Source organism: Caretta caretta, chromosome 8, assembly GCF_965140235.1.
Source record: "Caretta caretta isolate rCarCar2 chromosome 8, rCarCar1.hap1, whole genome shotgun sequence".
Lineage (NCBI taxonomy): Eukaryota > Metazoa > Chordata > Testudines > Cheloniidae > Caretta > Caretta caretta.
Window position 1 is genome coordinate 73559456 of NC_134213.1, and position 288358 is coordinate 73847813.

Sequence of the window (288358 nt, forward strand, 5' to 3'; positions counted from 1 at the left end):
TCAGCAAGGAGCATTTTTAGATGTAAAGGTTTTATTGGGGAACAGCAGCACTGCACCTCTTATTAGAGCAAAGTTGTGCAAAGGTTTCACATAGCCTTGATTACTAAAATAAACATGGTTCCAAGGAATTTCCATCCTTTCCACAGGCAAAACCCTGTAAAACAAAACCCCACAACTCATACTCTTGATGTCAGGAGAGCTCTAAAAATCAGCAGTGAATGCAGTATCCAGTTCAAAAAAAATCTGTAGCTCTGCTGTCCTGTCACCCCCACCATCAATTTTTTTAAAAAAGCTGTTGTTAAGGCATCAGTTATTAGATAACTATATTGGTACATTTCAGAAGTTTTCAAAGCCCTTTCCCCATACAGTCATTTGTGCTTATTTGTTCACAGCCATGGAAGTCTCCTGTCCTGAAGGTTCATATCCAACATATAAAGAGAGAGAGAGAGATGTAGCCTGGCCATCTGGTCATGTTTTTCACACCTTCAGTAAGTTTAGAGAGGGATCTGCATACTATGATTCCCCAGCAACTGATTAAATAAATAAATGAATAAATAGATGAATGAGACAAATCTATTCCCTCATTCATCCTTTGTTTTCCTCCCCAGGGGTACTCTGCTCTTGGACATCCCTTTTAATGGATCTGTGAACTTTCCCTGCAAAGATGAATAGCAATATTTATCTTACCTTACCTGAAAATGTCCTTTCTTCTAGCCAGAAAGTCCACAGATCCAATCCACCTGGCACAAGGATTATAGTTCTGCGGGAGGCTTAAACCTTCAGTCTCCTCCATTTTCCTTGTGAGCCCAATACATAGAGAGAGACTCCAGATGCTGGTGTAGTATTTGAAGTTGTTCTGCAGGAAGAAGTGTTTATATGAATTTCTTGTTTTACCTAAAACCCTGTAAACTAAACTTTAAAGGATTTAACTGTGTGAAGCAGCTTTGCGGAACTGGCTGGCTGGTTTTTCAGGGGTGTAGCCATGCCCAGCTTGCCTTGATTCTGTCTCTGAGGAGCTGCAAGCAGAAGTAAGACCATTGTAATGAATCTGGGAACTTTCCCACTAGAAGAAAGGAAATGTAAAGGTAAGGTAAGACATTTTCCTGCCTTTTTTAACGTAAAGTCAAAATAACATAAAAGAAGGGGAAAAGATTACATCAGCATCCATCCCTTGTATTTTTCATGTGTTTGAGATTGTAATGAACTGGCTGATATTTAGTCACTGCCCTCTAATGGACAGAATCTAAGCTTCTTAACTGTGAGTACTAGGCCTTATGCTGCTAATAGGTAATAGAAATTCTCTTTTAGCTCAAGTAGAGGGGCCAGTGCTGTTAGTACATAGATTTCAATGGGACTAATCATAACAGCAAAGTTAAACATGTGAATAACTGTTGCAGGATCCCGTTTGTCTCAAGTATTGTTTATTTATTTATCCTGACTTCATCTATTAGTGTTTTTGCTAGCATCAATTATTACCATAAAATAAGGAACGTTACCCGTCAGTTAAAAAATAAATTATTTTTATTTTTATAGCAAACAACATCAATCAGAGTTCAGGAATAAATATCCAGTAAAAAATGGATTTTCTAGGAAAAAAGCATGTACTGAATTCTGCACAAAGATCTTGTTCAAATGGTATTTATTGGTTCTAAATTATTAGCTCTGGGGAATTGGTTGAAAGATTCTAGATCTACACATATTTAACAAACAATATGTATTATAATACATCGGATTATTTAAAATTAATGAGACTTGTTATGTAATAAGTTACATGGTGTCATAAATATAAAGGGAAGGGTAAACACCTTTAAAATCCCTCCTGGCCAGAGGAAAAACCCTTTCACCTGTAAAGGGTTAAGAAGCTAGGATAACCTCACTGGCACCTGGCCACAATGAACAATGAGGAGACAAGATACTTTCAAAGTTGGAGGGGGGGAAAAACAAAAGGTCTGGTTCTGTCTGTGTGATGCTTTTGCCGGGGACAGAACAGGAATGGAGTCTTAGAACTTAGTAAGTAATCTAGCTAGATATGCGTTAGATTCTGTTTGTTTAAATGGCTGAGAAAATAAGCTGTGCTGAATGGAATGGATATTCCTGTTTTTGTGTCTTTTTGTAACTTAAGGTTTTGCCTAGAGGGATTCTCTATGTTTTGAATCTAATTACCCTGTAAGGTATTTTACAGAGGTGATTCTTTTTTTACTTTTTCTTCTATTAAAATTCTTCTTTTAAGAAACTGAATGCTTTTTTCATTGTTCTTAAGATCCAAGAGTTTGGGTCTGTGGTCACCCATGCAAATTGGTGAGGATTTTTATCAAACCTTCCCCAGAAAAAAGGGGGTAAGATTTGGGAGGATTTTGTGGGGAAAGACGTTTCCAAACGAACTCTTTTCTAATAATAATAATACCGGTATTAGACGTTTGGTGGTGGCAGCGAAAGTCCAAGGGCAAAGGGTAAAATAGTTTGTACCTTGGGGAAGTTTTAACCTAAGCTGGTAAAAGTAAGCTTAGGAGGTTTTCATGCAGGTCCCCACATCTATACCCTAGCATTCAGAGTGGGGAAGGAACCTTGACACATGGCAACATGGAGTGAAGGCAGAATCAAGCCCACAGTAAATACCCCTTGAAAATCTCATGCATTCATAATGCAGTATATGGAAATACTCAGCCTTCATATCCCATTTTTTCTGCTAAACGTAACCAATTGGATGTCCTTAGTCCATGACTGAGTTTCATAACATCTGTTCATTTCTCTCTTTTTAAGAACTTATGCTTTCAGTGTTTTGTTTTGGGTTTTTTCCAGTTTTTGTTTTACAGAAAATGAAGGACGTTAGTAAAAGCACAAATGTTCATTTTTCATTTAAACAAAACAGTTATTTCCCCTAACTCTTCATAAACTTGTGTGGGGAGGGGAGGGATAAAGATGAGATGAGCAAGGACTTAGAGGAACATGGGAGGAAAGGGGGTTGAGGCTAGGAGAAGAAAAAAGGGGGAAGAACTATTGCTTCCCTGCTTACTCCATCTCATGGACTTGCTATGTATTGCCAGGAAATAGAACTAGAATGAGAACTGAAACTTCCAGACTATAAATTCATATTAATCTGACTAGACATAGCAATGGTTTAGGTTTTACTTTGGCAATAGTGTAGGTTGTAAACTCAAATAAGTACAGTATAATTAACTATTTGTAAATATTCAACTCTTTGGGTGTTAATTGGTTTCAGATCAACATCTAAGAGTTGCAATATATATTCAAACTAAACCAAGCCACTTCAATCTATAAACTCTCTTGAGGATTCAAATGCTTGCAGTAAGTCAAATGTACAATACAAATAGGCTTTCATTATATTTCATTTCTGAAACACAAGTTCAGAGGGACAAAGACACTTTTTCAAAATAACTACCTGTTGAAAGATCAAATAAGATTTGACCTTATATTTGAAGTATTTTTATTCGATCAAAACTAGTTCACCTCACAAACAAAATTTACATGTCTATGCAAATTATTTGGTTAGCTAGACTATCTGGCAATTATGCTTAGTGGGTCCAAAAAGTCAACAACAGAAGACCAAAGGCAGAAATAACCTCATGCAATCTGAAATTATAAAACATATATTAATGGTTTAAACGTTAGCATGCACTCTACGTAACGAGTTTTTCCACAGCAAAAAATAAAATAAAATAAGCCATCACCATTTTACCAGTTAAATTTATTACTTCTACAGTACCGTGATGTAAATGCCACTTTTCAGACAAAGTGAAAAAACAGACAAAGTCTCTGAGCTGAAAAAGTGTACAGTTTAAAGGCCTTAATGTCATCTAGTCAAGGGGTATTTATCACCTTACAGGATTGGGACCTAAACTGCACAACATATGCACAAAGAAGCAGAGGTATGGATGTAACAAAGTCAGTTGAATATATTTGTAGAGTTTATGTTAGATGACTAACAATTTTTTGCTTGCAAGGTATGGTTAGCATCAGAAAAGTCAGGATTTTGTAATAAGCGGCAGACCCACACTCTTAATGTGCAAAGGATACAGCTGCTTTGTAATTCATTCAATGACATGGTACTTTATTGAATAAGCAGAGGCATTTAGACTTTACCTATTGAGCAATGGTTCATCTGCAGAATGTCAGAGTACAGAAAAAGCAACAGAACAAGTTACAAAAGAATATGAACTTCCTCAGATAAGACTTAAAAGCAATATACAATATCTCCAAGATTAATAACATATATTAATAGCTATGGCAAAGTCATAACATTCTATTTCAATAGTCTGGACCAAATTTGGAATGCATGTGAGTTTATCTTTTCAGTAATTTTACTTTTTAACAGGAACACTGAATTAGGTCAAGCAGTGTTCAAGATACTTTATTTCAAGCCTACTTCAATGGTTAGAACAGCAATTTGAATAGAAAAGCGAGAGAGCTACTGTTCTGTATATTTTAAACTATTTTAATAGTTTAAATAAATTAAAGTTATTGAAACCAGTTTCCAGAATTGAACTTGAATGATCCACAAATGTGCTGTTTCAATAAAAGAACAAGATCAGCAGCACAGGAGTGAATTATATTAAAAAGGCAAAATTTGCCAAATCAGACAAAGATTTAAAACTCTGTTGCACTGCAAATAATCCTTCTGAGACATGTGTGCTGACTCTTAAGTAAATCTATTATACATAGAAAATAGAAAATTAAAAAATAAATGCTAGTCCACACCACAATGCCAAGAGCATCATGGACACAGTAAATTGACACAAAAGCTACAGTTATATCCAAAAACAACTCCCAAGGGTCATGTAGTATGTTTGTACTAAGTATCCTATGAGTGTGCCATCAAAACAGGATGTGACAGAGTATAGGGGCCCTAACTAGTCCTCCATGAACTAGACGTGACTCAGGCACTCCCTTTCTCTGCCTTACACTGGTCCTCAGGGCAAGGGCAATGAGAATGGCTATTTGGGACACAGAGGGATATAACAGAGGAAGAATGATTTTATGAAGTTCAGATTCTAGTAATTATAACAGTTTAACTTAGTGGTTCTCAAACTTTTGTGCTCGTGACCCCTTTCATATAGCAAGCCTCTGAGTGTGACCCCCCCTTATAAATTAAAAACATTTTTTGTTTATTTAACACCATTATAAATATTAGATGCAAAGTGGGGTTTGGGGTGGAGACTGACAGCTCGCGACCCCCCCATGTAATAACCTCATGACCCACTGAGGGGTCCCAACCTCCAGTTTGAGAACCCCTGGTTTAACTCTAAACTAGGGAGCTTCTATCTTTACACTCTCATTATGTTAAATTAACTTGCTTTCAGGTTGTAGATACAAACATGGCGAAGAAAACACTTTGGTGACTGCAGCAGTTTTCTTTGCTGTGTCATGCTATCGGAGTTGACAACTACAGTAGACTTAAAAAATATAAAAACTTTAGTTATCTTCCTTTAAGTACAAAAACCAAACTGTACTTGTAGAAGTGGGCAAAGAAAAAATAAAATTCTACATCATAGCAACTGCTACAATGAACCATACTGTAGTTCAGTCCTATCAACGTTTATGCAATTGCAATTAAGTTAGAGACATTAAGACCTTTAAACTGTACACTTTTTCAGCTCAGGGACTTCGTCTGTTTTTTCACTTTGTCTGCATCTTTCAGCAAAAAGATGATGAGATGTTAAGCCAGGCTTATGCACATATGACTAATGGTGAAATAATGGACCCCCAGCAGACAGAAGTACTTTCCCATTTTGAATTTCAGGGCAAGTGGTTGTACCACCTAGAGAAAGACTTCCCCTGTTCTAATGGTATGAGTCTAACTCCTGGTGTCCTGACCCTACCTCAGAGACAAAGCCTTAGAACAGACCCTGGCCTGATTTTTCTGGCTGGGGATATATAAAGGAGGCTCCAGACTTGTGTCCCTTGTCTGGATTGTCAACTAACTGCATCCTGCGGAGTCAGCTCCTTTGGTCTCTCTTCCTTTGGTTGGCACACCATTTGAAAGGATTGGAATGGACATGATTGACTTGTTCAAGAATGCATGGCTGGGGATATCAATATATCTTCATAATCGTGAACTACGTTACTAGATATCCCAAGGCTGTACCTTAATGCTTCATGATTGCCAAAACCATTACAGCTGAAGCGATGAATATTTTTGACTGGGTAAGGGTACTTTGGGAGATTTTCAAAGGCCAGGGAACCCACTTTACCCTCCCAGGTTCTAAAAGAACTATACTGACTTCTGATGATCAAGTCCCCCTCAATTTCTGTCTACCATCCCAAAACTGACAAGTTGGTAGAATCTTTCATTAAAAAAATATGTTAAAAAAATTTTCATAGCCACCAAAACTTTGTTACTGGGATTTCCCTCCTGTTTGCAGTGCAAAAGGTGTCACACACATCCACAGGGCTACTCCCCATTTGAATTGTTGCATGGAAGGCAACTGTGGGAGATTCTGGACTTAGTACGTGAAATAAGGAATAAACCGGAGCTCCAGTCTGACAGCTTTGTGCAATATGTTCTCACAGTTTGCAAGAGACCTTAAGCACCTTCACTTGGCAAAATCTCCTAAACTCACAGATCACCCAAAAAATGACCCTTAATAAAGGGGCCCACCTCTGAGTGTTCCAACCTGGGTATTGGGTACTCTTCTGCTCCCTTGTTCAGAGTAAAATCTGTTGGCTCACTGGCAGGGCCTTTAGGAAAATATTTGCCAGGTAGGGCAAGTGAATTATGAAATCAGGCAGCCAGACAAGAGGGCAAACCAAAACAAATCTACCACATCAATCTCCTAAGGCTATGGAAAGTCTTAGAGGGTCTATTAATAGTTTTTTACCCTCCAGAACCACAGTTAGGGCCACAGATAGCCAATTCAGGACCCAGGATGGTCAGTTTTGGGTCAAATCTCATTCTGGAACAGGTCTGAGCATAACTACTGATCTCCACTTTCATTATAGTATTGTCTGCCCAACCTGGGCAAATCCACCTCACCTCCAACCACATCCAAACAGAGTCTGGACACCAGGTCAGGGAAACCTCATGGCCACTTCCCCAAGATGAGAGAGATTGGGAAACAAGACTCCAATCTGTGCTGGAACTTGGGGTAATTGAGGAGTCCAGTAGTGTTGATCCTTGGATGGGACCACCAGATTTTTAAAAAGTCAATGCCACATCAAAGTTTAATGCATACCCCATGCCACTGTTTGATGAGCTACTAGATTGGTTGGGCTAGGCCAACTAATGGATCTTACCAAGGGATACTAGCAATCCCATTTATGCTGGTGTCTCAAGAAAAAATGGCCTTTGGCACACTCTTCTGCCTGTACCAGTTCCAGATCATATAATTTGGCTTACACTGGTTCCCAACAACATTCCAATGCCAAAAGGACTAAGTCCTCTGGCCCAATAGCAGTTATGCTGCTGCCTACCTTGACGATGTCATGGGCCGGAGCAGGGAGGACCACCTGAGGCAAGAAGCTGCAGTATTCCAGTCCCTTGAAGAGGCTGAGTTAACAGCAAACCCCACAAAATGATGCATAGGCAAAGGCAAGACAACTTACCTGGGGCATACATTGGGAAAGGGCCAGGTAGATCCACTTGTGGACAAAGTCCAGCCTTAAGGAGTTATGCCCCACTCTGATGTCAAAGAAGCAGATATACAGGTTTGGGGGCCTGGCAGAACAATACTGCCAGTTCGTTCCAGAGTTCTCCTCTATTGCTGCCCCTTCTCTATTTGTTCAAAGACAGTAGCCCAAAAAAAACAACAACATTGCATAGAAGCCTGTGAGAAAGCCTTTCAAACCCTAAAGGCTCAACCCAGCAGAAACACCATCTTCTACAGCCCCAATTTCACCCCATCTCACTACACCTGCAGACAACGTCAGACAGCGAGAGGGGAGAAAAAACGAGAAGGCCTTGCCCAGTTCAGTTCTGCCCAGTAAGAAGGAGAGAGCTCTGCTTCTCTTGCTGGGAAAGAAGTCAGGTTGCAGTGAGTGAGTACCCATACCTTGTAGAATGGAGTCCTTTGTAATTCTAGCAAAAAACTGCAAGTTTGATCTTGAAAGATTTGTTCTTTACATATTTACTGCTATTAGTTAGATTTCCTGTGTCAACCCAACAGAGCAAATGTAAAATACATACAGAATGCTTTTGTCATTCAGATCTGCAAAAGAGTATAAAATTCCAGTGTTTCACCCAAATAGTCCTTTGACTAAGTTCATTATCTTTACAAGGATTCAGAAATATGAACGCTAAAGTTATAGAGAAACCTGGCTCTAAAGAGGTACAAATAAACATTAAGTAACTTGACTGGTTGCTTCATTCCAGACACTGAATGAGCTAAGACGGGAACAATTACACAGTCTCAAACCATCATTATTGTTTCAGTGATTACATTAGCATTCTCCAAGCATAAACGGTCATCAAACGTTTGATGCAGACATCTAAGGATGAATTTTCCCACCAGAGGAAGCAATTCCTCTAAGCAATAAAACAGTCTGTGAGAAATCCTACAGTCATAAATCTAGTATTTCTCATTACAAAATTTACATCAGCCAAAAAGTGATTACTTCTAAAATTACAAACCCTTGTGGGCAGCAATATTAGTAGAGTTACCAATTGCCATTCTCATGACACATGAGAAAATCAGGCCAAGTCATAATAGTGTTGTAAAAATAGAAAACTAAGATACCAGAGTAATTAATTGGTTTATTATAGATGGAACATTTAAAGTTTATCTGTAGAGGACACATCTAGACATTAAAGTACAAAGAACAACTATAAGTAGTACTCATTTCAACTGCCAAAAGTACGCCAGAGGGAATGTGAACAACAACACTGCCAATTCTTGTCATCTCTTTGATCTTTTGGCTTCTCCCCTTTGGTTTGCCTCTGCAATCTAATAGAAACACAGCTCACTGGGATAAGACAGCTTTGTCCAGACCTCATGGCCAATGCTGAGAGATGGGTGTAGGGTCCAGAAATCTTACTTTTCAGCCCCTCTCCTCAAAGGTCACTGGGTTCTCTATTCTTTGGGGAAGTCTGCTTGAAATAGCCACTTATCAAAGGCTTAATGACCACACATTTCACAGACCAATCCACACATCTGTGCCCCTGTCAGTTTCTATACTGTTCTTTCAAATAAGTGCACTACAAAAAATCCGCACATTTTCCATTGTTATGAACTATGAATTAGGGAGAGAGGTCCAGAACCTCTGTTACAGAGAGAACCCTTTTTTAATTAATTCAGTCTCCAGGGGTTCAGCTACATGGAGCTCATTGAAGAATAAGAGCCCTATATATTAATCTTAAAAGTGAGAGATGAAGCAGTTCCACAATGTCATCAAGTCCGTCTTCATGCAACATAGGAAGGTTCCATACAGCATATTTCCTAGTGTTTTGTCTACTCTCAGCTTAAATTTTCCAATCCTACTATATCTCAGTATGAAGATGTTTAAATTTTGCCTCTCAATTCCATTCCTTTCCTTTTAGTATCCCCATGAACCAAATCCTTGTTAATTAGCCTTCAGAATGTGAATTTCTGTTCATCACTGGTTCAGCCTTCAAAAAATCTGTAGATTATGTTCCTTCACAGACAGACATCTCTTAGCAAAGTTCTTGAGGCTTTTTGTTCTCTCTCTCTCTCTCTCTCTCTCTCTCTCTTCTGTGAGCTACTGTAAACATTAGCTATGCCAGCACAGGAAAGAAAACCTTGGCCCCTTTTAGGATTGCAATTCCCCCTCACCCCCCATTTTTCTTCTCTCCTCATGAGCACCCAACTGCCTTGTGGGCTTGAGGCAGAGTGCTCTATAGCTGATTGGTTGGACAGGAAGGTATGGCATATTTTCTCCCTCAAACTCTAAGGGAAGGCTCATAAGCCCTCCCCCACCTGCCTGAGTGCACTATTCTGCACCAGGGGAAAAAAATCTCTCCTCACCTTGGACTTAGAGTAGGAATGAGTTTTGGGCCTGTGGGCTAATCACGTTTTGGGGGCTGGGAAGGAGAAGTTACTTACCTTACGTGACTGAAATTCTTTGAGATGTGTTCCATCTGTATTCCACTTTGGGAAATATATGCTCTATGCTCCTGAGACTGGAAGATTTTTGCTAACAGTTTCCTTTGTTCTGCACCTGTGCCCTGCTTAGGCTGACCAGATGTCCTGATTTTATAGGTACAGTCCCGATTTTGGGGTCTTTTTCTTATATAGGCTCCTATTACCCCTCAACCCCATCACGATTTTTCACATTTGCTGTCTGGTCACCCTAGCCCTGCTTCTCCTCTTGCTCTGGACTGAGGTCACAAGGTGCAGTGCAGACCAACTGCCTTTTCTCTTCCTTCTCCACTGCAATTCACATGTAAAGGATCAAATACAGAGGGGAAGGAGGGCATGTATGGAAAACAAATAAGACCACTCATCTTGGAGAATTCCATACATAAGGTAAGTAACATCTCTTTCTTCATCACGCACTAGTCCCTGTTTGTACTCCATTTTGGCTGATTGACAAGCAGTACACATTAAGGAGAAGGAGGAGGAAGATGCATCAGCTATGGAGGCTTGTACTAGTACATAATGCCACTTCGCAGAGTTCAATGAGCAGAACATCTCAAAGTGAGGTCATTGATGCCACCTGGGCTCTGGTCGAGCGGGCCTTCATACCTTGTGCAGGAGGGGCACCTGCCAACACAAACACTGTAGAATACAGCCTGAGATCCATTTGGAAAGTCTCTGCAAAAAAATATTTTCTCCTTTCATCTGTTCTGCCAGGGACACAAACAGCCTAGGTGATCTTCTAAATGGTCTTGTTTTCTGCAGGTAGAAAGCTCGACATATCTACAGGGAATGAAGGCTCTTGGTTTCATTGGTAAGACATGCTTTTGGGAAGAAGACAGGTAGTGTATCATTTGATTCAGATGAAAGTCTGAGACAACCCTGGGGGGTAAATCCAACATGCAGTCTCAGAGAAAACTTTCTCCTTATGGAAAACCAATGGAATATTTCTGACCAGTGCCTGATTATAGCCTGGAAGCCGAAATTGTCTGATTTTGCACAGAACAAGTAGAACATAGGCCACAGTAGTGCTACTTTCCCTACACTAACAATCCAGTGAGCCACTAGCCTTTGTCTCGATGGACCATCTCTAAAGGCAGGTTAATCTCCAGAGTCTACTCAACCATTGGGCTCTTTACTGGGACTGATAACAATAGGATTAGTTAACTGTCATGGGTTTTGTCATACAGAAACCTGCCTATTGGAATTCTTTAATTGTGTAAAATTAGTGTAGACATTAGGCCCCTGAAAGCCTCCCTGGATCACAGTGGATTCCAAGAGCTATGAAAAGCATTAAATCATTTAATTTAGAATTATAAGCAGTGCAGTATGACTTGCAGATATGTACTTCTGCTAACTGCTGATTAGTTTAACACAGCTTAAAGAGTAACTGAGAACTAGGTATTCCCTTGGGTCCTAAACTATACTGTTCCCTTGGCATATTACAAAAACAAAAAAAATATATAAATAAAAAACCCGAAACCCCACATCTCCCACTTTTTCCGTTATTAAAAAAATTACTTTAGGAGGTTATCATTGCAATTCCAAAGGTGTGAGCATTACTGAATCCATTCAAGAATTTAAGTTCAGATACTTTCCGGGAGGGTGTAGATCAGGCTACACACAAGAGGCAAAACACAGAGATGAGCTTACAAAGAAGAGGCCGGGGGGGCCTATTCTGAACTTACATGAGAGTAATTCTGTTGACTTCAGTAAGTTATACCTGATTTACGCCTATGTAAGATCAGCGTTGTGCTCGTTGTGTTTTGTTTGTTTGAGTTTGATTTGGTTAATTCATTTTAGTGGATTTTGATAAAGAAACAGAATGAAATGTACAAAAATGTAAATGGCTTACAGCATGTATATCTTTCCAAATACCACATGCTTCTCGGGAGCTCCAACACAATTACAAAATTTTACAACTTGTTGAAGCTGCAAGACCGGTCAATACAAAAACAAACAATACTACACAGACCTAGCATGTTAGGATAGATGTCCCAGTAATAAAACTGGAGAAGACATGTATAAATAGGGAGAGGAGGAGGAGACGGGGGAAGTGGAAAAGAGAAGGGGTGAGTTGGAATGGAGATCTGGCATTCTTTGGGCCACATCAACATTTTTTATCCAAATGTATCAGAAAATGGGATACAAATTTCTTACACTCATATAGTTGCACTCTACATGCATAAGCTTTTTGCTTCTTTTTTTTTGGCTGCTCACTCAGATAGGTCCTAATACCGCTGCTCTATACCATGCATAAGCCACCTTGTTCACTTTTGTAAAATCATACGTTTGGTGATCATTGCAGCCCAAAGTCTTTATGTGGAGTTAAACGCAGCTTAGTAGCTAAATAACAGAGGGTATAATTTTCAGCTTAAATTTGGCTCCTGAAGCTGATTCTTGTGTCCACCTCTTTCCACAGATATTTGACTGTTAGTTCCGCAGCATATGCATCAGGGTTTCTTTTTCTTATAGCACCAACAAACATCAACTTTATCTTCTGCAACATCTGTAACATCCAATACATTTTTAATAAAAAATGTTGCATCAAGCATACCTGGAGAGCGACAGATGCATTTTTAATAATACATAGTATGCCATGCCACTGGGATTCTTTTAAGGCCTGTGTAAAAATGTGGGAAGGGGATTTATCAAAGAACTCCAGACCAATGGAATTCCTCTTTGTTAACAAAGTATGTATAATAGACATGAGTCTAGGGAGTTTCTGAAGCATTTGTGAGGGTGCCCAGGGTGTTATCACAACCATCGGGCTGCTATATAAAATTAAGTCCTTTGTGTATTTTAGTTTTGAATCACTTTTTGGGTGCCCTTTGAGCAAAGTTACTACAGTGCCATACTTTAATAACAGCACACACCAGATGGAAAGTTAGGAGTAGCAGCATAGCTAATGACAGAGACCGAAGAGGAATTAGACTGTTTGAGATCTGCTTATTTATGAAATGTATGTAGTATAATTTTAAGAAGAGTTACCTTTGATGACATTTTTATTCTACTCTTTGAGTATCTTACACACTAAAAAACAGATATAGATATGAATTGCATTTGCCTGTGTGACAATGAAGGCTAAAATACATGGCTTACTATTTTGGGTCATGAAGATATTGTACCTACTTTGATTCCTTTGAAGAATTTTAGAGTATGTTAGCTAGAAAGTGTGACAGAGATGCCACATTAGTAGAAAACAAATCATCTCCTCTTCCCAGATAAATAAGACTTCTTTTGTAGAATCTTTGCAGTAGGAAACTTGGGAAACTGACAGGTGGTTGTTGGTTGGATTTTCTTGCTGCTAAAACATATGTTGTCGTGTCATGTCCTAAACAGAAAGCTGAAGTATCCTTTTCAAATTCTCAGCACTACTGACACTTCCAACAAGTGCTTTGGTATTGGTTTTGGTCTTATCTGTTTCTAACAGACAGCCTCATGCCTTGGAAATTTGACCTGAAATAAAAATTCAGCCCCAAGTATCTGCTGTCAATTGTGCAGAAAATAGGAGATGACAGCAAAGTCACTTCTGCATGCTGAATTAGATCTCTTTCCAACATCTTCTAATGTCATTATTAGTGCTCAAATACACTGTGTCAAAATGTGCCTGAAAGGGGAGATGAACTAGGCAACATCAAATGTATCTCTTAGTCAATATGACAAGCCAACTTCTGAAAAGAGAGACACTTAGAAAAAAGTATCTGCATCATCATGAAGATTTGTTTGTGAATGAGGTGGAAGTGGTTAAGGAAAAGTATTGTATTATGCCACTTCAAGGAACATCTGGAATCAAAAATACAATGTGCGTTGATTAAACTTTATTTTGAGTCTTAATGACCATATTTCCAAGTAAACAGTACTGCAATGCAAACAGTTTTCAAAACAAGATAATCTGAATGAGGACTACTCTTTAGGCAATTAATATCGACCCCAGTGCAATCAGCTTAGCTGAGATCTTAATGGATTACATGGTCTTATGTTGATCTACAAAAGCTGGGGGAGGGAAACTGAATTTGGAATAGTAAATTTTAATTGATAATATCTGGTAACAGTTTTCACTCTGTCAGAGGATAACAGAATAACAGTGGGGAAGGAGGAGAATTCCTAGAGACAAAGGACATTGCACTATTGACATGAAGTGATTGTGTGCTCCAGCAGCTCTTTAAGGAAGAGTGCATCGTACCAAGCATGTTGTCAGTGCTTACCAAATAATAACCACTACAACAGCAGCAGTTATAATCCTCCTCCATATCTGTAAGAGAAAGGTCAGGAGGATAACAAAAGATGGCATTACAAGAAGTCAGCTGAACCACCAGGGGAAACGTTTGGGTTCCTATAATCATAGGCGCAGTAACTAACTAGAGAGAGAAGATATTTAAGTCCCTAATAAGTGGATGGGTAACAAACTTCTCCTACACTAAGAAGCCATACTCTTCCTGTTGTATGATCTTTCCATTACTGCAGTAACACAAGCTATAGCAAGACACATTTACCTGTACTTACTATATTATACCTGAACAAACAAACAAAAAATCTACCTTGACATTTCAGTTATGTCTAGAGAGTATATATTCACTCAGATTTAACATACAGATATTAAAACTTATCTCCCCAGCTCATTGCCAAACTGGAAGAGCCAAAGGCTTGGGTAACCAGTAAAAGAGAGGCAAAAGAGAGAAAAGGGATACAATGATATTTCAAAACATTTTTCCCTTGTCATTTCCATTTGAGAAGGTTATATGGATGGCTCTCTAATCACTTGGATGCTGTTTCCAATTTATTTTTACGTGAAGTTTTGCTGGTTTGACCAATTCTAAGTAGATACTACACAACCCTTGACTCTTGGCAAGGTTTTTCCTCCCATTCCCTCCATGTCCTGTGCTTAGTTGGATTGGCAAAGTGGCAATATTTTTAATCTTAATTCAGGGAAACAAAGAGAGGAGTTAAACAGTTACTTCCTCAGTGCACTGGTCTAGAAAAGATCAATTTTGATCCCAAACATAATTCAGAAGAGAAAAAGAATCAAGGCAGCAGGATCACCACGTCAGCAGTCGAAAATGTAAGAAACTTTTCAACTTTGGAACTTGGAACATATGTACCTTGATGGACAACTCAAACAGCAACCAACCAGAGCATCGTACAGCCATTATTGTTCATGAATTGAGTCAGTTTAACATCAATATTGTTGCTTTGTCCGAAACTAGAAGAGTTGATGAAGGACAGGTGAGGGAGGAGAAAGGAGGATACGCCTATTTCTGGAAAGGAAAATCTATAAATGAACCCTGATTGCATGGAGTGGGCTTTGCTATAAAGAACGAACTTGTAAGGTGCCTCTCTGTGGTACAAGTTAGCATCAATGAGCGGTTTATGACACTTCGACTGAGGTTCACCAAAAATCAACAGGCGATTATTGTGAGCACTTAGGCACCAACACTGGATGCCGATGAGAATGTAAAGGAAGATTTTTATTCTCAGTTGTAAATCATTTTATCAGAGACCCCTACAGAAGACCAGATCATCCTTCTGCGGGATTTCAATGCACGAGTTAGATGAGACTCAGACCTGTGGAAAGGAACAATCGGGAAAGAAGGAGCTGGCAAAAGCAATTGAAGTGGAATTCTGCTCCTGACCAAGTGTGCTAAACATGAACTTATTATTACGAACACTCTTTTCTGACAAAAGGAAAAGTTCAAAACATCTTGGAGACACACACGGTCAAAGCATTGTCATGTCCTCGACTATGTCACAGTCTGTGCCCGAGATCATAGTGACATACTTCTCACAAGAGCAATGACAAGTGCTGATGACGGTGGGACTGATCATCGCCTTATTTGATCCACAATGAAAATCAAGATCGCTCCCAAATGGAGGCTGCAAAAGAAGCAGGTCAGGAGCAAGTTGAAGTTTCAAAATTTGAAGGACCCTATTAAGCGTGACCACATCCAAGCAGTTTTAGAAGAAAAGCTCCCATCAGAGTTTCCAGAAGAAATTGAAGAACATTGGAGCCAGTTGAAAGCAGTAATCAATGCCTGTGAGGAAACCATAGGCTACCAAACCAGAAAACATCAGGACTGGTTTGACGAGAATGATGCTGAAATTGAGCAACTCATCAATGAGAAGAGAATGGCATTTTGTGCTTGGCAGAACGAGATAAATTGTAATGTAAAGAGAAAAGCCCTTGCCAAGGCAAGGCAGAAGTACAATGTAAAACCAGAGAAATCAAGAACAAATGGTGGACTGAGAAAGCGCAAGAACTCCAACATTTTGGACATCCACAATACATGTGTTTTCTTTAGTGCCACCAAGGCTGTTTATGGGCCAATTTGTCATTGTGTGAATCCTCTTCACTCTAAAGATGGAATCACACTTCTGAAGAACAATGAAGCCATCAATTCTCTCTGGAGAGAACATTTTGAAGATCTCCTTAACCATAATTCTGTGGTTGCAGATGAAGTCCTTGAGCAAATTCCTCAATGACCATTTAGGGATGAGCTCGGAGACCCTCCCAATTTGCATGAGGTACACAATGCCACCAAGCAGATGAAGAACAACAAGGCAGCAGGTCTAGATGGGATCCCCGCTGAAATCTTTAAAGACGGTGGACCAGAGCTAATTCGGCAGCTTTACCTGCTTATTCTTAAAATCTGGATAAAGGAGGAGATACCCAGTGAAATGTGGGATGCCCTGATTGTCACCCTCTTCAAGAAAGGGGATAAAGGGGCTGCAGAAAGCGGCGCGGGCCAAGGGACGTGCTGGCTGCCCTTCCTGCAGCCCCCATTGGCCTGGAGCACCGAACCATGGCCAGTGGGAGCCACGATCAGCCAAACCTGTGGACGTGGCAGGTAAACAAACCGGTCCAGCCCACCAGGGGCTTTCCCTGAACAAGCAGTGGACCGGCTTTGAGAACCACTGGTCTAGATAATACTTAGTCCTGCCACGACTGGACTAGATGACCTCTCAAGGTCCCTTCTAGTCCTGTGATTCTATGAAAATGTTGCTTCATGCCCAAATGTCATCATAACTGCAAGCTGCCATCCCTGGGAGGGGAAGACTCTTCCAACAAACACACTAATGGCGATCCAAGATTTAGCAACTGAATTCTTATATTCTACAACCATCTCTGTTATAAGGAAAGATGAATTTGTAATGAAGAGATCAAATTCTGAAAGTAGCTCTGGATAGGTGATTGAGCAAGTTCTATAAGGTTGCAGGAGGGTTGGGGTGCAAAGGCATGGCGTCTTTGGACAATGGGAAGAGAGGTGTAGTTGCTCCTTTAAGGGTTCCCCTCATCCTTTGGTGGGGGAGGGAGAGGCATCACCTGAGCTCATGGTCTGGCTGGATAGGCTCAGGAAATCCATTGACCCCCTACACACAAGGGGGAGGATACATATGCCCTGTACCTCTGGCCAGAACCCTCTGTCTAACCCAGATCAGCAGCTCCCACACCTGGGTTTACTGAAGGACCAAGGTTTTTAGTCTGTTGTGGGCAATACGTATGTCACCTTTTTTTGATCTAGGAAGGAATTTCTCTCTTACTGACAGATTGCTGAGGCAAGATGGTTTTTTTCACCTTTTTCACAGCAGCTCACATCAGAAGGCAGGGTTCAAGTTATTACAATGTAGCAGGTAGCATGTGTCCAGTGCTGGTACCATTCCATGGGGATCAGCTTCCCTGATAAGTCGGAGCTGGAAATGGACATAGGGGAAAGCATCCTCTAAAAAAAGCTGGGGAATGGGGTTAGGCTCCTGATATCTGGTACAGCAAGGAGACAACCCTCTTTTACCAGGTCCTAATCCCTCTTGAAGGCAGAGGGGCTGAACAATTGGCTGGGACCAGGTTTTGACACCAGCCTTCAAATAGGTGGAAATTAGTGAGGAAGGAACAAAGAACTGCACTACACAAGGTATTGCCAGATAGTTCCTTGATGAGTACGGTTAATCAGTGTTGTGGCCTAATTAAACCACATCCCTTGCATCTTGTTTTTCTTCCTGCTGGGACAATAAAAGATGGGCTGAGAACATCTAAAAAGTTTAAATGCAATAAATTATATTTTTACTGGTAGATGTAGGCATCAAATCAGCTGAATCAACCAAATAAATAAATACTTTTTTTGTTTTTAACACTGAACTTACCTTCTACTCGAGTGTTAATTGAAGAAAGAAGGGTGGATATTTAGAACTACTGATTATGTTGAAAACAGCATTTAGAAGAGAATGAGGAGAAAAGTTATGAAAACAAAAAGCCTAGGTGGCCAAGAGACTGAAAAAAAATATCATTTCAGAGTTATGGAGGGATTATGTGACTTTTATGCTCAGCTCTCCCAATCCAGGGTAGCACTGCTTCTTGGAAAAAGTATTTTTTAAACAATCAAAAGCAACAGCTCCCTAATATGGGTACAAATGTTAGATGAAGACAAATGACAGCATGAAATGGTGAGGAGAATCAGATACACTGAACTGATCAGCTACAAGATATGGAATAAGAGCATTGTAAACTTCTTATGTAGGCTGGTGCTACTTAATATGGTCTCACACCAAAACTTTAAGGTATACAGTTTTGGCTACAGCCGACTCCTATTATTGTCTTTGCTCACACTGGTATTGTAGGTGACTTCACAATTTCATGAATCTGTGTGCAAAAGATGACAGATATCATGTTTCCATTAGCACAGACATGATTATACATTGGATTGCATTTCAGCCAACAAGAATGTTTTTTTCTGCACCCTATCTCCAGACCAAGTGACATTCATCTGATTTGATGCCTACATCCACCGGTCAGAAAACAGGCAACACCATGCAATGAAGTTTGGCTTTTTTATTTCAACGACCACATTGCAGCCAGACCTCTGCACAAAATGCTCTTATGGGGGTGGGGGGAGCTGAACTTCCCAACTGCTCTAAAAAACAGATGATTCCATCAAAAAATGTTTACACAGCACATATAGTTGCAATAAGTAGATACAGTACAGCACGTTGTCTTCAACTTAAACAACATCTTGTTTAATAACCTTGGCAATTAAAAAACACATTGTATGACACACAAAATCTGTGGACTCTTTCCTCAATCTGTCAGGACCAGAAAATATCTGACCTCACTCAAGTTATATAACTGTTTTCCTAAACATCATTGCACAAGGGTTTCCTGCACATGGGAACTTCAAAACAACCCCACCTAAGCTATAATATGTAGGCAAGCATATATTCAAGAAGACAGACATTCATCAAGACCGTTCTTACCATGCTCTATTCTACAGAGCAGTGTGAGAATTTTCACACATAAAGTAAAACCAAATAAAACATTCTGTTTGTCAATTTAGATAAAAGCACAAAAAATAGCAATTTGCAGGCAGAGGTTTCGTGACATTTGATTATGTCAACAATTAATTTCTGCTAAGAATGCTAGTCATCTAGACCCATACTCAAGCAAGGTTCTCTTTATAGGACTAGGGCTTAACTTGGGTGACTTTAGACTAGTTGGAAACCTGGCCAAAATACCTGTCAATATTAGCTACTTACTCTGTGTCTTACGTATGTTCATTCACAGGAAGAGCCTCCAAAGTGCATGGATATTTTCATGAGATACTGGAACAGACCCAGAAACAGTTTGTAGATACCTTAGACATTAGCACCTCACAGCTCCTGAGTAAAATATAACCCTGGTTTGTTACATTACCAACTGGAATACTAGTGCTATTCTAGTTACTTCTCCCATCCATTTAAAAACAGGTCATTTACAAAGCCAGCAGTGGTAACATAAGCCAAAGTTTTTTAAAACTATAGGGTCAAATCCTAACTCCATTGAGGTCATAGGAGTTTTGCCAGGATTTCACCTACACCTCATGCTAGGAAGCGTGCATCTGAAAACACACAGACATGGGACGATAGTTCCACTTCTAAAATATCTAGCTTTGGAAGTGTCCTCACATTTCAGAAATCAGCCTGATCCAGGCTATGTGGGGAAAGAAATCTAGGTATATGTATTTTGATGGTGAAAGGGCCTATTCTAATGCCCATTGAAGTAAGTGGAAAGACTCCCACTGACTACAATGAGTGTTGTTGGATCAGCGCTTTATTGAGGTGTTAACTATTTTTAAGCTTTTCGGGTGTGCTTAAAAGTCTGTCAGATAAAGAATCATATTTTATGTAATAATGAGTATCTATGTAGGAGTTTTGAGTATATGAATTGTTTTTGATGTTTAAAATTTTCCTCAATTACATATCATTGGGTGCACATTATTAAACAAAATATACATTATTTGGTCAAAATAAAAAAGGGCAGGAGGAATTCCTTGCCCAAAAAATCTCAGACAGCTACCTACCCAGTTACTAATGTGGACCTAAAAATGCAAAATGTTCTGATTTCTACAGCATTATTTCTATTGTGTGTCTGTGCCTCTTGAACCACACGTATTGAAGCCACAGGGGTTACTACCTACAGTTGCAGCAGTGTGCTTGCTGTTTAAGAACCTAAAATAAACTGCTGCAAAGTGTCTTAAAGAGATGAACATTGGCTGACAATGTTGTTTGTATAATTTTTCAGGGAAAAATTAACACCATACTTTTCGTATGTTCTCTTAATTTTGCTGCTGATGATGCTATTGTATGTGGGGGGGGGTCATTTTTTGTTTCATGTTAATCTAGTGACCATCACATATAGATTGAGCAAATGAAAAGAAAAACAAGTGGATTACATTGGTATCACCATTGTTTCACCTTACATTTCAATCAATGGATAAGAGGAATCAGGGAGTCTACTCAGCCTGAAGAGCAACAATCCCATAAAAGAATGGCAGTACAGGCATAATGATGTTTATTATTAAAATCCTCTTAATCTCTTTTTACAGATAGATTCTGCCACTGGAGGAGATGATTCTGACACACAGTAGGTACCAATGCTTTATAGAGTCAGCTAATCTGGCTAAAAATAAAAGGATGTTTAGAGGGGAAGTTAGTTACTGAAAGATAGCGGCGCTCAACTATGGGGAGTTAAAGCAAACAGGATAAAGAAGTGGCCAAGACTGGTGGAGCTGCCTGAGGAAAGTACAGTTTCATGTGTATAAGGTCAAAGGCAGTGGACAGATATTTGAAAACCTGGTGGGAAATTCTGAATTGGATTCAGATGTGACTAAGAAGCCAGTAAAGGGAATAATGAGTTGATGAAGGATCCATACCAAATAAATTCTTTCACCGATAGTTTTTAATTATATTGGTGTTAAGAAACAAACTGAGAATATTGCTGTTGCCAGTTGTGGAAAAAAATTGTTATCCCTATCTCATCTCCAGTGCTACTGACAGCATGGTTAAAAATATGCCTGCTTTGCACAAACAGTGGTGAGTGCATCTTTCCACTCCCCATCTCCCCTACAAGAAGAAATTTGAGCTTAACAGGTGGTACTTTCTGACGCATGTAAATGGGATAGATGTACGTTACTATTTAGAAAGAGGCTTGGTGAATACGGTGGTGCACTGCAATGTAGTACAATAATCTTAACAGTATGATGAGCTGGCAGAACCTTGCAATATTATAAAGATGTAGATTTCAACTTCCAGAAGACACATAAGAATTCATGTTGCCTCACTCACAAGAACACCTTAGCACTTGGTTAAGAGCAGCCACATGGCAAACTGTTCAATGTAAGACGTTAACAATTTAAGACGCTTTATTACTTACTGGTGAAAAAGGTGAACTGGAATGAAGGGACAAGAGAAAGCGAATAAGGAAGACAAATTCTAACTGGCCAGGCAACATGAGTGAGTGAGTGACTGACCAACAAGAATCTTGACCACTTTAGTTAGATATTGTACCCGAATCTCCACTTGTCTGTCTGTTTTAGATTGTGAGTTCAAGGCTAGGATCAGGCCTTTTTATCTGCAAGGAAAGCATTAAGTCCACTGTGCCTACTATCACAAAGAAAGAAATAATGGAAGGCAAAAAATAATTAATTCTCAGCTGTGTGCATGGCCTTCACCTCTTAAATTTCTGTTGTTGCTACAATAGGTAGACAATTTACTTTACTACTGGCAGACATCTGTGAATGACTCATTATTCCTTTACCCTCACAAAAGACTAGTTTCTGGCTGGCTCAAGAACAAAAACATGCTTAAAAACACCTGTGCACCAGATACATGCTGCTATGGCTGCTGATCCATCTGCAGAACAAGCTGGCTAGCTGCTTGAACTAGGGTGGTTTGACAGGGGGATCTCCTCATGCCTCTGTGCATTTTTTGTATTCTCCATCCTAAGAAAGAGGCTAATTTGTGTTATCAGCTCATTATGTGTGTCTGTGTCTATTAAAGCTCTTTAGAAATCAACTAACTTGTAAGAGATTTCATATAATTTAGGAAAGATTTTATGTAATTTAGATGATTCGTAAGGATATTATTTTTCCATCAGAATGTAATGCTTTGAAAAAGAGCATTGATGCAGCAGTTCATGGGTATAATACAGGTGCAGCAATGTATCAGAAGAGGAGCTAGGAACAAAAAGAGGTCTCAGCAGATGAATAGGTGCTTTGACAGTAGCAATTTCTGCTTCAGTGGGAGATTTGCTTAGGCTTGGCTTATTACTAACAAAACTTTGTCTACAAGAAAACATCTGAACAACTTTAAAAATAAAATCTTTTATTTTGAGCATAATTGATAACACTCACTTATCTAGGAATCCAAATTGCCTTTTGATTGGCTGTCCGCTGTAGAAATAGCAATTGGGTAATCAAAAGCTTTCAGCATACTTTCTCTTGTCAAAAAAATTAAAATATATAATAAAAACAGCCATTACAGGTGGGCTTCGATGTTTTCTTTTTCCCCTGAATGTAATTAAAGGGTTTATTGTTACTGTGGCAGTTTTGCTAAGGATGTTATCAAAGTCTTGTCCCAAAATTTCCACTACATCATGATGTATATGCATTTCAAGTACTTCCATACCACGTAACTAAAATTTAAAAATTATGCTCAGTATGAAAAATATCTATTTTACTTTCATAAACACAGAGTGAACATCTGTCCCATGGGCATTATCTCATTTCCCCCAACTGAAATCAACTAATGTCAGAAGTATAATTAAGTAAAGAGGAGAATTATAGGAAACGTTTGCTTTGGATTAGGAAATAATTCCCCAAATCATGTGAAGTCTCCTGCTCTGCTCACATTGTGTGTCTCATTTTGCCAATTTCATTCCTGGTTCTCTTTAAACAAGTTTAGTTATTGAGTGCCAAATATACCAAAGAGGTGTCATACTTGAGTCTCTTTTTTCAGAGACTTTTGGCTTAAACAAAAAAGCTAAGATCTTGGTTTATTGCATTAATAGGTAAATCACAAATCAGTTTGCCTTTCCCCAATTGTCAATCCAAACAGGTTATCAAAAGTAAGAATAAAAAAATAGAATAACTGCTAGCAGAGAAATCAGCTAACTGTCCGTAACCCACTACATGATGCTGGTACAAGCCAATTGTACACCTAACTCTCATCTTAAATTCTGTACTTTGAAATCACATGTTTGAAAGGATAATGGGAAGATGAAAAGGATCTGTGATTACCAGCATAAAGTGCTAATCTGCTGCATAGATCCTACTGTATCCGTCCCCTAACATTTATTCTAAAATGCTTTCAGCTCTTAAATTCACCTTCCAAAACAAGTAGGGGGTTAAAGAAGAACCCAATGGGAGGTTACATTTATTTAATATTCAGCCCTTTCTTGGTTGAAATATTGCAGTCGATCCTCATAGGTATATGTCAAACCATTAAAGTAATGGTTTATAGCTATTAAGTGAAATTGCAGTTCTGTTTGTAAGTTCCATTTACAAAGGATAAGCAAAGTGCACTCATTTTCTTTTAAAAATACCTGAAACCTTAGCTGTAAGACACTGAGAAATGTATGCTGTTAAGTAGTTCATAGCCATAGTAAACTGAGGTAATGAATGAAATGCTATTAAATGTCTATAAAACATTAAGCTGTATCTTCCTTTCACTTGCTCAGACTTGATTGATAGTTATACAGTTTATCACAGACATCCTAGGAACCTCTGGCGCACTTGCAGTACCACTAGCTTTGTATACTAACCAAAAATAAAAACACTCAATCTGATGTAAAACTAGTTGATTTTCATAACTACTGACTCATTTGGCATATAAATGTAGAACTAATACATTCCTTTAAACTGTTTTGATTTATTGTTATTTATTATAGCTTTTTCTGATGATTTAATGAGATACATGGCTAATGTTAAACCTTTCATAGAAAATCTTTTACATGCATTTTTCTGTGCACTTCATTTTAAATGCAATTTACATAGGATTCATTAATTGAATTTTTCTAATCTTATTTTACAAGTAAGTTCTAAAGTAAGTTAAAAAAAATGTTCAGCCAGAAATGTGATTTTTAAGTTGACAGGTATCCCTTTAGTTTTTGAAATGGCCATGAACGTGTCAAAGTTTAATGCACACCCATTACAATGCATCAAACCCCATGGGCCAGATTCTCATTCTCAGTATGTCCACGCATCTGTCTGAATGGTCTGTCAATCTGCTCTGTCCTGTCCTGTCCTGTCCTGGTCTGGTCTGTCCTGTCCTGTCCTGTCCGTCTGGTCAGGTCTGATGGACCAGACAGACAGACGGACAAACGAACCAGACAGACGGACCAGACGATCCAGACGGACCAGACAGACTGGACAAACTGGACCAGACGGACAGAGCAGACAGACTAGACAGATCAGACAGACCAGATGGACCAGACAGACAGACGGATGGATCAGACAGACAGACCAGACAGACACATCAGATGGACCAGACGGATGGACTGGATGGACCAGATAGACGGACCAGACAGACAGACCAGATAGACAGACCGGACCAGACGGACCGACCAGACAGACCAGACAGACAGAGAGACCAGACAGACCGGACCAGATGTACCAAATCAGACCAGACCTGATGGACCAGACCTGATGGACCAGATAGAGCAGACCAGATGGACAGACCAACAGACCAGACTGATGAGACCAGAGAGACGAACCAGAGACAGACCAGATGACACAGACAGATGGACCAGACAGACCAGATGGACAAACCAGATGGATGGACCAGACCAGACGAACCAGACCAGATGGACAGACAGACCAGATGGACGGACCAGATGGACCGGACCTAACTGATGCACCAGACAGATAGACCAGACCAGACAGACAGACGGAGAGACAGATGGACCATTCAGACACACCAAACAGACCAGACAGACTGGGCCTGACAGACTGACCGGACCAACCGACTAGACCGACCAGACCAGATGGATGGACCGGACCGGATGGACCGGACGGACCAGACGGACAGGACAGACGGACCGGACCGGACGGACAGGACAGACGGACCGGACGGACAGGACAGGACAGACGGACCGGACGGACAGGACAGGACAGACAGACCGGACAAGACGGATGGATGAGGCAGACCAGATGGACCAGACGGACCAGAGACAGACCGAGCAGACAGATCTGTCTGGGCCAGTCCATCTGGTCTGTCCGTCCTTCTGATCTGGTCTGTCTGGTCCATCTCTCTGTCCATCTGGTCCATCCGGTCTGCTCCTTCAGTCTGTCTGGTCCGCCTGGTCTGTCTGTCTGTTCTGTCTGGTCCATCTGTCTGTCCCTCCGGTCTGGTCTGTCCCAACTGGTCAGTCCATCTGGTCCATCTGGTGCGTCCGGTGCACCCGGTCCACCCGGTGCATTCATCTGGTCCGTCTATCTGTGTGGTCCATCTGTCCCATCCATCTGGCCCCGTCTGTCCCATCCGTCTGGCTCTCTCTCTCTCTCTCTCTAATAAAATATCCACTATTGCAATTAGTGAACAAAATGCCGGAAAAATGCTCAAGTACAACATACCCTGCACTTCCAGGTCAGAATGTTTGACTAATAGTGAGGATGTAGAAAGTCCTTGATTTTTTTTTCCACCTACAATTCTTTTCTTCATGTTCTTCAAGACATTTTATATTCACAACATACACATACCCAGCTGCTACTTTTATTATTTCCCTTATTCCAGGCTACTTAATTCTAACTTTTTTTATTAACAAAGCTAAACAGGTGTGAAACACCTATAATTTATATTTTGAGTATAGTTACCTAATAATGATAGTTAACCACAGCCTTCTCACAAAGCAAATGCTGTTGAAAACCATGGTTGGGTAACACCATTCCAAATGCAGCTATTTAAAATACATGCATTACACACACAGTTAGGTAGAAAAAAAAGAGAGACAAATAGACACTCAACCAATGCTCCCCCCCACATGGGCCACTTTCAACTTCTGTTGTTAACTACCTAAAGCTACAAATGAAGGGCATTAAAATACTATTGCATAAACACAATGTCTGTGCCAAGTCTGGACACATTTATTTCCACGTGTTACTGATCACCTTTCATGTACATTTATGGTGCCATATAAATAAGTAATAGTGACACATGACTTTGCAACTCATGAGTTATGCTATGTCACCAACACAGCTATAATCAGACCGTTCTGCTTATAATCTAAAATGTTTCATGGGTACCAAAAAAAGGCAAGTTGGAAGGAAAGTCCATCCATCTAAAGATACGCTATATAGAAAAATCATCCATTGTAGTGAAGGGTTAGATATTTAAATTCTGGAGCAATTTGGGCTAAACTGATAACCTCATAAGATTCAATAATCCACATATGGGCAGCACTCTAAACCTGTTGATTTGGGGAACAAAGGTAACTGTAGTTGCATTTCCTATAGACAATAAATGCCATGGTTTGCAGAAAATAAATCTAATCCTGAACAAGCCCACCGGTATGACGGTAATACCACAAAAGAAGCACCCATTACTAGCATTAAGGTATGCTATGAGTAGTACTTTATGTTAGCAGCGATGCTAGCATCATTTTTCTTTAGAACTATTTAAATAAAAACAATTTGTAATCAGAGGCCAAAGGGAAAAACTGAAACAGAAAAAGGCTTTTCACTTTTACCAGAGTCCTTCCTCCCAGTGCTGTTTGGCTATAAAGAGTCTCCACGGCACAGCTTTATAACCAGAGGGCTGGACACTTTGTTGCTTCTGTAGGCCAAGTTCATTGCACACACAGGGTCTCCTTGTATTCCTTCTTCTCTATTCCTTGTAGTCCTCCCCCTCTCCCCAACCCTCAAGCTATCTATGTGCCACCGTCCCATCCCCTTCTATTTCAGGGACCTTCTGCAACCCACACCACCTCCATCATGCCAGGGACTCTGTCCCCCCCAGTTCCTCCCCTTGGTCCCCATGCCAGGGTCCCCCATACCCTCTCTCCATGCCAAGGGTGCATGTACATTAATTCCCCCCATGTCAGGGTCCCCATTCCCCCACATGCCAGGGGTTGTGTGTGCACTCATCCCCCACACTGTTCATATTCTCCTTCTTTCCTTTCTCTTTCAGCATGTCAACAGTTTAAACTGTATTGTGGGGGCAGAACTATAATAAAGGGCACTGTTATGTTGGAATGTGTTCATGGCTGCCATCACCCAATAATTACAGAGGTGGTTGAAATTGGTATCTCTGCTAACCAGCTGCCAGGGGCTACAAGAGTCCTTCATTTCCTCCTTTTGGTTTTTCTGGTTTCCATCAATATCAATAGGGTTCTGCCCCTTGATGCCTAGAACATTCCCTGAAATTCTGGAATTGATTAGATGCAGCATTCAGAAGTTATCATGTTACATCCCAACAGAGAAATGCCATCAAGTTGAGTGCCCCTCAAGCTCGGCCAGAAATATAGCTCCTTGTGGGTGCAGAACAAACTGGCAACACAAGACTATGATACATATGGCAATTTCCTGCAATATCCTTGAAAAAAAAATCTTATTGAATTAAGTTTAGGTAGGTTTGGAGTCCACTGTATTAAAAATGCAAAATGTATGTATTATTGTGAGTTTGCATGCAACTTCTCTAGGGGACAGAGGTGACAACTGTAAACCCCAGAAAGTGTTATGAACTTCAAAGGACTATTTTAAACAATGTGCCAGACAAGAATGAACTTTTGGGACAAACAAAGTTAACTGGGTTTCCCAGGAAACACCTGGGGAGAAGTGAATGAAAAATTCCACTTCCAGTTCTACAAAAACCTAAATCTTTTGAAGCTATGCCCTGAGGACGCAACCATTGTCTGCTGATTACCTACTCCCAGATTCTGAAAGTTAGAGGCCCAAGCTGTATAAAGGAAAGAATGAATTGTTATGGTTCTTGTTCTGAGCTAAAGCAGTTATGAACTTGTGACCCCAGAAAGACCCCCGTGTGGGGTTTGAAGGACTGATCACCTACCAGAGCTCTTGTTGGAGTTGAGGTGTGATCTTTAGTAAGCTTTTTGGTGTTGTTGTTGTTAATATGTTTTCCCTAATACTTCCACCTTAAGAATAAGTGTGCTTGCTTAGAAAGGTCTGTGTGTAATTTATAACTGTGGGTAGTTACAACAGTTCATAGCCTCTGTGGAGAAAACAAAGCACAGATGTAGGCCTGTTTAGGCAGACTGGCTTGCTGGGGAACTCACAGTATAGTCTGGGAACTATGCAACCTGGAAAAACCCTGATTAGGAGGGAGAAGGACATGGGTCTCCACCCAATATATATGACGGTGGGGGAGCTGGAAGACTAGGCATAGGTGCCCTTGCTAGACCATGGAGGGGAAATATGGGCTCAGTTGCCCTGAACTGTGACAAAGGATTATAAATATTTAGTATTCAGTCAGTAGTTTGCTTCTTGCCCTTTGATAACTGGAAATAAAATTGCTTTTCTGTTGCATAAAGTGTCTTTCAAATTCAATTGCTTATCTCCTCATTCATTCAAGAAAGAGACCACAGATTTACAGGAATCAGAACCCATGATACAAATATACTATATTAAACATATCCCAGACATCTGAAAAATAATGAAAACAGTCTTGATTTTAACCTTCTGTATCAAGGTATTCTCCAGTGGCCTCCACTGGATCCAGGCTATAAAGAAATTCCAATTATTTTAATTTCTATATATGGGATAAGCATTTAGTTATCAACATCCACCATAAAACACTTTTTAGCTGTTATTGAAGCACTACTACTATGTGGAATTGAATGTGTTTCTACTGTGAACTGCACTGTCATTGGAGCAACAGAGGCTGCTTTCTCCATAAGAAATTCGCTTTGCAGATTTGTGTAGTGTGCATACTACGATAGCAGGTGTAGGTTTGTTAGAAAATGCTAAATGGACCACTGTAAAGAGGCTTTTGATGAGTTCTGATGTCTGCTCACTTAAATAAGACACTATTTATGTATTCGGTTTTTACATCGTATAATGAGCTACTATAATAATATTTACCATATTAATTAATTGCACTATAAGAAGCTACAATAAATACCTAAGGAACATTGTGTCTACACTGTGAAAGGTTTACTTTGAAGTGAATACCTGATTTTCATAATAAGCTTGTTTGTTTTTCTCAAATACTGAACAATGAGGCCAAGAGAGCTTTGCCTTCTTATAAATTCAAGTTCCAATTTTAATTAAAAAAAATTCTTAGGGATGGAAATAGAATTGAGTATTTTTCCCCAAGTGTCACAGATATTAGAAATATTAGTGATGCTATTTAGGATTTCCAATCCAAACATGAATAATAGTTAGGAGACTTTCAGAATCACAAAGCAAAGATGAAGGGGGAACACTGGTCTTGCACGTACACCCAGGAAGAGCGCTCTCAGAGGTGAGTAGATGAGTCAGTCTCCCTCATGACATACATGAGCCATTTGTTTTGCAGCTCATTTCTGAGATAGAAATAGATATGTCTGTAGAGCTTGCTGTCTTTTTGTGGGGCTTAAAATGGTCTCAAAAAAGCACCAGATCTGTGATGGCTCTTCCATGGAATTTCATTACTCTGTGACAAAATGTCAGGGCTTGGGGCTTGTACAATACTGTACTTTTTTTTCCAATACTGTACTTTTATACTACTTATTTATACTGTAAATTTGTATAACTCATCCCAGAAAAATTTTAGTGCTCCTACTTCTACATCTGTAACCCTGTGCCACCAGCCTTGTCTTGGGCGAAGGGAGAGAAGAGGGGTCACAAATGAGTTTGGCAGTGTAACCTAATAGATAGAGTAGCAGTTAGACTCCGAAGACCTGGATTCTATTCCTGGTTCTGCTATTAGCCTGCTGGGTGTCCTTGAGCAAGTAACATCATAACTCTGTGCCTCAGTTTCCCCATCTGTAAAATAGGGATAATGACTAGAGCTATGTGAATAACTGATCTGTTGGTTTAGTGACTGTTCCAAAACAATTTTTAAAACAATTCATTTGGGCTTGAATGAAACATTGTTTGACCCAAAACTATACATTTTGTTTTAATTTAGAGCATTTTGTTAAGATTTGATTTTTTTTTAATTCAATTGAAGGATAGTTTAAAATGAAGCATCATTTTTGAAAATGTCAAAACAAAAAGTTTGGGTTTTTGAATTTTTTTTATTTAAATGAACAATTCTATGAGACAGACACCAATTTATGAACCATTTGTGTCATCAAATTTTTTTCTGAAAATAAGGCTTTGGCCAAAAATTTCACCCAGCTCTAATAATATTTACCTCCTTTGTAAATTACTTTGAGATCTATTGGTGAAAAACTTTGTATAGTAATAATACCCACCTCTTATACAAATACTTGTGAAAGACAAGTGGAGAAAACAAATTAATACAGCAGAAGCAGTACAATGAACCCCTCAGTTTTGCTGTTAGTTTGGCTTTCATACAGCATTTTTGTCTCCAGTTTGTTAACCTGACATACAGCTCTCTGTTGAGAGAGGCTAAAGGAAAGGGAAAGTAAAAACCATAACACATGGATTGCTGTGTTGTTCCTGGTGGACTGGAGCAACAACATTAGTGCCTTGCTGTTTTTCCTTAATTATTATAATATATTATTGTCTGCTATAGGGAGATCCTTGAAAAAAAAAAGTGAGATTTATAGCGCAGTCTAAATAATTCCAGCACATGCTAGATATGTCAGTCATTTGATCTTGCCCCGCATCATGCCCACATTTTACTCATGGTTGCCATGGCTACTAACAAATATCAATGCTTGCCTGTTCTGTGCCATCATAGCATAACTCAGTTGAAAACACAATAAGGCCTTCACTCACAAGAGGTTGGGTTGCACATCCACAATATCAAAACGAGGCAAGAAATAAAACAAAGATCATTCTTCTTTTATGAGCTGTTGTGTGAGAATAGTCGGGCCAGGCATTGTACATCTGACTTCAAGGTTCTTGGTAATAGTGACTGTTAGTGGGATCTAGCCCCACTGAACTAGTCAGTTAACTGAGATTTCACTATACCTAAAACGTAACTTAGCATTAGCACCATTATCACACTCTTTATCATCTGCTTATGTGCTGTACCCCAACAGAATCTTGTTACAGTGTATGTGGCTATGGGTGCACTTGATGGAAACTAGATTTGTATCTTAATCCTTCCCATTTCCCCAACACACACTGTGTTACACAAAAGTGTTAAGAAAGAATTCATAAGCCGAGGTGAGCCCAAGTGGCATTTATTGTGTAACAGCAGTGTAACCAGTCATGGTTTCAAATTAGACAACTCTTGGGTATTGTTCCAAATGAAAGTGTAGTGGTCAAAATCAAAAGACAAGATAGAAAACTTTTGCAAATCCACTTACTAACAGACAGCATTTTAAAAAGCAACATGCCATGCCTCAAAGGAGGCATCCAAATGTTCTGTGACATCATTTGAATTTTCCCCAACTTCTTCAGTAATTATGGATATGTTTACATTCATCAGCCAGTGTGGTAAATATTGGGACCCTGCTGGGTTGCAGGGGAAAGGGAGGGCCGCTTGGGTTTTTGTTTGTTTGTTTTAATATTTGGTCTTCTATTCTGCATGAACTACAAATGTCTTTAACCCACCAACTATGACACTGGTAAGATTGTGACAAGAGAAATAACATGAAGAATGATTTAATAATACTGTATTTATCTCTGTCATAAGTACTACAGGCAAAGTTCCATATTAATAAAATACATATTTTAAATGAAAAAAGAAAATCTCTCTCACACTTGCTTCTAACAGTTCTGTACAGTTTAAGAATCACCACTATCTTTGAAATGAGTAGCTTTTGATTTGAAGAAGCTATCTTTTCTTAAAATAGGTTTGTTTTATAGTACTGTGTCTGTGGGTCTTTAATTCAATGCATACTGGGTAGGTGGGAGTAATGCTTTTAAAAGCTATCATCCTACATACACAAAGATTACATAAAAGAAGGCCAGAGAGCTTGGTCAAACTGCACGTGAGGCATGTCTCACTAAGTGAACCAGCCCTCCCAAATTCAAGAGTTAAGGATGAAACTGCCATTAATTCATCTCATACTGCCAAGATATAGCAGCATGTTTGGTTCAACGAACAATATTGTTCCCTCATATTTGAAAGGATTACTTTGCTCGAGGTAAAGTAATTTAGGCAGATAACTCCCATTAGTTTTGATAGGAGTTCTATAGCTACTTTTTGGCAGTCAAGATAAAACTATAGCCCCTCCTGTGTATACTAGAGATCCTAATTTTGGTTATTTTTAATTTTCTTTCAAAAATCAAATAATTAAGAATCACAGAGTAATGAAACCCAAAACATTAGGGTTTTGGCTTTGACAGAGGAACAGAAAGTATGTGAACTTGCCAACATTTCCTCTTTCAGTTTCAGGCCTAACCCTAAAAATAAGGATTTTTTTTTTTAATATGTTCCTGAGCTAGTTACTTTGTGTGCCAACTTTCACCTCAAAGAGAGTTTAGGAACAGTCACCTTAAAATACTGGTAAATACAGCAGTACAAAAAATATTCATATATTAGTAGAAAGAATTATGTTTTGCCAGATTCCCATAACACTTCCAAAAAAATGAGGGCAATAGTCTTTCATCACATTGTATAATGAAAAAAGCATTACAACCTGAAGAAAAATAATGACAAGTTTCCTGTATTTTTCCTTCAGAGTGCCATAAAATGTGACTGTTCACATGACAGGTTCGGGGGGTGAGGGGTATCTCTTAATAAAGCTGTATTGTCCTTCAGAACAGCATAGACCATGAAAACAGATGTTTCCATAGAAAGAATGTTTTTTAGTGATTAGCTAAAGAAATAAGGGCTTGATTCTCTTCTCATATACTCTTTTTTTTATACCAGTGGAGATGCTTCTGATTTACATGAGTGTAAAGGCAGACAGTCAGACCACATGCATGTAAGAAGAACAAGGAGTATTTGCTTTCAGGACTGTAGTATCGCGTACATCCTTTTTAAACATGCAGCAGGGCTAGCACTAGAGACACGCTGTTCTACAGTTACACTCCCCCCAGGTGTGTTTGTGACGGGTGTCCATTGAAACCACACAGAATGGGGAATTAGAACGAACAGCAAAAGCATGTAATCAGACAAAGTGATTGTTCAGCGTCCTTGTTTAATGATTGTCCAGAAAGTGCCAGAATCATCTACCTCCCAGGGCCTCTCTTTACTTAAGTATGAAATATTTTCTGTTAAAATGCACATAGAATTACAAATGAACAGAAAGCATGAACAAAATTAACTTAAGCATATTGGTTTCTAGCCTTGTTGAAATAAAGTCTGAATTGATGTGTTTCATCTAACTTATCAGTTAAAAGGCATTCTTGATGCCCTCATGTTATCATAATCTCCAAAGCACTGGACAAACAAAGTACATTTGTTTATCATTCTTTCCTGACTAAAGAACTGTGTTTTATTAAAGAGATCAATCACCTGCATACAGTTTAATAGCCTGAGCTGTGCACATAAGGTTAAAAAAAGAGAGAGAAAGAGAGAAACCTGTTTCAATAGCCTACAATTCCCAAAGCATTAAGGGAGCTGTTAAAAAAAAAGTCAGCTGTTTCTTTAAAAATATAAAATTATTCTCAGAGCTAGCAAACCCATTAAAATTAGTAATCTAAGACATCTCTAAATAGAAAAGGGGCTCCAAAGAAACCAGTTCTGATAAACTGACTAGAAACAATTCTATTTGATTACCTCAAAATGAGCCCTATGATTCTAACTGAAGACACAAATACTTTACATCTTTAATACACTGCTTCTCCATTATTGAATTGTACTTACTGTGGAGACAGTCATTTGAGGCTTCCAGCACAGTGATGTAGTAAGAGAACTGCTGCTCTTAATGAAGGGTTCACAGACTGGGGGCCAGAGTTTTGAACTTAATGTCAGAGGCAAAACATATAAAGGAAAAAAAATTGGTGCATAGTATCATATACACAAACACATTTATTATTTCTTATCCCACTGTTGGTATAATATCAAGTATTCTTCTGCCAAGCATATGCTTATACTGACAGATGGCCTTAAGGGACCGATTCTACACTAGTGAACAAGAACTGCATAGCATCCAGAAGCACAAGGATTTCATTGACAGGATGCACATGGAAACATCTGGGGCAGAGAATACTGACTGACAACAAAATTACAATAGTGGCACCAGAGAAGGAAGGAGAACTGGCTGCTCTATGGGAGGAGACTGGCTGCTGGCTACCTCGTGCAGTAGACAGTGCTCCAACCCCCATCCAGGTCTCCATCCATCACGGTCAAGAACAAATGTGGTCTACTGGCAATAGGTGGTGAGGAGCACATCCCAACAGGTGAGGTGGAGGAGCCACCTGCCCCAAGGCTGGGAGGTTCACAGACACTGCACCCAAGAGGAGGAGATGTAAGGTGCTGGTGGTCAGGAGCTCCGTTCTGAGAGGGATGAAAGCATACACTTGCTGACCTGACATGGTCCATGATGCCTGCAGCCCACATCCAAGACATTACAGAAAAGTTGCTCAGGCTCATCGATCCCTCTGACCACTACCCCATGCAACTTGTCTACGTAAGTGGTTCTCAATCAGCGGTACGTGGTATGCAGAGGTCTTCCAGGGGGTACATCAACTCATCTAGGTACATGCCTAGTTTTACAACAGGCTACATAAAAAACACTAGCAAAGTCAGTACAAACTAAAATTTCATACAGACAATGACTTGTTCATACTGCTCTATATACTATACACTAAAGTGTAAGTACAATATTTATATTCCAGTTGATTTATTTTATAATTATATGGTGTCATAAATATAAAGGGAAGGGTAAACCCCTTAAAATCCCTCCTGGCCAGAGGAAAAATCCTCTCACCTGTAAAGGGTTAAGAAGCTAAAAGGTAACCTCGCTGGCACCTGACCAAAATGACCAATGAGGAGACAAGATACTTTCAAAAGCTGGGAGGAGGGAGAGAAACAAAGGGTCTGTGTCTGTCGGTACGCTGCTTTTGCCGGGGATAGACCAGGAATGGAGTTTTAGAACTTTAGTAAGTAATCTAGCTAGGTATGTGTTAGATTATGATTTCTTTAAATGGCTGAGAAAAAAATTGTGCTGAATAGAATGACTATTTCTGTCTGTGTGTCTTTTTTGTAACTTAAGGTTTTGCCTAGAGGGATTCTCTATGTTTTGAATCTAATTACCCTGTAAGGTATCTACCCTCCTGATTTTATAGAGGTGATTCCTTTACTTCTATTTACTTCTATTTCTATTAAAAGTCTTCTTGTAAGAAAACTGAATGCTTTTTCATTGTTCTCAGATCCAATGGTTTGGGTCTGTGGTCACCTATGCAAATTGGTGAGGATTTTTACCAAACCTTTCCCAGGAAGTGGGGTGCAAGGGTTGGGAGGATTTTGGGGGGAAAGACGTGTCCAAACTACGTTTCCCAGTAAACCCAGTTACAGTTTGGTGGTGGCAGTGGATATTCCAAGGACAAAGGATAAAATTAATTTGTACCTTGGGGAAGTTTTAAGCTTACTTTTACCAGCTTAGGTTAGGAGGTTTTCATGCAGGTCCCCACATCTGTACCCTAGAGTTCAGAGTGGGGGAGGAACCTTGACATATGGTAAAAATGAGAAAGTAAGCAATTGTTCAGTAATAGTATGTTGTGACACTTTTGTATTTGTATTTCTGATTTTGTGAGCAAGTAGTTTAAGTGAGGTGTAACTTGGGGGTATGGAAGACAAATCAGACTCCTGAAAGGGGTACAGTAATCTGGAAAGGTTCAGAGTCACTGGTCTATGTAGGCATTAATGACACTGCCAGGTACCCTGAGCAGATCAGAAATGACTACAGAGCTCTGGGAGCAAAAAGAAGAGCATCTTCATACACCAACTCACCAGCCTAATGAGAGGGCATTAAACTAGGTTCAAAGGGGGCAGGTGACAAAAGCCCAAAGGTAAGCATAAAAATGCTATATGTTGTGAGGGGAATGGAAAATTACAATAGGAAGATAGGAGCAACAAGAGGGAAATCAAGGTGGAGCATCATCAACATCTTAGATGTCTATATGCAAAGCAAGGAATAGGTGGAATAAGCAGGAAGAACTGGAAGTATTAGTACATGAGCTAAATTATGCCTTAATTGGCATCACAGAGACTTAGTGAAATAGATCTCAAGACTGGAATATTGATATAAAGGAGCATAGCTTGTTCAGGAAGGACAGACAGGGAAAAGAGCAAGGAGGTGTTGCAATATACATCAAAAATAAAGACACTTGGTCCAGAAGAAGGTGAGAGGCAGACCAGTTGAAAGTGCCTGGGTAAAGATAGAAAGAAAAGGAGTACTTGTGGCACCTTAGAGACTAACCAATTTATTTGAGCATGAGCTTTCGTGAGCCACAGCTCACTTCATCAGATGTGTACCGTGGAAACTGCAGCAGACTTTATATACACACAGAGAATATGCAAAAAACTTCAAATCCAGACTCCAGCGAGAAACTGCTGAATTGGAATTCATTTGCAAATTGGATACTATTAATTTAGGCTTAAATAGAGACTGGGAATGGCTAAGTCATTATGCAAGGTAGCCTGTTTCCTCTTGTTTTTTCCTACCCCCCCCCCCCCAGATATTCTGGTTTAACTTGGATTTAAACTTGGAGAGTGGTCAGTTTAGACCAGCAGGAGAGTGAGTTTGTGTGTGTATGGGGGTGGGGGGGAAGTGAGAGAACCTGGATCTATGCAGGAAATAGCCCGACTTGATTATGTAAAGAGTTGTCACTTTGGATGGGCTAGCACCAGCAGGAGAGTGAATTTGTGTGGGGGGGTGGAAGGTGAGAAAACCTGGATTTGTGCTGGAAATGGCCCACCTGCTGATCACTTTAGATAAGCTATTACCAGCAGGACAGTGGGGTGAGAGGAGGTATTGTTTCATATTCTCTGTGTGTATATAAAGTCTGCTGCAGTTTCCACGGTACACATCTGATGAAGTGAGCTGTGGCTCATGAAAGCTCATGCTCAAATAAATTGGTTAGTCTCTAAGGTGCCACAAGTACTCCTTTTCTTTCTGCGAATACAGACTAACACGGCTGTTCCTCTGAAACCTGGGTAAAGATAAAAGGGGGAGGAGGGTGAAATTGTGATATTGTCACACTGTCTGGAGAGGCTCACGACCATGAGTGCCAACCTCAGGGCAGACTGTCAAGAAACAGGGCAGACACCCCAACCTGGTTGTGTTCTCTGTAATTAGATTTCATCAACCCAGAAACAAGTGTGAACTCCTAAAGTACTAGCATTCCTCTTGGACATTCCAGACTCTATCTTGCCAGCCAGGCAAGCTGGATTTAATGACTTTAACAAACTCAGAGAACTGTTGATTGTTAGGTGGGACCCCATGCAAAGAAAAATTGAAGGGATAAAAGAGTTCAGGAGAGCTGGCAGTTTCTAAAGGAGACAATATTAAAGGCACAGCTGCAGACTTATTTTTCCTTTGAATCAAGATAGAATAGTGAGACACCAATATGGCTCCATGTAAAGCTCTTTAATGACCTGAAAGTCAAAAAAGAATCCCACAGGAAATGGAAACATGGACAAATACCTAGAAGTATACAAAAGACTAGCACAAGTGTGTAAGCACAAAATCAGAAAGGCTAAAGCACAAAATGAGTTATACTTAGTAAGGGATATGAAACGCAATAATACGTTCTTGAACTGCATTAGGAGCTGAAGAAAGATGAAGGAAAGACTTACTTAGTGGGGAAGGAGAGCTACTAACTGATGGCATCAAGAGGACAGAGGTGTTCAGTGCCTTCACTAAAAAGATTAATGGTGACTAGAGACTCAACACAGTTATATTAATAAGGGGAAAGGAATGTAAGCCAAAATAGGGAAAGAACAGGTTAAAGAATATTTATGTAAGTTAGGTGTATTCAAGTCGGCAGGGGCTGATAAAATTCAGTTTAGGATACTTAAACAACTAGCTGTAGCAATCTCAGAACCATTACCAATTATCATCAAGAACTCATGGGGGACGGGTAAGATCCCAAAGGACTCAAGAAGGGCAAATATAGTACCTATCTTTTAAAAGGGAAACAAAGAGGACTTTGGGAATTATAGACTAATCGAAGTTAGGCTGACACCTGGAAAGATATTGGAACAAACAATCCATTTGTAAGCATCTAGAGTATAATAGGGTTTATAAGGAATAGCCAGCATGGAATTGTCAAGAACAAATCATGCCAAACCAGCCTCATTTTGTTCTTTGACGGGGTTATTGTCTGGCTATGCCGAAAGAATGACAGGAGACATTAGATATGGGTTTAATCAGGCTGCAACTTTATTATTAGATAGATGTCTGGGACTAACCCAGCAGATAAAATGTACAGTGCAGGTGAAAAATTTATGTCCCTCCAGCAGATCCACTGCTGGGTCCCTCCAATTCCAGACAATTTTTTGGGGGGAGCAGGGGCGGCTTCCACCAACTCCCCCACTTTTCATCCAGGCCCCTCCAGCAATTCCCTTTCTGGGACCTTACCGACCAGCCCCCACTCGTAGGAGAGGTTACAGTGGACTATAATGTTGTGGGAGGTTGGCTCCCTGCTGTACCAATCAGAGGGGTCCCTAGCTACCCCTGGCTCGCTCATTTACCTCTCCTTAATTCCTTTTCCAAGCCATTTATTTATTCTTTTATGCCTTAATTTATGGAGTACCTGCACTGAACATCCGCTATACACTTAAATAAAGAGTTGCGACATATAGCCTACCGCCCGTCATGCTTTGCATGAACAGAGCCCACCTGAACCTGCTGCGAGGAAGGCGGAAAAAACCCCCAGCTGCACCTGGCCAATATGGTGGTAAGAGAAAAATTCCTTCCCAGCCCCCCTCGGCGGGGCGGCTAGCATGATGCCCATAGCAGACATAGCTAAACACCCGGCATATTGGTGACCTAAATAGGGAGGATGTGGGGGTGCTGCCCAGCCTGTTCTGAGTGATGCGGAGAGGGTCCAGGCCCTGGCTGACCTTTTTAAACCCCTCATTCCTAGGTGGTGAGTCATCCACCATGCTGACTGTTTTTCCAGCAGTTTTACATCTCCCTTCCTCCCCCAAGCCAGAAAGCATTGCCCTCTTCTCCCAGCAAGCCAGACAAACCCCTCCCTGCTTAAAGTGCAGGGCAGTGACTAGCCTTGAGGATGGGGGGAAAGCAATAGACATTGATACAGCCTGATTTTAGAAAAGCTTTTAACACAGTCCCATGTGACAGTCTCATAAGCAAACTAGAGAAATGTGGTGCAGATGAAATTACTATAAGGTGTGTGCACAATTGGTTGAAAGCCTGTACTCAAAGAACAGTTTGAGACATTACAGGGTTACCTGAGCTGTCCAGGCTGACTCACTGCCACCTGCTTACACTGTGAAGGAGCCTGTCTGTGGATAGCATGGGGAACCCTCTCCAACCACTGACAATACAGGAGCCCCGCCCTTTCCAAATGCAAGTGCACAGATTTAATATACCAGTCAGGGCACACCTGCACATGTCTATGTTAGATAGGTTTCAGAATAGCAGCCATTTTAGTCTGTATTTGCAAAAAGAAAAGGAGTACTTGTGGCACCTTAGAGACTAACCAATTTATTTCAGCATAAGCTTTCATGAGCTACAGCTCACTTCATCGGATGCATACTGTGGAAAGTGTAGAAGATCTTTTTATACACACAAAGCATGAAAAAATACCTTCCCCCACCCCACTCTCCTGCTGGTAATAGCTTATCTAAAGTGATCACTCTCCTTACAATGTGTATGATAATCAAGGTGGGCCATTTCCAGCACAAATCCAGGGTTTAACAAGAACGTCTGAGGAGGGAGCCGGGGGGGTAGGAAAAAACAAGGAGAAATAGGTTACCTTGGATAATGACTTAGCCACTCCCAGTCTCTATTCAAGCCTAAGTTAATTGTACCCAATTTGCAAATGAATTCCAATTCAACAGTCTCTCGCTGGATTCTGGATTTGAAGTTTTTTTGTTGTAATATTGCAACTTTCATGTCTGTAATCGTGTGACCAGAGAGATTGAAGTGTTCTCCGACTGGTGTATGAATGTTATAATTCTTGACATCTGATTTGTGTCCATTTATTCTTTTACGTAGAGACTGTCCAGTCTGACCAATATACATGGCAGAGGGGCATTGCTGGCACATGATGGCATATATCACATTGGTGGATGTGCAGGTGAATGAGCCTCTGATAGTGTGGCTGATGTTATAAGGCCCTGTGATGGTGTCCCCTGAATAGACATGTGGGCACAGTTCAAATCAGATGTCAAGAATTATAACATTCATACACCAGTCGGAGAACACTTCAATCTCTCTGGTCATGCGATTACAGACATGAAAGTTGCAATATTACAACAAAAAAACTTCAAATCCAGACTCCAGCGAGAGACTGTTGAATTGGAATTCATTTGCAAATTGGATACAATTAACTTAGCCACTCCCAGTCTCTATTCAAGCCTAAGTCATTATGCAAGGTAACCTATTTCCCCTTGTTTTTTCCTACTCCCCCCCCCCCCCCGCTCCCTCCTCAGACGTTCTTGTTAAACCCTGGATTTGTGCTGGAAATGGCCCAACTTGATTATCATACACATTATAAGGAGAGTGATCACTTTAGATAAGCTATTACCAGCAGGAGAGTGGGGTGGGGGGAGGTATTTTTTCATGCTTTGTGTGTATAAAAAGATCTTCTACACTTTCCACAGTATGCATCCGATGAAGTGAGCTGTAGCTCATGAAAGCTATGCTCAAATAAATTGGTTAGTCTCTAAGGTGCCACAAGTACTCCTTTTCTTTTTATGTCAGATAGCTGTCAATGATTCTCTGTCCAACTGGGAGGGCATAGCTAGGGGAGTCCCACAGGGCTCAGTCCTGCGTCCTGTACTAGTCAATATTTTCATTACTTACTTGGAGAATGCAATGGAGAGTATGTTTATAAAATTTGTATATGACATGAAAGTAAGAGATGCTGCAAGCACTTTGGAGAACAGGATTAGCCTTTGAAACGACCATCACAAATCAGAGAATTTGTCTGACATCAACAAGATTAAATTCAATACAGACATGTGCAAAGTACTACAGTTGGAAGGGGGAAAGAAAATCAAATGCACAACTAAAAAATGGAGACAAACTAGCAAGTGGTAGTACTGCTGAAAAGGATCTCGGGGTTAGTGATTGCATATTGAATATGAGTCAACAATATGATCAGTGGTGAAGAGGGCTAATATTCTGGGCTGTATTAACAGAAGTATTGTATATAAGACCCATGAGGCAATTGTCCCACTCTACTCTGCACTGTTGAGGCCTCAGCTGGAGTATCGTGTCCAATTCTGAGTACCCCACTTTAGGAAAGATGTGGCTAAACTGGAGAGAGTGCAAAGGAGAACAGCAAAAATTATACAAGATTTAGAAAGCCTTATCTATGAGTCAAGGTAAAAAAAAACTGTGAAGGTTTAGTCTTCAGAAAAGACAACTGAAGATGAACCTGATAGTCTTCAAATATGTTAAGGACTGCTATACAGAGGATGGTGATCAATTGTTCTTCATGTTCACTGAAAGTAGGACAAAAAGTAATGGGCTTTATCTATAGCAAAGGACATTTAAGTTAGGAAAAACTTTCTAACTATGAAGGGTAGCTAAATTCTGAAATAGGCTTCCAAGGGAGGTAGTGGAATCCCCATTACTGGAGTCCTTTAAAATTAAGTTGGACCAATACCTGCCAAGGATGGTTTAGGTTTACTTGGTCCTGCCTCAGCACATGGGGTTGGACTTGATGACCTCCGTAGTCCCTTCCAGCCCTACATTTTTATGATTCTATGAACTTTTACCTTTACTTCAAAGGATGATCAAGGATCAGACCTAAAAATATTGACTAAATATTAAAGTCTTGTCTTTTGAGATATCTCCCTCCCCACCCTCCAAACAAGTTTATACTGTTTCCCAAGCCAAAAAAAGCAGGCAAGCAATTAAGATAAGAAGCTGTCCAGCCACCTGCATTTTCATGGGAGAACTTGAACTTTGCTAGCTAACTGAAAAATTCCTGTTCATTCGTTTTTACATTTCTTTCTCATTTTCCCGCAACCTGGCTTTAATAATTACATTATCTGTCTATTTCAGGGTGAAAGTTTCCTTTGAACTAAGGACATAGCCTCATTAAAGCGTAGTGTTCGCAAAGTGACAAGATATACAAACCAATCCACTGGCAGCTATAATCTGAAGCATGAATATAAAAGTCTGAAAGTTAGTGAAGTAAATTTGAAAAGCAGACAAATCAACTACTGGTAGAGGCAGGAGAAAGAAAATATTAAGTTGATCAGTCAGCTCCTCACAGATTTTGAGAATAAAACAGAAAGAAGAGAAGAAACCATCCTTCATCACATATCAGCTGTTCCTGTTGCCAGTGATTATGGCAATATTTCACAGAGAACATATGGCAGTGTTTATAGCCATCAGGCAGCATTTCACAGAGCTGTGACACCATGTGTCCACCAACTAGCCTTCCTGATTGCAATTAATTAGAGAAGAGGCAGGAGGCACTTTTTAAATAATATTAAGTCTCAAAGATGCCTAAAGTTCCAAGGCCCATTTACAAGACTAGGTGACAAGATAAACTATTAAAATTGTAACAAGCCTGGCACAGTGCATTTTCTACAGGAGTACATCCCTGAGGAAAGAGACCTAATAAAAAAATCCTTTAAGGAGACACAGAAAGGGCAGAAGTACAATAAATCATTCAGGCTGATGCTTGGGAAGCCTGCAAAGATAAGGAAATATTTGAAGACCCCTAAAGTGCAATTATATGAAGCAGATTCTGATGAAAAACTGCCAGACTGAAAATTATAAGAGTTGCTTTATAGTTGGCAAAGCCAAGAGATAGCGTTTCAGATATAAAATTATATAGGAACCCATTATGTTGGTTACACTTATGCCATGGTGCACTTTATTTTATATATTTCATTAAGTCCTTTTTTTTTTTTAAAGAGAGAATAAGATGTATGTTATAGGTTTCCACTGAGTGACGTGACAGTTTCTTTTTAAGGTTCCTCATTTGCCCAGTCAGAAGCCCACCTGGTTTCCACTCAGATTGGTAGTTCCAGATAACATTCCTAAGGGGTGAAATTCGCCTGTGGTGTGGAAGGCCAGACTAGTCCTCTGCCTCTCTTAAGCCCTGAATAGGTGCAGGGGCACAAAGCAATTCCTATTCAACCCCTTTACACTGTTGTCATGCCAACCCTACACAGACTGGCTCAAAAGGGTGCAGTGGGAATGGGCCAGGGGAATCCATACGTGTACCGATGCTATAACTGGTACAAAGGGGTTGACTGAAACTTAATGCTGTGGCCCAAGTCAAGTGTTAGATTTCACCTGTAAGACTTCTCCAGACACCAACTTTTCCCTGGTATACAATTTTTTAACAATATGTTGTTATACTAGGCTTCCAGAAATGTCAAGTTTTATTATTAAAGTCTCTCCTGCAGGCATTTTGAGACACAGAAAATACAAATGTGATTGCTAATTATAAACCATTTTCCCTCTAGTTCTTAAAGTCAAAATATGAGGTTAGGTAATGCCCATGTTGGCTCTCATAAGGGCAATTTAATGGCCACACTTCAAAGTCCATGTCTTTAATTGTGGTACAGTAACTTGGGATTTGTTCTCATAGATGTGACATGACAGAAAATGCAAGCCATGTTTAAATGGATGTCAGACTGTTTTGATAGGTAAAATCTTTCCGTCAGCACTGAAAAGACTATTTTAAAATTCCAGAGGCAGCTCTGACACCAATCAGCAGCTAAAAATGAGCCACCATTTCACCCACCACTAAGCTCACATGATGACAATAGGATAACTTAAAAAAAAACAACAACAAAAAACAAATAAGGATAAAATGACAGCTGGCAACTTCGCCATCCTTATCTACACTTTTCTAGGAGCAAAGTTAATATTTTGAGCTGTGCACAGAATGTAGAAAGCTTTCAAGTTTTGTACTCAATCAAGAAAGTTTCCAAATTTGTGAAGCTGACAGCTGCCACTGACTAGAACAGCTCTACTAAAGTTCCCAGCACAACTTATGCTGGGCTCACTAAATTAGAATTTAAGAGACTCCTCAATCCTCCATTCTAACAAAACTGTGATGTAATTGTGTCAAAAGGTGCTCCACTCACCGCTGTGGCACCTCCTTGGGGCTCATCTGGCTCACCACTGGTTTAACAGCTCCTCTGATGGGTTCCCAGCCAAGCCCTTGTCCCAGTCTCTCACTCAGTGGCCTCTCACCTATGCCACAAACTGCAGCACTTCCTTTCTGCGGCTTGGTCCTCCAGCCGAGTCACTACCGTTTCCCCCCTTTCATGGTATCAAAGTCTCTCTAACCAAAACGCCTCAGGCAGTCTTCAAAGGCCACTGCCATCCCCATGCCACTCCCCCAGTGGCTAGTAAGGGAACCCAGGATCACACTCTACACTGGGTTCCAGCCTAAGGACCTTACAATCAGAAGCTATGGTCCATGAGACCTCAGCCGTGCTGCTATTTTCCCTAGACTTCTTCCTACTCCTTTCGCTCAACCCTGAGAGTGACTAATGACTATCTCCCCCACAGCACCCTCTTTCTGCTCTGCTCTCCTCTCCTCTCTCTGGCTGTACACCAGCCCAGCTGGGCTTCAGGGTCAATTAGGGCTGTATAGGCAGCCTCCCCCACCCCCAGGGGCAGCCCATCCTGTTAAATAGCCTCTTCTGAGTCACTTTAACTCCTTCAGGGGTCATATGGGGTGAACACTCCATCACAAACCACTAATAAAACATGTTTCAAATACATCACAGACAATATTTTCATACTATATATTTCTTAATAGCTACAAGTAACTGCTGTCTGATATACCACATGCCAGCTGAGGTACCATATTTACAATATTACCCCATTATTTATTATTTTATAACGCCAGTGCAGCAGTGACTGGTAATCAAGGACTAATGGGGATAAGCCTCTCTAATTAAATCCCCTCTTATTTTTTGAAAGAAAAGAAAGACTTCCTACAAGATACCTTCTCTCTCAGTGCAGTCTGTGGGGAATGGGCTGTTCAGGCAGATACTGTCTTGAGACCTTGAGTGCAGTCCAAGGAGGGAGGAACTGGTCGTATCTAGCTCTACAACTGCAGCAACATGGCATGCAGTCATGGAAGGAAGGGGCAGGTAATTTTGAGCCATTACTGCTACATCTATATTACAAGCTGGGGTGTGATTCCCCTGCTCACGAGCACAGTCACACTAGCTCTAATCCAGCTAGTGCAAGTGTAAATAGCAGTGTAACCAGGGTAGCACTGATTGTGGCAGCAAAGGCACAACTGAGCCATGCCAAGTACAAACCTGCCTGAAACTGTTGGGTACGTACTCAGCTCAGTTGTGCCTCACCTGGTGCTGCTACCAGGGCTACACTGCTATTTCTGCGTGGGCTAGCTGGATGAGCACTCATGTGGTGACTATGTGTATATGAGCAGGGGAATCACACCCCTAGCTCGTAGTGCAGACATAGCCTTAGGTTATGCCTACATTGCAAGTGAATGGTATAATTGCAGCATGGATAGATATACCCATGTTAGCTTTAATCTAGCTAGCATGGGTAACAATAGCAGACCACAGTAGTGTGGTGGCAGTCTTCAGCACTGGCTAGCAACCATGGGACAAGCCCTCCAAGGTATGTTTATGCTCCATCTGGGAGGTGTGATTCTGAACCCAAGTAAATTCACAGGTTCAGGGTCAGAAAGGACCATTGTGATCATCTAGTCTGGCCTCCTGTATAGGTCATAGAACTTATCCAAAATAATTTCTAGAGCATATCTTTTAGAAAAAGTGTCCAATCTTGTTTTAAAAATTGTCAGTGATAAAAAATCCACCAAGAACTTTGATAAATTGCTCCAATGGTTAATAATCTTCATTGTTAAAAATTTACATCACAGTTCCAGTCTAAATTTGTCTAGCTTCAAATTCCAGCCCTTGGATTGTATTATACCTTTGTCTGATAGATTGACGAGCCCATTATGAAATATGTGTTCCCCACAGAGATACTTACAGACTGTAATCAAGTCACCCCTTAGCGTTCTATTTGTTAAGCTAAATACATTGAGCTCTTTGAGTCTATCACTATCATGTATGTTTTCTAACAATTTAATCATTCTTGCTGCTTTTCTCTGAACCTTCTCCAATTTATCAACATCTTTCTTGAATTGTGGACACTCGAACTAGTATCAATTACACCAGTGCCAAATACAGAAGTAAAATATCTTGAGTAGGGGTAGAAAGGTTATCTTGCTTATGCATCCTGGATCTGATTAGCCCTTTTGGACATATTGTGACATCGGGAGCTCCTGTTCAGCTGATTATCCACTGTGACTCCCAAACCTTTTTCAGAGTCACTGCTTCACAGGATAGAGTTCTCCAAGCTGTAAGAATGGCCAACATTCTCTGTTCCTAGGTGTATATATTTACATTCAATGCTATTAAAACATATATTGCTTGCACCCAGTTTACCAAGCATTCCAGATTGCTCTGTATCAGTGACCTGTCCTCTTCTTTATTTACTACTCCACCATTTTTCATGTCATCGGCACTCTTTATCAGTGATGATTTTATGTATTCTTCCAAGTCATTAACACAAATGTTAAACAACATAAGACCAAGAACCAATCCTTGAGGAACCCCACTAAAAACATACCCTCTTGATGATGATTTTCCATTTAGAATTACATTTTGAGATCAGTTAGCCAGCTTTTAACCCATTAAATGTGTGCAGTGTTAATTTTATATTGTTCTAGTTTTTTAATCAAAATGTCATGCGGTACCAAGTCAACTGACTTACATAAGTTTAAGTATATTACAACAACACTGTTATCTCTTCATCCAATCTTGTAATCTCATAAAAAAATCACATTAGTTTGACACAATCTATTTTCCATAAACTCTTGTTGATTGGCATTAAATATATTACCCTCCTTTAATTCTTTATTAATCGAGTCCCATATCAGGTGTGCAATTATCTTCGCTGCGATTGATGTCTGACTGACAGGCCTAGACCTTTTTTCAATACTGGCATATTAGCTTTCTTCCAGTCTTCTGGAACCTCCCCAGTGTTACAAGACTTCTGGAAAATCAATAGGAATTGTCCAATGAGCTTCTCAGCCAGTTCTTTTAAAACTCTTGGATGAAAGTTATCCAGACCTGCTGATCTTGAAATGTCTAACATTAGCAGCTGCTATTAACTGTTACCTGTCCTTGGGACTAGCCAAGGAATGAGCCCAGACCAAGGGTGAACCTGAGCAGCACTGAGGTTTGTTTATTGGCGTGAGTTGAGCTATACTTACACACACATCACATTCATGCTGGCCAGCTGCAGGTGTGGGTGTAGATTGATTTTGATTTTGCAGGTGGCTGAGGCTGGCCAGGTGACAGCTGCCCGGAGATCGGCTGTGAGGCAACGAGAGTCCCCGAAGTCCCTTCAGATTCACAGGAGGGCTCTACTGTATCCGGTCTAGTCCCCAGTTTAGTGTGCTGTTACATTTCCTTGTTGGTCCGCTGACCTGGCCACCCATCTCAAGATTTATACCTTCACCAAGATAATACCATGGTTCCATAAAAGGTGATATTTGCCTCTTTGTTTTGCCATTGGCTGTTACTCACACTATCTCACATATTCCTTAAGTTAATTGATTACATATTCATAAGTATGAATACAATTGATTATATAGAGCAATGCAGCTTTAAGCAAGCATCTAACATTATTGGGGACTTTCCGCTGCTTGTGGCTTTGTAATGGCATAACAGGAAACTGTGCAGACTGCACTCGAAAGAGCAAATGTCGGGGGGGCCACATCCAGCTACATTAACATCCTTCTCAGATACATGGAATGGAAAGTATGCTCTTGTATGATATGACAACATCACCTGTTTCTATTCCGAATACAGGACAGACGTATTTATTGAACACTTCTGCCTTATTATTGATAATTCTACCATTTCCATCTAGTATTGTTCCAGTACTATTATTAGGAATCTTTTTGTTCCTAATATACTTTTAAAACTCCTTCTTATTGTCCTTAGCTCTGTGGGCCATAAATTTCTTCTTATGTCCCTTTGCTTCCATTATCAAATTTTCTACACTTCCTAGCTTTTGGTTTATATTCATTTCTATCAACTTCCCCTTTTTTCCATATGTTACATTTTTTAAAAAAATTTTAACTTGAGCTAGAGCACTTAAAATAGCAGGGTGGACATTGCAGCACTTGGGGTGGCTCAGGCTAGCTTCCCAAGTCTGAGCCCACCCAATCCCCTCAAGTGGCTAGCCTGAGCCACTGCCAGTTCCACAAAATCCACACTGTTGTTTTTAGTGCACTAATTCAAGCTGAACTAGCATTAGTGTCTACCCGCATTGAGAATCACACTTCTCCAGCTGCAGTGTAGATATACTCCCAGGGACCCTAGGTTCATATTCTGGTTGTAAATTCATGCTGAAGTCCAAGCAACCATTTCTACATTGCTATTACCCCTGCTCGCTAAATTAATGCTAATGCAAGTATGCCTAGCCATGCTACCATAACACCTTTTCTTTGCAGTGTAGATATACCATAAAAGAGCTGCTTCCCTGTCACTGAAACAATGGAACAGTGCTGAGTTGAGGACATGTTCCCAGACTGCTGTCTCAATCCCTTTTGGGACTAAAGAAGATTACGCTCCTAAAGCCTGAGCAACTTCCTTGCAGAGCTCCAGAGGAGACAGCATCATCATTTCCATTTGAAGAGTAGAGGTAGCAAGAGGGACCAGTAGGAAGAAGGGACTTTGCAGCCTGGTATGATAAATCATGGGAGCACTAAAGCTTGGTGGAGGGTTGGGACTCTGCAGCCTGCTGAGGGAGTACTGGACAAGGGAAAGCCTTTGAGCAACACCGTTGCCGGTTCCTCTAGTAGCTTGTAACTATCGCACAACAACTCCTTATCCCATAGCTCCAGTCCCCTTAACACCTCCCATGTCCCTCCCACTAGCCCTCACCTCCCATGCCCGTGAGGCCTCTTTCCTGTTCCATGCAGGCTGGGACCCAAATGGGTAAGTAAAAAGTATTAGAGAAGCCACATGGTTGCCTCACCAGGTACCAAAGCAGCCCCCTAACAGCCAGGAATATCAACTGCAGTTGAAGTGAACGGAATGAGGGACACGCAGGCTGAGCTGGAGGGTGGGAGACTGGAGAAATGAGAATCACACAATGTGTGTGACACTTGGCAAACTGAGGGGAGCAAAAAATTGGGGAGGGGGGAATAGGACATCCAAAGTGAATTCACTGAGTGTGTAGGAGAAACAAAAATTGTTTTATTTAAGGGGTCTGAAATGCTTTATTTGTGTGGGAGTAGGGAGTTTACTATGATTTTAATAGTGGGGAGAGAATCCTGACTGGGACCTCTGAGGCACTACCTAATATTGTTGAAATGAAATAAAGCACATGTTTGCTTTTTAATGTTGCACTGTGTCAAGGTTCCTTCTCTACTCTGAACTCTAGGGTACAGATGTGAGGACCTGCATGAAAGACCCCCTAAGCTTATTATTACCAGCTTAGGTTAAAAACTTCCCCAAGGTACAAACTTTGCCTTGTCTTTGAACCCTAGGCTGTCACCACCAAGCATGTTAAACAAAGAACAGGGAAAGAGCCCACTTGGAGACGTCTTCCCCCCAAAATATCCCCCCAAGCCCTTCACCCCCTTTCCAGAGGAAGGCTTGATAAAAAAATCCTCACCAATTTGTATAGGTGAACACAGACCCAAACCCTTGGATCTTAAGAACAATGAAAAAGCAATCAGGATCTTAAAAGAAGAATTTTAATTAAAGAAAAAGTAAAAGAATCACCTCTGTAAAAATCAGGATGGTAAATACCTTACAGGGTAATCAGATTCAAAACATAGAGAATCCCTCTAGGCAAAACCTTAAGTTACAAAAAGACACAAAAACAGGAATATACACTCCATCCAGCACAGCTTATTTACCAGCCATTTAAACAAAAGGAAAGCTAACGCATTTCTAGCTAGATTACTTACTAACAAGTTCTAATACTTCATTCCTGTTCTGTTCCCAGCAAAAGCATCACACAGACAGACAGACCCTTTGTTCCCCCACCCCCTCCAGCTTTGAAAGTATCTTGTCTCCTCATTGGTCATTTTGGTCAGGTGCCAGCGTGGTTATCTTAGCTTCTTAACCCTTTACAGGTGAAAGGGTTTTTCCTCTGGCCAGGAGGGATTTTATAGTTCTGTATACAGAAAGGTGGTTACCCTTCCCTTTATATTTATGACACACTGTATCACTTGTTTTAAGCACTTCCACGATATCAAAGGCCTATAACTCTGTGGTATATAATTGCCAGCTCCAGCCCCACTAATTTTGGGCACCAGCTGCCACAATACCTAGAGCAGGGGTTGGAAGACTTTGGCACACAGCCCACTGACCTAAAGTGACCAGCCAGGAGACAGCTGGTCTCACACACAGTAAGAGATAGATGCTACCCTAAACAGTTTACACTCTAAAGAGACAAGACAGAGCAAGTGTAGGGGAGAAGAACTGAGACACAGGGGCCATGTTTAGGCTTCACCTGAGTCTTCACCTCAACCAGCTATGCTGAGGTAAAACTCTAACTTACCCCACCTATGCTAGGACTTTACAATCTGCTAGCAGTCTCATGACAAACACCCCTGTTTAGCCACAGCCAGAGAGATAAGCAACCCCCAAGGTCACACAGGATATCTGTGACAGAGCCAGAATTTGAACCCACATCTATTAAGGTACAGCCAAATGTCCTAACCACAAAACTATCTTTCCTCCACATGGCAGAAACAGCAATCATTGACAAGTCTAAGGATTTTATTTTTTTTTACTCAGGAACGCTGATGATTTAAGTCCCAAATGTTTTTATAAAAAAAAATTACAACAAAATCAGCCTAACATTGTAATGTATAACTATTGCATAACACGAAGAATGCCTACAGCTGGTACGTTATTTGATTACACCTTAATGCAGCAGGGTCGCAGCTAGTAAAGTAATAAAACAACTAGTGAGAGTGGACTAGGGAAAAATCATCATGGCTTTGGTAAATGTAAGTTATGGCTCTTTAACATGTTTAAATTACTTTGATAGCCTTAACAAAATGGTCAGTAATGGAGATCTAGTACATACAGCTTATTCAGACTGACATAGGGCCTGAGTTCTGTGAATAATTTATATTTCATGATAAGTGAAAATTAATATGAGAAGTTTTAAAAGGGACATCGCAATAAATAATTCACACTTGTACTACAGTAGCAGATCTAATATTAGAGCTGTGTCTAAATTCCAGATTTCACTTCAGAGTTCTACTTGGATTCACAATGCCAAAGTCTTAAAAACTCAAAATCTAAAAAACAAAGCTGGGTTAAAACCATAAGTTTATCCTGTTTGCACAGTAAATCCACACAAAACTGAATTTTACATGATTCTGAGGCATCTCCCTTAAGGTGGGCCATGTTTAGAAGATTCCAGTTCAGCTTAAGAAGATTACAACCTGTCGCAAGTCTTTCAATTATCATAGCCTGAATTTCAAGTTCATGTTGAAACTTGAAACTATGTTAGTTTTTTGGTGAACATTTTGCACAGCTCTAGTATATACATCCTTCAGACTGCAACCAGCAAAACCATACCTGAGCAGGTCCAACCCAGGAAAGGACAATGCTACACATATACCTTGCAGTTGGAGAGATACACAGAAATAGCAAGCTATTATATAAACTATATTAAAGTGGAATAAATAATTTTAGAAAATTATTTGACAAAGATAACCTCTTTCAGTTCATGGGACATGACTGCATTGCAATTTCCTTGAATTCATTACTCAGAAGTAAGCATTTTCCTCAGCTGGCACACTGTTAATATAGAAGCTTGCTATGCCACCTGCCCCAGCAGCCCCCAGTGTAGCAGTGTTTCAGGGTGAGAGGGGGTATGGTTGGAGTGATAGTGTGCTCTGGCAATCCCAGGGTACTGTGGCTATCCCAGACTACCCTAAGGAACACTGTAGCCAGGGCTGGCAAAGAAACAGCCCTTTGACCAGCTCCTTTTTTGATCCTTCTCTTCTGGTCTAGAAATCCAGTCTTAAAAAAATTAAGACAGGGAAAAACCCTCACTTTGAATAGGCCAGTCACAGTAACCAAATACCATTAAGTTATATGGTAAAATAGATTCTGCTTTATCTAGATTAACCAAACACTCATCAGTTGATCTTGCCACATAATTGTTAAATAGCTTTACCTTTTGTTCAGGGTCAGGTATAACTTCCTTGCCCGTTTCTAAAGTTAATATCTTTTTCCTGGGCACAGAACGAAAAAGGTCATTAACTACAATCCAAAACTTTAAAAAGGGAGAAGGATTTATCTCCAGATCACTAGCAAATGACAACCTTTCAAATGAACATTTTAAATCCATTATGAGCTTTTTACTACAAGGCAGAATATATATTTGACATTCTGGAACATGAGAACATGAGATGGTCGAGTTCAGGATCCTGACACAAGGAAGAAAGGAAAGCAGCAAAATACGGACCCTGGACTTCAGAAAAGCAGATTTTGACTCCCTCAGGGAACTGATGGGCAGGATCTCCTGGGAGAATAACAGGAGGGGAAAAGGAGTCCAGGAGACCTGGCTGTATTTTAAAGAATCCTTATTGTGGTTGCAGAAACAAACCATCCCAATGTGTAGAAAGAATAGTAAATATGGCAGGCGACCAGCTTGGCTTAACAGTGAAATCCTTGCTGATCTTAAACACAAAAAAGAAGCTTACAAGAAGTGGAATATTGGACAAATGACCAGGGAGGTGTACAAAAATATTGCTCAGGCATGCAGGAGTGAAATCAGGAAGGCCAAATCACACTTGGAGTTGCAGCTAGCAAGAGATATTAAAAGTAACAAGAAGATATGTTAGCAACAAGAAGAAAGCCAAGGAAAGTGTGGGCCCCTTATTGAATGAGGGAAGCAACCTAGTGACAGATGATGTGGAAAAAATTAATGTACTCACTGCTTTTTTTGCCTCTGTTTTCACGAACAAGGTCAGCTCCCAGACTACTACACCGGGCAGCACAGCATGGGGAGGAGGTGACCAGCCCTCTGTGGAGAAAGAAGTGGTTCAGGACTATTTAGTAAAGCCGGATGAACACAAGTGCATGGGACTGGATGCACTGCATCTGAGGGTGCTAAAGGAGTTGGCGGATGTGATTGCAGAGCCATTGGTCATTATCTTTGAAAACTCATGGTGAACGGGGGAGATCCCGGAAGACTGGAAAAAGCTTAATGTAGTGCCCATCTTTAGAAAAGGGAAGGAGAAGGATCCAAGGAACTACAGGCCACTCAGCCTCACCTCAATCCCTGGAAAAATCATGGAGCAGGTCCTCAAGGAATCAATTCTGAAGCACTTAGAGGAGAGACAAGTGATCAGGAACAGTCAGCATGGATTCACCAAGAGTAAGTCATGCCTGACTAACTTAATTGCCTTCTATGATGAGATAACTGGCTCTGTGGATGAAGGGAAAGCAGTGGATGTGCTATTCCTTGACTTTAGCAAAGCTTTTTGATACGGTCTCCCACAGTATTCTTGCCAGCAAGTTAGAGAAGTATGGGCTGGATGAATGGACTATAAGGTGGATAGAAAGCTGGATAGATCTTCGGGCTCAGTGGATAGTGATCAATGGCTCCATGTCTAGTTGGCAGCTGGTATCAAGCGGAGTGCCCCAAGGGCCGGTCCTGGGACCAGTTTTGTTCAATATCTTCATTAATGATCTGGAGGATGGCATGGATTGCACCCTCAGCAAGTTTGCAGATGACACTAAACTGGGAGGAATGGTAGATACGCTGGAGGGTAGGGATAGGATACAGAGGGCCCTAGACAAATTAGAGGATTGGCCCAAAAGAAATCTGATGAGATTCCACAAGGACAATTGCAGAGTCCTGCACTTAGGATGGAAGAATCCCATGCATTGCTACAGACTAGGGACCGAATGGCTAGGCAGCAGTTCTGCAGAAAAGGACTTAGAGGTTACAGTGGACGACAAGCTGGATATGAGTCAACAGTGGGCCCTTGTTGCCAAGAAGACTTACAGCATTTTGGGCTGTATAAGTAGGTGCACTGCCAGCAGATCGAGGGATGTGATCATTCCCCTCTATTCAACATTGGTGAGGCCTCGTCTGGAGTACTGTGTCCAGTTTTGGGCCCCACACTACAAGAAGGATGTGGAAAAATTGGAAAGAGTCCAGTGGAGGGCAACAAAAATGATTAGGGGGCTGGAACACATGATTTATGAGGAGAGACTGAGGGAACTGGGATCGTTTAGTCTGCGGAAGAGAAGAATGAGGGGGGATTTGATAGCTGCTTTCAACTGTCTGAAAGGGGGTTCCAAAGAGGATGGATCTAGACTGTTCTCAGTGGTAGCAGATGAAAGAACAAGGAGTAATGGTCTCAAGCTGCAGTGCGGGAGGTTTAGGTTGGATATTAGGAAAAACTTTTTCACTAGGAGCGTGGTGAAGCACTGGAATGGGTTACCTAGGGAGGTGGTGGAATCTCCCTCCTTAGAGGTTTTCAAGGTCAGGCTTGAGAAAGCCCTGGCTGGGATGATTTAGTTGGGGATTGGTCCTGCTTTGAGCAGGGGGTTGGACTAGATGCCCTCCTGAGGTCCCTCCCAACCCTGATATTCTATGATTCTATGAAAGGAGAAACTGTTGTCATTAGGCTTTACTATATCTTCCTAAAAAAACCTCTGCTTATTATACATTTTTTAGAAGACCACCCTTAAAATAAAATTTAGCCTGTGATGGGGTCATTAATGAATAAATTAGTCCAATTGTGATTTTATAATTGCCATTGTAAATGTTCTAAATTTAAGCATCTGGAAGAGAGAACATTTTCAATGTGGTGAAAACTGTTTTTGAATTGGCAGAGTTGGTAGACCTAGAGTGTTGTACTTTGCCCCTGCTTAACAGAGTTGCTTTTCCATGATACCTGTAGCAAAGGGGACTGAATTCTTCACTGGAGTTTACTGGTTTTGCTGAGGGTACAGCAGCAAGGCAAATTCATTTAAGCTAGTAAATTGGTTCAGAGTAAATGTGTCCATTTTGCTCACCTATTTTCAGATGTCTCCAAATTCCACTGCATAATTTTTGTTCAGAAAAAGACAAACAATTGACTCCTTTATAATATTCACATTTTTAAAGAAAACATTTGAAAATTACTTATATTGCAACAGTATTTGCAATCTAATTTTGATTTTAAGTTATACTTTTGAAGGAGTAATATTTTTGGGGGTTGTCCATGTTATTTCATTTTTATGGAATCATAATAAACTAATTACTTGTAGGAAATATTCCTTTAAACTTTTGATGGCCTTCTAATAGTGGAACTAGACTGAAAAGAAAAAGCACAAGGATAAGGAAATCAGTTTTAACAGCACTGGGAAAAGTCTTAAAATCATTTGAAAAGACCTAGAGAGCTCATCTAGCTCATGCTCTTATGTTATGGTAGAATTGATTTAATTATTCATTCATTCTGTAGTTTAATTTGTTTTCTGATTTCACATTACTCATGTATAGAGACGTATATGCATACTATACATAAAGATTAAGGTTGATGAACTGAGCATTCAGAAGTTGGGAAACGCAATATTAAGGTTGTACACACAATCTTAACTCTGCCACTTTGTACCTTAAAACATTATTTCTCTTTATATCATTAATGATCTGGAGTTTCTTATATAACCTCACAGTAACTTTCTCTACAGTACATACAGTATTCAGATTTGGGTTGATTTTCAAGTCTGAATGAGTTCTATAAGTTTGAAAAAAAATCAGTACATCATTTTAAAATTAGGGAAGTTAGAAAAACTTTCATTTGATTTTTAGATCACTTCAAACTGAACACAGTTTAGAACACTGAGGGGTTATAAAGCTCTGAAGCAATCTCATTTGTACATGCCAAATTTATCAGACTTGATAATTCATTAGGGTTCAGAATTAAAGGGAAGAAAGCATGAGGTTGTGATGAAGGCATACAACTGACAAGACTGGGCTCTCGTTCTGGCTTCCCCCACAGTTTTTCTATGTGATCTTGAGAGAGTAAGATAATCTTACATCTTCTTGGAATTTAATAATTTATAATTCATTTTCAAGGTTTAGCATATCTATTTCTCAATGTCTTTCTAATGAAAGGATTATCTTTGTTTTGATGAATCCACCACCATATTTTCCTATCTTTGTAATTTATTCAGCACCATATTTATATATCCCCTTGTTGATTACAAATCCATTTACCGGATATTGAAGCTAAATTTATTGGTGTGTAATTCTGACCTTTCTTCCACACTTCCCTGCATCTTAAAATAAATGGTAGTTACTCACTTCTCCAGTACTGTGCAATATTAATTATCCTCCAGTTAGTCTCCAAGATAGATACCAACATTTCCAGTACTATTGTTTGTTCCTTTAGTAGTGATGTGAACATCTTCAGACCCTGCTGCTCTGAATATTTCCTGGTTTTCTAGGTATTCTTTGGCTTGTTACTTCCTGCCTTCTGGTCTCTCCGTTTTCTCACTATTCCATTAAGCAAGCTATAACTATTATCTCTTTTTAATAAATACTGAAGCTTGGTGGCTACTAAGCATTTCATCATTCTCCTGGTCAACCTATTTGCTCTCCTTGCCTGGTAAGCAGCAGATCTGCACTTTTCTTTTTCATCCTCTTGTTTCTTATGTATTCATAAAACTTTATCATATTCCTTTTTACATCCTCTACTAACAGTACTTTTCTTTGTTTTGCCATTTCTGAGTTCGTTCCTATATGTTCTACAGTAGAACCTCAGAGTTATGAACACCAGAGTTATGAACTGACCAGTCAACCATACATTTCGTTTGCAACTGGAAGTACACAATCAAGCAGCAGCAGAGACCAAAAAAAAAAAAAGCAAATACAGTACAGTACGGTGTGAAACAAACTACTGAAAAAATAAAGGGAAAGCAGCACTTTTCTTCTGCATAGTAAAGTTTCAAAGCTGTATTAAGTCAATATTCAGTTGTAAACTTTTGAAAGAACAACCATAACATTTTGTTCAGTGTTATGAACAACCTCCAATCCCGAGGTGTTTGCAGCTCTGAAGTTCTATTGTACTTCTTCCCCTGTATTCTGGTAATATCTCCTCTTTCAAATGTTATGTGTGATTCCTTTTTTTATTTTGAGATCTTTACAAGCCTTTTGGTGCAGCCTCATTGGTCTTTTACATCTTTTCCTACTAGAAAGGAATAAAGAAAACTTTAAAACTTTTATCACCCGTTGAATTTTATTGTCTCTACTAATCTGGCCCTGGGGAACAAGGAAAATAGACCAGGCTTGATTTTCAAAGGTGCTGAGGAGCTGTAGCTTCCATTGATTTCAATTGGACTTCTAGGTACAACCAGTTCTGGAAAAAAATCAAGCCCATTGAGTTCTTCCTTATACAGGGTAAAGTAATGGGCTGTCTTGCAAGGTGCAGACTTGAGTATCTCCTGTAAGGCTCTAAGATGATCACCTTCAGAGCCCATTGAATTTAATGAAAGTTGAGGGCACATACCTCCTTCAGGACTGGGCCTCATGTTTGTGCATAGGTTCCAAAATCATGACTTCTGGAGCAATTCCAAAGCAGAAGAGTGTGAGATCAGCATTCGCTTACTTTGGTTGCCAGTGCTGCCTGTGTTCTCTCCTATCCAATCCACCAGCCAAATAGGCTCAGACTTGCAGACAATCATTGTCCAGAATCCCAGATGATAAAAATGTAATATTCAGAAGATTAGGTTTATGTACAACCATAGTAAAAGCTATGATTTAAAAAAGAGAAAAAAAACACATTAAAATTATTAATCCCTATTTCTTCTCCTAAAATATGTTGCTGTCCATTTGGCAAATTGGTTTGTTCCTATGTTTCTACTAAGGCAGAATGGAACATTTTTCTTTTTTTTGTTTGTTTTAGTTATTGTTGTGACGGTTTTTTTCTTCCCTATCATCACCGGATGACAGACATAAGAGCAGCTTGGGAACTCCAACATTGTCTTCCACTGCAGAAAATCAAAACAGGGATCAGTTTCATAGGCACAAGGAATATTGATTTATATTTCATAGAGAAGTTCTGACCAAACTGAAACAGTTTAAAATAAAGATGGCCCACATTTTGTGGAGTTTGTATGTGAATAGCTGGATCTGAACCCAAGCCTACTATTATGTTTCTGGGTGGGATCCAAAACTGTAAAGAGCTTTTTTTCAGGTTCTCTTTTTAGATACTCAGAATTTATATGTAGGTCAAGAATAGCTGATTTTTTGAAATGTCCCCCATTCGAAGTGGCCAAGCCTAGCAAGAACAGCTCAGAAACCTTTGACACCATCAAAGGTCAGTCAACCTGAAGCCTACTCTGGCCAGACCTAATTTAAACCTTATCCAGATTGAGGTGCTGCCTTTTTAACCTCTCTCTATCATTCAGGTACAACTGGTCAACATTTGGAACTAACCAGGTCAATATGGTCCTCTCAAGAATAAATACAGCAGGTTCTTAAAGTGGCAAAACAGATAAATAAGATCAAATTTTTAAAGAGGAAAATTTAATAAATTGAAAAGCAAAGCAAATTAATCACACTGTTAAGCAATAGAATACCAGTTACAATTTATTAAATATTTCTGATGTTTTTCTATATTTTCAAATATATCAATTTCAATTACAAAGTGTACAGTGCTCACTTTATATTATTTTTTGTTACAAATATTTGCACTGTATTTTTCAATTCACCTCATACAAGTACTGGAGGGCAATCTCTTTACCAAGAAAGTGCAAATTACAAATGTAGGGTTTTTTGTTACATAACTGCACTCAAAAACAAACCAATGTAAAACTTTAGAGCCTACAAGTCCTCTCAGTCCTACTTCTTGTTCAACCAATAGCTAAAAGAAACAATTTTGCTTACATTTGCAGGAGATAATGCTGCCCACTTCTTAATTACAATGTCACCTGAAAGTGAGAACAGGCATTCACATGGCACTGTTGTAGCTGGTGTCACAAGATATTTACGTGCCAGTAAATATGTAAAATATGTGCTAAAGATTGCTATGACTCTTCATGCTTTGGCCATTATTCCAGAGGACATACTTCTGTGCTGATGACACTCGTTAAAAAAAATAATGTGTTAATTAAATTTGTGACTGAACTCCTTGGGGGAGAATTGTGTCTACTGCTCTGTTTTACCCACATTCTGCATATATTTCATGTTCTAGCAATTTCGGATGATGACCCAGCACATGTTTGTTTTAAGAACACTTTCACTGCAAATTTCACAAAATGCAAAGAAGATATCAATGTGAAAATTTTAAGATAGCTACAGCACTTGACTGAAAATTTAAGAATCTGAAGTGCCTTCCAAAATCTGAGAGGCACGAAGTGTGGAGCATGCGTTCAGAAATCGTAAAAGAACAAAACTCTGATGTGGAAACTACAGAACCCAAACCACCAAAAAAGAAAATCAACCTTCTGCTGGTGGCATCTGACTCAGATGATGAAAATGAACATTTGTTCATCCACACTGCTTTGGATCGTTACCAAGCAGAACCAGTCATCAGCATGGACGCATGTCCTCCAGAATGGTGGTTGAAGCATCAAGGGACATATGTATCTTGGCGCATCTGGCATGTAAATATCTTGCAACACTGGCTACAACAGTGCCATGGAAACGCCTTTTCTCACTTTCAGGTGACATTGTAAACAAGAAGCAGGCACCATTATCTTCTGCAAATGTAAACAAACTTGTTTATCTGAACAATTGGATAAACAAAAAATAGGACTGAGTGGACTTGTAAGCTCTAAAGTTTTACATGGTTCTGCTTTTGAATGCAGGGTTTTTTGTAAATAATTCTACTTTTGTAAATTCAATTTTCATAATAAAGAGATTTCACTACAGTACTTGTATTAGGTGATAGAAAAATATTGTTTCTTTTGGTTTTTATAGTGCAAATATTTGTAATAAAAAATAAATATAAAGTGAGCACTGTACACTTTGTATTCTGTGTTGTAATTGAAATCAATATATTTGAAAATGTAGAAAACATCCAAAAATATTTAAATAAATGGTATTCTATTATTGTTTAACGGCACAATTAATCGCATGATTAATCACGATTAATTTTTTAATCGCTTGACAGCCCTAATCCAAATGTAATTAATTTTAGAGACAAAATGTGACATGCAGTATAAATATCCTAAACAGTCAGTTATTTCTTGGTCCTCTTGTTGAAAATATTGTATCTTCCCTTTCCCTGTTCCCGGGATTTATTTATTTTTAAGTTTTTATTTTAGCATATATTTGGTAGTTTTGTTTTTAATAAGAGCTGAGGTGTTCCTTGGCATTTCTACTGCAACAGCAGGACTTGAACTTAAGGTCAAATGAACGGAACAGTGTGTTCCGTTTCCATGGAAACAGTTCTAGTATAATATCAGGTACTAAGATACCAAAAATGAAGTGATAAAACCACTACATTATTTTAATAAACAAGTTCTACTGTAATCATTTAATTATATATATATATATATATATATATATATATATATATATATATATATATATATATATATTGTGGTTCTTTCAAAAATATTTATGTTTACCCTGCATGGCCTTTGATTCATTATCTAGCAAATGAAAAACTGTTTCCTTTCCTGAAAACGTTAGAGATATAGGCACACTGAGAACTCGTTAAGGCTTCTATACATTTTAAAGCATGGGTTTTACCATATTTTAGGTGCACCACATTTTGCAGACACAAACACCCCAATTGAACACTTCATTTTAATTTTCATTTTACATTTCCTGACTCTGCCTCAACCTTTTTAAAAAATGTATCATTGTATTTTAATATAGTTTTAATATGTCTAATCATACCCCCCCATACTTTGAAGTCACTTTTTATACAAAGGACAAAACTGAAAGCAAGCTATCACCAACTCATTCATTTAGAAACTTGAGAGATGGCCCTTGCACTATTTCTCTGAACCTCTAGATCTGTCAGACTGCCTAGGGAAGTGAATTCCAGAGGCAAGGGCCCTCTGTAGAGAATCTTAGCTAGAGCTGGCTTCAGCTACCATGGCAGCTCTTGCAGAGAGAGATGATTTGTCAGAGACAGATCCAAACCAGTTTATAGGGCTGCATAGGTCAAAGTCAGCACCTTGAAATCCACCTGGAAGGCAGTACAGATGTAAAAGAACCAGTGAGAATATATGCTGCCTCTCATACTGAAGTGGGCAAAATATTCTGCTCCAGCTCTAGTTTGAGTGAACTTCCAGGGCAACCCAAAGTAATCCATTCTAGAGGTGCCAGAGGTATAAATTATAGTGGTAAAGTCTGCATTTGAGACAAAGATCACAAATTCCTAACCAAACCAAAGCAAACATAAAATGGCACCTCTGAGGTCCACTGATGCTACTTGAGGCTACAGAAGTAACCAGCACTAGCAGCTCAATCTCTATATTATAGCCAAAGCCAAAACCCAAACTGACTGGGATCCAAGAATCCTGAGAACTCAATATATTACCAAAGAAACAGGAAATTCCCTTGACTTTGAATGATCTTAGCTGTAAAGTAACCTGACACTTCTTCACAGGAAGATACACTGGACCCTGCCAGTAGGTGGAAACCACCCACATTAAATCAGGTTGTTAACCATCCAGGACACACACGGATCACAAGCCATGGTGCAGAAAAATAACTAACTTTCTTTACCTCCGACACACCCTGGGCATAAGATTTCACAGAGTCTTTACACCATTATTGGTCAGATTAAGAACAAGACTCCTACCACCAGTTCCCTAGAGACCTTTCTCCCTGATTCATCAAGCCATCAGAACATCCTGGTTTGAAACACATTGGTACCCTACCACATTCCAGGGAGGTTTAAGAATTTCAACGAACAATTGACCCAGTACTGCCCTGCTTGATTTTACTGGCCAAATGGAGCAAGGATGCAATTCACAGGTCCCACAGGAACACAGGTGTGCAAAACTACTCTAAACTCCCATGGCACATGCCAGATTTCTTTTCTCTGTGTAAGTCAGACTCTCCTTAATGCACAAATTACTATTTTTCTTTCTCTTATGTATATAAGACATCACCATTGATCAGAGTGTCCCTGTATCTCTTCATGGTCACAAAGGTTCAGTAGAATTTTTACTCAGAGCGTATATGTGGAAAAATGAAGGGGTGTGTAGAAATGGGAGGAAAAAGAAGTCAACACCTCTCGTAATCTTGTGACTCCTGTGTATACATGGAGGGCAGTGCTTGTAGTTAACAAAACTGTGCACTGACATTAAAACAGATAACAATATTAATTCTTCACATACCGACAACCTGGCATTGCTCAGCCCCAGTTCAGGAAGGCATTTTAAGCATGCAGGTAGCAAGATCAACAGGACTACTCACGTGCTTATAGTTAGGCACGTGCTTAAATACCTTCCTGAATCAGGGCCCTAGTAATTGTTCTATGTGAATAACAACAGTTCAGTTCTGCCATGTCAGCTACTAATAGGATGTCACCAGGCAAGACTGAGCTGATACTGGTAGGTTGGAGAAAGCAGCCGAAGTAGATGGCAGAGGTGACATTGGTCCCTGTGAGGGAGTGTACCCACTATTAGTTCCCACGGTTCACAATTTAGGGGTAAATTTAGACACACACCCCAAAGCCCCACCTGCTGTTAGATGATCATATTACAACAGTTACCTGTCAGCTTTTTACCATCTGTGGCAGTGACCCTTTTCTTTTGGATGCAGACTGTGCTAATGTTACCTATGTCTTTGTTGTTTCCAGATTAGAGTATTGCAACGTGTTCTACATACAGGTCACACCTTAAAACCATCCAGAGACTGCAGCTGTTGCAGAATACAACTGCTCATCTACTGATCACAGCATCTTGCTGGGAGCATAGGACCTCAGTGTTCTGGGATCTATACTGGTTGTGTATTGGTGTCCAGGCAGAGTTTATGGTATCAGTTATTAACTATAAAGCCCTAAGGCCACCTGAGGGATCACCTCTCTCCTAGTGCCATACTGCTACAACTGTGGTCAACAGAGGTGCTCAAGCTGCAGCCAATCTTTATCAAAGATGGGGCTGATGACAATGCACTCCCTGTGAAAGTCCCAGGGCATTAGAATTTGCCCCTTCCCTTGGTCCAACATAGCCTGTATTTGGTGATCTTCTGTACACACACTAAAAGCCATCTGTTTGGTAGGATTTTTGGAATGGGCTGACATATTCCCAGAATGAGTGGAGGGGAGTGTGTGGAAAGGAGCTTTCTTGTTTGGCTGACTAGCTAAATTGAGTTATTTCTCCCTGCCTGAATGTTTGCTTTTTTAATGCTATTGAGGTATTATGGTGTAACATTTAATTTGGTGTCAGAGCACCAAGAGCCTTTTTATAGACATCTTTTTCATTATTTAAATCTAAATTTTAAAAAACTCCTTCTCACCCATTCCTAATTTTCCACTGTTGTTCTAAGTTTCCCATTATTAATGTAAGCTCATTTAGCCAAGATATGAAGAGCAGATACACAGCAGAATATAAACAAAACAGCCCTTAAATACTTTTCTTTTCAAAGTCAATCAAACTTAGACCTTTCTGAGATTGTTCCCCCTCTTCCCCATGAAGGTATCCCTTTTGTTTAAAATTCACCCTGAGAGTTGATGAAGGGAACAAATTTCTGTCTGGAATAGAATGCAGCTTCATAAATCTTTAGCAACTCAGAGGTTGTAATTTGTTTAGCATTTTTTGGCCATACATGTGCATTCGGAATTTATAAATGGATACTCATAACTTTCAATTGTTTCATTGTTCAAGAACATCTCTATTAATACCATGATATAAAAACATTACCATCCCATTACGTACCAGAAGATTACTTTTGTTCAGTGCAATTCCACATTTTTTCCTCTCTACAACAAATATATACTTTTTAAAAAAAGACAAAAACAATCTAAAAATTAGTTGCTCATTTATGGACACAGGTATTTTAGGAGACTTTAAAGTACTCTGAAATACTTCCTAGGTAACAGACACCTTTACTTTACAGAACATGCAGTTTTGTATTGATTTTTTTACGTGATTGTGTCAAAGTGATATCTGTGAACTAAATACTACACAGGAGTTTTCTATGGTTCTCCAATCACATATCTATACACAGCCTAGAGTACTGTAAGGATTATAGCTGTAACTGCCAGTTTCTGTTAAAATAAAAATCTCAGGGCAGAAGGACAAGCTGACCTAATCGGTGGGTCGTTTGAATAGATCCTACAGTGCAGGGCACAACTAATCCCTGGTTGACATTTTAGCCTAGAGATTTTTTTTCATCCATGATTAATGGACTTGACATCCATGTTCCCACAGCTTCTGCTAAACATGTAGTTCAGAGTTTATTGTTAAATACCACTGAGATCACAGAAAACTAAACTCTTATGACAGTGGAACTACTGTGCCAGAGGGCAGACTTTTCTCAGAAAAAAGTATTGGATCACATCAGAAATAAAAATTGGAATAATAAGGAAGTACTAAAAGGCTCATAGTCTTGGACCCCTGGACTCCTAACTTCCTTTAAGCCGGACTGATCTTTCTGAATGGAAAATAGATTGCACAAGTTAATAGATCTTAAAAGGTAATAATAATAGTGTGACAAACACAGAAAGGAGATCCCTTCTCACTACACAGGGTTGTTGAACTTGTAATTCTGAAGACAAGCTTGAGTCTTGAATAATGGCATAAAGATCTGGTCACTCCATCTCAAAAATGGTATATTAGAATTGGAAAAGGTACAGAAAAGGGCAACAAAAATGATTAGAGCATGGAACAGTTTCCATATGAGGAGAGATTAATAAGACTGGGACTTTTCAGCTTGGAAGAGAGGACTAAAGGGGGATATGATTGAGATCTATAAAATCATGACTGGTGTGGAGAAAGTAAATAAGGAAGTGTTATTTACTCCTTCTCATAACACAAGAACTTAGGGGTCACCAAAAGAAATTAATAGGCAGCAGGTATTAAACAAATAAAAGGAAGCATTTCTTCACACAACACACAGTCAACCAGTGGAACTCTTTGCCAGAGGATGTTGTGAAGACCAAGACTATAACAGGGCAGGGATGGTGTCCCTAGTCTCTGTTTGCCAGAAGCTGGAAATGGGCAAAAGGGGATGGACCACTTATCCTGTTCTTTCCCTCTGAAGCACTTGGCATTGGCCACTGTCGGAAGAGAGGATACTGGGCTAGATTGACCATTGGTCTGACCCAGTATGGCTGTTCTTATGTTCTTAAGATGAGATGCAAAATCTGGATACAAATTTTAAAGTCCTTAAAGTTTAAAGATGTTTGGATCCTAGGATTTTGGTTTGGGCCTCTCTTAAATTAGCCTTAATGGAAACTATATACACATAAGTAGGAGAGAACAAAACCTCAGAGAGTTCATGTAATTTTTCCACTAGTGATGGGGTATGTGAGGTTTGATTTTCTATGTTGTGTACTATCTGTAAAGAGTGTGTGCATGGCCAACCTACACATCTAACAGTTGGCCTCTGTCAATGCTCTCTAGCTTTTGGACAATCTGCTTCTAAAATAGGATCACACCACATAATATGTTTCCTAACTGATAGTCTCCATTGTTTTTAAAGAGTTCAGTAGTAAAAGATGCAAATAAAAAAGTGTTAGGCTGAAATACAGTGGCAATACCAGTTTGCAAGGGATGTCGTTTAAACAGTTAACTCTGTTTAAATTTGTCTTGTTTCTTGATTGGGAAGTATTTCAGATTTTAATTACTGCATTCTATAAGACTGTGACAGATCTTTCTTTTTCTTCTTATGGGCTTCTTGCCAAGACAAGATCAAGCATGAAATTCGTCTTTTAAGAAGAATATACTTAATTAGTGCTTTAGTTAACTGTATGTTGCTTGCACAATTCCACAGACTACTTTTGGCTTTGGCAAGTACATCTGTTTGCAGAGTCTTTGTGGCTTTTAGTGTCAAAGCTCTTTTGCATACATTTTACCATTCTTCTTTATGTCTACCTAGTCTTATAGGACTTAACTGCTGAATGTACTGTACCGAGAATAGTAAATTGCAAATATTAAATGCATAGAAGAAAAACCCTACTAGAAATATTCCTCAATTTGGTAGCATCATCTTGTTTAACTATTTGACTTGCTGTTCAATAGATATATGATATATATAACCCCACTGCTACAGACTTAAAGAAAGAAAAGGAGTACTTGTGGCACCTTAGGGACTAACAAATTTATTTGAGCACAAGCTTTCGTGAGCTACAGCTCACTTCATCGGATGCATTCAGTGGAAAATACAGTGGGGAGATTTATATACACAGAGAACATGAAACAATGGGTGTTACCATACACACTGTAACGAGAGTGATCAGGTAAGGTGAGCTATTACCAGCAGGAGAGCAGGGAGGCAGGGGAACCTTTTGTAGTGGTAATCAAGGTGGGCCATTTCCAGCAGTTGACAAGAACATCTGAGAAACAGTTGGGGAGGGGAGAGGAAGGGGGGAATAAACATTGGGAAACAGTTTTACTTTGTGTAATGACCCATCCACTCCCAGTCTTTATTCAAGCCTAAGTTATTTGTATCCAGTTTGCAAATTAATTCCAATTAAAGAAGTAGTGCCCTACTGCCAAATATTTTACAGTTGTTTGAAGTCCATGTGAAGGGAAATAAATAATAAAGACAGAAAAGTTTAACTCGGTGAAAACCAAGACATAGTAGTGTAACCTGTTTTGATCCAAGTGATTAGCAAATATTTTGACCCAAGTAGTTAGCCAATATTGAGGTCTTGTGGGTTGTTTCCATTAAGAGAAGAAATTGCATGAAAGAAATACCTGATTCCTTCATCAATCTTGTTTATTTACAAATAATGTATTTAAAGTCTTGTTCCCCTGAACACTGTAGGAATCAAACAGCAGGACACAGATTCTTTGCTCACAGTTCCAAGGCTCTTGCCAGCCAGCATTCTGCCCAAAAGCTCTCTCTTGTAGTGTGACCCTGAAAGGAACAATAAAAAACAAAGTGCTTCTCTGGCTGTTTCTGGGGCTTCCTTGGTTGCTTCTCGGTGTGCTTCAGTGGTGTCTCTCTCTCTCTCTCTCACACACACACACACACACACACACAAACACAGTTCCATGCAAAAAAATACCCAGCTTCCTTGCATTTGCATCAGCCCCCAGTCAGACTCCTACTCCAGCCTATGTTTTGGGTGGTGGTTCCTTTTGTTTCAGCTATCTATTCCATAAAGAAGCTTATTTGTTTGTTTGGGGTTTTTTTTACATTTATCCTGGATGAAGGGCAGCTGTTACATTTACTAGTTTCGAGGAGATTTCACTCCACCCACAGGATAAAAATAACATATGAGTACTATCAAGTATGTATGCTCCATAGAAATCAGTGAGCCCACCAAACTACCCACACTGCATTGCCCAGCCAGAACAGCGGAGAAGGTGCTGGGGCTGGAGAGCTGGTGATAATCACTGAATTCCAAGGGCATCAGCACAGTGAAAGTGCAATGTAAGCAAAATAAAACTGCATTATAAGGCCTTGCCGAAAATCTCTCTTTTCTTCACTAAAATTTCCCACCATTTCTATCAGTGGTAGCAATGGTGAAATCATTAGTGTACACAAGGAGATGCCAGTATTTTATCCACTATGGGACTCAGACCTCCAAGGAACAGAATTAGACAGAAGTCATTAAAACACCAGCCAATGCCTAGTGTTTCATGAACACTACAGGTGGAGTTGAAACAGTGACAGCACCAGTGTGAAATTTTTGGGGTGGTGGGGGGAAGAGAGGAAGGCTAGCATAGACACATACTAAGATTTAAAGTCCACTGAAGTGCACCAAGACAACTTGGGACAATTACTCCATTCTCTCTTGGATCTAAGTGCAAACACATATAGGAACATAAGAATTACCTTACCAGATTGGTAATTACCTAGTTCATTATTCTGTCTGAAAGTGGCCCACATCACGTGCTTCTGAGGAAGGAACAAAAAACCCTGAAGTTGATAGTTATGAAATAACTCACCTATATGTGAAGTTTCCTTTAAGCCTAAAGAGTTAATAGTTGGTTTAGGCCTTGAAGCATGATTGTCTATACCCCTTCAAAAAAAATCAAATCAAAATATTAACTCTGAATATTCTCATTATCTATCTTTTGTCTTACATTGCTGCCCATCACCATGGTAACTGAACACCTTCCACATTAGTCAGATTGGCAATAGTGAATTTCCTAGTGGATTTCATGGAGCCCCAGGACTCTTCCTTTTCAGAATATAAAAACTTGGTTCAGTAAGTGTGGGAGTTTGTTTTCGGAACAAGGGCGGGGTGTGGGAGACAGTGAGCTCCTCCATTTTTTTATTTGTTCATTTCGGGCCTGGGAAGAAAGTAATCAAAAAAGAGCCAGGGAGGGCAGTGCCAAGAATGCCGTTCTTGTTATAGCAGAAAAGCTTCATCAAAGAGTTTTTCAGTGTTTTCTAAAGATGGTCAGATTCCAGATTTGCCTAATCTTCTCTGGAAGTTCATTCTATAGCCAGACACCTTTGATTGATAGCACTTTGTCTGTAGCTCTCACACAGTTGGTCCTGGACCTTTTAATCTTCACTGCCCAAGAGGAGTACAACTCTTGGCAGTAAGGATCAGCAGGACTTGAACCCAGGCCTACAAGGCAACCAACATCTCCCGACTTCCAGCCAGCAGTAGCTGTTACTTAGCTACTCCTTTTTAACCTACAATCTACAGAGATTGAACATCATGGGAAATTCTGCTTCAAGTGATCTGACTGACAGTGGTCTTAGTGATCCCTGATTGACTCCTTGTCCCTCTATAAGCCCATAGGGTGTATCATGAAGTCTCCAGTCAACAACCATGGGTCCCTAGCTAGCTGCAAAAACTGCCTTACCTCTCTGTTCTTGAATTCCCTGTACTGACCTCTGCTCTGACTTGGATTGAGCCTTGGAACTCCACCATGGAGCCCAATACCTGCTATTGACTCTGAGCCTGATTCCTGGCTCTGATCAGCAGCTTAGCTCCTCTTGACTCTTGACCACGATACTGGCTCTGACCCCTGGCTTCAGTTCTGGAATCCCAAGCTCCTTCCTCTAGCCCTGTCTACCTTCATCAGGATCCTCACAGTTTGCCTGGATCACCCATAACCCATGGAGAAGGCTGTTCCTGTGGGACATGTAGGCAGCAGGTTGCCCCCTACCAACCATGTGCCAAGGTGCACTTGACACGCCTGAACAGGTTGATAAACCCAAGGAAGAATTTCCCATGTTGCGGACACAAGCGTGCACTGAGTATAAGCTGACTAAGCAATTGCTTAGAGCCCTGAGCAGCTGAAAGGGCCCCCATTCGCTTTTTATTATGTGTTGTGGGGGGCCCCCAAAAAAATATCACTTACAGCCATCAATGGGCTAGCACCGCCTCTGACCACTTGTCTGAGAACCAGATCCTGAAAGTGCAGATCACACAGTTACTCAACAAAAACACCTTGCTGTGAGCCCCACTGGCACAGTATGCCACAGAGACCCAGATATTGTGAGAGCAGGCTGTCTGGTTGTGGGATGAGAACACTGCTACCAACACACACCGTGTACGTGGGGCCTGGGACAACAGTATCCCTCCTGGAGGCCACCAAAAATTCAGGGGTTTTCTCTAACTATGTCACCTGCTGTTCCTGTGCTGGCCCAGTTCTACTCCAATGACCAGGCCAAAGTTGGATTTGTAATTAATCTCCTGATGAAAGAGGTGCTGGAGTGGGATTCACCCCAACGGAATGACAAAGCCTGATACTGATGAGGGACACCTCATTCAGGCCTTCTCCTCTATTTTGATGATATCGCCCCCACTGTACTCATTCAGCAGAAGCAGCCCTGCGAAACTACAGCAAGGGACCAGCTGCCTCCTATGTTGCCCACTTTAGGAGATTTGCCTCCAGTACAGAATGGAATGAAGTGGCCCTGCTCTACCAGTGCTGGTGGGGATTACATGAAGAGATCAAGGAAGAGCTAGTTCACGTGGAAATCCTGACCCACCTAAATGTCTCAGCCAACCTTGCCATATGCACTGACAACAGGCTGCGCAAGCAAAGCAGAAAGAGGAAGTGGGCTGCACCACCATGTAGGAAATGACCAAGCCAAGCCTGATAAGGAGGACCAGCCTGACTGGACCCCAAGATATCCATCCCACAGGCTACCCCCTCCCCCAGATGCTTTTTACTGAAGCTCATCCAGGGCATAGTGAGCACTTATGACACTTATAAGCCCAGGTTTGCCTGCACATCCCGGGAAAACCCCAACAAATACGCCCACAGGGGATGCTCGGGGATTCTGGGGCTGCAGACAATTTTATAGTTGCCAATATATCACAAGCCTTAGGCATCCTGCTGCAGCAAAAAAATGGCCCTCAACCTCGTACAGACTATGGGTGGCTCACTCCTGTCCTCAGGCACAGCAACACTGGAAATGGTACCCCAGGAAGTTGTTATCCAGGACCACCGAGACCCCTATGGTTCGGAGCAGTCTGCTTACCACATTTCCCCATGATACTGGCTGTCTTATGGCTGGTCACTCATGACCCACACATCCTTTGGAATGAGCAGAAAGGCTATTTCTGCTGTGAATACTGTCAGCAAGTATGTCTGAGTGCACCATCAGATGAATCTTGCCTTCAAGATGCACCCTGCCAGCCCAAGTCCAGGATGCCACTCAGGAACCCACAGGCCCTGGCTGTAGCCCAGAACTGACTCCTGCTCTTTACACCAAGTGCCATGACTATATAGAGAAAAATCCAGTAAGGTATTAGATTGCATCCTTTAGATATCCTGTTGCAATGAAATGGCAGAGCAATTTTTTTAATGCATTTAGTTCACAGCTCCTTGTTTGGGAGATTGTTTGTTTCATCCTCCTCAAGAAGCTCAGGGATAACATAATAGGAATAATACAAGTATATTAAAAACAAATGGAGATCTAAATCTCACCTGGAGAAACAACATTGTTTTAGCTATTATACACCACTTCGTGGATTGAATAATACTCTCTCTCTACACCCCCAATAATTCATTATTTTTACCTTGTCCCTAAAGTCTTTATGGCTTTATTTAGTGCTCCACCAGAAACCCTATCAGGACCAAGAAAGGAAAAACTGTGCAGGTCCAGCCCTAAAAATCAGGACAACCCATCAGTATCAGTTATCTGACACCTGCCTCTTTTTTCAACAAAGCTCAGACACCGTTCCATTGTTTTAGCTGACTGTGCTTGACAGGGAGATGACTGATTAAAGTGACAGACAGTGTTTCAATAGAGAGAGAAGCCTGTTTTAGCTCAGGCCTGTCTACTTCAGTAAATCTCTGGTTTTATCACCTATGTGCAACTGGCTCATTTAGACCAGATCAGTGGCAGTCCATCTCTTTACAAACGCTTGTCAGTGACAGCCTTCAGGTGCCTAAGCATGCCAGGTTTGATATGAGTCAAACTCTAGTGTAAACAAGGATTAACCTATAAAACTAAGATGGGCTCTTTTTAAGTATATTCTGGACTGAGATAGGAGAAACTCTAAACTCTATTAGACTAGGTAAATTTTCATGTGTTTCTCTGTGTCCTGCATCTCATTTGCATTAATTTTAGCGTTTGAATAAACATAACCAATGACCTTGTCATCCCTAGCTGCTAAGCAGAAACTGAGCAATCAGAAAGATTTCAAAATAGTCTTTGTAGAACTGGACAGTTTGTCAGAAAACATTAGAATGGCTTTCAAAATCTGCATATCTGTGTAAAATATGAAATATTAATAGCTTAATATTAAAACATTTTACAAAATTAATATTAATTCAGTATTAAATTTTAAAGTTTCATATTTCATAAGAAATTCAAAATGAAACTACCAAAAGGGATTTTGTTTGCAAAACCAATTATACAAGATCATTAACGCAACGTTTAGGAAAGCAAGCTGAAAGTTTTCAGTGATAAATCAAAAATGAATTAAATGCATTTTGTTTACAAACTACATTCTCTGTGTGGACTCTCAGTGGAAAGTAATTAACCTCATTCACAGAGGTTTAATCTATTTCAAATATATGTTACTAGAGCATAAATATACAGGTTGTTTTTTGTTTTGTTTTTTAAAAGAGAATTGGCACCAACTTTTTTGCCTTGTACTTCATGGTAACTAAACCGTTCATTAATTTTCAGTTGTTTTGGGGGGCAAGAGAAGTCTATCAATACTACTTTAAAAAATAAAACCCCGAGTTCTTTCTGTGATTGGTCTATGAAACCCTCCTAGAAAGGATGACTTGTTGACAGCTGAAGACAAAGAGCATTGATTGCACTCAATCCTCTGACACCAAACAATGGAGAGAAAGGTTACGGTTTTTCAAGCTGATCTATTCAACTTATTTTTGAGTATCCAGTTTGGCTTTCCAAAACCATACTTGTGTCTCATCATATAAAGAGTCCATTTGGAAAATGTTTATTAAAAATTCTACGGGGTTCCTTGAAGCCTAAGCAATGGATCTTGTTCATTCATTACCGTCCCATTAGTTTGTATTAGGGCTGTCAAGCGATTAAAAAAATTAATCGTGTTGTTAAACAATAATAGAATACCATTTAAATATTTTTGATGTTTCCTACATATTCAAATATATTGATTTCAATTACAGCACAGAATTCGAAGTGTACAGTGCTCACTTTATTTTTTATTACAAATATTTGCACTGTAAAAAATAAATAGTATTTTTCTATTCACCTAATACAAGTACTGTAGTGCAATCTCTATCATGAAAGTTGAACTTACAAATGTAGAATTATGTACAAAAAAACCCCTGCATTCAAAAACAGAACCATGTAAAACTTTAGAGCTTACAAGTCCACTCAGTCCTATTTTTTGTTCAGCCAATTGTTCAAATAAACAAGTTTGTTTACATTTGCAGAAGATAATACTGCCTGCTTCTTGTTTACGTCACCTGAAAGTGAGAACAAGCGTTCGCATGGCACTGTTGTAGCCAGCATCGCAAGATATTTACATGTTAGATGCGCTAAAGATTCATATGTCCCTTTATGCTTCAACCACCATTCTGGAGGACATGCGTCCATGCTGATGACGGGGTTCTGCTTGGTAACAATCCAAAGCAGTGTGGACCAACACATGTTCATTTTCATCATCTGAGTCAGATGCCACCAGCAGAAAGTTGATTTTCTTTTTTTGGTGGTTTGGGTTCTGTAGTTTCCGCACCAGAGTGTTGTTCTTTTAAGACTTCTGAAAGCTCCACACTCATCCCTCTCAGATTTTGAAAGGAACTTCAGATTCTTAAATCTTGGGTCAAGTGCTGTAGCTATCTTTAGAAATTTCACATTGATATCTTCTTTGCATTTTGTCAGATTTGCAGTGAAAGTGTTCTTAAAATGAACAGCATGTGTTGGGTCATCATCTGAGACTGCTGTAACATGAAATATAGGGCAGAATGCAGGTAAAACAGAGCAGGGGACATAAAATCTCCCCCCAAGGAGTTCAGTCACAAATTTCATTAATGCATTATCTTTTTAAAGAGCGTCATCAGCATGGAAGCATGTCCTTTGTAATTATGGCCAAAGCATGAAGAGACATAGGAATCTTTAGCACATCTGGCACATAAATATCTTGCAACACCAGCTGCAACAGTGAACATGTGAACAGTGCCTGTTCTCACTTTCAGGTGACATTGTAATTAAGAAGTGGGCAGCATTATCTCCTGTAAATGTAAACAAACTTGTTTCTCTTAGCTATTGGTTGAACAAGAAGTAGGACTGAGTGGACCTGTAGGCAATAAAGTTTTACTTTTTTTGGTTTTGAGTGCAGTTATGTAACAAAAAAACGACATTTGAAGTTGCACTTTTGTGATAAAGAGATTGACCTCTAGTACTTGTATGAGGTGAATTGAAAAATACTACTTTTGTTTATCATTTTAAGTGCAAATATTTGTAAGAAAAAATATAAAGTGAGCACTATACACTTTGTATTCTGTGTTGTAATTGAAATTGATATATTTGAAAATGTAGAAAATCAAAATTATTTAATACATTTCAGTTGGTATTCTATTGTTTAACAGTGTGATTAATCGCGATTAATTTTTTTGAGTTAATTATGTAAGTTAACTGGGATTAATCGGCAGTCCTAGTTTTTATATCATACTCCTTTCCCTTTAGCTTTTAATGTACTAATCAAGGTCAATCCAATACTCTATAGTCTTTTTATGCAACACACTGATCTACAAAAATTCTCAGTAGATAAGAAGGCTAATTCTTCATTATACAATGGAGTATTCAAACTTTGAAGATTTTTTTTAAGAGAATTAAAATCTGTAGGATGTACTAGACCTGGTTTATATAACCAATCGCCTGGGGTTAAAATGATACACAGGATTTCATAATTAGATAAAGCCATTGTTTAGAATCAGACGATACCTGTTTACAGTTTAATAAACAACTTGTCACAGTTGCTTGCTCAAAGTGGACCTGGATGTCAATGCAAACAGTTAGAACAGAAAGTAGTGAAATAAATTGGTCTCCTGGGTAAATAAATTGAGCAGCAATGTGGGAAAACCTCATCACTACCAAGAAAGATGATAATTTATAAAGGGCTTTTAAAATGGTGTTTCGTAAGTACTGACAGTTCAAAAAATGTCTAAACCCCTTCCCTTGCTTAAAAACAAAAAAACAAGTACACAAAATAAGGAGATGAAAGACTCTCCAAAGTCACGCACCATGTGAAAGGATGGTAGTACTTTAAAACAGAATTTTTAAAATGTACATTTTTAAAGTGTCTGAATAAATAAGGATTACCTCAAATGATGTGGTTCTAATCCCATTAGTTGCAAACATCACTACACTTAAGGGTATTGTTAAAGTAGTTTCAAAGGCCTATAAAAAAAATCAGACAGAAGTGTGCAAAATGCTAATACAGTTTAAGATAAGACAGAGGAACTTCTCAGCCTCACCATTACCATTTTAAACCTTATACTATAGTGCACATTAGTGTAAATCCATACAAAATATAGGAGAGATAGCACAATTTCTAACTTTCTGGAGACATGCTGACTGTGAGCAACCTTTGATCCCAATCCTTCAAATACTTAAGAAAGTGTATAATTTTGTTCACGAGTGGACCCATTGAAATCAATAGTACTCAAGAATGTGCTTAATTTTACTCACACAAGTAGGACTACTGACTTCATATGGAACTACTTCTGTGAGTAGAAATCACACACATGCTTAAGTGTTTGCAGAATGAGGCTTCAGACTCAAAAGTTCAGGCTTGGAAAAAGTCTACATCCTTTTTAGTAGTACTGCTCCAAATAAAATGTGAAAAGATTACTTTCTAGGGCTGCTTACAACACTGACAACCAAAGCATGTGCGCTCCTATCAACATCCAGGTGTCAATTGCAAGGATCATCAGTATTTCTGGCTTATTTCTGGAATGGTAAGAGATTGATGGATCATGTTTATTTCAGCGTTTACCCCCAAGCCAAAGGACATTGACAGTATTGCTATTTTCATGGAAACGATTTGTCTAGCCCTGAATTACAATTCCATTTTAAACAAATTAATCCATGTATATCTAACAGAATTGGGACGGGTTTGTGACAGCATTAGTGAATTATAAATGATCCAGGAAATCATTAGAAGACTACAGTCTGTCTTGCCATTTCCTGCATTGTTCATCATACATTACACTTTGACATTCTGAAAAGGAAAAACAAATAGAAATTAGATTTTCAAGTCTGAAATGATTAATCATAAAAATATTATTGAACTATTTTTAAAATTAGCTCTTTAAAAATACATAGTGTATTTGCTTTTAATATGTCATTACTTTATTTTATAGCTATTCATAAATTACTTATTGAACCAAAATGACTTTTACGTCCAAATTTCAATAAATTCTTTAATGTCTTGGATATCAGTGCATTATTAATCCAGCATGGTATTTCCTGTTTCTCCAACAGGAAATGGTACAGGACTGTATTAGATCTCATCACCAGTATCTAGCATGCTGAAGTTCTTAAAAGTTGTGTAAATGCCTGTGTCTTCACAGTAACTTTTGGAAGTAAGACTAGCACTTCCTATGCTTTTGGCTAAGAGCTTGAGTCGTTTAGATCTCTATTCTAATTCAGTCTCCCCTGAGGTCAAACTCCAGTTTCCTTTCACTTAGGAATATCCAACTGTGTTTGTCTCCACTATATGTTCACCAGAAACCAATTCAATTCAAATTAGATTAATTAAAAGCAGGTTTATTAGAGAAAAATAGAGAAAATCATCAATAAGGTGACTAATTTCACTAGCAATCTTTCCGGGAAGCAGGAATGTTATGCTACAGTGTTGCGGTTCAAATACAAGACAGCACAAAGCTTTAAGCAAGCAAGCAGGCTGGTCTGCCAACGGGCTGGTCCTGTCAGCTTTCCACCCTCTCCTTTATTCTTTCTCTCTCCCCGCGCATTACATTCTCCAACAGATAAAAGGAATACACTGGCTTTGTTTAACATTCTTATTTACCAATTTCTATCTACCGCATTCCTTGCTCTCGGGCCTTGAGCCCAGTCCTGGGAGGCTTCCCACAGTTCATGTCATCTGGGCGAGATTCCAAGGTTCATGCCCTTGAGAGGAGCCGTGTGTGCACTGCTCCTACACAAAACTCCGAGTGTGCCCTGAATGTTGCCAAGTGCATGAACCTTGTATGAATGCTACATCCCCTCCTTTTTTGTTTATTTGTGCTCGGCCATCTCATGGTAGCCATCAATTTGCTTTTGCAAGCCAATTAACTCCCGGACAAACAAGGTCATAACTCGTGGAGCCTGCCAGGGCGGGTCTCGACAAAGCCTTAACAAAAAGGAAATATATTGCACACAGCAACAGCAAAAAATAAGCCCAAGAAGGTAAAGTGTAGTTGGCCGGGGCCCAATTAGCCATGCTGGAGTACTGGGAAGAGAGGTTCGCATAAGCAGCGAGCATCATCTCATTCCCTATTTCCTCAGGGTGATGACATACTGGAATAAGGCAGGTACCTAAGAATTCTTCAGCTGCTACAAAATCAGATAAACAAAAGTGGGTAACATTTACTATTGAAGCCAATCTTTCCCATAGGTTATATGTCATTCGGGCCCGTAACGGAGGAGGCGCTCCTGAGTCAACCCCTACAGGAAATAGCAGGCACATAAGGCACACAATCAATACAGAATTAGCAGTGATTTGGGCGAGAATGGCCACAAACAGAGTCTCAGGAGTCTCTGGCTGTTGGTTTGCTGCCAGTCTTCGTTGAGCCACGGCGACCAATGCTTTCATTGCTCCCCATGTCACGGGCTGGCTTGGGATGCTACGTCTCCTCCGTCTCCATCCCGCCATTGTCGACCCGGGAGGCACCGCGTTCTCCTCCAAGGTCAGCTGAAACTCTGGTTTGGGGTTCGACAGCCCCTGGTGCCATGCCATGCTGTTTCAGTACCGGTCGCACACACTGGGCCGGAACCCACAACGGTCCTGCAAGGAGAGACACAGCAGCATATCCCCGACCCCAAGTAATTAAAGGTACGGGCCCAACCATTGCGGATCGGGCAGCTGACGGTAATAGACACGCGGTCTTTCCAGTACCTCGGACTTATGAAAATGCCAATCCGCAGGGGTCTACTGATCTGTATTCAGTGTTAAATTATTTAAGGTAAACAAAAGGACATGCAATTGTTGCTGAATGTCTCCTAAGGTTCGGAGACGCAGCTCCCCTTGTTTTAATTGTTTGTCAAGCAAGGTTTTTAGCGTGCGATTTGCACGTTCAACAATAGCTTGGCCTGTGGAATTATAAGGGATCCCGTGTTTGAGACGGACGTTCCATTGGGCACAAAAGGTGGAGAGGGCTGTGAAGCAATAGGCTGGGGCATTATCCGTTTTTATCTGGCTCAGGCAACCCATAACAGCAAAACAGGCTAGCAAATGGTGAATAACTTTGGGAGTGGCTTCCCCACGCTGTGGGGTCGCCCAAAGGAATCCCGAATAGGTATCAATGGAAACATGTAAAAATGAATAGGGGTGGAATTGTGGCACGTGAGTGACATCCATTTGCCACAGCTGATTCGCTGCGGTACCTCTGGGGTTAACGGCATAAGAAAAGGTAGGGGCAGCAGCGGCACAGTGAGGGCAGAAACGAACAATAGAACGTGCATGATCAGCAGGAATGTGAAACTGTCAGGCCAAAACAGAGGCAGACTGATGAAAAAAGGAATGGCTTTCAATGGGGTCAGAAAAGAGAGAATTTACCTGACCACGTAATGCGTGATCGGCGCGCGCATTGCCCTCAGTGAGTATCCCAGGCAGAGGAGTATAACTGCGAATATGAGCAACAAAATAAGGGAAATTACGAGTGGTGATGAGATACTGTAAGGACAAAATCAGGCGAAGAAGGTCCGCATCGACCTGAGGGGTAATGAGGGCAAGGGGTAAATGATCAATTACCTGATAAACATAATGGGTGTCCACAATTAAATTAAAGGGACAATCAGCAAAAAGTTGAAAGGCCAAAATAACAGCAGCCAGTTCTGAGCACTGCGCGGAATGCTGAGCCAGCGTAAAATGAGAATGCCAACGAGGGGGGTCACCTAATTGATAGGTGACAACACCGCGATGTGGAGAGCCATCAGTAAAAAGAGTGACAGCTGAAACAATAGGTCAAGAGCGGCTAAGACGATGTACGATTAGTGGCACCTTGTGTGAGATCACTAACCGAGGATCTTTTGGGGGATTATAAGAAATCTCTCCCACATAATCACAAAGAGCAACCTGCCAGGCCAAGGAGGTGTGGTACAAGGAATCAAATTCACTACATGACAAGGGGAACACAATGGCAACTAAATCAGTGCCCGTGAGTTGCACTGCACGGTGGCGGGCTTTACAAACAAGATCGGACAGGGCGTCTAAATAAGAATAAATGTTCCGAGGAGGAGTGAAAGACAAATATTCAAGCTGTTGTGCCGTGACCTGGGGACCGCTAAGCAAAATGTCATCCATATAATGGTAGACCTTTAGTGTGGGGTATCGGGCACGAAAAGGGGCAAGGGCCCGATCCACAAAAAGTTGACACAAGGTTGGACTATTTTGCATTCCCTGGGGCAAGACCTTCCACTGATACCTTTGAGAGGGTCGCTGATTATTATATTCTGGCACTGTAAACATGAATTTTTTGCGATCTTGTGGGCAAAGGGGGATTGTGAAAAAACAATCTTTTAAATCTAACACACAAAGCTGATTGGTTTGAGGAATTAAATTCGGGTTTGGCAACCCAAACTGCAAGGGGCCCATGGGTTGGATGCATTTATTTATTTCCCTTAAATCATGTAACAGCCTCCATGCACCAGATTTTTTCTTAATAACGAACACCGGGGTGTTCCAAGGACTTGTAGAGCTCTCCAAGCGCTGTGCATGCAAATGTTGTTGCGCAAGCGAATGAAGCGCTTTCAGCTTTTCTAGGGGGAGGGGCCACTGGTCAATCCATACGGGCTCTAAGGATTGCCATACCAATGGTAATGCAGAGGGCAAGGTGGGTGGGGGAGGGTTTTGGGCCATTATATATTAATATCGAGGGTGGTGTCCAGGTTTACAAGTAAGTCACAGCCCCAAATATTGAGGTGGACAGGGAGCACAAAAGGGCGGATCGTAGCAAGGGCACGGCCTCCTGGTTTAGAGACCGTGACCCAAGACAAACTTTGGCGCCCGGGTTTGCTACCCCCGATCCCCCACAACTCTTTAGAAGGAACTGTTGGCCAACTGACTGGCCAGTCCTGATCACAAATCACCGTAACGTCAGCTCCAGTGTCCACCAGCCCTGTAAAAGGAAAATTGTTTAAAAGAAGTGTTAACTGAGGTTTCGAGGGGCGGAGCGACATTGTTAGAGCAACAAGTGGAGAGGACGTGTCATGAGGCGGCAACTGAGACAGCGTCGATCCAAAGCCGCCTCCGCCCCGGGCTCGATCCTCTGTGGCTGGCACCTGATAGGGGACTAAAATCAATTGTGCAATTGACCGTCCACGCGGGAGCGACTGCGGAAGATGGGTCCACACCTGAACTTTAATAACGCTGGTGTAATCTGCATCAATGACCCCTGGGATGACAAAAAAACCTGTTTCCCAGCGTGTGAGCGAGGGAGAATCAGACCCACAAATCCGGCAGGGAGAGGTCCCGTCACCTGTGTAGGTATGGCGCAAACCTCCCCCGGCAACTGAAAATCAGCGTCCTCCTGCATAATCAAATCAAGCCCTGCACTTCCGGCAGTCGCCGCCCTCATGGAGTCTATGGATTTTAAGGCAGAGGAACAGTTGTCTGAGTGGGAAACACCCCCCTTTGGTCCTGGGTTCGGGGGAGACCCGTCGTGTGGTTTCCCGACCCACTACGACACTGATTAGCCTAGTGATAGCCCTTCCGACACTTGGGGCACTTCTTTGAGGGGCGGGCAGGCGCCGTCGATGAGCGGCACTCCCGCTGAAAGTGACCCTCCTTACCACAGCGATAACAACGCTTCCCCTCCTTCCCGCTTTTCCGCAGGGCAGCGGCCAGAACCCCAGCTTTGTGTGCTTGCATGCCGATGTTTTGGCATGCCCGCAGCGTGTCCGACAGCTCTAGAATGCCAGCGGCTTGTGCCGCCTGGAGAGCACGGCGGCACTCCTCGTTCGCATTTTCAACCGCCATTTTTAACAGAATCTCCTGAGCTGCCGCAGGGTTATCCACCTGTCGGAGGATAGCCTCCTGCAATCTGTTGGTAAAATCCATAAAGGACTCTGATGCACCCTGACGGATACTGGCAAAGCTTTTTGTAGGCTTGCCTGAATCCGGGACCTTCCAGAAAGCTTGCTGGGCGCAGGCAGAAATGGGGAAGACAGCCTGAGGGAGCTGAGACTGCATCTGAACGGTAGCAAACGGGCCCTCCCCTGATAACTGCTCATAAGTGACACCTTGCTCTCTATATACCTGGGCTTGGCGTTCCGCCATCTGCCGATACTCACTAAGCCAAATAACATACTGACTGGCCGTCAGCATCATGCGCAACAGCGCCTTCCAATCTTCAGAGACCAGGGTGTACCCAGTACCTAGCCCTTCAATGAGAGCACGTACATACGTGCTAGTCAGGCCGAACTCGCGAATCGCTTTCTTTACCTCTCTGATCACCGAGTAAGGCAAACTGACCCAGTTTGCAAGCTGGTTGCCCTGGCCATCATCCTGCCAGGTCACTGGGCAAACAGAGACCAGATCAGCTAATTCCTCTGCTGTAAGATCTGGGCGAGTCTTCGCTGCGTGAACCATTTGTTGCACCAGCGAAAGCCCCTGAGCAGATGCGGACGATCCCCCGGGGGGCCCCGGAGCATGGGGTCCCACAGGGGGACGGTGATCACACACCAGCTCCAGAGGGGAAGACAAAGGAGGCGGTGGTAATTGAGGCACTGGGGGCGAAGCAGGGGGAGGGATGGCTGCAGGAGCCGATGGGGGTGGCGAGATCGGCAGCCCCTCTATTGGCTCGGAAGAGGGTCTTTCCGAGGCGACACACTGTGTCGCATCGCCAGGAGGGGGGATGGCTGCAGGAGCGGACGGGAGTGGCGAGATCACCAGCCTCTCTATTGGCGCGAGGGAGGGCCTTTCCGAGACGACATGCTGTATCGCGTCGCGGCAGAGGTGCCAGGCATGTAAAGCCTGCACGGGCGCCCGAGGCTCTTTGTGCAATGTCTGGCCCAACCGCTCCCAGTCCACTAGCTTAAGGGTTCTGGCTTCAGGGTACCACAGGCATTGGGCACTCACCTCCTGTAGCAGGAGAGTGAGTTCGAGTGGGGCAATAATGCTGAGCCTTACGCAGCAAATACTGTAGCTCATGGCGGTGTTGCACTTGCAAAGCAGAGAGGGAGCTTCCCATACTTACCATGATGAAAAATACTCACCAGAATCCACGAAGTGGATGAGTGACACGTCTGAAACCCTTGCCGGGCGAGGTGAGTGCTGAGGGCCCCACGTTGGGCGCCAGTTGTTGCGGTTCAAATACAAGACAGCACAAAGCTTTAAGCAAGCAAGCAGGCTGGTCTGCCAACGGGCTGGTCCTGTCAGCTTTCCACCCTTTCCTTTATTCTTTCTCTCTCCCCGCACATTACATTCTCCAACAGATAAAAGGAATACACTGGCTTTGTTTAACATTCTTATTTACCAATTTTTATCTACCGCATTCCTCGCTCTCGGGCCTTGAGTCCAGTCCTGGGAGGCTTCCCACGGTTCATGTCATCTGGGCGAGATTCCAAGGTTCATGCCCTTGAGAGGAGCCATATGTGCACTGCTCCTACACAACACTCCAGGTGTGCCCTGAATGTTGCCAAGTGCATGAACCTTGTATGAATGCTACACTACAGACCATGGAATAAAACCGACAACACAGCTACAAAAACCATGCGTGCCAACTTCATAGCTCCAATACTGTTGTTCTTCTGTTCCTAGGTGTCCTTTTCTAGTTCAAAAAAAAAATGCCATTAATCCAGTGCATCTCTCTTTCTATTCCTGAAAGACTCCCTGCTATTTAGGGAAATCAAAGTCTTTATTCTATTCAGACATTCACCTCTGCTGATCCTTGTGTCATCTGCGCAAGACCAACTTTCATTGACTCATCCAGCTCTCTCCCCAACCCTTGATTTAGAATAATCAGTTTGGAGAAACTCCATTTCACCAACCTTCAGAGAAATCCACTTTGTAAACTGTTGCCATCTTTTGTTCCATTTAAATATCCAAAAATCTTTTAAATATTACATCAGGGTCATTCCTCCAGCCCCCTTGTGATCTGTTGAACTAGAACACAGATAGAATTTAGCTATACGGAAATTATATAAAAGTTTGGAAGTTTAATGCAAAAATTACAAATTATTTTTCCAGTTTTATGCATTCATCACACATGCATTTTATGTTTTTAAAATGCACACTGAGGAAGCAAGCCATGTTTCTGTATCCAATATGAAAGAACAATGCCTCCAGTAGGTGTCAAATTTAGTTGCATTGCAAGCAACAGAAGGGGAAATAACCACAAAGTTAATAGGGAGCTATTGATGCTCAGCACCTCCACAAATTGGGCCTCCTATTTTGGTGACTAATATAGATTTAGGTGCCTAACTTTAGGCACCTACATTTGAAAATGGTAGGTTTAATGAGTTTATGAGCAAGAGGCAATATCAGCGTGACAAACAATTCTGCTTTAATCCCAGTTCTATAAAGTTCATTGAGACATGTCCAGCCTCACATCATAAAATGTCACGGTTACATAAGAATATTACTCATTAAAGAACAGCATAGACTAAGCAAGCTCATGCATAGGTCAGCCACCTTGATGCTTTCTTTCCAAGATAAATAATAATGCCATATCCCTCTATAAACTCTGTGAGACAAAACTGACTGCTTCTCATACTGACTTCCTCCTCCTCAGTCATATTTTTGAAGCAATCCTTGGTTCTATGTTAGAAGGCGACTCTTCCATGTAACTAACCTCGTTATCCCTAGCCTGATTCTTGCTTGCATATTTATACCAGCCTCTGGGAATTTCCACTACATGCATCCGATGAAGTGGGTATTCACCCACGAAAGCTTATGCTCCAATACGTCTGCTAATCTATAAGGTGCCACAGGATTCTTTGCCCCTTTCACAGATCCAGACTAACATAGCTACCCCTCTGATACCTTCTATGTAAGTTACTGTAGTAATAAGCCACAACTGGTGTGCATCAATACATTATTAATGTATGCCCTGGATGCATTATGGAGACACAAAGCCAAGTGCCTTAAAAATACCTCTGTTATGCATTAGAAGGAACATTCTGATGTAGCTTATTGCTAGTAGAGCATGATTAATTAACATTTCATTTTTAAAGAGCTTTTTAAATAAGACTTTTGGGGGTTGAGAAGAATTATGAAATGCATCTTTCCAAAATAAAACAGTTCTTAACAGAAGGATAAGAGAAAGATAGTAGGGGAAAAGTTAAATATATATTTAGTTTTTATGTGAACAAAAAGTGCTGGAGAAGGAAAGAGACTGTTGAAAAGGTAACTAGGCACTGTGGGGTAAAAGGAGGAAACTTAAAATTGTCTCTCTCTGCAACAGCCTCTCCCATTCCACTATTCTAGTAATTCCTGTGAAAGTTGACCCTCACCAACTACTTGTTCCCCAACTCCATTCACTTAACATTTCTTTGCACACACTCCTGCATATGGTGGATTTAGATGGTGATTAGATCTGAAGTGGAGATGGGAGTTGTGTGTTCTGTTTTGTTTTTCTTTTTTGAAGAGGGGCGGGAGAGTTGTAGTGTATGGCAGCGCAGCTAGATCTTTGGATAAGCAACCTGTTACTTTTGTGCAAACCTAAAGAAGTTAAAGTAATAAACCAGCAGATTTTGTTTTTTCCCCATGATAAAGCTCAAGCTGCGTGCTATTGAGTTGCTGCATGGATGTGGCATAAGCAAAAAGTGGTTGTGGACAATCAGTGTCACAGACATGCTGTGGTTATGATCAAGTTACAACAGTTCTACCAACTTCTTCTAATGTTTATTCAGTTACTTCCATCTACACTTACTGAAGTTCTGTTTGATACAGTGTACATCTTATATATTCTGAGGCCTGATTCACCACTTTGTGATACTATTTTCACATCAGTGTAATGCCACTGAAATCCTTGGCATTACACTGCTGTAGAAGTGAGTAACACAGCGGTAAATCAGTCCCTCAAATTACTACCGCTAAAGTAGAACAAGGCAAACTCACAGTACAGTTCAGGATGTACTATAACAAAGATTCCATCCTGAAAGAAAGAGCAAGTTCATGTCTATAGAGCAGTGGTTCGCAAACTTGTTCCGCCGCTTGTGCAGGGAAAGCCCCTGGCGGGCCAGGCCGGTTTGTTTACCTGCCGCATCCGCAGGTCAGCCGATCGCGGCTCCCAGTGGCCGACAACTCCCATTGGCCTGGAGCAGCGAACCACGGCCACTGGGAGCCACGATCGGCCGAACCTGCGGATGCGGCAGGTAAACAAACCGGCCCGGCCCACCAGGGGCTTTCCCTGCACAAGCGGCGGAACAAGTTTGCGAACCACTGCATAGGGAAACAAAACTGCAGGACTTGTCCCTTCAAAGTTTAGACACTCCCATGAAGCAATCCCACTCCCCGTTTTGAGTTTCTCCCTTCCACAAGTAGTCCTCCCAAATGACATATCAAGTTACCGCCTCCACAAAGAACATGTTCCCCAATTTCAAATGCTCGCACACTCTATGCTCCCTCCGTCAATAACCAGCCTCTACTCCATTGTTTCTGCCTTATGCGGTACTATCATAAATATAAAGGGAAGGGTAACCACCTTTCTATATACAGAACTATAAAATCCCTCCTGGCCAGAGGCAAAACCCTTTCACCTGTAAAGGGTTAAGAAGCTAAGATAACCACGCTGGCACCTGACCAAAATGACCAATGAGGAGACAAGATACTTTCAAAGCTGGAGGGGGTGGGGGGAACAAAGGGTCTGTCTGTGTGTGTTTTGCTTTTGCCGGGAACACATCAGAAATGCAGCTCAGAACTCCTGTAAAAACTTAGTAAGTAATCTAGCTAGAAATGCATTAGATTTCTTTTGTTTAATGGCTGGTAAAATAGCTGTGCTGAATGGAATGTATATTCCTGTTTTTGTGTCTTTTTGTAACTTAAGGTTCTGCCTAGAGGGATTCTCTATGTTTTGAATCTGATTACCCTGTAAGGTATTTACCATTCTGATTTTACAGAGGTAATTCTTTTACCTTTTCTTTAATTAAAATTCTTCTTTTAAGAACCTGATTGCTTTTTCATTGTTCTTACGATCCAAGGGTTTGGGTCTGTGTTCACCTGTGCAAATTGGTGTAGATTTTTATCAAGCCTTCCCCAGGAAAGGGGGTGTAGGGCTTGGGGGGATATTTTGGGGGAAAGACGTCTCCAAATGGGCTCTTTCCCTGTTCTTTGTTTAAAACGCTTGGTGGTGGCAGCATACAGTTCAAGGACAAGGCAAAGTTTGTACCTTGGGGAAGTTTTTAACCTAAGTTGGTAAGAATAACTTTAGGGTGTCTTTCATGCAGGTCCCCACATCCGTACCCTAGAGTTCAGAGTGGGGAAGGAACCTTGACAGGTACAAAAGTAGCAAGCGGTCTTTAGTTTCCCCTATCATACGGCTGAACACTCTTCTAAACTGAAAGTTTCAGTCTAAGAAATATTATTTGTGCTAATTGGTTTATAAGGGAAAAACTAGTATATGATCATGTAATGAAGGATTGTAGGATAATGTCTATGCACAGGGAAGCCAAATAAAGATTGCACAGACAACCTTAATTCTGGAATTTCTGAACTTCTGAGTGCTTGACGTTTCATCCTTCCTGTTCTTTAGGCATATTTACAATGACATTAAAAATAAAATTAAAAAAACAGCACGGTTTTCATTTTCTCACTCTCTTTTTCTTCCCCAAGCAGGCTATTTTTCTTGAGGTGGATAAACACCAAGAAGGTAAGAAATTCTCCGTCTCACAGAGCATGAGGAGCCATAGTGGAAGACAGTAGACCTGCCGCTCATAGAGCAGAACCAAAAATTATCTGAGACAGTCATTTCAGTTATTAGGCTAATGTATTCCAGAAATGAGGTCTTACAGTAAGTATGTGGTTCTGCGGCACTACTGAATTCGGAATACTGTAGCAGGGCTCCAATTTGTGGAAGGCTGCAGCAAGGTTGCATTTACAAGTAAGAAATAGCAGTAAGAAATAGCAAATATAATAGCCAGGAGGCTAGTTCTGTAAGTGTACAATATTGTTTTGATCAATATATTGTGGGAATTTTATTATTTTATAAATCCAGGGTGGCACATGTATCAGGACATGTCAGTTCATGCGCAGTGTCAGTATAAAAATGCCAGTTTTGAATTCAACCAGGCATGTTATTAAAATGAAAAGTTCTGACTGACGTTTCCAAGGAACATTAATCCTTCTATAAGTAGCTCAGACCTCAGAGAGATTTATAAACAGGATGAAGTATGCCCATTTCAGTGTCCAGCAGTTAGCCCACACAGGATATGAAGCATTGAGTCATTTGCCTACCATCCACCATCCTGTCCTTTTTAACAGTGATAAACAAAACATCTGAGTAATGTTGCTTGCCACCTAATGAACTATTAATGGTTCATCAATAATTTCAGCCGTGAAGTATTTGGCAGCTAGTCACAGATGTTGAGTAACAGCTTCACAAACATGACATAAGTAACATGAAATCTTAGTATCACTTGTAAGATTAATGCATCATTGACATCATCCTATGCTACATCTAAATAGTGCTCAAGAAAAACAATGGTTGAAATCCTGGCCCCATTGAAGTCAATGGGAATATTGCCATTTACTTCAGTTAACTCACTATTTCACCCTGTGTGTTCAATTCCTTATAGCCATATGCAACAAGAAAGTTTTAAAATGCTGTTTTCCTAGCAAATATTAGGCAATATTTAATAGAAACTACATAGCAGGACAAAATTGCCTATAATTTAGAAATAATGTAAATCTTTTAACCAGTCATGCAGTATAATGAAGGTAAGCAGCTGAAATAATTTTCTCTGCAGACTCTGTAGCCTAGGGGACTGGAAATGGACAACAACATCCTTCAACTCTAGCTCTCTACTTTCAGGCCTACACAGTTCAGTGTGACTAAAAGTCCATTAATGTTTAAAGGGCTATCTAAGATGAATTGATGGTCTCTGTCCAGTTTTAAGTAAACAAACCTATACATACAAAAAAAACCACACCTAACATTGTAACTGGCATCATAATTAGTTGACAGATTCAGAAAAGACAAGTATTGAATGTACTGAAAACAAGCAAGTTTAGAATTTAGCCATCATCTAAGTTCTTCTGTTAACAGCATTAACCAGAGATTTGTATAATGGGGGTTTGATGTGTGTGTGCTTGAACAGATATATCAAGAGAATTGTCTAAACAAGCCACCGGTTGATAGCTGACTCATGTGAGAGGGCTAACTAATGATACAGCTTGCAATTGTCTGTACCAGGTTGTGATGTGGAACCTCCTCCTGGCCATTCTGGTGATCAGCTCTGCCAGATGCTTCACTCTCCTCAGTCTTTTTACCCATCTTCTCTGTCTGCAGCCTCTCTCTCGCTCTCGGAGCAGCAGCTTCCAGTCCACAGCTTGGCCCTCCCCATCCAGGGAAATCGCAGTCCTTCTGGACCAACTGTCTGGCTGACGTCTCCAATGCCCTGTGCCACTACTCAGTGGCTGGTAGGGGAACCCAGACCCACCCTCTACACTGGGCTCCAGCCTAGGGACCCTATAACATGCAGTCAAGGACTGTACAGTCTTATCCCTTGCTGCTTTTTCCCTGGGCTTCGTCCTACATCACTGGCTCCCACCCTCTCAGGGTACAGTATACCAGCCTCCCAACTCCCTCTGCTCAAGGAGTAACTACAGCCTGCCTTTTCTGCAGCGCCTCTTGCTACTTACAGCTCCTGGGCTGTTTACAGGCCCCTCCTGTTACTTCTCAGCTGCAGTGCACCTGCCTCTAATTAGTGGCCTTGTAGCCTCTCTCCCCTACGAACGGCTTAATTGGTCAGTTAGGCTTGCCTGGCCTAATATATCCTCTCAGGGGTATTACACCCCAACACACAAGTTTAGTTTCCCAGCAATCTTTAGGGCTAACCCAGGTAGAACATGCTGGACAAGTTAAGTCTGAAAGTGACAAAACATGAATCACTTTTGCTAGTTCTGCAGTAGAGAGATTTGGGCATAATTGTCTGGCCAGCCAGAGATGAAAGGAAACATTTCTGGTCACTTTTTCTATGTATCTAGAACAAGTGATAAGTACAGAGAGATCCTAAGGCTGTGCACTACTGCAGGAAAGCAGATTTCCTAAATAAGGAGATAGGTCACTTCCAGCCAGTTTCCCAAACCATTTCCCTCTGCCAGCCAACCACACCTCCATCTTACCCATATTGAACCAGATGTTTTTAATCCAGTACCATTTCACACAATTACTTCAGCATTGTCCACATCTCTTGAGGCCTGGAAAAGTTGTGTGCCATGTACACACTGGTGATGCTATAGGTCCTACTCTACCTCTTTGGCAGAGCTCATCCGCCACCTATCCAGTGGAGTTTGTTCTAGTTACAGATTTAGCTGCAGAAATAAGTCCTCTATTTAGAGGCTTCTGATCAGTCTATGTCCTCCTCCTCCCGCAAAATATTTCTCTCTTTGGATCTCTTATTCCCCATAAAAAAAGATGTGTTGTGGAGTAATGCACAGATTCAGTTGTGAATGTGGGGGGAATCAGTCCCTTGAGCCAGGAGAAAGAAGGACATTTTCAATCTTTATTAGCTATTGTCTAAGCAAAAAAGCTTGTGCCACTGTAATCAAAATATGTTTTAAATTGTAATGCTGTTTATAGAAGCTCTTTGTTACAACCCCAGATCTCTACTTTCATTGTTTGATCCTTGTCTACTATTTACTCAGCATTTAGATATTTCTAAAGTTCAGCTCATAGTGTGGCACATCTTGACACATACTACAACACAGTAACGAACGTATGTTTCTTTAATACCTTTAGAATTGTGCCAAATTGTGCCATGGTAAGGGAAGACAGATTTTTTTAAGAGCTTTATAATTTTGTATTGTATATAAATTTAATTGTAAGAGATTGTAGTGCTATTTACCCTTTCATCAAACATACAAGGCTGTCTTCACTAGCAAGCAGTTATCGACTTGATACAAAATATATGTATAAATTTTTTAAGTCACTCCAATTTCAATTTGAAATTATTGAACATTATTATTGATTACCTCTGTACTTTTGTGAAGTGTTTTAAGATAAAGAAATGTCCACCATTCTTCTTGTGTCAGTCCCCTCAAAAGGGAAAACTGTGAGAAGAGAAACACAATGAAAAACAGCAGGTAATACCATATGAGACTCCTTATAAAAACGTAAAATGCCTTTTAGTCTTGCTTTTATTAAGTCTACTTTTCAAGTGAAAGTTAAGTTAGATTATAATACACGTCAAGTCTAACTATTTCATTATCCATGTCCTGAAACACGATAGCCCACAGAATGCCTTTTGAAAGCTCTGGAGTGATGGCAGCAGGTTGGATATAATGAACAACGTTACAAATGGGAACACAGCCACAAGTCTGCTGAAGGAGGAGTCTCCTGGAAACTGTATGGCTATAATTACTGAACACCAGCTCTGTCTCAGTTGGCTTTGAATGAAGGTAACCGCCTTCAGCAAGTTATATTTTCTTACCTAGCTAAAATGAAAGCAGTCAGACACAAATATGTATGATACACAATGCATAACCAAAGCAGTAACTGTCTGCTTTTATTTTATTTTTGTAGTAGCTTTTAAGTCTTCCATAACTACAGCACATGCGAATTAAAGCAGTGCTGTGAATTGTTTTTAAATTGGACTTACAAGACTGGAACTGTTGAAATCATATTTACCGGAAGATAAAATGCTCTTTTGTTTTGAGGGTTTAGTTCATGTGTCATAGTCATTTCTGAATAATTCATTTAGTACATTGATCAAGAAAAACAAATCAGTGAAAGATGATGCAACAGTTGTTACCTGAAACATCCCACTCTGTTAGCAGTCGCTGATTCTTCTCGAAAGAGTTACATGGATTCTGTTGACTCACTGAGGCAAGTGACTCATTACCTCTACTTAAATAAAAGGCAGATGGGAATGGTTTTGTGGGGAAAGAGGATCTAAGCTGCATGGTCCTGAGGGAGGTCTGTAAGAGTAGCTTTACCTGAGGAAAATGCTTCAACTAAATATCTGTTGTCTTACTGTTGATTTCTTTATTAATAAAGCCGAACACTAGAAAGTGGGTTAATTTAGACCTCACATATTGTGTGGACTGTGTTTGTACAGCATTTTGGGGAAGGCAGCTATTCACAGATGCATGATTAAAAAGTGAAATCTCTCAACTCTGTCAAGGTAGCAAAAGGTACAGATTTTAAGATACACTTAACAGAACAGTACATTCCACATCCTTATTTTCATTCCTCATAATTTAACGTTTAACAAGATGATTTCAAAAACTATTTGTTTCCACATTTTATTCCTTTCATAAACATTTTAAAGTGCTTAGTTTTTATTAAAAAGTTGTAGCATGAATTAACTAAAGAGAAGGAATTGTTGCCCCACTGTAAACTGCATTACAGATTAACAAAATTGTGATCTACAATATAGCTACAGTTACTTTGTAGAAATATTTTTCTGGTTAATTGATATAGTTTCTTTGGCCACATATTGTACTGTCTCAGAGACACTAGGGATAATTCTCCCACTTAAACAATGTGTTCATTTTTCCTTTAAGCATAACTCTAGCCATGTAAAAAGAAAAGGAGTACTTGTGGCACCTTAGAGACTAAGGTGCCACAAGTACTCCTTTTCTTTTTGCGAATACAGACTAACACGGCTGTTCCTCTGAAATCTAGCCATGTAGAGACTACATGGTGTACAGGGGCTTAAACTACTACTGGTTTTTTTTTGTTTGTTTGTTTATTAGTAAAAATAAGTTTTGGTACAAAGAATATTAGTGATTTCCTATGTAACAGATTTGGTTAATAAACCTCAAACAAATTCCATCTACAGTAGTTGAGTGTGTTGGTCATAAAAACTTATATTCACTTCTACTGACTCTATCAATAGTGAAGTACCATGGGACCACAGTACTAAACTGCATAGGTTCCACACTTGCCATGTAGTACACTAGTGTGCAAGAGAAGAAGAGGATGTAGGTTAGTCAAAAAAAATGGTAGGGAATGCCAGAAGAACCTAATAAAACTAGACAATAGCACAACATGAGAGTGTATGATATTTAATGTAGAGAGATGCAAGATGATATGTTAAAAGGAAAAAGTTGAACAACTCCCAGAAATAAAAATAAGACAGAGAGAGAGAGGGAGAATGTAACAGTGTGTAAAAAGTGGTATAATATTTTCAGTATTATTCTTTTTATTAATACTACCTGTTTCTTAAACGCTGTGGACAACTCAAGGAAGATATCTGCACAATTCACAACCATGGTTAAAAAGCAGACAGGATTTTAGATTATATTAAGAAAGGATAATCCTCAAAAGTATATCATTATTACAGTCATCTTGAATATGGTGTTCTTTTCTGGTCACCTCATCTAAAAATGAAATTTATAGCAGAAACAGAACAGGTCCAGAGAAAAGCAACACAATTCACTGGATGTTTGGAAACACCTCCACCTGATGAGCAATTAAAGAGGATTATAACAATTTAGCTTAGAGAAAAGAATAAGAGGCGACATGAGGAAGGCATGTAAAATAATGAATGGCGTAAAAGAGGTGAATCAGGCGATCCTATTAACATTTTCATATGCTACAAAACCTAAGAATCACCCAATGATATTAAAAAGCAACAAATGTTAAAATGATAAAAAGAAATACTTTTTACATGATGTAAAATTAACTGTGAAACGTACTGTGACAGCTTGTGGGAGGGGTACCTGTGTCAAATTATGAATTCCATTTTAGTTTGTTTTAGAGTAGTAGCCGTGTTAGTCTGTATCCGCAAAAAGAAAAGGAGGACTCGTGGCACCTTAGAGACTAACCAATTTATCTGAGCATGAGCTTTCGTGAGCTACAGCTCACTTCATCCCCGGATGAAGTGAGCTGTAGCTCACGAAAGCTCATGCTCAAATAAATTGGTTAGTCTCTAAGGTGCCACGAGTCCTCCTTTTCTTTTTATTTTGTGAATGCCTTTTGTGATTGTAACCTTCACTGAGGATTAGAGCATCTGTTTTGCTGCTGGACCTTGACAGCTAGCGGAGAGGCTACATCTGCGAAGCTAGGATAGACCAATTAACAACCATCAACACTGAATGGCTCTCCCTGCTGGAACAATAGGTGTGCTGCCACTAGGTGCCATTTGAATGACTCTCTACCTAGAAGAGAATGGAGGGGCTAGGCCTGGAAGTTCCCCAGTGGAAGTGCATGGGCAAGAAAGGTGGCAGAGACTGACATAATTGATGTGGACACAGTGGCAAATTGAGGACTGACACATACAAGGAATTAAGCGGCAAGGTGCAACTGTTTGTAGAGTTTAACACAAGGCAGGGGTGTTACCTGCCCATCACCCATACTCTCCATACTATACCAGGCATTTAATTGGTTCCATTGCAGGAGTTACAGAGCTCCTTACCGTATAACCTGTAACTGGCACCAGGGTTACAGAGCTCCTTAATATATATCCCAAAATGCAGGGCAGGCTCTACTCAGCCTACCCCCCAGGACTCAGTTCACTCTTAGTCCTAACACCCTCCTCCCCTTACGAGGGGGACAGAGGATGCAGCAGGGTGGGCACCTTAGCCTACCAGGGCCACAAGGTCTGACCTTGGCCCACAAAGTCTTACCCTATCACATTAAGCCCAAGGCCCATCACCAAAATCCCAGCTCTTTTACCTCTGGGAACCATTCATTTTATTCTCTTAACCACACTGGAAACCAGTCACAAGTTGCAGCGAGTAAACACCACTACCTCAGTTAGATACCATGTATGTTCCTACTTAGCCCACTGTGGCTTGCAGGTGTTTTAAGGAAGGCAATACACTCCCTGGTCCTTCATCAGTTGACCCACAGGAGAAAAAAATCCTTCCTAACCCCCTAAACAGGCATCTGTCAGGACAGGTTCCCATTCCTAGTTTGGGAGATTAAGGTGGGCTGCTGGAACAGAGCTGAAAGAGGCTCCACATGGCCCCTCCAGTGTGCTAAATCCTGAGAGCTGGGGAATTCTGGCCAATCAGCATCCCTCTCCCCAGCTGGCCAGTAGGTGCCAGATTTCCAGGGGAGGAGCTACCTATTGTTGCTTGATGAGTGTCTCCCTCCCTTGCTACTGGGACTGTCCCCTTTTCACTGCCAGCCCCATCAATTTCCCCCACCCATTGATGTGGGTGGGTGGAATATGTTAGAAAGGAGGCTGTTTCTTTAATCAAGGGAAGCCATTCTGCCACCTGAAGCAAGATGGCCAGGATAATACAGCTGGAAGGGCTGCCTGGCCTAGGGATTTGGACTAAGGACTCACAAGGGTAGCAAGATCAGACCAGGGATGTTGTGTTGTGTTTAAGAGTTTGTTGATTTCCATAGATCTGTAACTCGGCTGTGGCTTGTTTAACAGTAAAGTGTTTGTGAATAGGAAAATCCTTTGCTAAGCCTGTGCTTCACCGCATGCTAAAGGGTATGCCCCTGTCCAGCCAACTTCATGCTGGCTAACGTGTGTTAGATTTAGCAACAATCACTAGGCAGCAGATGGTAGGTGCCTACATTGCTGCTATTCAAAGAAGCAGCAATATATGACCCACAACATAGTGCCCTGGCAATACCTACAGAATCATAGCCAAATCCAGAGTATTCTTTCAGCAAAAACCCCATCATTTTGAATTGCCTCGCTGGTCAGAATATGATTCAGCCAAACAGGGATACCGTGCTCCATAGTGTACTGCTAGATATGTGACTCCAATTACTGAATTTGCTATTAAAGAATGTTTGTAATTAGTGTCACTGACAAAGTCTGAATTTGCTTTCAGAACAAATTGTCTTTCTGGATATGTGTTTCAGCTCAAAGATAGCCTTGATAAGATCGAACTACAGCTTCATTCGGCGCACAGAGACACACCAGCTGATTTCAATCACTAGTTCCTAGATAAAATATTCAAATAAGTGAAGCAACAAAGAAGGTTGAAAATCTTTTGCTTTCTGATAATGGTGTGTGTCATGCATAGTTAGGTATTGCATTATTAACATGCATGGTGATGAAGGCTTGAGGTGCTGTTATTTATCATACCTGAGTTTGTAATTTTTTCATAAAAAGATATTAAAATGATTTGCTATCAATTTTTGCTGACAACAATAAATTTTATATGACTAACTACTGCATGTGAAGGGTGAAGGTCTTCTGCCAAATTAGTTTCTAATTTTGTACCTCATCAAGAACAACAAAATCATCTTTCAGGGAAATGATGTCTTCTAGCATATGATTTTCATTACACAAGACATTTTATAACAGACTTATGGACATTTTGAGCTGGGTTTGATTTTTTTTAAACGTAAGCCTATTGAGAGAAGTGTTCAAATAAAAAAAGCCTTCCCATGCAGCATGTTTTCTATGAAGATTGTTAAAGTATTTCACTTGTTGGCTATGGGTGCTAACTGCAAATACAAAAAGTTCAGAGGAGTTTTTTTTTAAAACCTAAAAATTTAGGTTTAGATTGTTCTTAGGAAATCATTTGCCAAGTCACTCTAGATAAAAGTTTAGGTTTATCCACTTGTACAAAACTATACATAAGTGGTTTGAATGTGAGCAGCCTTGCATCAGAAACTTTAAGTTATAGTTTGGTCAGTATGTAGTATAATGGATTTGTCCTATGAAAACCTATGCACGAAAAGTCAAATCATTTTAATTATATTTTGTCCAGGGACTCTAATGAAATAGAAAAAAAGCAAAGCAAAAAAACCCAGAAAATAATTGCTAATGTCAGTCTATCCAGACAATATTATCTTTTATCTGCAGACTGCCTGTAATGCTTACAATAATCACTTGGTAGGCAAGGCAATACAGCTACATCAGGATATGGATGTGATCTCTGAATGGGAGTTCTCTGTAAAGTTAGCATTTCTTTCCATTATGATTCTCAGTTAAAGAATCTCTTCAGTCATCAAACAAGAAACTATCCCCTATATTGTTTATGTTACTATTAATATCAGTGTGCACTGTTACAAAGTCTAATGAAGAAGTCAGCATCTGCTATGTGGCTTTTCTTTATTCAGGTTAAAAAATGTGCATTTATTAAAAACATTATATGTCTATTAAACATGTTCCCCCCTCTGTAATTCTGTTCCATGGAATTTCTGCCTGGTGTAAATCAGTTAATCTCTGCATGTACATCCACCATATGGCACAGTGCTACAAATGAGATGAGAGTAAGTTAATTGGCCATATTAGACCAAGCAAAACAGATTTTAAGTTTGACTATCAGAAATAGTAGACTTTTCACACCTTCACACAGTATACACATTCTCAGTTGCCTTAACCATGGAAGAACAAGCATTTGCACAAGTAGATTGTTTGTTCAGTCACATGTAGTATTCATTGTTCAGGAATCCCACAGTCAAAGCTGTCGGTCTCTTTCATATGTAAGAGATCAGTCCATATTAAAGAACAACATGGAAATGAAAACCTTAACTCTATGTTTGTTCTGTGAAAAGCTAGTCTGACCGTGAATATTACATAGGTACAACAGGAGTGCATATAACCAAGAACATAAACAGCAGTATTGTGTGCTAAGAGGCTAAGTGAAGTCACTCACTGATACCAGTACATGAGGACAATGTAAATTTTTGTAGTCCTGTAACCATAATGAAACGTCATGAGTTCTAGGGGCACTGGAACTAGGTTCGAAGATACTGTAAACATAAATGCCTTTATCAATTTTTGGCTAAGTGGTGTAAACAGTTTATTGTCTTGAGAAGTATGGAATGCACACAACGTACTAAGAAATGCTCATGTGTCACTTTTGACATATGGTATATATGATAACTTATTTTTTCATTCAAATGATCACTTTGCTACAAGGCATGGCCCCTTTAGATTATAAATACTACAAATACACAGTCTCTCCCAGTCCTCAAAAAGTAGCTTGTCTATTTCCTTTCAGTAACTAAAAAAGCCCCAAGACAAAAAAAATTTGCCATACAATTGCCTTTAAATTTCACTTGAGCATTTGCTGTAATAAAATATGAGAGGGAACAATTTGTGTCTTTTGGGCATTGTTCTAATGCAGAGGCTGTGTTTACAAGATATTTTGTAAGAGAAGACTTTTATATTTAGCTACTGCAGAAAGTGTTAGCATTTTTCTAGGCAGGAGAAAAAGTAAAATTATTTTGGGATATAGTAACAAGTAAAAGAAATACTTTGCTCTTACCAAGCATACCATAAATCAGATGTTTGTGCGCTCCCTGCTGCTTATATGTGGTGTTGCTCAATTCCACAGCTGTATTTTAAATTTGAAAAGGCATTTCATTTTTAAAATTCAGGAAATAATTCATCTTGCTGTAACTCAGAAAGTTTAGTAATGGTGTGATGCAAACAACATGGCGGATACAACATAACTCGTTGAGGTCATCCAGTAATTGACAATTCTCAGAGAAAACATCCAACTTCACTAGATGGGAAAATAGGTAGTTTCATGATCCGGTAACTTCCAGTGGTTCATACAGCACAACCACGAGTTCCTATTTCTGTGTTTACTGAATGCAAAATATTCATGAGTGCTGGTTAAAAATCATCCCATTCCAGCTTAGCTGGTAATGCCACTGATTTACTATTTCCTCTAGGTCAGGGGTGGCCAACCTGAGCCTGAGAAGGAGCCAGAATTTATCAATGTACATTGCCATAGAGCCACATGTAATATGTCAGCAGCCTCCCAACAGCTCCCCCCTGCTCCCAGCACCTCCCGCCCACGAGCAGCCCCGCCAATCAGCACCTCCCCCTCCCTCCCCGCCCCTCCTGATAAGCTGTTTCCTGGCATGCAGGAGACTCTGGGAGGGAGAAGGAGGAGCGAGGGCATGGCAGGCTATGGGGAGGAGGCGGGAAGGGCTGGAGTGGGGGCAGGGCCTGTGGCAGAGCCAGGGGTTGAGCAGTGACCACCACCTGGCCCATTGGAAAGTCGGCAACTGTAGCTCCAGCCCCAGAGTCAGTGCCTATACAAGGAGCCACATATTAACTTCTAAAGAGCCGTATGTGGCTCCAGAGCCACAGGTTGGCCACCCTGCTCGAGGTTTTCTTTTGAGGATGCCTTATTGATATGTTGCCTGTATATAGCAGCTTCTCACCTTTTTCCACTGGGATCTTCCTACTCCATCAATATGACAGAGCTTTTACTGGGGAGGGAGGACTCCATGTCTCTGAGGACGATGCAGGGTAAACTCACAAGAAGTTTCTTCACAAAGTTTCCCCTCACAAAAAGCCCCTTTCCCGTGGCTTTTGCTGCATGAGAGGGATGATTTGGGAAAGAGCAAGCACACAGAATAAGCAGGCACTCCTCTCAGAAAATAAGTCTGTGTGACTTCTGCTAACCTCGGGTAGGGCTCTGCCAATTAAAAATCAGAACCAATATCATGTGACCAGTGATGACCTACCAAGCAACTCAGATCAAAGAGAGAATGAATGTTCACCACACATTTTTGAGTCATCATTTACATTGCAATTTTTTAAATAAAATTTCTTCCATTTCACAAAAATATCATAATCTCAAATGTCACCCATTTACAATATAGTTATGATGGAGGTTGGGTGAAATCTTGTGGAAGTTGGTGGGTGTGAGAGCTGCCCTTCATTCAGGGTAAAGGTCAGAAGCAATAAAGTTCCATTTTAGAGTAAGATAGCTGAGACAATAGGAGCCTCCAACCAGAACACAGGTCACATGCAAGGCTGCTCAGAAACTGCGCTATGGAGACAGAGGAGTTTCATTGAGTATTTTTTTGTTGGAGGTGTGTGTGTCCATGAGCTGAAACACCCAGAAGCAGCAAAAGAAGCAGGAGAAGCATCCAGTGAAGCAATGGAAGTGTGGCCCTGAAAGAAAATGAAGAAAGAAAGCTTTTGGGACTGGCTGGGAAGTCAGGCTTGGAAATGTGAACAAAGAAACTTCTTTCTGTTTGATTCCTACTGTGTTAAGGGAAACAAGACTTTATGTACACTCTTTGTAAATTAACAGGACTGCATGAATAGACTACCCTGACTCCATCATCAATTTCTCCTACTAATGTAAATAACCTGCCCGCACTCAAATATTGGCTAACCACTCAGGCCAAAAAGGGTAACAATATTGTTTGAGCTGGGTTAAACCTTGTTATGGGTTGAATTGAAACCTTGCTGAAAATTATGTGTGAATGCACCCTTCATTTAAGATAGTTGTGAGGGACAGTTAAAGCACCGCACCTAAAATAAAGCATAACTGAGTCTGCCCAGAAACTAGCAACATGTAGATGGCAGATTCCACTGGGCATTGTTTCTGCTCCCATCTGGAACCCTCCCTAGAGCACCAAGTTTGACTAGCCACTCAGGTCAAAAGGGTGCAACTGTATTTACTGTGCTCCTAATGAAGTTTAGTTTGTACGATGGCACTGATACAAAAATATTTGTTTTTTCCTCATTATATGAATTTTTTTCACCAAAGTAATTCATTGTAGTGAGACAACTAAACGCTTCATCTTCCTCTTAATGAGAATTGGTTTAATAAAAGATTTTTCAAACATTTGCTGAAGTGTGACAATATTGCTTAAAATAAAAATTCGAAAGACAAAATATGAGAAATGAGAAGGAGAAAGGATTTTTTTTAGAATTTCACTTTTTATATGTTCCACCCTCTGAAAAGCATAACCACCAAAGCAAATAAAAGTTTAATAAATAATATATACATATACACACACATTTAAATGAACAACCATGATTAACTTCTGAAGAACCATTAAGTGTATAATTACAAGGATTCTATTACATTAAGATACCAATTTCTTTAAAGCCAGAAATAATACCTGCTGAAACTTTAATTATTTAAATGAGAAAAGAAAGAGGCATGTTATCTTCTCTGACAAAGATTAAAATCAATTTAATTGCTTCTCTGCTGCATTGACATGATTCTTGCTGTGAGTCAAGCAACCAAAAAGGGAAATTAACACTGCAGCTGTTAATCAAGTGATATTTGTGTGCTCCATCTTATTATAGCAGGAAAAAGAATAACTGCTACTTTGGGGAGAGTTTGGCCACACTGTACTTCATATAATTTTTTTACTTCAAACATTCAGCCGATTTACTTAATTTTTAGAATCTCAAGTATCTCTAGATGAAGTGCAGCCTGAGAAAATTGTATGTTGCATTGTTTGATCCCCTAATAAAATTTGTGATGTCAAGACCAAGGTTTGTTCCAAATTAAATTCACCCTTGGATATCTGACTATAGTGTAAAATTTTGAAGTAGCTCAAAAAATAAAAAAAAGATATCAATCGGTGGGGGATGGGCAGAGGGTGGCAGCTATGAAGCATAACGGTATATTTACAAGCAAGACAGTAGCAGCTCCTAGAGGTCAAAATTCAACAATTTTACTAAAATTAGAACATGCATTTGAAAGCAAATAACTGTGGAGTATGTAGCACCAACTCATGGCTTATATCTGCTGATTTAAAAATGTTTATCCTTGCAGTGCCTTTGTTAAACCTCAGCACAGAGTGAATATTCAGCAACATCTACACTCGACAAACTAATGTATCTGATTGTAAGAAAATGGTATTGTGAAATATTTATGAATTCTGAAATACAAACCGGTGTGGTGCCTCATCATCTCTTATCAGCCCTTGTTAGCTTTACAGATGATGAGACGCACGAGAATAACTGAGGTTGTCAAAACTAATAGAATTCAGAGACTCTGCACCAACGTAGTTCAGTTTCATCGAGAGCTCATTTACTGGAATTTTTAACTCCTTCACTTCTCATCATTGGATTTGTATCAGTTTCATTTTAGGGACTGTTATTTACTATACATAGCAGAAGTGGTCATGGCACTTCCCTAATTGCAGACTGGACAATCGACTATGGGAACTTTTGGGGGGAAATAATTTGGATTGTAGTGTAACTTTAAGCATCTTCACCAGTGATGGACAAACCTCAAGAAATTTGGTTCAGATAACTGAGATCTGGATGCTTATTGTATCTGAACTTCCAGAGTCTGTGGTCAGAACAAAGCTGGAGTGAAACACTCATGAGAACTTGTGAGAACATAGAACTTGTGTAACTGTACTTCCATGAAGGCCTGGGAATCTCGTAAGAGCAGCTTTTCACACAGCATTTCAGCTCTTGTAGGAGAGCATCCTCTCACAGTAGCTCAGTACCTCTTCTCCCAAACAACATAGCGGAATGATAAATAGTTGAACTAAATTAACTTTTTGAGCCACAAAAATTGTTTGATTTGGGTTTGTTTCAAAGAATAAGCAAAGATCAGAATCAGGTCTGCTACCTCTGAAGTGATTGAGCCAACCCTAGTCTTTACTTGGTGCTATAGACAAAGTTTTGTAATACTGGTAATTTTTCAGCAAATACTAATCTCTTCTGAAATTGATCACATTGTTGCCCAGCCTTGTGCTGTGCCTTATTCAATTTGGCCAAACGTGGCATGTTACAGATGTCCAAAAGGAGTTTACTGCTAATGAAGCAAAGTTTCAGTGGATTGTAAATGACAATCAGAATTTCATAGGCAGTCTGATTCTATATGTTGGCAGGCTTTATTAAAAATTATCACTTTAAACTGAAAGCCTGAAGGCTCCATTAGAAAGGTTCAAGGTCATATGTTGAGATCTAGTAGAGAAAATATTAGATAGCAAAAACCTAGTGTTGAAATCATTGTACAATCTGAGATCAGGAATCAAGAGAGGTTACAGTTAGGGTTGTGCAAAGCATGGATTGTTCAATCTGTGTATGGGGTTCACGAACCAAATTCTGCGCTTGATTCACAGAAGATGGATATGAACTAACTCCTAGATGTTTACTAGATATACTAAATATCACTGAACTCAAACTAAGGGAAACCCGACCACCACCAGAGCCTTCTCCTTACTCTATTGCTCCTACTCTAATGAGCCGTAGGACCTCATTTCCAGTTTTAGGTGACTCCAGATAGATCCTATTGCCTTTTTGGGGGTGAGGAGGAAGAAGAAAAGTTCTTGTGGCCAAAGTTTCCCTGAGAAAATATTTCTTAACTTTACCCAAGCATGTGCTAGGCACCTCCCAAGACAGATGGAAAGACAAGATCCCTTACTCAAGAGCTTACAAACAAATTTTGGATACAACAGTGAGGATAACAACAAGACATTAGGAAGAATGACCAGAAGCAACATTAAGGTTACATATTAACTCAGCAATATTAGTGTACACTATGGAGGAGAGTTTGTGGCACATTTTTTCCTAAATATGTAGGATGAATAAGTAGGAAATTTAACTGGCAAATTTCTTGCCGGCCTCACAAAAAGAAGTGGGTCTCCAAGGAGGATTTAAGAGAAGAGCAGGTAGTGGATCTGCAGACCAGCACAGGCAAGGCCTTCCATGCGTAGAGGGGCAGTGTAGAAGAAGTGTAGAAACAGTTGTGGGAAAAGGTGATAAGCAGAGTGATGAAGCTGGCATCCTCGGACTAGCTGAATACAGGATAGGGTTGGGAAGATAAAAGCTGGGAAAAACAGTGCAGGGATTCAAAGAGGAGCTACTGTGGTCAAATTCATGGGTAAGGGAGAAAATCTTGGTTTCAGCATTTTGTACAGACTGGAGCAGGGCACTGTGGGCATTAGAAAGGTGTCTGAAAAGAAAGTTATCAAGATGGGACAAGAGAAAAATTTATAGCTCTCTGGACAAAGAGAAAAGGATAGATCTTAGAGATACTATGTAGGAAGGAAAGGCAAGTTTTGGACATGATCTTGCAACTGTAGACAGAGATTATGTACAAACACATTCCCCTCAAATGCAGAATTTGTGGGTTATCAAATAAATGCAATATTAATTTAGGTGTGGATTAATGTAACCAAAAATCTTACTTCCACTGACATGACAAATATATCCAATCCCAGCTGTGTCCTCTGGAGCATGTAGTACAGACTCTCACATAGGAAAATTCCAAAAATGAAAAGAGTGTAGTAATGAGTTGAAAATAAAACAGAGAAGAAACCAGAAGGCACTGGTGAAGGAGAGTGACAGTATAAATCCAATTTTGTTTTCAGCAAAGGAGACACAGGAAGCCTTCAGTTTCAAATACTCTGATACTGTCAGAAGGTCTCTGTCACCAGGAGACAGTCTGTCCATTTTCTAGGTTAGAAGTGGGATTGGTTTTACAGGTGGCTTCTCAACATTCTTGCATATAATCTGACATCTCTGTCTGAATAAACATAGGAGACCCATCTTATTTTAGTTCCTTTAGTTTTCTTTTGTTTACTTCCCTATAAAGCTTACTCATCTCACCCATGTCTGCCTTCAGCAATAACCAAAGATTACAGTGATGAAAGGAGTTCTCTGAACACACACATAGAGTGAAAACCACCTGTTATTTGGCAGTAACTTTCTGCCTAACCAAATGGTCACCATTACTGTATGCCTTGATCACTACATGAAGAATTTATCACCCACCATCTTACTGTAGCTTAGCAACTTCTCTAGGAAGACAGGAGCAAACAATAACCCAGGAAAAGTGAAGAGCCATAAAATTATTTCCAATAATTGTGTAAGATATTTTAAATATTTCTGTCTTTAAAAAGTTTAACAAAATGCCCAGAACTCTGGAGAAAATGTAATGCAGAGATTACTGTTTAGATTGGTCAGATGTTCATCTCTAAAAGTCAATTAGCTATAAGCTTCATGCCCCTTTCTAGGAGGCACTGGTGTGTCTTTAGAGAAACTTAAGAAGGGATGCAAGTGTTTTCAAATGAGTTCTTATTGAGGTACTGGAGAGTTCAAGTGCTTGGAAATCAAACATAAAGCCTCTGCGTTCTAGGACATCAATTTAAACCGAGCCCTGGGCAGTAGCATCTAAGGGTATGCCTACACTGCAATTTAAGGTGTAATGTCAAGTTATGCCTACCTGTGCTAGCTTTAATCAAGGTAGCTCATGTAACAAGGGCAGTGAAAACATGGTGGCGCAAGCTTCAGCACAGGGTAGCCACCCAAGTACAAGCCTGCCAGGGACCCCAGGTATGTACTTAGGAGGCTAGCCTGCACTGAGGTTTGTGCTGCCATGTCTTCACTGCTCTTGTTATCAGAGCTACCTAGATTCAAGCCAGCACAGGCAGATATATCCAAGCTTCAGTTACACATTAAATTGCACGGTAGATGTCCTTGGTGAGTCTTCACCATCAGATGGCTGTTTGGTGTCCTATGCAAAGTGAGCTAGAGGCCATGACCCAGTACACAGCTGACAGGGATCCACTTCACAAAAGCCACCACAATTTGCACTAGTCAGCTACACTGTTGGCAGTCTCAGCATGAAAATCAAGGACTGAACGGAATCTAAAACCACCTACCTACTGTACAAATGGTGGTTCCAGTTGAAGGGCGAAACATCCTGGTGAGGTAGGTGGATTGCAATGCTGTTGCCTGTGCTGTACGTGTTTCCACATTATCAATCTATAAGCAATAGGTGACCTGGAAAAAAATAAAAATAATGCATGCTACGTGCTACATGCACCCCAAATGGCATTTGAACTAAATTAGATGGAGAAAGGAAATGGGAGATTTGAGTCAGAAAGTTTCAATGGCTAAGATGCTGAAACACATGTCGTTCCTGGGAAGCTGCCAGAGGAAGAACAGCTTTGATTGTTTATTTAAAAAAGTAGAAAGAGCACATTAAGGAGCAGGCAATTTTATGGGGCATAAATATATTCTCAACGTGCATTTTGCTACATTATGGTGCAAGTTTTCCTAACAGGCATCCTTTCCTTCCGTATACTTCATTTGCCTCAACAGTAGACGAACATGACTTTTTGTCACTAGCTGTCAGACTAATATACTCTTCAGTTCCTCTCAGCAGCCTGGATATTAATTCAGGATTTCCATTGTTTTTTTCCCCCTCTCTCTAAAGATCAGCAAAAACATTTTATGGAGAGTATTACAAAAACCTCTGTGCTCAAGCTGGTGCTAAGTTATGAACATTTTAACACTTGAAACACTTTAACCGGGATATGACTATTGTTAAACGTTGATTTAAAAAAATATCTATTAAGATCTTTCATGTGAACTTAGTTTTAGTGAAAGATGATGGATACCAAAGTCCTCTATTTACCGACAGAATATATAGCTACTGTACAAGCATCTCCATACTGTCCCCTCTTATGCCCAAACCCAAACTCTGACCTGGAGCAGGTGGGGGTCCATCTCTGGAGAAAGATTTTGGAAGACAGTACAGTCTACATGTCTATTCAGTTCTTGTTTGTTCTGCTTAGTGAGGCAAACAAGCATGTAAATTAGTTCCCTCTGTGAACGTGGTTTTTGAGTACTTGTCCACTAGGAATGGGATCATAACTGCAAAATATGAAGCACAGCTATATGAAACAGTAACATCTTCCAGCCTAGGGCTGGATTTTAACTGGCAATTTAGAGGTAAGGGACTAGATTCCATTACCAATTCCTTGAGCTGTCCAGACTTGCCAAAGTCAACAACATTGACTAAAATAATAAACATTTCTAATAGGTATATTGACCTCATGTGTGCAGATAAGATTGTTGATCATTTGCAGGTGGCAAAGAGTCATGAAAATCCCCTTTCAGTATATTAAAAGTAGAAGAGAAGCCCTTAAGGGGGTCTGGTCTCCAGCTTTCTCCTTGCCATACTTAAGACATGCACAATCCATTCTTCCCTCCACAATGTAATGTTTGTTTAAACACTGAGAATTGCAGTAAGGCTAATGGGAGTGGGACTGTCATTTTTATATTAATATTTGCGGATTATGACTGCCCGGTTGGAAGGACAGCCACTTAAGATACATTATTCCCAATTAACAATATTACTACCAGGGAACACTGAAAAATTGCAGAGAACGATGTTAAAAGGGGTGGGAGTCTACCGGTCCGATTAGAGAACTGGGAACCAGGAAACTCCCAACTTCACCTGCCTGTTCAAATCCTATAGTGATGGATTCTATGAGAACATTTGTAATGATTAATTCTGGTTTAACCCTAAGTCACGGGCAAATTGAGCAAATCAACCTCTCCGTCCCAGTTTCCCCATCTGCCAATTATGCATAACACCTACCGTCATAATGGTCTTGTGAGGATTCTTTAATATTTTCAAAGGGTTCTCAGGATAATAAGTGCTAACGTATTATTAACCTGTAGGAACATCTCCTTTTTTGTGACACCTGTGCGAGTACTTCACAGACAGTGTAATTCATGCCTCCATAAAACGAACTTGCCTTCCTTTTTGCACAAAACATGTAATTGTGGAGCCAACAGAATCTGTTGTAAGTGGCAAATTCATCACATTTGCTTCCCACCCACCGAGTGGAAAACTTTAAACACGTTTATAGATCTACAAAATGGGTATATAGGAGAAACATGCAGATTTCTGGAGGGAATAATAAAGCCATATTAAGCAACCATACATAGATATTTCCAAGATAATTCAAATGATGCACAATGAGGCAGGAAAGTGGGGGACCCATATTTCCAGTCCCAAGCACTATTAGGAGAAAAACATTGCAATGACATCTGCCCATTTTCCAGGGCTTTGTGAATCACAGCAAGCCCCATCAGCCAGTATGTAAAAAACTTGTAGTAACAGCTTTCAAACAGCATTGGAGGCTTTCCAATACATCAGTGATGCGGCTGTACAAGAACATGAATAGTATTGAGTGAAAAGCCCGTTTTATTTCTTTTTTAGATAGATACTTTGACAACTAGCAGTACAAAAAATTGCAACAGCAACTTCATTCTGAGCAGACAGTCCCTACACTCATCATATACACCAACGGTACTGTTCGTTAAGTGTGACTTTTCCATTTGTTCTAGATACAGATCTCTAATATCTAGCTGGACTAAACCTGCAGGGCTCCTACTTCTTTCACAGAGTCACAATGTGGGTACACATGTGTACTGTAGCATCACCTATTGCCTGTTAGTGATATTGAGAGACTGTTTCTACTTAGGGACTCAAACAGTTTTAATTTTGTTAAGAAGTTGTAATAAATATAAAGGGAAGGGTAACCACCTTTCTGTATACAGTGCTATAAAATCCCTCCTGGCCAGAGGCAAAACCCTTTTACCTGTAAAGGGTTAAGAAGCTAAGAGAACCTCGCTGGCACCTGACGCAAAATGACCAATGAGGGGACAAGATACTTTCAAATCTGGAGGTGGGGGGACAAAGGGTTTGTCTGTCTGTGTGATGCTTTTGCTGGGAACAGATCAGGAATGTAGCCTTACAACTCCTGTTAAGTTAGTAAGTAATCTAGCTAGAAATGCGTTAGATTTCCTTTTATTTAATGGCTGGTAAAATAAGCTGTGCTGGACGGAAAGCATATTCCTGTTTTTGTGTCTTTTTGTAACTTAAGGTTCTGCCCAGAGGGATTCTCTATGTTTTGAATCTGATTACCCGGTAAGGTATTTACCATCCTGATTTTTACAGAGGTGATTCTTTTACCTTTTCTTTAATTAAAATTCTTCTTTTAAGAACCTGATTGCTTTTTCATTGTTCTTAAGATCCAAGGGTTTGGGTCTGTGTTCACCTGTACAAAATGGTGAGGAATCTTACCAAGCCTTCCTCAGGAAAGGGGGTGTAGGGCTTGGGGGGATATTTTGGGGGAAGACTTCTCCAGGGCTCTTTCCCTGTTCTTTGTTTAAAATGCTTGGTGGTGGCAGCATACGGTTCAAGGACAAGGCAAAGTTTGTACCTTGGGGAACTTTTTAACCTAAGCTGGTAAGAATAAGCTTTGGGGGTATTTCATGCAGGTCCCCACATCTGTACCCTAGAGTTCAGAGTGGGGAAGGAACCTTGACAGAAGTATACCTCTAAAGACACTAAAGGACAATTAGTGTGTCACCTAGATCTGGCTCTTAATATCCAAAATACCTAAACAAAGGGTCATAAATAAGAAAAAGGAATAAATCAAGCTATTTTATAGTCCATATTATAAGGAGTAGAACAGAACTGGAGTTAGCAATTCTAAACAGGAACAGGAGGATATGCTGAAATACTACTTAAAATAGAGCCTTCAGAAACATTAGGTGTAGATTCAACTATGTTTAAACTTCATAACACTCACCATACCATTAAAAACACATTTGTTTGAACAGATACTGATAGCAGATTTCCTGTTCCAAGTTACTACATGACACTAGAAAACAGGAACTAAAATGAAATTCAGTATAATGTAATCCAATGCAAGATTATGTGAAAATGGCCTTACCGCAGGGCTATGCATTGAATGGGCATTTAAATCCTATTATGTCTGATTCTCTTGCAGTATTTGGGCACGTTTGTAAATAGCTATAAAGAAACATTATGCCTAGTGCTGTTAAGTCCCCACATGTAGCAGATGGTTTCTCTGTTGTGAGAATGTATGTTTCAAAGTCAGACCCAATGCAGAAAGAGGCAACAATGGAAACCATGGCATCTGGTTTCAAAGACGCACAGCTCACAGCTAGTGGGAGAAATCAGACATAATACAGAGAGATAATATAACACTGATTTACCAGAACATTTGCAGCAAGTAGGGGAGCCATAAGAAAGATGTTCATGCTTTCTTTACCTTTGTCATGACTGAGAGCAGATGCACAGAACAGAGCAGAGAAGTGGGAATCCAAACAAATTAGTTATTTTAAGAGAAAGTAAGTAGTATCAGAAAAACAGAATTGCCTGCTGTAATCCTAGAAGAAGAGCTGGTAATGATAAAGAGAAATGAGTGGCCCATAGAAAACAGATCTATAAGATCAGCGTAATTCAGTGAGGGAAACAAATACCTTTCTAAACATGTCAACCAGACCAATGTAAAACATAATAAATCTAGAACAAAAGGTAGAAGATGTACACACTTTATAAAAGAGAAAGCAAGACAGCCCTGACAATGGGCCATTAATTTGTAATGCTTATGACACCATGTAATGCCTGTGTGTGAAAATCTGGCCCCATCCAAGTCAGTGGCAAATCTCCTATTAACTTGAATGGGGCCAGAATTTCACCTTTTGTTTGCCTAGATATCCTTGTAGGCAGCAGCTTTGCACCAAAGAAATTATTCCAATCATAGCATTGGGCAGTGAACAGACTAAAAAAATTTTTGGTATATATGTCTTTCTAGAACTCAAAATAGAAGACATCATAATTAGGTTTCACAGTAGCCGCCATGTTAGTCTGTATCCGCAAAAAGAACAGGAGTACTTGCAGCACCTATGCATCCGATGAAGTGAGCTGTAGCCCACGAAAGCTTATGTTCAAATAAATTGGTTAGTCTCTAAGGTGCCACAAATACTCCTGTTCTTTTTGTGGATAATTAGGTTGTTCATCTCATTTTGGTTCATGCAAAGGATGGAATAAGCCAAGAAGCGGCAAGCCTCAGTTGTGCTTCATGGCCATGGTATTGAAAATGAATTAAAAATAAATTTTAAAAATTGATTGATTTTTGGAGGGCTGGGGCAGCAGGGAAGGAAGGTGTTCCTGAATATCAAACAATTGTATTGATGTGCTTTTTACCCATGATTTGTGCTGTATGCTGGCTGTGTTGTGGAAATGATGTGTGAACATGTATTTTAAAACTGTCATAAAACACATGCACAAGGGGGCCAAATTAAGTTTGCACAGGCAACCTTACTTCTGACATTTCCTAACTTTTGAGTGCTTGATTTTGTACCCTTAATAACGTTCTTTTAACATAGTATTTTTGTATGTTATTTCCTGGGTTTTAATAAATTAAACTGAAAAAACAAGCTTTATCCTGTGGAACCATGTTGACTCCAACACAGTTCACCAACAGGGTGGGAAGCTTTAGATACATAACACATATCTTTGCCACTTGATCTAACAGAGTAACTGATAGCAATAGTAGTTTATCATCCTCCGTGAGCCAGCCAATAGAAGGAGATGAGGCACATATTTTGCTAGTGGGTTTCACAGCTATTTTCTTCCACTAACAGAATGGTGAGACTGGAATCCTGGGTTCTATTCCAGGTTCTAAGGCAAATATACTCAAGTGGTCAAAGACTCTTCTCTGCCCCTGTTCCTCCCACCCAAGCCTGATCCCTTCTCCCTCAGCCCCTCCAGCCTCGATTCATAGATATTTAGGTCAGAAGGGACCACTATGATCATCTAGTCTGACCTCCTGCACAACACAGGCCACAGAACTTCACCCACCCACTCCTGCAAAAAACTTCTCACCATTCATCCATTCCCCATCCACTTCCATCAGCTTCATGTCCTGGTCCCAGACACACACTTACTTGCTATACCCCAGGGCCAGCTCCTCATCCCCTTCTGCATTCCACAGAGGAACTTCTTCCTCCATGCTGCCTGGGTAGCAGCAGGAAAGCATTGAGAGCACAGGAGGGATTATCCCTATCGATTCTGGTGCCCAGTGTGATGGGTTAGGTCACAGAAACCCCTTTGGGACTGCCAACTAATGTGCTGAGACTACCTCTGAGTCTGCTTTTCCTGCCAGCTTGGGACTTCAGTACCTTGCCTTGTTTGAGCCAGACACGCTTGCCTGCTGCAAACACAGATCCAAGTCTGAACCACGTCCCCCAAAAGCTGCAGGCTTAACTGAAAACAGCTTAAGAAGTGTTCCTGTCTCCAGCTCTCAGTACCCATCTCCCAATGGGGTCCAAACCCCAAATAAATCTCTTTTACCCTGTATAAAGCTTAAACTCATAAATTGTTTGCCCTCTATAACACTGATAGAGAGAGATGCACAGCTGTCCCCCCTCGCCCTCCGGGTATTAATACTTACTCTGGGTCAATTAATAAGTAAAAAGTGGTTTTATTAAAAACAAAAAGTATCATTTAAGTGGTTCCAAGTAATAACAGACAGAAGAAAGTGAATTACCAAGCCAAATAAAATAAAACATGCAAGTCTAAGCCTAATACAGTAAGAAAACTGAATACAGATAAAATCTCACCCTCAGAGATGTTTTAACAAGCTTCTATCACAGACTGGATGCCTTCCTAGTCTGGGCCCAATCCTTTCCCCTGGTACAGCCCTTGTTCCAGCTCAGGTGGTAGCTAGGGGATTTCTCATGACTGCAGCCCCCTGTGTTCTGTTCCACCCCCTTATAGATCTTTTTCACAAGGCAGGAATCCTTTGTTCCTCTCTGGGTTCCCGCCCCTCCTTCTAAATGGAAAAGCACCAGGTTAAAGATGGATTCCAGTTCAGGTGACATGATCACATGATCACTGTAAGACTTCATTACCCACTTGCCAGCACACAGGTATACAGGAAGACTTACAAGTAAACAGAGCCATCTACAGTCAGTTGTCCTGGTTAATGGGAGAGCCATCAAGATTCCAACCCACCATTAATGGCTGGCACTTTGCATAATTACAATAGGACCTCAGGGTTATATTTCATATTTCTAGTTTCAGATACAAAAATCATACATTTATACAAATAGGATGACCACACTCAGTAGATTATAAGCTTTGTGATGATACCTTACAAGAGACCTTTTGCATGAAGCATATTCCAGTTACATTATATTCACACTCATTAGCATATTTTCATAAAATCATATAGAGTACATCATCACACCCAACACCACAGCATTCCACAGAAGACCAAGAAAAGGAGAAGTCCTGCTCAGCCTCTGCAGCCCTGAGATGGAGCATGCTCAGTTGCAATGTAGGAATGGGATATGCACAGTCCAGTCATCTGTAAGAGCTATGACAGAATGGAGCATGCTCAGCAGAGACAGACTCTTTGGGAAATTTAGATGCCAAAATCTCTACTGAGCCTGTGAGAACTGAGTTCTTCAGAGGCTCATTACTTGGCCAAGATTTTCATGGGGATTGTAAAAGAAATGTCCAACACCAAAATTACCCATCTGCCAAATTTCTGGTCACTTCTCCAAAGTATAGGGATGGTATGGCTTCTCAGCAAAATGGCTGATGTGAGATATTTTTAATGTGGGCAAAACAATGTATTTTTCCATAACATCATTCTGAGAAATAGCTGAAGTTAAAAAAAAAAAGCAGCTAACTTCAGGCAGAACCATCACGGAACTTCAGGCTGTAGCCTCAGGCAGAAACCAGCATGGAACTTTTCAACCCAAACAGTTAAAGTTTGGGAAAGTTACAAAAACAAGTGAAAACCAGATCTTATACTAGATACTGCTGGGCAACTTTAACTACAGGCTTTGCTCCTTGCACCACCTATAATACAGTTTGTCCAAGTACACTGGAGAATTGAGGCATTTGTGTATGACTTTTTATGAGTAACAGAAGTGAGGACATTGGGAAAGCCAATGTGTTTTTAATTTGCTAAACTGTGCTTACAGGTCTATTGAATGCTATTGTGAGATTGCCAAAGAGTAAAAAAAAATTCAAGTGAACAAAGTGATGGTTAGAAGAAGGGGTCGAGATCTGAGGAATCACAATGGTCTTCCAAGAAATCAAGTAACCCTTCAGACACCAAAGTTAAATTGACTCTAAAGCTTTGGAGACAAAGGCTGAAATTCTGTTCTCGAAGAGGTGCGGCACACAATTCACAGTCCAGGAGATGAGTGGGGCAAATGTGGCTTTAAGCCACCTTTGAGCCCTCATGATCCTGGGCTTCTCCAGGACATCCAGCATAACTTAAACAGTCCTGGGGCCTTGTTTAAGTTACAGCTGCCTCCCCAGGCTAACCGATAGTTCATGGTGCTACACACTGTGGCCCTGACCCAACATGCCCCTCCTATACCCAGCATGCCCCCTGCATCAGGGCTGGCAGAGGAGTCCTCAGGAAGCAGCCTTACAGCTGTCTTCTGCAGTGCCGGAGGTAAGGAAGTCCTCCCATGGTCAGAACTGGGGTTTGGGGAAGCCCCTTTTTGCCACTGTAACTCTTACATGGAGTAAAGTGGCCAAAGTGAGAGTGAAAATCTCACCCAAAGGGCTGATTTGCCTCATTGATTTCTGTGATGGTATACAGATTGTTAAATTCAAAGAGGAATTGCAAATTGTTATAAACTGTTATAACCCTACATGGGCAGATTTAAACCAGCTTCTACGAGGAGTCATGCCTAGGGAAACACTGAGTTGCCTTTGTGAAGAAGCTCAGTGGCACAAGCAAAATCCAGGCCATGACCAGGAAAAGTTAAATAAAATCAGGGAGAAGCTGTTAGATAAAATTCTCACAGTCTGCCCAAAGAAAGCTGACTGGACCAAAAATTAGCACCTGTAAACAAAGTAAAAATAAGAATTTGAATAAAACCCAAATACCTTCACCACCACATTAAAACTATGTTAATGACCTTCCAGCTCCAGAACATACAGGGACCCCATAATAGCCGCCCATTGCAGGGGGGGGGAAGGGGAAGGCCAAACCAAGGTCCCCACCATCCACCCCCCCTAGGGACCCAGTGATGGCACGTGTTACTATTGCAAGCAAATGGGCCATTGGATACAGTAAATGTCCCTACTGCCCTGGTCTATCCAAAAGTGGTAGGAGTGGGGAATACTCTTATTCCCCACCCCGCCTCTTCACATCTGTCCATTTCTATCAGTCCTTTGTTTGACCGTCATGCTTTCCTCCTAAGCCCTTGTTCACCTGCTAACCTTTTGGGAAAAGACTTGCTGTGTAAATTAAATTGTATCAACGCGTGGTTAATTTTTCCACGACAAGATTGCTACCAGTGTGAAAGGAGAAGCAGGCTAGAGTTTTGCATTTGATATCCCAAGTTAAAAAGGAATGAAAAAAGGTTTATGTATTTTTTCTTCCCCCAAGTATCTTCAACAAGATGGTATTGGTTATTCCACTACGGATGACTGGGCCTGTGGAAGCCCATCCTAATGTAAAGTCACCTTTGCCAATATGCTGCAGGGAAACAGTTTTGCAATGAAACTAGGCTGTATTTGTAAGGTATTACTGCATATTGCTGTGTAAGATAAGGAACAAGCACTACTATATACAACAAGAGACAGGCTGAAGTACTCAGTATGGTATGAATTCTGTATGCAATACTGTATGTCAGTTATATCTCAAAATTGAGAAATAGTTCTTTGGTTTTCCTTTAGAAGTATACACAAGTTAAATATGCTGTTATCGTGGATACAATATTGCAATCAGTTAATCTAGAATATATTTACTAAAATCTTAAAGTAATATTTAAGTATATTATAGTTAAATATATTTACTAAAAATTTAGTTCTGATTAACATTTTTCTAAATGTTCCCCAAATGTAAAACATATGTTTGAAATCAGACATTCGGTCTGCTACGTTTAGCTGTATTTTAAGAAATCAGTACGAGATACTATATTTTTATTACATATTACATAAGTGAGAAGTGGAGCTGCCACAGCCCATCTCTTCTCTAACTAGCAAATTGGTATTTAATTTTTTTGATACGTGACTGTCATAAACTGAAGTCAAAATATAACTGTCTTTCATGTAACTGACATATTTAACATATGTATCAATTAAGCCCTTCCTTAAAAGAATGAATACTGAATCTATGGCATTTTCTTGTAGAAGTGTTATGGCTTAGACTTTAACGTGTTTGCAAATGTTTGTCTGGGATTTCAGATGTCTGTGTGGAGAAGTCTGTGAGGAAGTTTCATTATACATGCAGCATTTATGATCATGAAAGGCTAACTTCATATTTATAGAGATGGCTGCTGACTGTTCATGAAAAAGTACAGAATCTCTGCCCTTCATTGGGGGGAAAGAAGGATCTCACAGAACATAGAACAGTTAATATCAGCTTTATCTGAATTACGTGATTGGTCATTAACAATTAATATGGACTGCAGGATTTGGCCTTAGGTGTGAACAGCTACATCCTTTCCCCTTAAATTCCATTCACTGTTGGGAAGTAGCCAATGTCCTCATTCAGAGGGAAAAATAATAAGTGTGCGTTATTTATACCCAGCTAAGAACATTCTGCTTAAAAAACACAAGATTCTGCCACCTTGAAATCTTCAATTACTTTAGAAGTATTACATGGGAGTTTTATATTTTGTGTGCCAGCAACTATAAATCAATAGAGTCACACACTTACCCACTTCATTATATACTCCCCCGGCTAGATTGAGCTTGTCCCAAGCACCTACGATTCAGTATTTTTACACTGTTGACCCAAGGTGCTGAACCCACTCACATAGCCTAGCTCAGTGGCTTTCAACCTTCCAGACTACTGTACCCCTTTCAGGAGTCTGATTTATCTTGTGTACCCTCAAGTTTCATCTCACTTATAAATTACTTGCTTACAAAATCAGACATAAAAATACAAAAGTGTCACAGCACACTATTACTGAAAAATCACTTTTTCATTTTTACCAAATAATTATAAAATAAATGAATTGAAATATAAATATTATACTTACGTTTCAGTGTACAGTATATAGAGCAGAATAAACAAGTCACTGTATGAAATTTTAGTTTGTAATGACTTCGCTAGTGCTTTTTATGTAGCCTGTTGTAGAACTAGACAAATATCTAGATAAGCTGATGTTCCCCTTGGAAGACCTCTGCATACCGCTGGTTGAGAACCACTACTGCCAGCAGCAATCAAACCCAGGATTTTTGGTTTCAAGAGCACAAGACCCTAACTATTTAAAAGTGACATGCAGCGTCTTTACACCTTGATCTTATGAAACAGAAACGAAGGAAGTTGGGTGTGTGTGTGACGTTGCACTCTGTATGATTTTATGAAAATATGCTAATGAGTGTGAATATAATGTAACTTGGAATATGCTTCATGCAAAAGGTCTCTTGTAAGGTATCATTACAATGCTTATAATCTACTGAGTGTGGTCATCCTATTTGTATGTATGATTTTTGTATCTGAAACTAGAAATATGAAATATAACCCTGAGGTCCTATTGTAATTATGCAAAGTGCCAGCCATTAATGGTGGGTTGGAATCTTGATGGCTCTCCCATTAACCAGGACAACTGACTGTAGATGGCTCTGTTTACTTGTAAGTCTTCCTGTATACCTGTGTGCTGGCAAGTGGGTAATGATACAGTGATCATGTGATCATGTCACCTGAACTGGAATCCATCTTTAACCTGGTGCTTTTCCATTCAGAAGGAGGGGCGGGAACCCAGAGCGAGACAAGGATTCCCGCTTTGTGCAAAAGGTATATAAGGGAGTGGAACAGAACAAAGGGCATTGCAGTCATGAGAAATCCCCTAGCTACCACCGGAGCTGGAACAAGGGCTGTACCAGGGAAAAGAATTGTGCCCAGACTAGGAAGGTGTCCAGTCTGTGATAGAAGCTTATTGAAACGTCTCTGAGGGTGAGATTTTATCTGTATTCAGTTTTCTTACTGTATTAGGCTTAGACTTGCATGTTTTATTTTATTTTGCTTGGTAATTCACTTTCTTCTGTCTGTTACTACTTGGAACCACTTAAATGATACTTTTTGCATTTAATAAAATCACTGTTTACTTATTAATTAACCCAGGGTATATATTAATACCAGGGGCAGGGGGGGGGGCAAACAGCTGTGCATATCTCTCTATCAGTGTTATAGAGGGCAAACAATTTATGAGTTTACCCTGTATAAGCTTTATACAGGGTAAAACGGATTTATTTGGGGTTTGGACCCCATTGGGAGTTGGGTATCTGAGTGTTGGAGACAGGAACACTTCTTAAGCTGTTTTCAGTTAAGCTTGCAGCTTTTGAGGGACGTGGTTCAGACTTGGATCTGTGTTTGCAGCAGGCAAGTGTGTCTGGCTCAAACAAGGCAAGGTACTGAAGTCCCAAGCTGGCAGGGAAAGCAGACTCAGAGGTAGTCTCAGCACATCAGCTGGCAGTCCCAATGGGGTGTCTGTGATCCAACCCATCATAGTGTGCATGTACATAAGTGACAGCAAAATAAAGACCCTGGACCAAATTCCTCACCTATTCAAGTGCAATTCCTCATTGACTTCATCAGGAATTGTACGTAAGAGCAGAATTTGAACCTACCTTAACTTTTCTTAGCAAATACTCCATTAAAATCTAAAAGCAATTGATGGACCTTTCATCCAAGTTATAGGCTAGACACAACTCTCCTGTGTTGTCAATGGTTTCCATAGTTCAGTAGTGATCTACACTAAGTTGTACTTCTCTGCATACCAACTAAACAGAAATCATTAGACTAAAGAGGTTTTACTCCTTGACAAAGCCAACAAGTGATCAGAACATTTGCCGGTCACATGAAGAACACATTTATACAGTTGTAATCATTTTCAGATAGTCCATATTTTAAAATCTATTTACAGTACAAGACATACAAGTCAACTATATTTTACAGTGACATCAAATAAATTTTACATGGGTTTACACTATTAAACATAACAGTATTTACTGTTTTTAATGCTGTAGTCACAAGCTGAAAATAGCAGTAGAAAAATATTTGTTCCTATACAAAAAAATTAAAACTTAATATTGTGCAAGAAAACTTCATTGGGGTTTTATCACATTTTGTCCTTGCTGAATAGTTTTGGCTTCAGCAGCTGCTATATGAAATGTAACTGTCACTACAGTGAATAAATAAGTAACTCTTGCTATAATACAGCTGACCCTAGTAACAGCATTAGGGTAACGCCTTTAGGGGTAACCACAGGCCAAAACAGAAGTGCATTTTGACTGTATAAAGACGTGCTTTCATGTCACAGCACATCTCACTCCATGGGCTATAAAGCATATGTGCCAGAACTGATAACTGATTTCCACCTCCCAGCCCCCAATCCCCATTCAGAGTGTATAAAAGAGAACTGGTACCTTGTCTGCTCTTCACATCAGATTTCCTCCCCATAAGATGTTTCTAAATTAATAATGTTTATAGTGTTATTTACCTCTGACACACATTTGTAATATTATAGGAAAGTTACTCTTCTTAACAATTATCCTTAATAAACAAGGACCCTTGAACTTATGCCTTTTCCTATCATGTGTTATAATGTGAACTTCCACACTACCACTTAGCGGGCTAACTATGAAAGACAGATTACTTCAGTTTGGTAGGCAACAATTTGATTTACATGTTTACCTGTATCTGTTTACAGCATCCATATTAGTATTGGAAGACATATATTTTGCTTTTTAAAAAAATCAACATCAGCAATCCAATAAGCAACTATACAACAAACCAGTGCTCAGGCAGAGTATGAAAAAAAAGCTGGCAAGGAAACAGATTTATTTAAGTTTTACATTTTCAATATATTGCTTATTTTAAATATAAGAGAATACTTTGGCACTGTCCTATTTAATTCTAGTTTGGATTCCTTCTGACAGCAAGAAAAGTACCACTATGGTACTTCTATGGTAAACAAGCTCTCTTCATAGAAATAAAAGATGGTGCTTTCAGAGTGCCATTCTGAGAATGTTTGACTATAGTAAGGCCTAGATCGTCAAATTTTCAAACATCCACTCTACACTATAAAGCAAAACAATAAAAAGTAAAGTAAATTAGTTCCTCCCAGCCAGGTTAGAAGTCTTGAAGTTGATCCACCCAACACTATCTATTAGAGAACAAATCAATTTAGTTTCCTCCTGGTTCTGTCATAAGCTCCCTGCAGGAATTATAAATCACACATAACTAACTCCCAAAGAGTTCTGTTGACCAAGTTTAATCACCGTGTAGAATAACTTCAGTCCTACTGATGGTGCTAAAAGAGTGTTATAACATAACCATATTTTTGTGAGATAGAAGGACCTGCAGCTAACATGTTAGATTTAATGGCAAGGTGACAAAAGTAATTTGAAACATGTTCATATTCATATGTGCAACAATTATTAACATTACATATTCAACAGTGTCCTATAATTAAACTTTTTAAAGCAGTTACAGGCAGAGAGATCATATATATTTATGTTTTAAAATACACCAATCCCAAGCTCTGGGCAAATGTACCAAAAAGAAAAAAAAACTATTAACTTATGAGGTGGTCAAAACTATTTAGGGTTTGTCTCAGGGTTGTCCAAAGGAGAAATTAAAAACTATATGTGCATTTTATTTTACATTATACAGGCATCATTTTAGTTCTATATTTAAATAAGTCCAAAAAAATACTAAGCAGAATACTTTCCATGACAGAATACAGTTCTCTTTCTTTCAGCTACATACATGCAAATTCTAACTCCATTTATCACTCACTTATGCTTAAAGTGCATAATGACAGCATACCTAAGTACATGAAAATGCTTGGGCATGAAGTCAGTGTGTTTTTGCCTCTTTTCCAATGGTTTCTGCTAAAGACTTACCCAGACACTCTTAAAATGTGAAAAGTTGTAACAACAGTGAACAAGGACCACTAACAGGCAGTTTTGAGAGGGGGTTCTCCAGGTGAAGGAGGAGCAAATTCGGGACCTTTGGGGTAAGTGGCTGTCTGTAGTGTGTGTTTGTGTTTGGGGGTTACTTGCTGTATGCTGAGCTTGTGTTTGTTTGTTTGTTTGAAGGACCATGTGCTGTGGCCAGCAGTTGGAAGCTGGGAGCTTCTAAACAAGGTTTGAAATCTATAAGCCTCTGTTCATTGGTTGAGCCTTAGTCAGGGGGCAGGGCTATCAAGAAGGCCAGGGCTTTATAAAGCCATGAGCAAGCAATCAGGGAGCTTTGCAAACAGGGACCGCTAACAGGGAGTTTCGAGAGGAAGTTTGGAAGGGGGTGAGGTACACTTGCCATTCTTTAAAACCTTTAAATACACAATAATCAAAACTTCTTGATTTAAACAAAAAGCCTATCATTAACCTAGGTAGCTGTAGGAGAAATGCAGGCAGAAGTCCAGCAGCAGAGTTGGGGCTATCCTGTTCATTGCACTCAGTGTAGCATGTATGATTACCTGCCCTGTGGGCGGGTGGTGTATGTGTGCATTTGGTGCAAGGAGCTCCTGGCCCTCAGAGACCATGTACAGGCTCTGGAGGCCAGGGTGGCGGAATTGGAGGAGCTAAGGGAGGCAGAGAGGTATGCTGCTGAGGCTTTCCGGGACACTGTAGATTTGTCCCACCTCCGGTCAGAGAGCCCCTGCGCTGTTAAGGAGGATGAAAGGCCCAGAGAAGGAGAGCAGTCAGCGGGAACAGAGGGAAACCTTCCCATAGTTGGGACCCTCCTTCCAGATGATGTTGGGGTATCATCTTGCACTGAGGTTACCTCTCCGGTGGAGGGAACTCCAGTCATTAGGAAAAGGCAGGTGTTAGTAATGGGAGATTCGATCATTAGAAATATAGATAGCTGGGCTCGTGATGACCGGGAGAACTGTATGGTGACTTCCCTGCCTGGTGTGAAGGTTGCGGATCTCTTGAGGCATCTAGATAGACTTATGTGTAGTCCTGGGGAGGAGCTGGTGGTCGTGGTACATGTAGGTACCAATGATGCAGAGAAGAGTAGAAGAGACGTCCTGGAGGCCAAATTTAGGCTGCTAGGAAAAAGACTGAAATCCAGGACCTCTATGGTGTCATTCTCAGAAATGTTTCCAGTTCCAAGCACAGGGCCAGGTAAGCAGGCAGACCTTCAGAGTCTCAATGCGTGGATGAGACGATGGTGTAGAGAGGAGGGGTTTAGATTTATTAGGAACTGGAGAAACTTTTGTGATAGGGGGAGCCTATATAGGAAGGATAGGCTCCACCTAAACAAAGTGGATCCAGACTGTTGGCACTTAACATTAAAAAGGTTGCAGAGCAGTTTTAAAACTAAGAGATGGGGGAAAGCTGATTGCTGCAGGGGCGCATGTGGATCAGACAGAGACTTCTCTTAGAGGAGAGTCTATTGATAGAGATTCTCTAGGTTTTAGTCAGGAGGAGGGGATGGAAGAAGATAAAGTATGGGCCAGATCAGATGAAAAACATTCACATAAAGAATCTGACATATCAGAAAAGGGCAGACAAATAAACAGTGACAAGTTTTTAAAGTGCTTGTACACAAATGCTAGAAGTCTAAATAATAAGATGGGTGAACCATTGTTAAAGGAGGATACTGATATAATAGGCATCACAGAAACCTGGTGGAGTGAGGACACTCAATGGGACACAATCATTCCGGGGTACAAAATATATCGAAATACAGAACAGGTCATGGGGGGGGGGGGGGGAGTGGCACTATATGTGAAAGAAAATGTAGAATCAAATGAAATAATCTTAAATGAATCCACATGTTCCATAGAATCTCTATGGATAGTAATTCCATGCTCTAATAAGAATATAACAGTAGGGATCTATTATCGACCACCTGACCAGGACAGTGATAGTGACGATGAAATGCTAAGGGAGATTAGAGAGGCTATCAAAATAAAAAACTCAATAATAGTGGGGGATTTCAATTATCCCCATATTGACTGGGTACATGTCACCTCAGGACAAAATGCAGAGACAAAATTTCTTGATACTTTAAATGACTGTTTCTTGGAGCAGCTGGTGCAGGAACCCACAAAGGGAGAGGCAACTCTCGATCTAGTCCTGAGTGGAGCACAGGCTCTGGTCCAAGAGGTAACTATAACAGGACCACTTGGAAATAGTGACCGTAATATAATAACATTTACCATTCCTGCGGTGGGAAGAACACCTCAACAGCCCAATACGGTGGCATTTAATTTCAGAAAGAGGAACTATGCAAAAATGAGGAGGTTAGTTAAACAGAAATTTAAAAGGTACAGTGACTAGAGTGAAATCCCTGCAAGCAGCATGGACACTTTTCAAAGACACTATAATAGAGGCTCAACTTAAATGTATACCCCAAATTAAAAAACACAGTAAAAGAATTAAAAAAGAGCCACCGTGGCTTAACAACCATGTAAAAGAAGCAGTGAGAGATAAAAAGGCATCTTTTAAAAAGTGGAAGTCCAATCCTAGTGAGATAAATAGAAAGGAGCATAAACACTGCCAAATTAAATGTAAAATGTAATAAGAAAAGCCAAAAAGGAGTTTGAAGAACAGCTAGCCAAAAACTCAAAAGGTAATAATTACAAAATGTTTTTAAGTACATCAGATGCAGGAAGCCTGCTAAACAACCAGTAGGGCCCCGGACGATCGAGATACAAAAGGAGCACTTAAAGACGATAAAGTCATCGCAGAGAAACTAAATGAATTCTTTGCTTCAGTCTTCACGGCTGAGGATATTAGGGAGATTCCCAAACCTGAGCTGTCTTTTGTAGGTGACAAATCTGAGGAATTGTCACAGATTGGAGTATCACTAGGGGAGGTTTTGGAATTAACTGAGAAACTTAACTGTAACAAGGCACTGGGACCAGATGGCATTCATCCAAGAGTTCTGAAAGAACTCAAATGTGAAATTGCGGAACTATTAACTATGGTTTGTAACCTGCCCTTTAAATCCGCTACTGTACCCAATGACTGGAAGATAGCTAATGTAATGCCAATATTTAAGAACGGCGCTAGAGGCAATCCTGGCAATTACAGACCAGTAAGTCTAACGTCAGTACTGGGCAAATTAGTTGAAACAAAAGTAAAGAATAAAATTGTCAGACACATAGAAGAGCATAAATTGTTGCACAAAAGTCAACATGGTCTCTGTAAAGGGAGATCATGTCTTACTAATCTAGTAGAGATCTTTGAGGGGGTCAACAAACATGTGGACAAGGGGGATCCAGTGGACATAGTGTACTCAGATTTCCAGAAAGCCTTTGACATGGTCCCTCACCAAAGGCTCTTATGTAAATTAAGTTGTCATGGGATAAGAGGGACGATCCTTTCATGGATTGAGAACTGGTTAAAAGACAGGGAACAAATGGTAGGAATAAATGGTAAATTTTCAGAATGGAGAGGGGTAACTAGGTGTGTTCCCCAAGGGTCAGTCCTAGGACCAATCCTATTCAACTTATTTATAAATGATCTGGAGAAAGGGGTAAACAGTGAGGTGGCAAAGTTTGCAGATGGCACTAAACTGCTCAAGATAGTTGAGACCAAAGCAGACTGTGAAGAACTTCAAAAAGATCTCACAAAACTAAGTGATTGGGCAACAAAATGGCAAATAAAATTTAATGCGGATAAACATAAACTAATGCACATTGGAAAAAATAACCCCAATTCTCCCTACAATATGATGAGGGCTAATTTAGCTACAACTAATTAGGAGAAAGATCTTGGAGTCATCATGGATAGTTCTCTGAAGATGTCCACGCAGTGTGCAGCGGCAGTCAAAAAAGCTAACGGAACCGTAGGAATCATTAAAAAAGGGATAGAGAATAAGATGGAGATTATCTTATTGCCCTTATATAAATCCATGGTACGCCCACATCTTGAATACTGCGTACAGATGTGGTCCCCTCATCTCAAAAAAGATATACTGGCATTAGAAAAGGTTCAGAAAAGGGCAACTAAAATGATTAGGGGTTTGGAACAGGTCCCATATGAGGAGAGATTAAAGGGGCTAGGACTTTTCAGCTTGGAAAAGAGGAGACTAAGGGGGGATATGCTCGAGGTGTATAAAGTCATCAGTGGTGTGGAGAAAGTGAATAAGGAAAAGTTATTTACTTGTTCTCATAATATAAGAGCTAGGAGCCACCAAATGAAATTAATGGGTAGCAGGTTTAAAACAAATAAAAGGAACAACTTCTTCACTCAGCGCACAGTCAACCTGTGGAAATCCTTGCCTGAGGAGGTTGTGAAGGCTAGGACTATAACAGGGTTTAAAAGAGAACTGGATAAATTCATGGAGGTTAAATCCATTAATGGCTATTAGCCAGGATAGGTAAGGAATGGTGTTCCTAGCCTCTGTTTGTGAGAGGGTGGAGATGGATGGCAGGAGGGAGATCACTTGATCATTACCTGTTTCAGAGTAACAGCCGTGTTAGTCTGTATTCATGAAGTGAGCTGTAGCTCACGAAAGCTCATGCTCAAATAAATTGGTTAGTCTCTAAGGTGCCACAAGTACTCCTTTTCTTTTTGATCATTACCTGTTAAGTTCACTCCCTCTGGGGCACCTGACATTGGCCACTGTCTGTAGACAGGACACTGGGCTGGATGGACCTTTGGTCTGACCCAGTGTAGCCATTCTTATGTTCTTACAACCCTTCTTTGTCCTTTCTGCCCCACCAGCTGATACTCATATAGCTAGTACAGAGTATTGCTGGAGCCATGAACATGGCTGTACAAATGGTCAACAAGGGTTGTCACAATAGTTTCCTAAGGAAAGATTTTCAAAAGTCAACAAATGAGACAGCTACCTTGACCTTTCTTCAGCACTAAAGAGAATACAGCTGGAATCCAGTCAGACTGAGTATTACAAGGCTAAACACAAGACAAGTATTTTATTCCTTAGAGAAATTGCCCACACAGAGAGATCAAAAACCAGAAAGGAAGGAAACAAAGGTGGAGGATTATTCTTGGATGGAAGTGGTTTCCCTCAGGTGACAAATAACCTAGGGGGAATGTCTCCTTGAGCCTGGCTGCAATTTGCTGGTGTGCTGTGTTACAGCTGTAGTTAACACTGGCAGCATTTTGCTGTGGGGCTTCTGCCCCCACCAGTGAGTATCACTGTCTATTTGTGCACTCAAACTGGAGAATTTATGCTTAAAGGATGTTTGTTTTTTGTGTTTACATCTGAGTAACACTGAATTCTCAACACATTGTTTTAAACAAAAACCCATAATGCTGAACACATATTACAGTTTGGAAAAACAAAGGGCCAGATCCTCAACTGGTGTGAGTCTATTGAGCTCCAGTGACTTCAATGAGCTAAACCCATTTACACCTGCTAAACAGCTGGCCCAAAATAATGTAAAGTGAATATAAGCATTATGTGTAAGCCAAGGGGCACAGCTGATTGAAGAATATACAATAGGGCAAGGGCTTGGTTTTCCTACTGCAACATCCCTCCTCCTCCCTCTTCACTGTGTAAATTAGACTCATTTTGTACATCCAGTGACTGCCAAATCATTTTCTGACCAACATCTATCCAGAATGACATATCTTAAAAAAAAAAAAGATAAAAAACCTTGTGAAAATGTTATTTAGATTGCAGAGTTAAGCACTCCAAAGTTAGGAAATGCTATCTCCTTATTTCAACCCCTTGCATGTATTCATTATGATAAGACTTTAATTACATGATCACGTTTTCAACATAACCTCCACCTCCTTCAGTGCACAGAAGAGAGGCTGCTCAGAGAATGAATAAGGGGTTGTGTAGAGAGACTGTTGTATCTAGACTCTTGCCTTATTTGTTGCACATGTTGCAAGCTGCATAGTGAATGATGTGGGGAACTGTGGAAAGAGAAAAGATGATCTCATGGTTTAGGGAATTGAATGCCATCCTGGAGAACTGGCTTCTATCCTTGCTCCTGCCTCAGAGTTTCTATGTGATGCTGGGCAAGTCACTTAAATCAACATTTTCACACATGGACTATATGCTCCTGTTGCTGAGTGCACCTGGGGTCTGATTTGCAGAAGTGCTGAACCCTCACAACTGCAGCTGAAATCAATAGGAACTGTACTTTGAACATATGAAGTGCTATAAATATGCTAAGTACTCTGAAAAAGAAAACAGGTCTATGGATCTTAAATTGGGTACCCAAAAATAGTGGACACTTGACAATTTTGTCTTAATCTCTCTGTGCTTCAGTTCCCAGCTGTAATATTATGATATCATCTAATCTCAGATGGGTTTTGTGAGGATGAATTCATTACTGTTTGTGAAGCACTCAGTTACTAGGGCAGTAAGTGCCATAGAGATGCCACGTAGAAAATAAGTCTATATTGCAGAGTTTAAGTAGCAGGTAGTAAATAAGGTGTGGGCCACACACTGAATAATACGGGGGTGAGGGGGGGAGTCTCTTCTCTAAAACATGGAGATGTCACTGATTCTCAATGAAACAGTGGCAAAAATTAAAAAAAAACAAAAGAGCACTAAGAAAATGTATTTTTCCTCTGATCTTGTTCTTGGAAGGTGGCTGACTTGTTTTGAAAAAAAAGTCAGCATGAGGTAGATTCCTGATAAGGAACACTTCAGCTCAGACACTTAAAGTTTGCCAAAGTTATAAGTGACTGAAAAACATGTCTTACGATGGAAAGTCTGTGGCAACCTTAATTATAAAATTACCAACTCCAGATATAATTTAACTTATAGCTTCTTTTATACCCCCACAGGATACATTTTCAGCAGTCTGGACCACATCTTAATGGCGAGCTTTTCTCGTGGACTATCACCCATGCCATTGTATTTTGAAGTGTTGGGGTTTAAATTGGAAAAGTGTCACAAATCCACCCAATTTAGGCTTAATCAATTTCTGTCTTTGCTTATACAATGTCAGATAGAATTATTGTCACTTACAGTGTCTGAACATATATTTATGCCAGACAATGACAGCAGACAAGATTGAATTGGTAGGGGGCTCAAGTTACCACATTCCAGGGCACCTGTAGTTCATGATGGTGATCACCTCCTCTGACTCCTTGGTCTGGTCCTTCAGAGCCATTTCTTCAGTTTCTGCTCCAGTGTTTCTACGATTTGGGCCTTGTTCACTTGGATTTATATACCTATCTATATTACACCTTTCTTACTTTTTTCTAACCAGTTTTCAGCACATCAAGCCTTTGTTTTTTTATGTAACCCATACATTATGCATGTGCAAGCTTCAGTTTACACAACTTGTGTGTGCTTTGCAGGTTATGCAAGTTTTATGTCATGTTGTTTTGTGTCACCCTGAGTCTCCCAGAAAAAGTCTTGTTGTTGTTATGGTTTTGTGTGTTTTTACCTCAAAACTTCCAGCACAACATGTTACCTTTGTTCTGTCAGCAATACCGTTCTAAGCAGATCAGCAATTCTATGTAAAAAAGGAACTGGCAAAACCACACTTATGCCAGCAAGGCCTTGGGCTAAGTGTTATCTCATCTAAACTCATTCACTAGCCATAATTACAAATTATTAAAATATAGCTATTAAAGCACTCCAAAGTTAGGAAATGCTATCTCCTTATTTTAGCCCCAAAGTTTTGTGTTACTTTTACTGTTTAACAGTTCTTCATTTTTATATTTCAATATTATATTCAGCATTCGTATCTCATCATACCCCCTTAATCTATTTGGGGGAGAGTTGTAGGGAAAAAACAATGATTCTTTAATGTCAACATTTTCTTTTTCTTCTTTAAATATGGGTTTTCAAAGGCCTTTTTATTCAAAGTCCAGTTTTGTTTGCAAATCGTTACAAAAAAACGTCATTAGAAATTTTTCTTTGTTGCATTTTGAAGAGTGTTTCAATTTTAGGGCCTGAATATTTAGTGACTTTTAATGGTACCCCAAGAGTGGATGATCTATCTTCCCATCTGTACTTACGTAACATCTCTGTAGCAGCTTACATAAAAATACATTAAATACTTCTAAAATAGGCAGCTGGGATTAAGGAGAGCCAGCACCTGCCAGCTCTTCATAGATCACCAGGAAGGATTCTGCAGACCACCGCATGGGAAAATCTGTCCTAGACACAGTATGCTGTCTTTGTCCACTACATTCCTCCATACACAGTCTTTTCTTACAGTCTCCTCTCAGCAGGTCACAAACTCAATTAACATTTGAGGTGAATTTTTAAAACCTGCAATGTAAGTATTCCTAAATGGAATATCTAAAATCAGAACTGGAAAACTAAACATAAATGTTCCTATACAGAAACCAAATTCAAGGTGTGCAGAACCCAATATGCTAGCTACTCCATCGTGAGAGGGTAGAATAATTGTGGATAAGAATTTCCCAAATAGGAAGCCAAAAGTTGAGTTCCTAAATCCATAATTAAATAAGCACCATGGTTTTCCAAAGTTTTGTGCTTGCAGCAGCTCCCATGGTCCTGCATAGGCAATGTTGTGCACTCAGGCCTTTTTTGAACCCTGTTATACTTTTGGTCTTCACAGCAACCCCGGCAACAAGTTCCACAGGTTGACTGTGCATTGTGTGATGAGGTACTTCCTTATGTCTGTATTAAACCTGTTGCCTAATTAATTTCACTGGGTGACCCTGATTCGTGTGTTATGTGAAGGGGTAACTAACACTTCCTTATTCATTTTCTCCATACCATTCATGATTTTATAGACCTCTATCATATCCCCCCCTCAGTCGTCTCTTTTCCAAGCCGAGCAATTCCAGTCTTTTTAATGTCTCCTCATATGGAAGCTGTTCCATACCCCTAATCATTTTTGTTGCCCTTCTCTGTATTTTTCCAATTCTAATATGCCTTTTTTGAGATGGGGTGACCAGAACTGAACACAGTGCTTAAGGTAGGGGAGTACCATGGATTTGTAAAGTGGCATTATGATATTTTCTGTCTTATTATCTATCCCTTTTCTAATGGTTCCTAACATTGTTAGATTTTTGGCCTGCAGCTGCACACTGAACAGATGTTTTCAGAGAACTATACATGATGACTCCATGATCTCTTTCTTGAGTGGTAACTGCTAATATAGATGCCATCATTTTATATGTATAGTTGGGATGATGTTTTTCAAAAGGCATTACTTTGCATTTATCAACACTGAAGTTCATCTGCCATTTTGTTGCCCAGTCATCCAGTTTTGAGAGACTCTTTTGTAACTCTTTGCAGTCTGCTTTGGACTTAACTATCTTGAGTAATTTTGTATCATCTACAAATTTTACCACCTCACTGTTTACCCCTTTTTCCAGATCACTTATGAATATGTTGAACAGTACTGGTCCCAGTACAGACCCCTGGGGGACACCACTGTTTACCTCTCTCCACTGTGACAGCTGACCATTTATTCCTATCCTTTGTTTCCTATCTTTTAAACAGTTACTGATCCATGAGAGGGTCTTCACTGTGATCCTATGACTGCCTACTTTGCTTAAGAACCATTGGCGAGGGACCTTGTCAAAGGCTTTCTAAAAGTCCAAGTAAACTTATATCCACTGGGTCACCTTTGTCCCTATGTTTGTTGACCCCCTCAAAAAAATTTAGGAGATTGGTGAGGCATGATTTCCCTTTACAAAAGTCATGTTGACTATTCCCCAACATACGGTGTTCATCTATGTGTCTGATGATTATGTTCTTTACTATAGTTTCAACTAATTTGCCTGGTACTAAAGTTAGGCTTACTTGCCTTTAATTGCCAGGATCACCTCTGAAGCCTTTTTTAAAAATCGGCATCACGTTAGCTATCTGCCAGCCATCTGGTATTGATGCCTTACAGCATGTGTGTGTGTCTTGAAGCCCTTATTAGATTTGTGCTCCATGTTTAACTTTGATAGGTTTCTATAGCATGTCCATCACTGGACTACCCAAGTATGTCTGTCTTAATTCACTTAATTATGAAGAGGTGGTAATGAGGTATGTCAAGACACCATTGACAGAAGAATGCAATAGCTTTTGAATGTTTTGTTCTTCTAGTTGGAAAATAACGTGAGTTTGTAAAGAGCTGGTGTATGGTTAAAATGTATCATTTTAACTGGTTTCTCTCATTTTGTCCTCTCTCTTTTCCTTGTCTTTTCATTTACTTTTACTTTCTGGTGGGATTATTTCTGAATCTAAAGAACACATTTTACAGAACACAAAGACCCTTTCTTAAAAACAGCCGTGTAGATCATAAGGTCTTTTTAGCTGGAAGTCTGAACACAGGTACCAATGAACTGCTTAGGGAAGGTATTTTATGTTTCACATTCTAGGCAAACAGTGATCTTTTCCTCCTCTGAAACCTTCCACTGCAACATCTCAGTGTACAAGCAGACCATTATATAAACTAGTGAGAGTTGCTGAAAGAGTGACTGAGCCCTTAAAACTGAGTAATATGCCAACATGATTATACCAAACCTTGTGCTTTTCTTCTCCCATAATTCAACAAGGAAGAATTCATTTGTGCTATAGCCAACCTAAATATGTACAAAATTGTAAAAACAATGAGATGACAGAAATGAGAGCTAAAAACTTCTGCCACAGAAGAATATATGATGCTGAACTTCAAGCAGAAAGGAGTGAGCACTTACGTTATTTTACTGATTTCCTTTTCAAACAAAACAGACAACAGCACATACCCAAAGCAAGTCATAACAGACTGGCAGGAACTAAAACACCATAACATCCAGTAAGCAAACAATCTGCTAACAAAGTAATACTATGTGTGTACAAAATATAAAGGTATAACATACATGAAGTGCACATAATGTTCAGGTGAAAGTCATGCAGGGAAAGAATTCCAGGTTTCAGATCTGAAGTCTCCAGTCAGAGATGAACAATGTTTTCATATATTTTGGAAAGCATGGGGTATGCCTTTTTCTTGACAACCCAATACTTTACTCTCCAGCTGAAGTATTTTTTTACTTTGTATGATTCAGCTTTTAAAAATGTACCTTTACCCTGCTTGGTTGCTTGTTGCTGTACAGACCACCATAGACCTGATTATAGCATTATGATTTAGTGTTACTGGAGATCCACTGTAGTTGATAGATGTACATAGGGAAAGGCCACCTTATAGACAGATGTGAGTGGAATGAGAACGTGAGGGAGAGCTTGACTGAGAAAAAACAATCTTGAGAATCCATCAGCTTGAGGACACCAAAACTAAAATAGTTAAGGCTAGTGATGCAGTCATAAAAAGAGGCAAAGAAAATGGCTTAGGTCAGAATAGACTAGAAAGCAGAATATGTTATATAAGGCTTAATACCACACTGTGCCAACTAGGCATAGGCACATGTGGGACAATGTGGAGCCGTACCAGGCCAGTGGGAAGCATTTTGGCTCATGGAAATACTGACTTCCAGCACTTCTGGCACTACAGCTGCTATGTCACTCCTTAGGAGAATGCAGCATGAGGGGAGGAGATGAGCAGGGTCATGGCCCTGCCCCTTTTGAATGGGTTTGGTCCATGGTGGTGCTAACAAAGCAGTCTGCTCTGCCACTGTGGCTGGCTTCTGCATGGCCACTAGTGGGAGGCTCTCCATGCCCAGTCACATTCTGCCAACAGAATGTTGGAGGTTTGCAAGGAATGAAATGGAATTTATAGGGAATACTGCCTGCTATTAGATGGAATCCAAAGTCCCACAGAAAACAAGAAGCTATTTGTACTTGCTGGCTTTGGCCACTTTTCTAGTGGTTTGTGGGAAGAGGGTCCATCTGACTGCCACCAGACAATCCCAGGTAGTGAGGAGCAGATCAACCAATGGAACCTCCCCTCCACCACCACCTTTAGTTGGATTATTACTCTGGAGCAGGGCTTAATTTGTGTCAGGGCTTGCCAGGGCTGAGCCCCAGCAACTCTAAGCTTGGCAGTTCATAGCTCTGGCACCTCTGGGCTTGCTGCATCAATTATGAATGTAAAAAAGTTGCTTAAGCCCCAGCACCTAATTGCTTGAGCCCTGGCACCCCTTTCATTACAAATTAAGCACTGCTCTGGAGTATGCATACTAAGCAATTATTCCAGTGGTGAGTTGTTCTGATAGGACAGAGTACCTCCAATTTACAAAGACAGCGCACGGTGGTGTGTCCAAAACAGGTCAGCTGGCAAGTTCTAGGACGCATCTTTTCCCTCCAAGTTTCACATTATTAATTATGACCTCCTTCAGCTCAGCCTTACGTTTAAGATAAGTTACCAGTAATTAGCAGTTTTGTCCAGTCAGCAGTTAGCTAAGTATATCCACCTACGTCATCTACACATTATAGTTCTAGTCTACCCTGGTGTTTTAGGATCATGCAAGTTACATGAAATAGTATTGTGTTTAAATAAAGAGAAAACTCAAAAAACAAAAACAAAAAACCCAAACTCGTCAGTTACTTGTGTCAGCACATCAAGACCACTAACTCTTGGAAACAAAAGCTTCATCTAAACAAATCCAACAATGAACACAAAGGGTCTTAGAAACACCTCACTTTACAAACGAACAACAATTTTCAATAAAACCATTTGCGCACTCCAAGTTGACTGTCACCACTGATTTACACACACTGTATTTTTTTATAATATTACCATTATAAAAACCATGTATTTAAAAAAAGTTCTTTTAAAAAAAGGAGTGTGTGTGTGTGTGTGTGAGAGAGAGAGAGAGAGAGCACCAGAGTTTCTGCTCTCACAAGAGGGGAAAACAACATGTAAACAAAAAGAAGACAGAAATGCCATTTAATTTTCTTTTCTTTCCTGGCAGAATTACTTGAAAGCTGAAAGAATACATAACCTTACAGGACAAAGAGGCATTTGTTTTGAAACAGCAACATAGATCATATTGACTTTTCACCAGAGATGCTTCTAACAGACTGAACAACACAGGAAATTAAGAATGGACAGCTCTGGGAAAGCATTTTACAATTCACATTCTAGGCGAGTGGCAATTTTTTCTTCCCCTCACAGCACCCTTCCACTACAAATAGCTTAGTGTATAAGAAGGCTGTCATCTGAGACCAAGAGGTCATGTGGATAAATTAAAGTAATACAACTGGCTGATATGGGTCAACTTGATGATAGCAAACCTTTTGATTCACTATTGCCTTAATTCAACTAACAAGCAAGACTTTTCCCCTGAAAGGGTAATCAGAGTAAAAATGTACCAACAAAAACAGGGACTGAAAAGAAAAAGCACCTGTTTTGTGATGCTAGATTTCTCTTTCACACTAAAATAAAGGAAAAATCCTTAGAACATACCTTTTTATTTTTCATTAATATGCAACAGATGTGGAAGGAAATCCAACAAGAAGCACAAATCAAGAGCTCTAACCTCTTTCCAAGGCACAGTCACACCCTAGAGTCAGTATGACTCTCACTCCTTAGAGTAGCTGGGCTCCCCAAAATTCTTCTCTTTGAGGCAGGGTCCAAATTAAACAATCCTCAGTTAACTTTTCAACTGCTCAGCTTCCAGGCTCTCTGCCCTGGTCTCCCACTTGACTGCAGAGGGGACTGACTCCCTCTTTCACTCTTCTGGAAGCCACAATTCTCAGCCCTCAAAGGACATTGAATCCCAACCCAGGTGTTCTGCAAGCTCTACTTCAATTGGCAGAGTCACTTTCATCTCCCATTTCCAGGCTTCCCAGCTCCATCTCACAGCACTTGCTGGCTGTTCTCTGCAGGTATCTGCTGTTGTCACATTCCTAAACCCGGGGTTCTTATTTACAGAGACACCAATAGCTCCTACCACTCAGCATCTTTTCCTTCAGCAGATTAAGCAGAGACCCAATGCATATTCATTCCCAGGATGTTTCCTGGGATCCCTAGCATAGCCTGGCTCTTTTCAAGGCATGCATTCACTTGTACACTCACTCTCTCACTCACTATCAGAGGAATAACCACTGCAATCTCTCTCTCACTCTCTGAAAAACAGTAAACTCTTATTTCCTTAGCCTCCTTCCCAGCATGCTTTGCACTCCAGCATATAGTTCCTACAGCCTCTTGAGGAACTACATGTCCCAGAACTCTTATTCAGTGCTGAGCCAGGAATGGGGGCCCATATTTGCCCTAGAGCCCCATTAAAGGGCCAGAATCCTATACATTCCCACATTCCAGGTTTTATCCAGCAGTGCCATGACAACCCTGATGGACAAGTTTAGCTTGTGAAGAGAAGACAAGAAGAATTAGAACAAGGAACACACACACCAACTAGTAAAAGGACATTAAAACAAACAAGCAACGCCCTGTATAAACATAGCCTAAAAACATGTGAAAGCACACACCAAGCCAATTATACAGATCCATTCAGAGCAGAACCTCATAGAGTTCAGAGTTTGAAGACTAATCTGAAATCTGTGCTCTTGATTATAGAATGAAGTCCAAACCAGTAGTAGATGTACCTTGGTGATTTCAGAGGGCAAATTTCACAAACTGAAAACAACTATGAACCAATTCACCTGGAGAAAAGAAAGAATTTAAATAGAAAAATGTAAGTAATAATTGGGAACTGTTTAAAACCATTTTACTAGATTACCAAAAATCCCACAACCCTACATCTGATATAACAACCAGAAGATCAGAAAGAGTCTGGCTGCATAAAATGGGATTATTTGCAACTATGGAACTATTTAGATTGACACAAGCACCTGTTGAGGTGTCTGAAGAAATCGGGCCTGCCTACACGATCAGGGACAGTATCTTACAGATAAGATAGATGGGTGTTGGCTGTTTTGAAATCCTTTCCTCTAAATGCTTTCTACTTTTAAAATTAAACAATACTTTGGTCACTATATTCACTCTTCCCCCACCCCACTGAAACTCAGTAAGTCATTAGAAGGAATTAGGAAGAACCCAGCAAAAGAGGGAGAAAAGAAGAGCGCCCACCCTCAGACTTTCAGCAACTAGCCTCCACAATCTCAACACTGTAAGTGGGTGCCACAGCTGCCACACCGGAAAGGGACATTGAATTGAACAGAGAGAGTGCAGTGTCCTGGCAAGGTGCAGAAATAAGAATGCCTCTGTGCTTGCATATGCCACAGCACTACACAGGCACACTCTTGTGTCATCATGCCAATACTCTAGCCAAAGGGACTGAGCAGCTTTGTCACACGCTGGGAATATGGCAGAGTGGAATCACAACACCAGTAAGATAACTAGAACCCCACTCCCAAAATCCCAGTTCTAACGGGCATGTGGAAACACCATTCAAGCAGGAGAACCAGCAAGTATGGCCCTAGCATCCAGCATTTACCATCCATTCTCTGACAAAATCTTTGCCCACTGCACCAACAGCCTATGTAGCAGGAGATAAGAAGTTCAAACTTTTGCTGAAGAACAGAAAGTCAGCATCCACAAAGCAGCAGCATCCATGATCTGGTTTCAGATGAGAAACCAGGCCTTACCTGCCTCAGCAAAATATGCCACTACACACCACTGCCAACCCAGTATCAGCCTCACAGGCATGAATGGATTATTCACGATAATACAGTCCAAAGAGGAGTTAAGAGCTAATAAAAATAAAAAGGAGTATGGAAGGATGGCAGTAGCATTTAAACTTCTCCAATTTCAGATGCAGAAGAGGCCTTACCCCATTTACCAAATCTTTCAAGTGCATCCACATGATCTTGGGGGCAAGGGACAAAAATACTTCTTGAATAGCATTCACTCACATATGGGCAGCATGAGAGACATAGGCAAGAAAACTGCAAGAAGGAAAAAAAGGAAAGGAGAAGGGGGAAAAACAAGACAGCATTTCTTTCAGTATCAATAAGGTCTTATCTTAGAGCACCTATTTGCTAAAGTGGTCTCTTGTATTTTTTCTCTTGAATTTCTAATGCTCTTTTAAAAAGCATTACAAAACACTTCAGCCTGCCTATTTATTTGATATTTTAACTAAAACCACAAACAAATCCTGGCTGGACCTATTATTTGTTGCCAACTCTTGTTATTTTGATCTGAAGTAATCACTAAGCAAATTAAAAGTATTTACTTAAGGCCCAAATCTACTGATAATAGAGGGAGCTACAAAAAGGAAATGAGGAAAGAACATGCTCCTAAGAATTCAAGAAACTGTAAAAATGGATTGAACTTAGAACTTCCAACAATCTGTGCTCAAATCTGTGGTGATCTAGGACTTCACAGTTATTAATATGCTACTTACAATAGCCACAGTAGAGGGCAATGAAGTACATGTGTTATTTCACAAAAAAACCCTGTTGTTTAACCTTAGTTAAGGTTACTCATAAATAAACTGTAAAAAAAAGTTAGGAAATACAACTTTAAGGAATAAAAAGAATTAAAAGGTTGTGGTATCAAGCACTCAAGTTAGGAAATGGCAAATGAATGTTCCCTATGCAACCTCGTGAGTTTGCATTATGACACAGTCTTTAATTACATTATTTTTATATGTATATACAAGCACAGGATCCTTGGTTCATTCAGTTCACAGGACAGATCTGTTTTGTGGGTGAATCAGGGTTGTTTAGCAAAGGAGTCTTGTCTGCAGGACCTCTGCCTCATTTATTGTGGTAGTTGGAAGATTTGCAGTGAATTGCAGAAAGGAAAAGGATGGTCTCATGATTACAGCAGTTGAATGCCATCCTGGCGACTTTGATTAAGCCACCAAGTTCCTGTGTGATCCTGGGCAAGTTACTTAAAACAAACTTTTCACAGCTAGTAATTTCTGTGTGTAGTTAAAGACAGTATCATAATGCATATGTATAAAGGGGCCAAATTAAGGTTCCAGGGCTAATGTTCATTCTGTCATTTCCAAACTTGAGAGTGCTTAACTATACAACCTTTTAATCCTTCTCTTTGTATTTCCTAACTTTTCATGGTTTAGTTTACTGATGACAGCAACCTTAACTAACATTCTTTTCAATTTTTCTTTTATTCCCATTGTTATCTTTGCAACATTCCATATTTGACCACTCAGTGCCAGGCTGACCAATATGGTGAAACTAATTAAATTGGATTAAACGCCTCAGTTATAATTTCCCATTTTAAAAAAAGGCAAACGCTCAAGAAACCCATAGTCCCCAATTTGTAAGAAGCATATAATCAATGCGCATGAAAAGGAACCCTTCTATCTTATTGTCAATAAACGCTTTTTGAGGAAAGTAACAATCAAACCATCTACCCTTTACAAAGAAACAGTGTAATTTACCACAACACAAACCTAAAGGAGCACAGCAGGATCTTATCTAAATCCAGTCTGTTTCATTGCAGTTCCTCCTATGACCCTTCTTTGTAGTCATGTCACAGCTGTCTGAGGTAAATCAGTTATCAAAGACAGCCATTGCCATGACAACCAGAGGAACAGTGACTCTTCCCAGGTATGCATATGAACTGGAGGGCAGTAATGATGAGTGGCTCAGTATCTCTGATATCACAATATTAGGCAGCAGCGGGGGGCAGTGAAGGTGTGCTATGTGGAAAAAATAGGATTTTCGATACATAGGCTGTTCTAGTTTTCCCAAAATTCCTAAATATCCATACCAAAGATACACATTGGAGATCATTCCATATTCATATTAATTAGTGGCTGAAATTTGGTTCAAATTATCTATGGCATGTTTACAAAATAGGGTTACAAAAAAAAAAAAACAAGTGGGACACCAAGATCCCAAAAACAGAAAATTCTGATACAACCTTACTATAGTCTCACTACTTGCAAGATCTTACTATACACACACAGGTCAATTCATTACAATATCATAGCTAGTGATTCTAAGTAACAAAATAGGAAAGGAACTTGATCCTCTTAAAAAAAACTCTTGAAATAATCTTATTTTGAAAAGCATAGTCAAAAGTAACATTGTTACAATGTGATTGAGAATTTCCTGCAGATTCTAGATACATATTAGATAGATCTCTGAAGGGAGTGCAATTTAGGATTTTCCTTCCCCTGCCCACCCCCACAATTAGAGAAACATCAACTTGCAAGAGTATCAATTGCTGGACCTGCAACAAGATTTAACAAATACTATTCACTGTGCTGATATCAGTGAGTCCAACGGAGAAACCAAGGAAGTAAACGAATGATGGTCCCCACTCAGCACTCCTCACAAATGCTGTGAATTATACCTGATAGGTCGTGCGCAGTTCGAGTCTAGGCTGAGGCTCACGAACAAAGTCCACAACTGCAGAGTTCCCAAAGATATTAAGTTTATTACGCTCGAGCATGGTGCCCCCCTGCTAGTCAGAAGGGGACCCTGAATGCAGGTTATACAAAGATTATATACCTTTTAGCAAAGCATGTTGCCCTCATGCATTGGAAACCTTAGCCAATAGACAAACCCTTTCCTTATCTACCACCTATCCCTGCTAGGTACATTCCCCGTGCTAAACTATTACTTCAACTACACAACATGGTCCTAAAGCAATGCATCCGTAACCTTTCTTATCAGGATGGGGGGCCCACATCACAAGTCCGGGAGGCAGGGAGTTAGGAACAGCCAAAGAACAGAAACCGGGAGTCGAGACAGGCTGGAAACAAGGGGGAGGGTTTTCACAGGAATGCAGTATCTAAAGAACACTCCTCCTGGTGCATGATGTGCTTGCTTTTAGACAATGGTGGGCCCCAAACCAAAATGGAGTCACATATACTAACTTTTCCTTAACACAAAACTCTCATTGAAGTCATTTGGGAGTTTTGCTGAGTGAGGAATGCTGACAGGTCCATATGTTAACTTCAACTCCATTGAAAATGCTGTGGTGAAACTGCAATGTCTGCTAATAAAAACACACACACACACACACACACACAATATTTATATATTTTAAGAAGTTAAAAAAAAGTTTCAGGAAATTGTGTCATGAATCACAAACTGTCCAGCTAGGTGACTTCAGGGAATAAAGGGAAGAAGAGACTCACTGATGAGGTAAAGAGGAAATAATGGGAAATAATAATGCCTGTGAAATGTACCAGATTGGTGATCTTAGACTCTAAATTCCCTCCTGTGCCACAGAACTGTCACATCACAGGTAGTGGCAGTACGAGCTCCCACATTCTGACCCACCAGTGTGTTCCTAATTTGCAGCGGTAAGGTATAGGAAAGAATGGATAATTCAGTGTCTGGTCCATTCAGGCCCTGATCCAGGAAAGCATTCTGATTCAGAGCAGCACTTAAGCACAAGTTCAACTTTAAGCATACACTATGTCCAACTGGCTTTGCACAGGACTTCTTTTCTTGAAAGCAGTGCTTCATTTGTGCCAGGGCTTGGCAGTTCATAGCCCCAGAAGCTCTGGCCTCCTGGCCAGCAGCCACCATTCTCTGGCTGCCCAGTTCTGAACACAGCACCACCTCCAGCAGCAGCGCAGAAGTAAGGGTGGCAGTACACCATACCTCGCCACCCTCACTTCTGCACAGCCGCTGGTGGCAGCACCTTTAGAGCTGGGTGCCTGGCCAGCAGCCGCCACTCTCCTGGCCACCCAGCCAGTGCTTATTTTGTGCTAGCGCTTGCCAGGGCTGAGCCACGGCACCCTTTTTTATTACGAAGTGAGCACTGCCTGTGCTTTCCTGAACAAGGATGAATTTAAGATTGTGCTTACTTGTTTTCCTGAATCAGTGTCATAATCCATAATTTCTCTGCCGTGTAATCAGGACCAGCTGTGGGCTAGTTATTGTTGTCTGAACAGTTATCCAATGGGAAGTGGACTGAGATCACCAAATCATGAAATATGAGCCACTGTGCATCCAGAGGGTAAGTTTCAGGCTTTGTTGATTTGGGCTGAATTCAAGTCAATATTGTAGAGGAGGCGGGCACTTTATATCCTATTGCCAGACCCCTGTGTCATTCATTATCCCTCCCAGTCACAACAAGGAGGCAGATTAGTTTTGGTTCAGGCAGTCTTGCAAAATTCTACTACCCGCTCATCCAAGGTGAGCACTTGTTTGGCTTTTTTACAGGTAAATAAAATATTTGTTTTAACATTATCATTACTCATCAAGAGCAGATGAGATATTGTGTGCATGACAATTGCAAAGACTGGGTATATTCTGAAAGGAAACATAGGAAAATATTTTATGTATATGCTTCAAAAGAAAACAGTCTCTTACGAAAGGCAGGTTCTTATCATTTTCCACACACATATAATATATCCCATGCAGAACTGACCTTTCAGATAGATATTTTGACTGCATGTTCTAAGTAAATACAGCTAAGCCATCACACAAGTACAATTAATGTCAGTTCTGCTGAACAGTGATACTAAAAATAACATTAGTATCAGAAACTTTTGGAGAAAACCTCACTTCCTTTACAGAGATTTTATTTTCTATTCTGTCCATCACAATTCCTATGCAAAACCAAATTTCTGGTGTCTTCTATACTGAGATTCACTGAGCTAGAAAATGTAAGACAGGACTGTGCTGGGGTGCACCAATGGGTTGAGGAAAGGGGCAATAATAAGGATTTCAGCAAAAGGGAAGAATAATATTTTGCTTTTATTATATGTCACTTTTAATCTAAGGATCCAACAGACATTAAGGCTCAAGTCCTGGCACTGTTGAAGTAAATAGGAGTTTTGTTGTTGACTTCAAAAGAGCCAGGGTATCACCCTAAACCTCAGAACATGCCTGTGAGGAGGTATTATACTCCTCTGATAGGTAGGGTAAACTATGGCAAGAGGAATTAAATAACTTGCCCTCACATGGGTCTCAATTCAGCAAAGCATTTAGGGATGGACTTATGTACGCACATGCATAAATGCTTACTGAATAGGGATGGACTGCTAAACTGAGCCAGAGTCAGCCAGCCAGCGATATAACTGATAACAACCCAGGAGTCCTGTTGTCTAGGCTTGTGCCTTTTCGACTCAACAATGCTTCCTCTCTGAATTCAAGCGGTTAGATACTGAAATCTAGACTCTACTATAAACAGGACACAAATCCTGTAACAACAACCTTTCAAAGTCCACAAAGGGGCACCAGTCAAAAACATTTAGGCTCAACATCTAGGCTTTGAATAAAAGCTTAATGAATTTTCAGTTTCAATTAAAAGAGCGTCATGGATGATTTTAACATTCCTTTGCGGTATCTGCATACCAGTATCAGCAGTGTACTAGAGCATAAGAACCAGAACTGTAAAATAGACCAGCCTAGTTTCACGGAGTCAAATTCACTTATATCAGCATGAAACTAGAGTAATTCCACTGTCTGCAAAGGAAATATATATTCATACAAGTGTGCTGTACCAGAAGGTCATCACTGAGTTAAAGAGGCCCTGCAAGTTTAAAAAAAAAAAAAAAGGATTTATGCCCTATTTTGCTTCTCTAAGATGTACCCTCAATGAGACACTGGATTTCACTACTAAAAGCACCCCCTACTTCCTTTTTCATAGAATCATAGAATATCAGGGTTGGAAGGGACCTCAGGAAGTCATCTAGTCCAATCGCCTGCTCAAAGCAGGACCAATCCCCAACTAAATCATCCCAGCTTGGGCTTTGTCAAGCCTGACTTTAAAAACCTCTAAGCCCTGGTCTACACTAGGACTTTAGGTCGAATTTAGTAGCGTTAAATCGATGTAAACCTGCACCCGTCCACACAATGAAGCCCTTTATTTCGACTTAAAGGGCTCTTAAAATCGATTTCCTACTCCACCCCTGACAAGTGGATTAGCGCTTAAATCGACATTGCCGGCTCGAATTTGGGGTACTGTGGACACAATTCGATGGTATTGGCCTCCGGGAGCTATCCCAGAGTGCTCCATTATGACCGCTCTGGACAGCACTCTCAACTCAGATGCACTGGCCAGGTAGACAGGAAAAGAACCGTGAACTTTTGAATCTCATTTCCTGTTTGGCCAGCGTGGCAAGCTGCAGGTGACCATGCAGAGCTCATCAGCACAGGTGACCATGATGGAGTCCCAGAATCGCAAAAGAGCTCCAGCATGGACCAAACGGGAGGTACGGGATCTGATCGCTGTTTGGGGAGAGGAATCCGGGCTATCAGAACTCCGTTCCAGTTTTCGAAATGCCAAAACCTTTCTGAAAATCTCCCAGGGCATGAAGGACAGAGGCCATAACAGGGACCCGAAGCAGTGTCGCGTGAAACTGAAGGAGCTGAGGCAAGCCTACCAGAAAACCAGAGAGGCGAACAGCCGCTCTGGGTCAGAGCCCCAAACATGCCGCTTCTATGATGAGCTGCATGCCATTTTAGGGGGTTCAGCCACCACTACCCCAGCCGTGTTGTTTGACTCCTTCAATGGAGATGGAGGCAATACGGAAGCAGGTTTTGGGGACGAAGAAGATGATGAGGAGGAGGAGGTTGTAGATAGCTCACAGCAAGCAAGCGGAGAAACCGGTTTTCCCGACAGCCAGGAACTGTTTCTCACCCTAGACCTGGAGCCAGTACCCCCCGAACCCACCCAAGGCTGCCTCCTGGACCCAGCAGGCGGAGAAGGGACCTCTGGTGAGTGTACCTTTTAAAATACTATACATGGTTTAAAAGCAAGCATGTGAAAGGATTACTTTGCCCTGGCATTTGCGGTTCTCCTAGATGTAGTCCTAAAGCCTTTGCAAAAGGTTTCTGGGGAGGGCAGCCTTATTGCGTCCTTCATGGTAGGACACTTTACCACTCCAGGCCAGTAACACGTACTCGGGAAACATTGTAGAACACAGCATTGCAGTGTGTTTGCTGGCATTCAAACAACATCCGTTCTTTATCTCTCTGTGTTATCCTCAGGAGAGTGAGATATAATTCATGGTCACCTGGTTGAAATAGAGTGCTTTTCTTCAGGGGACACTCAGAGGAGCCCATTCCTGCTGGGCTGTTTGCCTGTGGCTAAACAGAAATGTTCCCCGCTGTTAGCCACAGGGAGGGGAGAAGGTTGAGGGGGTAGTCACGCGGTGGGAGGAGGCAAAATGCGACCTTGTAACGAAAGCACATGTGCTATGTATGTAATGTTAACAGCAAGGTTTACCCTGAAAGACTGTAGCCACTGTTTTATAAAATGTGTCTTTTTAAATACCGCTGTCCCTTTTTTTTCTCCACCAGCTGCATGTGTTTCAATGATCACAGGATCTTCTCCTTCCCAGAGGCTAGTGAAGCTTAGAAAGAAAAAAAAACGCACTCGCGATGAAATGTTCTCCGAGCTCATGCTGTCCTCCCACACTGACAGAGCACAGACGAATGCGTGGAGGCAAATAATGTCAGAGTGCAGGAAAGCACAAAATGACCGGGAGGAGAGGTGGCGGGCTGAAGAGAGTAAGTGGCGGGCTGAAGAGACGGCTGAAGCTGAAAGGTGGCGGCAGCGTGATGAGAGGAGGCAGGATTCAATGCTGAGGCTGCTGCAGGACCAAACCAGTATGCTCCAGTGTATGGTTGAGCTGCAGCAAAGGCAGCTGGAGCACAGATTGCCACTGCTGCCCCTCTGTAACCAACCGCCCTCCTCCCCAAGTTCCATAGCCTCCACACCCAGACGCCCAAGAACGCGGTGGGGGGGCCTCCGGCCAACCAGCCACTCCACCACAGAGGGTTGCCCAAAAAAAGAAGGCTGTCATTCAATAAATTTTAAAGTTGTAAACTTTTAAAGTGCTGTGCTTAAAGTGCTGTGTGGCATTTTCCTTCCCTCCTCCACCACCCCTCCTGGACTACCTTGGTAGTCATCCCCCTATTTGTGTGATGAATGAATAAAGAATGCATGAATGTGAAGCAGAAATGACTTTATTGCCTCTGCAAGCAATGATTGAAGGGAGGAGGGTCGGGTGGTTAGCTTACAGGGAAGTAGAGTGAACCAAGGGGCGGGGGGTTTCATCAAGGAGAAACAAACAGAACTTTCACACCATAGCCTGGCCAGTCATGAAACTGGTTTTCAAAGCTTCTCTGATGCGTACCGCGCCCTCCTGTGCTCTTCTAACCGCCCTGGTGTCTGGCTGCGCGTAACCAGCAGCCAGGCGATTTGCCTCAACCTCCCACCCCGCTATAAACATCTCCCCCTTACTCTCACAGATATTGTGGAGCACACAGCAAGCAGTAATAACAGTGGGAATATTGGTTTCGCTGAGGTCTAAGCGAGTCAGTAAACTGCGCCAGCGCGCCTTTAAACGTCCAAATGCACATTCTACCACCATTCTGCACTTGCTCAGCCTGTAGTTGAACAGCTCCTGACTACTGTCCAGGCTGCCTGTGTACGGCTTCATGAGCCATGGCATTAAGGGGTAGGCTGGGTCCCCAAGGATACATATAGGCATTTCAACATCCCCAACAGTTATTTTCTGGTCTGGGAATAAAGTCCCTTCCTGCAGCTTTTGAAACAGACCAGAGTTCCTGAAGATGCGAGCATCATGCACCTTTCCCAGCCATCCCACGTTGATGTTGGTGAAACGTCCCTTGTGATCCACCAGAGCTTGCAGCACTATCGAAAAGTACCCCTTGCGGTTTATGTACTCGGCGGCTTGGTGCTCCGGTGCCAAGATAGGGATATGGGTTCCGTCTATAGCCCCACCACAGTTAGGGAATCCCATTGCAGCAAAGCCATCCACTATGACCTGCACATTTCCCAGGGTCACTACCCTTGATATCAGCAGATCTTTGATTGCGTGGGCTACTTGCATCACAGCAGCCCCCACAGTAGATTTGCCCACTCCAAATTGATTCCCAACTGACCGGTAGCTGTCTGGCGTTGCAAGCTTCCACAGGGCTATCGCCACTCGCTTCTCAACTGTGAGGGCTGCTCTCATCTTGGTATTCATGCACCTCAGGGCAGGGGAAAGCAAGTCACAAAGTTCCATGAAAGTGCCCTTACGCATGCGAAAGTTTCGCAGCCACTGGGAATCGTCCCAGACCTGCAACACTATGCGGTCCCACCAGTCTGTGCTTGTTTCCCGAGCCCAGAATCGGCGTTCCACAGCATGAACCTGCCCCATTAGCACCATGATGCATGCATTGGCAGGGCCCATGCTTTCAGAGAAATCTGTGTCCATGTCCTGATCACTCACGTGACCGCGCTGACGTCGCCTCCTCGCCCGGGATCGCTTTGCCAGGTTCTGGTGCTGCATATACTGCTGGATAATGCGTGTGGTGTTTAATGTGCTCCTAATTGCCAAAGTGAGCTGAGCGGCCTCCATGCTTGCCTTGGTATGGCGTCCGCACAGAAAAAAGGCGTGGAACGATTGTCTGCCGTTGCTCTGACGGAGGGAGGGGCGACTGACGACACGGCTTACAGGGTTGGCTTCAGGGAGCTAAAATCAACAAAGGGGGTGCCTGTACATCAAGGAGTATTTCAGGCAGGACTGCACGGAGGGTTCCAATAAGAAATGGTGCACCTAAGTTATCGTTCTTATTGGAACAAGGAGGTTAGCCTGGCCTCTGATTGATACATGGCTAGATTTACCTCGCTGCACCTTCTCTGTGAGTGACTGCAGTGTGATCTAGAGGAATCATGCAAACGGGGGAAGTCCCGGATGACTGGAAAAAGGCTAATGTAGTGCCAATCTTTAAAAAAGGGAAGAAGGAGGATCCTGGGAACTACAGGCCAGTCAGCCTCACCTCAGTCCCTGGAAAAATCATGGAGCAGGTCCTCAAAGAATCAATCCTGAAGCACTTGCAGGAGAGGAAAGTGATCAGAAACAGCCAGCATGGATTCACCAAGGGAAGGTCATGCCTGACTAATCTAATCGCCTTTTATGATGAGATTACTGGTTCTGTGGATGAAGGGAAAGCAGTGGATGTATTGTTTCTTGACTTTAGCAAAGCTTTTGACACGGTCTCCCACAGTATTCTTGTCAGCAAGTTAAGGAAGTATGGGCTGGAAGAATGCACTATAAGGTGGGTAGAAAGCTGGCTAGATTGTCGGGCTCAACGGGTAGTTATCAATGGTTCCATGTCTAGTTGGCAGCCGGTATCAAGTGGAGTGCCCCAAGGGTCGGTCCTGGGGCCGGTTTTGTTCAATATCTTCATAAATGATCTGGAGGATGGTGTGGATTGCACTCTCAGCAAATTAGCGGATGATACTAAACTGGGAGGAGTGGTAGATACGCTGGAGGGGAAGGATAGGATACAGAAGGACCTAGACAAATTGGAGGATTGGGCCAAAAGAAATCTGATGAGGTTCAATAAGGATAAGTGCAGGGTCCTGCACTTAGGACGGAAGAACCCAATGCACAGCTACAGACTAGGGACCGAATGGCTAGGCAGCAGTTCTGCGGAAAAGGACCTAGGGGTGACAGTGGACGAGAAGCTGGATATGAGTCAGCAGTGTGCCCTTGTTGCCAAGAAGGCCAATGGCATTTTGGGATGTATAAGTAGGGGCATAGCGAGCAGATCGAGGGACATGATCGTTCCCCTCTATTCGACATTGGTGAGGCCTCATCTGGAGTACTGTGTCCAGTTTTGGGCCCCACACTTCAAGAAGGATGTGGATAAATTGGAGAGAGTCCAGCGAAGGGCAACAAAAATGATTAGGGGTCTGGAACACATGAGTTATGAGGAGAGGCTGAGGGAGCTGGGATTGTTTAGCCTGCAGAAGAGAAGAATGAGGGGGGATTTGATAGCTGCTTTCAACTATCTGAAAGGGGGTTCCAAAGAGGATGGCTCTAGACTGTTCTCAATGGTAGCAGATGACAGAACGAGGAGTAATGGTCTCAAGTTGCAGTGGGGGAGGTTTAGATTGGATATTAGGAAAAACTTTTTCACTAAGAGGGTGGTGAAACACTGGAATGCGTTACCTAGGGAGGTGGTAGAATCTCCTTCCTTAGAGGTTTTTAAGGTCAGGCTTGACAAAGCCCTGGCTGGGATGATTTAACTGGGATTTGGTCCTGCTTCAAGCAGGGGGTTGGACTAGATGACCTTCTGGGGTCCCTTCCAACCCTTATATTCTATGATTCTATGAATGAGTCCCCTAGACAGGGGAGGAGGCAAATGAGTACAAAACAAATCTGGTCTATTTCTTGTTCTGAGCCACTCCATCTATCTTTTACATCTTTGGCTGGCAGCAGACGGTGCAGAAGGACTGCATGCCATCCACATCTCATGGCTGCTCGGCAGAAGATGGTACAGTACGACTGCTAGCAGTCCGTATCGCCTGCCCGCTCACCATAAGACGGTTCAATAGGACTGACTGCAGGACTAAAGAGAATGACCTGGTCAAGTCACTCCAAATTTAGTCCCTGCACCCATGTCTGCCCAGGTGCTCCCAGCCGACGTGGCCAGGAGCACCTCGGACATGACGATGACGGCTACCAGTCGTACTGTACCGTCTGCTGCCACAAGGCAAGGGGTTGCTGCTACTGTGTAGCAATGCCGTACCGCGTCTGCCAGCACCCAGGAGACATAGGGTGACGGTTTCCTGAGCGGGCTCCATGCTTGCAGTGGTATGGCGTCTGCACAGGTAACTCAGGAAAAAAGGCGCGAAATGATTGTCTGCCCTTGCTTTCACGGAGGGAGGGAGGGAACGGGGGCCTGACGATATGTACCCAGAACCACCCGCGACAATGTTTTAGCCCCATCAGGCATTGGGATCTCAACCCAGAATTCCAATGGGCAGCAGAGACTGCGGGAACTGTGGGATAGCTACCCACAGTGCAACGCTCCGGAAGTCGACTCTAGCCTCGGTACTGTGGAAACGCTCCGCCGAGTTAATGCACTTAATGCACTTAGAGCATTTTCTGTGGGGACACACACACTCGAATATATAAAACCGATTTCTAAAAAAACGACTTCTATAAATTCGACCTTATTCCGTAGTGTAGACATACCCTAAGGAAGCAGATTCCACCACCTCCCTAGGTAAACCATTCTAGTGCTTCACCACGCTCCTAGCGAAAAAGTTTTTCCTAATATCCAACCTAAACCTCCCCCACTGCAACTTGAGACCATTACTCCTTGTTCTGTCATCTGCTACCACTGAGAACAGTCTAGATCCATCCTTTTTGGAACCCCCTTTTAGGTAGTTGAAAGCAGATATCAAATCCTCCCTCATTCTTCTCTTCTGCAGACTAAATAATCCGAGTTCCCTCAGCCTCTCCTCATAAATCATGTGCTCCAGCCCCCTAATCATTTTTGCTGCCCTCTGCTGGACTCTTTCCAATTATTCCACATCCTTCTTATAGTGTGGGGCCCAAAACTGGACACGGTACTCCAGATGAGGCCTCACCGATGCTGAATAGAGGGGAATGATCACGTTCCTCGATCTGCTGGCAATGCTCCTACTTATACAGCCCAAAATGCTGTTACTCTTCTTGGCAATAAGGGCCCACTGTTGACTTACATCCAGCTTCTCGTCCACTGTAACCTCTAGGTCCTTTTCTGCAGAACTGCTGCCTAGCCACTCGGGCCCTAGTCTGTAGCAGTGCATTGGATTCTTCCGTCCTAAGTGCAGGACTCTGCACTTGTCCTTGTTGAACCTCATCAGATTTCTTTTGGCCCAATCCTCTAATTTGTCTAGGTCCCTCTGTATCCTATCCCTCCCCTCCAGCGTATCTACCACTCCTCCCAGTTTAGTATCATCCGCAAATTTGCTGAGAGTGCAATCCACGCCATCCTCCAGATCATTAATCAAGATATTGAACAAAACCGGCCCCAGGACCGACCCTTGAGGCACTCCGCTTGATACCGGCTGCCAACTAGACATGGAGCCATTGATCACTACCCGTTGAGCCCGATGATCTAGCCAGCTTTCTATCCACCTTATAGTCCATTCATCCAGCCCATACTTCTTTAACTTGCTTGCAAGAATACTGTGGGAGACTGAGTCAAAAGCTTTGCTAAAGTCAAGGAATAACACGTCCACTGCTTTCCCCTCATCCACAGAGCCAGTTTTCTCATCATAGAAGGCAATTAGGTTAGTCAGGCATGACTTGCTCTTGGTGAATCCATGCTGACTGTTCCCGATCACTTTCCTCTCCTCTAAGTGCTTCAAAATGTATTATATTATATAAATATATACACACACAGTAAAAGTTTTAAACAAACAATTTAATACTGTACACAGCAATGATGATTGTGAAGCTTGGTTGAGGTGGTGAAGTCAGAGGATGGAAGGGGGTGGGATATTTCCCAGGGAATGCGTTACTGCTAAATAATGAACTACCGTTTGGCTGAGCCCTCAAGGGTTAACACACTGTTGTTAATGTAGCCTCACACTACAAGGCAGCAGGAATGGAGGGCAGGGACACAGCAAGCATGGCAGACAAGAGACAGAGACACACACCCTGTGTATGAGAGAGAAATAGATGTGCACTGCCCCTTTAAGTAAGCTGATCTCATTTTTAAGTGGCTCAGGAAGTTGAGACAGCAGCTGCTGCCCTAAGCTCTCTCTGTCTCTCTCTGTCCATGTCCCCAGCATACTCTATATAGAGAAGGGGTAAGTGGCGTGCAGGGGAGAGGGCGACACCCTGACATTAGCCCCCCCCACCCCTCCCTTTCTTCCCCTCCATCCCCGCACAGCAAGCAGGAGGCTCCGGGGAGCATCTCCAAGGCAGAGGGCAGGAGCAGCACATGGCAGTTGGGGGAGGGATATCTGAACTGCTGGCAATTGGTAGCCTGCTGAGCAGCTGCTGCACAGGAACTTCGGGGAGCGGGGAGTTGATAGGGGGGCTGCCGGTCCACCCTGGTTCCAAGCCCCCACCAGCTAGCTGCAACGGGCTGCGCTTCCTGCAAGCAGTGGACAAAACAGGCAGCTGCCAGACGTTAGAAGGTGTTAGATGCTAGACGTTGCACAACTTTAAACGAGCATGTTCCCTAATTGATCAGCAACGTAACAACGAAACAACATTAACCGGACGACTTTAAGTGAGGAGTTCCTGTACTTCCCTGGATCCTTCTTCTTCCCTTTTTTAAAGATGGGCACTACATTAGCCTGTTTCCAGTCATCCAGGACTTCCCCGGTTTGCCCTGAGTTTTCAAAGACAATGGCCAATGGCTCTGCAATCACATCTGCCAACTCCTTTAGCACTCTCGGATGCAGCGCATCCGGCCCCATGGACTTGTGTTCGTCCAGCTTTTCTAAATAGTCCTGAACCACTTCTTTCTCCACAGAGGGCTGGTCACTTCCTCCCCATACTGTACTGCCCAGTACAGTAATCTGGGAACTGACCTTGTTCGTGAAGACAGAGGCGAAAAAAGCACTGAGTACATTAGCTTTTTCCACATCCTCTGTCACTAGGTTGCCTCCTCCATTCAGTAAGGAGACCACACTTTCCTTGGCTTTCTTCTTGTTCCTAACATACCTGAAGAAACCCTTCTTGTTACTCTTAACATCTCTTGCTAGCTGCAACGCCAAGTGTGATTTGGCCTTCCTGATTTCACTCCTTCATGCCTGAGCAATATTTTTATACTCCTCCCTGGTCATTTGTCCAATCTTTTTCACGCATATGGTAGTGATTATATTATTTAAGTTACTTTAAAAATGTGGTTTCTTAGCACAGTCCCCAAACAGACACAATGTGGGCTCTTTTCTCAGTTCAGTGCTTGAGAATGTATGTAGGTAACTCCCATTAAAGCTAGTTTCTTCATTTAACCCCGATAAAAATCATCTAAATTTGAATGAATAAAATTCCCCAAATATCTCCAAGAGACTATACCTCTGCCCTTAAAAAAAATAAAGCTCAGACAAGATTGTGTCTATTTTAAGCTGATTTTAGCTGCCTACCCAGCAGGTGACATTGTAACTCCCACTACAGCCTCTGTGTGTGGTAGCATACAGAAAATGTAAAAGCCCTGCAATTGGCTGGGGGAGAATTCCGTTGACAGGAGGGGAGCAGCAGAACAGTCCATAGGCAGACCTGGCATAGGAAAGGGTACACCCTGAAGTAGAGCAATTCCAGAGGACAAAAGCAGGATGGATTGATTTAAGTCACCAAGTGGAAAGCCTCGATTTAAATCATCAATTTTAATTAACTTTTCCATTTGAACTTCAGTTATTTTCTAAAGAACCCTCACTGGTTGATATAACTATTAAAACACATTAATTTATAACAAAATAGAGCCTTTACACTAGATTTGGTAGATCTTTTTTCTACCTAGGAGGGTACACTGTAAGTATCTATGATTTTTTAATATAACTCAGTATTTTCAGATTCTTACTAATTGTACATTTTTAGTATGACAGAAAATGGCAAATGATACATTTGCTTATATACTAGATCATTAACTTTTTGCTCATGATTTTCAAGCTGCATTAGGACAGTAACTGGAATTTAATTAAACATACGAAACAGCACAAAATTTATTTGTGTTAAAACAACCTTAAAATATTTTGGATACATAGACTTCTCTTATATAAACGTATTTCACATTACAAGTACATAATTTATTAAACAGAGGGATTAACTATAATCGGTGAATTAAACTGATGATTTCAGGTCAGCCTGGGAAATTTTTCAAATATGCCTTTGTGAAAGAGACTCAAACTTAAATTCCTAGGCTCGTCTAAATCTCTTGAAAATGAAATAGTTTCTTAAGTTACTTAGGCTGACCTATTGTGCCATATTTATAAAGCTTGACCTCAAATGTTAGAAGCTTTTGCCCTTGATTCCTTCTTTATATAGAAAAGGAAACTTTATCTCAAAGTCTTTTTTAAATAGGCTCATGAATTCAGCATCTTTAAGTGTTTTAAGAAAAGAAAAGGAGTACTTGTGGCACCTTAGAGACTAACCAATTTATTTGAGCATGAGCTTTCGTGAGCTACAGCTCACTTCATCGGAAGTAGCTCACGAAAGCTCATGCTCAAATAAATTGGTTAGTCTCTAAGGTGCCACAAGTACTCCTTTTCTTTTTGCGAATACAAACTAACACGGCTGTTACTCTGAAACCTGTTTTAAGAAAGTATAATAAATGTAAGCATTCACATATTATATATTAAATTCAGATTTCATTTTAAACAGGTTAATTTTTAAAAAGAAAAAATATATAATTTAAATAAAATCCAAAGACTCTGATTTAAATTAAAAAATTATTTTTTAATTATCAATTTTTATTCACTCTGGTTAAAAATTATTTAAAGCCACCTTTGCCCCACTCCCTCACTCCACCCCAGGTTGAATCTTCTTTGTTGCATCTTCAGAAGGTGCAGTAAATGGGTCTTACACTGTTTGTAAAGAAGAGTATAAGCTTACAGCACCCTAAGAGAACAGTACTAATCAGAGCCATCCTGTCCATAAGATGGACTGGGGCAACCGCCCCAGTCTCCACACTTTGGGGGGGGCCACGCTTCAGGACGCGGGGTCCAGGGCAGCCAAGGGAGTGAGCGGGGGGCCTGGCGCTGGCAGCAGCGAGTGACCTGGCCCCAATCCGCCCCACTCCACCCCGCTGGCCCCCGGCGTCACTTGGGGGAGGGGGTGGAAGCCAGAAAGAGGTGAGGCAGGTGCGGGGGTTGAGGGAAGGGGTGGAATGGGGTGGGAAGTGGGTGGAGCACGGGCCGGAAGAGGTGGGGTGGGGGCAGGGCAGGGGCATTGGGGGAAGGGGTGGAGTGGGGCAGGGCCTGGGCTGGAAGGTGGGTGGGCTGGCCAGGGCCCCACACACACCTGGGGACAGCCCTGGTACTAATTAATAAAAATATATGAATTTAACTGGGGAAGTAGGAAAAAAGGGTTCATTACAATTGCTAGTTTTGTACAAGTGGTAGATTCTCACGCAATAATTCATATTGTCTTGTGATCTCAAGGTTTGGCATACAAAACTGAAAACAGTTATATACTTCTTTGCAGCAGCATCTCTGATTCCTAAGTCAAACACTAACATTTTCCAATTATGACCACAAAGTAACTTATTAACAAAAATTAGCTTCACTAAAATCAGAAAACATTACCTTATTATGATCCTTTTTGCAAACCTCATGTAACATTGTGATAGGGCGGCTGCCCCTCACTGGCAGAAAAGGCGTTAAAAGCAGCCCCAGAGCAGCAGCGCCGGAGGCAGCCAATTAGAAAGGCGCTGAAAGAAGCAGCCAATCACCAGGCAGGCTCATATAAGAAGGGCTGGAAAGCAGTAGCTGACTGGAGGTTGAGGGGAGAAGACCAGGCGCTGAGAAGGAGGGCCAGCACCTGGGACAAAGCAGTGCTACAAGCAAGGACCAGGGGAGCTAGAGAGAGCTCCTACCTGGCTGCAAAGGCCTTCAGGCTGAGGCCCTGAGGTAAGGGAAGAAGAGGGTTATGGAGCCACATGGGAAGCAGCCCCAGGACAATGGAGTGCAGTTGCCACTGAGAGAAGTGACTGGACAGAAATTGCAGGTCACCCCAGAAGGGAGTAACACAGAGTGTGGCACAGCTGGAGGGCAGTTTTACTGAAGAAGACACTGCAGTCCTGGGAGTGGCAGAGGTCCTGGAACAAAAGTGATGGTGGCAAGGCACCACCAGAGGAGGGAGCACTGGCGAACAGAGTTAATCCCCAGGACAGCCAGCAGAAGGCGCCATAGTGGTGAGTGAGCCCCATCACAGACATACACAGTAGAAATATACTGGACTCTACAGACATAATCAAATACTGAGTAATGCTATAGTGTTTTTGAATCATAAATAGACAATGCCTTTAAAAAGCACCACCCCATTTGAGCTCCATTATACATGCATGCACAAAGAATACAGTCAACTCCAACCCTGCCAATTGCACCTATGATCTTGTGCAGTGCGTGATATTGCAAAACTAGGAACACAAGAATAGACCAGTGCTGCATCCAGCCCAGTATCCTGTCTCTGACATTGGCCAATACCATATGCTTCAAACGAAGGTACAACAAACAATGCAGTAGACATTTAGGGAATAGCCTGTTCACAGGAAAAACTTCTTTCTAGCCTCCATTAGTTAAAAGATGGCTTGTGCCCTGAAGCATATGAGACATTCTATGGTAATAAAATATATGGAACTCTATAGTGTCTGGTAGCGCAGAAGTGAGTATTTTTGTTACTAGTGTAATCTCTCCAAGTCCCATTTTATAAGTCTGTGTGAAGCATGGAAGCATAAGCACTGACTCCATGGGTGCTCTGGGGCTAGCGCACCCATGGGGAAAAAATGGTGGGTGCTAAGCACCCCCGGCAGCCCCCCTATTAGCTTTCCTGCACTGCCCCAGCACCTCCTGCCCACCGGAGGGCCCCACAGATCAGTGCCTCCCCCCCTCCCTCCCTGCGCCTCCTGCCCACCACAATCAGCTGTTTCACAGCATGCAGGAAGCTGAGGGGAGGAGCGAGGATGCGGAGTGCTTGGGAGAGGGGGTGGAGTGCGGGCAGGAAGAGGCAGGGCAGGGGTGGGCCTTCAGGGAAGGGGTGGAGTGGGGGCAGGGCAGAGCGTGGGCAGCGGGGGACCTTGGAGTAAGGGGTGGAGTGGGGGCGGGGCCTGAGGCAAAGCCAGGGGTTGAGCACCCCCCGGCACTCTGGAAAGCCAGCACTTGTGTACGGAAGTGTAGATAGTTTTGAGAGACGGAAGTCACACACTGACATAGTCCAACAACAAAGATGACATCAGAAATGAGAGACGCACCAACTGCCACACCCAGTGACTACCGAAAACCTAAAGAGGTTTGGTGTAGCACCTGTACAGTGTTCTTGTTACTGTAGAAATCTCAAGACAGCTATGCCATACAAAATGCAAGATGGTTTCCATTCTAAAAGTGAAAGTGACAGGACTCAAAACACCAGCTGAAGTTATTCAGAAAAATCAGACTGGCTATATTATGAAGCAAGGCAGCATTATGGCAAACCCGTCAGAAAGAGTGGATGGACACTGAGAAGGACTAAGGAATATGGAGAAATGTAGCAACAAGAAGGAGGAAAATGTGAAAGGAGAATCTCAACCCACCCTTAGGTTAGGATGAATAGACTGAGAAGAGGCCCAGGACACACAGTACCCTGACAAACAAATGAAAAGGAAGCACTGAAAGAGGAACAAGAGGCAAATTACCTTGACTGATGCCTTGATGGTGAGGAGTGAGAGCTGGGTTATCTATGACACAGAAAGATAACAATGATATCTCTGCAAGGACATACTGTTCTGTAGCAGAAAAAAAGCAAGCATTAAGAATAAGGAAGGAGCACTGATGCACTTAAAGGGAACCTGGAAAGCAAAACCCTAAACAGAATTAAGCACAGAAATGTTTGCTTCACTAGCAATGCATATAAGTTAAGCTGTGAGGTTTGTCCCCTATTTGTGCTAAATTTTTTAGTTTGCTTTTTCATGTCTACCTCCTTGACAAGCTGCAAGTGTGTTTCTCCCCTCCTTTGCTGTATGTGGAAGCTTCAGACAAAATCCCCTGGGCTACATATGTTTGCTTAATCCATACAACAGAGAAGAGCTAAGAGACACAATCTTGTCTTCCGAAAAGAAAGAACTTTGTACAGATTCATCAGTGGGAGGGACAGAGTTGTCAGGGTGCAGCACTGAAGTTCTGTAATCATAACAGGTGACAGATGTGTGTGAGGGATTCCTGGAGGAAACAGGGCTGAGGTTTCTGCATCCTGCAGTCTCTCTGATTTGTTTCATTGTGGCAAGAAATTCTTTTCCTTCTCACTCTCCTGTATGTGAACTTACTTCTGAAGCAGCAGAAGAGCTTTGCCAGCTAGTAGCTTGAACCTGAACTCTCTTTCTGCAGTAGAAGATATGAAGACAGAGATTTGCAGCTTCAGGTTCCTGAGTCCCAGCAATCCCTTGTGTACATTTGTCTTGAAAGAATGGAAGAAGATGGCTTTCTTTTGAGTGTTGTGTTGGGAAACAAGATGCATGCCTGCAAGATGAATACCTTGTATTCCTCCTATAGTATTTTATTTCTGTGAATATCCGATTTCATGACTTTCTAGTAATATTCACCAAGCTCATTATCAGAAGCAAGCTCCCCACAGACCTGGACACACCACCTCAAAGTGGCACCAGACCCTGACAGAACAACAGATATGTAAAACCTGCCAACGTATCTGCACTGCTACAATGATCAACACTTCCCACAACACACCTTTCAGATCCATGGGCCCAACACGTGTCTATCACAACATGTGATGTACCTCATCCAGTGCACTAAATGCCCCAACAGCAGCTATGTGGGTGAAACCTCCACACTCTCAAATGAACTCACACAGGAAAATGATAAAAGACGACAAAAAACACCCCACTCACCTGTGGGTGAACACTTTTCAAACCAATGACTTTATATCTGACCTATCAGTCCTCATCTTCAAAGGAAACCTGCACAACACTTTCAAAAAACGAGCCTGGGAGCTTAAATTCATAACTCTGCTAGACACTAAAAATCATGGACTGAACAGAGACACTGGATTTATGGCTTATTACAACAATCTGTAACCCACTAACCCCCTCTTTTTGTGCTATGACTGCAGAGGTGTTAACAGGCCACTCTACCTTGAATGGTCCCTTATAATGTGTGCTAACTGCTTTTGCTAACAATCTGTTCCACCTTACATTTAGCTGTGATACTGGGAGCACCTTTCATAGAGACCTGAAAAAGAGCTCCATGTAGCTCGAAAGCTTGTCTCTCTCACCAACAGAAGTTGGTCCAGTAAAAGATATTACCTCACCCACCTTCTCTTTCTACTTTCTAATAACTCAAACAATAATAAAGTTTTGCAAATATAATTTGATTTCCTTACAGTAGACCTTAAATACTTATTATTATTCTCTGTCCAGTTCATTTTAAGCAAAGTTACTTAATAACACAGCATCAGTCTTAATACTAATAAATATTATATATTCCCTCCCAACTGTTTGATCTCCTTCTAACTTTTCTATGTTAATGAATCACATCCTTTGTCTGCTTTCTGTGACGTAAGGGACAAAGGGTCATGTCATTTTTTTTCACTTATAATGAGGACAAAAATCAAAAGGTAGAACTTCACCAATGCCAAGTACCTGACATACTCCTTTCTCCCTCTCTTGTATAGACATACACACAAACGAGCCTCTGAGAACCATATACAGCTTCCTGCCACCTATCAGGACTTTGATTTTATAAACATAGGGAGTATATTTAAACAATAGTGTATTTTATATCACTGTATCTAGCCAAGGAAACTAATTTTTAAGCTTTGTTATTATTTCTCAATCTATAAATGTGCTCTTCATTAGTACCACACCCAGAAACTTTAGAATTCAATTTGCATACTTGTCATCTCTTTGCCTTTTTATCAGCCTATGAAGACTTCTCCATTTTTATGGATGAATTCTTTAACATCGCTTACAGCACCCAAGTCTGAATTTAGAATCTTCTTCCACACTAGTGTTTCCTTAGGCGGATCCTCCATCATACTCCAGAATCTGGATGTGCCATATAGAAACCTGTAATAAAGGTGAGTTGTTCCACTACCAACACCATTACCAGGAGCCAAAACGGCAATGTGCAGAAGTTAGATGTTGAACCACTTTTCTCCATGTAACAAGAGCAGGTTTAAAGAGAAGATTTCCGTGCCATGTGGCATGGTGAAGACATATTCCCAGTTTTCTCCTGCTCTTTCACAATGCATATTTATAGGCTGCTGAATTCAGCTGAATGAATATTCCATAGGTGGAACTGTATGATTATCCTTAAAAGTCTAATATAGGCATTTTCTTTCCTTTGTTTCTGACAAACAGGGAAAAGCACACTCCATTAAATTCCTCCTGGCTAGTACAGTTTCCATTATCGGTTCTTAAGGCCTATCTACACTACCTCACAGTTTGGAGTAAGGGGAGGTGACTAGCAGTGCACACCAAAGTGCTGCACTATAACTCCACTGTGTGGACACTTCATGCACAAACTTAAAGGTCCTGAGTTCACGGTGCAAATTATGTAATATTGAATATATACAAACACATATATAAACACAGAAATAAAACCCTGCGAGCAAGTGATGACATACCTGAATTAACAATTTAATCAGTTTTTAATAAAACTCTTAACATAAAAGCCACATCATGGTCCCAATACACTATTCATTTACATAGGTGTAAATCAGGAGTAACATCACTGAAGTCAAAGGATTTATGTAGGAATAAAAGCAGAGCCAGTATTACCATGTTGAAAGGGAAACCCAAATTCATTGAGGTGCTCATAGGGCTGTCAAGGAATTAATTGTGGCCCTTGATTCTCCGGGTTGATCTGCACTCCCTTGAGAACTAGCCCTTAGCACAGCTGGAGCACAGCATGCTTTAGCCACACTACCAGAACTGTCAATCTCAAGTATTTAAAATTATGAGATTGGTTTAAAGACCATGAAATTTTAAAACAAATAATACATGTGAGGTTCTTTCTGTTTACCTTCTGGCTGTTTAGACTTTAGGGTTCACATTTTTAAACTTTTCTCTGTAGTCCTACATCTCTCCCACCTCAACATGCCCAGGTGCTGTGGCAGAAGTGGGTAATGGTGCAAGAGTCAGTTATGCCCCTGTATACTGGTGGATGGGATCATCAGCCTGGGACAAACAATCAGACACACCCAGTTCCATTTACAGCCCCTTTTCTCAAGACTCTGTTTATATTCCAACACAAAACAAAGGAAATGCAGCTGAGATTATGGGACCCTCTGATAACAAAAGGGTCTGAACATCCCCAGCCTGAGGGTCCACAGGGCCTCCTCACCCTCAACAACTGCAGCCACAAGAGAGAATGCTCCCAACTCTCTCTTAGTTCCCTACTTCTCGTGGTGCTTTGGCCCTTTTTTATATTCTCAAGCTAGATCAGCCAATTCCCAGCACCTGCCTGCTGGGCTTCCCTCCAGAACAGGGCCAGACAACCCTGTTACACGCACCCCCCCACCCCCACCCCACCCCCCATCCTGCCAAAATTCTCAACTGACCTCACGCAGCTTGCTGGTCCATTCTAGTAGCATAAAGGGGCCAAAACAAAAATGATAATCTGATGCAAAATCTTCCGTTCCTCTTCGCCAACCTCCTGCTAGAGAAGTAGAGTCCAGCTGTTTGTCCCTTCCTAAGATAGAGGTCTGTTTATACCAGTTTACATTTTCAAGGCTATCTTGGCAAGGAGAAGTGCCAGAAAATTACTTTGGGGGGGGGGGGGAGCTAAGATCCTCCTTTACATTTCTAGTTTCCCCAAATAAAAGCAGCCCACGCTATGTGCTCAAAGTGGGGCTCAAAGTCTAGCTCTGTATAAATGAGAGGAAAAATCAGGGCCTAAAACTTCCTGAAATATATGCAGTTTGTCTGTGATTACTGGTGGAAATTTGCCATAACATGCGTCAACGTAATTTTGGAAGCAAAATATCCAACTGGATGGCATATTGCTAGGGTTTTTTTCCCCCTTCCCTGTGATTCTATGCAAATCTTATGGTTTTTTCCATCTCAGAGTTGTCTGCAGCCATCAGAAACACTGACTTCTGTACATTTAGCTTTCATATGAACTTGACAAGAGCCAACACTTTTGATCGATGCAAATAATGCTGATGGAGAAATTGACAAGATTTACAGACTACAGCAGTCTGTGCCTCCCTCCTCTGCTTGTCTCCCCCACCATGCCACAGTAGACAGTCCCCAAGCAATTGTTTTCCATTTCCTCCACTGTTTGTCATTAAACCTAATTAGCCACAGGGAAGAAAGAAATCCAGGCAATATTTAACATCTTCAGTTTTCATAACAACTTGCTGCAACTCTGTTTCATACACAAAACCATGAGTTCAACAGTCAAAAGAAAGGTGAAAGAAAACCAGAAGTTTGTTTAAATAAATCTCTTTGAATCAGAGATAAGGAACAATTTAGAGATAGAGTATTTAAACTGGACTTGTTTATTTCTGTGTTAACCTGGTTTTAAATGCATTTAGAAAAGGAAGTTTACCTTCCACTGTGTTCAGCGTTCTAAATTTTAAATTTCAATGTGATGTAAATCCACACAACACAGAGACAGTAAAAATGATCAAGCCTTAATATTCTTTTAAAAACATAGGCTGGCCATTACTTTTTTAGCATGATTTTTGCTTGCTTTATCAGTTTAACAACTGTGATGTGTCTCTGGACTATAGGGCTAATATAATTAAATCCTATTAACACATCAGGAATAAAATCCTTTAATAGACATATGAGGCTTTGAGAGGCAGCTCATTCCTAAGCAGATTTAATATCCTTAAATTAAGCAAATGTGAATAGGAGAATGAATCTTATTAAATCTGATTAAATTTAAAAATTATTGGTTTCTTAATGTAATAAATTATCCAGTACAGGCTAGAACAAATAATATAGACCAGTTTCACATAACTCCACTCCATAACAAGTGACAAATGAAATTAAGTGTGACTGTGGGGCAAAAAGGAAGGTCTTTTTATAAAAGTCATTTTGCGAAATGAAACACCTAAATCATTTTAACAAACATTTTGAGTGAAAAACATGTGCAAATGACAGTGTTGGAGTGGGAGTCATTATTCCTCTTCAGAAAAGGAATGGGAGATAGTGGTGCTAATGTTGGTTGTTGGTTTTTTTAAATGCCATTCTGACCAATTTGTTATAAATTTTGAAAAGAAAAGCTGCAGCTTATGTTGTTGGTAGCTTATTCCTTTTCCAGAAGGCTAATGCAAATGTAAACCATCTGCCACACATTCTGCTGATAAAGCTGTAGTACCAAACAATGGACCAACAGTATTGGAATACTAAAACATAAACTGAACACTAAAAAAAAGTTTGAAAAGGATTTTAACTTCCACCAAATGTACTTTTTCACTCTTCTTCCATCCAAAAACAAGTTATATGTAACATATAACAAGTAACATGATTACAGAGATTTAGGAAGAGGCAAGGATTTCTATTTAAATCTTATACTAAAGTACAAGTCAAGTTAAATCATTAAAATAATCAAATACATAACAGCTTACAAACTTAGCTTACTGATTTTGTTAAATGAAAACTGATCTAAATCATTAACAATTGAATACTGCATACATTTTTCTTTAATATGTTAGTCGTGGATTATTTTAAAGGGTGCTGGCACCCATTCAAAATCCATCAGTTCGACTAACAATAGTCTAATGCAGTGGTTCTCAAAGCTGGTCCCTTGCCCACAGCCCCCATTGGCCTGGAGCGGCAAACCGCGGCCAGTGGGAGCCGCGATTGGCCGAACCTGCGGACACAGTAGGTAAACAAACCGGTCCGGCCCGCCAGGTGTTTTCTCTGAACAAGTGGCGGACCGGCTTTGAGAATCACTGGTCTAATGTACTTTTGGGAAGGCAATACTAAAATTCCAGAATAGTGGGCCTGATCCAAAGTCCATTGAAGTAGATGAAAAGATTCCCATTGGCTCCAGTGGGCTTTGAATCAGGCCCCATGTCTGTTGTCCTGTTTTCAAGTGTGCAAGCAGAGGGAGGGTTTAATTCAAAAGCGCCTGAGAAAACAAACATTCTAAAATGTTATCTAACTTATCCTCGAACAACACAAAGACATTTGTATCAAAATAATTTGCTATGAATGTAGACAAATGAGTGGAAAAGAAAAATACTATAGCAATTTCTTCATAGCCATATTAAAAATCAACACATGACAAACCAATTCATTGTCTCAAAAATATGGGGTCTTCTGATACCATGGTGATGGGCACCAGTGTAATAACCTGGGGAGGTAAATAGATTGTACGACGTCACCATTGTGGCACTATTTTATTCTTGTAAAATACTCTAGTACTAATGAAACTAAGTTGAGTACAACACATATTGCATAATAAATGCAATACTACAATATACTTTAAAGTTTTTTCTGTGAAAAGTGAGTGTCCACCACAGTAGATTTAAAACAAAGTGGTCTGAAGCCAGAATGGTTTAGAGCACAATTGGCAACACCAATCATGTGCTGATTATTCACACACAGGATGGAACGAATGGTATTTAATCATGACAATCATATCTGCTCTAAAATTTGGTATCAGTAACATAGGAAATATTTCGCAAAAACTGTTTACATACCTATCCATTAATGTTGATGTAATTTCAAATAGATAAATAGGCATTATTCAAAAGGATATGGAAGAACCCACTTTAAAACCTCAAGGATGATTATACAATCTTGCCATGTGATTTCCATATGCACACTAATGATTTGAGTGGATATCCTATGAAAAAACATAGTATTTCAATGAAATGACAAATCTGTTTATTTCATGAAAAACATATGCTATGTTAATTTTTGAAGGATACCATCTCCCACTTAACATAAATTCACTCTGAGGAAATCCACTAATCTCTGAGTGGAATGTGTATATTTTAGATCTCCAGTTCTTTTTTCCTAGTTCTCTTTCTACTTAATTATTTATTAAATCTGAATAACAAATAAATGTATGTTCAACAAAGCAAAATAGGTTATTCCAGAATAAAATACATCTATTTTGCCAGAATTCCTCTCTCTTTAAATCTGAAGAAAAAAAACCAGAGAGAGTGTTCTGGTTGTTTTTTAGATGGATGACAGATTTTGTTCTAATTAATCTAGAGCACTGTGTATAGAAATGACTGCAAAAGCAAACATGTCTATTAACAAAAAGCAGTGATTACTGCTTGGCATTCAGCCAGTAACTCTACATAACCAATGAATTGATGCCTGCAACTGTCTCAGTGCCATATGGGTTCTGCTGTAGCAATGAATTGGATCCAACGCAAGGTTAAGATGTGTCAAATTTAACTGGGGTTTAATTGATACTGGTAAAGAGGCTCTAAATAAAGAAACAGTGTGTGTGCTATTAGAAACAGGCTGCATGTCAGCCTGCATCCCCCAGCTTGTTGGCAAGAAAACTACACTGAGATATCCACAGGAGTTTCCAAACTCTACTTCTTTCAATAAAAAGAGAGAGAGAGAGAGAGAGAGAGAGAATGCACAAAACTTCAGGTTAACAAGTTTACCAGCATCTAATTGTTACTGAAGAGATACTAATCAGGTGTACATTACGACAATCCTAATTTGTTTTTGCTATACTAATTAATCTCTTTTTACAGTGAAGGCAGTCATTTTGCCAAACTATACATTCATGTTAATGCGTCTATCTTCTCATGCAAAAAACTGCATTAAGAGAATGGCATGTTTGCAAGGTTCAGCACTGAAGAGCCAGGAACTGGCAAAGTTGTGTATAAGCAATACAATGTATTAGTTAATTACAGGATGACTTACTTTTCTCAAACAGTAGTAACAGAATACGATACAATCTTTACACAATCTTTTTTTTTTAATTGTTATGTTACCCCCACTCCTTTCTTTGTCTCAATAGACCTTGTATACAAAGGGCCGCATCTTTTGACCTTTATGCTTAAAATTGTTCAACGGTACTGGACTGGTGCCCAGCAGTCTGAAAATCTAGGAGCTACAGAGATGGCTGTTGTGGTCCCCTTGCTCTTGGGCTGCACTGGGGTCAAATAGCAGGCCATCTAAATCTGGTCCATTGAGTATAATACAGTCAAGATTGAAAAAGAGCATCCTCCATGTATCCTACAGCAATCTTAAAATGAGTTTATGCCCACTTTATCCTTCCCAGGGCCAAAATCCTGACCCCATTGAAGTCAATAGCAACACTCCCATAGATTTTATTGGAGCCAGGATTGTGGCTCAGACTTGTGCATGGGCCCAGCACTTTATCACTGTCCGGCGTGCAGATAGGCCAATGGCTCCTCCTGGATACAGTTGTACATACTCTCAGAGTCCTGCTAAGATAAGCATGTAAATATAAGCAAAGGTCAAGCAGATCTGATAATATTTTATAAAAATTCAAGACGTACAAATGTTTGAACCTTCCCAGTTTGAAATATCTAATTTTTATCGGAAAAGTTTTTCTGCAACTCCAAAATGGAAATCTGGCAGCAAAGCTCACTAATAATCTGGGGAGGGGGGAACATATGAATGCCCTAAACTCCCACAGAAAATCATACAAACTTCTAGAAAGCTTTTAGACGTTGTTAAAATGCCCCCTCTCATCTTCACTTCAGACTGTGCTTCAGTAATCTATCTAAAACTGCAGTGATTTCCATTAAAATCTTCTTGTAGTTCAAATTCCGACTTTCAGATCTGGACAGGTAAATGTGCAGCTGTCTTGAACAACAAATAGTAGTATTTATATAATGCTTTCCCCTCTTCCTGATCACTGGTGAGGGAAACTGAGATACAGAGCAGTTAAAATGACTTGTCCAAGGAATGTAAAGGACTACCAGTTCAGTGCCCGAACACTGTGCTACCTTGCTGCCCTCATGTCCCCTAATGAAGAGCATATTTGAATAAGTACAAAACATGCCCCATCTTGAGAATTACTCAGTGTCTTCAAAACTCATCAAAGCCAATGGGAGTTAAGGGTGTTCAGCACTTCCCAAGGTCATCCATATTTTACAGGATCTACAAGGCTATATTCCATCAAGATATTGCACTTTATAAAGAGTGAATTTCAAAAACATTAGAAGTAGGATCAAATTAAATACTCAAATTTTGAGTGGTTAGCTAAATGTAAGAGCTCAGTATTATTATTAATAAACAATATTTCAAAGTTATCTGAACTTCTTTGAATCTCACAAAAGGGTTCACTTTCAGTTTGGGATGAAAACATAGGTCAATTCTTATTTTATCTAAACCATTTCACCCAACCCTACTTAAGGTAACAACAATAAAACACAACAGAAATTTTCAGAAATGACTGCAGACACCTTAAAGGGGACTTTCAGAGGGTAGCTGTTGAGCCATTTCTGAATATTCATCCCCTTTTAAGGTGTCTCAAGTTGGGCACCCAAAAAGTGAGACACCCAGAATCACTAACCACTTTTGTGGCTCACGCTGATCTTTAATTACTTAAATGAAATTTCCATAAATGTTGTGAAACTGACATAGAAGAGCATGAGACAATTTTTTTAAGACTGGATAAATTTCTCAAACCAAGACTGCAGGAAGCTACTGTACAATCTTTAGGAAGTATTCTTCTAGTAATATGTACACACACAACTAAAACAAAATGTACCTATTTGTGGCTCAGTTTGAATTAACAATCTACTGTACATCTGAGCAATCCATGGCTAAAGTGGAAGGTTACATGCTGGTCTCAAATACATATAATTAGAAAGATGAAATAGCAAGTCAAGGAGAATGATGCCTATTAATCAAAGCTTTTAGTTAAACTATCTCAGCACTGTGCTCTTATTAGGTATCTCCCTTATTTAAATAGCAGGAACACCATATAATTTGAATTCCTTCAGAAATTTCTGTGCTTTTGCCTCCCAAATCAGTACACTGAACATCAGTGTTTACAACCTACAATTCAGTTTTGCGTTCCTACCTCAAGCCGTATCAACCAATTTTTCTAAAACAACCATTTACTCTTTCCCCAGCATCTTATGCCTTTCTATCTTCCATTACTTCTCAGCTATTCTGTCAACTTTTTGTAATAATATCTTATTTGTGCAGCTTACTTTTTTTTTTTAATTTTCTAATCTTTTTGATGGAATATTGGTACATTTTGCCAGACGTAAAAATGTTTTAAAATAAATTGTAACAATTTCTGTTTGCCCTGCTCTGCTTAGAGGGTTCTAATCCATTAGGTAGGTTTTTGTTTGTTTGTTTTTGGCATTGTTTTTAAACCTGTAGGGAATAAAGATTATGTAGAACAGCACTGTTTCTGAGATGTAACATATTAAACAGAAGAGCTATTTATACTTAAGAGACAGGGCACCATTATTTATACTTTAAAAGGCCTCCTAGGTTGGAAACAGAAGAAAAATTACTGTATCTATAGAGCCAATTCTTGATATTTGTCAGAAAGATGTAACAGAGTCGTTGTTCTAAAATTCTCTATATGCAGGAACTTCAATCAATACACTTCTACAAATAAACGTTTACCAGGGAAAAAACTTCTGTGTTGCTTATTAACGTTCAGTAGTATTATGTGCTATAAATTTTTAACCAAAATGTGCAACCCAATCTTATGTAGCCTATAACATAAACAATGAAAAAATTATTTACTACTGTACTTTTAATGCCTCACTGAATAGCTCACCTGGAAACTGAGCTAGATTTTCTTCCTCTCTGTCCTTTGAAAGAATGTATGTGTCTGAGAGACAAGATTGCCATGTTACTGCCAATTCTCTAATACACAGTCTTGTACACTGGAAATCAGTATGGAACACTGCACTCACATCTCCTGTAACTTTTTACAGCCTTTAAATTGCCAGTCTTCTGACTACATTTCTTCAAACAATATTGCCATCTGACTGATATCAATCAAACAGTACTGCCCTTTGATGTCAGGACTCACAGAGTCATGCCACTTGACTGAATTCTGATTACCTCTGTATTCAGGAAAATAAATGTGATTTTTTTTTTTTTTTAGATCACAGCCATGAGCTGTGAGTATTTAATAAAAGCAATTCTGACTTCTCATTTGGAAAGAATAATGCCAAAAATATTACCCTTGGGCATATCTGCCTCCAGAGAAGCTTCTTTCTTTGTGTACTCTATTTAGTTAATCTTCATGAGGCTAGGCAAGTTTCTAGCAGCTGATGATAAAAATGCAGAAGTTTAACCTCTGATTTAAGTTTTGATCTGCCATAGGCCAAACTGGCTCACAAATCTCCCACACGCCCCTAGTACTACAGAGGAGGAGCTGTACTCGGTAAACATTCCCTGTGCTATTTTCTACTATGCTGTGATAGGGCAGATTCCATCAGCTATCTTTTTTTCTTTTAATTGAGTGCTTGTTGAAGCATGACTCAAAGATAGGAGCCCTGACTCAGAAATAAAAATTGGAGCTCAAATTCCCCATTGCTTAATTCAGACAGGGAAAGAATCCTATTGGTTTTGCAGGGCTTGGGGAGCAATGTGCAGAAGTTCCACCCTGAGGCATTAGAATTGCTGCTCAAGGTGAGTGCTGCAGCCACCTAGACAACATGGAGGTGGAAGGGGGCAAGAAGCAGGCAGGGACATGTCAGGAGGCATTTGCCCACAAAACTGTGTTGAACATTAGACTCATAATGAGGAATTCTCAGATCCTTTGGAGAAACCAACTTTTGAAATTTTTTTCCTGCATCTCCCTTTGTGTCTCATCTCTCCATTTTTTTCTCCTCTCTGATCTCACACATATACCCCATTCCCAACAAACAAACAAAATAAACAGAACTTATAGAGGTAATTTACCTTTATAGTGCATCCAACTCCTGGATCCTGCCACAGTGTTACTTTTTGTCCTGCTCCAGTGTTGCCAGTTCTGCTGCTCCTCTGCCCCCAAATCCTGTCTGTACCTACCTACAGTGTAGACCACTACCTTGGTGTAGTGGTCTACACTAGGAGTTGAGGTTGAATTTAGCAGCGTTAAATCGATTTGATCCTGCACCCGTCCACACGTCGAAGCCCTTTTTTTCGACTTACAGGGCTCTTAAAATCGATTTCCTTACTCCACCCCCGACAAGGGGATTAGCGCTGAAATTGGCCTTGCTGGGTCGAATTTGGGGTACTGTGGATGCAAGTAGATGGTATTGGCCTCCAGGAGCTATCCCAGAGTGCTCCATTATGACCGCTCTGGACAGCACTCTCATCTCAGATGCACTGGCCAGGTAGACAGGAAAAGGCCCGCAAACTTTTGAATTTCAATTTCCTGTTTGACCAGCGTGGCAAGCTGCAGGTGACCATGCAGAGCTCTTCAGCAGAGGTGACCATGATGGAGTCCCAGAATCGCAAAAGAGCTCCAGCTTGGACCAAACGGGAGGTACGGGATCTGATCGCTGTATGGGGAGAGGAATCCGTGCTATCAGAACTCCATTCCAGTTTTCCAAATGCCAAAACATTTGCCAAAATCTCCCAGGGCATGAAGGACAGAGGCCATCACAGGGACCGGAAGCAGTGCCGCGTGAAACTTAAGGAGCTGAAGCAAGCCTACCAGAAAACCAGAGAGGCGAACAGCCGCTCCGGGTCCGAACCCCAAACATGCCGCTTCTATGATGAGCTGCATGCCATTTTAGGGGGTTCAGCCACCACTACCCCAGCCGTGTTGTTTGACTCCTTCAATGGAGATGGAGGCAACACGGAAGCAGGTTTTGGGGACGAGGAAGATGATGATGATGAGGTTGTAGATAGCGCACAGCAAGCAAGCGGAGAAACCATTTTTCCCGACAGCCAGGAACTGTTTCTCACCCTGGACCTGGAGCCAGTACCCCCGAATCCACCCAAGGCTGCCTCCTGGACCCGCCAGGCGGAGAAGGGACCTCTGGTGAGTATACCTTTTAAAATACTATACGTGGTTTAGAAGCAAGCATGTTTAATGATTAATTTGCCCTGGCATTCGTGGCTCTCCTGGATATACTCCCAAAGCCTTTGCAAAAGGTTTCTGGGGAGGGCAGCCTTATTCCATCCACAAAGTAGGACATTTTACCACTCCAGGCCAGTAGCAAGTACTCGGGAATCACTGTAGAACAAAGCATTGCAGTGTATGTTTGCTGGCGTTCAAACAACATCCGTTCTTTATCTCTCTGTGTTATCCTCAGGAGAGCGATATCATTCATGTCACCTGGTTGAAATAGGGTGCATTTCTTAAGGGGACACTCAGAGGTGCCCGTTCCTGCTGGGCTGTTTGCCTGTAGCTGAACAGAAATGTTCCCCGCTGTTAGCCACGGGGAGGGTAGAGGGGCTAGCCACGCACTGGGGGGAGGCAAAATGAGACCTTGTAACGAAAGCACATGTGCTATGTATGTAATGTTAACAGCAAGGTTTACCATGAAAGAGTGTACCCATTGTTCTAGAAAATGTGTCTGTCTTTTTAAATACCACTGTCCCTTTTTTTCTCTCCACCAGCTGCATCTGTTTCAAGAATCACAGGATCTTCTCCTTCCCAGAGGATAGCGAAGATTAGAAGGCGAAAAAAACGCACTTGTGATGAAATGTTCTCTGAGCTCATGCTGTCCTCCCACACTGACAGAGCACAGACAAATGCGTGGAGGCAGACAATGTAAGAGTGCAGGAAAGCACAAAATGACCAGGAGGAGAGGTGGTGGGCTGAAGAGACGGCTGAAGCTGAAAGGTGGCGGCAGCGTGATGAGAGGAGGCAGGATTCAATGCTGAGGCTGCTGGAGGATCAAACCAATATGCTCCAGCATATGGTTGAGCTGCAGGAAAGGCAGCTGGAGCACAGACCACCGTTACAGCCCCTGTGTAACCAACCGCCCTCCTCCCCAAGTTCCATAGCCTCCTCACCCAGACGCCCAAGAACGCGGTGGGGGGGGGCCTCCAGCCACCCAGCCACTCCACCCCAGAGGATTGCCCAAGCAACAGAAGGCTGGCATTCAATAAGCTTTAAAGTTTTAAACTTTTAAACTGCTGTGTGGCCTTGTCCTTCCCTCCTCCACCACCCCTCCTGGTGCTTCTCTCCTCTACCACCCCTCCTGGGCTACCTTGGTAGTTATCCCCCTATTTATGTGATGAATGAATAAAGAATGCATGAATGTGAAGCAACAATGATGTCAAGAATTATAACATTCATTAACCAGTCAGAGAACACTTCAATCTCTCTGGTCACGCAATTACAGACATGAAGGTCGCTATCTTACAACAAAAAACTTCAAATCCAGACTCCAGCGAGAAACTTCTGAATTGGAATTCATTTGCAAATTGGATACTATTAATTTAGGCTTAAATAGAGACTGGGAGTGGCTAAGTCATTATGCAAGGTAGCCTATTTCCCCTTGTTTTTTCCTACCCCCCCTCCCAGACGTTCTGGTTAAACTTGGATTTATGCTGGAAATGGCCCACCTTGATTATCATACACATTGTAAGGAGAGTGGTCAGTTTGGATGAGCTATTACCAGCAGGAGAGTGAGTTTGTGTGTGTGTGGGGGGGGGGGTTGAGAAGACCTGGATTTGTGCTGGAAATGGCCCACCTTGATTATCATGCACATTGTAGGGAGAGTGGTCACTTTGGATAAGCTATTACCAGCAGGAGAGTGAGTTTGTGTGTGTGTGTTTTTGGGGGGGGGGGGAGAGAAAACCTGGATTTGTGCTGGAAATGGCCCACCTTGATTATCATGCACATTGTAGGGAGAGTGGTCACTTTGGATAAGCTATTACCAGCAGGAGAGTGAGTTTGTGTGTGTGTGTTTGGGGGGGTGTGAGAAAACCTGGATTTGTGCTGGAAATGGCCCACCTTGATTTTCATACACGTTGTAAAGAGAGTGGTCACTTTGGATGGGCTATTACCAGCAGGAGAGTGAGTTGGGGGGGGGGGGCGGAGAGTGAGAAAACCTGGATTTGTGCTGGAAATGGCCCAACTTGATTATCATACACATTGTAAGGAGAGTGATCACTTTAGATAAGCTATTACCAGCAGGAGAGTGGGGTGGGAGGAGGTATTGTTTCATGGTCTCTGTGTATATAATGTCTTCTGCAGTTACCACAGTATACATCCGATGAAGTGAGCTGTAGCTCACGAAAGCTTATGCTCAAATAAATTGGTTAGTCTCTAAGGTGCCACAAGTACTCCTTTTCTTTTTGCGAATACAGACTAACACGGCTGTTACTCTGAAACCTGTCTTTATTGCCTCTGCAAGTGGTGATCGAAGGGAGGAGGAGAGGGTGGTTAGCTTACAGGGAAGTAGAGTAAACCAAGGGGCGGGGGTTTTCATGAAGGAGAAACATACAGAACTTTCACACCGTAGCCTGGCCAGTCATGAAACTGGTTTTCAAAGCTTCTCTGATGCGCACCGCGCCCTCCTGTGCTCTTTTAACTGCCCTGGTGTCTGGCTGCGCGTAACCAGCAGCCAGGTGATTTGCCTCAACCTCCCACCCCGCCATAAACGTCTTCCCCTTACTCTCACAGATATTGTGGAATGCACAGCAAACAGTAATACCAGTGGGAATGTTGGTTTTGCTGAGGTCTAACCAAGACAGTAAACTGCACCAGCGTGCTTTTAAACGTCCAAATGCACATCCTACCACCATTCTCCACTTGTTCAGCCTGTAGTTGAACAGCTCCTGACTACTGTCCAGGCTGCCTGTATATGGCTTCATGAGCCATGGCATTAAGGGGTAGGCTGGGTCCCCAAGGATAATTATAGGCATTTCAAAATCCCCAAAGGTTATTTTCTGGTCTGGTCTGGGAATAAAGTCCCTTCTTGCAGCTTTTGAAACAGACCAGAGTTCCTGAAGATGCGAGCGTCATGTACCTTTCCCAGCCATCCCACGTTGATGTTGGTGAAACGTCCCTTGTGATCCACCAGTGCTTGCAGCACTATTGAAAAGTACCCCTTGTGGTTTATGTACTCACTGGCTTAGTGTTCCGGTGCCAAGATAGGGATATGGGTTCCATCTATGGCCCCACCACGGTTAGGGAATCCCATTGCAGCAAAGCCATCCACTATGACCTGCACATTTCCCAGGGTCACTACCCTTGATAGCAGCAGATCTTTGATTACGTTGTCTACTTGCATCACAGCAGCCCCCACAGTAGATTTGCCCACTCCAAACTGATTCCCGACTGACTAGTAGCTGTTTGGCGTTGCAAGCTTCCACAGGGCTATTGCCACTCGCTTCTCAACTGTAAGGGCTGCTCTCATCTTGGTATTCTTGTGCCTCAGGGCAGGGGAAAGCAAGTCACAAAGTTCCATGAAAGCGCCCTTACGCATGTGAAAGTTTCGCAACCACTGGGAATCGTCCCAGACCTGCAACACTATGCGGTCCCACCAGTCTGTGCTTGTTTCCCAGACCCAGAATCGGCGTTCCACCACATGAACCTGCCCCATTAGCACCATGACGCCCACATGGCGAGGGCCCGTGCTTTGAGAGAAGTCTGTGTCCATGTCCTCATCACTCACATCACCACACTGACGTCACCTACTCGCCCAGTATCGCTTTGCCAGGTTCTGGTGCTGCATATACTGCTGGATAATGTGCGTGGTGTTTAATGTGCTCCTAATTGCCAAAGTGATCTGAACGAGCTCCATGCTTGCCGTGGTATGGCGTCTGCACAGAAAAAGGCGCGGAACGATTGTCTGCCGTTGCCCTGACGGAGGGAGGGGCGACTGACGACATGGCTTACAGGGTTGGCTTACAGGGAATTAAAATCAACAAAGGGGGTGGCTTTGCGAGAAACTGAATGGCCCCCTCAAGGATAGAACTCAAAACTGGGTTTAGCAGGCCATTGATTTCACAGAGGGAGAGAGGGAGGAGAAAATGAATACAACAAATCTGGTCTATTTCTTGTTTTGAGCCACTTCATCTATCTTTATACATCTTGCTGGCGGCAGACTGTGCAGTACGACCGCTAGCCATTGTCAACACCTGGGTGCTCGGCAGAAGACGGTGCAGTATGACTACTGGCCATCATCTTCTGCTAGCTGCAGATTAAAAGACAGTGCGGGACTGAATCGCCACGAGACGAAACAAGGGAAATGACTTGGCTGAGTCACTCCCATGTTTGCTCAGGCGCCCGGTTAAAAGAGCACCCAGGACTACGTCAATGACGGCTACCAGTCATACTGCACTGTCTGCTGCCAAAAGGCAATAAACTGTTGCTGTGTAGCAATGCAGTACCACGTCTGCCAGCACCCAGGAGACATACGGTGACAGTGAGCTGAGCGGGCTCCATGCTTGCCATGGTATGCCGCCTGCACAGGTAACTCAAGAAAAAAGGCGCAAAATGATTGTCTGCCCTTGCTTTCACGGAGAGAGGGAGGGAACGGGGACCTGACGATATGTACCCAGAACCACCCGCAACAATGTTTTAGCCCCATCAGGCACTGGGATTTCTACCCAGAATCCAAATGGGCAGTGGAGATTGCGGGAACTGTGGGATAGCCACCCACAGTGCAACGCTCTTGAAGTCAACGGCTGTCTCGGTACTGTGGACCCACTCCATCGATTACTTGCACTTAGAGCATTTGTGTTGGGACACACACAATCAACTGTATAAAAACACTTTCTACAAAACCAACTTCTATAAATTCGACCTAATTTCGTACTGTAGACATAGCCTGTGTCTCTTCAACTGGACTCCACTTCTGCAGGAATCTACTACTTTAAAAAACAATGTCTCTTTTCCTGTGTGACTTCTACAAACTCTACAAGAAATACACACACACACATCCTGCCGCCTCCTCCTCTACATGGCATTGGGCCAGAACTGCTCCTCCAAATTGGCTGAGAATCCAAGAGCTCTCAAACCAGCCTCCTTGCAAGGAACTACATGGATCCCCTGCTCATACACATCACACATAAAGCTTCCATAATCCTAGCTGCAAGAGCAGCTCCCATTGGGCCACTTTATTTAAAGAGCCCCCTCTTTACCCAATCAAAGATAATTGCTTAGGTAGAAGTAATGACCAGTAACAATCGCAGTGCCGTGAGTAATTGGTGGATACATATGAGGGACCACACCCACAACCAAATTGGGATTGAGAATAAACTTCTTGGAGAGTAAAAATTGCCTGCAGTTAAAATGTTCTGGTGTTTAATATTACACAGCACTGTAAGCAGTGAATCACCATTTTAGTTATTCTCACCCTCCTCTGTTCTCCATTTTGGACAGGCTACTTGTTGTCCCTTTGTTCCAATTTGGCGTCCTTTTTCCAAGTACTTGTCCCTGATTTGACAGTCACAGCTTTGTTGGTGTTTGAAATTCTTTAGGCGGTTGTGTAAGTAATGGATATTGTAATCTGAGTGGATACTGCTGGCAAGTCTGCCCAGTAACTAGAAAGAGTGGGAAAGGACAGGTAATCAGTGTGAAAATCTATATGCTAGTGGCAGCCTGTGTTTCTGTGTCAGCTAGGGTTGCCAACCTTCCAGGATTGGCCTGGAGTCTCCAGGTATTAAAGATTAATTTTTAATGAAAGATTATGTCATGTGATTAAATCTCCAGGAATACGTCCAACCAAAATTGGCAACCCTAGTCTCATCGGGGAAAGCAGGGCTAGCTGGTTAGTTCTATAGGACTCGGGGAAAGCAGGGGTAGCTCTGTTAGTACTGAAGAAGGTCACAGAAGGAGAAGACAGAAGACCAGTGTGACCTACCATCATTCCTGATCCTGTCCTTGGCAGAGGTGTTCCTGACGGCGAGTTCATGAGCAGTGGCTCTGGGTTCCTGGCGATGGTTCCTGGTAAAGAGTTCAGGGTTCTTGGTTGGGCCAGTGTGCTCACCTTGGTTCCTGTACAGATACAGTATTGTGTTTATGGTCTTTATATACTTGTTGCATACTCTTGTTTTGGGGTTTGGGTTCAGCCTTCATGCCTTTATTGTGTTAAACCTATTGAGTGGTTTGTTAATAAAATCCCTTTTGGTTAAGTATATCACTGTGATACTTTTCACTGTAGGGGAAGGTTAGTGGAGGTGGGAGGCTGACAGTTGATAGATGCTGTTAGGGGGGCAACCTAAGATGGGAGAAGTCCTATTGATTTGGATTCCTAACTGCCCAGGCAGTTCAGGAGAAGTAAATGGTGTAACTCTGGGTGAACTGTGTAATGACAAAATCAGTCTGAACTTTTAAGTGGCTAGATTAGTCATAAAAGCGCTAAGTGTAGTAAAACCTGCACCAAAGCAAGAGGCCTACACACCACCACCAAAAGTATTGTAACCCATATTGCCACACCCTTGTCCTCCAAAGGAAATGGTACTCTCCTATTTCCAGAGACCCTATTGCTTTGCAGTAGCTCTTTTTCACTTAATTTTTTACTTTAATAACTGCTCTGAAGTCACTTAGGATGGGATTCTCAAAACACTCAATATTGACCTAACACTACGCCATTGAAATCCATGGAAGTTTTACCATTATTTCAGTGGACACAAAGTTAAACCAACATTAAATGCTTTTGAAAATCCCACTGTTACAATACAATCCAGAACGTTATTTGATAGCAAACCATCAGTGAAGAAAAGCAAAACCAAAGCACCTTCTGTGTACTTCTCAGCTCACACACAGTCTTTTAAATGAGCAGCTTGTTTAACTGTTCATCATAACTTGGTCATTTACCTAATAATATGAAGATTCTTCACTCTTCATATTATTAGGCTTTCTCTAAACTAGTCCAGTTCTCATAATTTATGTTTTCGCTTAAACTGTGGCCACCTTCTGCTTGTGTCTCTCATGAAAACTCAAGTTTTTGCCAGTACTTAGCTTGTGTACCGGTTGCACACTCATTCAGTCATTGCTGCTAATCTGTGAAGTTCCTTGGCAGATGAACTGTTTCTTTGGATGGGTCATTTGTCCAGGAATGGCATATGTCACAAGACAGATCAAATTCCCTAAATGCTGAATTCATTCCCAGCCAGTAAATACATCTCTGTGCCCTTGCAGACAACCTTCAGTCCCTGAGGGGAAGAAGAATACATTTTTATCAAATCCATCTTTAACACTCGTGGTGTAACTACACCCACTCGCTTATAGGTTGGACCTCTTCAAACAATTTGTTCATTCCTGATGTGGAAAAACAGGATGACTTAAAAAAATGACTTGTTTTGATTCTCACCATCCAAAATGTTCACGGGGAATATTTCAGGGATCCAGTCAGTTTCTTATCTAACTGAACTTCTCTCAGTCTTTCCCCAGAAACAGACATCTATGAACAGTCACAGCATCAGCTTCTATCTTTGTGTCAATGAAACATTCCCTGCCCTGATTTTCAACCAGCAGTTTGTCCTCACCTGAGCTGCACAAGTTTCTTAAAATCATACTTTGGGAATCACTTTAGAGACACAATATACTTCTATTGGTAAGCTATATGAAGACAGGATAATATGAAACCTGGCTATGCCAGTACCACTGTTAGATGTTACACTGCATGACCATGCTTCAGATCATAGAATATTACATGTGTAGAGCTGAAAGCGACCTCAGCAGATCATCCAGTTCAGTCCCCTGCACTCAAGGTAGGACTAAGTAATAACTAGCCCATTCATAAAAGGTGTTTTTGTAACTTGTTCTTAAACACCTCCAATGACGGAGATTCCACAACCTCCCTAGGCAATTTGTGCTCACCTAACCTGACAGGAAGTTTTTCCTAATATCCAGCCTAAACCTCCCTTGCTGCAATTTAAGCCCATTGCTTCTTGTCCTATCCTTGGAGGTTAAGGAGAACAATTTTTCCTTCTCCTCCTTGTAACATTTTATGTACTTGAAAACTGTTCTCACGTCCTCCCTCAGTCTTCTCTTCTCCAGACTAAACAAACCCAATTTTTTCAATCTTCCCTCATAGGTCATGTTTTCTAGACCTTTAATAATTTTTGTTGCTCTCATCTGGACTTTCTCCAATTTGTCCACATCTTTCCTAAAATGTGGCACTCAGAACTGGACACAATTCTCCAGTTGAGGCTTAATCAGCATGGAGTAGAGTGGAAGAATTACTTCTTGTGTCATGCTCACAAGACTCCTGCTGATACATCCCAGAATGATGTTTGCTTTTTTTTGCAACAGTGTGCTACTGTTGACCCATATTTAGCTTGTGATCCACTATAACTCCCAGATCCCTTTCTGCAGTACTCCTTCCTAGGCAATCATTTCCCATTTTGTATGTGTGAAATTGATTGTTCCTTCTTAAGTGGAGTACTTTGCATTTGTCCTTATTAAATTTCATCCTATTTACTTCTCCAGTTTATCTAGATCATTTTGAGTTTTAATCCTATACTCCAAAGCACTTGCAACCCCTTCCAGCTTGGTAGTGTCCACAAACTGTATACATTTACTCTCTATGCTATTATCTGAATCATTGATGAAGACATTGAACAGAACCAGGACCAATCCCTGCGGGACCCCACTAAATATGCTCCTCCAGGTTGATTGTGAACCACTGATAACTATTCTCTGGGAACTATTTTTCAACCAGTTATTACCCACCTTATAGTAGCTCCATCTAGGTTGCATTTCCCCAGTTTTTTTATGAGAAGGTCATGAGAGACAGTATCACAAGCTTACTAAAGTCAAGATATACCACATCTACTGCTTCCCCCCCCATCCCTTTGTTACCCTGTCAAAGAAAGCTATTAGATTGGTCTGACATGATTTCTTCTTGACAAATCCATGTTGACTATCACTTATCACTAAGGCTACGATTTAGTCATTTTTAGTAAAAGTCATGGACAGGTCACAGGCAATAAACAAAAATTCACGGCCTGTGACCTGTCCATGACCTGTACTAAATACCCCTGAGTAAATCTGGGTGCTCTGGGAGGCTCCAGGGGCAGATCTGCTGCTCTGGACAGGGGGCTCTGGGGTGCCCACTGGTGCTGCGGGCTCCGTGGAACCTGCTGGTACTCGTGGTGGGGAGGCCTGGGGGCACCCGCTGGTGCTGGGGAGGGGCCTCAGGGGCACCCGCTGGTGTACATGCTGGTGCTCAGAGGGACTCTTGGGCGCCCACTGGTGCTGGGGGCTCTGGGGCACCTGCTGGTACTGGGGGAGGGCCTCTGGGACACCTGCTGGTTCTGGGGGAGACCTTTGGGGTGCCCACTGGTGCTGGGGGGAGGCTCCAGGGCACCCACTAGTGCTCAGGGTGAAGGCTCCTGAATGCCCGCTGGTGCTCGGGATGGGAGGGCAGCCTGGGACTACTGCTGCTGCTGCTAGCAAGGGGCAGCCCAGAACCTTCTCCGCCGCTGCTGGCAAGGGGTGGTCCGGGACTCCTGCAGCTGCTGCTGGAGGTGGGGGGGCAGCCAGAGACCGCTGCTGCGGCTCGGTGGGGGCAGTCCACATGGCCCCAGGGCCACCAGAGCTGCTTGGTCAGCTCTGGGGTCAGTCGCACCTGCTGGCTGCAGAAGTCAAAGAGGTCCCAGAAAGTCACATAATCTGTGACCTCCATGACAGACTTGCAGCCTTACTTATCACTTTATTATCTACTAGATATTTGAAAATTTATTTCTTGATTATTTGCTCCATTATCTTTCCAGGTTCAGAAGTTAAGCTGACTGGTCTGTAAATCACCACATGTATGCCTTATTCCCCTTTTATAGATTGGCACTATATTTGCCCTCTTCCAGTACTCTGGAATCTCCCACATCTTCCATGAGTTTTTGAAGATAATCGCTAATGGCTCAGATATCTGCACAGTCAGCTACTTGAGTATTTGAGGTGAAAGCCTTTTGGGTGAAAACTGAAACAAAAAAAGTCAAAGAGCGCTTCCGCCATTTCCACATTTTCTGTTATTGTCTTTGCTCCCTCATTGAGTAATGGGCCTGCCCCGTCCTTGGTCACCCTCTTGTTTCTAATGTGTCATGAAAACATGACATATCTACATTGTTTGTGTCTTCACACTTGTATCAGCTTTACTCCCAGGCTTCCTTTTATGGACCATATTGAAAGCAAACCCGTCCTTTGAGTTATATACTACATTATGAGAGAAGCATCAGTGTTAGCTCTCTACTTCTGCAGAAGCTCATTCCTATATCTACATGCAGTCCCACCCCACTTGGAAACTTCGCATGCTTTTAAAATACATCATGAATGTCAAATCTGTATCCTTTACTCCATCTACTAGCCGACTTCTATTCTCTGATTAAGCACATTTAAGCAGAGATACCAAAGGAAATTTTTCAAGGATTGAAATAAAAATCATGGGATAGGTGCAGAACTGGGGCTTGCTCAAGGTGTTATGTCATGTAAGGCCAGCTGTGCTGGAGCAGCCCAACCATCTGTCACTGATCAAAATCCTGCACTACTATTTAATTCTGGTACACAAGCCATGTGTGTGTTTTCTAAAACCTGTGAAAAATCTTATGCTTATTGTATTAGGAAATGATGTACTGCTTTCCATTTGAAAACACAAAAAGGTTTTAGTTCTAGGAAATCATTATACTTTGCACTTTCCCAGGTACTCAGCCAGTCTGCCTTTTTTATCTAGGGCTACATTTCCTCTTTATCATAAACAAAGAGAAATAGATGAGCTCAAGCCTCTAAATCCTCAGAATAGTAACCACATGTATGGAGTGCTTAACAACTGGCAGAGCACAGCTGGTGAACGGAGATGGAAAAGCAACAAGAGTGGTTGAGAAAACCCTTTAAGGTTAATTATCAAATCTTATGTGCACCCTAAAAACTGCATTGCAAAGAAATGATATTGGTGATGCATTACTGTAGCAGACATTCCTCCCTCTGAGGCTATGTCTATACCACAGCGGCTACAGTGACACTGTAGCACCATAATGTACACTGAGGGAAGGGCTTTTCTGTCAGTGTAGTTAATCCACCTTCCAAAAGGCAGTAGCCAGAAGAATTCTTCCATGGCCCTAGCTGTATCTAGTAGGGGGTTAGGTCAACCTAACTAGATCACACAGGACATCAAAAAAAAAATTTCACAGGTCAGTCTAATGTTTAGGTGTAGACCTGCCATCACTACTGGAAACAATACCCAAGGCAGGTCTCACTCTGCACTAGACCTGGTATCTTCTGGAAGAACAACAATATCTGAGTCCTCAACATTTGTGTCTATTAAAGATCTCGTTGGATTTTTTTTTCCAAGAATAGGGATATTACACTTTGGTGTCCTGACCACCAATCTGGGCATTTATATCCTGACTTCCTTACTTCCTCTCGTGGTTTCAGTTGGATATGGTATTCTTCTTTACTTCCCACCTGAACTGTTGTGTAGTTTTTCTATAAAGCTAAACTGCAACACCTCTAGAAGTGGCTGCATTTCATGGATGCTGTTGGTGAAATAATTCCCATATATATATATATATATATATATATAGGCCAGGATCCTGCAAAATGTAATGCAGAAGCAGACATTTGCACCTGCACTGAAATCAATGGAACTCCACATAGGCACAAGTGTCTGTCCAAGCAGAGCCCTGGCAGGATCAGAGCTATGGTTTGTAAAATGATAAGGGTGCCTTTGGGATGGACAGTGTTGTACAAATGTAAGAATGAAAGATACCACTCCAGATAGGATTCTATTTTCCAAGTGTAAGAACTTCCACACTATATGGCCCTGCCTATATTAGGGGCATTTTTCAAAAATTGACCACAGGTGTTAACACTGGGCCTCCAGATGCCAATGCAGGGTAAGATGACACGGTCCTTAAAATTGTGATAGCTAGGGCTCCCTGTCTGTGATCAGATCCCTGTGTTGTTAACACTGTTGGAACTGAACCACTGTTACAAATGGTGGGAACTTTGTTTAACACTGTCCTAGTGTAGACGGCACCTATGTTTTCAGCAACAAAACCTGCCTGTATGCGAGCCAAACTCTCCTAAGAGTTAGTGATTAACTTTTTAGCGCAAGCTCAGTCAGTGTTTTCTGGATTTATATTTCTTCTTTACCAGTATGGGAATCTGATCATAAATTTTAAGGGTATTATTGCTTCTATTGTGAGAGCAATGCTGAAGAACCAGGGGCTGTTGTTAGAGGGTGTACGACACTCAAATCCTCTGTGGAATAAACACAGAGGGGGACACATAAACACTGACCAGAGGGTTACACTTCAATAACCAAAAAAACTTTTCTTACACTTCAAACATGGCATGGACTTTAGTCCTCCCTTAAGAGTGGTGCTTGGAGATTTTAAAATAAATATTGATTAAAAATAAAGTTATGCACATCTGAAGATGGTGTATGCTCTACTCTATTAACTTTTTAACAATGCACTGAGAAGCAAGCTCAGATATAGGCATACAGAAGCAAAGCTATATCTGGAGCATCACACATTTGAAATAAACACAGCTGGACTTAATTTCAAGGATTATACATTCAAATAAATGCATAAACACTCCTATATTAGTGTGAGAACATTCAAATAAAAAGCACACTCAGAGCATTTGTTTGAATGTGCAACTGTTTGATAATTCCAACAAATGTACTCAGTGGGTCAAATTTTGTACTCAGAGATATGTCAGTTCATCTCCCACGGAAACCAGTGGTGCTAATCTGCTTCTTTTCGAGACAGGCTCAAGTGAAAACATAGAATCACTGGACTGGAAGGGACCTCAAGAGGTGATCTAGTCCAGTCCCCTCCATTCATGGCAGGACAAAGTATTATCTAGACCAGTGGTTCTCAAAGCCAGTCCACCGCTTGTTCAGGGAAAGCCCCTGGCAGGCCGGACCGGTTTGTTTACCTGCCGCATCCGCAGGCCAGTCACGGCTCCCACTGGCCACGGTTCGCCGCTCCAGGCCAACGGGGGCTGCGGGAAGCGGCGTGGGCCAAGGGACATGCTGGCCGCCCTTCCCGCAGCCCCCATTGGCCTGGAGCAGCGAACCGCAGCCAGTGGGAGCCGCGATCGGCCAAACCTGCGGACACGGCAGGTAAACAAACCGGTCCAGCCTGCCTGGGCCTTTCTCTGAACAAGCGGCGGACCGGCTTTCTCCAGGTTGTCCAGAACATTTTGAATTTTAATCCTATCCTCCAAAGCACTTGCAACCCCTCCCAGCTTGGTGTAATCCACAAACCTTATAAGAGTAATCTCTCTACCATTATCTAAATCAGGGTGGGCATACTTTTGGCCCGAGGGCCACATCTGGGTGGGGAAATTGCATGCAGGGCCATGAATATAGGGCTAGGGCTGGGGTGCAGGAGGGGTTTGGAGTGCAGGCTCCAGCCCGGCACCGCTTACCTCAAGCGGCTCCAGGGTGACAGTGGCACAAAGCGGGGCTCAGACAGGCTCCCTGCCTGCGTGCCCTGGCCCTTCCCGCAGCCCCCATTGGCCTGGAGCAGCGAACCGCAGCCAGTGGGAGCCGCGATCGGCCAAACCTGCGGACACGGCAGGTAAACAAACCGGTCCAGCCTGCCTGGGCCTTTCTCTGAACAAGCGGCGGACCGGCTTTCTCCAGGTTGTCCAGAACATTTTGAATTTTAATCCTATCCTCCAAAGCACTTGCAACCCCTCCCAGCTTGGTGTAATCCACAAACCTTATAAGAGTAATCTCTCTACCATTATCTAAATCAGGGTGGGCATACTTTTGGCCCGAGGGCCACATCTGGGTGGGGAAATTGCATGCAGGGCCATGAATATAGGGCTAGGGCTGGGGTGCAGGAGGGGTTTGGAGTGCAGGCTCCAGCCCGGCACCGCTTACCTCAAGCGGCTCCAGGGTGACAGTGGCACAAAGCGGGGCTCAGACAGGCTCCCTGCCTGCGTGCCCTGGCCCCGCGCCACTCCCTGAAGCAGCCGGCACCATGTCCCTGTGGCTCCCGGGCGCAGAGGGCTCCGCGCGCTGCCTTCACCTGCGGGTACCTCCCCTGAAGCTCCCATTGGCTGCAGTTCCCCATTCTCGGCCAATGGGAGCTGCGGGGGGCAGTGCCTGCAGGCGAGGGCAGCGCGCAGAGCCCTCTGCACCCCCTCTCCCAGGGGCCACAGGGATATGGTGCTGGCCGCTTCTGAGAGCCTGCCATAGCCCCATGGTGCCACGGGTGGTGGCAATCCCTCGGGCCGGATCCAAAGCCCTGATGGGCTGTATCCAGCCTGCAGGCCGTAGTTTGCCCACCCTGATCTAAAACATTGATGAAGATATTGAACAGAACCGGACCCAGAACTGATACCTGCCAAACCCCACCTGTTACGCCATCTAGCATGACTGTGAACCACTGATAAATACTCTCTGGGAACAGTTTTCCAACCAGTTGTGCACCCACGTTATAGTAGCTCCATCTAGGTTGAATTTCCCTAGTTTGTTTATGAGAAGGTCATGTGAGACAGTATCAAAAGCTTTATTAAAGTCAAGATATACCAGGTCTACCACTTCCCCCCATCCATGAAGCTTGCTGTCAAAGAAAGCTTTCAGGTTGGTTTGACACAGTTTGTTCTTGACAAATCCATGCTGACTGTTACTTATCACCTTATTATCTTCTAGATGTTTGCAAATTGATTGCTTAATTATTTGCTCCATTATCTTTCCGGGTACAGAAATTAAGCTGACTGATCTGTAATTCCCCAGGTTGTCCTTATTTCCCTTTTTATAGATTGGCACTATATTTGCCCTTTTCCAGTTGTCTGGAACAGATCTGAATTTTGAACAAGGGAATGTTCTCAGTTGTTTGGATCTACGGTTTTCATTTTGCCCATCATAAAGATGGGCTCATTTGCAAAATCCAGATCAAGGTTTAACTATGGAACACTCCCAAAGCTCCAGCGTGTTCTGATCCAGGGTTTAGTTTGACCTACCTCTAGTTCACTTGTGTTAGAGTTTCCACATTATATGCAATCAGATCTGTCTCTATTAAAAGCAAGAAAATCAAACACAAACGTACCACATTAGAGCAACAGGACTGCTGAGATTTAAGTCAGGATGTTCAGAGGTAGGTAAATACTGGAGCACCGGTTAATGGGAAGAGAATTCAGAGCCTCTCTGCAAAAGAGCGGTTTCAGAGTAGCAGCCATGTTAGTCTGCATCCGCAAAAAGAAAATGAGTTCTTGTGGCACCTTAGAGACTAACAAATACTCCTTTTCTTTCTGCAAAAGAGGTTTCAGCATGGAAATGGCAAAGCTATAAAAGGTGAAGGGTAAAAGAGAGGGACACGATGTGACCAACAGATGGGGAGGCCTCATTAGCCATACCTTTGTAAATTCAGTCCTGTGAGAAACATCCAAATAGTAAAAGTGAGAGGTGAGAAGGTGTGAAGACACCCGACCATTTCACCTCAAACTCTTCTCTCTTTTTGAGACACTGATGAAAAACTAGGGAATAATTAAAATGAGGTGGAGGAAAACAAGATTTTGGTTCTATAATACGTCTGTATCAGGTGATCCAGAAGGCAAAAGGTCAGTTTGAGGAACTACAAGGAATTGTTCAAATCAGTCAGAGGAGTTTAGCACCAAAAGATACAATGCAAATGGCAATTTAGGCAACTATCCAGGAGTACTTGATACCTGTTCTTTAAAAACTTGCAAAAAGCCTGGAGATTTTGTATTGTGCTGCTAGCAAACTGCTTTGATAATGTGTATTTGGACTGGCAGATCTCTGTTTTGCTGTCTATTTAGAATTGACTCGTGTTTTGCAGTTGGACACTTTAAAGATGATGATAAATGAATGAAGTGCACTTTTGTGTCACATCTCAAGTTGGTTTGGGATATTTCTTGCCTGCTTTTAAGTTTCTTTGAATGGTCAATCTCCAAACAACTTATTCTTTTGATTTTCAGGTTCAAAACAGCACAAGAGTACCACTTGGTGACTACTAGTCTTGCTTATTATTTTTCCCAAGCCCCTGCCAGGTATCCCCTCCCCCCGACTTTTCATTTCTTTTCCACTCCCTTCCCTTGAATTTCCATAGCACCCTATTATTACTCTAGTCTTCCCATAGATGTTCATGCTGAGCCTTTTCTATACAACTACACAATCACAAGAAAAAAAAATCTGCTGCCAACATTTGGTCCCTTGAGGCTGCTAAGTTCCTAAAAGTCAGCAGAACACCACCATTTACAGACCACTAGATGCTAGTAAATATGCGTGAACTAGAACATATTTACATTCCCGTACAAATAGTATGTGATTATTCCTATAGTGATGGTTTACACAGCCATATAGCAACTGGTACCTGTATTAATAGTTCAAATCTATTGTTGTAGCAACTGTTGGGAAAAATAAACATACAGTCTTAATTCCACCTCTTGCCAGTTCAGAATCAAATATGTTATAAAAACTGCTTCAAAAATCATCCCTTGTTGAAGGGCTTTTGCTAGATACATATTTAGGAGGTGAAGTCTCTTGGGTGTGTTAATCAGTCCAGGAACCATTAAATTCCAGGTTTATTGCCTATTTTCTGAATCCAGTGGTGCTGGAACAATTTTTATAGTGGGATCCTGAGAGCCATTGACCAGACTGCAAATCCTGTATACGATGGAAACCACTTCAAGCCAGGGGTGCTGCCGCACCCCCCGCATTCCCAATTCCAGCACCTATATATGAACCTATATCTTAGAACTATTACCAGACTGCTTCTGGCTCTTCCAAAGAATTACCAGTCCCTTACCTTGCTTCTGCCAACTCTTTTTCATTTCCATCTCCTCGAAGGACTTGCCAGTTCCTTTCCTTCCTTCTACCCTTGGCCTTAATGATTTCCTGGAACTGGAGATTTAGCTCCGCCAGGCCAATCTTTTTCTTAGTCCTCTCTCTCCAAAAGATCCTCACTCCCCATACCTGAGTTGCTCATAAAATCATTTGTAGCTTTCTCACATGCCACCAAACAGCCAACAAATGCTCACAACTTTTAGTCACTACCCAGCTACAGCTGGAGTCAAACCTGTGACTTGGCTCAGGACATTAATAATGGAATATAGTGACTATATAAAAACAACAAGGAGTCCAGCGGCACCTTAAAGACTAACAGATTTATTGGGAATATGCTTTTGTGGGTAAAAAAGAGAGGAAACAGACTGACAGAGCGAGAAGAGTACCCAGAAGTCACTTACTATAAGACAGGCCCCACAAGGAAAATAACAGAACACCACTGGCCATCACATACAGCCCTCAGCTAAAACCTCCTGAATACTGTTAGAAGCCTACAACTTTCCCTCTCCTGCAATTGACACCTCGTCATCAATAATTGAGAGTGGATTACATCCACCCTGATTGAATTGGCCCTGTCAACACTGGTTCTCCACTTGTGAGGTAACTCCCTTCTCTTCATGTGTCAGTATAATGCCTGCATCTGTAATTTTCACTCCATGCATCTGAAGAAGTGGGTTTTTTACCCATGAAAGCTTATACCCAAATAAATCTGTTAGTCTTTAAGGTGCCACCAGACTCCTTGTTGTTTTTCTGGATACAGACTAACATGGCTACCCTTCATACTTCACAGGCTATATAGGCTTCACCCTTAAGCACTCCACCCACATTTTTTCAGGCTCCAGGCAAGGCAATTACCTAATTATTATGAGCTACACAGGACTAAACATTTCAAGTATGTAAGTCTCTGCCTCTCAACCTCTTGTTTGGATTTAGATTTTAAAGTGTTAATTTACTCTGGCTGGCTGGCTAAATCCTCATACAAGCACCCATTAATGGACGTAAGCATGTCTTTAAATACTTTCTTGAATTGGGACCCTGGTGAAGGCCGTGCTGTAGGTCTGGGTGGCCTTCTTTGTGGTTGTCCCTCTTTTTGGAATGCAGGATACCAGACAAAGTAGTCACTGCAACATGTTTTAAGAGTGCCATGGGTGAAGGGACTTCCTAAACCTGCATAAACTGTGTATTCCGTAGACCTGAAACCTTCCCCAGATTTAATTCCTTCCGCAATTTCTACACCAGGAAGATAGCATTTTGGAGGAAGAAGTTTTTATGACATGCCAGTAATAAAAGATGGCATCTTTGGGGCAGGGACTGCCTTTTTATTATTTGTTTGTAGAGTGCCTACCAGCAGGTTCGTGGCCCATTAATGGGACTCTTAAATGATACAAAAATACATATAATAAGTAATCAAAATAAGACAATGACGACCTTGCACGTTCACTCATGCAAGCAGTCCCATTGACTTCGGTAGCCTGCTCATGTGACTAACAGTTTGCAGGATCAGGTTATATATTTAATACAAAATACTGTCTTCCTTCTAACAGTATTCAAACTTGTGCATACACTGCTGTGCTGCAAAGGAATAATAGTGCTCTCTCTCTCTCTCTGTTCCCTCCTCAACCCTAATGTGCAGCAGAATAAAGAAGGTATCTGCTAAGTGGGGCAGGATGTCTGAATAGTTTCTTCCTACAGTATTTCACTACCATTCCCATCCCATCCCTATGACTAGTTGCTTCCTTCAGCACTACCATGTTATTTCCATTATGACATAAACTGATGAGGCAAAGGGAAAAGACCTATAATCACAGAGCAGCCCAGTGATAGCCCAGCTAATAACATGAAATAAAAAGTCCTGTGTTTCCTTGCTCTTGTAGGAGAAAATGATTAACCACAAGCCCAGAACTCATCATTCAACACTCCATCTTTTTTAAAAAATAAGGTACCACATGATGACTGAAGAAGAACAATTTTGACTAAACAAAGACGATTGTCCATTTTCTGTATTACACAACCTGTAATTTTTAAGCTTGACTTTGTACACATACTTGTAAAGTAGTCAGATCAGACAAAAGCAGAGGAACGCGAAGGTAACTGAAAATAGACCAACTTCTCAGCAAGCAGTAACGGCCATCATGTTACAAACAGCATGTATTGTTTACGTTTTGCATATGGTCTATCCCCAGTAGGATCAAACTTCAACCCATTGCATTTTCTATTCACCAAGAAGTGCACTTGTGATGCCAATGAGGAGAGAGCATTATTTTCTGTTGTTTATTTGCCATAAAATTCTACCAAAAACATTTATTTCCTTGGTATTTAGTGTTTTTTTCCACAAAACTGATAGAAAAATATTGCAGTAAAGTAAAAGAAAGTCTTCCTTATCAACTTCTTGCTCTTCCAAGACAAATAATAAGTAATAATAATTCATTTACTTTTGCTCAGCCAGCACCACTGTTTTTGCTATAAGTAAAAAGAAGCATTTACCAATGAAATTGCTTTCTACTTGATGAAAACAAAGATCTAAAACTGGCTGCCTCTTGAAATAAAAAACACTGAAAAATGACAAAGAAATAAAACCTTTTACTCTCCTAATTTACTGTTATTTCTATAAAGAGAAACATTTACCTTTAATATGTTATTGTCTGTTCAATCTTGGGTACGAGAAAAGCCCTTGTAGGAATGAGGGAAAGTTTAAATGTCTAAACAAACAGAAAAATGATTATGATGGCTATGGAACTGAAGGTAGTTCAAGTAAAATTCTGCTTTTTTAGTCTCTGTGATCATACAACTAGGAAAATTCTCTGTTATCCTTTATTAAAGCCTATAAATGACCAATGAAAACAAGAGCCTAGCTAAATCTGCAGAATGAAACACTAGCAGTTATTAACATCCTTTTCAGTAGGAAGAACCCATTGTGAAAACCATACATCATTCACACCATAAAATCTACACTACAAAATGTTAAACTGTGAAGAACCTAACCCAGCAGAAATACAGCAAATGCACTGTAAATGGAAACAATATACCACAGCTCCTCCCATACCCAGTAAAAACATTGCACATTAAAGGTTTAATCCTGCAACATGCCAATTGTCCTCAAGTAACATAAGTGTCTATGGAAGCTGAGGGCACTCAGCACCTACAGGACTACATCCTGAAAAAGTACTTTATGTGGGGATCTGTAGCATCAGCTGTAGTAGTGAAAACCATGCAATAGAATGTTTTACCATTAATTGTGCAGTGATAATGTTTTTAAATTTTTAATTGCCATATTACAAAGAATGGTTAACTCACTTCACTTACAATTTGTGTCAAAGATTTTTCTAAGCTTTTAAAGAGCTGGAGAAGTTTTCATTCTGTGGTGGAATATCTTGAAGGACCTCATCCCAAGAAAAAGCTAGCACCCTCCCAGTAACCATCAAAGACATGAGATCTGGATTCAGTATGTCGGAGACCTAACAGGTCTTTCCTGTCTCTCATGTCTATGATTTTAAAAGTAAGGCAGAATTTCTGTGGGTTTTTTTGTTGTTTTTTTTTAACAAGGAGCATTGTCGAGCACAGTGGACAACTTTAGTATGTATAATATGAAATAGGACTTTTCTTTGAATTATTTCCCTACATCTTAAATATTTAATATTCCATCCCAGTTACATAAAGTTTTACCTTTTGGCATTCTCTGCAGTGCACTGTGTGTACACAGATTTCATGTTCTTTGTTGATGTTTTACAGAGGATTTATTTTTTTAAAAAAAGGAAAAGGAGAAGTCAATTTATTAGATAAAAAAGTGTATTATACTCTGAAATGGCTGCTTCCCACTATCCTGGGGGCCCACATTTCTTAGCAGCATTTTCATTTTTATCAGTGTTTCATCAGAGTGTAGCCCTGCACAAATGAATGGATATTGCATATCCTGGGGCTCACAAACAGTTGAGAAAAAGATCTACCATTATAGAAATATATAAATGATAGATTTTAATAAAAACTCTATATCATATGTATGTAGACTTTATATATACACTTGCATTACATACTGGTGTTATAGATGCATACATATTATACAACTCAAATCTGATAAAGAATTCATGTCCTGACTTATCCAGATCCTATGTGACCAGCTCAGGAGTGAGAATCGTTCAGGCATATACACACACAAAAATAGTAAGAGTGCAGTAGCAGACCACATTTATACATAAAGTGAAATTCACCCCAGACACAAAGCTAGCAAAAAGCCTATGCAACACCCATTTTGATGGCTTTTTGCACAGAGGAGAATTTCTCTCTTAAAATGCATTGCACATCAATTTGGAGGTAAATGTTGTCTCTTTATCTTTCTACCTGTCCAATTAAAGCAAGGGAAAGAAGGCAACTAATGTTAAATGTTTTTATGATGCTTTCCACACAAGATGCAACACTCCATCAGAACTCATAGAATTGTAGGGTTTAAGGCCAGAAGGGAGGGCCAGATCATCTAGTCTGATCTCTTATATATCATAGGCCACCAACACCATCCAGCACCTACACACCAAAACCAACAACTGAAATTAGACCAAAGTATTACAGCCCGCAGGAGACTAGACTACCATGTGTCCAAGACAGAGAATAGGAGGGACCAAGGTGCGCCAGTGCACTAGGAATGGAGGAAACTCTTCATCATATTTTGGCTAAGGGCATTGTACTTGACCCTTAGACAGCCTTTTGGTCCTTCGTAGTTCTTAATATACCAGCTGGAGGGTTGATAAATTTTCATACCTGGAAGTCTGGCTGCAAAAAGCCTCAACATTTTCCTTTATTGGAAGAAATATATTCAAGGCAACAGGACAGCAGAACTCATCTTGCAATGTGATATTCATTTTATAACTTGATAATGGTGGCTTTACTCACTACACTGTTCTTGGATACAGAATCATGTTTTGCTTGTTTCATTGAAAAACTATTTTGGGTCTCATAAGACTCTCCCTCACTATCTTGCTCTCACCATCTCTCTGACAAAAGATGTAGCTTTTTATGACTTGTTTTTTGCTGCAAAAAGCCCCTATAGAAACCTCATGTATAATCTCTATTGGTTCCAAAAATAATTTTATATTTGGGAAACTATTTGACTACAATTTCTTTGTACTCTTGCTGCAATGGGGTAGATTAATGATGGTTTCATTTTCCATATTCTGTGTACTATCTTTCTAGGTTATTTCAAGTAAAGTATAAAGAACAGAGTCAAGCCCACAAGTACTAAATGAATAAGAGCTCTTAGCAGTGAGAAGGGTCATGACTTGGGGAAAAGCTGGTGCAGTGTGCCTAAAACCCAGAATAAGGGTATACTACTTGAAATGCCTCATGCACTATATTTCTATACATACCATCCAATGCACCTCATAAAGCAAATTATGCATATAGATATGTTTATTTCCTATTCATAACCCAAACCTCCATTCACACCTAGGCACACACCTAGCCTGATACCACACTGACCTTGTGTTTCAATTATTGCAACTGTATGGTATATATGTTAGTGCCAACTTTTTGAGTGGCTTTCACTTTAAAAAGCCAGATTTGACCCTATACATACACCATAAAATGCTCTTTACAAAATATCTGATAAAAGACAAACTGTTATAAGAACAATACTTTGACCGCAAAACAAGGAGCTGAACAATTGTCTGATTTAGTAAAAGAAGAAAAAATATTGTGAAAAGAACTAGTTGGCACTATAATAGTTTTTGTCCATCCCACAGATATTGTATAGTGAAAGAAATACTCAGTACAGACAAAAAGAAGAACACACAAAAGAGAGCCGTGCACACCAAGACTTTATCAAAATCATGTTTAAAAACTGTAAAGTACAGTAAATACATTCAGATTAATATGAGCAAGGTGCTACATTTAAGAATGCAGCATTTCATTAGGAGCAAATATCCTTCTAATCTGAAAACCCAGCATGCAGGAAAAGTATGGTTTGCAGTTTTTATATTCTATAAAGCATCCTATTCTGCAATTCATAAGCCCTTCTTATTCTTCCATAGGAGAGTCCTTTCAATAACCCACCTGTGGGATGTGCAATTCCAAACCTATCTCTCCATCTGCACTATACCTTTCTAATGCACCCATCATTGTAGTATTCAGCCCTCATATACACATGAAGAACAGCAGCATTTCAGTTTCAGGTGGTCATATTCTGCACTTTTCCCTTATTTATACGACTTCTTTAGGTGATAATTATACTTAAGGTTTGTTTCTAGGAGAAACATGGGCTGGTTAATTCTTCCCATTCTCATGTGGCTGAAGAAATAGGTCTAACATTGAGCCACAAGGATAGCAATGCTTTGTCTTACCCTGTCTCTGCTGATAGGGAATTCCACAGCTGACAGCCTCCCTGAGATCATCCTGCACAGCTCCCAAGTATCTCACCCTGAGACCAAGTGACCACCTGTATTTCAAGAGAACAAAGGACACTGGTATGAAAAAAGGGAAAAAATAAATATTTAAGAGCTAGTATCCCACAGAGCCTTATTCATAGTATAAAATTGTACATGTGTCACTGCATCAGTGTTTACATGATTAATACCTGGAACTTCAGTTTTTATCTAATAAAATGCTTTTACCAGCTCTTGGAGACGGTTGGTGGAACTTAGGCACCCCATACAGGATGTCCTGTAAGTCAGAGGATGGGTGGGTGCTCTGGAGACCATCACCCACAGTTCCCATTGAGAGCAATTGTCTTGGCTTGCAGAAGGAAGAGGTTACCCCAGAGTTTTACAGATTACAGTCAGGATCCTGAGGCAGTGCTGGAACAGGACAGTCATCATAGTAGTGCACAGCAATGACATCATGTGAGCTTGGAACTGGATACAGTCAGTGTAGTACTGCACAGAGCAATGATTACATCCAGTTCCAAGACACATGACGTCAGTGTAGCACAGCATGGAACAAGGTCATCATGTTAGCTTAGAACTGGAAATATAGTCAGCACACAACAGCATGGAACAATGATGTAAAGCATATTTGGATTTGGATATGGTCAGCATAGAACAGTATGGAGCAATAACATAACGTGTGCTTGGAACTGGGTAGTCAGAGAAGTACAGAACAGAGTAATGACAAAATATGTGGATGAATTGAATACAATCAGCGTGGAACAGCATGGAGCAGTAACATAATATGTGCTGGGAATTGGATACAGTCAGCAAGGAACAGCATGGAGCAATGAAGTAATGTGTACTTGGAATTGGATACGGTCAGCACAGAATAGCATGGAGCATTTCTGTAGTATGTGCTTGGAATTGGGTACAGTCAGCATAGAATGACACAGAGCACTGATGTAATGTGTGCTTGGAATTGGATATAGTTAGCGTAGAACAGCACAGAGCACTGCTGTAATGGATACTCGGATTTGAACAAGGTCAGCATAGAATAGCATGGAGGAATGCTATAGCTTGTGCTTGGCACTGGATACAGTCAGCATAATACAGCACAGAGCAATGACACAGTCTGTGCTTGGAATTAGATACAACCAGTGTAGTGAAGCATGGAGCCAGGCCAAAGTGTGTGCTTGGAAATGGATAGAGTCAGTGTAATACAGCATGAAGCAATGACATAATGTGTGTTTGTTGCAATATCCTTCTTCCCTCAAAAACAGATTGCTGACATTTGAACCAACTGAAATAACTGTGTAGCATCTACAGTCAATTGTGAGTAGCACACATTGCAGCAAACTAGCTGCAAAGCCATGGAGGTGATAAAGATGTGGATTATTGAAGTTGGGTTCACATCTGAAAGGAAATGCCATAGTCTTTATACTTTACTGGTAAGCAAACACTGAGAAAGGCATTCTCTGGACAATGCTATTTGGGTACCTAAGAGCAGCTGATAATCCAGAAGGGCCCCAAGAGTTGATAGCAGCTTGGTAGTCACAAAGACTGATGCCTGAAATAAAGGGTGACGTCATAACTCCAGCCAGCTTTGTAAAGTGTTGCCTCCTTCCTACCAGCAGGCCTTCTACCTTGCTCAGGTGATTCACCGGGTGGTTCAACATTCTGATATCCATGGTTCCAAACCGCATTAATTCCTTCCTATTTGACTCCCTTTCCTTTGGCCCACCCCTCTCAATAATTTTACTCTTGACTTGTGTACAGTAAATTGCAGAGATGCCTTCCATCTGTAGCACTCTGCAATATATATTTAACTGCTGGGTAAAAGTAACACAAGCTACATCTAACAGAAAACTTCCCTGCCTTATGAATCAAAGAGCACCTTGTGTCAGCGTGTTACATGCCCAGACTTAAATGTGAATGTTGTCATCTGCTGTGAAAATTATTTGTACAGCTTGGCTGTAACATTTGCCTAAGTCACAATTAAAATATGAAAAATATCATTATACATCTTAAACCTAATTTGAACATTTTTAAAAACACATGCTAGATGGAGGCAATAGCTTGCCAGAAACACATGATGCTCTAGGAGTTACCATACATCCCCTCTGTCTGAGCAGCAGCGTTTATCCCCTGCAGCTCATTGCCTGAAATGGGACAAATGTTGGAAAATCTCAACTCACAGCATCAAGGAACTACAATATAAGGCAATGTTTGTTTTGAAAATAAGATTACAACATATACAGTGATTCATAAATATTTGCATTTTATAATTGTTTCTACAAATGAATTGGCAAGTCAAATCATACAGGAACTCCCCCCCTCCCACCCCCATGCCATACAAAGAGGATGAGCAGCAGAATTTTAACTAGTTTCATTCTCAGTATCTGTGAGCTCTGGTCACTTCTCTAATACACTGTACTGCTAAAATTAGATTCTCTTTCAGAGCTCTCTCTTCTGGATTTTATTACCCACCCCCCCCCTTTTTTTTTTTTTTGTAGATCTTCTCCTTTGGTGATGTATGTGTTAGTTGAAAGTCATCCTTCTCCAAACTAGGGACTGTGTGTAGTATGAGCAGGAGTAGGTGAATGGTGCATTTAAATAAGTAGAAGATGTTTTATTAAGATCATAGCAATTCCTTCATTGAATCACATAAGAGAGTTCAAATTTGATGTTATTTTGCCAGAAAGAGGTGAACATGCTGCCACCTTTGTTTTGCCAACAAAAAAACCCCCACTGAATTCCTGGGGGAAAAGGGGACTTTCCTTATTAGCACGTATCAACAATTATGCTTAACAAAATCACTGGCTGTTTCTACTCTGAACTAGGAATAAAAGTAATACTAAATCCATGGCTCTAGAGTGGCATGCAACTTTCCAAGGACCTGCGTGTGCCTGTTCTAGAGTCCATAGGTCTGAAATGAACACAGGAGTCCTCCATATGCTGCCTGACAGACACAGCTATGGGGAAGTGCTGAGCAAATACTGTGGAGACACTGGGAGCCCTCTCCATCCCTCTGAGCAGCCAATTGGGTGTATTGGGCAGGAGAGAAATAGATGAGACACACTTTTCCACTGCCTCCCAGCATTCAGGATTGGAAGGGAAGAAGCTTCCAAAATGTCAAAATGGAGGTCATGTCACAAAACTATTGTGACACAACAGCCTGGCAGTCACATTTTCAACGTGACATGGCATCAGGATATGATAACATTATGTGAACATTACAGCACAAACAGTGAGTTCAGTGCCAGAGGACATCAGACACCACAATGTTGTGACTTACTGCAACATCACCAGTGATGAAACCATTCTCCAGGTTTTCGAGGTTGAGTGCCGCTGCTCCTGAGAAATGAGAAAAGGGCATGCTCTGGATCGCATAATTAGGATAATCACCTTCAGGGTTCCCCTCTTCCTCACGTAACCTTCCCACTCTCCTCCCTGACTTACACACACACACACACACACTCTCTCTCTCTAGAATTTAGTCATTAATATTTTCCTTTTCTCTGTTGAACTGGAATCTCTAAGGAGAATTCAGATAAAAGAGACCAATGAGGAACATGCTCCTGTACTCCCAGCCTCACTGTTGATGAGTGGGAGTTGCTTTGTCATAACCTCCATAGCATTCATTCTGTTTGTTGAATAAAACATGTGGAGGGAAACTGAAGTCAAGCATGCTTGAGTTTGAAGGAAAACAAACACATACTTAAGACCACACTTAAGAAACTGTCCACTTTTATTTATAGAAAAGCAGGACTTCTATTATGCCTGAAACCTTGACCAAAGACACACACTGAAACCAGGGACACTTTTAACTTATTTAATTAAACCAATATTTCAAATAAAGTTGGTTCAAACAATACATGCACAGCAACTGACTTGTCTAGGTCAGTTCTCTCCTAGTAGATGCATACTCTGCTGCATTTTGGACATATTCTCTTTCCTTTTCTCACCTGGCATACCTGGCAAGTTCCCTGAGATGCTTTACAAATTTTAGTAAGAATACCTATTTCAGATCATTTGAATGAGGTTGCTGCTTAGCAACATTTTTTTGTTGTTGTTGTTGTTCAAATTACATTTTAAAAATCCAGGGTGTTCTGGATGTGAATAGAGGCAGAACTGAGCTCTTAAAGTTTTGCTAATGCTATCAAAGTTTCCCTAACAAAAGAGGTTGAGAAGTAAGATTTTCAAGTTTTTGCCAAATAATACCTCACAAGAAGCTCATTTTTTATGGGAGCCCAAGTTCTGTGAAATTTTGGTTCCTATATTCTTCTGACTCTTCACAGAAAAATAAATGATAGCCTGTTTGTTAATAATAATATGATGCTATCACTTCTTGCATACAGCCCATCCTACACTTCAATGATCTCCATTGCTACCCAGCTTTCTCACATCTCTCCTTCCCCTTCCCACATATTTCTGTTCATGTGGGAAGGTTTAATGCTTCCTTTCCCCTTTTGATTTCTTACATGGTCAAAAAGAAAATACAAGCACGAGCTGATCCAAAGATCATTAAGCCAATAAAAGACTTTCCTTTGATTTCAATGGGCTTTGGATCAGCCCCTAAGAAAGGAGTTGGGCAATTTGCACATCTCCTTACAGACACTGCTGATAAAATTATGAAGCAGCTTCTGCAAAGAGGCTCATTAATTTAAAAGGGTGGTTGATCCCTAAAGGGAAGACCTGCTTCAACTGGAAGGTTGTGATGTCACAATGGGATTTCATTAATGCCCTGGATAGGAAAGAAACTAAAATAAAACGTAAATAACTAGCTAATTATGCATACACTACAAAATGGAGTGCCTCCAAAGTAATTAGAAATGTCCATACAGGGCAGTCAGCACTGTAAGCTAAGCACAGAGGGTTAATGCTTGCAGGCTACAACAACTGAGTGATCACTGAGAGTTTCTAGGTTGTGATGTGCCAAAAGAGATGGCTGTTCTTAAGTGCGCTGCCCATCAATAAATCTGAATGAATAAAATTACAGAGGATTGGAGCATCCCTCAGCCAAGCCATTCCAGTGCTGCCTGCTCTGGCTGAGCTCCATTAGAGGGAAAGCTGAGGTTGTATTTTAAACCCAGCAGGAAGGATTACTGTTGGCAACAGCATGTATTTGAGGAAGCGACTGAATGGTCATGTGCATAAATGGTGGAAAACAGGGTGGGGGCTATGAAAGAGGATGAATTTAATGATAGTTCAAGAGCTGAGAGGTTTCCTCTTTCTCTTCACCAATTAAAATTCTCTAGTATTTTAATGTCATCATTCTGCCTGTAAAACTATGAGACTCGATGTAAACACTTCATTATTTTCTAGAATTCCTTGTTTGACCTTTATTATCTTTGGCACAAAGAGATGTCTTTTTGAAATTATTTTCATTCCAAGGAGTTTCAGCTTTGCTTACAGAGGTAGGAGGCTTTCTCTGTGGAGCAGTGTTTCCCAAACTTGGGACGCCGCTTCTTCAGAGAAAGCCCCTGGTGAGCCGAGCCAGTTTGTTTACCTGCTGCTTCTGCAGGTTCAGCCGATCGCGGCTCCCACTGGCCGCGCTTCGCCGCTCCGGTATATCGCTCGGCCTGCACCGCTTCCCGCAGCCCCCATTGGCCTGCAGAGGCGAACCGCGGCCAGTGGGAGCTGCGATCGGCCGAACCTGCGGACATGGCAGGTAAACAAACCGCCCGGCCCACCAGGGGCTTTCCCTAAACAAGCGGCGTCCCCAGTTTGGGAAACACTGCTGTGGAGAATAAAACTACACTGATTGGGACTTATTCAGCTCTCGGCTGCACTCATAAAACTCCAGTGGAGCCAACAAAGCTGTATGGGCATCTGAGAGCAGAGTTTGTCATACTCTGTGTAATCTCTCAATTTTCTTTACAGCATTTTCAAAATCTGTCACTTCCTTCACAGCTCTACTGCCAAGACATTACCTCTGTACTCCTACAATTATGCATCTTGACTACTCTAGTTGTCTCCTGTTTGGCAAACCCATCTCCTATCTTCCCAACTCCAGTTAATCTTCCTCTTGCCTGTAGCTCTATCATAAGCTCCTCAGCTCATAAATTTACTGTACTTGTTTCCCTTCTGCATAAAGTCAGTGCCTCTCATTTCTCACCTTTTGTCTGTCTTGTCTATACAGACTGGGGCAGAGACTGTGTCTTACTATGCGTCTGCACAGCACCTAGATTAACTCAGCCCTGATCTTAGTTGGCGCCTCTACGTGCTCCTATTACACAAATAATAAATTATAAACATTCCTTCTCACATTCCAAGTCCTTCATAACCTACCTTGTTTTCATCCATGCCCTGATCTCCTACTATATACCTCCCACTTCCGTTGGTCCACATAAGCTTCCCTTCTTACTGTTTCCTTTGTCCACTCTCCATTTCTCTACCCAATATATATCTGGAAGACCTCTCCAGCTAATGAAGGCCAAGCTCCCCCTTTCTTTTCTTTTAAAATTCGCTAAAGCCAAACCTTTTCCATGAAGCGTTCCAGTTAAGGTTATATCCACCATATGCCATCCAATGTTTGTACAATTCCTTAAACACCATAGCCTTCTCACTGTTCAATTCATGTTGTATCTGTGCTCAGAGTTTGTTTCACATTTTACCCAACTCATACCTTAGACTGAAAACATCTTGTGTCAATGTATTTTTTTATGTGTTCAGTCCACTTCTCCCATCAAATAGCATTATTGTTTATACATTTTACTCCTGGGGGCATTGTGCCCCCCAAAATTATAAATTCTGCACACAATATTTTAAAATTCTGCAACTTTTATTTGTCAAAATAATGCTACATAATCATGCCAATTTCAATTATTTTGTTAATTTATTTCAAAATACCTGGCAGCAAGTATGTCTGTAACAATACAGACACACTCAAAAATTCCCCTGGGAGTAGAGAGTTAAAGAAACCCCCATGCGACCAAGTTCCAGTTTCTCTGCCCCATCTCTCACCCCCACCCCCAGAGCCCAGCCAGGGGCCAGACACCCACAACCTTCCCCCACCCCAACCCCACCTGCGGGGCCCCCCCCAGCCAATACACCCAAACACCCTCGTCCCCAGATACCCACATCCTCTCCCCCCAGAGTCCAAGGATCCAGAGGGAGAAACAGCAGGACGCGTGGTTCCAGGCTTGCACAGAGTTTCCTGTGCACCACCATCTCCTTCCCTCAGGGCACACTGGGAACTGCAGCTGCCAGGAGCCCTCTAGCTCCCTCTCCTTCCTCCCAGCAGTGTCTTCTGTGTGCGAGTTGGGCTCTGCCGAGTCCAGTGGCCCCTAGTGGCGGCTAGCAGCACTGCAGCCTATTTCTGTGGGGGGAAAGGAAATTCTGCATGTACAACGTTACTGTCTGCAAAATTCTGCATTGCTCATTGGTGCAGAATTCCCCCAGGAGTAACATTTGCAGAAGTGCAAATGACATCCAATACTCATGATATATATGTAGAGTTCTTGCACGGAAATGGCATCAAATAAGAATTTGTTTGGCATTGAGGTACCGTGGTGTTAGGAAAATTAGAGATATATAGATTATAAAAGTGGTAATAAAAGAATTAATATCACACGTAATTCAGAATCACAAACCCCTGAAAAGTCCATATGAGATAAATTATAAGCAGCTTTCAGTGTATTCTACCTATATTTCCCAAACCATGCCTTAGATGTGTGTTTATAAAGAAATTGCTATGGTACTTTTTTTCTCCCCCTAACTGTGCTACTAAGTAAGCTAAAATATTAAAGTAGCGTCAAATACACTTTATGAAATAAAGAGGTATGAACAGTAGATTGAGGGAACAAGTTCCAATTTTGGTAACAAGACTGGAAGGTTATTTTGGGCTTGACTACATTCTTGTATCATCTTTAAAAGCTTGGTGATTATTTGCTTTTGTTTTCAGAAATACAGATACAATAATTTTGTTTTACAAACAAGAGGAAACATGTATAAGAACAAAAGGGGGCAAAGAAAACAGATATTGATGAAAAACACATGCAAACCCTAGCAAACCCTGCAGAAGGGCACAAATTCATGTAACATATGGAGGAGCCAGGAGGAGAGGTTTCTTAACATGAAGCTCTGAATCTCACAAGTAACGTATGTTCCATACTATGTGGCAGTTGCTATGGTAACGGCCTTTATTTTCTGAAGCAGAATACACAGATGTGTACAACCCACGAACTTGCTGGTTGTAAATTATTGCTTTCTCAGGGGTTCAATAACTTATGAAGCCTCCTTTCTGGAAATTGTTTGAAGTTTTCTTGTTATTAAATAAGCCCTTTTTGGGATACTGAAATTCCACCTGTGGCAAGAAATCATGGAGATCTGAAAGGTCTACATAGAGGCAATAGGGAATGAGTGGTCAAGAAATGAGGAATGCTGGTAGTAAAAGCACATTGTACACTATTGAGTTCAGAGAGTTCATGTAACTCCCACTGAAATAAGGAGAAACCATTTGAATGAATTATGCAGAAAAACAGTGCTATGAAAATAAAATTTAAGCCAGTCATGTTATGTATATAATTGACTGATTTGTTCTTGCAGTGTCTGACAGCATTTCCATTATAAACCCACATATCCAGGGAATTATTAATAGCATGTAATTTTTTTTAAAAATCAGTGTAAAACTTAGTAGCGTGAAAATTTGCTCTAAGCTGAAACTAAGTGCAGAGTTCAGAGCAAGAAGAAAGTGTACTTATTTTTAGCAATAATGTTCAAATAAAAATAATTGTTCCTTTTTTAAGCTGTAGGAGTGAAAAACAAATAGTTTCACATTTCACATGAATGCTCTGCACACTCCTAGAATTTTTAAAAAAGAATTAAAACTCATTCCTGCATAGAATTACTTTATTATAGAAATTTGAAAGTGCATTTCATATAAATTATTTTATTGTATCAAATGTTTTCCATGAAACAAACCCAGAATTGTTAAGCCAGAAATCATTCCATTCTCCTCCTCTAGTCAAGGGGCGTGAACGATGGATTTTTGAAGAAATCATGCCTCCAAAATTAAATTTCTTCTGAAAAGTGTTTGCAGTATGAGCACAGCAACCAAACTTACAACTCAACATCTTCTGCCATTCCCCATTTTTAAAAAGTAGCAAAAAAGCCTTCCCTGCATTTCAGGCTGCAACATTGTATTGTAGGTAGGATAGCAAGACACCTCTGATTCAGAGAGTACAGTAACCAAAACTGGCTTCCTGGATAACGATACCATTTGAAAGTGTTTTACACCTAAATCACATAAAAGGTTTACAATTAAATTGTATAAATACTTAAAATAACCTTGTAGTAAAGAAGGTGAGGAATGCCAGGAGGAATAAACACATAGCAAGAAATCATGTTCAGACAAAAAGAGAGAGTGATAATGGTATTTTTCTAATAGACTTAGGTGGTTTGTTGAAAGTTTTACATTCCTTGGTGATATTGTTAAATTATAATTATGCTTTATCTACTCAAGTCATTATGAGGGAGATTTAAGTTATCACTTGCTGATGGCTTGAGCTAATACTAGGAATACACTGGAAAAAAGAAGAGTTCTTCACTGCTTGCTGTATTCTGAAAGTATAACTTAAATTACATTTAAGTCATCAGGTAATTATGAACTTTCTTCTCCCTTATATTTATATGGAATATTTATTGAATTGCACAGTACGCTTTTACAATAAAGTGCCTTTTACGCTGATTTCTTTCTTCATCCAAAATAAAACTGACAGTTATCCTTTTATAAGCTATTCTGAGAACATTTTCTCTTCTTTGAAACTGATTGATGCACTACTTTAAATGTTCCTGCAAATATCTTTTCAATTCAAGTTTCTGCATAATGTAATAAGAAGATAAAAGAATTCTATACTTCAACAAGAGACATTACAAAGCAACTAGAGACATTATCAAGGGCATTAACATGCTCCTAATAGCAATAAAACCTTTTAACTGTCTGATGTAGAACATGCTCCCACCAAAGCACCACATATTATGGTAATTGGCTCCAATTTCTGACTCTTTCATTGTAAAGTTACAAAGAGTTAGGTAGAAGTGAAAAGTGAACCAGGAATCCACAGTTTGGTAGCTTACCCTTTTTAAATTATTTTTATTATGTTTTCTTTATAGTATACAAAATCAGCTCCAGCCCCAGTTGCTGCAGCATTTTATATCCTGCTGTAACATTGCTGCATGCCATCCCATTTTGATTTCTAAATATTTAAATATATACATTTTTAAATTACTCCAATTTCTACCATTAAAACATAATAATAATTCAAACTATGTCAAGTTTCAGGGGAATAAAGGAGGCTTATTGGATATGCTAGAGTCATATGTCAGTCACTTTATATGTTCACTGAAGATGACATTGTCAGCTTAGAGACTCAAATATGATACAACTTTTGGGCTCCTATTTATCATACAAAATGTCTCAATGGGATTTTTTGTGACCCTCCTCAAAAATATGCTAAAGCTGATTCACAGTTCTGTAAAAGTTAAATATTTTTACCTCTTATATAGTCAGCAGGACAGTGGAGAATTGACTTCAGTCTCCTTAGTGATTAACCTGCAGTTTAAGGCTGTGGGTCCAGATGACATGGCTTTCTCACAATAAGGTTGTTCAGAAGCTGGCAACCTGCCTGCATGAGAAGGGCAAATCTATCAGTACATAGAATCATACTTTGAAGCAGGAGCTGTCATTTCCTGTCCCTAAAACACCCCTGATTTAATGTACAAGATGCCAAAAAACAAAGAACAACAAACAAAACCCTAAAGAGAAAGAACTGTTTAAGTTCTGAAGCATTACTACCCCAAATCTTGGAAATCGTAGTCTGACAGATTTTGTGTCAAAGTGATTGCTTTTTAAAGTGATTTCTTGGTGCTTATGTCTCAGTGCAAGACAGAAGAAACACACCATCAAGACAAGACGACTGTACAATACAAACTTCTTTTTCACAATATAGATTTTATATTTTGTTACTGAAATTCCCAGCTGGCCACATGAAAGGTGTTGACTTAGAAAGCCCTTAGAAAGCCCATTAAAAAAATCCAAACAGCATGGAATTTCTAACCATACTAAAAAGAAGCAGTTTCACATATTTTCTGGAATGTTTAAATGACACACAATCTTTTCACTACAGAGTATTACTGTAAATTAAAATAATCCTTTATTATTGCCATTTTCAAAACCTGCTTTAATGAAACACTCAAGTGTTTCTTAAGATTTTTAACAGAATATGTAGCTAACAGATAGCTAGATATAACCATTAACCTACAAGCACAGTCTAGCGGTTAAATAACCTCCAGAAAGCCACCCAAAAACTAAAACCATGACAAACAAAATAGCTTTTCTTTCCAAAATCGTTAAAGGGCTGAGCTCTGATCCTTGCAACTATTAGGTATATGTAAAGAAGAAGCTATGGGAACAATATTAGCCAAGATATTTGCTTTCATTGTAAACTTCTTCTATATTATATCACAGAAATACCATAACTAACTATGGCTTTCACTTACAATACAAAAAAAGGAAACAACATTTTCATTTGCTACCCGAACATTTTCCTTATTAATTCCAATAAAATCTGTACAATGTTGTGCCTTGTTTGCTAAATTAGTCTTATTCTGATCAGCCATATCTCTCAGCGTTTTTGTTTTGTTTTCATTCCTCATTAACTATTAATAGTGGGAGATACTGAAAGTAAAAATTAAATTACTTAATGCCCCATTACCTTATAAATTACCACAGCCTACTATTTCTGTCTCTTCAACTAAGAATCAACCTTTTTGAATGGTGGCATTTTTAAGAATTTCACTGTGAAAGCAGGAACTTTTAAAACTGTGTCTTTTACATGCAAGAGGCAGAAAGGGCACAGGAACCTTCTCAGAACAAAGGAGAGGAAAGAAAGATCAGGCAGCATAATGCTTTCTTTAATATATGTTCAAGATAAAAATCACATTGATGTTGCTTAAAAGAAAGAGAGACATATTATTTCTCCCCTGTAAACACGTTAATGTTTAGATTATTGATAAGACAGAATGACAGCTAAGCCTTTCCAACAAACTGCCTGTTCTAGAATGCAAGTTTAAATCATATTAATATATTAGAGGGGAAAAAATCATCCTGGGAGGCACTTGGAAATTAATTAAAACCCTGCATTCATTGTTTGTGAAAGAAGATAAATGTCACACATGGGAAAATAACCCTGACATCCCCCACATAGTTTGAAAAGCCAAAATTAGACACTGCCAGCGATGTCTTTGTATTGCGTTCCTTGGGGTATGATATACAGATATATAGAATATGAAGATTTCTGATAGAAGTATTTATTACTAACACTTCCGAAACATTCCATGTACAGCATCAGAAAGACTGGTACTGTCAGATTTTTCTTCTAGATGTTTTTTTTAACATCAGTTTCTTTAGAAGTTCAACAGCAACCCCTAGTGGAAAAAGATAGCACTGTAAAACCACGCTGTATACTGTTGCTTGCGAGACCAAAAACAACTGTGAAAGCAGCACACTGAAACTGCATTAAAAAAGGCAAATTATGCTAGCGTATATATGCAGTCCCACAGAAGTGCTGTTACTGGCATGTCAGTAATAAGAATGTGACCTCCAGAACGTACAAATGGAGGCTTCTGTCATAGTAATTGTTCTAAATTTCAGTGGCTGTCACTTTGAAAAAATATATAACCAACAATAAACATCTGTCTGGAATGTCACATTCATTTTATGCATGAAGACCAATAATTACCTACTAAATAATACAGGAGGACGTACTTTTGAATAATGCTCACCACAGCTCAAGTCAAAGCAAGAGATGGCACAAGCATAAGCCTATTATGAGCTTTTGTTTAGCACCTTTTACGATGGATTCTGCTTTGCATCTTTACAAATGAGAAATATAAAACAACTGTAATATATGCCAAAAAAGAAGTTGTTTGGGTCACTCTGCAGAATGGCACAGGTTTTAGTGAGAATGCATGGGAAGGCCTTGGAAGCCATATGGCTTGAAGAAAATATAGTCCCTTTGTTACTGATATTGCTACTACAGAGTATAATTTGCGTGCCCTCTGGAAAAAGTCTTGCTAACCCAGGAAATGAGATTGCCCCCTGGAATTCAACATTATAGACCGGTACAGTGGGGATATCACATACTGTACTTCAATGGACCAATGTATGGTTTATGCCGATATGAAATCCCCATGAATTAAACCCACTTTACAAGAGAAAGAGAATTCACTTCAGCATTTAGTTGCCCTGCTGAAAGTCCAGAAAAGATTATTTCTTCTCTCTACAGTCCCACCCGATTTTCAACTTCTGGCACCGATGGTGTATTGAGAGAAAGCTAAACAGGAAATGTTCAAAACAGCTTCTCTTTTATCCAGATAAAGTCCTCTCATTAGCAACCCTATTCTTAAACTATTCGGAACAGAGTGACCAGCTGTCCGGTTTTCGACCAGAACACCCAGTTGAAAAGGGATCCTGACAGCTCCGGCCAGCACCGCTGACCGGGCCGTCGACTGTCCGGTTGGCAGCCCCGCACAGCAGGGTTGGCAGGCTCCCTGCTAGCCTCCGCACCACACGGCTCCCAGGAAGCAGCCAGCATGTCCCCCCTCCAGCTCGTCCCCCCTCCAGCTCCTACACATAGGGGCAGACAGGGGGCTCCACACACTGCCTCTGCCCCAAGCACCACCCCTGCTCCCATTGGCTGGGAACCATGGCTAATGGGAGCTGCAGGGGTGGTGGCTGTGGACCGGGCAACACACAGAGCTGCCTAACCATGCTGCCGCATAGGAGCCAGAGGGGAGACATGCCGCTGTTTCCGGGAGCTGCTTGAGGTAAGCACTGCCCGGAGCACCCTCCTGCACCCCAAACCCCTCATCCCCACCCCCAGCTGAAGCCCTCACCCCCTCTCACATCCCAACTCACTGACTCAACCTGGCGCCCCCTCCCACACTCTGAACTCCTCATTTCTGGTCCACCCTGGAGCCCGCACCCCCAGCCGGAGACTTCATCCCCTCCCGAACTCCAGTCCCCTAAGCCAGCCCAGTGAAAATGAGTGAGTGAGTGAGGGTGGGGATAATAAGCAACAGAAGGAGGGGGGATGGACTGAGCGGGGGTAGGGTGACCAGATGTCCTTTTATAGGGACAGTCCCAATATTCGGGGCTTTTTCTTATATGGGCGCCTATTACCTCCCCACCCCGGTCCCGATTTTTCACACTTGCTATCCAGTCACCCTAAGCGAGGGCAGGACCTCAGAGAAGGGGTGTGGCATGGGCGGGGCCTTGGAGGAGGGACGGGGCAAGGGTGTTCAGTTTTGTGCGAGTAGAAAGTTGACAACCCTAATTCGGAATAATATTGAAAATCTAATGGTGGAAACTTAAACAATGCAACTAGTTTTCTACAAACAAGTGCATTTGACCTTTGGGGCCCAATCCTGTAGTCCTTATTCAATTTAAGTTTCTTCTGAATAGGAACCACAGGGCAAGAGCGCAAATATCAAGAACAAAGTGATCTCCTGGGTCACAGGCACCTGTTTTTCCAGTCAGCTATTCTTACAATGGGGTGTCCTTTGCAGAGACAGTTCTGTACTACTCCACATCCGAACAGCTATTGGAATGCACTTCTGTCCTATCATCCAGCCAGGTGAGCAGTAGATGCAAATGCCCAGTGGCTTGGGCTTAACTGTGTTTGTAAAGAAGATTGTTTAACTTTCCATGTCTGGGCTGGGCCTTCCTTTGCGTGCAAGGTAACATTAGGGTAATGAGACTAAGTTCAAGTTACAGAACCAGTTTGACTATTACTCAGAAAGATCAGGGAGAACAGACACTCAATTTAAAAAGAATAAAGAGCTACTTTTTAAGATCCCATAAGGTGGAGCATTAGTTGATTAAAAACTGCTAGTTAACTGACATCAACAGGTACATGTAAGTTTATGGGGGACACTGCGCCCCTCAAACGCCTGGATCAGTCAGGTTCCTTGCCATAGATTCTCTGCCTTACTCTCTTCTTTTACACCCCTATAATGTCCATGTACTATCGCCTGGATGTTCAGGAATAAGGAAGTAAACCATGTAATGTCCAACACAGGGTGGCCCAAACAACTGTATGGAGACAGGTGAGCACCTCATGTGGACTCCAGGCCACGTCCAGTTAGCTCAGGAGATCAGACTAAATTATCAGAATAATCCCTCCAGCCTTAAAAACTATTAATTATCTTCTTAGAAAAAAGAATAAAGTGACCACAGCAAGGTATCATCTCTCCTAACCTGCCCTCCTTCCCTGTATCATAGGCAGGGAAGCATGGGCTAGAAAGTAGCTAGTAACTCCAACAAGATGGCTGAATCTGTTTTGCACACAAAGAGAAAAACCTGAGCCCTCCTGTGGAGCTTAGGGGACAATGGCATCAAAATTACACAAACATGTTCCTATCTTTGCTTAATGGTTTTTTTCTTGTTGTAGAAAAGTAGGCCAAGCACTATTCCAACCTGTTATTGGAAATCTGCTATTTAGAGCAGTTATAAAGTATTTAAAATGTGTCCCTGCTCAGGAGATAGAATTCTCAAATGCATTTTGGCAAAACAACAAAACTATACCAAAGAGACTTGCCTCTGTGAAATCCAAAATCTGCAATTACAAATACATTGCAAGGATAGTTCCAAAACATCACCACTGGAAAAGCAAGAGTCTGATAGGGACATTCCAAATAATACCGTCTAAAGCAGATCATGATATTATTTGGGGAAATAGATGGATGAAATAATTGTAGGTTACTGAATATAATCTAAGGAAACTGCACTATATAAACTGTGTTCCAGGATTTTTGGAATTTTAAACTGCTGTCAGTTTGTCTACAATAAACACGAAGTGTAAAGTTTTTAAAAGTCAACATCAGAGTTCCATCAGTGATGCTCTGAAGACAACTTTAGTTCTCTAAGTTCGTTTTTTCCCCGTTCTTTACTCTCCCTCCATTTTAAAACCTCTTTCTCTGGTACAGACACAATGGAGCTCCCAGCAGGAGACACCAAGGTTCAAAATCTCTGTTTCAATGACTCAAGTATCAGAGGGGTAGCCGTGTTAATCTGTATCCACAAAAACAACGAGGAGTCCAGTGGCACCTTAAAGACTAACAAATTTATGTGGGCATAAGCTTTCATTGGTAAAAAAACAACTTTTTCAGATGCATGGAGTGAAAATTACAGAAAATTTCAATGACTGTGACAGAATGCCTAAGGCCCCATAATCATCTGTCTTATGGAAAAAGCAGCATTTCCCCAGGGGAAGAAGTAGGGAAAATCAAGGACACCACAGGAAGGCCCTAGACATGGTCTGTACAGACATAAAGGAGCCTGTGATATCAATTTTCAATACTGCCTTGTGCTTTTGGAGCTCTATCAGGATTTGGAGCTCTATCAGGCAAGGTCTCTGTTTGGAACACCCTACCTGTTATACAGCACCACAAATGTTTAGTGCTATATGAGTACTATTAAGAAGCCAAGGATCATATCTTGCACTCAGCTGCTTCACTGTAAAAGGCACTGCTGGAGTGGTGGGTTATCCTTCAGATTTCCTCCACACTTTCCTTCATTCTTTCTGTAATGGCCAGCAACACATTCTGTTTCTTTACAGAGGAGTCCTTTGTAACTTCTCTGACAACCATTTCCCTTTGATGACACTTGGTATTGCCAGGGCCCCTGAATCAATATCAATATGCTAACAGCTCACACTGGCCAAAATGCTACACCTTTAAAGCCTTGGGTAGTATCTTCACTATATGAAAGTGTCACTTCTAATGTGCTTTGTGCTGACATCCTTATCACTCAGAAGATGTATATGCCAGACGACGCATTTATATGTATTAGTTTATTATAAATCAATCCCACTCCCAGTATCTTCTGTATTTTAACTTATCGTATCTTGAGGCAAGCACAAGCCTGTAATAATGAAAAAAGTAATAATAAAATAAAAACTAACCTCACCTACCAACTCATCAGGATTCTCCAGCATCCTGAGAAATTCACAGAAAAAATCCCCTTAGCAAAGTAAGTTTACTCCAGAACTTTGGGAAATCCTGGCTGCTGATTGGCTTGTGAGGTCATAATTTATATTGACATTACACTACAATGGCCTGTATACATCTGAGTGATAACTATATGCCTGTTAGTCAACAAGACCAGGCAGTGTAAACCTCTAACTGCCAGAAGATGGAACTGCACGACAAAGGATGGAGCACTCAGAATTGTTGGGTTCTGTTCATTCCCTCTGAATCATCTAGCACTGGCCAATGTCATAAGTCAGGATACTGGGCTAGATGGACCATTGGTGTGACCCAGTATGGCCATTCTTATGTTCTCTGCTTTCCCTAGTTAATGCTTTTTTTAATCTTCTGCCTGGAGAGTTAAGGGAAATGTCCTGTTCAGTCTCTTGTCTTCTTTGGTAGATATAAAAAGAAAAGGAGTACTTGTCGCACCTTAGAGACTAACCAATTTATTTGAGCATAAGCTTTTGTGAGCTACACCTGTAGCTATAGCTGTAGCTCACGAAAGCTTATGCTCAAATAAATTGGTTAGTCTCTAAGGTGCCACAAGTCCCCCTTTTCTTTTTGCGGATACAGACTAACACGGCTGCGACTCTGAAACCTGTCATTTTGGTAGATATGCATCACCTGAGTAAATCTGATAGCTAGTTTGGCTTCTGTCATAATTGTTGACACTTGTGTCAGATTTAGAAAGGTTATTGTCAAGGCTTGTTTTTATCATAAAATTTCCATGGCCTACTTATGCCATTAAAAACAGAAAATTATCACAGAATGAAGCATAAGGGAATTTCAAAAAAATTGAAAATATGGGATTAGGAAATTCACCAACAATATCTATTGCATTGACAGATGACTTTATTAAAGTTCATCAACCTTAATTGACTTATTGTTGAATGACTTCTGCATGTAATTATCAACAGTCTAGAGATTGCCTCAGGTACAATATCTAGTGTGATCATGTACTTTGAATCCTATTAAAACCAAAGAGATCTAGCAGAGATTATTCTTCCCCTAAGAGTAAGGAAGTGATAAATAACAGCTGGGGATAATATTTTGCTCAACCTAAACAATAATGTTGATTTCTTTATACCATTCCATGAGTTCCCGGGCTGTTTTGGTACCACAGATACAGGACTCAAGACAATGAGATGCCAGTTCTAGAGCACTGTCATTTATCTCAAGGACAAATGAAAATTCTTACACCCCACTAGAAAGAAAAGGCCAGTGGCATGATTGCTAAAATGGGCTTTAAATGTCATCTTATATTTAACAAACTAAAAGATGGATACATCAATGTCTAAAATAATAATTCTTAGATTATATTTATCATAACTAGGCAGAGCTGGAATTGTAATTTGAGAAAGTCTAGGCTCAAGTATTTCATGAAAATACCCAAGGGCTGATGAAACAAAATTCTTCCTTTGAACTTCTGTACCAGGGATCTTACTTTCAGAATTTAAATGTTCAGTATCAAATAAACTTTTTGTAGAGGTTTTATACCAATACAATGTCTTGGAACCCCCTTCTTATCCCGCTGCTACTACATTTTTCCTAGAAAAAAAACTGTAGTTCCTTTTGCTCCATTGCACCAGACTTAAAGACCCCACTGTAACAGTATACAGCCTACTGCTCTGAATCACTGAATAGAACAAACAACTGAATAGCCAGTAACTTAAAAATCCATACCATATAAAAAATATCAAATTTGTGATTATACTGGGAGATTTTTTTTTCAGTTGTCTTTAAAATGTAATCAAGAAGCTTTAATATAATTTTCTATTGTTGTTTCCATATCATAGAAATCTTATCTCAAAACAAAAATCAAACAATTAAATTATGTGCAGAAAAAAATCTGTTTCAAATCTACCAGAACTCTGCACAAGGGACCTTCTAAGGAATTTGTTAGCCGGAACAGTGTTTCTGCTGTGAATATAGTACCAGTAGATTTCAGAACTATGTGCTATTTAGTAGCTGAAAATACAACATGGAAAGCTGTATTGAATAATGCCTTGCAAGAAGAAAAGGGTTGCATTGTGGCAGACAGACCCATCAACGGAAATATTTTACTGCACATTACAGCTTTATCAGGTTGCTCGATTTGATGTTGTATGGTACACAGGATGTTACGCCCCTTCTATAAGGAAAGTAGCTCCAACAATAAATGCTGAATAAAGACAAGACTTCTCACATATTATTTTCCCTTACCACTCCTCATATTGCTTTTTTCCCTGAGTTTATTAGCATTAATAACTGCAAACACTGATGTAGCCTTTTAGGGTATTAGACCAAACCTGTAAATTAATGCATTGGTTCATCACAATTCATTAATCAAGCCTGTGCTGGATTTAACAGACAGCAGATTATTAAAGTCACCAAATTACACAGATGAGAAAAGCCAGCTCCCAAAGGGTCAGATGTAATATGAATGGTTTTGCATAAAACCATAAACCTGCTATTAAATTAAAAACAGGCAAAAATGTCTACTGCTTATCTAAAGTAATTTTTTTAAAAGGGATGTTACGCTAATTTACTTCTTAACTGGCCCTGGTTACACAGCAAAGGACTAAAGGTTAAATGCAATGGTTCCTCTGATGCATGGTTAAGCAACTTACACTTACATATCCTGACTGAGGTGAAGAAATTAATGAAATTACTACTGTAATTCATTACTAATGGAAAATTGTCAATCTTTTCAGCCAACAGTTCACACAAATTCTCTGCAGACATAGAGACCTAGCACTGTGGCTCACACTATTGGACTTGCTACTCCTATTTCAAGTCCTGGTGCCATTCATCAAACCAGGACTTTATGCCATGCTATCCAGTAAAGTTTACCAACCTTTGACCTCAATAGCTGAGGTCACCACTTCTGTGACAGAGTTTAGTCTCCCCATGAAGGAATCAACAATAACATGTAATTTTCACCATCAATACAGGGAATACTAAAATAAAGAGGGAATAGAGGCAGAACAATTCCAGCACCCAAGAAGCAGTAAAGCAACAGAATATTGTAATTAACGGCACTGAAAGCAAACAGCCCACATCAGTATAAAAGACAAACTTACTTTTTAATGAGGAGAATGTTAAAACAAAGCAGAGGTAGGCTAATGAACTTGAAGGAGACTGGCTCTTTGGGCTACATAGTCTTTTCCTGTCCAGTATTATTTTATGCCTTTACTAAAATACAAGATAGAATATCAAGTTGATTATACTGTCTGAGTTAGGATAGCAAAGTCTGTCAGTGTTTAGATCTATCCCCAAAGATATATTCATCTGTGACTTGAAGCAAATTACTTGAGTACAGATACAAGGTGGGTGAGGTAATATCTTTTATTGGACCAACTTCTGTGGGGGGAAAATGCAAGCTTTTGAGCTACACACAGCTCTTCTTCAGGTCTGGAAAAGTTACTCGGAGTTTCACAGTTAAGCACAAGGTGGAACAGGTTGTTTATCATAAGTAGTTAACATGTATTCTAAGAGACTATTCATGGCAAAGTGGCCCCCATTAATGCTTCTTCAGTCATATGACAAAAAAATGGGGGTTAGCAGGGTTGGTCTAGTAGGTTTTTGTAATAAACTACAAATCCAGTATCTTTATTAAAGACCACAATTTTTAGCATCTACCAAAGTTATGAATTTATGCTCCCAAGCTCATTTTTTAAAGGTGTTATGCTGGTTTCCTTTCAGAAGGACTGAGAGGTCAGATATGGAATGATCGTTTTGTGAAAAGTGATATGGTGTTTTTGTCTTTTATCATTTTTGTGCGTGAGTTCATTCAAAGGCATAGCAATTGTCTGGTTTCACCCACATAGATATTATTGGGGCATTTAGTGCACTGGATGAGGTATACCATGTTTTGATAGGCATGGCTCTTGAAAAGTGTGTTGTTGGGGGTGTTAATCATTGTAGCAGTGGAGATATGTCTGCAGGTTTTGTACCTGTTATGGCAGGGTCTTGTGCCACTTCCAGCCGGTGGGTCTCGGTCTGTGGGGAGCTTGCTTCTCATGATGAGCTTGGGGAGGGTGGAAGGTTGTTTAAAGGCCAGAAGAGATGGTTCAGGAAAGACTGAATACAGATGACAAACTCCCAATAGGAGTACTCTAATACGTCAGCTTATAGTATGATGTTGTTTTATGGTTGTGGTGGTTATGCTGGGAGGAAAGAGCAAGGTGAAAATCCTATTTCTTATGATTTTCCTGACTGTATGTTTCTTTTTTCTGTCTATGGGGAAGAAAAATACTGTGTATGATGGGTATCCATACTGAAAAGAGAAAGCAGAATTGTTTATGATGGTCCCTTAAGTATAACGAGGAACAATGGAATGAAATTACGTAAATTAAAATTAAGATTGAATATTAGGACATTTTTCCTTAACAACAAGATCATACCATTGGCACAAAGTGGACACAGCAACTGGCTATGGGCGAATCACACCAATGCAGAGGGGTCCTTCACTGAAATAGAGCCAGCAAAGTAGCTCTTATGTCACTCCTGTGGCAGCCCAGGGGTTGTGGCTGAGAGTAAGTGAGCATGGCCAGTATGTCCCTATTCACCACTTATCCAAGCTGATCTATCAACCCCTCGGGGTTGCAGCCAGCCAATGAAAGCTAGAGCAGCCTTCAGGCCTTCATAGTTTAAATATTAGCATTTCTCACAGCTCTCTCTCTCTCTCTCTGCAAAGGGTCTCTCAAAAGTTCTTTTAATGTAATCCCAAATGGTACTGGGGAACCAGTCTATTAGTATTGAAATGTACCAAAGCACTGAAGAGACTAATTTCTTTCCTTTTTTCCCCTCCATTTTGCAGATGTTATTTTTGCTGATTAGAAAAACCATAAACTCAAAAATTAAGTAATATCATTTAGAAACCACAGTAAAGAGCAACTGTAAAAATGAAGTGTGTTCCATGTTTGTTTATCAAAATGTCTACAGTTATGTTGTCTAATACATTAATACAAGTTAAATTTTTAAATCTGTCATTTTAATTAAAATCAGTCATTTGTTGCCTTTGTTTATATATCTATATTAATATCAATACAACGTTATATCAATCTGTGGAACTCTTTGCCAGAGGATGTTGCGAAGGCCAAGACTACAACAGGGTTCAAAAAAGTTAGCAGGGTTAGCAGGGTTGGTCTAGTAGGTTTTTGTAATAAACTACAAATCCAGTATCTTTATTAAAGACCACAATTTTTAGCATCTACCAAAGTTATGAATTTATGCTCCCAAGCTCATTTTTTAAAGGTGTTATGCTGGTTTCCTTTCAGAAGGACTGAGAGGTCAGATATGGAATGATCGTTTTGTGAAAAGTGATATGGTGTTTTTGTCTTTTATCATTTTTGTGCGTGAGTTCATTCAAAGGCATAGCAATTGTCTGGTTTCACCCACATAGATATTATTGGGGCATTTAGTGCACTGGATGAGGTATACCATGTTTTGATAGGCATGGCTCTTGAAAAGTGTGTTGTTGGGGGTGTTAATCATTGTAGCAGTGGAGATATGTCTGCAGGTTTTGTACCTGTTATGGCAGGGTCTTGTGCCACTTCCAGCCGGTGGGTCTCGGTCTGTGGGGAGCTTGCTTCTCATGATGAGCTTGGGGAGGGTGGAAGGTTGTTTAAAGGCCAGAAGAGATGGTTCAGGAAAGACTGAATACAGATGACAAACTCCCAATAGGAGTACTCTAATACGTCAGCTTATAGTATGATGTTGTTTTATGGTTGTGGTGGTTATGCTGGGAGGAAAGAGCAAGGTGAAAATCCTATTTCTTATGATTTTCCTGACTGTATGTTTCTTTTTTCTGTCTATGGGGAAGAAAAATACTGTGTATGATGGGTATCCATACTGAAAAGAGAAAGCAGAATTGTTTATGATGGTCCCTTAAGTATAACGAGGAACAATGGAATGAAATTACGTAAATTAAAATTAAGATTGAATATTAGGACATTTTTCCTTAACAACAAGATCATACCATTGGCACAAAGTGGACACAGCAACTGGCTATGGGCGAATCACACCAATGCAGAGGGGTCCTTCACTGAAATAGAGCCAGCAAAGTAGCTCTTATGTCACTCCTGTGGCAGCCCAGGGGTTGTGGCTGAGAGTAAGTGAGCATGGCCAGTATGTCCCTATTCACCACTTATCCAAGCTGATCTATCAACCCCTCGGGGTTGCAGCCAGCCAATGAAAGCTAGAGCAGCCTTCAGGCCTTCATAGTTTAAATATTAGCATTTCTCACAGCTCTCTCTCTCTCTCTCTGCAAAGGGTCTCTCAAAAGTTCTTTTAATGTAATCCCAAATGGTACTGGGGAACCAGTCTATTAGTATTGAAATGTACCAAAGCACTGAAGAGACTAATTTCTTTCCTTTTTTCCCCTCCATTTTGCAGATGTTATTTTTGCTGATTAGAAAAACCATAAACTCAAAAATTAAGTAATATCATTTAGAAACCACAGTAAAGAGCAACTGTAAAAATGAAGTGTGTTCCATGTTTGTTTATCAAAATGTCTACAGTTATGTTGTCTAATACATTAATACAAGTTAAATTTTTAAATCTGTCATTTTAATTAAAATCAGTCATTTGTTGCCTTTGTTTATATATCTATATTAATATCAATACAACGTTATATCAATCTGTGGAACTCTTTGCCAGAGGATGTTGCGAAGGCCAAGACTACAACAGGGTTCAAAAAAGAACTAGATAAATTCATGGAGGATAGGTCTGTGACATTACCTGATAAAATATGACCATGTAGATCATTCTTGCTACCACTGTTATATAATTGCGACAAATCTTGTATAAATTATGTCAAGTGTCTATGGAAAGGTTATGATTCACTGAATATGATTATGCTATTTGTATGCATGTATCACTTTTGTAGATGAAGTTAGGAGTCTTAACTATGGGCCTGTATTTCTATGGTGTTTGCTTCAGGGTAGCACCAACAAGATGTTTAGCCAGCACACTGTGAAGGAACTATTCAAATAGATTTCAGAGTGTTAGCCGTGTTAGTCTGTATCAGCAAAAAGAACGAGAAGTACTTGTGGCACCTTAGAGACTAACAAATTTATTTGAGCATAAGCTTTCGTGGGCTAAAATCCACTTCATCGGATGCATGGAAAATATAGTAGGAAGATAGATATATATACAGAGAGAACATGAAAAAATGGGTGATCTGTTAAGGTGAGCTATTATCAGGAGGAGGAAAAAAAAACTTTTGTAGTGATAATCAGGATGACCCATTTCCAACAATTGACAAGAAGGTGTTGAGTAACAGTAGGGGGAAAAATAAGCCTGGGGAAAATAGTTTTACTTTGTGTAATGACCCATCCACTCCCAGTGTTTATTCAAGCCTAATTTAATAGTGTCCAGTTTGCAAATTAATTCCAAATTCAGCAGTTTCTCCTTGAATAGAATGGCCCATTGAAGAACACTTAACTCATAATGGAAGACACCTACAGGAATCTCTAACTTAAAAGTCGTCCAGCGTTGCTGATCAATTAGGGAACATGCTCATTTAAAGTTGTGCAATGCCCCCTTCTAACATCGTTGGGCAGCTTCCTGCTTTGTTCACTGCTTGCAGGAAGAGCAGCCCATTGCAGCTAGCTGCGAGGTGGTTGGAACCAGGGTGGACTGGCAGTTCCCCGCTCCTCTAAGTTCCCTGTGTGGCAGCTGCTCAGCAGGCTATCAATTGCCGGCAGTTCAGCTGTCCCTCCCCGCAGTGCCATGTGCTGCTTTTGCCCTCTGCCTTGGAGCTGCTCCCCGAGACTCCTGCTTGCTGTATCGTGGAGAGGGGAAGAAGAGGGGGGCTAATGTAAGGGTGTCCCCTTGCTCCTGCAGCCTGCTTACCCCATCTCCCATAGAGCAGGGGGACACACGAGGGAGGGAGCTGCTGCCTTAGGCAGCCCTGTCAGTCAGGTCTCAGCTTGCTGATCTAATTAACAAGGCAGTGTACTTCTGACTCCACTCTTCATACTTAAAGGGGAAATGTGCATCTCTATCACTCAAACATAAACAGGGGTCTCTGTGTGCCCTCCCTCCTTTCCTGCTGCCTTGCAGAGTGTGAGAGTTAACCCTTGAGGGCTAAGCCAATTGCTAGTTCATCATTTAGCAGTAAGGCATTCCCTGGGAAATATTCCACCCTCTGACTCCTCCACCACAACCAAGCTTCACAATCATTATCACTGTGTACCAGTATTAAATTGTTTGTTTAAAACGTATACTCTGTGTGTGTGTGTGTATATATTTATATACATATATATATATATAATATAGTCTTTTGTCTGGTGAAAAAAATTTCCCTGGAACCTAACCCCCTTATTTACATTAAGTCTTACGGGGAAATTGGATTCGCATAACACCGTTTCACTTAAAGTCGCATTTTTCAGGAACATAACTACAACGTTAAGTGAGGATTTCCTGTACCTACTCTTAATGGAATTTCCTGCTACGACTAAGCGAAGTCATGCCTAGATATGTGACTTGCTCTGTGACTCCAAACTCCGTCTTTTACCTGTAATATTCCACTAGCTGTGCTGAGGGCTTTGTTTGAAACAATGGATTTCCCTCCACATGGCAGAAGCTATAAAAGGCGCTGAAAACATCTCAATTTTGCCTCTTTCCTGCTCAAACCTCTGGACTATGAACTTATAATAATGGGAGCATTCTAACCAACGGACCAAGGCCGTCCCTAGCCATTTGGGTGCCCAGGGTCTGGGAGGCAGGAGCTATGGGGAGACATTTTTGGGGGGCCCCACAGGTCCAGAGGATTAGCGGGGGGCTGGGAGCAGCCTGCTCTACTTCCCCCGCCCTGGGCCCAGGCATGTCGCTCAGGGGAGGAAGGGATCCCCCCTGACACTCACCAGCAGTGGCGGAAGTGGAACAGCCTGGTCCCAGCCCGCTCTGAGAGCAGGGGGCGGTCCTTTCCCCAACCCGAGCGACATGGCTGGGGCCGGGGCAAGGGAAATGGAGCGGGCTGGGGCTGCGTCACTCCGCTTCCCACCACCAGCGAGTGCGGGAGACAATCCTTTCCCCAACCTCCCCACACTCACCAGTGGCAGGAAGCAGAGCGCCGCGGCTGGGAGCTGGCAGAGTAGAACGGTTTAGGGTCAGGTTGCTCCGCTTCCCACCACTGCTGGTGAGTGTGGGGTTGCTTGGGGAAGAGGTGGAATGGGGGCGGGCCAGGGGCAGAGCAGGGGGGAAGGGTAAGAGGCAGGGCGGAGGAAGTTTTCCGGGGTCCCACCCCACCCACGGACGGCCCTGCCCCTTGCAGTGGACGCAGCCCACGGGGGGGGGCCAGCCGCAGGATATGGCTGGTCACCGGGGCTGGTGCTGCCTCACATGCAGCACGCAGCTGCCTAGGGCACCATGAAATTTGGGGCAATTTGGTGCTCCAAATTTCATGGTGCCCTATGCAGCTGCATATGCTGTGTATGCCTAGGGACTGAGGACCTTCCAATGATTTGGAAGCAACCAGAGACTTGACTTAAGCCAGCAGTTTATTCCACCACTGCTACAAGCCTGAACCAAGAACTTTGCATTTATTATATGTATTTGATTCCTTTAACCAATTTTAACTCTCATCTTTCTTTCTTTTTTTATAAATAAACCTTTAGATACTAAAGGATTGGCAACCACATGATTATTGGGTAAGATCTAAGTTATATATTAACTTGGGTGTGTGGCTGATCCTTTGGGATCAGAAGAACCTTTCATTTGATTAAATTGGTTATAAAGAACCATTCATCTTAAAGTTTAGTGTTTTTGATGGTGATATAAGAACTGGAATGCCTAAGGAAACTGCTGTTATGACTTCTTGTTAGCCAGTGTGGTGAAACAGAAATTTACTTTTGTTGCTGGTTTGGTATATCTTAAGGGAGAATAAAAAATGATTACTTACTTTCTCGTAACTGTTGTTCTTCAAGATGTGTTGTTCACGTCCATTCCACATTAGGTGTGCGCGTGCCGCGTGCACGAGCGTCAGAAACTTTTTCCCTTAGCAGCTCCCGGCAGGCCCCCCGAGTGGCACCACTGTGCCCCGCATATATACCCCCGCTGGCCCGACCCCCTCCAGTTCCTTCTTGCTGATGACTCTGACAGAGGGGTAGGAGGGTGGGTGGTGGAATGGACGTGAACAACACATCTCGAAGAACAACAGTTACGAGAAAGTAACCATTTTTTCTTCTTCGAGTGCTTGTTCACGTCCATTCCACATTAGGCGAATTACAAGCTTACCTCTGGAGGGTAGGAGTCACGGAACAACTGCTCGGAGGACCGCTCTGCCAACTGCCGCGTCCCCTCTGGCCCGCTGGTTGACCGCATAGTGGGTCATGAAGATGTGCACCACGGACCGGGTGGCTGCTCTGCAGATCTCCTGGATCGAGACCTGTGCCAGGAACGCCGTGGAAGTCGCCTGCACCCTGGTCGAGTGGGCCGTGACCACCGGGGCCGGAACACCTGAAAACTCATAGCACGCCCGGATGCAGCTTGTAATCCAAGACGAAATCCGCTGCACCGACACTGGGAGGCCTTTTTACCTCTTGGCCACAAGCACAAATAGCTGGGCGGATTTGCGAAAGTGCTTGGTGAGCTCCAAATAGAACGCCAGCGCTCGACACACATCTAAGGTGTGCAAGCTGTGGTGACTTGAGTCCGTATGGGGTTTTGGGAAGAACACCGGCAGACAGATGTCCTGGCCCAGATGGAATTGGGAGACCACCTTAGGGAGGAACTTGGGTTGCAGCCGGAGCTGCACCTTGTCCTTCTGAAATACTGTAATCGGTGGCTCAGAGGTGAGGGCCCTCAGTTCAGACACCCTTCTGGCCGAGGTAAAGGCAACCAGAAACACCACCTTCCAAGAAAGGTGGAGGAGAGAACAGGTAGCGAGGGGCTCGAAAGGGGGTCCCATGAGTTTAGAAAGGAGCAGGTTAAGGTTCCATGGAGGGACTGGGGGGCGGGAGTGTGGGAACACCCTCTCCAACCCTTAAGAAACCGCCCCACCATTGGATGGGAAAACACTGAGCGCCCCGAGAACCCCAGACGGAAGGCGGAGATGGCCACCAGGTGCACTCTGAGTGAGGACGGGGCTAGCCCTTGCTGCTTGAGGTGCAGGAGGTACTCCAGAATGGCCTGCACCGGGACCTGGCCCAGCCGCACCTGTCGGGGTTCACACCAACACAAGAACCTTTTCCACTTGGCATATAGGCCACTCTGGTAGAGGGCTTTCTTCTGCCAAGCAGAATCTGCTGCTCAGGAAGGGAGCACTGGCTCTCCAGGGTGTTTAGCCACAGAGCCTCCATGCCGTCAGATGCAGTGACTGCAGGTCGGGGAGGAGAAGCCACCCGCCATCCTGTATAATGAGGTCCCGGAGTAGGGGCAGGACTACTTGGGCCTCCACCGACAGCTCTAGGAGTGATGTGTACCAGTGTTGGCGGGCCCAGGCTGGGGCGATGAGGATCACTGCCGCCCTGTCCCTGTGCACCTTGAGCGGAACCTTGTGCACCAAAGGGAGCGGGGGAGAAGGCATACATCAAGCCCCCTCTCCACGGGATCGCAAACACATCCACGAGTGAGCCCGGGCTGCGGCCCTGGAACGAGCAGAACCGCGGGCACTGGGCGTTGGCCCTGGTGGCAAACAGATCTACCCAGGGAAACCTGCACCTGCAGAAAAGCAAAAGCACGATGTCCGCCCTGAGCGTCCACTCGTGCATGCGGTACGACCTGCTGAGGGAGTCTGCCAGCTCGTTCTGCACCCCCGGGAGATAGGACGCGTTGAGGTGAATCGCATGGGCTATGCAAAGGTCCCAGAGGAGGAGAGCCTCGCGACAGAGTGGTGAGGAACGAGCCCCGCCCTGCTTGTTTATATAAAACATGGCAGTAGTATTGTCTGTCAGAACTGTCACGCTCTGACCACTCAGAGTGGCGTGAAAGGTCTGGCAGGCGAGATGAACCACTCTGAGCTCCTTCACGTTGATATGGACCGACCGCTCTGCTCCGGACCACAACCCCTGCATCATGTGAGCCCCCAGGTGAGCCCCCCATCCCTGGTCTGATGTGACCGTCACCAGTGTCAGGTCCGGAAGTGGGGCAGCAAAGGGGATGCCTTTGCAAACCACAGGCTGGGACTGCCACCACAGCAGGGAGTCCAGCACCTCCCTTGGGGCTGTCACTACCAGGTCCAGGGGGTCCCTGCCTGGGCAGTACACCCGAGCGAGCCACGCCTGCAGAGTCCTGAGTCTCAGTCTGTCATGCCTGACCACATGCGTGCATGCTGCCATGTGGCCCAGCAGCTGCAGGCAGCACCTGGCTGTTGTTGCTGGAAACTGGCGCAGGGAGGTCACCGCTTGCTCGATAGCCCGGAATCGGGATACTGGAAGGCTTGTCCTGGCCTGCACTGCATCCAGGACCGCCCCTATGAATTCCACTCTCTGCGTGGGTATGAGTGTGGACTTGGGGACATTGACCAGGAGCCCCAGCTCGCGGAACAATCTCAGGGCCACCTCCACATGGCCCCGCACCTCCGCCTCGGATCGGCCCACCAGGAGCCAGTCGTCGAGGTAGATACACCCGGATTCTCTGCCTCTGTAAGAAGGCCACCACCACCGCCGTGCACTTTGTGAACACCCTTGGGGCCGCGGCTAGACCGAACGGGAGAACTGAAAACTGATAATGTTCTCGGCCCGCAGTGAAGCGTAGGAACCACCGATGTGCTGGGAAAATGGCGATATGAAAGTACGCGTCCTTCCTATCGAGGGTGGTGTACCAGTCCCCCAGATCCAGGGAAGGGATGATGGTGCCCAGAGAGACCATGCGGAACCGGGCCTTGACCAGGAATTTGTTGAGCCCGCGCAGGTCTAGGATTGGGCGAAGGCCCCCTTTGGCCTTGGGGATGAGGAAGTACTGGGAGTAGAACCCTCTTCCCCTTAGGCCGTGAGGCACCACCTCTACCGCCCCCACCCGTAGCAGCGAGCGGACTTCCTCCTCTAGGAGATGCTCGTCAGAGGGGTCTCTGAAGAGGGATAGGGAAGAGGGGAGGGAGAGGGAGAGGGAGGCAAACTGCAGCGAGTACCCGTTCCACACCGTGCAGAAGACCCAGTTGTCCGACGTAATGGTGGACCACGCACAGGAGAAACAGGACAGGCGGTTCAGGAAACAAAGGGACGGATCCGGTGACTGGTCTGGTACGCTGCCCTCGAGCGCACCTTCAAAAGCCTGCCTTAGTGCCCATCTGAGGCTTGTGATGGCCTTGGTTCTGGCCCGGCGCATTATTGTTATTGTTGTGCCGTCGCCTGTTATCCCTGCCTCACCTACGGTAAGGCTCATGCCTATGGGGAGGCTGGTACTGGCGTTGAGGGGGAGCTGCGGCTTAAAGGGCTTCCTCTGGGTCACCGGGGTGTGCATACCGTGAGTCCTTGAGGCTATACAGCCTCGCATCCGTCTGGTCTGAGAAGAGCCCGGACCCTTCGAAGGGGAGGTCCTAGAGCGTATTCTGGACCTCAGGGGGCATGCCTGACTCCTGGAGCCTCACCAAGCACCTCATAACCACCCCTGACGTGACTGTTCTAGCCCCCGCAACTGCCGAATCCAGGGAGGACTGGAGAGAGGTCTTGGCTACTGCCTTGCCCTCATCCACCAGGGCCATGAACTCCTGTTGGGAACCTTGCAGGAGGTTGTCCTTAAACTTCCGCACCGCCACCCAGGAGTTGAAATTGTGCCTGTTGAGGACGGCCTGCTGGTTAGCAATCCTCAACTGAAGGCCCCCAGATGAGTACACCTTTCTACCAAAAAGGTCCAGGCGTTTCGCCTCCTTGGCCTGAGGGGCCGGGGCCTGCTGTCCATGGCGCTCCCTTTTGTTCACCGCCAAAACCAGTAGGGAGCATGGACTCGGGTGGCAGAATAGGAACTCATAGCCCTTAGCTGGGACAAAGTATTTACGCTCTACTCCTTTAGCCATTGGAGCGCTGGAGGCCGGGGTCTGCCATATAGTCTTACAGTTAGACTGAATCATCTTAATGAGTGGGAGCGCTATTCTGGATGGACCTTCGGGGCTCAAAATGTCCACCATGGGGTCCTCCTGCTCAACTGTCTCCTCAGCCTGCAACCCCAAATTTTGGGCAACTCTGCGCAGCAGTTCCTGATGGGCTCTATGGTCTATTGACGGAGGGCCGGATACCTCTTACCTGCCACCACCTCATCGGGGGAAGACGAGGAGGTTAGCTGCTGCTCAACCCCTTCTGGTTGGTCCTCCTGCTCCCCATCTCCTGTGGTAGGGGTCCCCGGCTCAGGCCGGGGCGGGAGTCCATGGGACAGGACTGGGCTCAGTGCCGGACTCTCCGGTCTATGCTGGGGGGATGCTGGAGGCCTAGATACTGTTGCCTCTGGCACCGTCTGGCGTCAGTGCGGGGACCAGGACCGCTGCACCGAGTAACCTGCCCTGGACGGGGCCCCTTGGCTCTCCTGATAGGCCCAGGGGGTCCAGAAGGGCCAATGACCTGGCGGCCCTCCCATTGAGGTTGCCAGCTCCCCTGAGGGTCCCTGCTGTCCGGGCCCCGGTGCAGGTAGCTATAGCAGCCGGAGCCAGCGCCGGACTGTGGCGACGCCGATCGCGAAGGCCATGGCAGTGCCAACGATCTGCGCCGGCAAGAGAACGAGTGGCTCCTGGCTGAGCGGGACTGGGAGCGGTACTGGTACCCCCGGGACCGTAACCGGTGCTGCCGTTCCCTGGACCGTCTGTGGGAGTCCTCTGGCGAGGGCAGTCTCAACTTCTCCTGGTGCCGGTCTCTGGGCGGTGCCAGAGAGCGGTGTGCCCTTTCTGGCGTTTCTTCACGTCGACCTGCTGCCAGTGCCGCAACCTCCTTCTGGGCCGCTGGCAAATGCGAGTCTGCGGAATTGGAGCTCGACCGGGACCAACTCCAGGAGTGGTGCCGGGACGGTGTCTTCGAGCGGCACACCATTGCCGGCTTACCCCTCAACGGCGCCCGAGGCATGGATGCTGGGGGGTTCTCCCCATACAGAACGGGGCTCACCGCCGACAGCTCGATGAGGTCCTTTGCAGCCTCAAAGGTGCCAGGCGTAGAGGGCTGATCCATTATGCCCTCGAGCCTGTCGTCCACACTGAGCTCACTTAAGTCTGGGCTCGGTAGGGCTTGTGCCGCCGGGACCACCTGTGTCAGAGCCAGTACCACAGCCTTCCCGCTCTTATTGGTGCTCAGTGCCATGGGAGGTGCCAGCCTCCTGTGCAGGGAATGACCATGCCTTCCTTTAGGCTGTGCCAGGGGCCGCACCGGGGAGGACAATTGGTGCCGGGGCCTAGCCTGGCGCTCCGGGGCTGACAGTTTACAGTGCTTCGCCGGTGCCGGGTCTCCTGACGGCTACGGGGCACTATGCACCGAGGAAGCATGAGCTGGCATCGGGTGCTCGGGCCCGGCAGCTGCAATGCGGCCTCCCTCAACAGTTGCTTTAGGGGAACGTCTCTTTCTTTCCCTGTCCTTGGCTTGATCGCCTTGCAAATCCTACACCTTTCAGTGTGATGTCTGTCCCCCAGGCAACGTAGACACGAGTTGTGGGGGTCGCTAACTGGCATAGGTTTGCAGCACGTGGCCTCCAAGCACCTAATCACTTAAGTGTTCACAATCTATATGTAAATGAACTGATTACAGCTACTCTAAAGGCTAAGGGACTGCTCTTCTACACGGTCGGTAAGAAGGAACTGGAGGGGGTCGGGCCTGCGGGGGTATATATGCAGGGCACAGTGGCACCACTCGGGGGGCCTGCCGGGAGCTGCTAAGGGGAAAAGTTTCCGATGCTCATGCACACGGCATGCGCACACCTAATGTGGAATGGAAGTGAACAAGCAATCAAAGAAGAACCACCAGTTTGGGGGTATATCTGCCCTATTTCTCAACAGTTTATCCTGAATTCGGTATTCTCAGTTGCAACCCACAGAGGCATGGTTAAAAGGTCCATCAATAGTTATTAGCCAGGATGGGCAGGGATGGTACCCCTAGCCTCTGTTTGCCAGAAGCTGGGAATGGGTGACAGGGGATGGATCATTTGATGATAACCTGTTCTGTTCATTCCCTCTGAAGCATCCGGCATTGGTCACTGTCAGAAGATTGGATACTGGGCCAGATGGACCTTTGGTCCGACCCAGTTCTTCTATTCTTATGTTCTTTATTAAGAACTGCACTTTCTGCCTATATCACAATTTCAGAATATTTAGGATCTGAACCTTTATGTGCTCCAAACTCAGAACTCACAATAAAAAACAGTTACTCACTTCTCATAACTGTTGTTCTTTGAGATGTGTTGTTCATGTCCATTCCAATCAGGGGTGTGCGTGCGCACGTGCACATTGGCTGGAAGATTTTCCCCCAGCAGCATCCGTCGGGTCAGCCCGAGCGCCCCCTGAAGTCGTGCCTCCATGGTACCTAATATAGAGCCCTGCCAACCCACCACCACCTCAGTTCCTTCTTGCCAGCTACTCCAACAGAGAAGTAGAAGGGTGGGTATTGGAATGGACATGAACAACATATCTCGAAGAACAACAGTTATGAGAAGTGAGTAACCGTTTTTTCTTCTTCGAGTGGTTGTTCATGTCCATTCCAATCAGGTAACTCCCAAGCCAAATGTAGGAGGTGGGGTCGGAGCTATCCACTGATTGGAGTTCTGCTCTTCCTAAGGCCACATAGTCTCTGCCCTGCCAGGTAATTGCATAGTACATGGCGAAAGTGTGTATGGAAGAACACGTTGCTGCTCTGCAGATTTCCTGGGTGGGAACTTGAGCCAGGAACGCTGTCCATCAAGCCTGTGCTCTGGTAGAGTGTGCAGTAATCGGAGGCACGGGAACCCCTGCCAGGTTGTAGCACTCACTGATACAGGACACAATCCATGATTAAATGTGTTGGGCCAAAACTGGGTGACCTTTCATCCTGTCCACCACTGCCATGAAGAGCTGGACCGACTTCCTGAATGGTTTCGTTCTCTCCAAGTAGAAAGCCAGCGCTCTGTGGACATCCAGAGTGTGGAGTCTCTGCTCCCTGTTGCCAGAATGAGGATTTGGGTAGAAAACTGGGAGGAAGATGTCCAGATTGATATGGAACTGCGAGACAACCTTTGGGAGGAAAGCAGGCTGGGGCCTGAGCTGAACCTTGTCCTTAAAGAACACTGTGTAGGGCAAGTCTGAAGTCAGGGCACTGAACTCAGACACCTTCCTGGCTGAGGTTATTGCCACCAGGAACACGACCTTGTAGGAGAGGTAAAGCAGGGAATACATTGCTAAAGGCTCAAATGGTGGCCCCATGAGCCTAGAGAGGACCAAGTTGAAATCCACACCTCTGGAAGACTGAATTTGCAACATCCAGGTGAAAGGACCACTCGTGGCTGCTGAGGTGGTCCGCCAGCTCATTCTGAATCCTGGGCAGCCCTATGCAGCAACTGCTGAAGTACTCTGTTGTCCTCTAACGCATGGGGCGATGGCTGTCCCCGCCAATGCTTCATCTGGTGACAAAGAGAAGGAAGCATTTACTGGGAGCGGAAGCTCCCTGCCATCGACCCCTGAGGGGTCACCAGACTCTCGGGTAGCATTGGTGGTAACTGCAACGGTGCCGGGGCAGCGGACAGCGAGGTACACGTTGGTGCCATTGTCAGTAAGATGGGAGGGAGCTGCATCAGTACACTCATAGGAGCCAAGGGAAGTGGAGGGCCCAGTGCCGACATTGGGGTTGATGTCAACAATGGTGCCAGAATGGGAGACGGGTGTGAACACACTGCCAAGGGCGGTGCCGAGGTCAGAGCCGAGCATGGTGCCGGAGTCAGAGGTGTCAGGACAGTAAGTGCCAAAGGCAGGTGCGCAGCGGATGGGGGAGCGAAAGTGGCGGATGCCACAGAAGACGTCGCAGAGCGGGGACCCTGGGTTCCTCCTTGTCCTTGGTGAAAGGCCCAGGGGGTCCAGGAGGGCCACTGAGGTGGGTTCTGCCACTGAGGAGGCCACGCCTGGGATTCTCTCCTGGACCTCGATCTGCGACTTCTGCTCCTTCCAGAGTGATAGGAATCGGACTCTGACTCCGAGGTCTCTGACACAGAAGCCCACGGAGGATCCAATCCTCGGTGTCTCAAACGTCGAGAGCTCGGGGAGCAGGTAGGCTCTCTGTCCAAGTGAGTAGGTGCCAAGGGACATGGTTGGGGGCAGCGCCTCAACATCAGAGCCAGCTTCACCTTCGACTGCACCGGAGGATGAGGCAGGTCTGCTGGTGTTGGGGGTTCCTCCCCCCCGGCCGGCGAGAACGGTGCTGTAAGATGGAGGAGGTCCCGAGCAGCCTGGTACGCTTCCGGTATCGACGGGAGCTGTAGCTATTGTGTAGGCACCGGCGACCCAGGTGGGGCCGGACTCGACTACCTCACTTGGGCAGGAGTTGACACGGCCCCGGCAGGGGATCCAGAGGAGTGGCCTCCCTGGGGTCTCACTTCTCTTGGCTTAGCCAGAGGTGAACGACTGTCTGTTTTTTTCTTCTATTGAGGCACCAGCGAGTGGGAACAGGGTCTACTATCGGACAGGCCCTACGAGGAGCCATGTCGGTGCCGAGCATCTCAGGAGGAGTCCTTTCTCAGCACCGAACTCGACGATGGTGCCAGGGCACTCCACATCGAAGATGAGGCACTGGGGGTTGTGTCCCCTGAGCCTAAGTCAGAGTGGGAGCATAGAGCTGCCTCCCTGAGGATCACCGCGGCAGATCTTACAACGATCTTTCTGATGGGTCTCCCCAAGGCACTGTAAACAGGACGAGTGCTGGTCACTCTTCGGCATGCGCTTCACGCAGGCCACATAGTTCTTAAAGCCCGAGGACCGTGGCATACTACAGTTCCGGGGAGCCGGAGTGGGGGGAGGAACCCCCAACAACTGTATACTAAGATACTAACAACTCTAACAAACTAACTATATACAACTAGATGAAGGATGAAGTTGCTAAGCAAGAGCTAGGGAAGTTCCAGCCACCATCACTGGCTGTAAGAAGGAACTGAGGGGTGGAGGGTTGGCAGGGCTCTATATTAGGTGCTATGGAGACGCGACTCCAGGGGGCGCCAAGGCTGACCCGATGGGTGCACGTTGGCCGGGGGGAAATCTTCCAGTCAACATGCATGTACGTGCGCACACACCTGACTGGAATGGACATGAACAAGCACTCGAAGAAGAACTTATGCTATAAAATATATCACATATATATATCTTCTCTGCCAACTTCATAAAAATCAATTTAAAAACTTGTTTTATAATTCAGTGGAATTGTCTATAAAGTTTCATTCTGAATGCTAAGATGTCCTTAAATACTTAAACCATCATTCAAAGGTTTAGGAAAGAAGCTGAGTGAGTGCACATACATTACACCGGTGTAAAAGCTGGACTCTTCTGTCATGTGTAGATGAAAACGAGGATTAGTTTAACAACAAAGCTCATTTCCTAGCACTAAAAAAATTATACAATTTTAATGTTTAATGTGTTCTTAATTATATAAAACTCTGCAAAGAATAACATCCTTTAAATTTACTATGCAAATGCTCTTAATTTATGACAGATTGCTACTTCAAATACAAGTATTAAATCTCTATTAGGTTTGTTGCGGAAATGCACTATTCTCCATCACTAAGGTCTTAACTTTCTAAGTAGCAATAGCATTTGTTCGATGCAAATAAGGATTACCTTAATTAAAACTCTATCCCCAGCATCTCAGAAGATTTAGTCCAAATCTTTATATAGGGCAGGTTCATTATCTGTCTCCTGTTAATAAAAATATGACCTAGTTTGGTTACCTTTTAGAATTTAATGTTGATTACTGTTTTGTTAATAGAAATAAAATACTAGAGACTTTAAAGACAAGCTAAAAGCAATTTTGCCAGTCTAATTAAAATACTATTTAATAACCTCATAAGGAACTTTAGGTGTATACATAATTATATAATTAGTTATTTTTTTAGAAATGTTAAAAATAGACTACATAAGGCACCAGACACCTAAATCATTGATACTCATCACATTTGAGATATATAAGAACATAAGAATGGCCATACTATGTCAGACCAAAGGTCCATCTAGCCCAGTGGCCAACATTCAGAGGAAATGATCAGAACAGGTAATCATCAAATGATCCATCCCGTCACCCATTCCCAGCTTCTGGAAACAGAGGCTAGGAACACCATCCCTGTCCATCCTGGTTGGACGTACCCTCCATGAATGTATGTAGTTCTTTTTTTAACCCTGTTATAGTGTTGGCCTTCACAACATCAATATTCAGTGATCTAAAATTGCAGCTCCAAGAGATTCAAACTAAGGCTCCTACTCCCCCATGTGCTCAACTTTAAGCATGTGAGTATTATTACCACTGAATTAAGTCAGTGCAAAAGTAAGTACATGCATACGAGTCTTTGCAGGATCAGGGGCTAACCAAATCATAAAATTCCAAATGTAACTTAATTAGTTTGCAAAGAAACTATAGGAAGTAGTTGTTTTAAAGGAGAAGTGATACATCTGAATATTTTGATAAGCATTAGAGCCTAGCAAATACAAGATAATATCAGAATAGATTAAACCGTGTGCTTTCAGAAATTGCAACTCAATCACTCTAGATTAAATTCTGCACCGAACATACTGAGTAAAAAGAACGTGCTTGGGGGAAGTCCAGTGAGTGTGCAATCTTCCCCCAATGCTTTGCTAAGACCGTATTGCAGCACCCTAGGACGTGGATGGAACTGAAGGGCTTTGGCCAATGGAATGATATGGTCACAGATCCACTGGCCTCCCAAGATCCACAGAAATGCTGCCTCCAACCTTTCCCCAACCCAGAGTACAGATATCCCCCAAAGGGCTGTGCAGCAAAAGGCAGAGACACAGCATACTATCCTCCTCATCCATACAGCAAAACTGGACCAGGGGCCTCTGATCCTCTAGAGATGGAAAGGTCAGGCTTTTTCTTTTAAGGACCTGTGCATAAGAACACAAGAATGGCCGTACTGGGTCAGACCAAAGGTCCATCCAGCCCAGTATCCTGTCTACCAACAGTGGCCAGTGCCAGGTGCCCCAGAGGGAGTGAACCTAAAAGGTAATGATCAAGTGATCTCTCTCCTGCCAATTAATTAATTGGTATTCTATTAATTATTCTGTCAACACTACATTTTTCTATGCAAATACAAAATTGAGACAGGACAGAAGAATCCTGCTGTTTTCAAGAGACAAAATGTTTGTAGCACTTCACTAAAAGTTATTTGCCAATTCTATTGCTGAAAAGCTGCAAGTACTATGGATGAATAATGCCACATATATATCACCAGAATACTCACCGCAAGTAGAAATTTCCAATTTAATTAAAAACAATGGATATTTTTTTCCAATTGATCTCATGTGATGGAAAAGGCATCTGTCCAGACAGCAAGGGATTCAAACACTTTCAGGGCTGCAGCTAGGATTTACTGTGGCTGGGAGACTATGACAGGCAATCCAGAAAAGCAATGGAGGCTACTGACATTTGAAAAGGAGTAGACAAAAATAACATGTAATGATGTGTGCAGAGTCTATCAGCTGCTGGTAAAGCTCCTTATGGGAAAAAAGAAGGGTCTTAAAGGAAGGGTTTAAAACATAAGATTCAATAACATACCAGATATTAGCATTTAGGCTCCAGAGCTACCAAGTTTTGTGCTGCTGTATGTGTGACATTTTATGCAAATTAATGATAATTTTCATATTTGCATATAAACATGAATTTCAGCTTATGGTCAGTGCACCTTGCCCCAACCAGTGATGGTGGTAAGACACAGATGAGGCAGTGAGAGGTGTGTGGGTGCTGGGGCAGACATTGGGGGCTACTAGAAGGTGTTTGGAATTGCTGGAGTAGGTAGGTGGGTGCTGGAGTGTCTTGGGCTGCTTGGGTCTGAGAGTGCTGGAGGTGTTGGGTTCCTGAGTTGTATGGAGGGCTGGGTGCTGTCAGGGGATGTCTAGGGGTAGGTGGGTGGGTGCTGGAGGAAGCTGGCCCTGCAGTAGGGGCAGTGTGAGATGTAGAGGTCTAAAGAGCCTGGGGCTAGAGTCTCCTTGGGGCCTGACTTGGAGAGTCTGGGACTGGTATTGAGCCTCCACACTTTCTGTCCCCACTGTCACTGCTGCTCTTTCTCTGCTCAGACCCAGCTAGTGGAGAAGCCAGAAAGGAGGTAGACAGGCTGCCTGAAGTTGAGTTCCACAGTTGCATTTAGTGCCCTCGGGAGAAAATTCATCATGCTCGCAGCTGGATGCGTGACAATCCAGCTGAGCTGCAGGAATGTGACAGGGTTGCCAAAATCATGACTTCCACACAAAATGCATGATACTTGGCAGACCTGAGGCACTGATCCTGTAAACTACTCCAAGTGGGTATATCCTGACAGCCACACAAAGCCACATTGCCTTGCAGTCCTTGTTCTCCAAATTTTCTTCCTTCAAACATATTCGTCTCTATTTGGTGGTCTCTTTTCCTCAGTCTTTTCAGTGTCAGTTTCCCTGCCAGTTTACTCTTCTTTTCTATTTTAGTCTTTCCATTCATTCATCTCTCCTGGTGTTTATTCCCCTTTCCCTCCTGATCCATGATTAGGACCCCTAGCCTCTACTGTAAAACAAATAAATAATCCCCTTCTCCACACTACTTTTTCTTGGGCTCCTCTCCACTTTATTCTCGTTGGCTCTCCCATTCTGCCTAACTCACCATCTCCCTGGTAACCAGGTTCCTCTTTTGCTTCCTCTCCTCCTATCCCTCCCTTCAGCACTTCCTTCTTTCCTCTCCCTACTTTCAGGGTCATAATGGGCAACAGAATTTTCCCTCAGCCTCTTCCACCATTGCATGACCGAAGTGAGTTCTACCCATCCCCAATCACCACCTGCAATATCCAAAAACTCTTCTCCCTTCTGAATGGCTGCAGATTGTAGCTGCTGCTCAGGCCCAGGATGATTCAGGGGAGGGAAAGATAAAGATCTCTATGATAACACTGCTCAGAGTCATAGAGTTTAAGGCCGGAAGGGACTGCTAGAACAGCGATACTCAGACTTCAGTGTTTCAGGAGCCAAAAGAGCCACAGTAGTGTGAATTCATTGTTTCATTTATTATAGTGCTATTATTCATATTTAAACAGTATGATGGGGTAAATATTAAGTTATATACATATATATTATTCTCAAGGCAAAATGACTGACCAAGTATTATCATCAATTACAATTGGTTAATAACATAGTAAAAACATCCTGATTTAATTATTAACCAATCTAAGTTATTAACCAATCACACCGTATTTTAATATCATGTGCTGCAAAGAGCCTCAGGAGACACATTAAAGAGCCACTTGAGGTCGCGGGCTTCTATCTGAGTATCACTGCGCTAGATCATCTAGTCTGAAATCTTATATATCCAGACCCCAAATCTCTAACCAGACAGTTTCCTGCTTTGCCTCCTGATGGCAGCCCTGAGCACTATATCAGTTTTGGCATAAACCTGTGGATCTGGTCTTCTGAATATTGGACATCTAATCATTAACCACAAGGAGTTAAATTTTATTAGAAGATGAACTTTTTTTTTAAACACCTAACAAACCTGATGACATTAGAAAATGCATTGTAAATTCTACATTAAGAGATTATTGTCTCTTCATCATGTACATAAATGTCACCCGCTGAAAGACTGTTGTCACAGATGTCTCCCAGAAGTACTGGATTTAACTGTAACGCAGCTTTGGCCTGGTGTCTCCAGGAATTAAAGATTAATCTTTAATTAAAGATTATGTCATGTGATGAAATCTCCAGGAATACATCCAACCAAAACTGGCAATTCTAAGCTCACTAGATGCTCGTTCTTCTACTAACCTGCACTTTCCAGCAATTACTCATTCCTCAAACATTTAAAATAGGCCTTTTCAATTGTGCTTTCATCTCCCTGGGTCTCTGCAAGAATCTAAGCGTATGCAGATCACAGCTCCCTTTTTTAGCTCTCATTTTCCAAGCTGAAGAAAATGCCCAACCAAGCCAAAAGTCAAAAACAGACTTCCCCAGCAAAAATCAACCTCCCAATAATCTTTAACAATCTAAATCCCAGGTCTTGAGCCTGAGACAAGGGGCTCTAAAATGCCATTAAGATCAGAGAACACATAAGAAGCAAGGATTTTTTCTCCTTTCAGTTATCAACTTTTCCTCCCCTAAGAGAAGGCAGATTGGGCAGAGGAAACAGACACTATTCCAGCAGGTCTTTCTACACCAATTTTCATAAACTGAGAATCTAGAGCTTCATGTTCCTGCCATTTCACTGTGTTGTCCATTTATAGCTTTTTCCAATCACTTTCTTGTATTTAGCAACCATATTTCATAACAAAAGCGCAAAGGAACAATGTGTTGTGATGCAAAATTCTGTGTACAGCACTATACTTTTTTAAATCCCTTCACTCCTCATAACTATAGAATGCACCAGAGTTCCAATTCCAGAATTTCCCCATGTAAATATAAGTACTTTGGCATCCTGGGTAGTTACGGGGATCAACTGTAAACATGTTAGCTTGTAACATCCAGTTCAAGAAAGCTATGGTCTTTTAACATTTTCTAAACAAATCAGTGCCTTGGTTTCTCCCCTCATAAATGCAGAAGTAGACAGCAGTAAACATAAGGAACAGCTGTCACTCCCATACTGAGACCTTCTGTACTAAATTCCATCCTGCATGACTTTTTTGCATTGAAATTATAAACCACGGGTAACAGAGATTTATAATGAAAACACGGATAAAATTTTGACTACATTCCTGTGATCAGCAATGCTCAGATTCAGTATATGAAATGCTTATTTACATTAAATTATGTGTAACAAATACAAAACAAAGAAAAATGTAAAGCTTGCTGACATATAGGCATCAAATTAAAGTCCCTGAATGCATAATAGTTCCATACCCAAAATATTATGGGATTTTATTCTTAGAGTCCAAAGAATCCCTTAAATTAATATACTAAATTATCCTATTGTATAAGCAAAGATTTTTTTTCTCCGTCTCTCTGAATAGACAGCTCTTTGCTGGAGGATAATGCTGTGAGTGAGGCTAGACAACACAAACTAGTATTGCTAGAAAAGCCCACATATCAGTACAGCAAAAAACAATAACTGCAAAATGCTATTAGCACATTTACATTTCAAGTTCCATTTATGTCTATAAATCCTATAATTTAGCTAGACAATACGTAATTCCTGCATAAGACAACATAAAATTAAGTTTACATGTAAAATAAAAAACAGACTACACAGTGGCAGCAACACTACTGGTGTCAAGCATGACGGGAGACATCATAATATTACTTAACAGTATTCTAAAATATATGACAGTTGATTCCAACATTTGAGATATTTTGTAATAAAGGCAATTTCAGCTTTAAATTCTTATAAAAATACAAGATGCACAACCTTTTATCATCTTATTACAAAACTAGAACATTACAGACTAGAACATTATTGTGTTAATATTTTTACAATACAGTCAGAACAAGTAAAGGGATTTTGTCAACTTAAAAATCATCCACTCTGAATTTTTTTAAACCTAGTGTTCTTTAAAGTAACACTTCAGATGACCATAACCAAAATATCTTTCTCTTCTTCTCAGTTAATTTACTTTGTGCATTTGACAGCACTTTGTACATAGTCCCCAACAGTTTTGGGAGGGGTCTTTCACCAAGAAACAAGGAGAAGAGAAATATGTTTTCAATCACATTTTTCTGTTTTAAAGCCACAAAAATTGGCAGAGGACTCGGAGGCAGATGTAGTACCTGAAATTACTTTCAGCTTGTTTTTAAAGTAACTAGATCCGCAGTTCTCAAGCAGGTAGTCACAAACAGGTAATAGGGAATTATGACCATACTGTCATTATCATAATGCTAAACAGAAGTGGGGGGAGGGGGAAACCAGGATGTTCTTGGTATGGAAAAGGGGGTTGCAGAATGGAAAAGGTTGAGAAATTCTGGATTATATTGATAGTAGTCCCTTAAAAATCTAATATTTTCTCCTAGTCTAGGCTATTGCATTTATTCTAATTGCAGGTAGGTTATTCTCATGAATGCGAGGCTACTTTCCAATACAATAAAAAGTGTGTATAGTGATATAAAGGTTTCTTTGCACACTTATGATGCCACAGAAATAATGAACAATTAATCAAATATAAATACTATAAATAGTGCTGATACATTCCAGGGTTTCTTTCCCCTTCTCTCTTCCACCCCACAACAAAAGAACAGTTTTTTACCCGCAGACCTCAGCCACGATGGGAAAGTAGCTGTAGGGAGTTATCCTAATCAAAGGCACTATAAAAGAACCAGGTTCCTGTAGCCTGTGAGCGGCCTCACTGTGTTCTGTGTTTCAAAAGCCAGGACTGGCACGTTATATGTGGTTATTTGGACCGCACTGTGCCCCTGTGGTTCCTTTATATTATGTTTGTTGTGTAAAGAATAAAAGACACAAAAGTTCCTCAGAATCCCTGACTCTGGGCTATACCTGTTTGAGGCTATGGGGAAACCCTGCTTGTAGCTGTTTGAGAAACCCCTTGCTGTGCTCTTTTGACTACATTTATATATTTATAAACATATAGCCTTGATTGATCAAAACCATTTTGATTTCACTGGAAACGGTGTTATCAAGATGCCCTTTTGCTTTCATTCATTATGTTTAGGTTGTCGGAAGGCTGGCGTATTACATATATTTGATCTACAAACCATAGACTGTTTGGCCTCACCTGGCCACATCTGATCAGATTTACTACACAGGCTAAAAAACAATGAATGAATAAGCATGCTTGCCTTTTGCTTCTTACAAACCTGTCTGAAATAGCTAGTGAAGTGGGTTTGGAGCTCTCAGTCTAGTCACTAGTGTATACCTATCCATATTACAAAACTATGTAAGTTTAGTACAACCTGTTCTTGGCTCAGACAGGCCTAATACTAGATTGCACAGATAGTGCAGGTGAGATGCATCTGCCTAAAATATTGAAAAAGAAGAAAAGAAATAGCCAACCCAATAATTCTGGAGTTAGTTCCCTGCACTGCCATAAAAGATCCAGCTTGCTGGCCTCTTGTTTCCCAGACTGGTGAGTCTGTGGAGGCAGCGATGACAAGCTTATTTTAAGAAGTTAAAAGCGGCCTGTATGAAATCAGTCACTGACTCAGAGAAGCTATTGCTAACCAGGTTTATCTCTGAATATAGTTGCTAAAACATCCTCTGGTATCAGCTGCAACCCAGTCTGAGTTCAGAAGGACAGAACATACACCAAGAGCCAATATAGCCATAGTGTCAGAGGGAACAACTCAATTGAATTACACAGCTCTCAATTTTACCCCTTGTATGTCTTGAATTGAAACAAGCAATTGAGCTACGAAAAGATTTAACGTCACCTGAATCCTAAAATAAAAAGTATTTTAAAAGCGTGCAAAGACTGTCCAGCTGGGCAGACACCTAAAGAAAGAGAATGTTTCCGTGACATTCCGTACCTTGGGGGAGCGTCCTGTAAACCCCATATTCCTCATTTTTATATAATCGTGATCTTATATATAAAGCATGACTTGTAAGGTATCAGGGAAAGGTTATGATCTGCTGAAAGTCATTTCTCTATCCATATATGTGTATCATTAATGCATATGAAGTTATAAGAATTGTGTTGTGTGATTGTCACTAAAACATGCTATAAGTTGGGGGATCAGCCAGATATTAGCTCCCCAGAGGCAACAGCAAGGAAAGTAACCAATGTAGCATTCATGCAGACTTCATGCACTTGGCAACATTCAGGGCACACCCGGAGTGTTGTGTAGGAGCAGTGCACACACGGCTCCTCTCAAGGGCATGAACCTTGAAATCTTGCCCAGATGACATGAACCATGGGAAGCCTCCCAGGAGTGGGCTCAAGGCCCGAGAGCAAGGAATGCGGTAGATAGATATTGGTAAATAAGAATATTAAACAAAGCCAGTGTATTCCTTTTATCTGTTGGAGTATGTAATGCGCGGGGGGAGAGAAAGAATATAAGAGAGGGTGGAAAGCTGACAGGAGACCAGCCCATTGGCAGACCAGCCTGCTTGCTTGCTCAAAGCCTTGTGCTGTCTTGTATTTGAACCGCAACAACTGGCGCCCAAACGTGGGGCCCTCAGCACTCACCTCGCCTGGCAAGGGTTTCAGACGCGTCACTCTTCCGCTTCGCGGATCCCCGTGAGTATTTTTCGTCGTGGTAAGTATGGGAAGCTCCCGCTCTGCTTTGCAAGTGCAACACCGCCATGAGCTACAGTATTTGCTGCGTAAGGCTCAGCATGATTGTCCCACTCGAGAACTCACTCTCCTGCTACAGGAGGTGAGTGCCCAATGCCCGTGGTACCCTGAAGCCGGAACCCTTAAGCTAGCGGACTGGGAGCAGTTGGGCCAGACATTGCACAAAGAGCTTCGGGCGCCTGTGCAGGCTTTACATGCCTGGCACCTCTGCCGCTACGCGATACAGCGTGTCGCCTCGAAAAGGCCCTCCCTCGCGCCAACAGAGAGGCTGGTGATCTCGCCACTCCCGTCCGCTCCTGCAGCCATCCATCCCTCCCCCTGCTTCGCCCCCAGTGCCTCAATTACTGCCGCCTCCTTTGTCTTCCCCTCTGGAGCCGGTGAGTGGTCACCGTCCCCCCGTGGGGCCCCATGCTCCGGGGCCCCCCGGGGGATCGTCCGCATCTGCTCAGGGGCTTTCGCTGGTGCAACAAATGGTTCACGCAGCGAAGACTCGCCCAGATCTTACAGCAGAGGAATTAGCTGATCTGGTCTCAGTTTGCCCAGTGACCTGGCAGGATGATGGCCAGGGCAACCAGCTTGCAAACTGGGTCAATTTGCCTTACTCGGTGATCACAGAGGTAAAGAAAGCGATTCGTGAGTTCGGCCTCACGAGCACGTATGTACGTGGTCTCCTTGAAGGGCTAGGTACTGGGTACACCCTGGTCTCTGAAGATTGGAAAGCGCTGTTGCGCATGATGCTGACGGCCAGTCAGTATGTTATTTGGCTTAGTGAGTATCGGCAGATGGCGGAACGCCAAGCCCAGGTATATAGAGAGCAAGGTGTCACTTATGAGCAGTTAGCAGGGGAGGGCCCGTTTGGTACCGTTCAGATGCAGTCTCAACTCCCTCAGGCCGTCTTCCCCATTATTTCCCCCTGCGCCCAGCATGCTTTCCGGAAGGTCCCGGATTCACGCAAGCCTACCAAAAGCTTTGCCAGTATCCGTCAGGGTGCATCAGAGTCCTTTATGGATTTTACCAACAGATTGCAGGAGGCTATCCTCCGACAGGTGGATAACCCTGCGGCAGCTCAGGAGATTCTGTTAAAAATGGCGGTTGAAAATGCGAACGAGGAGTGCCGCCGTGCTCTCCAGGTGGCACAAGCCGCTGGCGTTCTAGAGCTGTCGGACATGCTGCGGGTGTGCCAAAACATCGGCACACAAGCACATAAAGCTGGGGTTCTGGCCGCCGCCCTGCGGAAAAGCGGGAAGGAGGGGAAGCGTTGTTATCGCTGTGGTAAGGAGGGTCACTTTCAGCGGGGGTGCTGCTTATCGACGGCGCCCGCCCGCCCCTCAAAGAAGTGTCCCAAGTGTCGGAAGGGCTATCACTGGGCTAACCAGTGTCGTAGCGGGTCGGGAAACCGCACGACGGGTCCCCCCCCGAACCCAGGGCCAAACGGGGGTGTTTCCCACTCAGACAACTGTTCCTCTGCCTTAAAATCCATAGACTCCATGAGGGCGGCGACTGCTGGAAGTGCAGGGCCTGATCTGATTATGCAGGAGGATGCTGATTTTCAGTTGCCGAGGGAGGTTTGCGCCATACCTACACAGGTGACGGGACCTCTCCCTGCCGGATTTGTGGGTCTGATTCTCCCTCACTCACACGCTGGGAAACGGGGGGTTTTTTTGTCATCCCAGGGGTCACTGACGCCAATTACACTGGCGTTATTAAGGTTCAGGTGTGGACCCATCTTCCGCAGTCGCTCCCGCGTGGACGGTCAATTGCACAATTGATTTTAGTCCCCTATCAGGTGCCAGCCGCAGAGGATCGAGCCCGGGGCGGAGGCGGCTTTGGATCGACGCTGTCTCAGTCGCCGCCTCATGACACGTCCTCTCCACTTGTTGCTCTAACAATGTCGCTCCGCCCCTCGAAACCTCAGTTAACACTTCTTTTAAATAATTTTCCTTTTACAGGGCTGGTGGACACTGGAGCTGACGTTACGGTGATTTGTGATCAGGACTGGCCGGTCAGTTGGCCAACAGTTCCTTCTAAAGAGTTGTGGGGGATCGGGGGTAGCAAACCCGGGCGCCAAAGTTTGTCTTGGGTCACGGTCTCTAAACCAGGAGGCCGTGCCCTTGCTACGATCCGCCCTTTTGTGCTCCCTGTCCACCTCAATATTTGGGGCTGTGACTTACTTGTAAAGCTGGACACCACCCTCGATATTAATATATAATGGCCCAAAACCCTCCCCCACCTACCTTGCCCTCTGCATTACCATTGGTATGGCAATCCTTAGAGCCCGTATGGATTGACCAGTGGCCCCTCCCCCTAGAAAAGCTGAAAGCGCTTCATTCGCTTGCTCAACAACATTTGCATGCACAGCGCTTGGAGAGCTCCACTAGTCCTTGGAACACCCCGGTGTTCGTTATTAAGAAAAAATCTGGTGCATGGAGGCTGTTACATGATTTAAGGGAAATAAATAAACGCATCCAACCCATGGGCCCCTTGCAGTTTGGGTTGCCAAACCCAAATTTAATTCCTCAAACCAATCAGCTTTGTGTGTTAGATTTAAAAGATTGTTTTTTCACAATCCCCCTTTGCCCACAAGATCGCAAAAAATTCACGTTTACGGTGCCAGAATACAATAATCAGCGACCCTCTCAAAGGTATCAGTGGAAGGTCTTGCCCCAGGGAATGCAAAATAGTCCAACCTTGTGTCAACTTTTTGTGGATCGGGCCCTCGCCCCTTTTCATGCCCGATACCCCACACTAAAGGTCTACCATTATATGGATGACATTTTGCTTAGCGGTCCCCAGGTCATGGCACAACAGCTTGAATATTTGTCTCAGATTCTTGGCCAAAATGGCCTGTTAGTGGCACCAGAAAAAAATCCAACGCTCTTATCCCTACCAATATCTCGGGCATAAGGTTTTACAAACCTATGCTGCCCCTGTTTGCCCGGAAGTGGTCCTACCCCAACCTCTAACCCTCGTTAAATTACAACAAATTTTGGGTCATTTAAATTGGATTCGACCCTACTTCCGTCTCCCCACATTGATGCTGCAGCCGTTGTTCGAGCTCCTACGTGGAGCATGGACACCAGGCGCAGTTATTGCCATCACTGAGGAGCACATTGCCTGCATTCGACAGATCAATGCAGTATTGAGTCAGCAGTTCGTGGATAGACTCACTGAGGTTCGTCCCCTGCGGTTGGTTCTCCTTGCCACCCCTCATACGCCTACTGCGGCTCTGTTTGTACCTCGTACAGACACAGCCGTCTCTATTATAGAGTGGATATATTTGTCTTCCACTCCTCCTCGGAACATTTATCCTTATTTAGACGCTCTGTCCGACCTTGTTCATAAAGCCCACCACCGTGCAGTGCAACTCACGGGCACTGATTTAGTTGCCATTGTTTTCCCCTTATCACGTAGTGAATTTGATTCCTTGTACCACACCTCTTTGGCCTGGCAGGTTGCTCTTTGTGATTATGTGGGAGAGATCTTTTATAATCCCCCAAAAGATCCTCGGTTGGTGATCACACAAAAGGTGCCACTAATCGTACATCGTCTTAGCCGCTCTCGACCTATTGTTTCAGCTATCACTCTTTTTACTGATGGCTCTCCACGTCGCGGTGTTGTCACCTATCAATTAGGTGACCCCCCTCGTTGGCATTCTCGTTTTACGCTGCCTCAGCGTTCCACGCAGCGCTCAGAACCGGCTGCTGTTATTTTGGCCTTTCAACTTTTTGCTGATTGTCCCTTTAATTTAATTGTGGACACCCATTATGTTTATCAGGTAATTGATCATTTACCCCTTGCCCTCATTACCCCTCAGGTCGATGCGGACCTTCTTCGCCTGATTTTGTCCTTACAGTATCTCATCACCACTCGTAATTTCCCTTATTTTGTTGCTCATATTCGCAGTCATACCCCTCTGCCTAGGCTGCTCACTGAAGGCAATGCACGCGCTGATCATGCATTATGTGGTCAGGTAAATTCCCTTTTTTCTGACCCCATCGAAAGCCATTCCTTTTTTCATCAGTCTGCCTCTGTTTTGGCCCGACAATTTCACATTCCTGCTGATCATGCACGTTCTATTGTTCGTTCCTGCCCTCACTGTGCCGCTGCTGCCCCTACCTTTTCTTATGCCGTTAACCCCAGAGGTACCGCAGCGAATCAGCTGTGGCAAATGGATGTCACTCATGTGCCACAATTCCGCCCCTATTCGTTTTTACATGTTTCCACTGATACCTATTCTGGATTCCTCTGGGCGACCCCACAGCATGGGGAAGCCACTCCCAAAGTTATTCACCATTTGCTAGCCTGTTTTGCTGTTATGGGTCACCCGAGCCAGATAAAAACGGATAATGCCCCAGCCTATTGCTCCACAGCCCTCTCCTCCTTTTGTGCCCAATGGAACGTCCGTCTCAAACACGGGATCCCTTATAATTCCACAGGCCAAGCTATTGTTGAACTTGCAAATCGCACGCTAAAAACCTTGCTTGACAAACAATTAAAACAAGGGGAGCTGCATCTCCCTAACCTTAGGAGACATTCAGCAACAATTGCATGTCCTTTTGTTTACTTTAAATAATTTAACACTGAATACAGATCAGCAGCCCCCTGCGGATTGGCATTTTCATAAGTCCGAGCTACTGGAAAGACTGTGTGTCTATTACCGTCAGCTGCCCGATCCGCAATGGCTGGGCCCAGTACCTCTAATCACTTGGGGTCGGGGATATGCTGCTGTCTCTCTCCCTGCAGGACCGTTGTGGGTTCCGGCCCAGTATGTGCGACCGGCACTGAAACAGCGTGGCGTGGCACCAGGGGCTGTCAAACCCCATACCGGAGTTTCAGCTGACCTTGGAGGAGAACGCGGTGCCTCCCGGGTCGACAATGGCGGGACGGAGACGGAGGAGACGTAGTGTCCCAAGCCAGCCCGTGACATGGGGAGCAGTGAAAGCATTGGTCGCCGTGGCTCAACGAAGACTGGCAGCAAACCAACAGCCAGAGACTCCTGAGACTCTGTCTGTGGCCATTTTCGCCCAAATCACTGCTAATTCTGTATTGATTGTGTGCCTTATGTGCCTGCTATTTCCTGTAGAGGTTGACTCGGGAGCGTCTCCTCCATTACGGGCCCGAATGACATATAACCTATGGGAAAGATTGGCTTCAATAGCAAACGTTACCCACTTTTGTTTATCTGATTTTGTAACAGCTGAAGAATTGTTAGGTACGTGCCTTATTCCAGTATGTCATCACCTTAAGGAAATAGAGAATGAGATGATGCTCGCTGCTTACGCGAACCTCTCTTCCCAGTACTCTAGCATGGCTAATTGGGGCCCGGCCAATTACACTTTACCTTCTTGGGCTTATTTTTTGCTGTTGCTGTGTGCAATGTATTTCCTTTTTGTTAAGGCTTTGTCGAGAACTGCCCTGGCAGGCTCCACGAGTTATGACCTTGTTTGTCCGGGAGTTAATTGGCTTGCAAAAGCAAACTGATGGCTACCATGAGATGGCCGAGCACAAATAAACAAAAAAGGAGGGGATGTGGCATTCATGCAGGGTTCATGCACTTGGCAACATTCAGGGCACACCCGGAGTGTTGTGTAGGAGCAGTGCACACACGGCTCCTCTCAAGGGCATGAACCTTGGAATCTTGCCCAGATGACATGAACCGTGGGAAGCCTCCCAGGAGTGGGCTCAAGGCCCGAGAGCAAGGAATGCAGTAGATAGATATTGGTAAATAAGAATATTAAACAAAGCCAGTGTATTCCTTTTATCTGTTGGAGTATGTAATGCGCAGGGGGAGAGAAAGAATAAAAGAGAGGGTGGAAAGCTGACAGGAGACCAGCCCGTCAGCAGACCAGCCTGCTTGCTTGCTCAAAGCCTTGTTCTGTCTTGTATTTGAACCGCAACATAACCAATATCTGCTCAGGGTGTCAAACAACCCATCAACAGCCATTGTCCAGCAAGGGAGCTACAATTCAATGACTCACCTGCAGGAGGCCACACCAGGGGAATTGCTCAACCTTGCCTGGAGACTGGCAATGGCCTCAGACATGCCTGGACTTGTGGTCCCCAAGCACATGGGACTGAGGGTATAAAACAAAACACAGTGGCCACATGCTGGGCCTTTCTCCTTCACCCACCTACGCTGCAAGCAACAAGGACACCCTGAAGACTCCTACTGAGGGGACTGGCCCATATTTCAAGGGTGAAATCTGTGTACTATGAACTGCAATGTCCAGTGGGGTGAGAAAAACTGCTTAATCTAGATGTTGCCCAGTCTAATAGGGTTGAGAGTTTAGACAGCATGCTTATATATTTTATTTTATTTTGGTAACTAACTCTGACGTTTTGCCTATAACTTATAATCACTTGAAATCTATCTTTTGTAGTCCATACATTTGTTTTACTATTTATCTTTACCAGTGAGTTTGCCTGAAGTGAATGGTAAATGTGCTCAGGTTTTACAAAGGCTGCTGTAAGTCCACTTTCCATTGATGAAGTGGTGAACCAACTATTAAATTTGCATTGCTCATCTTGAGCACTGCAAGACAGTATATTCCTGGGGTACAGTGCTGGGGGAATATGGCTCTGGTGCCTTTCTCTGTGTGATTCATGAGTGGCTCTGGGAGCATTCATGCAATCTAGCTCGGTGTGGGTCTCCACAAGCGGTTGTGCTGAGTGATAACAGCCTGGAGGGGCTTGCTGCTTGTCACTAGCAACGCATTGTGAGAGACAGCCCAAGCTGGAGAGAGGTAAGGTGGCACAGCAGTCCCACAGTCCAAGGAAGCACCCCGGGGATCCTGTCAGTTTCTTATTGCCCAGTCCCCACAGAGCACATCACTAATGGGCAACTTTATGTGACTGGATCCACCCCTGCTCCACTCAATGTGCAGAACCACACAGACAGCTAAGGAACTTGGAGAGGGGGGATGTGTCCAGATTAAATGCAAGGTCGGAGATGCATAACTGAGTTCCATTGTCTACATCAAGATACCATAAAAGGCTTGAAGATTAGGCTGAGTATTTCACTGTTCCTGCTCCAAAAGTTATCTAATCATGTCAATTATGAGGAGAGGGTTTGGGTTTTTTAATATTTTGTAACATTTCCTTATAATTATTGTAGCTGGCCAGTACACCAAAACCGCAGGGTGCCAGTAGTGTGCCTGGTGTGCCACAACTCAGGCAAGCATTATAGGTGTCTGAGCAGCTAGACCTCGTAGGTGCTAACCCTGGTGGGTCCCAGTAATCATTCAGACATGGCTGAGCGAGTGTATTTTAGTAGGGCTGGCAGGAAAAGGAAAGTAAGCCTCTTTACCTAGAATATCTGCAAAAACAGTTCAAAGTAACAGTTCCTGTTTGAGTCCTTGGGCAGTACAATTGAGAGTTAGAGGCCTCTTCACACCAAGTGTCTTGCAAACAGGGGCTTGCAAATTTCCAGCCCAGGCTCAGCTAGCGTCTCTCATTGGGGCCCCTCTGCACCAGCCCCCTGCCCAGCCCCCACTGCTCCCCCAACTCCCACACAGACCTGCACCCAACTGTATCACCTGACAGTTACAACCTGTTCCACATGTAGGTCTATCCACAGTCCCAGGGGCTTCTCTACCGCTCTCTGCTACCATGCAGCTCCCACTCCAAGAGCCAGGCCACTTCCTGGTTCAGTACCTTTCCCTTTATCTGGCCTGTGGAAGGGGAAATGCAAGGGAGGGGAGCTGATGGGAGTTGTAGTCCCCTGCTTTGCAGATCCATCACATACGCTCTTTTTGAATTTGGTTCAGGGTTCAAAAACCCACACACAAGAGCTCAAAGAGGAGGAGGGAGGGGACCAACTAAACCTCAATTCTGAATTATTTAAAATTGACCAGTCAAATAGCTAACTCTCAGCTTTGTTTCTATAGGTATTGCACCAGGAGCCTGAGCTCTTATTTGCTAAACTTGGCCTTTTTTTTAAAAAAAAAAAAAACATGTGAACTGCTTGATTCAGATGGCTATAGACAGTATATGCTTTTTACATACTGCCATGTGCATTCCCATAATTTTCAGGAGTTTGCACACTGTTCAGCTACTGACACTGCACAAAGGTAATAGATGATCAACATAATCATGGAGTATCACAATTCCTCATGCTATAGTGAAGAACACTAGCTGAGAGAGGTCTATACAGTTTACATATAAGGCAATAGCATAATATAATAATTAGCAGGTTACATGTTTATATACTATTTCCATTACCAGCTATAATTGGAGCTAGCCAAACTGGGTCCATACCAGACCCAGCCTTACCAAAGGTGGCTCATAGGCCAAAGGGTGTGAGAGTAGCTTACCCAATGTTTGCACTCCCTGAAGCTTTATAGCAAGAGCAGCACATGAAGAAGACAACAGACCAACACAGATAAGGAAAAGCAGAGAAAGATTGAAGGTTTAAAAAAATCAGAGCAAGGAGAAAACATAGAAAAAATAAAAGTTTAAAAAAACCACGAAATGAGAAAAGTAAAATCCCAAACATTTTGCTAAAACGTAGGTGTGTATTTGCAGAATTTACTTATTTTTCACAAAGATAAAGGTGTTTCAAGACTACGTGATATTCCTTCTGCTCCTCCCAATTCCTGCTGCACTCTTCTTTTTTTTTTTCATTTCTCCTTTCTCTTTGGAAGTCACTGCTATTTGGCACCTCAGTGTGTGTTTCTTGGGCCACAAGGTTTCCCCACTTTTGCCATAAACATACATACAGCACATATAAACAAGTCATCATTAATAGATAACTCCAGCCTTTTCAGAAAATAACCACCTTTAAAAATACTATTTGCCTGAATACAAGATACCCTCATACTCTTCAAACTAAATGACTGATTGATGGGTAATAGCATTTGCTTTGATAGAATCAGGCTGCCATCTAGTTTGTTGTTCTTGTTCTTCTGTCTAAACAGTAGCGTACTGATCAGATCTGTAATTCTTTAAAGCATGTCAAACAAAGCAGAAAAACTTTAATCATTTCTTATGCTGAATGGATTTGTTGATTTGGCCAATTTAAGTAAAATGAGGAACAAATTAAAGAGAGTACAGAAGGCTAGTGCATAAAATGCCTTTGCTGACTCCTGAAACTGACAGATAATCAAGCTTCTCGGAAAAACTAATCAACCGTTTTTGGCAAGAGGATGAAGACAGGTACCAGAAGGGAAGTGCAAGTTTCCCATGTCCCATTTGTGCTACAGCTTTTCATACTGGCTGGGAGTGTGACAGGAGTACCCTCTTGGAGGAACAATACAACTTCTTATTGTTGTCAGAGTTCAAGGTACAATCCACACCAGTTAGGGGTTTAGTCACTGACTGCCCTGTAACCCTGAGTGCCTCAAATGCATTCTTACTGAAACTCTCTGCCCGGGACATTCACAGTCAGCAACACTCATGCAGGTCACACGCTGAGTGCCAGCATATAACTGCAGACCCTGGTCCAGCAACTCTGACCTCAGCAGCCAGCCAGCAACACACCACACTCCCTAGTCTCTAGCAGTCTTGGTTACTACTTAGGGGGTGAATACAACACATTCCCAGTCCCAAATTTTCCCAGAACTGCATGCTCTGTAATGTCCAGCCCCCTCCTGGACAGTTCAGAAAAATAATAAGGTTTATTTGTTCCTTTAAAGACACAAAAGCACATCTCAGCTTGTTGACTTAATTGGGATAAATACACTCTTCCATTTGAACAGCACTGGATTGGTTTACAGCAGGGGTCGGTAACCTATAGCACGCATGCCAAAGATGGCACGCTGCTGCCTGCCGAGTCCCAGCCACCAGCCCCGCTTAGCCCGCTGCCAAACCCAGGCCGGGACCCCGGCAGGCAGCAGCGTGCCTTTAAAAATTCTGCCAGCCCCGGCCCGCTCTTCTCCGCCCCCCCTCTCCCGGGGCAGGGTGAAGAAGCTTGGTCCTGCCGGCTCCCACTGCAAGGCAGGCAAGCTCCCAACCGCCTCTTCCCCCAGCGTGCTGGGTTCCTGCCCTTCCTCCTCTCCCTCCCTGCCGTCGATCAGCTGATGGCCCTTGCGAGCTAGAGGGAGAAGCAGAGCCCCAACGCCCTGGGAGGAGGCGGAGAAGAGGTGGGGACGGGGAGGGGGTTGGAATCAGGGCATATCCCCTCCAGCCCCCTGCCATAAGCTGCTCAGGACAGGAGGCTGGGAGCACCCCACGACCCCAGCCCACATCCCCAGCCCTCTGCCCTGACCCCTGCACCTCCCCACACACCCTCCCAGCCCTCTGCCCTGACCCTTGCACCCCCCCACACACACACCCAGCCCTCTGCCCTGACCTCTGCACCCCCCACGACCCCAGCCCTGACTCCAGCACCCCCACACACACACCCAGACCCCCCACAGCTCTTGCCCTGACTCCTGCACCCCCTCACATGCCCCCAGCCCTCTGCCCTGACTCCTGCATCCTCCTCACACACACCCAGCCCCCTGCCCTGACTACTGCACTCCCCACTCACACCCAGCACCCCCACACCCTATGTCCTGACTCTTGCACCCCCTACATTCCCACCCCAACCCCTCGCACCAAATGGGAGCTGCCCAGGTAAGCACTCCACCCCCAAACCTCCTGCCCCCAACCCTGAGCCCCCTCCCTCATTCTAGCTCCTGGCCAGATCCTACACCCCAACCCCCAGCCCTGTGCTCAGTACACTCAGTGCAGTATTATTGCTGATTTTTTTTAAGTTATTGAATAGCAAACGGAATAGATTTTTCTAGCTGTGCAAGTTAAAGAACCAGCTTCATAAGGATATATTTGAAAACAGAAGAATGAAACCAAATATCTTGACAAATATACTTTAATTACAGGACAATTGGAGATGATACAATTCTAACTGAATCTCAGAGAAAAGGAATGCTGACTTTTCTTCGCCATCCTTCGTATTTGACCTAACAGTTCAGCTGTTAAACTCAGCATTTCCTGTCAAAAGTCAAAACACAGTCAAAAACATGATCTTTTCATAACATGTGAATTGCCTTTTGTGTCTTGCAAGTAGATGTCTTCTTCTTTGGCATTTTGCTGCAGAGAAGATTTAAAGATGTTCTCCAACAAACATTTCTTTTTATCGTCTCACTTTTTACAGTCAACTGCTGTTATTGTCAAAGATTCCAATGTTTTCTTATAAATTTACTTTAACAAAGCAGGCACAAATTCAGAGAAAAGCTCAGTAAGTCCTGCAGCTTCAAATTCCTTTTGTAGCTCATCCAAAGTTGAATATTCTTTGACTTCAAATGCCTGAAACCTACATTGTACAAGAAAATACATGAATATGCCTAGATTTGTCACAATGTAATTATCAAGTCGGTTGCTTTTCTATCTGCAATACTACTAAATTATACCTTTTATGCTCTGTCTGTACTTTTGTTTCACACAGTACACTAATCATTTTCTCTTTGCATTTCTTTCCACTTGAGTCCACATCTACCTTAGAGGTTTTCTGAAGAATCAAGTATTCCTAAATGACAAAAAAATCAAGAGTATGAAATGTCAGCTATAACATCTTGGAGATATACTTTAAGATCTATTCTACATGCACAGAGACTATTTCAGAACATTCCAAACAAACTTGGAAAGTGCTCATCCCAAGTATACAGAGCCTGATCGGATTTGACAGGATTACTCTCAGTGCATAAAATTAAGCACATTCTTAAATGCTCTGATGGACTGGCGCTTCACAAAGGAAAACGTCGTTCTAGCACAGAGGTTCTCAAACGGGTCAAAAGGTAATTACATGGGGGGTCACTAGCTGTCAGCCTCCACCCCAAACCCCGCTTTGCCTCCAGCATTTATAATGGGGTTAAAGGTGTTTTTAATTTACAGGGAGGGGTCGCACTCAGAGGCTTGCTATGTGAAAAGGGTCGCCAGTACAAAAATTTGAGACCCACTGTTCTAGTAAGGCCAAAGAGATAAGACCTCAAAAGTGTTCAGTATAAGCTCATAGCATTCTGAGTGATAGAAACACTTATGTTATTAATCTTTCACCACAGGTTTTCTGAATTGGACTAATATAAAAAAAACAATTATTAAATGCTTGGAGCTGCCTCAGAAATGGCAATATGCCTACGCTCAAGTGAGCTACAGTTCAATATAGACTTCCTCTCCTTTTTTGATCCATATGCTAAAAGACAGGTTTCAGAGTAACAGCCGTGTTAGTCTGTATTCGCAAAAAGAAAAGGAGTACTTGTGGCACCTTAGAGACTAACCAATTTATTTGAGCATAAGCTTTCGTGAGCTAAGAGACTAAGCACACTGTAGCGATAACACATACAGAATCTGAAATTATTTGGTTTTGATGGGCGCAGATCAGACAACTTAACTGGGGAGGGAAGAAGGCACCAAGCTGACAGAAGGAGAGGTTACTCATCTTGTAGTAACTTGAATTCTTCTGTTCTCCCTACATGGAGTGCACTTCAGTTCCTTCAGGTTGCACTTGCACTCAGAACCAGAGATTTTTCTCTAGCGGTGTCTGTGTCGTCCACTCACATGCCTTCACCCTCCTCGTGCTCCTACTAAGGCAATAAAGGGGACCGCTGCCATTTTAGTTCCTTCTTTACTGTTTGTTCCCAGTAGGGGGAAGCCAGGTACCAGGAAAGGAGGGTGGGTAGTGCACTATACATAGGGACAACACATCTCAGAGAACTCAAGTCACCCCAAGGTAGGAATCCCTCCTTTTTTGAGTGATTGTCTCTATGTGTAGTGCAATTCAAGTGATTCCCAAGCAGGAGCTTTATGAAGACTCCAGGCATTGACCTCCTATGATACAACAGACTGCAGAACTGTCCTGTGATACAACAGACTGCAGAGGCATCAGAAGCAGCTGCTTGCACCAGTGCATAGTGTTTAGTAAAACCATGAACAGAACTCCAAGCTGCTGCTCTGCAGATGTCAGTAATAGGAACATCTCTAAGGGAAGCTAACAATACTGCATTAGCTCTATTCGGGTGAGTTTTTACACTGCCCTCAAGAGAGACGTTCATCTCATAGCAGAAAAGGATGCACCCTGAAATCCATTTTGACAGCCTCGGGGAGGAAATGGCCTTTCCTTTCATACAGTCCATGAATGAGACAAAACAGTTTAGAGGACTTTCGGGAAAGTCTTATTCTGTGCAGGCAGAAGGCAAGAGCCCTATGCACGTCCAGTGAGTGCCACACTGCTTCTTCTCCTTTACTAGAGGAGAGTTGAGGGTAAAACACAGGTAGATGGATACTTTGGTTGATGTGAAAGTCTGACACCACCTTCGGGACAAACTTAGGATGCAGCTCCTCAGAAACCTTGTCTTTATGCAACACTGTACAGGAATGGTAAGTCATGAGCACCCCAAGCTCCCTGACTTTTCTGGCCAGCACAATATTAACCAAAATTCTACCTTCATAGAAAGAAGTAACAGAGAGCAGAATCCCATGTCTCAAACGGAGGGCTGATAAAATAAGGTTCAAGTCCCAGGATGGTACCAGTTTTGATACCAAAGGGAAGTCTTAAACCCTTCAGGACACGGGCAGTGACTGAGTGGGAAAATACAGAGTAGACGTCTATTGGAAAATGAAACAAGCTGATGGCCAACAGGTGTACTTGGAGGAAGCTAATAGGTAACACCAAATATTGTAAGGACAAGAGGTAGCCCAGTATGTCTGGGGTCTTAGCCTGTAAAGGGGAAATTCCTTGTTGTTTACACAACAACATAAACCTATTCCACTTCACTTTATAACATCTCCTGGTACAGTACTTTCTACTGCTACTCAGGATGTCCTGGACTTCAGATGAAAGGGCCCTCTCTAACTCCAACAGCTTCCAAATACTATGTCCTCAGATGAAGCATGACTGGGTTGAGAAGGCTAGTCCATCCTTTGTCCTGGGTTAGTATCTGATGTATCAGGGGAAGATAGACAGGTCAGGCTGATAGCTGCAGAAGCACCGGGTACAAGACTTGTCAGGCTCAAGCTGCCACTATAAGGATGACTTGTGTTTTGTCGGGGCAACAATCAAGGTAAGAGGGGAATCAGGGGGAATGTGTACCACAAGACTCCCAAACATTGTATAAGAAACATGTCACCCAGAGAGCCCAGGCTACAACCACCTCTGGAACAGAACTCCTTGCACTTATGGTTCAGATGGAACACAAACAGGTCCATGGATAGAAGACCCCGCACCTGGAACACCACCTACAGAGTTACATCATGCAGCTCCCACTCATGTTCTGTGGAGAAAGATCTACTCAGAGAATCTGCCAGGTGTTATGGATCACAGGGAGGTGGACGGCAGTTAGGGTAATCTGCATGGGAATACACCAGTCCCAAAGGGCAATGGCCTCTGTGCAGAGCTGTGAGGAGTGTGCTCATTGATATAACAGCCTGCCATAATGTTATCTGATAGTACTTGGACTGACTATCTGCAGATGCAAGAAAGGAATTGTTTGCAGGCCAATCTGATTGCTGTTAGCTCCAACACACTGAAATGAAGCATAGATCCCCGAGTGGACCACGTTCTTTAGGCAACCTGACCCTCCGGAGGTGCACCCCCAACCTAAATGGGATGCAGCTGTGGTGATAGGCCTTGTTGGGAACAGTAGGTTGAATGTTACCCCCATTACGCACACCTTGCTCTGTCCTCCCATGAAGTAAGGGAGGTTAAGACCTTGTGGGAATCATATCAAGCAAGTCAAGACTGTACTTGTCTGAAGTGTAAACAGGCCACAGCCAGCCTTGTAAACATCTGAGATGAAGCCTCATGAATGGGGTCACATAAGTGCTCATGGCCATATGACCCACCATGCAGGTGTCATGCAGGATCGGACAGATGCTCTGGAGCTCAAAAGATTTGTACGAGCCTGATGATGGAGAGGAAGCAGTCATCTGGCAAGTATGCTGTAATAGCACCCAACCTTGCCCTGATGAATTCTATCAACTATAAGGGTTCCAGGGTGGACTTTTCCAGGGTCACTCTGAGGTCCAGCATTCTGGTTGCATCCCACATTTCCTGGTAAGATTGCACTTTAGCGGTCAGTCATCTAGGTAAGGGTAAACAATTTCCTGTTGCCAGTGAAAGTGAACTTCTACCACCAATAATACCTTAGTAAACATGCACACTGCCGTCAAAAGCCCAAAAGGAGAGGACCTTGGAGGGATAGTGCTGTTGTCTGGCCAAAAATCTTAGGAATTTCCTGTGTGCCAGCTGAATGCCTACATAAAAGTAGGCACCTCTGAGACTGAGGGCTGTGAATCAATTGTCTAGATCTAGTGATGGGATAATAGATGACAGGGTCACATTCCTGAACTTTACACAGTGGATAAACTTGTTCAGTTCCCTGAGGTCCAGAATGAGTCTCCATCCCCTGTTTTCTTGTGGACAAGGAACTATCTTGAGTAGAATCCCTTTCCCCTTGCTGCTGGAGATACTAGTTCTATTGCCTCCAGTTCCATTTTCCCTCATGCAGAAGAATCCTCTTGTGAGAGGGGTCCCTGAAGAGGGTGGGGAGGGGGATGAGATTGGGCAGGGAAGAGAACTGGATGATGTATCTTGAGGAGGTGACCTCTAGCATCCATTTGTCCACTGTGATTTCTGTAGTAGGAAAGTCAACCTCCAGAGGAGGGGAAAAAGCAGAGAGGTTGTGTAGATCTGGAGGGACAGTTGGTGTACAGCTCTCAAAGGTCCCATCAAACACTGGTTTCAAGGATAGCAGAGGTTGGAACATGAACAGTTGTTGACTTTTGGCACCCTATGTGTCTGAAGCTCCTCTGGGATTCCCAAGGAGAAGAGCCATGACAAGTATCTCATCACCATAGCAGTCGCAATGTATCTTGCCAGTGTGTCAGTCACGTAGGGCACTCTGAAGTGCTGATCTCGTTACCAGCCTACTTTTATCAATCAGGGCATGGAACTGGTTTTTAACATCCTGAGGAATCTCCACAGCGAAGCTGGTAAAGATGGTGAAATCATATCTGGTCATTAGAGTTTGGCAGTTGGAAATTCAGAATTGTAGGCAGGCTGAGGAATACTCCCTTCTCCCAAAGAGGTCAGGCCTCTTAGCTTCTTTCTCATGCAGATTAGACCTAGATTGTTTCTGTCTAGTATTCCTGGTGGTCACTGACACCATCAAGGAGTTGGGAGATGGATGAAAGAATAAGTATTCTAACCCAGTGGTTCTCAAAGCCGGTCCGCCGCTTGTTTAGGGAAAGCCCCGGCGGGCCGGACTGGTTTGTTTACCTGCCGCGTCTGCAGGTTTGGCCTATCGCGGCTCCCACTGGCTGCGGTTCGCCGCTCCAGGCCAGTGGGGGCTGCAGGAAGCGGCACAGGCCAAAGGACATGCTGGCCGCCCTTCCCACAGCCCCCATTGGCCTGGAGCGGCGAACCGCAGCCAGTGGGAGCCGCGATCAGCCGAACCTGCAGACGCGGCAGGTAAACAAACCGGTCCGGCCTGCAGAGGCTTTCCCTGAACAAGTGGCGGACTGGCTTTGAGAACCACTGTTCTAACCCATTCATTGGTACAAAATACCTTTTTTCAGACTGCTTGGACACTGATGCACTTATGGCAGCTGTATGTCTGAGGGCCTTGGCAGGTTCGAGGATGGCCTTAATTATAGGAAGAGCCACTCTGCTTGGACCCAAACTATGTAAAACGTGCAGCAGTTTGTGTGATGCTTCCTGGACCTCTTCAAGAGGAATCTGAAGTGACTGTCGTTCTGCTAATTAAGTCCTGAAAGGCTTTGGGATAGTCACAGTGCAGCTGGGAAGTTAGAATCACCACGTCATGAGAGCGAGAAGAGGACAAAGTCACAGAAAGATTCTCTCCCCTCACTCCTCTTCCTCATGCTGCTGGAGCTGTGGCTCTTGAAGAGGTAGATAAAGCTCCTATTCTACTCTGGAAGCCCTAGAGTCCCTCAGGTCTTCACTATCACGGGGTTGATATATTGGACAGAGATCTTGCGAGTCTTCCAGGACACAATACTGCCATTGTAGGATCTAACTGCTCAGAACCAGCTCCCAGGGTATTGGGTACCAGTGGCTGTAGGGAGGTTATTTTCTAGAATTAGAATAGTAAGATGTGCTGGACACTCCTGATATTGTCTGGGCTGAATCCTCTCCAGGAGCCTCTCTGGGCAGGGTGTCTATCATAGTCTTCTTCCAATTCCAAAGTTTCTGATCCTGGATCCAGTAGGGGAGCATTCAGTACCAGAGGAGGCAGAGATGGCTTGCCTCTATTCGCTAACAGTACCAAAGACAGTCTGGCTCAACCCCTGCATGACGGCAGGGATGGAAAAGTGTACTGAACTGATAATTGGTATTCGCTGGAGTCCTGGTTCCAGCCATTAAAGCCTAGAGAGGGTGCAATGACACTGGTTCCAGGAGCAGCAGACGATCTTCTAGATCCAGGAGGCAAACTGGAGTTGATAGAGAGGTCTCCACTGCTCAGATTTCCAAAGAGGATGCCCTATCCAACAGTAACAACAAGGGTTTTGGTGCTGAAGAAGCAGCCCTCGTATTAGTGGATGCTGCGGTTTTGCCCTTAGAAGAAGTCCCACTCTGGAGCACAAAGCATGCAATGACTTGGTATGGGTCAGGGACTTCTGCCTCTTTTTAGAGGACCTGGATGGGGAACCTTCCCTCTTGTCCTTATGAGAGCACTTATGTCTCCCTTCCACACCCCACCTTACCCCGCGTCTGCCCTAGCCCTGCTCTCCAGAGTCTCTCAGAGCCAGGGAAGTGAGGGTGGGGAAGCAGAGGTCTTGAAACCACTCAGAACTGAAGAAGAAGAGGGGCCACTCCCGCCTTCTTCAGGTAGTAATACAGGTGGTCTCCCCACTAAGAGGTTGCTCCTGCCTTCATGGCTTGCTCCATCAGGAACTTGCAGCACCAATACTTCCTGGACGCTTTAGTCCTACTCAGGAACCACCTACAGATACTGCACCTGGAAGGGATATGCTCTTCCCCAGGCAGTACAGACCAGCGTTGGGATAATCTGTGACTGGGAATGACTTGTAGCACATATCGTAGCTCCTAAAGCTGAGGATCCTTGGCATACTTCACACAACTGTTGGAAGGCTGGGGCAGGGCAGATATGGAAAATGTCTCCTCACCTCAAAGGGGGATTCCCAAGGGAACCAACCTTTAGAACTATCTCCTAATGAACTAAATTAAGAAAATTAGCTAAAAAGTATTTTGAACAGGAAAAGGCTGAAGTAGTCAGCACAAACACTGACGCTCCATCCTAAAGCATAAGTGGTAAAAAGGAACTAAGATGGTGGTGGTTTGGCAACCCCCTTTATTCCTTTGGTGAAGAGCACAACAAGAGCTTTGGTGCATGCACAAACCACATGGACACTGCTAGAGAAAAATCCCCAGCCCTCAGCGCATGCACAACCTGAAGGAACAAAAGTATACTACACATAGGGGCAATCAATCGAAGAAATAATAGTTCATTCTATTGAGTGTAAGTCTATATTTTTAAGGGGTTTACTTTTCCCAGATAACATGAACTCATATAGTCATTTTATATCATATTCCTCCACACATCCTTACCAATGGGAAAAAACAACTAAGATTTTATCAAAACACAGTATATTTTAGTAATTTTCCAGTCATTTTAAGATATCCCCCACTTCTGCTCCTGCAAGTACAAAACTCCTATTGGCCTTAGAGATGCTTTTTGTTTTGTTTTTTAAAAAACACAGCATTTATAATCCAAGACTTTTCAGATTAGTGATGATGAAAGATGAGGTAAAGACAGCCACTGAAAGAAAACTGGAGCTTGCAGGAATAAAGAAATGACTGGCCTATGTATGCCCCAATCATCAGTCAACCTGCTTCCAAAATTGGTAATGTTAGAAAAACAAACACAAGGTATTCTATTCAAACACACAGCTCTCAGCAGTAAATCAATAGGACTAGTCAACATTCAATGTTTTTGCACCTTAATGCCGGTTCTGTCTCCTTGCAGAAGAATCAGTATCATATTGCCCATAAACATCAGTCTTCCAGTCAGCCTTAGATCTGAAGTCCATTTTTCCACAGTTTTGACATATTTTGCCTTAGCTCTCATGTGATCTAAATGCAAAAGGATAGTCCATATACCATCCTCTGTATTTATGCATCTTGACAAAGTACTTTTTTCATTGCAAATTGAAGTTTCTGATTGCCCAATGATGTGCTTAATATTCTGTTGTATCCAGAGGACCAGCTCATGTACCATGGGTTCAGAAAGATGTCTCTTGGCTTGCTCAAGTAATCTTTCTTTCACATCCTTACACTGTGCCCTTGTAAGCTGTTCTGAATTAATGGAGATATTCGGCAGGCTTGAGGGATAACTGACCGGCAAGTGAAATGACAGCTTTAACAGTATATCTGAATCCAAAAGTCCTTTCACGCTGGTTTGAATTCTTAATATGATTCCATCTGTCTCTGGAAGGCATCCAAGAATAATCATAAACTGCATATAAATTACAAACTTCAGTAGCACGTAAGTAAGTTAATACATTATTTTCTTTCTTAAAAAATGCAATTCAAGTGACTAATACTCTTCATAGAAAATTTCTGAAGTCTCTTACAACTCGTGACTTAAGCTGCAAGTCTCTTGCTTACATGAAATCCTGAATGAAATATTTGCATTCCATTCTAGCAGGAAAGTTATTAACATATTCTAAGAAAGAGAGTCTTGACAAGTCAATAACACAAACGATTTTCTCACAAGTAAAAATTTGTATGAGGGGAGCAACAATGAGGGCAACTGAAATAAAGATTTTTTTCAGAAGCACTCAGCATTGTCTTAACTCTGCTCCTACCAAAGCTGATAGGAGTTTTACTATCAAATTCAGTGGGAGTGAGGTTAGGCCAATGGTGAGTACTTGTGAAGATTCCACCTTTAAAGAACAGTTCTACACTAAAAATAACATTCTGGGGTTCCATGTTCTCAGTGACTTCCAGACCAAATTTTCTCAATTTACAAGTTAAAAGGTGTTTTTTCCAAACTCTTTCTTGGATTCAAGTCAAGCTTCGTTTGTGGCTCATCATGAGTAATAAAGGTTCTGAAGGCCAAATTCTATCCACAGTTATACTTATACAGCCTTCAGTGTAGTTGGACAGTTAGGCACCCAAACAACTTTAACTCTGCTCTGTAGTGACACTATAAGAAAACAATATTGAATAGATCTTCAAAAATCTAGTTAATCTCAGCTGGACTGACAAACACTAAAATACCTCCATCATATTCATACGGTTGTTGCTTGATGTCACTACAGGGAAGAGTTAAGGTTGTTTGAGTTTCCTAATTGTGTGTTTCCATATCTTAACATGTTTAGATTTCTTTGAAGTTGAACCTTAGCTCTGAATTTTCAATGTTTACAACAGTTGGTTTGGGAGAATGATGATAACATTTCTGTAGTGCATTTTACCCTAAATTACTTGTATGCATTCTCAATCTTAACTCCCTCAAAATAGTTTTTTGTTAGTTTGGTGGGTGGGTTTGGTTTGGTGTTTTTTTGGCCTGGAAATATTTTAGAGCAAAAATCATACTTGAAGGGACATTTTCGAGTAAGTAATGTACAGACCTTGCTCCATGCTAGAGTTGGGATAAAATGACTCTAGACAGCATTACAGTTTGATTCCCACATACGTATAAAACTGACTGTCACATAATAAGTCACATAAACAAAGGCAGTGAAATTGGAAATTGCATATACAATTATTTCTGTTATAAAACCCTTTTTTGACTAAGATATGGTTCAAAGAGAAATAAAACAAAACTTCATTACATAAAAAGAGGGGACAAAGACCTAATCAGGCTACAAAGCAATAAGAGAAAAAGAGGGTATTCAATAAAAGAAGCTCTTCCTCAGATCATCTCTCCTTCAACCTTTTGATGTATTCCAAACACTTCACCCCATTTCTTAAAGAATTGCTAAAATGTCAAGTTGTTTTTAAAATGAGGGCAAGAGGAGACAGATTTGAAAGGCAGAGTAAAGCTTACTTAAGTTTCAGATGAGTTCTTTTGAAGTGACCTGTCTTCTCAGTGCCCTTGTTTTACTTTCCCTTACATGATAGGCAGTTGAAGAATGTCTAATTGTCATTGCTGACACTGCCAACCAACCTCAGTGCCCTCTATAACATAACAGTTGAGCCCTGTTTAATAAGTGAAACAGCCTGAAAATGATCTGGACACTCTTAAAAGAGATCAGCCAGAGTTTTGTTTCCAAAGCCCCATCCTGGTTCATATGCAGAACCCTCCATAACACTGTAGTAGGAAAGGAAAAGGAAAAGGAAAAGGAAAAGGAAAAGGAAAAGGAAAAGGAAAAGGAAAGAACCAAGCCCTTCATACCGAATGATCAAACACTAACATTACATTCAGAAAGGTCTCCAAACTCTCTCAGTCATCCTCATTCTGAATAAAAACACAGGGCCAAATCCACCAGTGGCACCAGCAGATGCAAATCCACTGAATTCAGTTGAATTGTACCGTCTTATGCTGATAGTTTGTTTGGCACCTGAGTACTAATACCAGGATTTCCAAAAGTGCCTGTGGGCATTAAGGGCCAGATTTTTAAAGGCATTTAGGCACCTAACTCCCATTTAACAGCCCAATCCACATTCGCCTTCAAAAGGACTCCTTTGAAAATCCCAGCCTTTACAGTTTTTTAGAAGCAAATTTAGTGTTCATGAAAGGTGAAGGTTGAGAGCAGATTAAAGTCTCCAGATCTGTGCCTAACATAGACATATCCAGGCTCTCCCTCTACAGGCAGCAGCCCGCTGGCCAAGCAGTTGCTGGCCCACAACACTTCCAATGAACCTCAACCCTGACCTAGAAAGATTGCTTCTCAGGGTAAGAGATGAGTTCAGTATTCATCCCCCTTCAGTCCTTGGCCTCTCTGCTGAAATTGCCCATTATTATTATTATTATTATTATTATTATTATTTGTTTTATTATTGTGAGATGTTTGTGTATAGTTCACATTTGTTTGTTCTCTCTCTCTGTATACATATAATTTCATAAACAGTTAATAGGGAAAAATATTATTTGTTTTGTAGTAGCGCTAGGCTCTGTACATACATATACACACACGACAAACCCTGCCCTGAAGAGTTTATAGTCTAAATACTATAATGTGTAATTACAATCTAAGTAACTATGATGGTAGTTTTGTATAACATGGACAACTGGACAATAAGAACTATAATGAGATCGTCATTTTGTCTCACACACATCACTAAATAGCAATCAATGGTAATTACTTGGTCATTACCACCTTAGGTCAGACTCAAACTGGAAAAGGGCTCTATATTCCATTTCCAATCTTTGAGTCACACAGTCCTCCCCTCCCCACTCTGCTTTCTGACTGAAACAATTTATATTATATTCATAACAAAGCATAAGAGTTCACCATTAATGTCCAAACTCTCTGGGCTGACATGAAGGGGGAGGAATCCTCACACAGACCACAGTTCTGCTATGGAGTCTCTATACAGCCTTCTCATTGGGGAGACAGGAAGATCCATCTAGCAGCAGATTCTCCAGCTTTATCACTGGCCTCCCTGTGCCCCCAACATCTTGTGTACTGCCACACAGGGACCTGGCACATACTTTAGCTCTCTACTGCACATGGGATAACCTGCACATCCTTCTCACTCTAGCCTCTGTCAGCACAACAGGTACATTGCCAGCAAAAGTGAAGGCTGTATTTGCCCCTAATAGGACTAAGCATTTTTATAAAAAAAGAAAAGGAGTACTTGTGGCACCTTAGAGACTAACCAATTTATTTGAGCATGAGCTTTCGTGAGCTACAGCTCACTTCATCGGATGCATACCGTGGAAACTGCAGCAGACTTTCCACGGTATGCATCCGATGAAGTGAGCTGTAGCTCACGAAAGCTCATGCTCAAATAAATTGGTTAGTCTCTAAGGTGCCACAAGTACTCCTTTTCTTTTTGCGAATTCAGACTAACACGGCTGTTACTCTGAAACCTGTCATTATGCAAAGCATTTTTATATTCCTCTCCTTGAACCATCTTACTTAACAGTGTTGCCAGTGAATTTTAAAGCTCAGACACTAAAATCAATTGGAGAAAAATTCATTTCCTGTTTAATTACTGCAACAGAAAAAGATGTTGCCATTCTGGTAATCCTACCATGTTTTTTTTTCACTAATTTGTAGTCCCAGATCTCACTGACTCAGAAGTAACTGATAGGGAGACAGACAAGCCAATCTTACCCCTCCAGCAAGAATCTCATGCTGCAGCGATCACATCCTTAAACCTACGACAATCTCACACCTTTCACTGTGGGAAATACATTGCTGTGATGGTGCACTAATCTGAAAGAAGCATCACAGCAGCAAATCTAGAGGCGTATCACTCTGAGCCATCATGAAAAAGGGCAATAAAAACCAGCCACACTCATTTACGTCTGCTGGAGGCAGTTACTTTTAAACAGAGGACTCGTGCAAAATCTTTGTGGTCTTAGAATTTTTAAAAAAATCTAAGTATATTTACAGTTGATTTAACCATGATATTGGCCCTTTTATACACTCAGGTTGTAGACTGCTTGCAGCACAAAGACAGCAAATGATCAGCACCCTTCACAAATGTATTCTACAGAAACTGTTCCTATGTTCGCACAAACTACAGCACCTGAGTTGACTTCATATCAAAATGTGACAGCTGAAATAAAGAGCAGCATATTACCATTCTGATGACATTTAATGTGCTAATAAAACTGAGCCCAGTACAATTTTTTTCAAACATGTCGTCCTTCCCCTTCCCACTTACCCCTAGCATGCTTATCAGTAAATTCAGCTCTGGCATACTTCAGATTTTTTTTTTATGTTCCATGTCAGCCAGAGAGATCCCCTCCTCCTCTGCCAAAACACACTGTATGCAACACATACATTCCATTTTTAACTCAGAAACTACCTACAAAAGTACAAGCTTTGAATATGTACATATATTTTTATTGCAAGATTACCAAACAAACTAGAAAGAAGACAGTGGATTAACTAGTAAATTATGGAATTTTATCTGTAATATTAATCCTTCCAAAGAGGCATGTAAAGTAAGAGAGACATACTGTAATTAGCTCATTTAAATTAATCAACACATCATTTTTAATAAAAAACATCTTTTGCATGTTGAGCACATCATTGTTAAACCTTGGAAAGCTAAAGGTTTTAGTCTACCAAGAGATGTGCAAGAGCTTCTCCTCACATCCCTCAAAACCATCAGTCCCTAAAGGCCCCTTTTCTGACCATGTAAATCAACCCAGGAATAACCTAAATTTCTCAGAGATCACATCATTTAACACAGAAACCTTAATGTAAAGTATCTCTGTGCACTGTTTATTAGTGACAAGTTGTATTATCAGAGAAAATTAAGCATAAGCAAATAGCATAATATAATAAATAACATAAGCTGTAAAACCTTAGTTTGCACAAACTCAGGGATTCTGCATCTCTAATCCAAAAGAGCTGGAATTTCCCTACAAAATCAATCAATTACAAAACAATGTCCACACCCAAAGTGTTTTTCAGATTCCAGTGGAGAATGCTAGAGATCAGTCTGAGAAATAAGAGACCAATGGATCGTAAATAGAGCTTGGTTAAAAGCCATGCAAAGTCATATAACATTAAGGTAATTTAAATCTAGGAAGGCTTTTGAGCCTTTTACATTGAATCACTTATGAACATCTGAGACTATTCTCTCTATATATGAAAAAAGGCACAACAACTCTAATAGAATCCAAGAAATACATGAGTGCGCAATATTTGGGAAAGACTGGTATTTTAATATAATAACCCACTAAATTAGTTAACTACAGTCTGGATGCTACAGTTTAAAATCATGCTTGGAATAATTTTTCTGAAAAATCCAATTTTTGTTTTTTAAAAATTAAACTTCAACTGTTTCAGTTAAAATGTTTTAGCTAAGATGTTTTAAAACCATGACTTTTAATTCTAGTCTAGGAAAACTTTAATGTGTGTCATGTCAAGGGTACCCAGTTACAATACAATTCTATTTTGCAGCGCAGACAGATCATTAAAAGTGCCCCTGAATCGTGCTAATTCCTTTGGCTGTCTAAGAGTTTGTGTACAAACTACCACTGAAGTAACTCAATCAGTTTAAATCACACCTTTTATTTTGGTGCAAGTCTGTGTGTGGACATACATTTCATAATAAAACTGTCTTACTTTGATTTAGTTTAAGTCAATACCCTACTGATTTAATTTCAGAGGAACAGCCGTGTTAGTCTGTATTCGCAAAAAGAAAAGGAGTACTTGTGGCACCTTAGAGACTAACGAATTTATTTGAGCATGAGCTTTCGTGAGCTACAGCTCACTTCATCTGATGAAGTGAGCTGTAGCTCACGAAAGCTCATGCTCAAATAAATTCGTTAGTCTCTAAGGTGCCACAAGTACTCCTTTTCTTTCTACTGATTTAAGTTAACTGAAAGAAAAGTGACATGGTAAGTGAGGTAATATCTTTTAATAGACCAACTCCTGTTGGTGGAAGATACAAGCTTTCAAGCTACATGGAGCTCTTCTTTAAGAGCATCCACACAGAAACTTGCACCAAAATAACAAAGACATGAATTAAAACCAGTTAAGTTATTTCAGTCCCAGTATGCTTGTAGATAAACTCTAAGGCTTGATCATGGTTTGGGGATAAAGCTATGATCTTCTTTAAACGGGGTCCTGCAGCTCTGATTGTAACTGTAGGGTAGGCCCCTTTATATCACTCCAGCAGCATAAAGGGATCTTCACATGGGTAAAAATGGCCCTCTCAGAATCTCCTATGTGCAGGGGCCACCCTGGAGGCTCTAACAGAACTAGTGTAATGGCTCTACATTTACCCTGCTCCCAAGCCGCCAGCACAGGGGGCCTGACCAGAGTGCACCACACTATGGCTATTCTCTGCTTCCCCAGGGCTCATAGGGAGTCCTGGGAAGCAGAGCATAAATTACAGAAGACCTGAGGATGGTCTAACTTACACCAAGCAGACCCCATGCAGTTCAAGAATATGGGGAACACAAACGTGCACAAAGCCACCTGTGATCACTGCACCAAGTGTAGGGCAGGAGTGACTGAGATTCAGGCCCCATGTGCGTAATGATAACTACCACCTATTAAACATTATACAATGCTATGTGGCCTCCAAGCCCTGTTACTTATCTGAAGTATAACTGCTTATCAAGTTAGTTTGTTACTGGCAGGTAGCAAATTCAGACTGGTGTCATCAGCCTATTGTTATTTACTGAATGCAGGTGAAATGCTGGGAACTAGAGGAGATAGCAAATTGTGACAGGAGAGTGACACCCATTAGGATTTACCCTGTGCCAGAGATGCAAACAGTAAAGATACATGGTAGGAAATTTACAGGCAAAAGACACCTTTCTGAATTTGCTACCACTAATAAAAGGCAAGAGATTACATGAGTACTTACAGTAGCATTTTTTGTGATGGGAAAACATGCAAAAATAGATCAAGATGTCAGAATTTGCTATGAGAAGCAAATTCTGACAGTCACGCATTTTATAATGCTACAGTCCAGAGAAACTAAGTGTTTCTCCAACATATTGGAAGCATATTTTATGGGCATTCGTATTGTTTAGTAGCCTAATAGTGAACTTCAGCAAAGCACCACAGAGGAGTCTAGGGTTCTTCAGAGGTGGCTGGCAGCAGAAAAGAATCCTTAGCTCAGCTCACAAGCAGATGCTAGGAGACAGGTACAATACAAGGGGTAGTGCTTGCTGTGAGGGTATATTATGGAAAGGTTTTTAATTTTCATAGATATTAGAGACCTCTTAGATCATCCAGTCTATTGCCCTGACAGCACAAACCTGGAGAGAAAGTGCATCCAATATTAAACAGACAAAAAAAGGAACCTGATAAAAAAGGAACAAGCCTGGGAAAATCATTAAGGGGTATGGAACAGCTTCCATTTGAGAAGAAATTAAAAAGATTGAGACTGTTCATCTTATAAAAGAGACAGCTAAGGGGGATATGAGAGAGGTCTATAAAATCATGAATGGTATGTATGGATAAAGTAAATAAGGAAGTGTTTTTATGACTTCACATAATACACGAACCAGGAGTCACTCAATAAAATTAATAGGCAGCAGGTTTAAAACATACAGAAGTACTTCTTCACACAACACACAGTCAACCTGTGGAACTAATTCCCAGGGGATGTTGTGAAGGCCAGAAGTATAAGTGGAGTTTAAAAAAGAATTAGAAAAGTTGAGGGAGGACAGGTCCATCAATGGCAATTAGCCAGGATGGCCAGCAACACAACCCATGCTCTGGATGCCCTAAACCTCTGCCTGCCAGAAGCTGGGAACAGATGGATCACTCTGTAACTGTCCTGTTCATTCTCTCTGAAGCATCTGGCATCAGCCACTGGCAGAAGACAGGACACTGGGGTCGACGGACCACTCCCCGACCTTATAATCCACAGAACAGCAAAGAGTTAAAGGAACAAGATACCAGTCTTCCAGGGGAGAAGACACCCGAGGAGGTATCCCTTAGAACTTGTCTGACAATGCTTTCCACAGACCAGCACAACATCCTGCACAGGATGGGACCCCTGAATCCAGGACAGACTTGGCAAAAGTCTGCCTAGGACTGGGTGGGAAAGGGGGAGCTATGCCAAATACTGGCCGGATTAGACACCCACCACCTCTGCCCCATCCCACCTTCACTGACCTGCTCACCCACTACAACTGATAGGAAATCTCCACGGACACTCAACCCGCGAAGGGGCCAAGTCAGTGGGCAGGAAAGGAAAGGAGGCGGGGAAGGGGGCAGTGGGGGACTTGCTACGAAGTGCTGCCTAGCGGTCAGGGGCTACCGGCTACTCGGCCTGGGGCAAAGTGGCATGTCTGCGGGGAGGGGACCGGGGGCTGCGGAAACAAGCGCTGCCGTGCGGCCTGACCCAGCCTCGCCCCACGGGACCCGCGCAGGCCGGGGGCTCCCAGCTCCCCGAGCAGGGTCTGCGCCGCTGCGGGTCGGGCCGTGCGGGCAGCCGGCACAGCAGCCCCACCTGCGGCCGTGACAATCACCTGACACCGCCAGCACCGCGCACTCATCCGGCTGGCAGTAAATAGCCGTCAGAGCCGACAGCTCCTCCAGGGCCAGCGCCGACATGGCGACCACCAGCCCCTGCCAAGCGCTCCGAGGCCTGCTGGGGCGGCCTGCACAGGCCTCTTCCCCTTCCGCCGTCGCTAGAACCCGCCTCCGCCCTGCGGCGGCGTGAGCCGGACCAGCGGCCGCCAGGGGGCGCCCTGGCCCCTCCCCTCCTGTCGCAGCCGCCGCAGGTCAGTGAGCCGGCCGGGCGGAGCGAGCCGCCTCCCTCGTCACCTTCCCAGCGCGGCTCTCGGTGCAATGGCCCCGCTCCGCCAGAGGGGGGCATTCCAAGGCAACGGGCTTACTGGCCGCAGAGCGCCTTTGGTGGGCCTTGTTCGCGTACAGCTCTGCCGCCTCCTTGTTGGTGGCCTTGGACAAACTCCTTGAACCTCTCTGGGCCTCAGGCTACTCCTCTCTACCATGGGGATAAAAACATTTATCAGCCTCCCAGGAGCGTCGTGAGGCTTAAGCAGTGAACAAAGCTAGCAAAGTGCTTTGAGACAGGCCATGAAAAGCAACATTTGGTACTAAACAGTAATAATAAAAATAAATAGTCAAAGCAGGGGATTATAGTGATTATCTGGTAGCAAATGCTATAGTTGAAATGTCCAGTGAGGGGAAAGAGACTGCAGGGCACCTAGGACTTTTGCCTCAGAGATCAAGTATGGTTTGTGGAATCCTAAACTGTCAGTGAGTGGCTTTTCTAATGCCCCCATCTGAATGGACACTTCCCTATATTTAGTGCTGAATCAGCTTAGTAGAGCCAGAGCCAGTTGTCAGACTTATTTCCTTTTTTAAATTGTTGCCTTTAATCAACATAGTGATAGCATTAACAAAATTCTTCTAAAACCATTAATTCCAAATATTATTGTTTGTATTGCATTGGCATTTTGTGAACCAAACCATCATGCTGTGCGAGACATAGTAAGAGACGGGTACGTATCCTGTAGAATTTACAATCTAAAGAGACAAGGTGGGGAAATTATCTTCTTTTTACAGATGGGAAACTGAGGTACAGAGAGAGGAAATTACTTATTCAAGATCACACAGCAAGTCTGGGCAGAGCCTAGAACTGAACCTAGGTCTCTTAAATCCCAATCTAATACCTTCATCACAAGACCATCCTTCCTTTCTAATGGTCAGTCTAGAGAAGGCCCCTCTAAATTCTCTCTCATAGATATAAACCTGATAATTCCAGCTAACACCAAGATAGTATAATGAACAATAAGATAGTATTAAATATTTTCGGTATTTAAAAGTCCCCACACTCCATATGTGGCAGGATGTTATAAAGACTATACAAAAACTGACATCAGTGGGGCCCTTTTTTTATTAACATTTTATTTTAAAAGCAGTTTCTGAAAACTGCAACATAAACCCGCTGCTATTTTTAATTCCTTAAATCCTGTTAAAATAATGAAGAAATATTGGGAGGCTGAGCTGCAGATGAGTGAAATAGTGTGAAAAACACAGAACTGAAGCTGTCAGAAGAGTTGCTAGGTAGTTCCTGAAGCTGTCAGGAAAGCATCTGTGGAAATTAGCCTTAAAATCGCCTCATTCTGTTATTAAGAACTTTCTTGCCACTAGTTCCCCCCCACACACACTTTTCCTAATCCACTTTGCATATTTCATTTTACATGTTTAAATAAAAAAAAGGTCAATGTAAACGTCTCTTAAATTGACACTATCACAAGGCATTGAGGTCTCCATGAATAAGTTACTGCACTCTGACATTTGGAAGTCATCAGATAAGACAGTATAATATTAGCTTGATATTTCTCATAGTATGAAAATATCAGCTTCACGTCAAAGATCTAAATTCCAACTTAATGTAATAAATTGTCTTGTATTCACAGACTGGTGAAATTGCTACACATTTATATGTGAACTGAACTTCTGCAGTACGGCCAAGCCTTCATATTCCATTATTATTAAAATGTAAGTCAAGATCTCTTTTCCTCTTTTTAAAAAATTCTTCAAACATTATGTTTGATAGAATATCATTAACTGCACTCACTTCTTCAAATAGATGCTTTCCCAGCAACACAAGAGAAATAGTTCAAAATTCCTCAGTTCTTTTAAGTCAGTCTATCTTAAAACAGCTCTGGCATCCTGTCATAAAATGGGTTTTACTCTGATGGAGCTAATATTTTCCACACATAGCATACAGCATTTGGGCCTTAATATATAAACACCAACAACTTTGGCAAGACTCTGATCTTCCCAGGGCTGTTTAAAAAAAAGATATTGTCCTACACTATGATCACCTGCCCCAACAACTGAGAGACTTGCATCATCACTCATTATTGTGTATATATAAAGGGCATTTTAGACCTCTCTATTCCCCCAAATTATTTGACTTGAAGAGGAACCCACAGCAGAGCAGCAGGAACCCAGCTGAAGAGGAAAGAGTAGCATGGAATGTTGCACGCCATATATTTACCACCAGCTTCTCCACTTATTCTCCATACAGGCTGCCTGTACAAAATTGAAAGGAGGGTGGACTTGCTACAGTGGACTGCCAGGGAACAGGTGGTCCATGTGCTCCATTTCTCTTTGTAATGGACACCTGGCACTTTGTAGGCAACCCTACAAATGTGTAGAAGAAGGATTTCATTCATTATGCTCAAAGTGTCATTATCTTTCCCCTTTTAGGGGTCACAGAACACAAATCTTGACTACGAGCCAATAATAGCATTGTAACTTGGATGGCTGAGATGTGGGGGTGAAAGAAGCATTGAGGGGTAAGATTCTCTGTATAACTAGGGAGGGTTCCACTTAATTTGATCCAGGTTTCCAATCCCTGACCTATGTCTCCCACCCCTACAGCACAGGCACTAATCACACCAGAATATGGGTTGCTGCTTCCGAAACAGATCCTCTAATCCTCCCCAACCCTTCAGGAAAATGCTACCCCTTGTCTCCCCCCGCCCCTCAACCCCAGAATCTTTTTATACTGAGCACAGAAAGTGAGAACCATTAGACTCTGTTCTGACAAACACATACATGAGTAACTTTACACGAGTATAAACTATGAGCTCAAAAGGACTAGTCACCTATGTAAAGTTACTCGTGCTGAATCAGAATCATAATTAACCTGTGGGACTTTTAATAATAGCATAGTTGCTTTATGACAACATTGTGGAGTGCTATGCAAACGTGACTAACAGAATAAAGAGTGCATTTTTAATAAAAGCTTTCCATTACTCTGTAATATAAAAAATGCATAAAGATCTCAAGTAATTTGTTCTTGAGACAAAGCCAGAGAACATATGGTAAACACATATGGTATTTGTAGCCTTAGCTGAAATGAGAAACCACAGGTTACCTAATCCATCCAGGGTATGAATATATGGCTTACAATTTCCAAGCAGATGCTTCACCAGTTTGGAAGAGCTTATTTTACAGCTTCAGATTAGATGTCATAACAACAAGCACTTGTAAGTCTCTTTATAACAATAAAGTTACTGATGAAAAACCAACTGCACATTATACATTGTAAAAGAACTTTGATTTTAACTTTAAAAAGTACTTAATATCTACCTGACAGACACTGTACTTCTCAAGGAACACAATATGCTACTGTATTATACTGCCGTTTATGTTAGGAAAAATAAACCTGTTGTGCACATGTCATTCCCAGACTTTCTAGGCAAACATGAAATTCTACTAACTTGACAAAACATTTCTTCTCTCACTTCCCCAATACACACATTGATAGACACCACATTAATTTTGTCTACAATAACATTTGTTGGGAAATCTCCTCCTGTTGCACCAGGAATAGTGCAGATCCTACAATCTCTGCTGACAGAGCACAGGCATTTTTACCACATAGACTTGTTCTGTGTAGGATTAGATAAAATGGAGGTTTGAGTTAGCAAATGGTCGATATTAATACTTCCACCGTAACAGCCACTTAATGCTAGCTAGTGTAATGGTGGGAGATTCTCAAAAAATCTAATACAGACACAGCTATAGAGAGCTAGATGAAAACCTATAAAACTACCCAAAATAAGACTAAAGGCAAGAAAGTAAGTAAAATGTTTAAATGGACACATCCATAGCAGATGTGAAAAAGATTTAATAAAGAACGAAGGGAGATTTTTCTTCTAAAAAATTATAAATGTGAGTTCTGCATATGCATTGTCTCCAGTAGAGCTAGTCAAAATATTTCCATCAAAAAAATTTTGGACAAAAAAAATTGGTCTTTTCACAACAAAAATTTTGGCAGAAAAAAATTATTTAATTTGAAATTAAAAAATAATTGATGACAAACTGAAAAACACTTTTACAAACAAAAAATTGTTTTAAATGTTGGTGGTTTTTTTTGAAACTGAATATTTTGGTTTTTGTCAAAAAGGAAACAAAGGATCAAGATGCCTAAGAATATAGAAAATATCCGATGCTATTTGGCAAGATTTCAAGGATAGGCAAATATACATGAGCTAAATTGATGGGTGGCTGCATTTCAGTAGCAGACAAGAAGATCCCTATATATCTCATTGTTACCTCAATGTATTGTGGTAGTACTGGAGGCTTTCAGCAGGCAGCAAGGTTCCATTAGGCTAGGCACTGTATACACGTCTAGTAGAAAGACTGCTAAGTCTCAAGAAGCTTACAATTTAGTTATATGATGACAGAGAACAAGACGATTAAAACAAATAAAGGGCGCACAAGATAACGGAGACAATTATGATAAGCTTGATAAGCTGCAGTCATGGCACACTAGCTGCCCAGCCACCACGCACTGTGCTGTGTCAGGCATTATATAATTATTTATAAAGCACATTTAAATCCTGACAATAAATTCATTATGCAAAGATCAGGATTTGTATGGAAGAGATGTGCTTGTATGTTGTACTTTGCATATTCTGTACTTCTGTATTTTACCAGTGTGTGTCAGCAGAAGCTATGATAGCAACACAAAAGTGTATTTCATTCCTGTATATAGTTTGTAAAGTACTTTGGTAGCCACTGTGAAAAGAGCACAATACTAATAAAGAAAAGGAGTACTTGTGGCACCTTAGAGACTAACAAATTTATATGAGCATAAGCTTTCGTGAGCTACAGCTCACTTCATCGGATGCATCACGAAAGCTTATGCTCAAATAAATTTGTTAGTCTCTAAGGTGCCACAAGTACTCCTTTTCTTTTTGTGAATACAGACTAACACGGCTGCTACTCTGAAACCTGTCACAATACTAATGTAAGCTTATGCCTCAGGTAATACCATTGTTGCCAACTCTTGCAATGTTATCTCAATGTGCTGTTTATCTTAAAGCTAAATGAGAATCTCAACTTTCATTAAATAATAATAAGTTGCTAGCTGTCGTGGTTGCAGAGAAAAGCTTGAAATCATGAACCATATACACACTAAAAGCTAAGAAATTGGAAAACAAAATGAAACCCACGTTTTAAAAAAACCTCATGATTTTTTGAGGATTGAATGGTTTTTGAAAATGTGGGATTGGCAATGCTGTAATATATAGAGCTTTTCAACCATAGATTTCAAAGAACTTGGCAGAGCTGGATAAGTATCATTATCCCCATTTTACAGAGGGCTGATAGTATAGTAAGTATGTTTTAGCTCACAAAGCAAGCATCTGGCAGAGCCTGAAACAGAACTCAGGTATCTGGACTTTCAGTCTGGTGCACTATCAGTTGGGATAGGTTCCCTCACCATGGAGCCAGAAGAAGAAATCTGTCCTTTCTTTTCCCTTCCTTGTCTGGTTTCTCATTTCTTTCCTTGGGCTACCCTCATTTTTTCTTGAGCTTCTTGCCCTCAAAACATCCCAGATCCAACTGCCTTCCCCTACTCTAGCATTTAAAGCAATAATTCTCCACTATACAGAATTACCCTATAAGGACTTCAATCCCTTCTAAAGGTGACCCACAACAGATGAAAATGGACTTGTGACTTCGACATTTAAAGGTGTGAAAGTTTGGGTTTGTTTGTTTTAAACAGGGATGTTTCAGGGCCGGTGCAAGGATGTTTTGCGCCCTAGGTGAAACTTCCACCTTACACCCCCCTCCGCCCTGAGGCGCCCCCCCTGCGGCAGCTCCCCGCTGCCCCCCTCCGCCCTGAGGCACCCCCCCTGCAGCAGCTCCCCGCCCCAGCTCACCTCTGCTCCACCTCCTCCCCGAGCATGCCACTGCCGCCGCTTCTCCCACCTCCCAGGCTTGCTGCGCCAATCAGCTCTTTGGCATGCAAGCCTGCGAGAGAGAGAGAAGCAGAGTGGGGCCACGTGCTCAGAGAAGGAGGCGGAGCAGAGGTGAGCTGGGGCGGGGAGCTGTTGCCCTGTGCGCACCTCCCCCAGCCCCATTACTTGCTGCAGGCAGCCCTCCCCGCACCCCTCTGCCCCAGCTCACCTCCGCTCCACTGCCTCCCCGGAGCATGCTTTTGGCTGCCCCCAACCACTTGGCGCCCTAGGTGACCGCCTAGTTCGCCTAGTGGTTGCACCGGCTCTGGGATGTTCTGCTTTTTTACATTACAAATTCAAGTCCTTTTTTAGCCTGGAATACAAAATAGTAACATCTCAAGAGTTAAGAAAATGTAAGCTGAGTAACTCTGGGGGGAAGAGAGTTTTAAATCAAGCTGTTTAAATGTTTGCGGTTCTGATGTATGAGAACTAACAACTTCATACTCTGAGACACTCAAGTTCTCCAGCAAAACTACAAAAGACCTGTGATGATGTTTCTGATATTCCTCAAATAAAATCAACATTTACCCTCGCTATTTGGAGCTAACATTAGTCCAGTTATCTGAAAAATAAAATTATCTTGAAGTATTTTCAGGTCTAAATTTTTATGACCTAAAGGAACTCATTTTATGAGAACATTCCCCTTCCTTAGTGTTTGAAAAAAGTAAAGCTCTGGCTACACTGCTAGCAAATCTGGGTCTGTGCGACTCATGCCTGGAGACTTGGTGTTTCCAAACCCGTGCTTGAGCATCCACGCTGCATTGGAAAGCTGAGCCTCACAACCGTGCTGGCATGTTCATGCTGCACTACAGACCCATCACAACTTCTACTTCCGGGGGCTTATCCCAGGGTTCCTAGTGCTCTTGCCAGCTGTAGCCACTCTACGACTTGGTTCATAATGGTTTGTGGGAGAACTTATCTGTCCAGCTCATTGAACTTGACCAGAAGTGGGTTGAGCCCAACACATCCAGCTAAGACACGTCTGTATCCGAACACTCCGAGCAGCTAGGAGTCATCAACATGAACCCTGACCCAGTGGAAGAATGTCTTCAGCTCACACTGTCAGTCCTATTTCAGAAATTAGGCAGAGCATCTGTGAGACACTGGCAGTGATATCTGATCTGCCAAAGGCAGATTTCAGAGGATGCTATTGACATGGCAGCCATGACCCAACAGATGCAGTTCATGCCTGTTGCCGCAACCTCACATTCCCCAGTGCTTCTGGAGCAGAGCCACAGACACAGACTGGTGGGATCACATCATCATGTGGATCTGAGATGACAAGCAGCAGCTCCAGAACTTTGTCATGAAAAAGCAGACATTCCTGGAGGTTTGTGATCAGCTTGTCATGACCCTCTAACAACAGGACACACATTAGGGAGGCCATGCCAGTCCAGAAATGAGTTAATATAACCATCTGAAAAACGGCTACTTAGGACTGCTATAGGTCAATGGCTAACCAATTTGGAGTTGGCAAGTCACCTGTGGAGGCTGTTGTGGCAGAGGTTTGTGAGGAAATCAGGAGTGGTGTACCCAAAGGTTGTGGGCACTACAAATGTTTCTGAAATAATTGCTGGCTTTGAGAGAATGGGCTTTCCCAACTGCATCAGGGCCATTGATAGGATTCATATGCTCCCAGTTTGCCCTCCACAAGAAGCATGAATACATAAACTGCACACTCCACCATTATGCAGGCACTGGTCAACCCCAGAAGCAGATTCATTGGACACTAACATGGGATGCAGCAGCAAGGTCGAGGGACGTGATCGTTCCCCTCTATTCGACATTGGTGAGGCCTCATCTGGAGTACTGTGTCCAGTTTTGGGCCCCACACTACAAGAAGGATGTGGAAAAATTGGAAAGAGTCCAGCAGAGGGCAAAAAAATGATTAGGGGACTGGAACACATGACTTATGAGGAGAGGCTGAGGGAACTGGGGATGTTTAGTCTTCAGAAGAGAAGAATGAGGGGGGATTTGATAGCTGCTTTCAACTACCTGAAAGGGGGTTCCAAAGAGGATGGCTCTAGACTGTTCTCAGTGGTAGCAGATGACAGAACAAGGAGTAATGATCTCAAGTTGCAGTGGGGGAGATTTAGGTTGGATATTAGGAAAAACTTTTTCACTAGGAGGGTGATGAAACACTGGAATGGGTTACCTAGGGAGGTGGTGGAATCTCCTTCCCTAGAAGTTTTTAAGGTCAGGCTTGACAAAGTCCTGGCCGGGATGATTTAGTCGGGGATCGGTCCTGCTTTGAGCAAGAGGTTGGACTAGATGACCTCTTGAGGTCCCTTCCAACCCTGATAGTCTATGATTCAAGGTGCATGATGCCAAGAATGTCTGGAGATTGGGACTTTATCTTCATGGACAAATTGGGACATTATTTCCACTGAATGACATTGTTATAAATAAAAAAAAAGGAGTACTTGTGGCACCTTAGAGACTAACCAATTTATTTGAGCATGAGCTTTCGTGAGCTACAGCTCACTTCATCGGATGCATACCGTGGAAACTGCAGAAGACATTATATACACACAGAGACCATGAAACAATACCTCCTCCCACCCTACTGTTCTGCTGGTAATAGCTTATCTAAAGTGATCATCAAGTTGGGCCATTTCCAGCACAAATCCAGGTTTTCTCACCCTCCACTCCCCCCCACAGAAACTCACTCTCCTGCTGGTAATAGCCCAAAGTGACCACTCTCTTCACAATGTGTATGATAATCAAGGTGGGCCATTTACTGCACAGATCCAGGTTCTCTCACTCCCTCACCCCCCTCCAAAAATCAGAAGTAGAAAGGTTAGTCAAGTACAGGGTGTAAACAGGATCATTTCATTAATCACCAAACTTGGGAAAAGCCATCACCAGCCCTAACAGCTTGGGTCTAAAACTAGAAAATATTACAACAGCACAGTAAAAAAAGTTCACTTTATTAAAACAGAGAATCAAATGACAAGATATCACATTTAAGTAATAGTGTTCAAGCATTGCAAAGAATAAACCTGAATCCATACCACAGTCAGTGGAGCATACTAGAAAACAGGTAAACTCAAGTCGTGGTGTATATGACATCTTCTGGTTCTTCATTAAATGAATACTTCAATGATAATGAAGCCACTATGTTTCTGCAATCAATGAGGTAGGTGAGGGTTTTGGGTTTTGTTTTTTAAAGTTTTTGAATACCAATTTAAGAATTGCTACCTTTTCTGTTTTGCATGAGACATACAGCATCAGGACTGTATGTATCACAAGTTATCAAAACTGATTTGTAAGGTGTGAGGACACATCATACAAGGAGTATCGACGTCATAATTTCAACTGCTTATGTTGGGTTTGTAACCCTTCCACTAGCAAATGTAGGATTTTATGGGCTATACACTTATCTTCCTAGTAGCTCTGCCTCTTCTTGCACAATAGTAAATCAATCTCAGGTGGATTATTTATTGTCCAAAACTGCCTTCAATTCAGATGGCTATAGAACAGGATTATGCTGAACAAGGAGAGAGAGAGAAAATGCACCTCAGTTATGTTAGACTTTAGGCTATGCAATACTTTCTGGAAGCCTCTGAAGGGGGATCTTTTCCTCTGGACAACAAAGGTGGTCTCCACTACAAGCATCAAAGTAGGAGCAATATGAGATCACTTCCTCATGAAGTGAAAGTCAGTTGATTGCAAAGCAGCTCTCTGAAGGCAGCTTCCTATATAAATCCAATTACACACAGCCCTTCATCCAAAAATTAGGATTATGTACATATTGGAGAAATTTCCCACCAGAGGGACTAGAATACAGTATTCAGTTACTCCTATCAATCCAAAGTGACATGCATGGATGGATCAGTCTCAAGAACAGGACATGCAGGAGGGAAGGAAAGGTTAATTTAAAACTTTACACTAAGCTCCTGGTGCCACAGAACCCCGAAGTATGATTTATAGGGTATATCAAGTTTGTAATAGTTTTTAAGTAATTTCCCTTCCTATACACATGTAAGATTGTTCAAATTGCTACACGATATGCAATAATTTTAAATATCTACGTTATGATAGCAAGAAACAGCAAGTTAAATCAATAGCTTAACATTTCTGATACTCTACATTTATATCTTTTACATGACAACACATTTCAGCATACAGTAATTTACTGTCTACCAAATTTAAAAATATACTCTATAAAGTGTGAAAACTGAACACTGTGTCCAATTATCATCTTTTCTTTAAGAGAGGCAGTTACTTGCCACAAAAATTAAAATTTCACACACAAGACTTAATTCTGCTTTTCACCGTGTCCATGTAACACCTACTGAAGGCAATGGACTTTTAAGTACCGGTATATATACAATTAACTCAAACCCTATGGATTTTTCATAACTTCAAAAATGAAACTTAACTACTCTGAAATGTCCATTTTATTTCCTGCTTTTTGGAATACAATACAGAGGCAGCATTTTAAAAGAAAAAAGTAACCATCACACTGTTTCAAATTATTAATTGCATTTCTTTTTAAAAAAAGTCTGTTGAAAATAGGCACAACTCTTTCTACATTAGTTTCAGTTGAACATACCTTTAAAAATATTCACATGCCATATTTTTTATTTAAACAGTTAGTCCAACTGAAATCATCTCAGCAGATTTAGATACGAATGAGTAAAATACTGGTATATAACTGTATATAAATTAATTTGCAACAATAAGTTATCTACCTAGATTTTTACACCACACCCACCATCATGGTATCCATATACCACTTTTAATGACCAAGTAAAAACATTTACAAAACTCCCACTTTTTGTTATCTATACTGCAGTAGTGCCTAAAGGCTCAATTAGCATCAAGCCCCATTGTGCCTGGCACTTTGTGAGAGTCACTAATTTTGTGTAGTTTAGTCTTAACTGACTATAAAGTACACAAGATTTTCCAGCTAGGAGAGAACTTGACCACTGAAATAAACCTAAATAGAGAAAAGCATGTACCTTACTTTTAAATTAAAGATGGTATGAAGTAGCTGTTCATACAAAACTGCATAGTGTTTTCCCCCAGAGAGAAGGACAATGTTGGTTAATGAAGACAAGCACAGTTACTATAATCTTTATTTAAAGTTCAAATGGCAGCTCATCTTCAATCTGAGAAAGTACAGTTTCAGTGTAGATATGAAGTCCAACGCCACCAAGCTACTTTCATTCTGTCCCACACAGCAGAGAGAGAATCAAATGCAGGACGGACATCCAAGATGGTGAACTGATAAGAATTATCTACTTCACCACCATCATAATAATCAATAACATATCTGACTTCCTTCCCACAACGATCAATAATCCAATCATGTCTGTCAAAAGGAAGTTCATATCTGGAAAGAGAATTCAGTAAATTAACACCAGCTATGAAATCAAGATGACATTTCATAAAATGGGCACAAGTCATATGTACTATATAGGCTACTCCTGCCTCTGTTCTGGTAAATATAGTTTAAAATTGTCGTTCTAAAACATTTTAAAAAAAATCTACTTCTACATCACATTTCAACATATAAGGAAAAAACCCCACATTTCTGGTCCTGTAAACGTACCCCATCCATGAGCGAATTCTGGCTCTGGGTGAATACTCTTTAGCTTTACCTCCAAACCGGATCAATGATGGTCCACATGGGCATTCCCTAAATGCATTTTAAACAATTAAAAAGACACTTTCAGTTTTAAGACAGATAACGTACAGTTTAAGAACTTGTTTTACTGATACATAAACTGTATATTAGAAAAAGTTGTGGTAAAAAATCAGTTATTCAAATAATAAAACAGTTACTTTAATAAATCTTTAAAATAGATTTACAAGTCAGCAGTAAGCTCTCAATAAATGTGAAAGTAACAGTGTGACTAACATATCTCTTCGGTATCTCCATCGGGGAGGACAGCAATAAGAGTACCCGTGACAGAAGAAAACACTAGAGATCATTTCTGGCCAATGGGATCACACTGGGTCAGATTCTCTTTTTTGAATAGACCACTCAAGTAAAGGAGGAGACTGTGGCCAAGCATTACCCACAGCAGGGGAGCTCTCAGTTGGTGTAAAAATGGCAGAGTTGGATCCTACACCAAACAGCCACTCACCCCAGTGTAAAGGGTGCGTCAGAGGGAGATGGTGAGGTGGACCTCTGCTGATTCTCAGATTACATATGGTTCCCTAGGGTGGACACAATAGAGGTCGATAAAATCATGAATTGTGTGGAGAAAGTGAATAAGGAAGTATTATTTACTCTTCACAGAACACAAAAAACAAGGGTTGCCCAATTAAATTAATAGGCAGCAGATATAAAACAAGCATAAGGAAGTACTTCTTCATACAACACACAGTCAGCTTATGGATCTTATTGCCAGGGGATGTGGTGAAGGCCAAAAGTACAACTGGGTTCAAAAAAATAATTAGATAACTTCATGGACAAAAGGTTCATCAACGGCTACTAGACAAGATGGTCAAGGATGCAACCCCATGCTCTGGGTGTCCCTAAGCCTCTGACTGCCAGATGCTGGGACTGGATCACACAATAGTTTCCCTGTTCTATTCATTCCCTCTGAAGCAATAGCATAGGCTACCATCAGAAGACAGGTTTCAGAGTAGCAGCCGTGTTAGTCTGTATTCGCAAAAAGAAAAGGAGTACTTTTGGCACCTTAGAGACTAACCAATTTATTTGAGCATAAGCTTTCGTGAGCTACAGCTTACTTCATCGAATGCATAAAAGTGGAAAATGCAGTGAGGATGTTTTTATACACAGACCATGAAAAAATGGGTGTTTTTCTCCCCTCACCCCACTCTCCTGCTGGTAATAGCTTATCCAAAAGTGATCACTCTCCTTACAATGTGTATGATAATCAAGGTGGGCCATTTCCAGCACAAATCCAGGGTTTAACAAGAACGTCTGGGGAGGGGAGGGGAGGAAGGGGGTAGGAAAAAACAAGGGGAAATAGGTTACCTTGCATAATGACTTAGCCACTCCCAGTCTCTATTCAAGCCTAAGTTAATTGTATCCAATTTGCAAATGAATTCCAATTCAGCAGTCTCTCGCTGGACTCTGGTTTTGAAGTTTTTCTGTCTTTCATCAGAAGACAGGATACTGGGCTAGATGGACTATTGGTCTGACCCCGTAAGCCCAGTCTTATGACCACATATTGCCAACACAAGTTAAAGAAGCCCCTAGGTTATTCTAACTTACTCTGAGAGACGAGCATTCTGACCCACATGACAGGATCTGTAACCAGCTTTCAGATAGCCTCTGCCACCAATATCCTGCACAAAGTGCATCTCAGATGTATGATAATCTAATACAATAGATTTTAAGGCCAGAAAGGAATTTATGATCATCTAGTCTGATCTCCTGTATATCACAGGTCATAGAATTTCACCAGTAATTCCTGCATGTAGCCCCTGCATCCTCTGGCTGAATTACAACATATCTTTTAGAAAGATAGATCATCTTGATTTGAGGACTCCAAGTGATAGAGAATTTACCCCATCCTTGATATGTTCCAATTGTTAGCTTATCCAGTCAATATTTTCATCTTGTTTCCAGTTTAAAAACGTTGCTGACTTAAACTTTCAGTCACTGGATCTTGTTAAACTTTTGTTCCTAACTAAGGGATTTTGGTACTACAGCCAAAAAACACACAAGTCTTAAAGTCTTGGAATTATAAACATCAGGTCATTTTCTGGGTAAATTGAAACCATTCCGACTTTTAAAGACTTACATTAGCAAGAACCAAAGAAATTTTTTGTTTTTCCATCTCAAATGTACTTACACAGCATGAAGAGCTTCCCACTTTAAAATCTCTTTCCAAGCCTGCTCATTGTTCTGATTGTGAATCTTGATAATATTATTCATATCTTTGGGGTTTATGTCATCATCTTTCCACCTCCATCTAAGAAAGGAACACTATTTTGGAAATTTTTACAAATATTGGAGCTTAAATTCCCCACCTCCTCCGAGAGGTGAAAGATCTGCCCCAAGGTTAGAGAGCAACTCTGTCAGAGTCAGAAGTCATGCATTGCTAGCTTCCAGTCCCCTGCTTTAGTCCTCTTAACTTTCTACGTACAACTTATAGTTATCTAACACTAATCACAGCTTGAACAAATAAACAGCATGAGCTAAGTCATGGTATTGGAATGTGCTGACAAAGCTATCTATAGTTAGTTTACATTTCACAACGCTTAGAAAATTTTGTGCAGGATGCAACCCAAATTCATTTTTGATAGATAAATGTACTAGATAAAGAAAAAAAATCATGTAAGAGTCATGTACAAATAACTCTCTTATTCCCTAATCCGGCACACGCATATACATGCGTTTACATTTAAGTTAAACATCTGCATATGGGTTTGCAGGATCAGGGCCTTAGTGTTAAGATAGTTTATAATAAATGGACTAAAGTTTTACTACTTTGAATACAGTGATATAAATAACTACTGTATTGTATCATCAATTGGACCTTAAAAAGTTTAAATATGACAGTTTCAACAAAAACCCACTTTACACATGTATTATTTGTATGAAAAAAAAAAAGTTGTCTCACTCTCCCATTACTGATCCAAAGCATTTTTTAGGCTAAGAGATTTATGTGCTTCATTCAGGCCTTGTCTACACTTAAAAAAAAAAAAAAAACCCCACAACACTATTGCTAAACCCATTTCTATACTAGTCAACACTAGGCAACCCATATTGCTACCCAAAGCTCCTGCAGCCACCAACATTTTTAACACCACTTTCTCTTAACCTGTTTAGTGAATGTCTAACTGATACTGACAGACACAGAAACCTTGTCTACACGAGGGGTTTTATGTTGCTAACACCAGTGGACCTGATCTAATGTTCAAAATGGAGGAACTTTCGTTAAAAAAAAAAAATCCACAGTGACCAAGTTTTTAAGACCAATTTCCTCTTGGGAAAACTTTTTAAAGGGATACTGACTTCTCTGAACAAGCTGACTGATTACTGCCTGCAGCCCACCAACCCCTTAATTAAATGCCTACAATATCAACGCATAATGATTTATTTTGCAGTCTTCTGGCTAGCACACATTCTACTGGGTAAAATCAGTTTACTTACCCTTTCCTTAGCATAGCATTCCAAAACATTTGTTCTGACGGATAAACCCATTTTTGTTCTGAATGCGCTCTAGGAATGGAAGACTCTTCTCTGATAGTTGATAATGGAAATGGTTGATTCAGGGATGGCATTTGATTAGGCGGTGGCATCTAAACACAAATGATTGCTTTAACAAAATCTCAGAGCCAAAAGTGTTTTGATATATCATAGTATTTTTTAAAAAACAATCACAGTATAACTATACAGTTGCTACAGACATCAAAAAGCATGGTCCTCTGAAGAAATAACTATTTCTCTTCTGAAGTTGGTACTCCTCATCCATGCCTAAGACTGCCAGATGTCCTCTTTCTCCTCTTTAAACCCAAAGCTCCACATCACAATTTTACTTTAAACAGAGAGAACCTTGCTGAGGCCCTGCAAAAGACCGATCTGAGGAACTCTATCAGGTAGAGCTCATCATTCAACATACCGCAGTGCTCACATCCCTGTCAGCCTTGGAAATATTAAACGAACCCTGAACACACATATAGCAGTGGCTCTATGGGCCATCTTGTCTTTGTTGTTAAGTAGACATTTATAATTGTGAGGGCATTCCCTACCCAAGTGGAATGATTTTAAAAGAAGATCAACTTTTAGGCCTTAACTATTCAGCAGTTTATCTTCAAGTGTATTCGCAACACAAAGATAGAACAGCTTTAACATCGATAGTTCTTTTGTCTGTGCCAGTGCTACTAGTGAGATCTCGTTTTCATAGCCACTTTAGAAGGGAACACACTACACAAAAGACACCCAGACTACACAAAAGTTACCATATTTCTAGGATCTATGTCATCTTTCATTTGAGATGTACTAGATTTCATCGGACACTCCACATATTCATATGCTCGTTCCTGATGTGCAGGAATATTATTATTTTGGTTCTCAACACCTTGGTCAGGAGATTTCATGTGCATTGGACAACCTGAAAAAAAGAAAACATTAAACCATGCATTAGTACAAAAATACAATTCATAATCAAATGTAATGGGACTTGGAAAGGGAAGAACATGGTGTGCAAGTAGGTATACAAGTCAATTTTCTTAGAGCTCACCAAACCACAATATAAACTAACCCCCTCCCCCCATCACCCCTTTGCTCTTTTCAGTTGAGAAATGGTTCCAACTCCCTCTGAACAAGTGGATATTATTTCTTATTTTTTAAGGGACAACAACATAATGATATTGAGAGTTCCAATTACACACAAGTACTCGTCAGTCAAATAATTGGCAGTTTTTTTCATTCCTGTGCTTGTCATTTCAACACACCTCTTGAATTTATATTACCAATAACAAATTTTGCAGCTTTTGCATAAGTAATCTGATGATTCCTAAGAGAATGATATCCACAGATTTCATCTGATAAGTAACGCACCAAAGTCTCTTGTTAAATGCTGACACCAAGCAACATGAAAATAATTCACCTTATTTTTTTACATCCATATACAACAAAAACCCTGTTCCTGAAATCCCAGATCCTATGTGGAGCCCCACTGACTTAGTTCAGACTCTCTACAGGTCTGCCTATACAGATGAGATTGCCTGGGCCTAAGGAGGAAATGATGAAAAAAAGAGACTTAGTAGAGAAGAGTTAAAACACTAATTTTGTAATCACTTGATATAACAGAGCAGGTCATTAATTTAATGGAGAACCTATAACAGTTTCTGTGATGAACTTTCCTTAAAAACAGTACTCCCACAATTATTATTGCAAGTGCCTAGTCGTGACCAATACAATTCAAGTTCCAAAAGAGTTTCTATTATAAAACCTTTTCCACATATTCAAATCTTTCAAACCCAGTTTATTTGGGACTGATGTTTCCATGCTTGTTTCTGCTCAAACATGAATTTATTGGGATGTTTTCCCCCCAAACTTTGTAGCCATCCAAATTCTCTAAGGGTATCAAATTTGTCCTGGAAGTTATAGGGAAGCAAACAGAATTTCACAATATACTTAGTCATTTCAGAGAAGACGCACACTTCAAGAACATATATTTCTACATCCCACAGCATTTGAGGCATCTTAAACGCCAAGACCACATTAAAGATTTTTAATTACTTTTAAGAATTCTAAAAACTGTGCAACTTAAGATTCATAGTTAGTTACCAACAGTCAAGTAATACAAATGCTAAGGTTTGGGGGAAAAAGAAAATCAACTCTGATGCTTTGCACATATACTGTATTTTCTGCTTCTGTTTTTCTGATTAAATGTGTAGTCTAACAATGTTTGCAACAGTATATACATAAGACTACAGGGCACGCAACACAGCTATGCAAATATTGCTGTTTGTTAGAACCTAGTCTTCTGCATGTTAATCATTATAAGTCAGAAGACTTATGTTCTTACTGTGGAACCCCAAACTTTAAATTAAATTAAAGTAGCTTCTGGCATTTACAGTTTAAAAGATCTCAAGTCACTAAGACTAGCCAGACTTAAAGAGTACATGCCTACACATTTTAAGAATGCATTTGGGAATCAGCTCCTCTTATCTTTCAAGACCTCAGTTCAGAGTTCTGTAGTTGAGGACACGAATAACTATAGCAATGTAAGAAATGAAACTTTAGACATCAGACACATCAGTCACTGTTACAGGAGACAGAATCCTGAACTATCACTTTAGCAGGTAAAACAGCTTGGTAAGAAACTCACACCTCTTTACCTTTAAAAATACAACTACTTGCAAGTTGCATTTTTGTGAAGGAAGACACTTGTCATACTAATACTCCTTTACTGATAAATAGCTTTCCTTTCTTGCAAAGTATCTTTCAAAGCACTTTTCTGAGATTTAGATTTTGTTTCACTCTATTTTGGTAGGTAGTTACCTTCCATTTTTTCCTGGTGCATGGGACATTCTGAAGGTGGAGATGCTGTTTGAGGGTGTACAGATACATCTTCTGACTGAGCAGCAATAGATGGAGATGAAGTAGACAAACCCATCACAACTTCTAATTTTAGATCAGATTTGAAGAGAAAAAATTGTACATCTAAAAGACAAAACCATGGGCAATTCTTACTAAAACATAACCATGAATACATTTTCCACAGCAAATCACTAAAAAGAAATTAAAGTAAAAAACAGGCATAGGATGGTCAGCATATATAAATAGTTAAACAGTCAGCATTTACAATTAATGATGAATTCATAAACACCAGCAAAATATCTGGCTTTTTAGCAAATGTCCGAGACTATATCTATGAAGCTATATCAGAGCAATGTAAAAATGTTATTCCAAGTCCCTCAGTCTTCAATAAAAAAAATCAGAACTATTATTTTTATGACAGTCACAAGCACCTTGAGTTATAGTCCAGTTCAGCCCCAATTTACCATGTGACCCCCAGTAAGTGTGGGTCTCCTCTGAAGAGTATCTTTAAAAATAGCACCTTAGGCAAGCCATCTGTTTCCTCTGTGTATACTGCCACATATACCAAAGCTGGTGAAAAAAATAATTCCTTTCGTTGTTCTTTTTAGACCTACATGAACTAATTAATACTGGTAACGGAGCATGAACTGAATTTTATACTATTTCCTATATCAACAAAACTGCTTGTTTAATTCTATTTGTAAGGTTAAATTTTACCTTCACCGTACTATAGCCTAATTTGAAGAGAAGAACAGTCCTGAGGTTAAAACACTGTATGTGGATTTGGGAGATCTGCATTGAACTCCTAATCCTGCCAGACTTTGGGTGACCTTGGACAAATCACTAGATTTCTCTGCACTTCGGATCCCCAGCTGCATAATGGGGAAGATACTTCTCTACCTCCTTGGGTGGCTAGGAGAACAAGTGTGAGCGTCTCCGGCAGGTGCCTAGATACTACGGTGATGGGGCCGTACACATCCAGCCGTAACCCAAGGCCTACCTTGAACAGGCGGGAGCCCAGGTCTAAGTGGGGCCCTAATCTGCCCCAGAGAGGGGCGGCCCTCGCAGTGTCATGCGGGGGGCGAGAGCCCCGGCCGCCCGGGGGCGCAGGCAGCCCCGAGCCCCAACACACGCGCGGCTCAGGGAGCCCGAGGGGCAGAGGCGCGCAGAGGTCACAGTGTGCGGGTCTCCTCCGGCCGCTGGTGCCCTGCCGGCCTGGCGGAGCGGCAGGGAGGCGGCGGACGGGCGTGGGGGCCCGCGGAGTAAGAGCGCCCAAAGGCCCCAGTCCGCTCGGGTCGGCGCCAGGAACACGGGGGTGCCAGGCCCCCCGAGCCCGGCGGCCTCCGCTCCTCCCAGCGGGACCTGGGCAAGGTCAGGGCCGACTCCTGGCTGGCCCCCGCAGCGCCTTTCCCCGGAGAGCGGCCCACGCGCCCGCCCAGCCACGGTACCGCAACGTCCAACGCACCCGGCCAGTACCGGCCACCGGCCACCAGCCCTCCCCGCGGCCAACAGAACCCAGCTCGCGCCGCAACTCCTCGCGCGGTTCGGCATGCGCCGCACGATCTGCGCATGCGCCAAACCGGAAAAGGGGGTGGAGCTAACGCGATGCCAGAAGGGGCGGGGCCTACGGAGCAGCAGGGTGAGGCGCTGAGTTTTGCCCGTGCGGGTCGGGGACGTGAGGGGCGCTGGGAGACCGAGCAGCCGTCGGGGAGGTATTTTCTTAGGCCACTTTTAAAAGGAGTGTCATGTAAACACCTTCCCTTGTTCCCCAAGCGGTGTCAGGCTGCGACCAGCCGGTAACAGCCGCAAGGGTGGTTAGAAACGGTAGCACCTCATGATAACGGGGCTGCCCAGTTACTTCCTTTAGCTGCGGGTCCCTGAGGCCTGACCTGAATGAGCTCTTCATTCCCCGCTGCAGCGTTTGAAAGTTGTGTTCACTGTGCAGCTGGATTTCCTGCCCCACTAGCCTTCGCTTTTGTTTGCAATCTGTAATACACCACGTCCTATCAATTTAGAAGTGGAGCTCCGTCAGCTTTTGTGGCCGCTGGAAAATGACAGTACGATTCGTGGATTTACAAAGCCCTGAGCACTAGCCCAGCCCCTATAACCTGAAGTAGCTGAAGAAACCTCTCATTTGTGTAACTGCTTCCTCAGCTCTGTTCAGTCCTCGCAGACAAGTGGAAGTGGGCAGCTTATTTAATGCTGCAATGCAGGTCGAAGCAGGAGAGGTTGACGCAGACTTACATAAGGAACCAATTCTTCCCCTTGCACTTAAGCATGTAGCATGAAAATTGTTATGATGAATTCTCTAGGTCAACTACCATTTCTTAATTTAATAATTAGGTCGCTACTATGATAGAGTAACATGTAAAATGTAACTGAACATAGTTGAATTATCACTAGGAAATCAAAACACATTACCTTGCTATTGGTTGTGGGTATAGCACTGTTCTACTACATTTCAGATGAAGTTTCAGGTTGAGAAGTGAGAGATAGTATTTACCTTATGGTTATACCAAAGAGAGAAGCCTTTTTAACAATGTAGTAGTAGTTATAAAAGTTACAGAAAAAAATCCAAGTACAGGAGCCATAAAACCTTGTGCTAAAATCAACACACCTGCCAGTTTGGGTAGAGATTTTTTTTTTTTTTTTTTTTTAGGAGGAGTTTAAAAAGAAATGAGAGAGGGAAAAGGTGGGAGTGGTACATTGCGAACTTAGCATTTTGGGTGCCAAATATTTGTCTATGGAAGAAGGAAACTATCCCAATCACTTTCCTGGTGGTGAAAAAAGTTTTAGTTTAAAGCATTAAAGAAAATGTAACTAGATGATTCATTTTACCCTATATAGTTAAGTGTGACTAGTAACTGAATACACCAAAAATAGCTATAGAATATTCTGATTCTAGCCTCACCAGTGTTCACAGGAATGACCAGAGTCCTCTCATTTAGGAGGTAACTTTCACCCTCGGTTAAGGCCACACACTTGAACACATTTGCTTTGAGGAAAAATATGGATCAATCATGACCTACTTCATTCTGTATGGCAAAACAGAAACACAAGCATTACTCATCTAGTAGTACTATAAGGAGGAAGCATGGATGTTGTCTCAGATGCACTCAGGAAAGCCTCTTCCTTGATAACAAATCTCTCTCAATTCTGGGATATACTCTCTGACCTAGTGTAGTGGGTGACTTCCTTGTGATTCATATAGGAGTTGATGCCCCACGAATTGCTTTGAAATTTGCTAAAACATCCGCTAACGTGATTATGTATGTCAGGGCTCAGATTCAGTCAGTACTCAGGCTACTACCTATTTCTCTAGACTCTCAGTATTCAGTTTTAAAAAATACATTAAGGCTCTCACGGTTATGACTGCACAGAAAAGTTAAAAAATCTGAACTCTGTAACCAGTGCAGAGATGTCTACTAGAGCCTACAGAGAGCCTGGAACAATAACTCAGAAAGACATGCACTTCACATTCATCTCAATGAGATGTTCACTCAGGGTACATCTACAGATTTCTTACTCCTGGGGAATTCTGCACCACTGTGCGCACACAGAATTCATGTGCCCTGAAATTTTTTTTCTCTGCAGAAAATACATTCTGTCAGAGAGGCTCTGCAGTTATGCCTTTTGCCCACAAAGGACTGCTGTGGTGCCAGAACAGAGGCAGCTGGCTTACCACTTACAGGCTGTAGCAGTCAGCAGCTGATAAGGAGAGAGCAGAGCCTTCATTCCTCACAGTACGCTGTCCGTAGGGCCAAGTGAGGAGGCACAGGATATTGGAGGCAGGAGACAGAGAGAGCAGAGCACAAAGGGCTGCTGGGAGGTCACATAGACAGGGGTTCAGAAGGGCTAGTGGGAGGGGACAGCCTGGAGCAGGGACTGGATGGGAGTGGGGTGGCATGGGGGGCAGAGCCAGACAGGGGATGGCTGAGGGGAGGGGGGTGCAGGGACCCATGGAGATGCGGGGCAGGGAGGAAGGGACACATGGGGACAGGGGCAGATGTGCCTGAGTGAATGGAAGAGGCTAAGGGTCAGCCAAACCTGTTCCATACTTCTCCCACTAGCACCCAACAACCCTCCACTTTCACTCCCCGGCTCCTTCCCAGAAATTACTTCCCTTTCCCTCAGCTCCTCCATTACCTCTGACTCCCCAACATTTGCACTGTTTCTGAGGGGTGCGAAAATTTGTTTCTGTATTGTAGTTTAAATGAATTATTACTCAAAGTTCTGTATTAATATACCTAATAAGGATCTATTCGTCAAAAAAACATTTCCTGAATCTTTTATGTTGTCTATATTGTTACAGACATAGTTGTTGACTGGTATTTTGAAATAAATTACCAAAATAATTGAAACTGGCATGATTATATTGTGTTATTATGACAAATAAAATATGCAGAATTTTAAAATATTGTGCACAGAATTTTTATTTATTTCTTTTGGCACAGAATTCCCCCAGAAGAAACTTTTGTTGGCATAGTTATATTGGTCAAGGGGTGTGAAGAGGTGCGATCCCTGATTGACATATAGCCATGACAGCAGAAGCCCCCTAGTGCAGGTGCAGATATACCAATGAAATTTGCCCTTAGCAGTACAGTTTGTTTTGTTTGTAGGGAGCAGTTTTACTATTCCAGTACAAACTGCAGCTTTGCCTGTATATAGACATTATCATCTCAGGAATCTGAGGTAATAATTTAAATGTCAACCTTGTTAACTGTTTTATTGCTTATGTAAGAAAGGAGCAGGAGGATTACAGATCTGCACAATTTACTGCAAGAGATATCTCAATTTGGTGTTACAAGCAGGGGCCGTCCCCTCCCGCCACATCCATGAGAGAGGTAAGCTGAGGGAGCCACCAAATCCTGTAGACATATTCAAGCTTCACCAAGGGGCGACCCAAGCTCAATGAGCACAGTGGAGTTCACAAAGCAAGCATGATCATAAGCAACTGTGAGTAGCACGGCAATTTGGTGTCTCACATAGGTGCTTATTCTGTCGATAGAGCTTGAAAGACTTTACCACCTCTTCCCCCCCACCCCAATTTTACTCCTGCATATGGTAAAACCTAGATATGCAAGTAAATGGAGCAGGAAGAGCGGGATACAAAACTAATGAGACTATAAGACTGTCCACAAATGACTTACCAAGGAAAATGGTCAATATGTTGGATCATATTAAAGACGTTCTCTATTAAAATCACAGATGAGTTTGATTTCCCCATAGTTTAAATTTCAGGGTATTACTAATTAAGAGGTCTCTTGGTTTTTAGTACTGTTTCTCTCCCTCTATGTGTGAAAATTGCAAGCTGCTTATTGTATTAGTACATTCTAAGACCGAGTCTGTTCTCAAAGCAATTCTTTGTAACAACAACCACTCACACAGAGAGAGACTCAAAGCAATACTCTGTAACAACAGAAACAGCACCCAGAGACTCCCCACCCTTTTGTTGTATTCATCTCGCTTTGTTAACAATTGTGATTAAAATAGAGAGAGGATGTATGTGGATGGATGTTTGGTCTGGATAATAACTGAATGATCAGGGAGGTGCCAGCCTAAGAATCCAGTGTCCATCGGCTGAAGAAGGCGTCAAGTGGAAATAACCAGAGAACCCTCGGAGGGCAGAATGGAATCCACCCACCAGCCTCAAGCATGGGAGAACCAAAGAACAAGATAACATCTGGCAGCACGGAGCCGTCAGGAATGTGACATCTGCTGATTGATTCAGCAACAGCATGATGAAGCAATTCCCATAGACTGACATAGGAAGAAATTCCTATAAAAATGGACTCTGGAAAGTGAGAACTTTGGGGTCTGATTCTGCAAACCAGCTTCCAGGAGCATCAGATGTACATCTGACGAGGCCCTGCTCCCTCCTCATGTCCAGGCCACCTGGCAAGTGGCTTGGCATGAGCAACTCTAAGGCTAGTAACTATGATAACAACCTTGCAGAACTTGTGTGTGTGTGTATGAATACATATGAGAGTGAATGGAATGTTATAGCAATAACTAATTGCTTACTATGATTCTTTCTGTATTCACAATAAATGTGGTATTTTGCCTTTTCCCCTTTAATAAGATCCTGCTGGTTTTTATTTTT

The 288358-nt window shown here is 42.0% G+C and overlaps 3 protein-coding genes across 18 annotated transcripts; all 3 read right to left on the reverse strand.

Moving 5' to 3' along the window:
- Positions 1-76912: 76912 nt before the first annotated feature.
- On the reverse strand, positions 76913-197984 carry LOC125640914 (endogenous retrovirus group K member 5 Gag polyprotein). 13 transcript variants are annotated; one of them, XR_012669695.1, is made up of 9 exons: positions 190642-190730; positions 186941-187014; positions 173411-173544; positions 104673-104793; positions 98457-99195; positions 90383-90460; positions 83239-83353; positions 78806-78872; positions 76913-78034 (listed from the first exon to the last, which is right to left on the reverse strand). XR_012669695.1 is itself a non-coding variant. In XM_075131607.1 (8 exons), the coding sequence occupies exon 7, from the start codon at positions 82397-82399 to the stop codon at positions 80945-80947; it is 1455 nt and encodes a 484-aa protein (XP_074987708.1). In that variant the 5' UTR covers positions 82400-83353; positions 90383-90460; positions 98457-99195; positions 104673-104793; positions 173411-173544; positions 186941-187014; positions 190642-190730; the 3' UTR covers positions 76913-78034; positions 78806-80944. The 13 variants fall into 13 exon arrangements, 11 of the variants coding, with proteins under 11 accessions (XP_074987708.1, XP_074987709.1, XP_048716006.2 ...); XR_012669694.1 differs by having other exon boundaries at positions 76913-78872; XM_075131607.1 differs by having other exon boundaries at positions 78806-83353.
- Positions 197985-246753: 48769 nt separating this feature from the next.
- Positions 246754-264214, reverse strand: RWDD3 (RWD domain containing 3). 3 transcript variants are annotated; one of them, XM_048860054.2, is made up of 4 exons: positions 264006-264214; positions 254877-255364; positions 247311-247426; positions 246754-247213 (listed from the first exon to the last, which is right to left on the reverse strand). In XM_048860054.2, exons 1-4 carry the CDS (start codon positions 264088-264090, stop codon positions 247099-247101), a joined length of 804 nt encoding a protein of 267 aa, XP_048716011.1. In that variant the 5' UTR covers positions 264091-264214; the 3' UTR covers positions 246754-247098. The 3 variants fall into 3 exon arrangements, with proteins under 3 accessions (XP_048716011.1, XP_048716012.1, XP_048716013.1); XM_048860055.2 differs by having other exon boundaries at positions 254877-255392; positions 264006-264185; XM_048860056.2 differs by having other exon boundaries at positions 263987-264185.
- Positions 264215-273185: 8971 nt separating this feature from the next.
- HCCS (holocytochrome c synthase) lies at positions 273186-283853 on the reverse strand. 2 transcript variants are annotated; one of them, XM_048860657.2, is made up of 7 exons: positions 283721-283853; positions 282217-282378; positions 280167-280318; positions 279358-279506; positions 278054-278173; positions 275833-275919; positions 273186-275613 (listed from the first exon to the last, which is right to left on the reverse strand). In XM_048860657.2, the coding sequence occupies exons 1-7, from the start codon at positions 283824-283826 to the stop codon at positions 275406-275408; spliced, it is 984 nt and encodes a 327-aa protein (XP_048716614.2). In that variant the 5' UTR covers positions 283827-283853; the 3' UTR covers positions 273186-275405. The 2 variants fall into 2 exon arrangements, with proteins under 2 accessions (XP_048716614.2, XP_048716615.2); XM_048860658.2 differs by lacking the exon at positions 283721-283853 and adding an exon at positions 283256-283677.
- Between the last annotated feature and the right edge of the window lie 4505 nt (positions 283854-288358).

Excerpts from the sequence above, each read along its gene's own strand:
- HCCS (XM_048860657.2), bottom strand. The coding sequence starts at position 283,826 with ATGCGCAGATCGTGCGGCGCATGCCGAACCGCGCGAGGAGTTGCGGCG. Across the intron at positions 282,379-283,720 it reads CGGTGGCCGGTACTGGCCGG|ATGTACAATTTTTTCTCTTC; the intron begins GTGCGTTGGACG and ends TTTGTCTTTTAG. Across the intron at positions 279,507-280,166 it reads ACATAGATCCTAGAAATATG|ATGCCACCGCCTAATCAAAT; the intron begins GTAACTTTTGTG and ends ATTTGTGTTTAG.
- LOC125640914 (XM_048860051.2), bottom strand. The coding sequence starts at position 82,399 with ATGAGCTACAGTATTTGCTGCGTAAGGCTCAGCATTATTGCCCCACTC.
- RWDD3 (XM_048860054.2), bottom strand. The coding sequence starts at position 264,090 with ATGTCGGCGCTGGCCCTGGAGGAGCTGTCGGCTCTGACGGCTATTTAC. Across the intron at positions 247,427-254,876 it reads GAGACAGAACCGGCATTAAG|GAATACTTGATTCTTCAGAA; the intron begins GTGCAAAAACAT and ends TTTGTCATTTAG. Across the intron at positions 247,214-247,310 it reads GTACAGACAGAGCATAAAAG|GTTTCAGGCATTTGAAGTCA; the intron begins GTATAATTTAGT and ends TGTACAATGTAG.